At 38.0% G+C, this 263,462-nt stretch overlaps 2 protein-coding genes, 1 long non-coding RNA gene and 1 pseudogene across 6 annotated transcripts in view; 2 read left to right on the forward strand and 2 right to left on the reverse strand.

Annotated features, from left to right (window-relative positions):
- The window catches only part of FST (follistatin), a 6,281-nt gene extending 2,097 nt beyond the window's left edge, over window positions 1-4,184 (forward strand). The window contains exons 2-6 of one of the 3 annotated variants that reach the window (XM_059062865.2): window positions 1-155; window positions 582-800; window positions 1,120-1,344; window positions 2,041-2,271; window positions 3,016-4,184. The exon at window positions 1-155 is cut by the window's left edge and continues 37 nt beyond it. In XM_059062865.2, the coding sequence (XP_058918848.1) occupies window positions 1-155; window positions 582-800; window positions 1,120-1,344; window positions 2,041-2,271; window positions 3,016-3,098 (913 nt within the window). In that variant the 3' untranslated portion in view covers window positions 3,099-4,184. Of the gene's footprint in view, window positions 156-581; window positions 801-1,119; window positions 1,345-2,040; window positions 2,272-2,736 lie in introns of all 3 variants that reach the window. The other 2 variants (XM_059062866.2, XM_059062867.2) reach the window with 2 other exon arrangements.
- A 20,936-nt stretch (window positions 4,185-25,120) lies between these two features.
- On the reverse strand, window positions 25,121-31,932 carry LOC131755665 (serine/threonine-protein kinase PAK 1 pseudogene; annotated as a pseudogene).
- A 33,015-nt stretch (window positions 31,933-64,947) lies between these two features.
- Window positions 64,948-196,214, forward strand: NDUFS4 (NADH:ubiquinone oxidoreductase subunit S4). Of its 2 annotated transcripts, XM_067030966.1 has the most exons (6): window positions 64,948-65,066; window positions 126,038-126,116; window positions 158,953-159,125; window positions 170,489-170,562; window positions 172,013-172,146; window positions 196,000-196,214. In XM_067030966.1, the coding sequence occupies exons 1-5, from the start codon at window positions 64,969-64,971 to the stop codon at window positions 172,111-172,113; spliced, it is 525 nt and encodes a 174-aa protein (XP_066887067.1). In that variant the 5' UTR covers window positions 64,948-64,968; the 3' UTR covers window positions 172,114-172,146; window positions 196,000-196,214. The 2 variants fall into 2 exon arrangements, with proteins under 2 accessions (XP_066887067.1, XP_058918856.1); XM_059062873.2 differs by lacking the exon at window positions 172,013-172,146.
- LOC136793994 (uncharacterized) lies at window positions 186,230-235,345 on the reverse strand. Its single transcript, XR_010840134.1, has 4 exons — window positions 235,263-235,345; window positions 188,857-188,941; window positions 187,231-187,425; window positions 186,230-186,318 (listed from the first exon to the last, which is right to left on the reverse strand). It is a non-coding gene; the product is annotated as an uncharacterized lncRNA (long non-coding RNA).
- Window positions 235,346-263,462: the final 28,117 nt, after the last annotated feature.

Raw genomic sequence — 263,462 nt, forward strand, 5'->3', positions numbered from 1 at the left:
CTGCCAGGTCCTGTACAAGACAGAATTGACCAAGGAGGAGTGCTGCAGCACCGGCCGCCTGAGCACCTCATGGACCGAAGAGGACGTAAATGACAACACGCTCTTCAAGTGGATGATTTTCAATGGGGGCGCCCCCAACTGCATCCCCTGTAAAGGTAGGGCTCTTCCTCCCCAATTTGTGGGCCCTCAGTAGAGGGCGTCTTACCCTCCCGGTGCCCAGCTGGGGTTTGGGACTGGGAGAGCTTTGTTCGTGGGATCCACCTAACTACCCCCAGCCCTTGTAAGCCATTTGGGTTGAATCTTGGGTGTCACATACTACAGGCAAAACAAAGTCGACAGAGGTTCTCGGACTTCTTAGCCAAATGTGGTGGTGAAGCCAGCCAACCCGTGCACTTTGAGAGAGATCTGGGTATGGGATACAGCCCACTGTCCCCCACACCTGCCCCTCCTCAACTCCTGAGTGAGAGCCCTCTGGGCTCGGACTCCTGGCAGCACGATTGCGCGAGGCACCCGCAGCCCTCCTGGCTGACCTGCATGGTGCCTGGCCCCGGTTTTAATCTCTGCATCTTTCCAACTGCTAGAAACGTGCGAGAACGTGGACTGTGGGCCCGGGAAAAAATGCCGAATGAACAAGAAGAACAAACCCCGCTGCGTCTGCGCCCCAGATTGTTCTAACATCACCTGGAAAGGCCCAGTCTGTGGGCTGGATGGAAAAACCTACCGCAATGAATGTGCACTCCTCAAGGCCAGATGTAAAGAGCAGCCGGAACTGGAAGTCCAGTACCAGGGCAAATGTAAAAGTAGGTCCTACCCGGCCCCTCCCCCAGCTTTCTACCTGAGATAGACCCACTGCAAGACCCCCGGGGGATGGTGTAGTCTGCAGTAATAGCCTAATAATAATGATGATGATACTAAATGAAGGAACCCTTTCTAACTTCTAAAGACTCCTTAAAACACTGAAGGACCAACCTAGAGTCATAGTTTTCTTTTGAAAACCACAGGGCTCCCAGAGTACGTTTCTGAAAGCTGGATGCTTCATGATTTCCTTGATACTATCAAATGCTCAGTCCCTAAGGACCAGAAGGTGCCTATTAATGTGTGTTTCCCTCTTTGTTTCAGAGACCTGTCGGGATGTTTTCTGTCCAGGCAGCTCCACATGCGTGGTGGACCAGACTAATAATGCCTACTGTGTGACATGTAACCGCATTTGCCCAGAGCCCACCTCCTCTGAACAGTATCTCTGTGGGAATGATGGAGTAACCTACTCCAGTGCCTGTCACCTGAGAAAGGCTACCTGCCTACTGGGCAGGTCTATTGGATTGGCCTATGAGGGAAAGTGTATCAGTAGGTATTCTGGATTGAGGAAGGAAAAGAAAAAATACAAAAAGAGAAAGAGGCTAGAACTGATGTTAAAACTATGAGGTTAACCAATAAATAAGTCCAAAGCCTCCCCAAACACATAGCTTCACCAAAGGGAGAAATACTCTCCAGTTTGGGTAAACTGTCATGACCACAACATTCCTTAAGAAAACCATTGTCTTCCGGAAGCATTGGCATATATATATTGAAATGCCAGCAAGACACAGGAAACAATTTTCCTCCTTAGAAACCAAAGAACTCACTCAATTTTACACATTTTTTTTAAGTGCTAGACTTGCTGGAAGCAAGAAATAATTACTTAACAGTTCCTAAAATCTGTTATCAGATTCTGATAACTGATAGAATTCTTTCTTTTTTTAAAAGATCCCACTTGTGGGAAATAATCAAATAAATATTTAACTCAAGGATACTGTGAAATTCTGTTCCAAAAAATGCTACAGTATTTTCATGTACTAATATAGTATGTAGGAAACTGGGGGTTGTGTGTGTGTGTGTGTGTGTGTGTGTTGGTTTTATTATAGAGCATTTTTGCACAATATCTCCATTACCCCCATGAGTGAGTAATAAGATATGTTATATGTTTACATTTATTGATAGGAGACTAGAGAAAGGGTGCAAGGGGGAAATGGATTTACTCATCACAGGTGTATTATATCCTAGAAGCAAAGTCCTGTGAGGATATCCAGTGCACTGGTGGAAAAAAGTGTTTATGGGATTTCAAGGTTGGCAGAGGCCGGTGTTCCCTCTGCGATGAGCTGTGCCCTGAGAGTAAGTCTGAGGAGCCTGTCTGTGCCAGTGACAATGCCACCTACGCCAGTGAGTGTGCCATGAAGGAAGCGGCCTGCTCCTCAGGCGTGCTGCTGGAAGTGAAGCACTCCGGATCTTGCAACTGTAAGTGCAATTTCTAACCTTGCTGCAATTTAAGGCTTTCCCAGGCAAGCCCTAGGGAATGGAGACGTAAAAAGCACGAAAACCTCCCCATATAAGCCCGCTTCTGTTTTAAGTTAGGTAGCTGCTAAATTTTACCAGCAGTTCGGCAATCCACAGAAAAATTGCCTGGAATGTTTCTGGGTTTTTAGGATTTGTGTGATGATCATCAAGGGGGTCGCCTCTAAAAATGTATTTCCAGTCATTTGCCCCTAATTTCTTTTGCTTTAGTAGTGTGCTTTGCTGTTTGCTTTATTAACACTTGAATCTAAACTAACTGCTTCAAAGGTTGTTTTTTTTCTTTTTCAAAGACAGCTTTCTATTATCACACATGGGCTGCTGCTTTGCGCAGCTGCCTCTACTAACTCTGAATTAAGGATTCAAAGCAGTTATACCTAGAACACAAGAGCGCTTTTTATCTAATTTCAGGAATCTGCCCGTAAAACCTGAGCCATTGATTCTTCAGAACTTTCTGCAGTTTTTGACTTCATAGATAATGGTGGTTTTTTTTTTTAAGTTTTTTTTAAAACTTATTGCATAACAGCAGATGCCAAAAACAAAACAAAAAAAGCATCTTACTGCAAGTCACATAAAAATGCAACGCTGTAATATGGCTGTTTCAGAGGGCTTTGAAAACGTACACTGAGCTGCTTCTGCGCTGTTGTTGTCCATATTTAAACAGCAGCTCCCCTGTATTCCCCCATCTAGCCATTTCGGAAGACACCGAGGAAGAGGAGGAAGATGAAGACCAGGACTACAGCTTTCCTATATCTTCCATTCTAGAGTGGTAAACCCCTCCACCAATGTTCAGTGTTGACATAGCCTTTGGGCAAAAAAAAAAAAAAAAGAAAAAAAGAAAAGAAAAAGAAAAAATATATTGTCCATACTGTAAATAAGTGTATGCTTATTTATTTGGGGGGAAAACTATACATAAAGGACCTTTGTCCTAAAGCTCTCTCCCAGGCCACCTTGTTACTCATTGGACCCGGAGAGGCAGTCATTGTGAGGTCTACTGGATGAGGCCCATAGTTGAGACTTGTAGACATTTATTTATACTGTGTCATGTTTTATAATTTATACATAAAATGTCTGGTTGACTGTACACCTTGTTTTTGAAGAAATTTATTCGTGAAAGGAAGAGCAGTTGTTATTTATTGTGAGGTCTCTTGCTTGTAAAGTAAAAGCTTTTTTTTTTCCTTGTAAACCATTTAAGTCCATTCCTTACTATTCACTCACTCATCTGTCTCCCTTCATTTCACTTTTGTTAGACTCTTTTCCATTATAACAAACTTGCATGTCAGTTTCTGTCATGTTTATTTATTGGATTCTCTGCTGCCTGTTCTGTACATACATGATCCCTCAGGTTTTGTTTACAAGGAATTTTGACTGACCAAAAGGCATTATAACTCTGACTCAGATAGAAGGTACAGAGGATACATCTTTGAGGAAATTCCTACTTCCGTTCTCTTGTTGTGATGAAGACATTTGTGAGAGGGGCTGATAGCAATGTTGGGTTTCTAATAATGTACTTTTAAGATGTTACAGATCCAAAGAAATTGAGTGATATGGGTGTCAGGAGCCTGAAGGAAGGGGAATGCTACACATTCAACCTTTTGTTAGGTGTTTCCTTTAAGCTAGTCTGCTGTACCTTTTAAATTAGTCCTTTTCACCCAATGTGTCATGAAAAGTTATATCAAAGCTTTATCAGTTCAAGTTTCTTGCTTTTCATAATACTTTTTTCTGATGCAATTTTATATTTTCAAACATGGCAAGTTAAATATAAATTCATTTAAATATATAGTTTTGTACTTTTCTACCATGTAAATGTGCAATGTATATAAAAGTTATAATGTGTATTTGTAAATAAATGATGAGTGAAAAATAAAAAAATTTTAAAAAGCCAATGGTCTCAATTGCTGATGATGTAAAAGAAGTTATATGGGCTTTTGAGTAAAAATGTATATGATACATTTGCTGAGAAATAGAGTTATCACTGAAATTAAGTGGCCAGGGCAATAGGAACTCCAAGGTAAATTACAGATCACCTCAGTGGAGCTCAAAACATAAAGGAATCTGAGGTCCAGCCACCCCTTTGTAGGAGTGATGGCATACCTACCACTCAGCCCTGGAGGACACTGTAGATGTTCTTCCCTGCAATGTACCAAGCCTAAAGTTTCCTCTTTAAAAACACCATCTTCTTAGCTATCCTTGTTCCAAACTCATCATAGCCAGAGGTGCCCTTTATCTTTCCTCATCTAAATACAGTGGATCTTAGATCTTTAAAAAAACAAAGCACATCACAAGGAAAAGTGAAAATAGACTAATATATGACAGCACATCCTAGAAGTCAGAATATCAACTACAGAAATAAAGGCGGTATAGTGTTGGAATTCTAGAGACTTGATGAAGTAAGGGTGGGCAGGGGTGGATTTCCACAATGATGTCCGTGGTTCATGGAGAGTAAAGACATTTTCAAGGTAAGAGGACGTGTATTAATATTTTGCAGTTTACCTTAGACAGCCAAGTCACACTATCAGAGTCTCAGATTGGCATCTGGCGCATCAATTGCTTGTCCCTGTAATACATTGTACTACATAGTGATACGTAACTAGATAATCACAAGTTTCCAACTCACTGTATGCTAATTCATTGCCTAAGTATATTAAAAAATATGAAGTACAAGATGCAAAGAAGTGAGGATTGGGACTGTAGGAGGGCAAGTGCAAACAACAGTCAATAATGCAAACATTGCTAAGCAAATATGTTCTTTCTTTCAAAGACTGTGACCCAAGTTCTTTTCAAAAGTTTATCCCTTTTGTGAAAATCCTCTAATATAAATAATTATTTTAAATGACTATAGGAGACTGTTGGCTCTCAACTGTGGTCACCAAATGAGAAATTTGGTGAAGGCAGAGGGGCCTCTTGCGTGGGCAGAGTTTGTATAATGATTAGGAGCCTGTCGGGTTCATTAGCCCTCTGCCCCCCTTTCCCAGAGAAAGGGGGAAAAGAGGTGCAGAAGACAAACAGGCCACCATTAACCGAGGAAAGACAAGGATGGTAACTTCTGTCGTGCCCAGGAGCTGCTGGCTTGCCACTAGGGTTGGGCTCTTGGGGAAGGAAACAGCAGGCAGACATGGTTTCACATCCCTTCCTGGAACAGATTTATTACCTCATCCTGGGATGCTACTGATGCTTTAAAGCTGCCATTGACATCAGAGTAAAAACGTCAAATTTAACAGGCACCAATGTGTGTCTTGGCAAGGGGGAGTGATAAAATCAACAGCTTGCCTTTTAAACAACATCCGGATTATTTATTTATAATTTTTATTTCATACTTGTCAGCATCAATCATTCCTCTCAAACACCAGACAGTATCTCATTTTCCTTCTTGGGGTTTCCGACTTTTCCAGTAATCCGGCATTAGGCTAATTAGTACCAAAAAATAGAAGTCTCTTTTAAAATTAAAATCAGATTAATACCATTAGGCTACTGTTAGAATTTCAGCTATGACTCAAAAGAATCTAATTCATTTAGGTATATAAAGTAATTAATAGAAACAGTTGCTAGTAACTAGCTTTAATTAGTATGAGTTCATCTTAATCATCATTAGGAATTGCAAAATATCAAGTAATAATGAAAAATCTATCAGGGGTCTAATTTTCATCAGAGGTCCACTTCAATTAAGATTTTTACATGCTGTATGGGTATAGCAAAAATAAAATCTGGCATAATTAGAATCATTCTCAAACAATGCAGCTCAGTGTAATACCTGGCCTTAGACTGGATCCTGTACCCAAGGGGGAAAGCCCTGTATATAACATTATTGTCCAACTGACAAAATTAGAATACTGTCCATAGATTAAAGCATTGTATCAAATCAAATTTACTGAAATTGATTACTGAAATATACACGTAAGAGAATATTCCTATACTTAAGAAAGACACACTGAAGTATTTAGGGGGAAAGACCAAAATGTATGTAATTTACCCTTAAGTGATTTAGAAAGAAAAAATATAGCTTTATATAGTTTTTTTCCCCCATATGTAATCAGAGAGAGCACACAAATGATAAAAGAAGTAAAAGGTTAATTAACAATAAGTGAATTTGAGTAAAAGGTGTATGGGTATCTTTAATACTATATTTATTTTTGCAACTTTTCTGTAAGTTTGGAATAATATCCAAATAAAAAGTTTAAAGATTTAAAAAGTCATTCTCAAGGAAAGGTGCACAGTAGACTGCTTTTCCCAATCTCTAGGAAAGCAACTGAAATAGAGTCATTTAAAAAATCATTTTGACCAAAAGACTGGAAAATAATTCCGGTGACTTTGCAAGGGCTACAGAATCAAAATTGGCAATGAGAATTTCTGACACCTAAACCATACCTGAACTGAGAAACAGCCTTTTCTTTTCCATAACCGTCTTAAAATTTAGAGTAATTAGTAGCTTTGCTAAAACACTTCAAACACCAAAACCCCAGTTCTCCCCACTGCTTGCTATATATTAATTAGACAAGGAATTTAACCTCTCTAGGCCTCAGTTTTCCCATGTATATAACCAGGATAAGAAAAGTGTCTCCCTCATAACAATGTTCTGAAGATTAAAAGAAATAAAATGTGTAAAGTGCTTAGATCTGTGCCTTGCACATAAAAAACAGCCAGTGAATAAGTGTCCTCTAGGACTGTGATAATTGTTATTAATTAAAGAAAAAAGAGGGACTTCCCTGGTGGTCAAGTGGTTAAGACTCTGCTCTTCCACTGCAGGCTGCATGGCCTGGACAAAAAAACAAAAAAAAAGAAAGAAAGAGTGGAATTGTAGCTCATCAACCAGCCTCTACCTTGAAAATGCAATGAATAAGGAGTGGCACCAATCAAGACCAGAAACACAAGTGTAAACAATTTATTTTAAATTTTAAACTATTTTAGCCACGTTAATATTTAACAGAGCTTCAAGAAGTTCTGAGGTGCTATAGCAAAAGTTCACAGTTCAAATAACAAATTGAGATACATTATTTTTCATGGAAATTTAGAAAAAAATTAGTTCTCCAACATTTCCAAAGCCACAAGACATGCATTTTGTCTTTTCATTCACACACCCAACACAATCCCTGGTAGTAAACTAGATTAAATCTGTCTTTAATTTTGATAGGATTTCCTACATGAGGGCTATAGGTTTCTAAAGACAGTAATAAATTATTTCCAAACTAGCAAAAATCCTAATGTAAATTGTACAATTACCAGATACAAAAAGGTGATATATTATTTAATTTATAAACTCATTTATTAAAAAACATTTTTCAAAACCTGCATCCTAAGACAGACACATTTCTCTTCTTCCCATTCCACTTTCCATTCAGATCAACAAACAATCATTCTTCAGCCAAAAGTTGTCATGTAAATAGACTCCAGGCATGTCTGCCCTGAGTATTCAGCCGACCTGCCCGGACATGTCCAAGTCCCAGCTTCTATTTAGCTGGAATCCCCCCATGAGTACTGGATGGTCCCTGGGTTTTGCCACCCTTGGACCTCAGATATCTTGGTCTATACCTTCAAGATTCCTGTGGCTGATTCCTTCAGACACTTAAAACATATTCTCTGGATTATACCAAATGTAGTCCTGGCAGAGCTATAATTTATTTTTCTATTTTAAGAATATGGCCCGGGAACCAGCTGGTACAGTCGGGAGCCAGATATAAGTCTCTTGCCACCAAAAGTCTCTTGTATTAATTCCCTAAGGACTCAGGTCTCTGGCTAAAGAACAAATATAACCTTTTCTCAGGGATTTAGGGCAAGCAAGAAATCAGAAGCAAAGTCATAATCCTGGTGAATCAGAGGAGCTGTACATCTATTCGAGTTCTAAGAGATCTTAATAGATCTCTATCTTTTCTGGCACGAAAAGAAAAAAAATTGATGGGATGATTTCCTGGTCATGATGCATCCCATAAACAGTGGTGGCAGTGAAAGATCAAGGCACTGGCCAATCTCTATAGTTTCTTGAGATTGCTGTGGACTTATGGGCCAATGACAAGGGAAGAATTGGATTACTCCAAAGGCTACCAATACTTGAAACTCCTAGAGTCTTTTGTAGACACAGTGACCTAGGAAAAGTTATCAAAATAGATTGAGGGCACTTTATGTATTAGCTATATGGAATCAGGACCCAGTCAATAAAATTCTCAAATATAAACAGTGCTACTCAGGGTGTAGTGCCTGGACCGGCAGCATCAGAATTACCTGGGAGTGGGCTTCCCTGGTGGCGCAGTGGTTGACAGTCCGCCTGCTGAAGCAGGGGACGCGGGTTCGTGCCCCGGTCCGGGAAAAATCCCACATGCAGTGGAGCGGCTGGGCCCTTGAGCCTTGGCCGCTGAGCCCGCGCGTCCGGAGCCTGTGCTCCGCAACGGGAGAGGCCAAAACAGTGAGAGGTCCGCCTACCACAAAAAACAAAAAAACAAGAATTACGTGGGAGCTTGTTAGGAATACAACTTTTCGAGCACTACCCCAGAACCACTGAACAAAATTCACCTGGGGTCCAAGAATCTATGGTTTAACAAGCTTTCCAGGTGATTCTTGTGCATGTTAAAGTTTGAGAACTACTGCCCTAGAATCAATTCAAGCTCTGAGTGAGCCCTGGCTCCCTGATGTTCCAAAAGCAGCCTGAATACCCATACATGGGTCTCTGGTAGGGCTACAGAGAAACTGTGTTTAACTCGGTTCTGCCAGCCTGACCTAGCCAGAATTCCCACACATAATTGGCCTTATCTGCAGGAGTGTACCTGCTGGTTTTAAAGGTACTTGGCCATAGACATCACAAGGCACATTTTTCCTAAGAATATTCTCAGCCTTCACTATCCTAAGGGAGATCTTCCCAATGAGACTTAAGCTGGACTGGCTAGGAGTTGTGGACTTGCCTTTACCATACCTTCCAGGCATATGTATTGAGTGGTAAGTTTATCAAGGAGACATGAATTTTAAATGAAGAGTAGTGACATTCCAACCCTGGTCCTCCCTTAAACTGACACTTGTTCCACTTCCCTTCCCTAGCACTTGCCTAAAACTTCTTCCAGGAGTTCTACATCATCTTCTTAGAGAGTAGAACTTCCAGCTTCATCCACTGGTCAGGAAGCCAAAACTGCTACTCATCTGATCCACCTCTTCTAAGAACAGAGATATCTAAGCAACTAGATGGAATAGACGTGCAGGCTCGAAACTATAATAAGTGATATCCTCCTAGGAATGCATCCAGAGACAACCACATCACAAGGTCCATAGGCTGAACCAAGAGCGAAAGGGCCTCTCTCACAATTTTTTGACATTCTATTCCTCCTGGCCTCATATCTTTTCCTACCTCAATCACCTCAATGATTCTCTCACTAGAACCTTGGTGCTATGAATTCCTGTCCATTTCCCCACACTCTCTGGCCAAAATACTAACTATGGATCAGTGAAATCCACCTTCTCTACAACTATACCTATGCTGCTGAGCAAAGATGAAATCCTCATAAAGTACCACTGGGTGCCCTTACACAAGTATGGAATCTAATCTCAGTTGGGTTCTTTAAGAGCAATATTTTATACATCTGTCTTTTCCCATTTCACTCTCTGGCACTTCCAAACCACTTCCACTCTCCTCACTTTCAGTGAACTTTATCTCATCTACTCACCTAGATAATTGCTGCCATCAGGAAAGAATTATGTCAGCTTCCTCCACTGCCGTAAGTTGCCCTATTCCATACAATTTGTAAAAACCTTCCCTCCAATCTCAAAGAATCTCATTTTCATTTCTGTGTTTTCCACCACACCCCCTCCCATCTCTTCCAGAAATTCACTCTATGAACAGAACTTTCCCTCCATCATTTAAAATTTTTCCCTCTATGGTGGTTTTATTAACCTGAGCCTATAAATATGTTTCATAAAAACGTTTTTAAATAAGGATAGAAAAATTGAAATAATTAGTAAAGTTTGCCTAATTCAAGACACACACACACACACACACACACACACACACACACACACACACACACACACACACATAAATGCTTCAGCCTTGGCTAGCCCTTTAAAAAAAAAAAAAGCCTTCTTGTGTCTTCCTCTAGACACAACCTGTGGCGTAATCTCCATTCTATCTCCACTAGCTCACCTCTCCCTCATTCCTCAACCTTCTGCAATGTGGTCTTTCCTCCTATTCTTCATCTAAAGATGTTTGGCAAACATTATCAATGACTTCCAAGCTCCCAGTACAATGGACACAATGGATGACTCTGTCCTTACCTAATGAATCACTCTTTGATTTGTACATTGTCAACTGGACTCTGCTCTTCTCAATTCCCCTGTTTTTTTAAATTTCCCCCACCCGTTATCACACCATTCTTATGGGACTTCCTTATGCACCGTGTTCTTCTCACCAGTAAAGTAGGATCAAAAGCTGGCAACCTATGGACTGTATCCAATTTATATTTTATTTGGTCACCCACACCTGTAAAATAATTTTGAATTAGTTAACAATATTTTAAAATTAGGAAATCCCATCCAAAAATCTGGATTTCTCAAAAATCTACTTTCTCTTGAAAAAGCTGAGAACCAGATATCATTGGGCCTGTGATCCCACACAGGCACAATCACCAGGAGCAGAGCAGACATCAGCAACTCTTTCTTTAGATGGGTACATGCCCCCCAGTTCACTGCACCTCCCATGTCGCCTGTTGTCCTTCACCTGGTTTGTTTCACTCATCTACCTGATCTGACTGCCTTTGTTGGCCAAGAGTTCCATCCTCCACTCCCTCGCTTTTCAGTCTGCACAGTCTTCTATGTATTCCATAATATTCCAATATCATCAGATTGTCATGGTTTTCACTGCAATCCAAATGCTGGTGACTGAAGATTGCTATGATCAGCACTGACATTTGATTGAGCTTCAGATAATACCTTTTCTTCTACAATCAGGAAATTGCCCCTTTACCTACTGCCCCTAACAAAGGGATGTCCCTCACTCTGCTTGTTTCCTCACACAGATTCCTTCCAAATCAGAATCTTATAGGAATAAATCTGATTGGTGAAACTAAGTCCCCAAGAAGGGAAGCTGGGAAATGCAGGGTTAAATTTTAAATTGGGAAAGTATAATTCAGCATAGAGAAGTATAAAGTAGAGGGAGTGTCCCAGAGGTCTTGGCAGCCACAATGACAGGTAAATACCACAAGAGATAATCTAAACAAAGATAGTTCTAAAGTTGTTAAAAGTAGAACTGCAAGTGGCTGAAGCCAGAGGGAGAGTATAGAATTCGTCAACATCAGCAAGGTTCAAGAGTATTTTCTCAGAAGCACTCAACAACCAGGAAGCTGTTCCCAATCTACTACCAGTCAAATACTCCACCCAATAAAATGGCTGCTGCCAAACACTCTGCGTTATACCAACACAATTCAGAGAAACATGGGGAGGGCAGAGAAATAGAACAGAAAACAACAACATCAGACAGAGAAGCAATTTCCCAAATAATGAACAGCAGTCAGCATTTAGCAGAATGTTTTGCAAGGAAAAGCTTTCTGTCTTCCAGCCTCTAGTGGAACAGAGCAGAAGCTCATACTTACAAATATGTGAATGAGGAGTCTGAACTCAACCTCAAGCAAAGATTGGTGGAAAACTAAGAGTTCTCTGACATTAGCAAAGATCCTTATATGGGAATGTCCCATCTCCAGCACTGATGACATGGGACAGAGATCTAGGTGACGAAAGAAAAAGGACCAAATCAAGATACGCATTTCCCTTCACCAATATCCAGGAGCAGAGGGAATGAATATAAACTAAATCAACATTTTGAAAGTTGTTTTATTTGATTTACTGATTTTTTGATCTGTTTAAAATTCTCCTGAAGTGCTTTCCATTTTATGGGCCAAAAATTACAACTCAACAAAAACACACAGGTGTCATTTATTTATAGTTGGGAATCAACTATAATTTTTTCAAAAATCGTATATATGACCTCATTATTAAATTAACACAAAGTTCCAATAATTCTTTAGAAAGAACACAGAAACAGATTTATATCTATATATAATAAATCAATATAAAATTCAGAATTTGACAGAGAAATATTGCACCTTTAAAAATTAGCCAAGATGTCCAGAATAGATAAATATAGAGAGACAGAAGGATTAGTGGTTGTCCAGGACTGGGGGAATGGGACATAAATTGGGGGGGCAGGTGGGTGAGTGCTAGTGGGTACAGGACTTTTTTTGAAGGGATGAACATGTGCTAAAATTGATTGTCGTGATGATTGCAAAACTCTGTGAATATATAAACACCACTGAATTGTATACTTTAAATAAATGACTTGTATGATATATGAATTTTATCTCAATGAAGCTGGGTTTTAAAAAAAAATAACTTACAAGATAATTTAAAGGGAAGAATTTCATAGTTTTGCTTACTTTTAAAATTGTTTTAGGGACTTCCCTGGTGGTTCAGTGGTTAAGAATCTGCCCCCCAATGCAGGGGACTCGGGTTCGATCCCTGGTCAGGGAACTAGATCCCACATGCATGCCACAACTAAGGAGCCTGCAAGCCACAGCTAAGACCCGGCACAACCAAAAATAAATTAATAAAATTAAAAAGTAAATAAAATTGTTTTAGTTTTATAAGAATCGATTTTAAAAGATACACATTATTACATCTTAACACATTCTAGTTGTGTACTCATATTTACTCTAGATTTCTATGCCCTTAAATATCAGTTTTGATGGTGGTAAATATAAACCAAGTATTGAAATTATAACTATGGAAAATTTAGTCATTTTAGCTTCAGTAGAAATCTTTTCATGAATTAATAATACTCCATACTTTCATCACAGTTTTATTGCCATAGAGATGGTGAGAAATGGAGTCAGAATTCTATGGAGAAAAAAAGACTTAATTTACCAATGTAAGTTTCTTTTAACATTACTAAGAAAATTCTAGACTTGGTAAATGCTAAAAATCCCAGTCTTATCATATCCTACTTTTCACTGAAAACATTTAAGATAAAATTAAAAGAACAATAGTTAATAAATTCATATAAAAACTTTACCCAAAGAGAGAATAATTTTGGTTCCACCTGGCTACTAACACAGTCAAACAGTCTTAAGGCAAATAATTATGTCATCACATGTTTTTATTGATGTGCTGCCAATTTCTATCAGTACAGAAGTTAATTTTTTCCCTTTTGGGTGTAAAGTGATGCTAGAAAAGAGAATTATTAGTATACAAGAGTTTAATCTGTAGTCATATTTTAGTGTTGCTTACCATACTTCATCTTGGAAATGAAAAGCTTGCAACTTTTTGGCAAATATATTTATGCACACTCATTCTTTCTGATTAGAGCAAATTATTCCTTAAGAAAAATTTTCACTCTGCAAATAAATATGCTTTATTTTCCACTTAGAAATTCAGTGGAAAATTAAACTCTACCATCTAAATGCTAGTTTTCTTAAATTAAATTAAATTAAATTGTTTTTCACGAATTACAGTTTTAAAATTGCAGCTTTCCCTTTCAGAATGTGAGAGAAGGAAAGAGTTAACTATGTCTTTTCTCCTTTATACGATCTTGATCCTTCGTAAAATCCTCCAATCTTAACTCAGATTCTTATTCTTTAGTTAAAGTTGGATGTGTGCTTTGTTTTAAAAAGATTTAAATGTGATCATTCAGTTCCTTTGGGGAGAGGGACTTGAGAATTTATGCAAACATTTTCTTGTTTATCTAGAATATTAATTATATATCTCAAAATATGATATACAACATACTATGGCAATGATGCATATGCTTATATAATGAGAGAATCTTCCCTTAAAACTCTACTTCAATTCACATAGGGTTCCCATAGTCACCCAAAGCTAGTTGGGGTTTGGACAGACAAAGGTTACTAATAGCTTACCTGTCAAGAGAAACACATACACTTTTTGCTCCATCTTGGAATTTGCCCCAAGGATTTTAAGGCAGGCAACACTAAGCATGCTGATTATTCTTTTTGCACTTGCACTCCCACCCATTCTCCATCCTTTTCTCTCCTGCTCTGTGTCCTCCAAGGCTGAGCCCTACAGAATGCCCCCGTGGGGGCTGGTTTACCTCTAGGTCTGGTCAGGTCAATGAGAATAAAGCAGAGGATGGGAGGAAAGAGACGTGGGGTACGGGTTCCCTGCTCGCTCCCTGTTTCAGCACCAACTCTCTGGTAGTTTCTGCTTCCCTCCTTGACCATCCAAGAGAAGCAGGGAGGCCCAGTCTACACATTTCCGGTTCCTTTTGAGTCCAGAAACTCTATTTGTTGCCCTCATTCTTCTCTAAGGAAAGTAAGGTCTTCCTATTTTTACTTGTCTAGGTGCCATTGTTTGCTTATTCCCTTACCCCTGCAACACCACTGTGAGGAATCCTATCCTGTGTGAAGGTTCTGATCAAACTCTCGGGCCAGGGGCTGGGCATGGATTCTCTCTTCCTGCCTCAACCTGACAGACACAGAAGTCTTCTAAGACTTCCTATTTGGACCTGATTTTTGGTTGATCAATCCTGAATTCATATAGGAAAATGGGGGGAAGAAAACACTCAGGAAGAGAAGAGTTTCCCTACCACAGCCTATGACTGCTTCTCAGTTTGATCTGCCTCATTTCATTGAAAAACACTGCTTTTGCTAACACTGCTTCTAAACTTCGGATCCTTACCCAATACACGTGAACATGTGCATTTTTACGGTACATAATTCAGTGAATACAGCAGTTTGACACTCTCAAATTGGAATAGCAACAAAGATAGGTAACTTCCACTGAAAACCAAAAGAGGTTTCCTGAGTCCTCTTCACTTGTTATATCAGCACACTCCAGTTTTAGGGCTAAAGCAATCTATTCCACCACCTTCCGTTCAGAATTGTGTCCAGGACCATGGTACCAATCTGTTTGAAAGCACAAGTTTTTCAATTGTTCTTTTGATAATGAGTCTGCTATAAGCACTGCTTTATTTCCTTGCTCAACTGAGGAGAAAAGCCTAGACTCAGAATCTGCTACATTTTTGGATTAACAAAGGAGCTTATCCTATTTAAATAATGGAAAGAATCATTATAATAAAACCAGTGAGGTCATAGTCAATGTATTAATTACCTCAAGTAGGTTAAATAAATTCAAATTACTAAGACAAATGTATTTATTACTTTAAGTGAATAAATGTAATTTTGTATAACAAATATTCTAACACATACAGTTTCTTAAACATGCCTGGAGATTAACATAACCTGAAGTTTATAGGTTACAATTGTTAACCAAAAATCTTTTATATTTAGAAGCTGCATAGCACAGATTTCCTTATAAATGTTAATGACATTTATAAAGAAATATAATTGTGTTTAAAAGAGACAAAATTGGTACAAATTTAAAGTGGAAGAGCTTTGCTTCTCCCACCCACCCTAGGTTGAAGGTTATTTGTACATCATGTTCTTAAAACCATTTAAGCACTTTTTTTTTAAAAAGGCATGTGTGTTTGATTCGAATAAGAAATGCATACACATGTTAGTAAATTCAAAGGGAACAAAAGGATATCTAGGGAATAGAATGTTTCTCTCCCACCCCTATATCCTGGTCACCAAGTTCCCCTCCTCTGAAGCAATGAATGGTACCAGTTTCCTGTATATTTTTCAGAGATACTCAGTGCATAAGCAAGCATGTACCTGTATTTTTGTTTTGTTTTGTTCTGCATAAAAGGTGCCATATTGAAACTTTTTTGTGCAGTTTGCTTTGTCCACTTTTTATATCTTATAAGATATAGATTGTTCCATATCAGTATAGAGCTGGCTCATTTTCTTTAAAAAGAAGATAAAGTGTTAAAAGACATAGATGTACCACAACTTAGGCTATTTTTTAGGACCTTTCTTGTTTTGGGTATCCTGTGCTAGCTATTCATCAACACTTTATTTTTCCTTTGCCTTTTATTTACTGTTCACCTTCTTGATTTATTTGTTTGTTTTCACTTATATAGCGGAAAAGGTAAGAACAAACGTGATGATGATGACATAAGGATATAGGAGGGTGAAGAAACAATTTGCTTTCATGAGGATTTTTCAGTGGTGTACAGGGAAGTGTGATTTAACAATAAGTTTTCCAGGGAGAAAAAGCTCTGCTTGGTGGCATTTGCTGATCATTGTATCATAGTCAGTTTCAAGCTACCAATGTGATGCCACTGAACCCAGAGTTGGGAAGAGATATGTACCATTCTATAGTATTTTTACTGAACAGATACAAGAGAATTAACCTCATCATTATAGATAATAGTAAAATGATTAGGAAGTAATGGGTTTTAAAATATGTATTACTTTTGTTTTGGTATAATTTAACTAATACACCTATACTTACATAGCTTAATTTTGAATAACAGCTTGTTAACTTCTAACAATTGGCTTACAAAATTCCTGAAAATATTACAATCAGTTCTCATGAGCTGGTATGCACCAGCTCTAGCACGCCTCTAATTGTGTTTATCCTCATTGAACAGGTAACCACATTAGCATATGTCTAAAGATATCTTCTCTTGACTCATAATCATCTCAAATTTAATATGTCCAAAAGCAAAATCCTGATTACCCCCTATCCTCAAACCCCTTTCCTCCAATTGCTCTAGTCAGAAACCTTGGAATCATCCTTGACTCTTTTCTTTCATACACACTACATCTAATCTGTCTGTAAATCCTGTTGGCTCTACTTTGACAATATGTCCAGTATACAACCACTTCTCATCACCTCCTCTGACACCACCTTGGTCCCTCTTGTATGCCAACACTTAAGATGTTGTCTAGCACATAACTAGAACTGAACAAATATTCGTTGAATGAATAAAGGTATGAATGCAAGGCAGAATATTTTGAAAAAAAGTAATCTCATTTTTATGTGGTTTAACTTTCCTTTGTCATTACCCAATCAAAAATCTGCAGTGGGCCCTTATTTTCTAGAAAACTGTTTGCAATTTGTAAGCCATTGACTTTTCACAAATCTACATACGCACCAAACATTATAATATGTCTGGTAACAGGTGAACATCCATTTTTTCCCTATGTCTGTAGATGCTTTGGTGGTAAGTAGAACACAACTTTATTTTAAAATACTATTAAATTTATCGTAGCTTTTTTGTCATTATACAGTTTTTCAGAAAAATCCCAAAAGTATGATTACAAAGGAGTCCTTGTACTGGAAAAAAAAAAAAAAAAAAAAAAAAGAAAAAGCTAACCTAGGGGAAGAAGTCCAAAATCAATTGCATTTAATTTTAAAACTCACTAATTAAAATTGTGCTGGGTGATACTTATAGTTCAAAGAGGTGTGCCTGACTTTGTGAATGATAACATCATGAATAGGACATATGGTCCTACAAGAATTTTAATCTACTTGGGAGATAGACACAATTCAAAATAATTCTACCATGAGTTCTACTGTGAAAAGAATACAAAGTACTATGAGGCTATCTGAAAAAGAGATCAATTCTACCTAGAGGAAAAAAGCTTATCATCAGAAGAGGTGGAGACAGTCTGAGCTGGGCCTTAAAGCCTGGCTAGCTAGAAGGTAGAAATACATTCCAGGCAAAGGGAAAAGGTTGAGTTAAAGAATGGGCATGAAAGTGAAGAGTGTACTCAGAGAAGCCCTGTAGAATGGTTTTTATGGCTAAAGGTATATAGTTGTAAGGAGAAGGCGTGGAATGGTAGGATAAGCTAGAAAGATAAGTTGCAGTCAAATTGCTGTGGGCTAGGCTGATGAATTTGGTCTTTGTTCTGCAAGTGAAAAGCAGCCATTAAAGTTTTTCAACTGCATTCAACAAATATCTATAAGTACCTAATATGTAACTAGCCATGAGCCAGGTACTAGAGATGCAGTGGCCACCAAGAGAGATAAGGTATTGTCTACCCTCAGCCTTTGAGCAAGAGAATGATGTCACCTGATCTATATTTTTGGAAGATAAATCCACAGAAAAGATTGACTAATTTCTTAGTTTTTCAGTCACTTGTAAGAGGAAATTATTTTGGACAGATAAAATATATTCACTATAAACAATTCCCCTCACCTGTAATTCCCTCCAACCCCTTTTATAGGGAAGATAGAGTCAAAAAGAGTTTTTTCTTACAGAGAGGGATGAGAAGCAGGAAGCTTGTTATGAGTTTAATTGTGTCCTCTAAAAATTAATATGTAGAAGTTCTACTATCAATACCTCAGAATGTGACCTTATTTGGAAATAGGGTCACTGCAAATATAATTAGTTAAGATGAGTCCGTTTAGGGTGGACCCTAATTCAATATGACTTGTGTCCTCATAAAAAGGGAAATTTGGATGGAGATACACACAGGGAGAACGTCATGTGAAGGTGAAAGCTGAGATTAGGGTAATGCTTCTCCAAGACAAGGAATGTCACAGATTGCCAGCAAACCACCAGAAGCTAAATCCATGGAACAGATTCCCCATCACAGCCCTGAGAAGGAACCAGTCCTGCCCATACCTTGATCTTGGAGTTCTAGCCTCTAGAACTGTGAGACAATACATTTCTGTTCTTTAAACCACCAAGTTTGTGGTATTTATGTCAGTTCTTGTAAGCTTGTAGAAGGATGAAGGCTCTAATGTTCCACATTAGAAAAGGAATAGAGAAAGATCTCTGTGGGCTTGGTGAAATCAGAGTGGTGAAGGCTGAGTCTGTAAAGCTGGACAGGGTTCTTGAAAGGTAAAGGGGAAGACAACACACTAAAAAGGAACTTTGAGGAGAAGAATAGAAAAGTCTAGTAGGAATGTTCAATAAAACTTGGCTGTGTGGTATGTGATGTCATTCTCTCCTTCAGCTCCCTCGAAAGCATTTGGTAAAATCTACATTATTCACTTTCTTTGGTGATTTAGATTTGAACTTTTAGATGAAGCAAAAACCATGTTCACCTGGTTCAAGGTGAACAGTCAATGACAAGGTTTCCCACTGAGCCCTCTCATAACTACAACAGAGCCTCATTCATTTCAGATATATTGATTAAGCACCAACTCTGAGTCAGACACAGTGTCAGGTATGTAGAATTCAGTAATAAACAAGATAGGCACAATCCCTGCGCTCATGGAGCTTAAAATCCAGGGAGAAAGAGACAATAGGGACTTCCCTGGCAGTCCAGTGGTTAAGACTCTGTGCTTCGAATGCAGGGGGCACAGGTTCAATCCCTGGTTGGGGAACTAAGAACCCACATGCTGTGCTGTGCAGCCAAAACATTAAAAAAAAAAAAGATAGACAAATAATTCATCATGTTTCTATTAAAATGACTATTGGTTTGAGTAGTTTCACTTATACAAGTAGTATGTGTAAAGGCAAAGTATAGGATACTGTAATAATATGTAGCCTAGGGACTTCCATTGTGGTCCATTGGTTAAGAATCCATCTTGCAATGCAGGGGATGACAGTTCGATTCCTGGTCTTGGAACTAAGATCCCACATGCTGTGGGACAAGTAAGCCCACGCACCACAACTACAGAGCCCACACACTCTGGAGCCTGTGCACCACAACTAGAGAGAAGCCTGCGTACCACAATGAAGAGCCTGTGCCCCACAATGAAAGATCCTGCATGCCGCAACTAAGACTCCACGCAGCCAAAAATAAATAAATTAATTAAAATAATAATAATAATATGTAGTCTAATCTAGGCTGGCGAGCTGCTAAAGCTGAGACTTGAAGGTTGAGAGGAACTAGCTGGCAGTGGTAGCCTGAGGAGGGCTGGGCGTGGTAATGAAGATTTTCCCACACAGACGGAAACAGTGATACTCTGAAGGATCACAGAGCTTGGTTTATTTGACAAACAGCAAGCAGGTCATTGAGTTTGAAACTCAGTGGGGAAGGCAGAGAAAGGTAGAAAATGAAGCTGGAGAGGTGAGTGCCAGATCATGCAGAAATTTTGTAGGATTTTAAATTTTATCTGAAGAGCAATCGCAAACCATTAAGGAATTCAAGCAGATCAAGGATACCATCAAATTTCAATTTTAAAAATTCTATTGTTCACAGAATTGGGGAAGAGGAATTGAGGAAGGGGGAAGAGAAAGAGGGGAGAGGAGGGACATGACCACTGTTGGCTTCCACTTTAGGTTATTTGAGGAAACCCCACAGCCTCCTTGTGTTCTGCCTACATGGGGATTGCTGCTTCCCATGCCAGCCATGCTCTAACACGCTGAAGAAACTCCTTGGTTGTTCTCTTTGGAGAAAGTAGAAACAAGGTAAATATATTAAAGAGTGAGATCTTTCTTGTAAAGTCTCCTTATTCTCCTTTGTGTTTTCTTTCCACACCTAGGTCGTGATTTATGCCATTTCATTTTCATTGACTGGAGAGCATTGCTTATTAGACTCAGATCCAGTTGCCTTTGGTAAGGACAAACAGCTGATGTTCATTTATTTTTTATTATAACCTTACTGATGTTCCTTCCATTTGCCTTCTTTATTTTTTTCAAGATTTTATTCTAGGGGCTTCCCTGGTGGCACAGTGGTTAAGAATCTGCCTGCCAATGCAGGGGACACGTGTTTGAGTCCTGGTCCAGGAAGATCCCATATGCTGCGGAGCAACTAAGCCTGTGCGCCACAACTACTGAGCCTGTGCTCTAGAGCCCGCGAGCCACAACTACTGAAGCCCATGTGCCTAGAGCCCATGCTCCACAACAAGAGAAGCCACTGCAGTGAGAAGCCCGCGCACCACGACGAAGAGTAGCCCCCACTTGACGCAACTAAAGAATGCCGGAGTGCAGCAAGGAAGACCCAATGCAGTCAAAAATACACACATAAATAAATAAAATTTTTTAAAAGGAAAAAAAAGATTTGATTCTACATAGAGCATTATTTAAAAACAAAAAAACTTCAAAGCAATAACTTTTGCAAATGTGGCAATTTTTCTTTAAAAAATTCTAAATGTTTACATTTGTTCTCTGTGCTGACTTGCAACATGCTTCAGATTCAAATGAAGGTCATATCCACAGTTTATCTGGACTATAAAGAAGATTATAAAACTAGCAACACTCTTAAGAGATACTTGTTATCTATTTGCTGTCTGGACATAACATGTTCCCTCAACCTCATATTTGATCCTAGTCAATATTTTAGTTGTCCAAGGGTAGCAAAGAATCAAGACTTAAAAAAAAAAAATCTCATGTTTTCTCAATACTTAAAAGTTTATCTAATGTTTCTAGAAATGTGTGAAGGATGAGATATGAAAAGGAGTATGCACTTTCCTCAAGCCTAATTTTGACAGCTTAAAAAAAGAGAATCGTCTCTTATAAAACATTATTTAGACTGAAAAAGAATCCAAACAAACCTTCAAGCCATCAGTCTGCACTTTAAACCCCTAAACTAGCCAAGGACTTGAGATTTTATGCTTCCTTTGTTGTGAAGCTAAATATTATGGGATGTAATGTTATGGGATGTAATGTTATGGTATGTAATGTACCTGACTCAAACCTTCATTTCCATTTACGTGGAATTTGAAAAAGGAAACTAAATTGATGTTTTATTTGCCACACTCTAAGGAACATTGCATGTACCAGCAAACTGCCGGTCACCTAAGATAAGAGTAAGAACTTTATTTCTCCATTCAATTATCAATATATTAGTATCTGCTAAATTCTCAACTCCCAAGTTTAGGAACAATGTCTGTCTTTTTTTTTTTTTTGACCTTGCCACACAGCATGTGGGGATCTTAGTTCCCCGACCAGGGATCTAACCCCTGCCCCCTGCAGTGGAAACGCAGAGTCCTAACCACTGGACCACCAGGTAATTCCCTAGGAACAATGTCTGTCTTGTTCGTCACAGCTCACCTACCATTTAAGACGGTGCTGGCACATAGTAAACCGTCAAGAGATATTTGTGAAATGAATAGCTGCATAACATAACATAATTATTATGTTGATAGTTTTAACATAATCCATTATTATATATTTTTTTGTATATAGTTCTTCACTCTAAAACATCGCCATCTACCTGCCTAATCTACTAGCCCATATTATTCCCCATTGTTGAACCCACATAAAGAAATTATTCAGCTTTTAGGGACTTCTCTAGTGGTCCAGTGAGTAAGACTCCATGTCCCCAATGCAGGCGGCCCGGGTTTGATCCCTGGTCAGGGAACTAGATCCTGCATGCATGCCGCAACTAAGAAGTCTGAATGCCACAACTAAGACCCAGCGCATACAAAATAAAGAAATATATATGTGTGTGTGTGTGTGTGTGTGTGTGTGTGTGTGTGTGTGTGTGTGTGTGTGTGGTACCCGGGCCTCTCACTGCTGTGGCCTCTCCCGTCGCGGAGCACAGGCTCCGGACATGCAGGCTCAGCGGCCATGGCTCACGGACCCAGCCGCGTCGCGACATGCGGGATCCTCCCTGACCAGGGCACGAACCCGAGTGCCCTGCATCGGCAGGCGGACTCCCAACCACTGCGCCACCAGGGAAACCCAAAAATAAATATTTTTAAAAACACATTTAAAAGAAATTACTCAGCTTTGAAATAACTCCTTGAAGCCTCTGAGAAGTTTTAACTCTGTGGATCTACAGATATCACAATTACTAAAGTATCTATTTCTTTGACCAAGCACAGTTCCCTTTGAACTGAATTCCCCATCTAAAGTGTACAAGCCTTTCTAGTCAAAGAATTATTATTTCAGCACACACAAAAAAATAAACAGCATAAAGATAATTTTAAATGACAGAATATCAACATCAAAATTCTCAAGATGAAACAAGAAAAAGCCATGTGCCTGACAAATGTTAAAGGGCTATGATTAAAAACAAATGATAAACTCAAGGTTTTGTGAAGTCATCCAAAATCAGAACTGAGGCTATAAACTTATTTAGATATCTTTATTATCTTACAATGTGCCAGAAGGACTTAAACGACTCCCCAGAGCATTAGACGCATACTTCCTTGAGTACTGCTTTGAGTAGCACTGATGTATTATAGCACTGTTGTCTCTGAAGTATTTCATATTAAAGCTTGTGTGTGTGTGTGTGTGTGTAAAACACATGGAATATTGCTTTGGTAGGCATATTTCTCCTGATGAGTCAATTGTAATACATCATCATATGCCCTACTTACTTTGCCTCCATTTGCGTGGGCATGCCAAACTCTTTTCTTTTCTTGAGCATGGTAAAAGTGAAGACAGGAATTCCCTGGCGGTCCAGTGGTTAGGACTTGATGCTTTCACTGCCTTGGCCCGGGTTCAATCCCTGGTTGGGGAATTAAGATCTTGCAAGCTGTGTGGTGTGACCAAAAGAAAAGTGAAGGCAAAAACTGGGAGTGAGCCTTTATTTCATGTTCTGGTGAATAGTTTCAACCCATTGTCATTGATAAAAGATGTACACATTGTAGTACTGGAAGTGATCCCTTTGACTCATCAGGAGAAATATACCTACCAGAGCTGTACTCATTTGGATATTAAAATACTTGAGGAGGAAGAGCACATTTTAGGAACTAGTGGAAGAAATAAATGACAAATAGCAGAACCATTTACGGATGGTGATCATTTTTTTTTTCTCACTGCAGCTAAGAAGAAATGATCACAGTTTTATGAACAATGGTTAGAAGAATATAGGTCAGGAGCTTTTCTCAACTCAGGATATTCAAAGATAGAATCAAAATTGTCTCTGCAATGCCTAGAATATTAATTCCATATAATTATCTGTTTGCAGTTAGCACTCCCCATTCTGTAAATGCATCTCTAAGCTAAGAGAGTATGACTACATTTAGCTACTTTAATTTTCAAATTGAATCATCACAGACTATTTAGTTGATTCAATTCAAGCAACAAGTATATTTTGAGGATCAATCTCAAGTCCAGAACTTTTTGAATGCATCAGGTATATAAAAGAAAGAAAAGTTTCTTCCCATAGTAGATTAAGAATTCACTGGTGAGATGAGAAATTCACAAAGAAAACAACTAGAAAATAATACAAAAGAGTATAATTAAGAGCTAAGCCACTTAATGTGAACCACACAATAAATTTTATTTAAATTGAACAAGTCCCAGCATGATTCATGGCAAGGAGAGGACATACATTGGTTTGTGAAGTGTGGATAGAATCAAGTATCAGAATGGAGGGTAGAGGTATTTTAGACAGGAACATGGAAAGTAAAGGCAGAGAAGAGAGAGCCAGCCTGGTGGGTACAACACCGTAGTAAAAACAGCTTAGAGAAGAACTTTTCTAAAGCACTGCATTAGTGCTGTTTGAAATCATATTAGTTATGAAACTTCTGTCCCCCAAGGAACCCCATTCCCAAAGATCACGACTTGCTTGTAATGACCAGTGTTATGTAGTCTTGGCTTTAGATTACAAGCATCTGGAGGGTTCCAGCAATACTGCCTTACTTGCTGTAGAACCATGCCTAAATCCAGTGAGATGAATAGTGACTTGCTTTTTCAATATGCTTAATAAGGTCTAGGTTCCCAAACAGTAAAAACAATTCTCCAAACTTTTGTAATATGGGTTGAAATGTACCCAATACTACTTAGATGTACAGCAGATTACACATTTCTTTATTTCAATAATCTCATCTTGTCCTTGAGTCCCCACTGCCACTGATAACTGAAGAAAAACTTAGCCTCTAGATAAAATTAGAAAACCATAATTCAAAAAGGCACATGCACTCCAATGTTCACTGCAGCACTATTTACAACAGCCAGGTTACGGAAGCAACCTAAATGCCCATCGACAGAAGAATGGATAAAGAAGATGTGATACATATACCACATCTTCTTTATTTTTTTTTTTCTCTTTTTTTTCCAAAATGAGCATTTATTTCACAGAAGCCTTGGCACAAAGAGGCTGGGGTGAATGTGGTTTTAGTGATTGTTCTTGGTTGACTCCTTTACTGCAGCAATCAGTGGAGTGAGGTTGGAGAGGGGCTTGGCAATCTTCAGGAACTGGTGCTGCAGCATCTCTTTCGCTGAACCTCTCTTCTCCACATCCATTTCAAGACAGCAGTTCAGAAAGTCTCGGAAGATAGCTGACAGCTTCTCTGGGTTCTGAAGCTCCGGGATCCCATTGGTGGTGGTGAGGTACAAGGCTCTCAGAGGACTTTCACTGAGGTATGGGGGCTCCCCTTCAATCATTTTGATGGCCATGATGCCCAGGGACCAATGTCAACCTTAGGCCTATAGGCCTTCCATGTCACAACCTCTGGTGCCATCCAGTACGGTGTTCCCACCATGGTGCTCCGTTTGCTCTGCTCTGGGGTGATCAGGGCACAGAATCCAAAATCAGTTAGCTTGACAGAGCCATCCATTCCCAACAGGATGTTGTCACTCTTGATGTCTCTATGAATAACGTGGTTCGAAAGCAGAAACTCCAAAGCCTGCAGGCATTCACGGCACACAGCTGCAGTCTGGCCTTCATCCATGCAGCTTTCTGTTACCACATCTGTCAAAGGACAATGGAATATTACTCGGCCATAAAAAGGAACGAAATTGGGTCATTTGTAGAGATGTGGATGGACCTAGAGAGTGTCACACAGAGTGAAGTAAGTCAGAAAGAGAAAAACAAATATCGTATATTAACTCATGTATGTGGAATCTAGAAAAATGGTACAGATGAACTGGTTTGCAGGGCAGAAATAGAGACACAGATGGAGAGAACAAACGTATGGACACCAAGAGGGGAAACAGGGGAGTGGGGAGGGGGGGGTTGGGATGAATTGGGAGATTGGGATTGACGTGTATACACTAATATGTATAAAATAGATAACTAATAAGAGCCTGCTGTACACTTCACTGTACAGTAGAAACTAACAGAACATTGTAAAAAAACTCTACCCCAATTTTAAAAAGAGCCCCCAGAGAGCTCCTTGCTCCTTTCACCATTTGAGGACACAGCAAAGAGATGGCCATTTATGAACCAGGCAGTGGGTTCGCACCAGACACTGGATTTGTCAGGGCCTTAATCTTGGACTTCTCATCCTCTAGAACTGTGAGAAATAAAATTCTCTTGTTTATAAAAAAAATTAACTGTTACCTCCAGTTTAAAGTCTCTTGGGGCTTCCCTGGTGGCGCAGTGGTTGAGAGTCCGCCTGCCGATGCAGGGGACACGGGTTCGTGCCCCGGTCCGGGAGGATCCCACATGCCACGGAGCGGCTGGGCCCGTGAGCCATGGCCGGTGAGCCTGCGCGTCCGGAGCCTGTGCTCCGCGACGGGAGAGGCCACAGCAGTGAGAGGCCCACGTACTGCAAAAAAAAAAAAAAAAAGTCTCTTAATCAATCCATAATTTTAACTTCCTATCAAAGACATTTTTTACTATCAAAGACATTTTTTACAGCCAGAGGGGTCTCCTCTCCCCGCTCTTCCTTGCCAAGATTGTTGCTGAGTAGAGAAGGAAGCTTCTATGTATTAATGATGGGGAGAAGAAGGGCCTTTAGTCTACCTCCTATTCTCTTGATCTGTGCCATCCAATAGTCACTAGCCAGGGGTGGCTACTGAGCCCTGGAAATGTGGATGGGCCACATGGAGCTGTGCAGTAAATGTAAAATACATATGGGCTTTCCAAGGTGTAGTACCCAAAAGTATATATATAAACTATCTCCTTAATATTTTATATTGATTTCAAGTTAAAATGAAAATATTTTGGCTTATATTGGGTTAAATAAATATGTTATCTATTCAAATTAATTTCACCTATTTTTAACTTTTTTAATGTGGCTGCTCGAAAACTGTAAATTGTATGTGTAGCTTGCGTTATAGTTCCATTGGACTGGGCTGTTCTGGGTCTTCTCCTACCTCCAGTGTAGTGAGGCTAATCCGTGTCCTCAGTCGTCAGCCCTGGCATCTGCTGAGGACTGTCTGGTCCTGAATGGTATCTACTAATGATGGTTACTGTGCCCATTGCCGGGACAATTCTCCAGGTGTAAGTTCTTCACCAACTACAGCTTTCTTTTCCCAGCCCAAGCCACTTTGATCTTTCAGTCTGTGATACTGTGATTTATAATAAGAAATACGTATTTGTTCTTTGTCCTGTTTCTGGCACAGAGCTCCTAAAACCCTTGGAATTTCCTCTGACGAGAGCAGATACAGGTGTGTCTTGTTATGTTAATAAGGTGACTTTGGGAAAGCACTGAAGGGTGGGGCTGGTTGCCTGGGAACCAACCTTGTGGGTAGAGGGTTGGAATTCTCAGTCCCACCCCCCTGACCTTCCCCTAGAGGCTGGAAGTTGAATCAATCACCAGTGACTAATGATTGAATCAATCATGCCTGTGTAATGAAGCATCCACTAAAAGCCCCAAAGGGCAGGGTTTAAAAACCTGGGTTGGTGAACAGGTGGAGATTTGGGAAGCATAGTGGGCTCAGAGAGGGCATGGACTCTCCGAGCCATTTCCCCATAACTTTCCCTATGCATTTCTTCCATCTGGTTATTCTTAAATTACATCATTTTATAATAAACCAGTAATCTAGTAAGTAAAATGCTTCTCCGAGTTTCATGTGCTGCTCTAGCAAATTAATTGAACATGAGGGGGGGTCATGGGAACCTCTGATTTATAGTCAGAAGTACAGATGACAATCTGGACTTGAGACGGGCATCTTAAGTTAGGCAGAGAGTTGGTGTGAGGGACAGTCTTGGAGAAATGAACCCTTAACCTGTGGAATCTGACACCGTCTCCAGGTAGATAGTGTCAGAATGGAGCTGAATTGTAGGACACGCAGCTGGGGTCCAAGAATTGTTTGCTTGGTGGTGTGGTAAACTCCCCCAACACATGCCCACATTTGAATTGGGTGTAGAATGTTTACAGTCCTTTCAGCATCTCTGCTTCCTACCATTTAGTAGCATATAGGACTTCCCTGGTGGTCCAGTGGTTAAGACTCCATTCGCAGGTTCCATCCTTGGTTGGGGAACTAAGATACTGTATGCCACATGGTGCAGCCAAAAAAAAAAAAGTAGCATATGAAGGTCATAGGCTTTGAATAATACTGTATCTCAGGCCCATTGCTCTAGAATCCTCCCAGTGCCCTTGTTAATTTATCATTCCTGAGCTATGATAGATAAAGCCATGAGGCTGATTACAAGCCTGGATGTTCTCAAATTCTCCCTCAAGCTATCTGGGTTTACTATCATCTTGCTACATCCTCCTTTGCCCAAGGCCAAGAATGATGGCTCATCAAATTCCTGTTCCAGGATTCAATTATGCTTATCTTCTCTCAGGTTGCAGCCCTCCTAATCTGCCTCCTTTTCTCTTATCATGTAAAACTTTTTCTTTCCTCTTCCTGTCTGAAAGGCCTTTCCTATCCATCATGTTCTGCATGCTCCTTACACTATATGTGAGGGTAAAACTCTATAATCTGAGTTCATGAGATTGGCTCTTGATATTCAGAGGAGAGCGTTTAGAAGACAGACTATACAGCCACTGAGCTCTACTGGAGATCATCACCAACGTCGGGGACATAAATGCATGAGTTCCAGATTTACCTGCACTGTCAAGGATTTGCTGAAATCCTGTAATTCTCTATATAACAATTGCTTCTAACCTTCACATAAACTATTTCATTTCTTCCTTTATAATATGTTTTTAAAAAGCTGTACTTTAAGTAATTACTAAACTTACAAGTATTTACAAAATATATATATTTTGTAAAATTACACACATTCACTTTAAAAATCCAAAAATAAAATAGATTAAAATAACAATTAAAAATTCATACAGCACAGAAAAAGCCAAATAAGAATAAAAGTACCCAAAATACCCAAAAAATGATAACTGTTTCTAACAACTTTATGACTATCTTTCCAGATACTGTGATTCCAGATTACTAAGTAATCAATTTTAAATCAATGGGATTATTCTATACATACTGTCTTTTTCACTGATAGATCTTGTGCATATATTTTCACATGAATTAATATAGAAACATATATTAATTTTAATGGCCACAGAGTATTCCACCATAGGATTGTATCTTAATTTTTCTGTCTAGTCCCATATTAATGGATTGAGAGGGGGCTAAAATAAAGAAAGCCAGAAATGGACATCCTAACAGATACAACATTTTGCATTTGTGCAATTACTCCTTACAATAAATTCTAGAATTGAGCTTGGTGTGTCAAAAGCTGTATACATTTTATATTTTGATACAGTGTGTTAAATTGCCTTGTAGAAAAGTTGTGTTGATTTATATACCCACAGTAAATTAGAGGGTCTGTTTTCCTTCACTTCCTATAACAATGGGTCATTTCAATCTTTCACAACTTTATAGATATGGAAATTATATTTCACAGTTGTGTTTGGTTTTTTTAGTAGATTTTTTTTTTTTTTTTTAATTTTTGACCACACAGCATGAGGGATCCTAGTTCCCCAACCAGGGATAGAGCTTGCGCTACCTGTAGTGGAAGCGCGGAGTCTCAACCACTGGACCGCCAGGGAAGTCCCTTTCACAGTTGTTTTTAGTTCATGTCTTTGATTATTAATAAAGCCAGAAGTATTTTTATATTTATTTACCAATGTGTTTCTTCATATATCATTGGCCTGTTAAAACCTATCACAGATTTTTTTCCTATTGAATTGTTAATTTTTTATAGATTTATTCATTTCTACATTATGGCTATTAATTTTCTGACATGTGTTATGAATTTTTCCTAATTTTTAAATGAATCTTTTAGCTCATTTATGGTATTCTTTGCCCTAAAGATGTTTTAAATTATAATGTAGTTTCCAGTTCCTGTGATAATTTCCAAACAACAAAATATAAATATATACACTTAGATTCCCTTCAAGTTCTTTTACATTTAAATTGTTGATTTATCTTAAAGTTTACAGGTATCTAAAAGTAGGGATTTAACTTATCTTTTCTAAATCACTAGCCAACTGTTCAAAAATATTATTTGATGAATAATTCATCTTTTGTGCCACTAGTTTGAATATACCTTTACCATATAATGAATGCCATATATTAACTTGGTCCTATTTTTAGGACCAAGCTTTTTCACCAGCTTTTTCTATAACCTATTTTTGAGCCAATAATGCACTGTTTTTCTTTTTTGGTAGCTTTATGGTACATTTTTACATGTGGTAAGGCATATTATAATCCTCCAAATTCATTCTTCCCCGCCCTACTCTGTTCCTTCGCTCTCTGGCTTTTGGTTGGGCTTGGCCCACAAAGAAAAGGGAAGGATTAGGGATTGTGAGGTCTAAGTATTTATTCTCCCAGCTCCCCACTTGTGGGTCCCTATGAATGGAGGTGTCTCTCATCCTATCAAAAGTCCCTGTTCCTAAAAGCCAGCCTCTCCACTCAGCTTTCTAAGTTTCTAAGTTACTGAGTTCCAGTAACTTTCCTCTTTTTCCTACTTCGGTCCTGGGAGTGGTAACAGTGTCCTGGGTTACTAATCCTGGGGTGTTGCACTAGATCTTCCAATTTCCCTTATATGCTGCCAAAACTTCATCAATAGCCCCTCTCCTCTCGGTACCCCAACTTGATTGTGTCATCTGTCTCTGGCTGGGAACCCTACTGATACAAGTGGTAATAGTGAATATCTCTATCTAATCCTGGCTTAAACTGGAATGCTTCCAGTGTTTCACCATTAACCATCCTTCACTACAGTTAACATCAAACCATCTCTACTGTCTTTGAACACACTCTATCACCTCTTCCTTCCCTCTCAGCACATGGTCTCACCTGCTACTATATCTGCAAACTTACATGCAGTCCTTTCTTCCTTCCTTCCTCTCACAGTGGGAGAGTGATTTCTCTTTTTGTCTCGGCTGAATTCCTCTGGTTATTAAGCTCAGGATTCCATCCTTTCATTTTTCTCAGGGATCTTGAGCTATCACCCCTTCCACTCACTCAAGTTACCAGATCGAAATATTTCATGACTGTCAATTCTTTTTTCTTCTTTTTTTTTTTTTTTGTCACACCGCATAGCATGCAGGCTCTTAGTTCCCCAACCAGGGATCAAACCCATGCTCCCTGCAGTGGATGCCCAGAGTCCTAATCACTGGACCGCCAGGGAAATCCCCATTCCTGTCTAGTATTAAAGTGAAGTCCCCAGTGACTCGAGTCCCACTCGTTTCTTCCCTCGCTCTTCCTCTTCACAATTGAGTCTCAAACTTTACTGGGCTTTTATTCCTCAACTTCTTCTAATTCCATGGAAACTTCTCCGCAAGATCACTGTCAGAAGTGGATAGAGTGAACAGTACAAGAAGTTTCTTTGGGAATAGCACCTGTGAAATATGAAAGGGGAGGAAGCAGGATTTGAGCATAGAAGGCCTTCAGATGGTGATGCAAATCTGAAAACTTCTTGGTCAATCCAACAAGAAGTCCTGGGGCAAAAATTGCTACTTAAAGGACCCCTGGGCTGGGCAAAAGTGTCCTTACTTACTCAATGTTCTTGTTAAGCTCCATCATTTGCTGTGGGCTGTCCAGGAAGAGCTTGGCCTCAGTCTGAAAGCTGAGGTAGATTTGGGAGGTACTAAAACCTGGAATCTGTCAGCTCAATGACATTGATCATTCTGTCCTTAAAAAACACCCTCTGATTCTTCCCTGTTACTCTCTCAGCTTCTTCTCAATCACATTTGAAAGACTCTTTCTCTGACCATCCACTTACGCTGTTCCTCAGGGTTTGGTCCCAGGTCTTGTTTGTTTTGTACCCTGAATACTCTATCTAGAAAAGACTCACACATGTCAATAGCTTCAAAATGCTGGTGGCTTACAAATGCACGGCTCTAGCCACGATCTCTGTCCTAAGCTCTAGGCCTGTGTAGCCAACAGCACAGGAGACATTTTCACTCACATGTCTCACAGGCACCTTAAGTCTTCCTAACTGAATTCTTTACTTTTCCTGCAAACCTGCTTCTTCCCCTCCAGCATTTTTTATCTCAGTCACCTACCTGGTTGTCCATTATCCTCATCTCCTCCCTCTCTACAATCTTATGCAATCGCTAAATCTTGTCTTTTTAAAACTGTAACCACCTCTCCAATCTGTGCTCTTCATTCTCACTCCATTATCTTATCTCAAGCCAGGGAATTTTTCTCTTCTAAAATATTGCAGCAGCCTCCAAACTGGTTTTTTTACCTTTCTGCTTTCTGTCCTAGCTTCGTCCAACCTTATTATTCATTAAATAAATAAAATTTTAAATAACTATGTGTCTGGTGAGGGAAATGCAGGTTAAAGCAACACTGAAATATAATTTTGACAAGTTGTATTCACTTCCTGCGCTTTTTCTCTAAGAACACCACAACTTGGTGGCTTAAAACAACAGCAATTTATTCTCTTGCAGTTCTAGAGCCCCAAAATCTGAAATCAAGGTATTGGCAGGACCACATTCCCTCTGCAGACTCCAGGGAAAATCTGTTCGTTACCTCTTCCCTCTTCTGGGGACTGCCGGCATGGCATCCCTGGCTTGTGTCCCCACCCTCCCATCTCTGCCTCTGTCTTCACATTGTCTTCTTCTCTGAGTGTCTGCCTCAAAACTTCCTCTGCTTCTCTCTTTTAAAAATACATGTGATTGGGACTTCCCTGGTGGCACAGTGGTTAAGAATCTGCCTGCCAATGCAGGGGACACGGGTTTGATCCCTGGTGCAGGAAGATCCCACATGCTGTGGAGCAACTAAGCCCGTGCACCACAACTACTGAGCCTGTGCTCTAGAGCACGTGAGTCACAACTACTGAAGCCCACGTGCCTAGAGCCTGTGCTCCACAACAAGAGAAGCCACTGCAATGAGAAGCCCTCCCACCACAACAAAGAGGAGCCCCCGCTCACCACAACTAGAGAAATCCCGCACACAGCAAAGAAGACCCAACGCAGCCAAAAAATAAAAAAATAAAACATGTGATTGCATTTAGGGCCCCCTGCATAATCCAGGATAAAACCTCCTCTCAAAATCTTTAACTTAATCACATCTTTTGCCATGTAAGGTAATACTCAGACTGTGAATATTAGGATGTAGATTTATCTTTTGGGGAGTCTACCATTCAGTCTCACTACACCTATCAAATTAGCAAAGCTTTAAATAGGATGAACATTCAGTGCAAGCAAAAGAGACAAAAAACAGTATGCATACAAATCCACAGTTGGTGAGGCTATAAATTGGCATAAATCTGTTCAAAACAATGTAGTAGTATGAATTAAGGCCATTAAAAATATTCATACTCTTGGACTTCCCTGGTGGTCCAGTGACTAAGACTCCAAGCTCCTAATGCAGGGGGCCCGGGTTCCATCCTTGGTCAGGGAAGTAGACCCACGTGCCACAACTAAAGAGTTCACATGCTGCAACTAAAGATCCGTCACACAGCAACAAAGATCCCACCTGCTTCAGCTAAGACCCTGCACAGCCAAATAAATAAATAAATATTTTTTAAAAATTCATACTCTTATCTAGTAATCTCACATCTAGGAATTTGTCTTAGACAAATATATTTAAATATGGACAAACAGAAGATTCAAATTTATATATATATATATATATACATTTATATACATATGGAGAAAAGACTAGAAAAAATGCATCAAATGCCTGTCACAGTTATCTCTGGATAGTAACATTATGGACATTCTTATTTAAATTTGCCTAGGATTTTAAAATATTTTAGGATGAGCATGCATTACTTTAATAATCATTTAAGTCTATTTTCAAGTTTAATCATATGAAATGTGGATTGGAGTTTGATTCACAATGAAAGAATATATGACCAGCCATAGAAGACTTGCGAATTACTTTCCAAAATATTTAAAAGCCTATTTGTCTATACCTCAGGAGCCAAAGCAAGGCAATAAAAAATGGATTCTGGAGGTCAAAATTTGAGATTTGTGATTATACACCCAAATATTCCAGGGTTCATTTATCTCTGGAGAAATTTTAAAATAAGAGATAAGTGAAGCTGGGATGGCCCTATTATGAGGTTAAAGGGGACCCAAGAAGTCACCTTGTTTATTTTATCACCTGAAGGCAAGCAGCTGCTCTAGGGAAATGTAAAGGTCTCTTTTTTTAAAAAACGTATTCTAAAAAAAAAAAAAGTATTCTATGTCCTGGCTATTGTAAATAGTGCTGCAATGAACATTGTGGTACATGTCTCTTTTTGGATTATGGTTTTCTCAGGGTATATGCCCAGTAGTGGGATTGCTGGGTCTTTTAAAAATTTAAAACTAAATTTTTAGTTTTTTAAAGAACCTGCATTCTCCATAGTGGTTGTATCAATTTACTTTCCCACCAACAATGCAGGAGGGTTCCTTTTTCACCACACCCTTTCCAGCATTCATTGTTTGTAGATTTTTTGATAATGGTCATTCTGACGGTGTGAGGTAATAACTCATTATAGCTTTGATTTGCATTTCTCTAATAATTAGTGATGTTGAGTATCTTTTCATGTGCCTCTTGACCATCTGTATGTCTTCCTTGGTGAAATGTCTTCAGTCCATTTTTTAATTGGATTGTTTGTTTTTTGGATATTGAGCTCCATGAGCTATTTGTATATTTTGGAGATTAATCCTTTGTCCATTGTTTCATTTGCAAATATTTTCTCCCATTCTAAGCATTGTCTTTTTGTTGTGTTTATGGTTTCCTTTGCTGTGCAAAAGCTTTTAGTTTCATTAGGTCCCATTTCGTTATTTTTGTTTTTATTTCTGTTATCTAGGAAGTGGGTCAAAAAAGATCTTGCTGTGGTTTATGTCAAAGAGTGTTTTTCCTATGTTTTCCTCTAAGAGTTTTATAGTGTCTGGTGTTACATTTAGGTCTTTAATCCATTTTTAGTTTATTTTTATGTATGGTGTTAGGGAGTGTTCTGATTTCATTCTTTTACATGTAGCTGTCCAGTTCGACAGATGAATAGATAAAGAAGATGTGGCACATATATACAATGGTATATTACTCAGCCATAAATAGAAACAAAATTGAGTAATTTTTAGTGATGTGGATGGACCTAGAGTCTGTCATACAGGTGAAGGAAGTCAGAAAGAGAAAAACAAATACTGTATGCTAACACATACATATGGAATCTAAAAAAAAAAAAAACGTACTGATGAACGTAGTGGCAGGGCAGGAATAAAGGCATAGACATAGAGAATGGACTTGAGGACCAGGGGGCTGGGGGGAGGGGAAGCTAATGTGAGGTGAGAGTAGCATCGACATATGTACACTACAAATGTAAAATAGTTAGCTGGGGGAAGCAGCAGCATAGCACAGGGAGATCAGCTCCGTGTTTTGTGATGACCTAGAGACGTGGGATAGGGAGGGTGGGAGGGAGGCTCAAGCGGGAGGGGATATGGGGATATATGTATGCATATGACAGAAACTAACACAGTATTGTGAAGCAATTGTACTGCAATAAAGATCTATTTTTAAAAATTTTAAAAATAAAACAAGGCTTCATGTGGGGAAAAAAAAAGTATTCTAGAAAGAGAAATCCTGTATCTCCATTGGGCTTCCATGTTCTTAAATATATCAATTATATTTGACAACGTTCTGCAGGTTAAGTAAATGGAGGAGAGATGTGAGTCTAAGAATTTTCTTTTGGGAACAATTAAAGAAACAAAGGAGAGACTGTTCCTTTGACTCTATGCTAAATCTAGCTACATACAACACAAAATTATTTTATGATTTTTTAAAATAACAGTTTCCTGTATGAACTACGATTTAAGATCCAGATATTGATAACAAAATAATTATTAAGCAGAAGGTTATGTATATGTAAAATATCATGAAAAAAATTCCCCCTATAATAAAAAAATTTTTAATGTGCTAATCCAGCTAGAAGTAATGTATTCAACCCACCTTATCAACTGAAGAAATCACTTACTTCAACAAGATAAATGCCTTTTTCATTATGAAATGTTATCACGTACCATTATATATAACCTGAGGGCACCAAATAACCTTAAAATATAATTACGGAGAACTTATTTAGCATACGGTTATTTAGTAATAATTAACTTTGTCTATTCAATGCATTACTCAATAAAATCACCTAGAGGCAAATATCTTGCAGATCTTGTCTCAGGAAGCCTTAGAAGAAATGATGGCTTCCCATTCAGGACACACAAAACATCTTAAGGATTAAGACAATTATAGTAAAAGGACTGTCCTCTTCCATTATGTACAAAGATCCTCAAAGCTTTTAACCTCAAGAGATTATGCAGAAAATGTGCATACAGTTTCCCCAGAGGAAATTTAGTTTGGGTGACTAAGTCCATGAGAAGATGAAGCACATAGAAAAGGACAAGAAAAACCAAGAAATACTTGCCGAAGTTGTGCAACTATACTGAGAATTAAGATCCAGTTAGGTGTATTCATTCTCAGGACAGCGGTTACAGTTCTGAAAGACGTCTTTCAAAGGAAATGACTATGTTATCAGCAGGGAACTTACGTAGGCTTGATTTGCAAATAACCTATTATTTGATGAAATTGGTAGATAATGTGAGTTTTCTTATAACCTGTGAAGGAAATAATTTTAAATGCAGCGACAAAAATAAATAAGGCAAAAATAAATAAATGTCAAGCATACATACGTATTTCAAACAGACATACATATGAGAATATCTAATCTCATAAACATGTACAAGGACTGCCTTTTGCATTCTTCAGTCGAAAAATCATTAAATGACAGAAATATTCATTTTTGGAGTAAACTTGAGAATATTTCAGTCTCAAGAATTGGTGTAGGGATGAGAACTGAGAAAGGCCATAACAATGGTCAAGTAACTAGTCTAGCACTGTAGAGAAATACTAGATAACTATTTAAAATGGTGATATAGATATTTGTTGTCTGCGATGTATTTTTTATTATAAAGAAGCAAGTAATAGAATAGCATGTATGGTATGTCCCTATTTATGTAAAATTGTGTGTTTGTGTGTGTCTGTGTGTGTAGAAAGATGTCTCTGTCATACAGTGAGCATCGAACACATATTTTGTTAAATGACCAGGGTTAATCTCAGGGCGATAAGACCTGAGGTGAATTTTAGTTCCTTCTTTTTCTTTTTCTCTACATATTTTGAGACAAATATAGTTAGAAGTAGAATAATATTCTCACTTTTTTAAAAAAGGAAATAAACAGAAAAGAAAACCCATAATTACTTCCCTACATGTGACTCCGTAAGGCAACTATCCTTGAAATACCATTCATCACTCAATTTGGATTTCAATAGAATTCATGCTGCTGTTCCAGGTCTTCTCTAGTTCAAAAGCTTTGACTTCAGAGCCTGGGGGTTTTCAGAGATTGAAGACTTTGGATGAGGAAAACTCATTGAAGATAATGGTGTATATATGCACTACCATAAAGTTAGGAAAAGAAAAAAAAAGATCGCCCATTTTTGTGTTAATTCAGTGTTTTTCACACTTCTCTACTTGGGCACCCTAACTGTGGAGAAAAGAATCTGGAAGGCCTTCATAATCTTGAAATTTCTTTAAAGTCTTACATTTGATCCAAAAAATCATGAGAATTTTGCATTGTATCCATAATATATTTGTAATTTTAGTGCAAAATTAGGTTTAAATTTATTTATCCTAGAGTAAAAATGATACTCCATGAAAAAGCTGGTCACGTTTTTTCTTGCGGTTTTAGTGCCTGGTGGGCTGAGTGTGCGGAGGAGTAACATCCCAGCAGAGAGGAATTCAGTCTAGAAAGCGCTCAGTTCCTAAAATCAGTATCACTGACAGACCAGCTGCTCTTGCGAAATAAGCCTCCAACTTTGCGCTGGGTGTCTCAGCACTTGACGGGAATCACAGAACGGTGAAGAAAATACGTGATGAAAATGTCATAGGACGCATTGGATCGTACTGTTACTTTAAAAAACGTTGTTCATTTTATCAGTTCTCTTTAACTTTCAAGTCCTAAAAACTAAAATAGTATTTTAAAAAGTAAACTATGGACTGGTAATAAAGTAAGACATATTTACTAAGTACTCATATCAGCACATCAAAAAATCAGATAATGCTGAAATAAAGTTTTTATTTCAAAAGGTTTTGTGTGCGTAATAATCTTATTAGTATTGTGACAATATTATACCTTTACTACATATGTTTTGTAAAATTTAAAATGTTTACAGATGCTTATTAGAAAATGAATAAGCCCCAGATGTTTAGAAGCCACTCATAATGTCAAATTTAATTTAAAAATAAACTTCTTTTCTCCTCTTCCAGGACTACAAAAGAAAATTTATAGTACGTATCTATCCTCTGGATAATAATGTTATCGTTTAAAATGTGGTATTTTTCTCTCTTAAGAAAACTGTTCTGACAATCCTTGAACTTAAGAAAAAGAAAAACTGTTGATAAGCATTTAATAATTCCAAATTTATTTATCACTCTTCTTGTTTACAAAGGAAAAATATAATTACCCAGTGTATCTCAATAAGAGGGAGGCATGGAGTAATAAAGATACCAACTGATGAAATTAAAACCATGTGGAAGCTTGGCAAGAAGATCAGGACAACCAAATTACAATTTAAAAATTAATCTTTTTTGAATTTTTGGTAATTGAGCAATCAAGAAAAATAAATTCTATGTTGTTATAAACCAGTTTCTGTTCAAAACTTTAAAATAATGTCTTTTTGCAAGAGAATGTTGCTGGAGCTGACAAGGTCTGGGACGGTTTTCAATGTTAAATGAAACTTAAAAGGCTTCTTTTTCTTTTGCAATTATTCATTTCTTGGGTTCAGTGAAACGTGTTGGGTCACAAAGAATGATCTTATTTTATTTTCCTTTTACCCCCAAAACATAGTGTTATAAAATAAAAGTTACAGAAAAAAAATCTACTTCTAACAAAAAGGGACATTTTAAAAAGAGCTACAAGAAGTTTTTTACATTAAAAAGAAACTCAATGTAGTAAATTACTGTATCTGAATATCTTATTTTTGCACCACATTTAAATCATTGGAGCCAGGAAAAGTAAATGCCAACGCTTGATTCAAAGAGATATTTATCACATTCTCTAAACTGATGGGAAGAATACACAGACACAATAGGGATTACAACTCTCTTTGATGAAGTCTCCCTGATTTGAACCTGTTTTTTCCTCTTTCATGGAACAAGAGACAATCTCCTTGAAATAAATATTTCCCCCTTTGAAAAATGATTCAAACAGAAGATAGCTGGGCAAAATAAGGTGCCGAACACATAGTTAAGGTGGGAAATAATAAATAAATATAAACAGATAAAACACTAAGATTACATCTCTCTACCTTATTTTCTAAAGAAAAAATGTAATGAGCAGACAACCACTTGTAATTTACAAGCTGAAGTCTTCCTTTGACAGCCCACGGATCAATTAAATCCTCTTCAAATTAGTTTTGATGTGTTAATGTGTGAGTTCCCCACCTCCCCAAGATTCCATGGACCATTACTGGGGTTTTATGCTGGCTTTCCTTTGAATTGTTTCTAGTGTTTTGTTGCATGTTAATACGAGGTCATTTAAAGCTATGTAAATACAGAGAAAAATAACTCTAAAGCAGATTATTCTCTACTTTGCTTTATTTTCTCACACTACCTTATGTCTTCTAGCTAAGAAAAGATAGAAAATATTTGAGCCTTGCTTAGTTTTTCTCTTTGATAGCTGCATGTGTAATCTTTAGCAATACTTAGATTATCAAAATACAGCAGGTGGCCATATCCCAATTTCCACAACCTGTTCAAAAACACCTAGATTCTCAAAATTGTTAACCTTAACCTGTCACAGATACTTAACTCTAATACAGAGTGACTAACAGGTAAAGAAAGAAAATTTTAAATTTATGACTGGGTAATTCCTTTCACATATGATGGGATCCAAAACAATACCTCAGTTTTATCTGACAGGGAATTACTGTCACGTTTGCCTCCCCAATGCTTCCTGTTGGGGGTGAGTGGTCTATTCTTCAGCATGACAAAGTCTGATTTCTGAATGGCTGGTAGTGTCAAAGGGCCATTAGTATGCTAAGCCTTTTAGTGGCATGGGATAGCTCCATCCTGCTTTCCTCAATTGTTGCAATTGGGCCACGTGACTAACTGATGATTTCAAGGCAAGCTTTGGAATCTTGCTGTCTTCCAGAAATTAATATTCCTTCTGGTAATATAATCTATTGACTCCTCTTGCCCAATTCTTTAATGCCTGAATGGAGGTACAGTCCTAGTGAAACTCCAGAGCAATGAGAAAAAAAGAAGACTCAGCAAACAAAATCTCTAGATTCGCTCATGATTAGATTTTAAGAGTTTAAAAAGACAAGTCTAACCTGTTTGGAAAACTGTTGACAGCTTTTATCATCTCCATTTAAAAAATTCTACAAATAATGGTGACAGAATTTGAAAGCAATTTTTCAAAACTGAATTAACTATAAAAATGTTTATAGATTTTATTTTATTTTGTTTAGTCAACTCTCTATTGCCCAGCACTGAAATTTCTTTTGCATTCCTTGAAAATATTTTTTTCATGCTTATTAACTGCCAGCACCCACAGAGAGGATGGTAGAATAAACACAAAATAATCATCTGAAAATTAAACAAAGTGGACCATATGATTTCTGATTCTATACTGACTAGTTACTTATTTTATTATGTCTTATTCTTACTCAACGGTTAGCCTGCAAACCAATAAGGAAGTTTATTGAAATACCACATTTAGCTCCAAAGAAGATTTGAAAGATGGTACGCTGTAGATTTGTCTTTCAATAGTTCCAGAGGAAGAGCTGAGCAGGGGAGACTAGATAACAAAACTGATCAGTTTCTTGGCCTTGCAAGAATGAAATCTATATAGTGCATGTTATTTGGTTAGAGAGGTATTCCAAGAATATCAGCCACATACATATTCAAATGATGCAGAGAGAAAATAAACTACCGAAGTCCAATGCACAATGTGTTTTAGATTATTGACCTACATATTATACACAAATTTGCCTTTATTCTTAAAGGGTGAAAAACAGAAAACTATGAATATCTTGTCACTCTGTGAACTGGTATAGCAGAGACAGCCTGGCTTTTCAAAAAACTTTTTTCCCTGGGGCACAAAGCTAGGCCATACATTCCTGCCTCCCTTGCAGTTAGGTGTAATTATTTGACTGAGTTTCAGCTGTAGGATGTATTTAGCTAATAGGATGTGCTTCACTGCCAGGCCTGGCCCATGAAAGTCTCCCACAAATGATCTTTTATACCCTTTCTCCACCTGTCAGCCTGACTCAGAGCACGGTGACGTTGAAAACTTATGATGAAGAGGGCAGACCCACAAGATAGAACTAGCCTCCATTCTAGAAACACTGCTTACAGGAAAACTCCGCATCAATCAAGAATACTTTTATTGGACTTTACATGAGTTAGAAATCAATATATGAAGAAATATTTATTGTTTTTAATAAAAAAATAGATATATTTTTCAAGCCATTGCACTTTTCATACTGGAAGTGGAGTATGGCTGAAAATGACAACTCCACATTTGTGACATTGGTTTAGTGGTTGAGCATCAAGCAATAAGGAAACTGATATTGAAGGCTGGAAAGATAGAGAATCATAATGCCTAGAAGCAAAACAGATGATAAAATTGTCTTCAGTGATAGTTTAAAGTGTTACCGCTTCCCACATGTCAGGCCAGTACATCGAGAGATGAGTTGTTAGGGCAAGGAATAGCAACTTTATTCAGAAAGCCAGCAAACCAAAAAGATGATGGACTAGTGCCACAAAGAAACATCTTGCCTGAGTTAGAATTCAGGCTTATTTTATACTAAAAGGGAAGGTGTAAAGTCAAACATTTCCTGGTTCTGGTCAGGCTCTGGAGGGGATATGTTAATTTCTTCCTCCCCTAGTCATTCACAGGTGGGTTTGGTCAAGATGTTTTCTGTGAAATAAACAAAGGTATTTTAGCTTAATGTTCATTACCTGGGAGGCAGGGTTCCCAGAGATGGGCCATTATGTATAATTTAAGCTTACAGGCAACATCCATTTAGTGATTAACTTGTAATAGAATACAAAAAGTTCTTCCCTATTACAAGAGGAAGACCATATAACCTCTGAACCTGTAGCACTAGTGGAAGTGACTGGAAAAAAGTAAGGGTAACTGCTTTCATCACAAGAAACTGATGTACTTGGGGAAAAAAAATCACAGTTTCCAAACAGAGATGAAAGGGAATAAAGACAGTCCAGAAAATTAGTTCCTCGAAGGATTGGAAAAGTCAACTGCTTCTAAATGCTATGGAATAGGAAAAAAAGACTGAAAAAAAAGTTTTCAGCAAAAAAGGGCTACACAGCAACTGTATGTTCCAGTTTTCCCTAGTCATGGTTTATGCCTCTTGTTTCTGCCTAAATATTAATAGTATTATTATGACTCATTTTGGCAAAAATCAGATTACAGATGTAGTCTTCCTAACCAAAGGTCAGGTGCCCTGAAGGTAGCTGACTAGATAAGAGGAAAAAAAGGCATTGCATTATGTAGTTATCTACTGCTGTGTAACAATCCCCAAATTAGTAGATTAAAACACAACCATTTACCTACTCATGATTGTGCAATTGTGAAATAGCTCAGAGGGATGGATTTATTATCTCTGCTCTACAAGGAACCAGGTTGGGACACTCAGTAGCTGCATTTAACTGAAACAGTATTTATCGTAAGAGGCAAGGAGGAAAAAAAAAAATGAGGCTTGAGATTTATGACTAGGAAGGACCCTTAGGTGTGGTTACTGACATATGGAACTAAAAATACATCAATCAGAAATCTACTATGATTTTGAAGGAACTGAACTATCAAACACAATTAAAAGCCCAAACTTGCAAGGTGACAGCAAGCAATAAAAACTGGGCAGTCCCCAAGAAGGGCATACTTCAGATTTATCTATGGAGAATAGATATTTGGTGATCAGAAGAGCAGACTGGGGGGTTTCCCTGGTGGCACAGTGGTTGAGAATCCGCCTGCCAGTGCAGGGGACACAGGTTCGATCCCAGGTCCGGGTAGATCCCACATGCTGTGGAGCAACACAGCCTGTGTGCCACAACTACTGAGCCTGCAGTGTTGTAACTAGTGAAGCCGGTGCGCCTAGAGCCCGTGCTCTGCAACAAGAGGAGCCACTGCAGTGAGAAGCCTGCACACCTCAACGAACAGTAGCCCCCGCTCGCCACAACTAGAGAAAGCCCACACGCAGCAACGAAGAACCCAACACAACAAATAAATAAATAAATAAATAAAAAGACAAAACATACAGGGAACTCTGGCAAATTTAAAAAAAAAAAAAGAAGAGCAGATTGGGCTAGAGACATTTATGTGTTAGCCAAAGTCCATTTCCTTTTCCTTCAGAGTACATAGACATGATACTATTCCCAGAATTCCCCTTGCAGTTAAGTGTAACTGTATGCCTGAATTATGGCCAATGGAATGTGGGAAAAGTGATGTATGCCACTTCCAAGTCTGATCCACTAAAAACTTTCCACATTATCTACATGGTATCTTTTCTCATCCACCTATAGAAGGCAAAGTTCCCTACGGATCTTGAGAAGAGTGGAGCCTGGGTCCCTGGTCTGACTGGGAACACCTTATTTTACTGATATGTGAGAAATAAAGTTCTATTTTGATGAGCTTCTGAGAACTTAGGGTTTATTTCTTAAAGCAGTCAGCATTATTTTAACTAACACAACTAAATTAAATGTACCACAGATAAATGCTATTTGACTCACAAATTACTCTACAGTCAGTCTTATTTATGTTCAAGAAAATGAATTGTATTTATTGTAAAATAATATTTTTAAGGGCTTCCCTGGTGGCGCAGTGGTTGAGAATCCGCCTGCCGATGCAGGGGACACGGGTTCGTGCCCCGGTCCGGGAAGATCCCACATGCCGCGGAGCGGCAGGGCCCGTGAGCCATGGCCACTGAGCCTGCGCATCTGGAGCCTGTGCTCCGCAACGGGAGAGGCCACAACAGTGAGAGGCCCGCGTACCACCAAAAAAAAAATTTTTTTTAAGTTTTAAATTTCTTTTATGGGTTCAGGAGGAAAATAAAGCCTATATTTCTTAGGCAAAAGTTGGGATATCTACCTGGCTCACACACTTTCCTTTAGAATTTGTCTCTTCTGAAGGGATGGGCATAGGCAGCCACCTCTAGTCCATGTAACATGGCCACCCAGTCCAGCTGATTGGCAGGGGTGGAGATCTGACCCAAGATGGACCAATCTGATTCTTCTTTCATAGGAATTTGGTACTAGGAAAATACTAAGTAGGAATTGAGCATAACTGAATCATTTTAATGGTGGGATCATAGTGTGAACTCTATAAACTTCTGTTGATTAATAAGTAAAATATATGATGGGATGTCCAAGATTTGTTTTAAAATACTCCAGAAAAAGAAAATTGAGTAGGACGTGTGTTTATGGGTTTTAATGTTTTTAAAATATCAGGGTACTATAATAAATTCCCATGTACACATTAGCCAGTTTCAACAATTATCAACATTTTGCCACTATTGGTTCTATGTACACACTTTCTAAAAGCAGTATATCTCTTGTATGGTAAAAAATTTAGATTCTGAGAGAGATCTTCAAGATGGTGGAGGAGTAAGACATGGAGATCACCTTCCTCTCCACAGATACATCAAAAAATACATCTACATGTGGAACAACTCTTACAGAACACCTACTGAACACTGGCAGAAGACCTCAGACTTCCCAAAAGTCAAGAAACTCCCCACGTACATGGCCATGTGGCTGACAGGGTCTTGGTGCTCCAGCAGGGTGTCAGACCTGAGCCTCTGAGGTGGGAGTGCCAATTTCAGGACACTGGTCCACCAGAGACCTCCTGGCCACACGTACCATTAGACAGTGAATGCTCTCCCAGAGATCTTCATCTCAATACAAAGACCTAGCTCCACTCAAAGACCAGCAAGCTACAGTGCTGGACACCCCATGCCAAACAACTAGCAAGACAGGAACACAACCCTACCCATTAGCAGAGAGGCTGCCTAAAATCATAATAAGTTCACAGATACCCCAAAACACACCAGCGGACATGGTCCTGCCTACCAGAAAGACAAAATCCAGCCTCATCCATCAGAACACAAGCACCAGTCCCCTCTGCCAGGAAGCCTACACACCCCACTGAACTAACCTTACCCACTGGGGGCAGACACCAAAAACAACGGGAACTACAAACCTGCAGCCTTAGAAAAGGAGACACCAAATACAGTAAGTTAAGCACAATGAGAAGACAGAGAAATATAGCAGATGAAGGAGCAAGGTAAAAACCCATAAGAAAAACCAAATGAAGAGGAAATAGGCAGGCCACCTGAAAAAGAATTCAGAATAATGATAGTAAAGATGATCCAAAATCTTGGAAATAGAATGGAGAAAATACAAGAAATGTTTAACAAGGACCTAGAAGAACTAAAGAGCAAACAAACAATGATGAACTAAGGAACTAAAAGAGCAAACAAACAATGATGAACAACACAAAAAATGAAATTAAAAATTCTCTAGAAGGAATCAATAGCAGAATCACTGAGGCAGAAGAACGGATAAGTGACCTGGAAGATAAATAGTGGAAATAACTATCACAGAGCAGAGTAAAGAAAAAAGAACGAAAAGAATTGAGGACAGTCTCAGAGACCTCTGGGACAACATTAAATGCACCAACATTTGAATTATAGGGGTCCCAGAAGAAGAAGAGAAAAGAAAGGGACTGAGAAAATATTTGAAGAGATTATAGTTGAAAACTTCCCTAATATGGGAAAGGAAATAGTCAGTCAAGTCCAGGAAGTGCTGAGAGTCCCATACAGGATAAATCCAAGGAGAAACATGCCAAGACACATATTATTCAAAGTATCAAAAATTAAATACAAAGAAAAAATATTAAAAGCAGCAAGGAAAAGCAACAAATAACATATAAGGGAATCCCCATAAGGTTAACAGCTGATCTTTCAGCAGAAACTCTGCAAGCCTGAAGGGAGTGGCAGGACATATTTAAAGTGATGAAATAGAAAAACCTACAACCAAGATTACTCTACCCAGCAAGGATCTCATTCAGATTTAATGGAGAAATTAAAACCTTTACAGAGAAGCAAAAGCTGAGAGAATTCAACACCACCAAACCAGCTCTAGAACAAATGCTAAAGGAACTTCTTTAGGCAGGAAACACAAGAGAAGGAAAAGACCTACAAAAACAAACCCAAAACAATTAAGAAATTGGAAATAGGAGCATACATATTGATAACTACCTTAAATGTAAATGGGTTAAATGCTCCAACCAAAAGACATAGAGTGGTTTAATGGATACAAAAACAAGACCCATATATATGCTGTCTACAAGAGACCCACTTCAGACCTAGGGATGCATACAGACTGAAAGTGAGGGGATGGAAAAAGATATTCCATGCAAATGGAAATCAAAAGAAAGCTGGAGTAGCAATTCTAATATCAGACAAAACAAACTATAAAATAAAGACTACTACAAGAGACAAAGGACATTACATAATGATCAAGGGTTCAATCCAAGAAGAAGATATAACAATTGTAAATATTTATGCACTCAAAATAGGAGCACCACAATATATAAGGCAAATGTTAACATCCATAAAAGGGGAAATTGACAGTAACACAATAATAGAAGGGGACTCTAACACCTCACTTTCACCAATGGACAGATCATCCAAAATGAAAATATATAAGGAAACACAAGCTTTAAATGATACATTCAACAAGATGGGCTTAATTGATATTTATAGGACATTCCATCCAAAAACAACAGAATACACTTTCTTCTCAAGTGCTCATGGAACATTCTCCAGGATAGATCATAGCTTGGGTCACAAATGAAGCCTTGGTAAATTTAAGAAAATTGAAATCGTATGAAGTATATTTTCCGACCACAACACTATGAGACGAGATGTCAATTACAGGAAAAAAACTGTAAAAAATACAAATACATGGGGGCTAAAGAATACACTATTAAATAACCAAGAGATCACTAAAGAAATCAAAGAGGAAATAAAAAAATACCTAGAAACAAATGACAATGAAAACCTGACAACTCAAAACATGGGATGCAGTGAAAGCAGTTCAAAGAGGGAAGTTTATAGCAATACAATCCTACCTCAAGAAACAAGAAACATCTCAAATAAAGAACCTAACCTTACACCTAAAGCAATTAGAGAAAGAAGAACAAAGAAACCCCAAAGTTAGCAGAAGGAAAGAATCATACAGATCAGATCAGAAATAAATGGAAAAGAAATGAAGGAAAGAATAGCAAAGATCAATAAAACTAAAAGCTGGTTCTTTGAGAAGATAAACAAAATTGATAAACCATTAGCCAGACTCATCAAGGATAAAAGGGGGAAGACTCAAATCAATAGAATTAAAAATGAAAAAGGAGAAGTAACAACTGACAATGCAGAAATACAAAGGATCATGAGAGATAACTGCAAGCAAGTATATTCCAATAAAATGGACAGCCTGAAAGAAATGGACACATTTTTAGAAAAGCACAACCTTCCAAGACTGAACCAGAAAGAAATAGAAAATATAAACAGACCAATCACAAGAACTGAAATTGAAACTGTGATAAAAGTCTTCCAATAAACAAAAGCCCAGGACCAGATGGCTTCACAGGAAAATTCTATCAAACATTTAGAGAAGAGCTAACACCTATCCTTCTCAAACTCTTCCAAAAGATAGCAGAGGGAGGAACACTCCCAAACTCATTCTACGAGACCACCATCACCCTGATACCCAAACCAGACAAAGATGTCACAAAGAAAGAAAACTACAGGCCAATATCACTGATGAACATACATACAAAAGTCGTCAATAAAATACTAGCAAACAGACTCCAACAGTACATTAAAAGGGTCATACACCATGATCAAGTGGGTTTTATCCCAGGAATGCAAGGATTCTTCAATATACACAAGTCAATCAATGTGATAAACCATACTAACAAATTGAAGGAGAAAAACCATATGATCACCTCAATAGATGCAGCAAAAGCTTTTGATAAAATTCAACACCCATTTATGATAAAAACCCTGTAGAAAGTAGGCATAGAGGGAACCTACCTCAACATAATAAAGGCCATATAAGACAAATGCACAGCCAACATCATCCTCAATGGTGAAAAACTGAAACCATTTCCACTAAGATCAGGAACAAGACAAGGTTGCCCACTCTCACCGCTATTATTCAACATAGTTTTGGAAGTTTTAGCCACAGCAATCAGAGAAGAAAAAGAAATTAAGGGAATCCAAATTGGAAAAGAAGAAGTAAAACTGTCACTGTTTGCAGATGACATGATACTATACATAGAGAATCCTAAAGATGCCACCAGAAAACTACTAGAGTGAATCAATGAATTTGGTAAAGTTGCAGGATACAAAATTAATGCACAGAAATCTCTTGCATTCCTATATACTAATGATGAAAAATCTGAAAGAGAAATTAAGGAAACACTCCCATTTCCCACTGTAACAGAAAGGATAAAATATCTAGGAATAAACCTATCTAAGGAGACAAAAGACCTGTATGGAGAAAACTATAAGACACTGATGAAAGAAATTAAAAATGATACAAATAGATGGAGAGATATACTATGTTCTTGGATTGGAAGAATCAATATTGTGAAAATGACTATATTATCCAAAGCAATCTACAGATTCAATTCAATCCCTATCAAACAACCAATGTCATTTTTCACAGAAGTACAATAAAAAATTTCACAATTTGTATGGAAACACAAAAGACCCCGGATAGCCAAAACAATCTTTAGAAAGAAAAACGGAGCTGGAGGAATCAGGTTCCCTGACTTCAGACTATACTACAAAGCTACAGTAATCAAGACAGTATGGTACTGGCACAAAAACAGAAATACAGATCAATGGAACAAGATAGAAAGCCCAGAGATAAACCCATGCACATATGGTCACCTTATCTTTGAGAAAGGAGGCAAGAATATACAATGGAGAAAAGACAGCTTCTTCATAAGTGGTGCTGGGAAAACTGGACAGCTACATGTAAAAGTATGAAATTAGAACACTCCTTAACACCATACACAAAAATAAACTCAAAATGGATTAAAGACCTAAATGTAAGGCCAGACACTATAAAACTCTTAGAGGAAATCATAGGCAGAACACTCTTTGACATAAATCACAACAAGATCCTTTTTGACCCCCCTCCTAGAGAAATGGAAATAAAAACAAAAATAAACAAATGGGACCTAATGAAACTTAAAAGCTTTTGCACAGCGAAGGAAAACATAAGACGAAAAGACAACTCTCAGAATGGGAGAAAATACTTGCAAACGAAGCAACTCAGAAAGGATTGATCTCCAAAATATACAAGCAGTTCATTCAGCTCAATATCAAAAAACCAAACAACCCAATCCAAAAATGGGCAGAAGACCTAATGGACATTTCTCCAAAGAAAATATACAGATTGACAACAAATACATGAAAGGATGCTCAACATCACTAATCATTAGAGAAATGAAAATCAAAACTACAATGAGGTATTACCTTACACCAGTCAGAATGGCCATCATCAAAAAATCTACAAACAAAAAGTCCTGGAGCGGGTGTGGGGAAAAGGGAACACTCTTGCACTGTCGGTGGGAATGTAAATTGGTACAGCCACTATGGAGCACAGTATGGAGGTTCCTTAAAAAACTAAAAATAGAACTACCATACAACTCAGCAATCCCACTACTGGGCACATACCCTGAGAAAACCATAATTCAATAAGAGTCTTGTACCACAATGTTCACTGCAGCACTATTTACAATAGCCAGGACATGGAAGCAACCTAAGTGTCCATCGACAGATGTATGGATAAAGAAGATGTGGCACATATATAATGTGGAACATTACTCAGCCATAATAAGAAATGAAACTGAGTTATTTGTAATGAGGTGGATGGACCTAGAGTCTGTCATACAGAGTGAAGTAAGTCAGAAAGAGAAAAACAAATACCGTATGCTAACACTTATATATGGAATCTAAAAAAAAAAAAACATTGTTCTGAAGAACCTAGCGACAGGACAGGAATAAAGACAGATGTAGAGAATGGACTTGAGGACACAGGGAAGGGGAAGGGTAAACTGGGACGAAGTGAGAGAGTGGCATGGACATATATACACTACCAAATGTAAAATAGATAGCTAGTGGGAAGCAGCCACATAGCACAGGGAGGTCAGCTTGGTCCTGTGTATCCACCTAGAGGGGTGGGATAGGGAGAGTGTGAGGGAGACGCAAGAGGGAGGAGATATGGGGATATATGTATACGTATAGCTGATTCACTTTGTTATATAGCAGTAACTAACACACCATTGTAAAGCAATTATACTCCAATAAAGATGTTAAAAAAAAGAATTTAGATTCTGGGATGTGACGGACTAGGCTTCATATGTTGTTTTCGTCACTTTCTAGTAGTATCTAGGTTGTGCAAATTACTTTGTCCTCTGTAAAGTGCAATATTCTCACATGCAACGCAAAGAAAATGTAGTACTACATAGGGCTGATTAAGATTAAATGAAGCATGTAAAGCACTTAGCACATTATCCAGTACATAGTAGGTTTGTAAGATTTACTTTTTAATTTTTAATAGTGCCATAGCAGAAATTTGTACAAGGTACCGTGGTGGTGGCATAAAGAAAGAGTGATATCTACCCTTTGCATGGTGGGGGGAGGGGTGACTTCAAATGAAAAAAGAAACTAAGTTGGATCTTGAAGGTTGTACTAGACATTTCTAAAAGGATAAGATAGTATAAAGGGTATCCAAGAGAGAAAATTCACAGTAGTTTTGGATACATACAAAGATACAATGAATGCTTATAATTTTTTTGTTGCCCAGGCTGTAAATCTCCTTTGTATGTTTGGGAAATTACTACCTTCTGAATATTGATGAAAGGTGGAGACTGCCTTTCACCAAGAAATCTGAAAATAACACATACCCTTTCCCAGCCCTCCGTGCAGCTAGGATATACGCATGTGACTCAGATTCAGGCATTCAGACACATTTGCCCTGGATTTTGGAGAGGAAGTCATTGATACCAAGAGCCCAGGGCAGTGGAGAATCCATTATGGAGACAGGTGGCAGTACTAATGGCAGTGATACCCAATTTTCATGAACAGCAGTGGCCATGGTTCCAGCAGTGGGATCTAGTCTCCAGTGATATACGAAACAGCTGTGCATCTGTATCTATCATGGCCATGGTAGGGTCCTCAGTGGGCTGGTTTCTGCGGCATGTTTTGCTTTGGTCCTGCTTTCTGCCTAGCTTCCTGTGCTACTGCCCCTTTTTAATTGAGCTCAGTTTTCCAGGACTCCTGTGATTCTATCTGCTACCCAATATGTTTTCAACAATTTCCTCTTCTAAAGTCATAATAGGTTTCTGTTGCTTCCAACTAGGAATCCTGATAGACAAGACCATAGAGCAGGGTAAGGGGGAGTGTGTGGTAGATGTGGGGCTTGGGATCTTGAAATTTTAGAAGCGTGGTATGCTGAACTTTTTCCAGCTTCTCTTAGATTTCTTCCTTGACTTCTCTGCTCTGCCATTTCATAAGGAGCAACCTCTCCCAAGTTCTCTTGACTTCGAGCTTCCAGATGGGTTCAGTTAATGGGAGGTACTGGCAGACTGGAAGGCAAGTGGGATATTTATCTACCTCCCCTCTCCAGCTTGGGGGGTGATGTCTGGCACTTTTTCCATCATTCTGTTCCAGTTCTTGTTGGATTATCTCTCCCTCCCTGGTCCCAGCTCCTACTCAGCCTCCCTTGCTGTGGTTTCAAAGCCCATGGATCACCCAAGCTTTGGAGCTCTGGTCACACCACTTACTCCCTGTGGTCCTTAGCCCTAGGGGTGACAGCAGCTCCTGCTGATTCTGATATCTGAGTTGTCTCATAATCTCCCTTGTTTGGCTCCTCAGCAATTCCATCACCTGTGTAAACAATTCCCTGAATTAAATTTCCTCTGTTTGAAACAGTGGTTTCTGTTTTCCTGGCAGGACATTGACTGATATGTATGTCAAGGAAAGCCTCCTTGAAAGGTGACATTTGATCAAAGACTTATGAGAGGAGGGAGTTAGCCATGTTGATATGTTGGGGGGAGTGTATTCCAGGCAGAAGGAACAATCAACGCAAAGTTCCTATGGTGAGAAAATGCCTGGTATGTTGAAGAAAAGAGCAGAGTGAAAGAGAGAATACTAGTAGGTGAGGTAGGAGCCCGATACTCTGATGGAGGGTTTCGATCAAGGGCATATCATGAATTGCCTTATACTTTAAAAGGACCATTGTGGCAACTGTGTTGAGAATATACTATAGGGCACAGGGACAAAAGGAAGTCATGCTCAAAGACTCTAGCAGCATTCTAGGCAAGAGATGATGGTAGCTTGGACCTGTGAGCTAGCAACAGAGGTAGTGAGAAGTAATTATATTATAGTTATACTTTGAAGGCAGAGCCAAAGGGATTTATTAGGGTGAGAGAGAAAGAGAGGAGTGAAGGAGGACTGTAATGATGTTGTAATGTCTAGCTAGGGATATACAAAGTGACCAGAAGTCTTCTGGCATGGCAGTGAGAAATTATCTGCCTGTGTTTCTCTAATAGATACACAAATTTATTTTCCTTAGGTTCTTCTGGACCTCTTCCAATGTCAATGGACATTGAACAGTTGTTCACTGTTGTTGAATCTCATGTAGAGGGACTTTGTGACCACTCTGTAGTATGGAATCATCTTTCAGAAATATTCCCAGATGTTTCAGAACTAGTGTTCCAGAGAGAGAGAAGGAAGTTAAGGATAACTCCATAGTTTTTAGCTTGAACAACTAAAAGGATAAGGTTGCCATTAGTTAGGATGCAGAAGGCTATCAGATTTGGGGGGGAGATCAAGAATTCAGTTTTGGACATTTTTAGCTGGTGATATCTATTAAACACCTAACTAAGAAAATCAAGTAAATAAGTGGAAATACAAATCTTTAATTCATGATAAAAGACTAAGCTGGAGATAAAGGTTTGGGAGCTATTGGTAAATAGATGACATTTAAAAGCTATGGGACTGAATGAGGTTGTCAAGGGAGAAGAAAAGAAGACCGAGGATTGAATCCTAGAACACCCCAACATTAACAAGTTTGGGACAGAAGGAGGAATCAGGAACTGGAGTCTGAGAAAGAGCATGTAAATGAAGTGGGAGGAAAACCAGGACAGTATGGTGTCCTGGAAAGCAAGTGAAGCAAGTGTATTGAGAAATGAGAAATCAATTGTGTCAAAATGACATGAAGTCTGAGCATTGATAATTGGCCTTAGCAACATGGAGGATATTGGTGATTTTGAAAGAACAGTTTTAGTGGAATCAAAGCATTGAGAGAATAGGAGAACTGCAGACAGTGTATAGAGACAACTATTTAGAAAATTGTTTCAGAGATGTGGCAATAGTTGGTGGGATAAATTGAGTCGAGATAAGTGTTGTTTTTGAAAATGGGAGAAATGACGACATGCTTGTGAACTGAGAAGGATGTTCCAGGATATAGTGAAATACTTATGGTGTAGAAGAGAAGAGACAGAATTACCGGGGCAATGTCCTCAGGTAGGTGATTCAGGATGGATCTAGTGCACAAGTCGAGGATCACCTTTAGATAGGGGCAGGGATAGTTCATCTATGAAAACCAAGGGAAGGCAGAGTATGTAGGTGCAGCTGCTGATAAGTGATATGTTGATGGGTATCTGGAGAATGGCTCTTCTGATTAATGAAATTTCTCAGTGAAGCAGGAAAGTCACCAGCAAGAAGTGAGGATAGGAGAAGAGGTAACAGAGGTTTGAGGAGAAAGAAGAAGGTGTAAAAGAGTAAATGGGTTAAGAATACATGAATATAGAACATAGGAAAGTTTAATATGATTGGCAAGTAACATTAAGAGCCAACCTGAGGTTTGTGATAAAGTGAGACATATCAGTATAGGTTGGTGCTTTTCCCCAGGTGTGTTCAGTTGTGTGCAGGGGCAGGATAGAAAGACAGGTGAATTTAACTTAGGTGGCAGTTTTGCTGAGTATAAGAAATAGAGGGGTAAGGGAGTTATTAGTGTAAGCAAGAAAATGTTCATAATAATTGGCCATGGAACTTAATCTGGATAAGGGGGGAGAGCCACCATCAAGAGAGTGGTGATAGGATCAATGGATCGGCAGTTCTTACGGAATCAAAGAATGGTTGGAGTATCCAGGCTCCTTCCACCTCATTATTTGCTCATCATAGGGCTCTTGTTTTCATTGTCTGAGTCTTCACATTTGCATCTACATAGCAGGATGATAGAAGAAATAAAGAAAAAGGGGGAGGGCGGGGCAAAGAGGTGCAACAATTATCTATGTTTAAAGGAGGTTTCCCAGAAATTGTCACATGATACTTTTTTGTTGCGTTTCTTTGGTCAGAACTTGTTACATGGTTATTCCTAGCAATAAAATAAAATCTTTATTCCAGAGACCAATAAATAATGTCTTCAATTACTAATGAAAAAGAGAAGGAAATAGGTTAGGCAATTACTATATTTCTTTACTTCTATAATGTGCATTTCCCCACATTTTACCTCTCTGAAATCAGGATATATAATATAGTTGGTATTGTGTCATGGTTTAATTGTTGCATTTTTTTGTACTTAATAGTACAGAAAATAACGATGCATTTTACAGTTGATGACATCCTATATTGGAAGAAAGATAGGAGTATTTTGCCAAGACAGGTAATACTGGATGGGACAGATAGATTTGCTCTGGGTGAAAGAAAGGGAAGAAATATAATTTGTTTGGTTTTCTACTTGTTAAGTTTGAGAATGACCCATAAAAGCTGAAAATTTAGGATGATTGTGATGGGGCATGTGATCAAATTTATGTGGGAGGGGCTTCCCTGGTGGCACAGTGGTTTGGGAGTCCGCCTGCCGATGCAGGGGACATGGGTTCGTGCCCCAGTCCGGGAAGATCCTACATGCCGTGGAGCGGCTGGGCCTGTGAGCCATGTCCACTGAGCCTGCGTGTCCGGAGCCTGTGCTCTGCAACAGGAGAGGCCACAACAGTGAGAGGCCCACGTACCGCAAAAAAAAAAAAGTGGGAAAATTCCTACAGTTTTTTTCAATTTTGATTGTTTGTACCCTTTGATTTCCAAAAATAATTTCGAGTGGTATTTCTTCACTATAGGTAGAAATTATTTCATTTGTTGCCAAAGCCTCAGCAACCCTGCCAGATGTCATAATAATTTTATAAGATGATAAGGTATTAATTCAAGATTTTCAATTAAATTAGCAGTGAGAAATAAAATTTGATTTAAAATATTAGTTTGTAGCCAATAAATGATGGTGGAATTTTTTCATGTCTGTAGTGATTGCATGTGAAACTTCTAATAGAAATGTCTGGTTTTAATTTATTTTCTTCTGGATGCTTTATTGAAGACCCATGTGTAAAGGGAAAAAATTAAAACCAGACAACTTCAGATCCACTGTAAATTTCACATGGCCTCAGAAAGACTAAACTAAATGTTTCTTTTGGCCACCATGCTTGAAATGCAAGCAAAAAGTAAAATCAATTCATATTTTAATACTCCTATTTGAAATAATAAAATAGTATTTGGACCTAGATATTTATTAAGCCTAGTGGTAGAACCTATGGTTTGGGTGAAATTGTTAAAAAAATAAATGCACACAGCAAATTATTTGTGTTCCAAGTTCAGGCCTATATCCTGTATTTGAAATGTGAGAAATAAGGAAATGAAAGGGGTTATTAAAATTCTTTTTTTAAATGCAAGCCTAATAAATGGTAGATTTATGGTTTCAGGTCTTTTGCCAGCAACACTGGGCCCCTACCCCTAACATCCCACGAAGGTCTTCAGGAAATGGCACTTGATCAAAGATGAAATATTAGAAACCAATAAGATCTGTAGACCTGAGTGAAAAATCCCTTAAAAGCAATTTGTACAAGCTTTTTATGAGCAAAAATAGCAAAAAGAAAAGGCTCTCTCCTCTGATTTTTAATATATATTTTAAAAATTTATTATTTATTTATTAGATTTTTGATATTTTAAAAGTTCCAATTATCTTCATTCATTTATTCACTCTTGCATTCATGTATTCTACACTTTCTTTCGGTCCTACTGTGTGTCAGAAACTAGGCTAGGTACTGGCAAAATGATTAGCAAAAACAGATGTGATCCTTGTCCTCAGAGAACTTACTTTACATTCTAGAGAAAGAGATGATTACATTGCATTAAAATCACAGCATGCAATCCAATCCAAAAATGGGCAGAAGACCTAAACAGACATTTCTCCAAAGAAGATATACAGATTGCCAATAAACACATGAAAGGATGCTCAATATCACTAATCGTTAGAGAAATGCAAATCAAAACTACAATGAGGTATCACTTCACACCGGTCAGAATAGCCATCATCAAAAAGTCTACAAATAATACATGCTGGAGAGGGTGTGGAGAAAAGTGAACCCTCTTGCACTGTTGGTGGGAATGTAAATTGATACAACCACTATGGAGCACAGTATGGAGGTTCCTTAAAAAACTAAAAATAGAAGTACCATATGACCCAGCAATCTCACTGCTGGGCACATACCCTAAGAAAACCATAGTTTGAAAAGAGTCAGGTACCACAATGTTCATTGCAGCTCTACTTACAATAGTCAGGACATGGAAGCAACCTAAGTGTCCATCGACAGATGAATGGATAAAGAAGACGTGGCACATATATACAATGGAATATTACTCAGCCATAAAAAGAAATGAAATTAAGTTATTTGTCGTGAGGTGGATGGACCTAGAGACTGTCATACAGAGTGAAGTAAGTCAGAAAGAGAAAAACAAATACCATATGCTAACACAGATATATGGGAAAAAAAAAGGTTCTGAAGAACCTAGCGACAGGACAGGAATAAAGATGCAGACATAGAGAATGGACTTGAGGACACAGGGAGGGGGAAGGGTAAACTGGGACGAAGTGAGAGAGTGACAGGGACATATATACACTACCAAATGTAAAATAGATAGCTAGTGGGAAGCAACCGCACAGCACAGGGAAATCAGCTCAGTGCTTTGTGACCACCTAGAGGGGTGGGATAGGGAGGGTGGGAGGGAGGGAGACGCAAGAGGGAGGAGAAATGGGGATATATGTATATGTATAGCTGAGTCATTTTGTTATACAGCAGAAACCAACACACCATTGTAAAGCAATTATACTCCAATAAAGATGTTTTAAAAAATACATTAGATAGAAAAGGAAAAAAATCACAGCATGGGAGGTGCTCTGAAGGAGAAAGATATGGTGCTAGATGGGTCTATAAAAAGAGGAATTGACATGGTCAGGGAAGTCAGAGAAGTAATTCTTGTGTAAGAACATCAGTAACAATATTTTTGGTTGTAGGATATCTAACAGATGTAGGTTTAAACAATTAAGCCACTTTATTTCATATAACAAGATGACTAGAGGTGTTTTGATCAGGGTTGATTCAGAAGCTCAACAATGCCATTAAAGCCCTAGGCTTTTTCCCTTTCTCTGCTCTCCCATCCTTTCTTGATGACTAGGCTCTTATCTGTCTCCTTTTGCTGAGATTTCACAGCTCTAGGCATTATGTCCTCATTCAACTGCATCCAAATGCAGGATAAGAGACCTTTTCCATTGCATGTCTCTTTTTTTCAGAAGCCTTTTTTTCCCAGAAGGAATTTCAGATCCCTTGGTCTTGGACATGTCCATGTGCTAGCTTCAAGTTGATGGGAAAGCAAGTATACAACATTTTTTAGTCTCTATAATAGGAATCAGTAGGCTCTATCATCAAGGAAGGGGGAGGTGGGAAATGCTTATAAGATACCTACATTTTCTACCACAGGGAGTGACTCTCAGGCCGTGATCTGAAGGGCAAGGAGGATGACTAGAGAAGAGGCAAGGAAGAGCACTCTAGAAGATGACCATTTGTGAAAGGCCCTGGGGCATTACAGAAAGCCAGTCAGTGGGCTAGAGAGGAAGGAAGGTGGGAGACAGACCATGTGGAGCCTGTCAGATCACGTGAAGGGATTTTGTCTTTATCCTGAGGACAATGGTAAGCCACTGGAGGGATTTATACAGGTGACATGACATGTGTTCACTTCCAGAGTGGATATAAATTGGAGGCCAGAATGAATGTGGTAACCCAGTAGGGGCCATTACAGATCTCCAGGTACAAGGGAGAGTAAAATTATATAGTTCACTAATTATTGTAAGCTAAGTAAAAATATCCTCATTTGATTAATTGCAGAAATAGAATAACTGTTCCCAGAAACAGTACTGTGAAGGTAAGAAAAAGTTTGCAACCATAAGTGGAAAGAGATTGACCTTATTTACTGGAGGATTTTCTCCCATATTTTATAATTCATATTTATCATAATAAGTTCATAAAGTGCTGAAATTTACCAAAACACTAAGGGAGGAAAAAAAAAGTGGGGAAGATGTATAGAAAGCGTTGGGGTGGGGTGAAAAGTTTAGACAGGGTGGTCAGGAAGGACCTCACTGAGAAGGTGACATGTGAGCAAAAACGTGAAGAAGGAGAGAGAGACAGAAAGAGAGAGATAAGATTATTCCAGATACAGGCAACAGCATTCTAGCCACAGAGGACAGCAAGCACAAAGGCCTTGAGATAGAAGTGGGCCTGGTGTATTCTGAGAATATCAAGGAGGCCAGTGGGTCTAAAATGCAGTGAGTGGGCTTCCCTGGTGGTGCAGTGGTTGAGAGTCCACCTGCCGATGCAGGGGACACGGGTTTGAGCCCTTAGTTGCCGCGGAGCAGCTAAGCCCATGCACAACAACTACTGAGCCTGTGCTCTAGAGTCCTTGAGCCACAACTACTGAGCCTGCGCGCCCTAGCGCCCGTGCTCTGCAACAAGAGAAGCCACTGTGATGAGAAGCCTGTGCACTGCAAGGAAGGGTAGCTCCCGCTTGCCGCAACTAGAGAAAGCCCGCACGCAACGAAGACCCAACACAGCCAAAAATAAATAAATAAATAAATAAATTTTAAAAAAGACTGAGCTGAAAGGTAAAAGAAAGAGAGGAATTAAGAATGCCTCCAATGTTACCACGTGATCCAGCAATTCCACTTCTGGGCTATATCTGAAGCAAATGAAATCACTATATTGGAGAGATATCTGCACCCTCATATCTATTGCAGAATTATTTATAATAGCCATGACATGGAAGCAACCTAAGTGTTCACCAATGAATGAAAGGATAAAGAAAATGTGGTACACACACACACACACACACACACACACACACACACACACAGGAATATTATTCAGCCATAAAAAGATGGAAATTTTTAAATTTATTGCCATTTGTGACAACATGGATGAAACTTGAGGGCATTATGCTATGTGAAATAAGTCAGACAGAGTAAGATAAATATTGTATGAAATCACTTATATGTGGAATCTAAAAAAACCAAGGGACTGGGCTTCCCTGGTGGTGCGGTGATTGGGAGTCCGCCTGCCGATGCGGGGGACGCGGGTTCGTGCCCTGGTCCGGGAGGATCCCGCGTGCCGCGGAGCGGCTGGGCCCGTGAGCCATGGCCGCTGGGCCTGTGCGTCCGGAGCCTGTGCTCCGCGACGGGAGAGGCCACAGCGGTGGGAGGCCCGCATACCGCAAAAAAAAAAAAAAAAAAAAAAAAAAAAAAAAAAAAAAAAAAAAAAAAAAAACCAAGGGACTTCCCTGGTGGTTCAGTGGTTAAGACTCCACGTTCCCAAAGCAGGGGGCAGGGGTCGGATCCCTGGTCGGGAACTAAGATCCCACACAGCACAGAAAAAAAAACAAAAACAAAAACAAAAACAAAAACAAAAAAAACAAACTCAGAAACAGAGTAGATAGGTGGTTTCCAGGGGCAAGGTGGGGCTGGTGAGAATGGGGGTGAGGGTGGGAATGGATGAAGGTATTCAAAGTGTACAAAGTAAACTTCCAGTTATAAAATGATTAAGTTCTGGGGATGTAATGTACAGCCTTGTGACCATAATGAATGATATTGTATTATATACTTGAAAGTTGCTAAGAGAGATGATCTTAAAAGTTCTCATCACACACACATACACAAAGGTAACCGTGTGAAGTGATACATGTATTCACTATTGTGGTAACTGTTTTGCAATATATGTGTATATTGAATTGTCACAACGTATACCTTGAACTTATACAACGTTGTCCACCAGTCATATCTCAATAAAGCCGGAGGATAAAAGAGACTCCAAAGATATTATGAATATCCAAGTCTGGAATATTAATAGCATGGGATCAATTTTTAGGAGCATCTGTTAAAGTATTCCACAATTAGTATTCTCCCCAGAATATTATTTGGGAAATGAAGTAAAAGACATTGAGTTAAAAGCTATGCCAAACTATTGAGGAGTCAGATAGTGAGTACTCGCTGGTAGTAAAACAAGTGTTTTAGGTTTAGCAATGATGAGTAGCTCAGGAGAATTCTGGTCACCATGCATGAGATGCCAGCAAAAGTTACCGTCAATTCATATTTTAATACTCCTATTGCAATAATAAGATGGTATTTGGACCTAGACATTCTATTAAGCTTAGTGGTAATCTATAGTTTAGGTGAAATTGTTTTAAAGAAATGCACACAGCCAGTTATTTCTGTTCCATTCTCAGACTTATATCCTGTATGTGAGGTCAGAAACAACTCATGTATGGGCGGATGAGGGAATCCAGCAGCAGGTCAGTAAAACCAGAGATTCTATAGGAGTGTATTATTGGCAATGCTGGGTTTGGATCATGGGCTGAGTAAAAAGGCAAAAAACGCAGACAGTGGGGTTTTGCTGAGGACTGCAAGCTCATAGAAGGGAGGGACTGGAGTAGGTGGTAAGTGGAGAGGTAGGCTTTCGATCAATAGGACTAGAAGCAGGGCTACAGTAAGTTGTCCTTACGAACATTAGGATGGATCGTAAGTTTCTCCTTAAAAAAGAAAACATATGTATAAAAATTTAATCTAAAATCAAAGCCACCTTGGCCTTAAAATCCCCCCAAACAGAGAACCCAGAAATAGCCACACATAAGCACGGCCAAATGACTTTTTGACAAAGGTACAAAAGCAATTCAATGAGAGAAGAACAGTTTTTTCAACATATATTGCTGAAAAAATTCGATATCCACAGGTAAAAAACTGAACTTTGACCTACAATTCACACCTTATTAACTAAAAACTTAACTCAAAAACGAACTCAGAGAGGATCATAGACTTAAATGTAAAAGGTGAAGCTAAAAAAACCTTTAGAAGAAAATATAGGAGAAAATCTTCAGGACCTAGGGTTGGTGAACAGTTCCTAGACAAGACACCTAAAGCACAAACCATACAAAAGAACAAGAAACAACATGTTGGCATGGGTACGAAGAAAAGGGAATCTTTGTGCACTGCTGGTGGGAGTGTAAATTAGAAAGCCATGGAAAACAGTATGGAGGTTCCTCAAGAAACTAAAAATAGAAATACCATATGATCCAGCAATTCAACCTCTGGGTATTTATCCAAAGAAAACGAAAGTGCTAATTTGAAAAGATACATGCCCCCCATGTTCACTGCAGCAAGATTTACAATAAGCAAGACATGAAAGCAACCTATGTGGCCACCCAGAGATGAATGGATAAAGAAGATGTGGTCTATATATATACAATGGAATATTACTCAGCCATAAACAATAATGAAATCTTGCCATTTGCAATAACATGGATGGACCTGGAGGGTATTATGCTAAGTGAAATAAGTCAGACAGAGAAAAACAAATACTATGTGATTTCACTTACATGTGTAATCTAAAATACAAAACAAATGCACAAACAAAACAAAACAAAAACAGACTCATAGATACAGAGAACAAACTGGTGCCTGCCAAAAGGGAGTGGGGAGGGCGAACAGACAAAATAGGTGAAGGGGATTAAGAGGCACAAACTTCCAGCTATAAAATAACTAAGTCGGGATATGATGTACACATAGGGAATTTGGTCAATAATATTCTAACAACTTTGTACAGTGACAGATGTTAAGAGGTCTTCTTGCTGTAATCGTTTCATAACGTACAAAAGTATCAAATTACTGTGTTACACACTTGAAACTAACATAATATTATATGTTAATTATAATGCAACAAAAATAAATAAGTAAAACATGGAAGCAAAAGGAAGCATAATCCATAAGTTTAAAAATGACTAAACTGGACTTCATCAACATTAAAAACATTTACTTAGCAACGCACCCTGTAAAGAGGATGAAAAGACAAGCTACAGATAGGAAAAAATATTTGTGAACCACATATCTGATGAAAGACTCATATCTGGAATATATAAAGACAAAATGTAACAGTAGAAAACAAATAATGCAACTAGAAAATGGGCAAAATGAGACATTTAACTGAATAGAATATTCATAAAGGCAAATAAGCACATGAAAAGATATTCAACATCATTAGCCATTAGAGGAATACAAATTAAGACCATGATGACATATCACTACACACCTATTATTTATGTTAGATGAACTGAAATTAAAAATAGTGACAGGGCTTCCCTGGTGGCGCAGTGGTTGAGAATCCGCCTGCCTATGCAGGGGTCACGGGTTCGTGCCCTGGTCCGGGAAGATCCCACATGCCGCGGAGCAACTAAGCCCGTGAGCCATGGCCGCTAGGCCTGCGCGTCCGGAGCCTGTGCTCCGCAACGGGAGAGGCCACAGCAGTGAGAGGCCCGCATACCGCAAAAAAAAAAAAAAAAAAAAAAAAAAAAAAAAAAAATAGTGACAATATCTGGGGCTTCCCTGGTGGCACAGTGGTTGAGAGTTTGCCTACCAATGCAGGGGACACGGGTTTGTGCCCCCGTCCGGGAAGATCCCACATGCCAAGGAGTGGCTAGTCCCATACCACCAAAAAAAAAAAAAAAAAAAAAAGGACAATACCAAATGCCGGCAGGGATATGGAGAAACTGGATCTCATACATTGTTGGTGGGGATGAAAAATGGTACAGCTTTTCTGGAAAATAGTTTAGCAGTTTTCTTAAAAAACTAAATATACATTGCACTTTTGAGCATTTATCTCAGAGAAAAGAAAATTTATGTCCACACAAAAACCTGTACATGATTGCTCATAGCAGTTATATTTGTAATAGCCCCAAATGGGAAACAACCAAAATATTCTGCATCAGATGAATGGTTAATCAAATTGTGGTAGTTCATATATATATACTACTAGTTTTGTTTTTTGGCAGCATCTGGACTAATACACCATGGAATACTACTCAGCAATAAAAAGGATTGAACTATTGTTAAATGCAATAACATGGATGGATCTCAATGGCATTATGTTGAGTGAAAGAAGCCAATTTCAAAAAGTCATATACTGCAAGATTCCATTATATAACATTCTTGAAATACAAAATTATAAAAATGGAAACAGTAGTGGTGGCCAGGGGTTGGGAGATGGGTACTACTGTGAAAGAATAGCACCAGAGGAAATTTTTGTGGTTATGGAATAGTTCTGTATCTCGATTGTGTTTGTGGTTTCATGAATTGACACATGTGATAGAATGACATAGGACCATATAAACACTTTATATCAATGTCGGTTTCCTAGCTTAGATACTGTACAGCAATTACATAAGATGTAATCAATGGGGGAAACTGGGTGAAGGGTACACAAGATCTCTCTGTACGGTTTTTGAAACTTCCTGTGAAATCTATTTCAAAATTTAAAGTTTAAAAGAAAATTCCCTCTGAGACATCTCTTCTTTCATCTTTCTGTGTATTTCCTCTTTTCCTGCACATAGCTTTCTCTCTCTTTGGTGCTAGGTGCTATGGTGCTCAATCTCTTTTCCCCTTTTCCCTATGTATTGAGTTTTCTTTTAATTGGCCTTAATGCAAAACCAAGGCATTCCCCATCCTCCTGTTAATCCTATTCTTTTAATAAAGGTTATGTTTTAACTTGCCTAATTTTAAAAGCAGCAACGTTCTAACTCTTAAAAAAAATCTTTTAAATAACAAACCCCACAAAGTAGTCTGCCTTTCATTTTATAATCCACAGTTAATCATTGTTCTTAAGGTCAGTAGCCCACAATACAAACATGTTTCCAACAATCGCCTCAGAAGATAATTTTTGTTTTATATGTCTGGTATCTATGGATTATGATCACACATTCAGGATTTACTGGGAAAAGTGATATAAAATATTATGTTCCGTTAGTTTTTCATATAAATACACATGTCAAAAAAATAATCCTTTGCCAGGCCATGTGTCTAGATTTTTCATTTGGAAAATATGGTCATTATAACTATCAACTACAGAACACCAAACTGAATACAGCCCTTTCCTGAGGTCTTGCAAATTTAATCTGGCAACACTTTGGAAAAGTACTACTTGAGGTTCTCAAGAACCCAACGAGCCCTCTGGCTCTTCCAGTAGGTTCAGCCTTAAATATTGAGTCCTTTGAAAAAATTATGAGTTGCAGGTGTTTAAACTTTCAAGTGTTTTCTTTTGGTCTCTTCATTAACTGCTAAGTAACCAGTCCTTAACAACAAAAAAGGATTTTACTTTATGAGGATGATCTTTACACTTAATGCACTTCTGCATTTTTCTTCCGTCCACTTTCCTTCTTATCTCTTTCAACCAAACGTTTCACCTCTTTTCTAAACTCCATTATTTAACAAAACACCAAACAAGGATAAAATTAACCCAAAAAAACCCACTCCGTTGCATTGCGGTTCCATTGGCTTGAAAACGAAGGAAGTTTGTCCCTTGCGGTGATCCGTCCTAGTGTTTGCCTGCAGCAAGATGGCGGCGGTCTCAATGTCAGTGGCGCTGAGGCAAGCGTTGCGGGGGAGAAGGGCAGCGGGTGTAGCTGCCGTTTCCGTTTCCAAGGTTCCGACCAGGTAACAGCATTGTGAGGCTTCTTCAAGCTTCTCGGGTCTCTCCACTTTTGCGGAGCTCTCTGCTGCTGGGTCCCGGAGAAGGCCTCGGGAAAACGTCCTCTGCTGACCCTTTCCTCGGGAGAGGGCGGGCGGATTTGGGACTAGCTGCGACCTGGGGAAGCTTGGCCAGGCCAGCGGGGGCGTGAATGCGGGGAGGGGGGAGGAGTACCTCTGGGTTCTTGGAAACTTGGACGGCTGCTGTGAGGGGTCTGTGGAGTGGGGCTGTCTCCGGAGCTAAGAGCCGAGCCCCCAGAGAGAGGGGGCGGAGTCTCACTCATTTTTTCCCCCACTTTCCGCACCCCTCCATTTTTTACCTGTTTGCCCATCACTTCAGTCTTTACTGGAGGGTTAAATCACTTCCTCTCCTTCCACGGCCTTAGGTGATATTGCCTGGGTTTCTGCGCTGAAAGATTGTTTTATTTATCAGGCTGCTTGGGAGGAAAACTTGGTTGGAATTCAACGTTAGTAAATATATCACTGCTAGTAGTACTGGAAAGTAATTTTTGATAGACTGGTGGTAGTGCCGGGAGTTTTCCCATCCAGAAATTTATTAAAGCCTCACAGTAATACAGTAATTCAGAGATTGTTATCGTTCATTGTTCTGCCTTGAAGCATTTTTGTGATGATTTCTTTTTCGACTGCGTTACTTAACTCTCCCTTTCCCTATTTTTCTCAATTTTCCTGACTTTATTATAGTACTAACACAACAGCATGCGCGCGCCCGCGCGCGCACACACGCATTCTAGCATTTTTGTCTGCGAAGAATTATTTTGTTTCATTGCTATTTTCACAGCTTGTTAGTATATATACTAACCAGGGCTTATGTTCAGTATCTTCTACATGAGTGCTTAGAACAGCAATGGAAAGACTGGATGGACAGATGTGAAGGGGTGGGAGGAATGGGAGTAGTTAAAAATTGAAAAGAGGGTCTAGTGAAACGCTAATTAGTTTAATGTTATATTAAACATAAAGGGAATACAGAGTTAGAACGAGTTAATTAGAAAGGATTTTTGGAGGTAAGTTTTATTAAGGTTTTAAATAGTGGATGATGGATGGGAAAGATGATGTCAGTGGCTTATGAAGTCTCGAAGGCAATCATAGAGCGATGTATACATAATATAGTGTCATTGAAAAATAAGAATGCTAAGATTGGGGAAAGGTAAGTTTGTACAACAGTTAACTGTGCTACACATGAGTATTTCTCTAAGGTAAGATACTCCACTGGTTGACTTAGGTCTAGAATAGAGGTGACCAAGGTTAATTCTTTTTCTCCTAGATACTATGGGCATTAATTTTGCATTCCCAAAAAGTTCACGGTATTCCTAGAACTGAGAACAAATTTGAAGGGTCCATGGCTAATCAAAACATGGATGTATGTCTAAGTCACAGCCATTTTGTTAGTAATTTATAATTGTCGAAGTTAAGATACTAGATTTTGGAAACTTTGCTGATTAGTACTACTTATCCACATTTAAAGAGTTTCTGCTTGCAAATGTGTTTAAAGAGATTTGAAAATAAAATTTTAAATCATGTAAGATAACCTTTGTTTCAGACTTTTAAAAACTTAAAAGCCAAGGAAAACAAATTTTAAGCTCAAGCGAAATGATACACTTATTTGCTTTCTTTACCACCTTTTTTTACCCGCAGAGCTTATGTTGTTCACTTCACCTTGAGAGAAACTTATGGCACTTCTCTCCTAGATATTATTTGCTTTTCATCCTTAAGCACTCTCTTCACATTATGTTTTGAGAGTAATGAGGATCTGAAAAGGTAGAGTGTGGGAAGAGAACCAATTAATGGGGACATCTGCATCTAAAATTCATTTTATTGTATTGCTTAGAAAATATTTGCAAATGATGTGCCATTTCAGATCACTTGAGTGAAATGAGGGGAGATAGAATCAGTAAGGCCCTTCCTTGATAAGGAAGGGAGTAGTGAACAAATATACATATTGAAGAGAAGGAACTATCAGCAGAAGGAAAGAAGCCGTTAACAGCTACATTAACTTATATGAATTTAACTTTAGTATATCTGTAAAACACCAAAGAGCAAACCAAAAAACCCAACAATGTGTTCACACAAGAAAGAGGAAAAATTGTTTAAACAGTGTAGTTGATTCAGCTGATCTAGTTGCTGAGATCCTGCTTTGGAGTGAGTCTGTTTCCACGTGTTTCTTACTTCCCTGGGCTGAAGGAGAGCGGGGGACAACCCTGGATATATGGCCTACATTTATTCTTACTTTCCCTGACTTTACTAAGGGATTGTCCAGGGTAAGTTTAACTATTTAGGATATTAATCTAAAATCAGATAAAATGGCACTCTATTTCAAAATAGCAATACTAGGGACTCAGGACATTTGATACAGTGTTTTTGTTTTTGTTTTCTTTAACCTATTCATGTATACTTATCTCACCTAGCCCTGTTCTATCACTTCTCAATTGGACTGAGTCTTGTGTTTACCTCAAATATAGCTCTTTAGGGTCTTCAGAGGGTGTTAATTAATACTGGTGGGGACTGAGTGTATGGGACCTTTTTGTGAGGCCTATTTTGTGCTCCAGTCGCTGGCTGTATTTTGTTGCTATGTTTCCTTTTTCAGTGTTAGATAAGCCAGTATGAATATGAGTCTGCAGGAACCTTCAATGAGTAAGAGGCACTAATTTTTTTTTTTTTTTTTTTTTTTTTTTTTGTGGTACGCGGGCCTCTCACTGTCGTGGCCTCTCCCGTTGCGGAGCGCAGGCTCCGGACGCGCAGGCTCAGCGGCCATGGCTCACGGGCCCAGCCGCTCTGTGGCATGTGGGATCTTCCCGGACCGGGGCACGAACCCGTGTCCCCTGCATCGGCAGGCGGATTCTCAACCACTGCGCCACCAGGGAAGCCCGAGGCACTAATTTTGATAAGAGTTCTGTGTGTATTACACCTTGCTAAGAAACTGTCTGAGCCCTAATTTGAAAAACATTTAGGACATTTAAAATCAGTAGGTTGGCTTCTGCTTCAGATAAGCTGGATAAACAAATTCCTCTGAAGGGCAGCTACTTTTTGCTGTCTGGAACATATCAAAGCCAAGTTTTGTGAGCTTTCAATGTTTCTAATGTGTTTTCTAATAGGTTTCATTGTTTTGCTTATTTTCCTCATTAAAAAATACCCATAATTAGTTGGTCTGTTTTCATCAGTAGCAGACATCTTTGTTGATTTAAATATTTTAACACTAGTAAATATTAGAATAATGTCTTGGCACATAGTAAACCTTACCTAAATAAATGCTGATTTTATTATTGGTTTGAATAGCCTGAATATTTTTCTTTTCTTTAGTCTCGATGGTGGATATCATGGTAGATGGTATTATTATTTATAATATTAATTTCCATTCCCTGTGATAGGATTATACATCACCACCCCATTGGCCAAGTGACTTGTTTTGACCAATGAATTTTTTTTTCCAAGGGGACCATCTCCTCTCCCTGCCTTAAAAAAAAAAAAAAAAATTATTTATTTAATTTTGGCTGCATCGGGTCTTAGTTGTGGCACGGGGGATCTTTGACTGTGGCGCATGGGCTTGCTCCTCTCTAGTTGTGGTGCATGGGCTTCTCTCTAGTTGTGGCGCATGGGCTCCAGAGGGCATGGGCTCTGTAGTTGTAGCACGTGGGCTCTCTAGTTGTGGCACATGGGCTCAGTAGTTGCCACACGTGGGATTAGTTGCCCCGCGGCATGTGGGATCTTAGTTCCGGACCAGGGATCGAACCCGTGTAATCTGTATTGGAAGGCAGATTCTTAACTACTGGAGCACCAGGAAAGTCCTTGACCAATGAATTGTTAACCAGGAATGTTATACCACGTCAAGCAGAAGCTCCAAGAGCTGTCCCACGTTTTGCCATGTCATTTTTTCCTCTGCTGTCCCTGGTGGGGTCTTTTCTTTCAGCCTAGATCCTGGAATAAAGATAACATGGAGGAAAGCAGAAGCTGATTCTTATAGGTTATATAAAATGTAAAGTGACTAAGAAACAAACTTTGTTATAAGCCACAAAGTTGTTTGGATTGTTGGCTGCCTCAGCATAACAACCTATACTGACTCTTCTACACACAAGTGAGTGTGCACACACACACTTGAAAATGAGCAGTTTTTTTTTTTTTCTTTAATAAATTTATTTATTTATTTATTTTTGGCTGTGTGGGGTTTTCATTGCTGTGCGCGGGCTTTTCTCTGGCTGTGGCGAGTGGAGGCTACTCTTTGTTGTGGTGCACGAACTTCTCATTGTGGTGCATGAGCTTCTCATTGTGGTGCCTTCTCTTGTTGTGGAGCACAGGCTCTAGGTGCACGGGCTTTAGTAGTTGTGGCGTGTGGGCTCAGTAATTGTGGCTCATGGGCTCTAGAGCTCACGCTCAGTAGTTGTGACACATGGGGTTAGTTGCTCTGTGGCATGTGGGATCTTCCTGGACCAGGGATTGAACCTGTGTCCCTTGCATTGGCAGGCAGATTCTTAACCACTGCGTCACCAGGGAAGTCCCTAAATAGATTTTTTTTTTGTACTCAAGCACTTCTTTGACAGGTGTCCTGATTACTCTTTTGTTTTCAAATTTAAAATAGAGGTGGAAATGAATTTAATTTGAGAAAGGGTACTCAGAACATGAGAGCTCTTTAGGAATAATAGTAACTAAATGTGATTATTAGACTTGCTGTGTGCAAGCTACTTTACATGAAGTTTTTACAAGTTGATAATACATGGGACTTAATGAAGAAAAATGGGGCAACTTGATTCCTATATAATACATTTTAGAGAGGTCTCTGGGTGTAGGGTGAATGCAGAATAAGACCATTTCAAATGGAAAAGTTTCTAAAATACATCCTTTGGTGAACATTGAGAGTCACTTTTATGATGTTTATTCTGAGTACAAATTAATAATGGCAGCTAACATTTATTTCTCACTGTGTATTAGCCACTGTGCCAAGGACGTTACCTTTGTTATCCCATTTCTCACAGTAATCCTACAACTCACATGTTTTTATTCTCATTTTTCAGACAAAGGAACAGATTTTAAGTTTACATTACTAGGAAATGGTCTGACTTAGCAATTTAAAGGAATATGTTGACTTTTGCAGAGAGAAATATTATGTCTGGTAATAGTAAATTATAACCGCAGTGTCTTCTCTGTTTTCTTTTCCTTTTAGCAAGATATATATATATACATATATATATATTTATTTTTTATTTTATGTTGGAGTATAGTTGTTTAACAATGTTCTGTTAGTTTCAGGTGTATAGCAAAGTGATTCAGTTATACATATACATATATGTATTCTTTTTCAAATTCTTTTCCCATCTAGGTTATTACAGAATATTGGGCAGAGTTCCCTGTGCTATACAGTAGGTCCTTGTTGGTTATCTGTTTTAAATATAGCAGTGTGTACATGTCAGTCCCAAACTCCCAGTCTGTCCCTCCCCTCAAGGTGTATTCTTTATTTAAAAGACTATCTTATGCTCTTTACTTTCATTCCATTGTTCCTTTTATACAGCTAGAGTGTGGTTATTTTTGTGGTAAGGATTTTTTCCCCTAGATTTTGTAATTATTTTTGATGAGAGACTTTGTATAGGTAACTTGATTATTATACTTTCTTACCCTCATAAACGAAATACATGTAAGGTATGTATTAAACAAGGTATACTGAACATATTTTTCCTTTTCTTTAGTGATCATTAGGAAACAGAGTTACCGTATTCTGCTGCCTTTAAAAACTATCACGTGTCTGCTGTGCTTCCTGAGTTCTTGTGTCTACTTTTTAATAGTGTTTTTGTATCCTTCCTTGACTGGTCTGCTCCCCTTTAGCAGTTCCACTGCCACTGTTTGTTTATCATGGATTTGAATACTAAGCAAGTAAAACCTGGTAGAATTTTGTGTAAAATGAAGTAGGCTTAATAAAGCTTTGATAATGGCTGAAATTTACTTTGTTGTGATTAAAGCCTTGAACTTTTTAAAGGTTGACAGATAATACATATAATACATGAGCTCTTATTACAACTTTTTTTTTTTCAGTTTGCAGTATCCAGAGACCCTGATGGAACCTTTGCAGTGATCACATTCTTCATAACAACTTTCATCTAAATATTTGGATATTTTAGCAAATTATTCTAAGACTTTTGTCCTTTAAGTAATGGCATGAGAACAATTCAGAATTTCTGTTTCAAATTCTCTTTCTGTTTGTTATTGAGTATTTTAGTAGGTGTGTACAACCTTAGGTTCTTTAGAACTAGTTAGTTGCTCAAATGTGACCTTTCCTTCTTGTCTTTACTCACTAGACTTTAATTTTTCCTCTGTGGGATCATGCTCCAGTTCAGTTGTTTTTAAACCCTTGCTGTGCATCAAAATCACTTGCTGTGTGCATAAATAATTCAGATGCCTTGGTCCCAGTATATATTGGTTCAGTAAATTTAGGTTGAGACCTAGCTCTATAGCGATTCTGAAGGGAAGCTAGGGCTGAAAACTACTGTTTTTGTTTTTTTTTGTTTAATAGTTTCCGTGCTATGTCTTGAAGGACTTCAAAATGCATTTTGCCTTAGGCAGAGGAGATTTCCAGAAACAAATGCTTCTATTTTTGCATGTTTTCCTAATCTAAGATTTGTTTTTCACCCATGTATTGTATAGAGAAACTTTCCTTTGAGGCAAAGCAGGCATTCTGATAATTTTGGAGAAAGCAGGCCATGTTACTCACTCTCCAGAGACTCTTGTTCTTCCTTTTGGAAGGGCTCAGGTTTAATATAGCGCAGCTGTTGAACTCTGCCCTTCAGAGTTTTAAGAAGAAAGTGTTTTATCCTTTAAAATGGAAATGCCTTTTTTAGGGAGGTGGTCTTTGGCTGGATATAGTTCTCTAAGAAAGCTTTTCTAGAGTTCTTGTTTCAGTGATTTCTTAGAATTGTTTCAGATGTTGAGAGCACTGTCTCTGAGAGTAAAGATCTGGCTGCTTTTCTAATGTGTTTTGCTGTATCCTTAACAAAGCTAGATGAAGAGTTTATTTCTTTGTGTTTTCTAGGACTTAAAAATATGTTCTTTTCTTTATTCAGCCACTCCATACATAAGTAAATGGTCCTTGAATAGGGTTTACTAGACGAAAGATCCTGTTCTAGATGACTGTTCAGCAAGCCATATGCTTCTCCTAAAAATGTCAGTCTGTCTTGATGAGCTTTAAAGTGAATACAGATGTTTTGGCTCTTTTGAGGACTACCACCCTTTGTGTGGAAAGAGTACTTCTTTTTCAAGAAATTTCTTCAATATACTTATAGAAGTTTGCATGAAATTTATATTTATAACTTTTGTCTTTTAAATCTAATGAAATTAGATTTAATTAGACATTAGTAATTTGAATTTAATTTTAATATCTTTAGTACAAATGAGATTTGGAGAAATAAAATGGGTCTTAATAAGGCTTTTGTTAAGATTTTGAATTTATTTGGTCTTTTTAAAAATTTGGAAATTAGAGTGCTATTTAATATTTTTATGCAATGAAAGGTGATATTTTGGCAGGAAGGGATACCTTTTTAGATGTTCGGTGTCTTCTGCTTTGGTAGGTTAACTGTAGAAGTTATAGTTCATAGATTCATATAATGTTTGAGGTGGAAGAAAACTCTTGGATCATCCTGTCTGACCCTTTGTTTAATGCAACAATCTCCAGAACTTCCTGTTTCTTGATTATCTAGCAGTTGAGGAATATATGGTGAATCATTGGTAGCCCTAGAAAACCCTCTGTATTTTTAGGCTCACTGGTAAATGAAGTTTCTCTTTAAAATTATATGGAAAAATTCTAACTCTCGTGCACATGTCAGCTCTTCAGATAATTGAAGACATTTGTCATCGGTCATTCTCCTTCTGAGTCTGTGCTCCAGGCTTAGCATGTCTAGTTTGTTTACCCCTAATTAATGACCAGATTTATTACCTCTTGGTACTCCTTAGGATGAATATCATTGTTTCAATATCTTTCTTTGAACTATATACTGTATTTTAAACTAAATGAGATGATCAGAAGTGGTAGTCTAGTGAATTTAAACCAAATTAAAGAAAAGCATTGACTCTCAATTGGATTTAACATTTTTTAATTTTTAAAATTATAAAGAAAAATCCACTGTTTTCCTTTTGGTTAACAATTCTTAGAATTTTAACAAATGTATAGATTTGTATAACCACCTCAATAATCAGGGTACAGAATACCCCAAAAGACTCCACCCCAAAAGAGTCCCTCCCTACCCCTGTAATCTCTGGCAACAAATAATCTTTTCTTCATCTCCATAGTTTTGTAATTTTGAGACTAATATAAATGGAACCATATGGTATACAACCCTGTGGAGATTGGTTTCTTTCACTTAGCATAATGCCTTTGAGATTCTTCTAAGTTGTGTGTATCAATAATTCATTCTCTTTATTGCTAAATCATATTTCATTGTTTGGATATACCACAGTTTATCCATTTACCCCTTGAAGAACATTTCAGTTTTTTCCAGTTTTTGACAGTGGTAAGTAAATAGAGCCACTTTAAACATCAGTGTACAGGATTTTGTTTTGTTTTGTTTTGTTTTTTGCGGTACACGGGCCTCTCACTGTTGTGGCCTCTCCGGTTGCGGAGCACAGGCTCCGGACGCGCAGGCTCAGTGCCCATGGCTCACGGGCCCAGCCGCTCCGCGGCACGTGGGATCCTCCCGGAGCAGGTCACGAACCCGTGTCCCCTGCATCGGCAGGCGGATTCTCAACCACTGCGCCACCAGGGAAGCCCTGTGTACAGGATTTTATGTAAACATGATTTCATTTCTCTAGAGTAGACACCCAGGAGGGAGGTTTCTGGGCCGTAGGTAATATACTTCAACTTTATAAGGTACTGCAAAACTATTTTTCAGAGTAGTCATACCATTTTGTTTTTCCAGCAGCAATGTATGGAAATTTAGTTGCTCTGCATCCTTATTAACATTGTTATTGTCAGTATTTTTAAATTTAGCCATTTTAATTGGTGTGTAATGATAATTCATTGTGGTTTTTATAACAACTTTATTGAGATATAATTATCATATAATTCATTCATTTGAAATGTATGATTTCATGGTTTTTAGTATAATCACAGAGTTGTGCAACCATTCATAGTCAATTTTCGAACATTTCCATCACTCCAAGAAAAAATCCTGTGCTCATTAGCTGTCACTTCCTGTTTCTCCCTTCCTCTAGCCCTAGGCAACCACCAATCTGCTTTCTGTCTTTTAGGTTTGCCTACTCTGGACACTTCATACAAAGAGAATCATATGTGATCTTTTGTGACTGGCTTCTCTTAATGTTTTCAAGGTTTAACCAAGTTGTAGCATGTATCAATACTTGATTCCTTTTTATTGATGAATAATGTTCTATTGAATGGACATATCACACTTTATACACAAGTTGATGGACAGTGGGTCTGTTTTCACCTTTTGGCTAGTATGAATAACGTTCTGTGAACATGTGTGTACAATTTTTTGTGTGACACAGGTTTTCATTCTTTTGGTATATACGGAGAAGTTGAATTACTGGACAATATGATAACTCTGTGTTTAGCCCTCTGAGTAACTGCCAGACTCTTTCCAAAGTGTCTGTACCACTTTACATTCCCACCAGCAGTGAATGAGGGTTCCAATGGCTTCAACATTTTGCCAACACTTATTATTACCATCTTTATTAGAACCATCCTAGTGAGTATGAAGTGTGGTATCTGGTGGTTTTGATTTGCATTTCCATCATGGATAACTCATGTGGTTTTAATATGTATTTCCCTAATGGTTAATAATATTGAGGTGAAGTGTCTATTATGTCTTTTGCCAATTTTTAAGTTGGGTTGTTTATTTTCTTATTGTTGAGCTTTGAGAGTTCTTAAAATATTCTGGATATAAGACCTTTGTTAGATATGTAGTTTGCAAATATTTTCTCGCCATCTGTAGCTTTTCTTTTCATTCTTTTTACATCAAGGCAATTTATTTCTTTTCATTCTTTTAACAGTATCTTTCAGAGAGTAAAAGTTTTTAATATTGATAAAGTTCACCAGTTTTTTTCTCTTATGAATTGTACTTTTGTTGTCATATCAGAGAACTCTTTGCCTAACCCCAGGACATGAAGATTTTTTCCTCTATTTTCTTCTTGAAGTTTTGAAATCTTTTTATTCAGATCTATGATCCATATTGAGTGAATTTTTATATAAAGTGTGAGATTTAAGTTGAGCTTAATTTTTTTTGCATATGGACGTATATTCCAACACCATTTATTGTAAAGACTATTCTTTTACCACTGAATTGCTTTTGCACCTTTGTCAGTAATCAGTTGACTATATTTGTCTGGGTCTGTTCCACTGATCTAAATCCGTTTGCCAATACCACATAGTCTTGATTACTATAGCTTTATAGTTAATGTATTGTAATTGAGGAGTTGTGATTCTTCCAATTTCATTCTTGTTTTTCAAAAGTTTTTTAGCTATTCTAGTTCCTTTGCCTTTTTGTCTAAATTTTAGAATCATTTTTATCCATATCTCTGAAAAATCCACCTGAGGTTTTGATTGGCGTTGTTTTCAATCTATAGATTAATTTGAGGAGAGTTGTCATCTTTACTATGCTGAACCTCCCAGTCCATATATATGGACGTCTCTTCATTTATTTATTGATTTCTTTCATCAGTGTTTTGTAGTTTTGAATCTGCAGATCCTGTATGTTCTGTTAGATTTATGCCTACATATCTCAATTTGGGGGAGCTATGGTAAATAGCCTTGTTTTTAAAATTTCAGTTTGTAATTGTACATTGCCATATATAGAATTAGGACTGATTTTTGTGTGTTTGACTTTGCAGGCAACCTTGCTATATTCATTTGTTAATTCTTTATGTATTTTGTAGATTCTTGGGGATTTTTTAAGTAGGTAATCATGTAGTATGTGAATAGGGACAGTTTATTTATTCTGTCCAATCTCTATACCTTTGTTTCTTTTTGGTTTCCAGAAGTGTTAAACAAGGGTGGTGACAGTAGACATTCTTGCCATTTACTGATCTTAAGGGAAAGCTTTCAGTTTTTCACCATTAAATATAATGTTAGCTGAAGATTTTTTTTTTTTTTTTTTTTTTTTTTGCGGTACGCGGGCCTCTCACTGCTGTGGCCTCTGCCGTTGCGGAGCACAGGCTCCGGACGCGCAGGCTCAGCGGCCATGGCCCACAGGCCCAGCCGCTCCGCGGCATGTGGGATCCTCCCGGACCGGGGCACGAACCCGTGTCCCCTGCATTGGCAGGCGGACTCCCAACCACTGCGCCACCAGGGAAGCCCTAGCTGAAGATTTTTTTGGTAGAAATGCCTTTTATCAGATTGAGGAAGTTTCTACTCCTAGATTGCTAATAGGTTTTAATCATGAATGGATGTTATATTTTATCTAATACCTTTTCTGTATCAATTGATATATTATTATGGTTTTTCTTCTTTAGCCTGTCAATATGTTGAATTATGTTGATTTTTCAAATACTGTAGCAGCCTTGCGTTCTCAGGATAAATCCCGCTTGGTTGTGTTATTTAATTCTTTTTATATACTTCTGTGTTTGATTTGCTAATACTTTGTTGAGGATTTTTACATCTATATTTATGAAGGATATTGGTTGTAGTTTACGTTTTTTGCTCTGTTTTTGTTTTGATATCAGGGTGTAATACTGGACTCATAAAATGGGCTAGGAAGGACTTCTTCATCTTCTATTTTCTTTTGAATTGCTTTAGTTCCATCCTACAAATTTTGATATGTTGTATTTTATTATCTTTTGGTTCAAAATATCTTATTTCCCTCCAGACTTCCTTTTTGATGCATGGATTTTTTTTTTTTTTTTTTTTGCGGTATGTGGGCCTCTCACTGTTGTGGCCTCTCCCGTTGCAGAGCACAGGCTCCGGACGCACAGGCTCAGCGGCCATGGCTCACGGGCCTAGCCGCTCTGTGGCATGTGGGATCTTCCCGGACCGGAGCACGAACCCGTGTCCCCTGCATAGGCAGGCGGACTCTCAACCACTGTGCCACCAGGGAAGCCCCAGCTTGTTTTTTTTGATGTGGCAGATATCATAGCTGATGGAACACAATAGTGTTCAGCTATTTAACACTGAAAAACTGAAGTGTTTTTCAGGCTTATATCTCAGCTTTATCATGAGGGAGGGACTGAAAATCCCTTTCTTTGGTACCAAGTTTTAAAAATCGTGGGGGAGGCCTTCCCTGGTGGCACAGTGGTTAAGAGCGCACCTGCCAGTGCAGGGGACATGGGTTCGAGCCCTGGTCCAGGAGGATCCCACATACTGTGGAGCAACTAAGCCCGTATGCCACAACTACTAAGCCTGCGCTCTAGAGCCTGTGAGCCACAACTACTGACCCCGCATGCCACAACCACTGATGCCTACACGCCTAGAGCCCTGTGCTCAGCAACAAGAGAAGCCACCACAATGAGAAGCCCGCGCACCACAACAAAGAGTAGCCCCCCTGCTCGCTGCAACTAGAGAAAGTCTGCGCACAGCAACAAAGACCCAATGCAGCCAAAAATAAATAAATAAAATAATTTATTAAAAATATCTTGGGAGAATACTCAATTGAGTCAGATGAAACAGACTAAGGGTTTACTATGATATAGTCATTGTTTGTAGTTGTACTTATGCTGTTGTATCATGTATATAGGTTATAGAAACTCTGGAAGTCGGTTGTAATGAAAGCTGGGCCCCTTGAACAAAAATTAAGAACCAGGAATATTTTATTTATTCATTTTTAAATTTTTTGGCTGCGTTGGGTCTTTATTGCTGTGTGCGGGCTTTCTGTGGTTGCTGCGAGAGGGGGCTACTCTTCGTTGCTGTGCGAGGGCTTCCCATTGCAGTGGCTTCTCTTGTTGCAGAGCACAAGGTCTGGGCGGGCTTCGGTAATTGTGGCACGTGGGCTCTAGAGCACAGGCTCAGTAGTTGTGGCACATGGGCTTAGTTGCTCTGCGGCATGTGGGATCTTCCCAGACCAGGGATCGAACCCGTGTCCCCTGCATTGGCAGGCAGATTCTTAACCACTTCGCTACCAGGGAAGTCCCAAGAACCAGAAATATTTTATATTGCAATATCTTTAGGGAACAAATAATGTTTGTATATATTGTATAGACTGATCTCTTACCTTTTTCTTAAAGAACTCTGGGATTTGGCTTGCTAAGTTTGCTCACTCATTCAATAAATACTTGTAGTTCTTTTCTAATCTCCAAGACTGCAATTCTACACTTTAATAGGATGTATGCCCTTGGAACATCTGCTTTGAGGATGAATGTGTTAGGGTAAAAGTGTTCAATCCAAGGATAGGTGATCATTTCTTAGGATCTTGTGCATGGGCTTTGTCTTAGATTGGTATTTCCCGAAGAAGAGTATGAGACCAAGACATGGGTATAGGTGGTTTATTTGAGAGTTGACATAGGAACTAGAAGTGAGGAGCTCTGGAGTGAGACTGGGAAGGAAGGAAAAAGGGTGATAGAGATTGCTGCAGTGAGCAAGCAGTAAGAGGCTCAGTTCCGCTGGAATCTCCTAAGCACACAGAATGCCTTTCAGTATTATCCATTTGAAAGCTGGAAGGCTTGAACATTTATCTACTGGTTCTCATTTCCCTTTGGTTGAAGGTGTTAGCTCTTCTGACTCTGAGCTATACTAGTGCTCCTGAAGACCCTCAGGCATAATGGGTTCACTTCAGGTGGGATACTGGATGATGACCCAAGTCTGAGCTTCTATAGCTGTGGCTGAAAAGAAAAATGGGCCAAAGGAATGTAATGTGAGCACCAAAGGTATTGGTTATAGGCTTCCTTATAATTCAAGAGTCTCTGCAACCATTTTTGGGGGGAGGGGAGTTGCTAATAAGAATTCTTTTTGTTTAGTTTTTTGAAGTTTTATTTTTTAACATTTTAATTAATTTATTTATTTTTGGCTATACTGGGTCTTTGTTGCAGTGCATGGGCTTCTCTGGTTGCGGCTTGTGGGCTCAGTAGTTGCGGCGTGCAGGCTTAGTTGCAGTATGTGGGATTTTAGTTCCCCGACCAGGGATCGAACCTGGGCCCCCTGCATTGGGAGTGCGGAGTCTTAACCACTGGACCACCAGGGAATTCCCAAGAATTCTAATATCTATAATTTATTGAACACTTAGGCACAGTGGTAATTGCTTTTTGAATGTTATTTCATTTCATGAAAGTGAATGATCTCATTTTAGATGGTCTGTTGATAATTATATTATAGTTTAATCTATTCCTAAGGTTGTAAATAACTCATTGATTAGAATTTGCTTTATTCACCAGTATTCTGAAGGACATGACAAAGGATCAGGACACTGAGGTCTTACAACTCATTTAACTGTAAATAGTAATAGAAGTTCTCTAGGGAAGAGAACAATTCCATGTTTAAAGAATTCATGATGGCATTATACTCCCATATTGTGTACCAGTTGACCAGTGACTGTAACGTCCCAGCAGACAAAGCTTTTCTTTGAATTTGAGAATGTAACAGGTACTAGTGGCCAGTAACCTAGTTGATCTCATTCTCTGGGTGAGCATATATTTTCCTCTCACTGACACTGTCTAAATGATTTAATGGTAGTTATGAGAACTTTTTCTACTGCTATCTTTTAAGCTCTTGCTCCTGTCCCACTGTCTTCTCTGATTACCTTGGTGGTAGCCTTGTTGTCCATCTTATTAATGTGTTTCAGCATACCATGTTAGTGCATAGTTAGTAGTGGTATGGATACAGTATGCATCTGGGGTTATTTCACAGATTTCAGTTTTTTTTTCCTTTAGTTGAGACTTAAAACATTGGTATTCTGCTGCTTCTGAAGTTAATGGTTTAAGTACATCTTAGTTACTGCTTGTAAATGGCCCCTCTTTAGGGCTCAAGTTTTTATTTTGGTCCCCAATTTAATCTTTTGGTTTTGAGTTCAAACTGTTGATGTGGCCAACTCCCTTAAAATCTCTTTACTTAGTGTCCTTGACTCTAGCTTTGGGAAGAACTGCTTTCCAGAGATGTTCTGTTAACTCCCGATATTAGCCATGCTGCCAGGCTAATTCTTAGTTTCTTAGCTAATTAGCTTCTGGCTAATTCTTCCATTCTTAGCTTTTTCATACTTGAAATACTCTATTGGAGCCATCACATCAGTTAATACAGTAGTTAGGAGCACATGTTTTAGAGTCAACTTTACCGACATTTGAGTGCCACCTCTGACATTTCTTGCTCTGTGTCTACTTTGTGCCTGTCTTCTGTTCTGTAAATTGGACATGATAATGTTTCATAAAGTATATAAAGTGCTTGGGGCAGTGTGCAGCATATGCTAAGGCCTAATAAATTGTAACAACAAAATTATCATCGTCATTAACATCATCATCATTATTCTTTCTTGTGACTTCTTTCTTTTAGTTTTTATTCCTTTCTTCCCCACCTCTTTTCCCCCCTCCTTTCATAAATCTTACCTATATTTTAGTTCCTCTTTCTGGATTATTAGAGCATCTTAGATTTTGTCTGTTTATTTACAGTATTTTATTCACTAGTATATAAAAGATTTATCTGCACCTGGCTTTTTCCAGATCATGACCTCCCATGCACTCCTCAGCTCAGTGTAATCTATTTTTGTATCCACCATTGCACTGAAATAGCTTTCATCAAGGTCAACAGTGAACCTGTTGCTAAATGAATAGACTCTTCTCAGTCCTTATCTTACATGACCGTTGCAATCCAAAAGGATGACTTTCTCATTCTTGAAAGATTCTTCCTTTCACTTCTATTTTGGCTTTCCTCCTCAGTTCTCTTTGAATGCCCATCATCTTTTGCCCATTCCTTGAACTGCTAGTGTTTCTCAGAGTTTGGTTTATAGTTCTTTACTTTTTAAAAAGTGTTTTACATTATGTAATATTTTATATACACATGAATGTATGTAACATATATGTATGTTAGGAAGCATAATGGCAAAATGAATTGATGTGGACTCACCATTCAACTTAAGAATTACCAATACCTTTATTCTTTGCATACTCTCTGTGATAGGCTGAATGATACCCATTTGGCCTAAAGCTCCATGTCTTTTTTTTTAAAAAATATTTATTTATTTTTTTACTGTATGCAGGCCTCTCACTGTTGTGGCCTCTCCTGTTGCAGAGCACAGGCTCTGGATGCGCAGGCTCAGCGACCATGGCTCACGGGCCCAGCCGCCCCGCGGCACATGGGATCCTCCCAGACTGGAGCACGAACCCGCGTCCCCTGCATCGGCAGGTGGACTCTCAACCACTGTGCCACCAGGGAAGCCCTTTAATATTTATTTATTTAGGTTGCACTGGGTCTTAGCTGCAGCTCGCTGGGTCCTTAGTTGCAGCACTTGGCCTTCTTAGTTGCAGCTTGCTGGCTCCTTAGTTGTGGCATATGAACTCTTAGTTGCGGCATGTATGTGGGATCTAGTTCCCTGACAAGGGATTGAACCCAGGCCCCCTGCATTGGGAGCGTGGAGTCTTAACCATTGCGCCACCAGGGAAGTCCCCAAAATGTCCACGTCTTAATCCCCAGAACATGTGAATATTACTATTACTTTGGATGCAAAAGTGACTTTCTAGGTATGATTAAATTGAGGCTCTTGAGATGGCAAGTTATCCTCTTGGGCCTGATGTAATCAAAATGGTTCACATAAGAAAGACACAGGAGGAGTCAGAGGAGAAGGAAATATCACCATGGAGGCAGAGACCACAGTGATTTGACCACATGGTAAGGCAGCCTTTAAGAGCTGGAAAAGACAAGGGACAGATTCTCCCCTGGCACCTTCAGGAGGAACCAGCCTTGCTGACACATTGATATTAAACCCTGTGAGACTCATTTTGGACTTCTGACCTCCAAAACTGTAAGAGAGATAAATTTGTGTTGTTTTAATCCACCAACTCTGTGGTAATTTGCTACAGCAGCAATAGGAAACTAGTACACTCTTCCCGGTATCTCATTATCTACTGTGACTTCAGTTACCATCTATTTATACGAAAACTTAAATGTATATAGTTCATTTGCATCATATACACTCTTCACAGAAGAAAGTAAACCCATATACATAGCAAATAAGAGTAGAAAATGTTTTAAAAGCATTTAAAAATACAAGTTGGATCTTTCATGTTTTACTTAGTGATCAATTTAGTACTCAACCAAAGAAACAGCAGTTTCTCCCAGGGCTAGAGGACTGGCTTGTTAAGAGATGGTATGTGGGTCTCCACTGTGGGGTGAGAGGGCTTCCTAATGAATTTCCAAAGATAATTTTTACTGTTTGCAGTTTTTGCCTTAACACACTGACTTTAGGACCTCCTTTCCATCTGAGAATATAACTGCATCTTTTTGATTTCTAGACCCTTAGAACTAACCACTTGGATTTTCCACAGGCATCTTAATCACAGCATATCTGAAACAATTTGATAATGATCATCTCTTCCACCACTTCATTCATTCTCCCTGGTGTCACCAACACCCAGCCACTTACCTGAGCCAGAAACCTATGTATCATTCTTGTCTCCTCCGTCTCTTAGGCCTCCTATCAATGTCATTCAATCCTAGTATTCATTTTCCTAACTCTCATTCAATTCCATCCTTACTGCAACTGCAGTTATTATTGTCCAGCCTCCTAACTGGTCTGCTTGCCATTGGTATTAATTTGTTCTCCATGTTGCCTGGAGGATAAAGTCCAAACTTCTCAACATGCCACAGAGGCCTTCATATTCCCTGTTCACATCTTCTGTTCATTTTTTAGCATTCATCCTCTCCTCAGTTCCCTTCTGGCCCAGTCTCCAGCCATATGCAAATTATATTTTGGTGTTTCTGAACTACTTGCTATCCCTGACTCCTGGCATTTGTATGCTCTCGTACTCTCTCCTCTGTGATTATGGTTCTGTCTGCCTAGACTGTTTCTTCTGCTTTCCCCTCTGTCCTTCCCTTCCCTTACCCCACCTCAACACCCTTGCCTATTTAAGGTCTATTTATCCTTCAGGTGGCACTTTAACCATCACTTTCTCTAAGGAGCATTACTTGAATTCACAAGCTTAGGTTAAATACCAATTCTGTGTGGTCTTAGTGTGCCTTGTTCTTATGTCTTACCTCTTTCTAGTAATAGTTATGCTTCATTATGATTGCCTATTTCCTTGTCTGTGTTTCCCAATAGTCTTAAGTCCTTTGAGAGAAGGAACTATTTTCTTCACCTTTTTCCTTTCATAGTGTAACACAGAACTTAGATACTCACTAAACATATGTGGGCTCATTTGATTATGCAATAGTATAGAAAATTTAAAATATTTCATAGCAGCATCTCCTTAAGCAGGATAGCATTTTAGATTTTTGTTTTCCTTATGAAATACCTATTTGGGTTTTTTTGTTTGTTTGTTTGTTTTTTTTGCGGTATGCAGGCCTCTCATTGTTGTGGCCTCTCCCGTTGCGGAGCACAGGCTCCAGACGCGCAGGCCTAGCGGCCACGGCTCACTGGCTTAGTTGCTCCGCGGCATGTGGGATCTTCCCGGACCAGGGCACGAACCCGTGTCTCCTGCATCGGCAGGCGGATTCTCAACCACTGCGCCACCAGGGAAGCCCCCTATTTGGGTTTTAAATCATCATGGGCAATGATGTTATAGATTACTGGAAAATGATGACTTTTTTTCATTTTATGATGTGTCCTTCTTCCTTATATTGAACAATAGTATTGCATATTGCAGACTTTATCTTTTTTTAATCCTTTTAAAAAATTGAAGTATAGTTATTTACAGTGTTTCAGATGTACAGCAGAGTGATTCAGTTATACATATATATCGATTCTTTTTCATTATATGTTATTACAAGGTAATGAATATAGTTCCCCGTGCTATACAGTAGGTCCTTGTTGTTTATCTGTTTTATATATAGTAGTATGTATCTGTTGATCCCAAATTCCTAATTTATCCCTCCCTCCCTTTCTCCTTTGGTAACCATAAGTTTGTTTTCTATGTCTGTGAGTTTATTTCTGTTTTGTAAATAAGCTCATTTGTATCATTTTCTTAGATTCCACATATAAGTGATGTCATATGGTATTTGTCTTTCTCTGTCTGAGTTAGTCAGTATGATAATCTCTGGGTCCATCCATGTTGCTACAATTGACATTATTTCATTCTTTTTTATGGCTGAGTAATATTCCATTGTGTGTATATATGTGTGTGTGTGTGTGTGTGTGCACGTGCATGCCACATCTTCTTCACCCATTCATCAGTGGACTTTTAGGTTGATTCCTTGTCTTGGCTATGGTAAATAATGCTGTTATGAACATTGGGCTGCATGTATCTTTTTTTTTTTTTTTTTTTTTTTGTGGTACGCGGGCTCTCACTGTTGTGGCCTCTCCCATTGCGGAGCACAGGCTCCAGATGCGCAGGCTCAGCGGCCATGGCTCACGGGCCTAGCCACTTCGCGGCGTGTGGGATCTTCCCGGACCGGGGCACGAACCCATGTCCCCTGCATCAGCAGGCGGACTCTCAACCACTGCGCCACCAGGGAAGCCCACATGTATCTTTTTGAATTAGCGTTTTCTTCAGATATAAGCCAGGAGTGGGCTTGCTGGATCATATGGTAACTCTATTTTCAGTTTTGTAAGCAACCTCCATATTGTTTTCCATAATGGCTGCACCAATTTACATTCCCACCAACAGTGTAGGAGCGTTCCCTTTTCTCCACACCCTCTCCAGCATTTATTATTTGTAGACTTTTTAATGATGGCCATTCTCACTGGTGTGAGATGATACCTCATTGTAGTTTTGATTTGCATTTCTCTCATAATTAGTGATGTTGAGCATCATTTCTTGTGCCTTTTGGCAATCTGTATGTCTTCTTTGGAGAAATGTCTATTTAGGTCTTCTGCCCATTTTTTGATTGGGTTTGTTTTTTTGATATTGAGCTGCATGAGCTGTTTATATATTTTGGAAGTTAATCCCTTTTCATTGCATTGTTTGCAAATATTTTCTCCCATTCTGTAGGCTGTCTTTTTTTTTTTTTTTCTTCCCTCTTGCATCACCCTCTCTCCCACCCTCCCTATCCCACCCCTCTAGGTGGTCACAATGTAGGCTGTCTTTTTGTTTTGATTATGATTTTCTTTGCTGTGCAAAAGCATTTAAGTTCAATTAGGTTTCATTTGTTTATTTTTGCTTTTGTTTCCATTACTGTAGGAGACAGATCCAAAAAAAATATTGCTGTGGTTTATGTCAAAGAGAGTTCTGCCTATGTTTTCCACTACGAGTTTTATAGTATCTAGTCTTACATGTAGGTTTTTAATCCATTTTGAGTTTTATTTTTGTATTTGGTGTTAGAGAATGTTCTAATTTCATTCTTTTGCAAAGCTGTCCAGTTTTCCCAGCACCACTTATTGAAAGACTGTCTTTTCTCCTTTGTATATTCTTGCCTCCTTTGTCATGGATTAATTGACCATAAGTGTGTGGGTTTATTTCTGGGCTTTCTGCCTTGTTCCATTGATCTATGTGTCTGTTTTTGTGCTAGTACCATACTGTTCTGATTACTGTAGCTTTGTAATATAGTCTGAAGTCAGGAAGCATGATCCCTTCAGCTCCAGTCTTCTTTCTGAAGATTATTTTGGCAATTCAGGGTCTTTTGTGTTTCCATACAAATTAAAAAATTTTTTTGTTTCAGTTCTGTGAAAAATGCCATTGGTAAACTGATAGGTTTGCATTGAATCTGTAGACTGCCCTGGGTAGAATGGTCATTTAAATAATATTGAGTCTTCCAATCCAAGAACACAGGTATATCTTCCCATCTGTTTGTGTCATCTTCAATTTCTTTCAGCAGTATCTTACAGTTTTTGGAGTACAAGGCTTTTGCCTCCTTAGGTAGGTTTATTCCTAGGTATTTTATTTTTTCTGATGCGGTGGTAGATGGGATTGTTTCCTTAATTTCTCTTTCTGATATTTTGTTGGTTACTGTTTACAAATGCAAAAAACTCATGTATTTTAATTTTTTGTTCTGCAATTTTACTGAATTCACTGATGAGTTCTAGTAGTTTTCTGGTGGCGTCTTTAGGATTTTCTATGTATAGAGTATCATGTCATCTGCAGACAGTGGCAGTTTTACTTTTTTCTTTCCAATTTGGATTCCTTTTGTTTGTGTTTCTTCTCTGATTGCTGTAGCTAGGACTTCCAAAACTATGTTGAATAAAAGTGGCAAGAGTGGACATCGTTGTCTTGTTCCTGATCTTAGAGGAAATGCTTTCAGCTTTTCACTGTTGAGTATGATGTTAGCTGTGGGTTTATCATATATGGCCTTTATTATACTGAGGTAGGTTCCCTCTATGTCTGGAGAGTTTTTATCATAAATGGATGTTGAATTTTATCAAAAGCTTTTTCTGCAACTATTGAGATGACCATATGGTTTTATTCTTCAGTTTGCTGATGTGGTGTATCACACTTATTGATTTGTGGATATTGAAAAATACTTGCATCTCTGGGATGAATCCCATTTCATCAGGCTGTATGATCCTTTTAATGTATTGTTGGATTCAGCTTGCTAGTATTTTGTTGAGGATTTTTGCATCTATGTTCTTCAGTGATATTGACCTGCAATTTTCTATTTTTGTGATATCCTTGTTTCAAACTTTATCTTATGGAAATATTTACTAAAACGTATAAGTGGAATTCTGTCAGAAAGACAGCTTTTTGGTGAATTGGGTCTTCACTATCACTCCAAAGTTTTCCATGAAAGACAGAATGGAAAAGATGGAAATGTACTGCAAATTTAAATAATTGCCAGTAGTAATTTTTTTCTGTATAAATAGCTCTGTAGCTATTATACTATAGATTTTGCAGTGGCACAGTACACAATATACAGAATAAATCCTGACGAGACTGAGAATAACTTTCTTCTGTTATAGTCCACATTAAGCAAACCACATGATTTTACTTAGTTAAATTTGTTCAGTTCTATTTATTTTAGAAATAAAAGCAAGTATGGAATCTATTACTGTTTAAAGCAGCGGTCCCCAACCTTTTTGGCACCAGGGACTGGTTTTATGGAAGACAGTTTTTCCATGGATGGGGAAGGAGGGATGGTTCAGGTGGTAACACGAGCGATAGTTCAGGTGCTAATGCGAGTTGTGGGGAGTGGCAGATGAAGCTTCACTTGCTTGCCTGCTGCTCTCTTCCTGCTGTGTGGCCTGGTTCCTAACAGGCTGCAGACCGGTATTGGTCTGTGGCCCAGGGGTTGGGGACCTCCAGTTTAAAGGATTTTAGAATACTGTAGATATGATTAAATGTTACCATTTCATTTAATTTACTGGAAAGGAGTTGGGAGGAGGTAAAATAAGAAGCACTGGTGGAAAAATAAGCATTTTGGGGAAAATAAAGTATAGATGATTTTTCAGCCACTATTTAAATTACTGGCTTTGTGGGATTATACCTAATTTAGAAATAAACTATGAACCTACTTGCCAAGACTGTACCACACACAATAGGCACTAATTGTGTGAATGAATCAAAGTAATATGCTAAACCTTTTGTAATTCCCTTCTCAAGCCTATAACATTGGATGCTCAGTGAAAACAAAAGTATCTGGACAGCATGGGAAACATTGTTAAGGAAGTTTTTCCTAACAACACTGCCATATCCCACTACGTCTCCCACTCCCCAATGGACAGTGTTTCCTTTATTCGTAGAAAAGCACCTTGATATACCTTTATCATAGTAATTACCACTAGCATTCAAAGCAGTGACATTGAAATTACTGTTTATATGTTTGCCTTCCTACCAGTAAAATCTTTAAAACCAGTTACTGGGTCTAGCATTGTGCATAAGATCTAGCAGACATTTCAGTAGATGTTTGATGAATTGAGAATAGGATTTAGAATCTTGGTATACATTCTTTTTTTTTTTTTTTTTTTTGCAGTACACGGGCCTCTCACTGTTGTGGCCTCTCCCGTTGTTAAGCCCAGGCTCCGGATGTGCAGGCTCAGTGGCCATGGCTCACGGGCCTAGCCACTCCGTGGCATGTGGGTTCTTCCTGGACCGGGGCACGAACCCGTGTCTCCTGCGTCGGCAGGCGGACTCTCAACCACTGCGCCACCAGGGAAGCCCAACATTCTTAAGTATACGGTCAGTAGAGTTCAGTTGGGCGTTTTGAGCACAGATACACTGTTTTGTAGTTGACAAGTACTATCTCTCGTGTGATGTTTCATACTTCTCTTCAGAGTATTTTATTGTCTGGATATATGTCAGCATAACCAAAAATATTTTAAAGTTAAAACCTCTTTGGGAATTCCTGCGCTGTCCCATGGTTAGGACTCAGTGCTTTCACTGCTGGGGGTCCAGATTTGATCCCTGGTGGACGAACTAAGATCCTGCAAGCCTTGGGCCAGGTCTGGCATTGTGACTGTTGTTAACACTATATTGCATATTTGAAAGTTGCTAAGAGAGTAAAACTTAAAAGTACTTATTGTAAGGAAAAGGATTTGTAACTATGGTGGTGGTGTTAACTTGACTTATTTCTGCTGATCATTTCACAGTATATGCAAATATCAAATCATTATGTTGTACATCTGGAACTAATACACTGTTCACTTCAATTAAAAAAATCTTTAGGTGAATATTTTTAAAAGATAGAATGTTATTATGAAAAGTCTATGGAAATTTCGTTCATGTCTCTTTTTTTTTAATCTTTTTTTTTTTTTTTTTCTTTTTTTTTTGTTGTTGTACGCGGGCCTCTCACTGTTGTGGCCTCTCCCTTTGCGGAACACAGGCTCCGGACGCGCAGGCTCAGCGGCCATGGCTCATGGGCCCAGCCGCTCCGGGGCACGAACCTGTGTCCCCTGCATAGGCAGGCAGACTCTCAACCACTGAGCCACCATGGAAGCCCCTTTTTTTTTTTTTTTTTAAAAAAAACCAGATCTTTATTGGAGTATAATTGTTTCACAATACTGTGTTAGTTTCTGTTGTATACTAAAGTGAATCAGCCATATGCATATATATGTCCCCATATCTCCTCCCTCTTGAGCCTCCCTCCCATCCTCCCTATCCCACCCCTCTAGGTCATCGCAAAGCACTGAGCTGATCTCCCTGTGCTATGCTGCTGCTTCCCACTAGCTAACTATTTTACATTCGGTAGTGTATATATGTCGATGCTACTCTCACTTCACCCCAGCTTTCCTTTCCCACCCTGTGTCATCAAGTCTGTTCTGTATGTCTACGTCTTTATTCCTGCCCTGCAACTAGGTTCATCAGTACCTTTTTTTTTTTTTTTTTTTTAGATTCCATATATATGCGTTAGAATACAGTATTTGTTTTTCTCTTTCTGACTTACTTCACTCTGTGTGACAGACTCTAGGTCCATCCACCTCACTACAAATAACTCAGTTTCGTTTCTTTTTATGGCTGAGTAATATTCCATTGTATATATGTGCCACATCTTCTTTATCCATTCATCTGTTGATGGACATTTAGGTTGGTTCCATGTCCTGGCTATTGTAAATAGTGCTGCAGTGAACATTGTGGTATATAACTTTTGGAATTATGGTTTTCTCAGGGTATATGCCCAGTAGTGGGATTGCTGGGTAATATGGTAGTTCTATTTTTAGCTTTTGAAGGAACCTCCACAGTGTTTCCTATACTGGCTATATCAATTTACATTCCCACTAACAGTGAGGGAGGGTTCCCTTTTCACCACACCCTTTCCAGCATTTATTGTTTCTAGATTTTCTGATGATGGCCATTCTGACCAGTGTGAGGTGATACCTCATTGTAGTTTTGATTTGCATTTCTCTAATGATTAGTGATGTTGAGCATCTTTTCATGTGTTTGTTGGCAGTCTGTTTATCTTCTTTGGAGAAATATCTGTTTATGTCTTCTATCCATTTTTGGATTGGGTTGTTTGTTTTTTTGATATTGAGCTGCATGAGCTGCTTGTATATTTTGGTGATTAATCCTTTGTCAGTTGCTTCATTTGCAAATATTTTCTCCCATTCTGAGGATTGTCTTTTCGTCTTACATATGGTTTCCTTTGCTGTGCAAAAGCTTTTAAGTTTCATTAGGTCCCATTTGTTTATTTTTGTTTTTATTTCCATTTCTCTAGGAGGTGGGTCAAAAAGGATCTTGCTGTGATTTATGTCAAAGCGTGTTCTGCCTATGATTTCCTCTAAGTTTTATAGTGTCTGGCCTTGCATTTAATCCATTGTGAGTTTATTTTTGTGTATGGTGTTAGGGAGTGTTCTAATTTCATACTTTTACATGTAGCTGTCCAGTTTTCCCAGCACCACTTATTGAAAAGGTTGTCTTTTCTCCACTGTATATTCGTGTTTCCTTTCTCAAAGATAAGGTGACCATATGTGTGTGGGTTTATCTCTGGGCTTTCTGTCCGGTTCTAGTGATCTATATTTCTGTTTTCATGCCAGTACCATACTTTCATGATTACTGTAGCTTTGTGGTATAGTTTGAAGTCGGGGATCCTGATTCCTCCAACTCTGTTTTTCTTTCTCAAGATTGCTTTGAGTATTTGGGGCCTTTTGTGTTCCATATGAATTGTAAAATTTTTGTTCTAATTCTGTGAGGAATGCCATTGGTAGTTTGATAGGGATTGCATTGAATCTGTAGATTGCTTTAGGTAATATAGTCATTTTCACAATATTGATTCCTCCAATCCAATAACATGGCATATTTCTCCATCTGTTTATGTTATCTTTGATTTCTTTCATCAGTGTTTTATAGTTTTCTGAGTACAATTCTTTCACCTCCTTATGCAGGTTTATTCCAAGGTATTTTATTCTTTTTGTTGTGATGGTAAATGGGATTGTTTCCTTAATTCCTCTTTCTCATTTTTGGTTGTTGGTGTGTAAGAATGCCAGAGATTTCTGTGCATTAATTTCGTATCCTGCAACCTTACCAAATTCATTGGTTAGTTCTAGTAGTTTTCTGGTGGCATCGTTAGGATTTTCTATGTATAGTACTATGTCATTTGCAAACAGTGACAGTTTTACATCTTCTTTTCCAATTTGTATTCCTTTTATTTTGTTTTCTCCTCTGATTGTCATGGTTAGAACTTCCAAAGCTATGTTGAATAACAGTGGTGAGAGTGGACATCCTTGTCTTGTTCCTGATCTTAGTGGAAATGCTTTCAGTTTTTCTCCATTGAGTATGATGTTTGCTGTGTGTTTGTCATATATGGCCTTTATTATGTTGAGATAGTTTCTCTCTATGCCCATTTTCTGGAGAGTTTTTATCATAAGTGGGTGTTGAATTTTGTCAGAAGCTTTTTTTTTTTTTTTTTTTTTTTTTTGGTGGTACGCGGGCCTCTCACTGCTGTGGCCTCTCCCGTTGTGGAGCACAGGCTCTGGACGCACAGGCCCAGCGGCCATGGCTCACGGGCCCAGCCGCTGCGCGGCATGTGGGATCTTCCCGGACTGGGGCACGAACCCGTGTCCCCTGCATCTGCAGGTGGATTCTCAACCACTGCGCCACCAGGGAAGCCCTTGTCAGAAGCTTTTTATGCATCTGTTGAGATGATCATATGGTTTTTATTACTTAATTTGTTAATGTGTGTCACAATGATTGATTTGGGTATATTGAAAAATCCTTGCATGCCTGGGATAAATTCCACTTGATCATGGTGTGTGATTCTTTTGATGTGTTGGATTCTGTTTGAGTATTTTGTTGAGGATTTTTGCATCTATGTTCATTAGTGATATTGGTATATAATTTTCTTTTTTGTGATATGTTTTAATGTCAGTGTGATGGTGGCTTCATAGAATGAATTTAAGAGTGTTTCCCCGTCTGCACTTTTTTGGAAGAGTTTGAGAAGGATCGATGTTAGCTCTTCTCTAAATGTTTCATAGAATTTACCTGTGAAGCCATCTGGTCCTGGACTTCTGTTTGTTGGAAGATTTAAAATTATGGTTTCAATTTCATTACTGGAGTTTGTAGGCTGTTGGGTAGAGCTGGGTCTTGGTGCTGATATGAGGACCTCTGTAAGACCTCACTCTGATGAATATTCCCTGGGGTCTGAGATTCTCTGTTAGTCCAGTGGTTCTGACATGGAACTCCCACTGCAGGAGACTTGGGCCAACCCCTGGCTCGTGAACTAAGATCCCGCAAGCTGCGTGGGGTGGGAAAAAAAAAAAAGAGAGAACAATAACAAAGTAAAAAATAAAACTAGACTAGGCAACTAACAGATATGTTAGAAAGAATATGAAAATAAAAATATCCGTGAATCAACAACTGGAAGGTACAACAGTACCACAGTAGTAAAAAAGAGGAGGAGGGAGAAGAGAAAAAAAAAGGAAAAAAAACCGGGGGGAGGCCTTGGCTGTGAAGGGCAGGGCCTAAGCAAGGGTGAGGTTTGGGCAGTCGGTGAGGTCTATGCTTAGGACCCACAGGGCTGGAAAAGGCCCTGGGGGCTGTGGGGGGTGGGGCTTAGGCTCAAAGAACGGAAGGGGCCTAGGCACGCCCCCCACCCCTGGTCTCAGAAGGTGGGGGACCTCACCCTGGAGCCCAGCAGGTTTCCTGTGCTTGAGTGGTCAGGGCAGATGCCCTCCTCTCCTCTCCTGCATCCCGGAGGGCCCCTCCCCCCTGCCTCTCCTGAACTCCCCTCAGCCTCCTTCCTGTGCCCCCAGGACCAGTGCGGCTAGTGGGAGAGGGGACCTCCTTCCTATGCCCCCAGGACCAATGTGGCCAGTGAGGGGGGGCACCTTGGAGGGCAGGGGACCAGCCTGGGAGTCAGCAGGCTCCCTGGCCCAAGTGGGCAGGGCAAACACCCTCCACTCCTCTGCCACTCCTCCCAGATGGCTCCTCCCACCTGCTTCTCCTGATTTGCCCGGCCTCCTTCCTATGCTCCTAAGGACCCACAGAGCCTGGAAGGGGCTTTGGAGGTCAGGGTACCGTCCTGGGAGCTCTGCAGGCTCCCCGTGCTCGAGTGGGTGGGGCAAATGCCCTCTGCTCCTCTCCTCCTCCTGGATGGCTCCTCTTGCCTGCCTCTCCTGATATCCCTGCACTCCCTCCTGTGCCCCCAGGACCAATGTGGCTGGGGTGAGGGGGGCCTTGGAGGGCAGGGGACCGGCCTGGGAACTCAGCAGCCTCCCCAGGCCTCATGGGTGGGGCAGATGCTTGCACTCCTCTCCTGCTTCTCCCAGAGGGCCCCTCCCAGCTACCTATCCTGATCTCCCTGGCCTCAGGGGCCCCAATCCTGTCTGGCTTCCACTTCTCCTACCTGCCCTGTCCCCCCATGTTCTACCAGTTCACTTGGGGGTTCCTTCCATCTCCTTGGGCATCTGGGTCCCCCACCAGCAGCCAGCAGGTGCCCTAGTTGTGGGGAGATGCTAACTTGGTGTCTTCCCCCAACACCATCTTGACTCCACCCCCATATCTCATTTTCTTTTTGACTGTGTCAGTTTTGTGATTGAAATGAAATTGCATATACAGACCTGAAAATACTTCCTGTGTAAAAGTCATAGACTTAAGCATTTAGTTAAGTAATTTATATAGGGAAATCATTGAGAGTTCTAAGTACTCTGCTCAGGTCTAGTAGTCTATTATTTCATTGGATTTGGATAAATTAAGAAAAAATTTTTTCTTTTTTTGTTGAAATATAATTGACTTGTTATATTAGTTTCAGCTGTACAACATAGTGCTTCAGTATCTTTATACATTATGAAATGATTAGTACAGTAAGTCTAGTTGTTATCTGTCACCATACAAAGTTGTTACAGTATTACTGACTGTACCCCCTAAACTGTACATTACATCCATATGACTTACTTATATTATGACTGGTCATTTGTACCTCTTAAATATTTCTTAGCTATTTGTCTCATCCTCCTCGTCCCCTCCCCCCTAGGAACTACTGGTTTGTTCTCTGCATCTATGAATCTGTTTCTGTTTTGTTATATTTGTTCATTTGTTTTATTTTTTTAGATTCCACATATAAGTGAAATCATACAGTATTTGTCCTTCTCTGCCTGACTTATTTCACTAAGTATACTATCCTCTAGATTAACCTGTATTGTCTCAAATGGCAAGATTTCATTCTTGTTTATGGTTGAGTAATAGTCCATTGTTTATATACACTATATCTTCTTTATTCATCTATGGATGGATACTTAATTTGCTTCCTTATCTTGGCTATTGTAAATAGTGCTATGGTGAACATAGGGGTGCAAATATCTTTTTGAATTATTTTTTTGTTTTCTTCAGAAAAATACCCAGATGCAGAATTGCTGGACCATATGATAGTTCTGTTTTTAAATTTGGGGGGGGGGGGGAATTCCATACTGTTTTCCATGGTGACTGTACCAATTTACATTCCCACTGATAGTGCACAAGTGTTCCCTTTTCTCATCATGCTCCCTAACGCTTGTTATTTGTTATCTTTTTGACTGCTATTCTGAAATTTGTGAGGTGATGATATCTTGTTGTGGTTTGATTTGCATTTCCCTGATGATTAATGACACTGAGCATCTTTTCATGTGTCTTTTGGCCATCTGTGTATCTCTGGAAAAATGTCTATTCAGGCCCTCTGTCCATCTGTTAATTGGGTTGTTTGTTTGATGTTGAGTTGTATGAGTTCTTTGTACATATTTGGACATTAACCTCTTATCAGATATTCTGTAAGCAAATATCTTCTCCCATTCAGTAGGTTACCTTCTCATTTTGTTGACAGCATCCTTTGCTGTGCAAAAGCTTTTTAGTTTGATGTAATCCCATTTGTTTATTTTTGTTTTGCTTTTGTTTCCCTTGCCTATGGAGACATATCCAAAAAAAAATATTGCTAACAGCAGTGTTAATCAGTGTACTGCCTATGTTTTCTTCTAGGATTTTTATGCTGTCTGGTCTTACATTTAACTCTTTAATCCATTTTGAGTTTATTTTTATATACAGTGTGAGAATGTAGTCTAGTTTGGTTCTTTTGCATGTGGCTGTCCAGTTTTCCCAAAATCATTTATTTAAGAGGCTGTCTTTCCTCCATTGTATATTCTTGCCTCCTTTTTTGTAGAATAATTTACCAAAGTGTTGGTTTCTTTCTAGGCTCTCTAGTCTGTTCCATTGATCTGTTTTTATGCCAGTACCATACTGTTTGATTACTGTAACTTTGTAATATAGTTTGAAATCAGGGAACATGATGCCTCCAACTTTGTTCGTTCTCAAGATTGTTTTGGCCAGTTGGGGTCTTTTGTGTTTCCCTATGAATTTTAGAATTATTTGTTCTAGTTCTGTGAAAAATGCCATTGGTATTTTGATAGAGATCTCATTGAATCTGTATTAGATTGCCATGAGTAGTATGGTCATTTTAACAATATTCATTCTTCCAGTCCATGAACACAGTATATCTTTTCATTTATTTGTGTCATCTTCAGTTTCTTTCATCACCGTCTTATAGTTTTTCAAGTATTGGTCTTTTACCTAGTTGGTTAGATTTATTCCTAGGTATTTTATTCTTTTTGCCATAAATGTGAATGGAATTTTTAAAAATATCTCTTTCTGATAGTTTGTTTTTAGTGTATAGAAACACAAGAGATTAACATATAATAATTTTTTGTCCCACAGCTTTACTAATTCATTTATTAGTTCTAATAGCTTTTTGGTGGCATCTTTAGGATTTTCAATTTATAGTATCATGTCATCCTCAAGCAGTGGCAGTTTTACATTTCCTTTCCAATTTGGATTCCTTTTATTTCTTTTTCTTGCCTGATTGATATGGCTAGGACTTACAGTACTATGTTGAATAAAAGTGGTGAGAGTTGGCATCCTTTTCTTGTTCCTGATCTTAGAGGAAATGCTTTCAACTTTCACCGTTGAGTATGAGGTGGGCTGTAGGTTTGTCATATATGGCTTTTTTTTTTTTTTTTTTTTTTTGTGGTATGCAGGCCTCTCACTGTTGTGGCCTCTCCCTTTGCAGAGCAGACGCACAGGCTCAGCGGCCATGGCTCATGGGCCCAGCCGCGCTGCTCTGCGGCATGTGGGATCTTCCCGGACCGGGGCACAAACCCGTGTCCCCTGCATCGGCAGGTGGGCTCTCAACCACTGTGCCACCAGGGAAGCCCCATATATGGCTTTTATTATGTTGAGGTATTTTCCCTCTACACCCACTTTGTTGAGAGTTTTTATCGTAAATGAATATTGATTTTGTCAAATGCTCTTTTCTGCAATTTTTCTTCTTCAGTTTGTTAATATGGTGTATAACGCTGATTGATTGGCAGATACTGAGCTATTCTTGCATTCCTGGGATAAAGCCCACTTGGTCATGGTGTATGATACTTTTAATGTATCGTTGACTTCTGTTTGCTAGTATTTTGCTGAGGATTTTTTCTTTTATTTCATCAGTGATTTGGGCTTGTAGTTTGCTTTTTTGTGATGTCTTTGTTGGTTTTGATATTGGGGTGATGCTTGCCTCATAGAATGAGTTTGGGTGTATTCTTCCCTTTTCAATTACTGAAATAGTTTGAGAAGGACGGGTGTTAACTTTGCTTTAAATATCTAATAGGATTCTTGCTGCTTTTTAAGATTCTCTGTTTTTAGTTTTTGCCATTTAATTATAATGTGTCTTGGTGTGGATCTTTTTGGGTTCATCTTGTTTGGGACTTTTTGTACTTCCTGGACCTGCATGTCTGTTTCCTTCCCCAGTTTAGAGAAGTTTTTAGCTTTTATTATTTAAAATAAATTCTCAGCCCCTTTCTCTCTTCTTGTTCTGGGACCTCTATACTGTGAGTATTAGTATGCTTGATATTGAGGTCCCTTAAACTATCTCGTTTTTTAAAAATTCTTTTTTCTGTTCAGCTTGGGTTAATTCTACTTCTCTTCCAGGTCCATGCTCTGTTCTTCTGTATCATCTGTTGATTCCTTCTAGTTTATTTTTAATTTCAGTTATTGTATTCTTTGGCTCTGTTTGGTTTTCCTTTATATTTTCTATGTCTTTGTTAAACTTCTCACTTCATTCATTCTTCTCAGAATTTTGTTGAGCATCTTTATGATCATTACCTTGAACTCTTTATCAGACAGATTGCTGATCTCTACCTCACTTAGTTGTTCTTCTGGGGTTTTGTTCTTGTTCCTTCGTTTGGAACATATTCCTCTTTCTCCTCATTTTGCCTAAATTTCTGTGTCTGTTTCTATGTGTTACATAGGTTGATTACATTTCCTGAGCTTGGAGAATTAAGTGTATAGGTTACATCCTATGGGGCCCAGCAGCATACTCCACTCTGGTCACCAGACCTATAAGCTCTAGGGCTGCCCTCTGTGTGGACTGCATGGGCCCTTCTGTTGTGGGACCAACTACTGGGGGTGCACTGGTAAGCAGGGCTAGCTCCCAACCTGGTTGGCTGTGAGACCCTGCCTTTTGTAGTGGCTGCTGGCCTGCTTGTAGGCCGGGTCTGGTCCTGGTACAGCTGGCTGTACCACTAACTGGGGGCTTCCAGGGTTGGTGCCAGCCTGCTGCTGGACAGGGCCAGGACCTAGGTGGCTGACTGTGAGGCCCAAGGTGACCTCAAGCTGGTGCTGGCCCAGTGGTGGGCCAGTAAGCCCCCAGCACTAATCAGCTAGTGGGAGGACTCCAAAATGTTACTTGACAACACCAGTGTCCTCATGGTAGGATGAGCTCCCCAAAATGGCTGCTGCCAGCCTCTGTGTCCCCAGGGGGAGTCTCAGTTGCCTACTGCCTCTCTGGGAGGCTTTCCAAAATCAATAAGTAGGTCTGACCCAGGCTCCATTCAAATTACTGCCTCTGCAGTGGGACTTGGCATGTGTGAGATTTTATATGCGCCACTTAAGAGTGGAATCTGTTTCCTAGAGCCCTCTGGCTCTGTTTTACTCAAGCCCTCTTGGCCTTCACAGCCAGCTGTTCTCCTCTTCCTGGTTCAGGACCTCTGGGCTGGGGAGCCCCATATGGGGCTTGGACCTCTTGCTCCTTGGGGAGAACCTCTGCGATTGTGATTGTCCTCCCATTTGTGGGTTGCCTATCTGCTAGTATAGGTCTTGACTATACCACATCTCTGCCCCTCTTAACCATCTCATCCTGTTTCCTTCTTTATGTCTTTAGCTGTGAAAAGTCTTTTCTGCTAGTCTTCAGGTTGCTCTCATAGATGTTGTGCTTGTGGGAGAAGGTAAGTTCCGGGTCATCCTACTACGCCATCTTGACCACACCAAGATTTATACCAGGTCTCCTGCATAAATCTTATAGTGAATGCTGCTTTTCTTTCTTTTTTTAAAAAAAAATTAATTAATTAATTAATTAACTTATTTTTAGCTGCATTGAGTCTTCATTGCTGCATGAGGGCTTTCTCTAGTTGTGGCGAGCAGGGGCTACTCGTCGTTGCGGTGCGCGGGCTTCTCATTGCTGTGGCTTCTCTTGTTGCAAAGCAGGGCTCTAGGCACACACGCTTTAGTAGTTGCAGCATGCAGGCTCAGTAGTTGTAGCTCACGGGCTCTAGAGCACAGGCTCTGTAGTTGTGGCACACGGCCTTAGTTGCTCTGCGGCATGTGGGATCTTTCCGGACCAGAGCTCGAACCTGTGTCCCCTGCATTGGCAAGCACTGCACCACCAGGGAAGTCCCTGAGTTTTTCTTAAATGGTATGAAGACCTGTAAAACTGTTAATTGAGTAACAAGCAGGTTATTTATCTTCATTAAGCTAACCACTATGAAGTTTAGTGTCTGTGTGTGTATCTTCATTTCTATGTGGCCTTTTGTGCTTTTGTGCATATATATTTTGTTTTGTTAATGTTTATGAGGTGATAAAGTCTAGATTGTATTTCATATTAGTTTAAAAAATTATATTTGAATTTATTTAAACAAGTCAATACATCTGTTAAATTTATAGACATGCATTATTTTAAAAATGTACTGTATTTTAAACTAGTATGGCATTGCTAACTAGTACGAGATATTTTCAGTTTTTCTTTTATTAACAGCTCACCTCTTGTTACAGTAATTTATTACTAAATTTTTCCTTGGTTGTGCCTGATTTCAAAAAATGATTGTTCTGAAACAGTCATGGGTAGCAAACATATACCGTAGCAGTTTAGGATAGTGAATTGTTTAGTTAATTTTAAATCAGAACTTTTTTTGGTAGTTGAATCTATATCTTCGAATTAGCTGTGCTAAGCATTTATCATTTGTATCTCATTTAATCTTCTCAGTATTTTTATGAGGTTATACCTTGGTTGAGTAAAGGTAGACGATAACAAATTCTTAGGATAGGAATGGTCTGCTGTCCAGTCAGGTTAGGTAGTAGGGTTCACTATGAAGAGGTAGCTCACAGGCCTTATGATGAGAACCTTGGTTCACTAAAGATAAACAATAGCAGTAGTCTGATGGCAAGACTGGTCAAGTCAGGCAACAGTGGGAGATCCTAGGTGCAAATGGAGCTTTAGACCTTGAGTGTTCTAAAAGTCTAGGCTACTGAGCTTGCTAAATTTTAAACCTTGTTCAGTCGTTCACACGCAGTTTTTGTAGATGGTCATAAATTTCAAGTACCACCATTTCATCAAGGAAAAAAAAATTCAGTCTTGATTTATGCCAATCAAAAAAATTCCTTTGTTATAAATTTTGATAATCATTTTTGAAATTCATGTCTGTAAGCAGCCACTTCTGGAGTGTATAACTAACCATCCCTAGGGTGTAGATTAAAATTAAGTTGTATACATTAGATGGTATTAATACTGAAGTTTTCTTTTTTTTGGCTGTGCCACACGGCTTACAGGATTTTAGTTCCCCAACCAGGAATTGAACCTGGGCCCTTGGCAATGAGAGTACAGGGTCCTAACCACCGGACCACCAGGGAATTGCGAAGATTTTGTTTTCTTACTTTACCAGCTAGACTTAACTAAAACATTTATTGATCCTTGACCAAGTGCCAAGCACTTACTAAGGCTTTATATATGTTGTCTCATTTAATCCTCACAGTAATCGTATGCATTGAGTAAAAATATGGTCAACACTACTTTCCAATGTAATATTTTGAATTGATAATACAGTCATAGAGTTCTGTGTTTATAAAATAAATAACATGTAAGCATCTTCCTCTCATCTCCGTTCCCCATTTACCACTGCTCTCCCCACCCCCACCCCCAAGAAATCATTGTTATCAGTTTCTTATGCTTGGAATTTGTCTGCATATTCGAGCAAATACATTCTTATTTCTTTTCGATTTTTCCATAGATGAAGCATGCTAATTATAATATAATATTTTCCATTTTTTCAATTTTACAACTTTTTATAAAAATCTTCACACATGCAAGAGAGAGTATAATGAATCCATAAACCCACCACTTAAATTTAACATTGTAAATATTTTGCTGTTTTTTGCTTATTTTGCATTTATGTATTATATGTATATAGATTAGCAAAATACATATATGATTATATATGCATATATATGTATATGAGCAAAATGCACACACACATATAGTCTTTATTATCTAATCTATTTGAAAGTAAATTATAAATAACATGGTACTCCATCGTTAAATACTTCCATTTTAAAAAGTAAACTACTGGGCTTCCTTGGTGGTGCAGTGGTTGAGAGTCCAACTGCCGATGCAGGGGACACGGGTTCGTGCCCCAGTCTGGGAAGATCCCACATGCCGTGGAGTGGCCAGGCCCGTGAACCATGGCTGCTGAGCCTGTGCGTTGGAGCCTGTGCTCTGCAACAGGAGAGGCCATAGCAGTGAGAGGCCCACGTACCACACACACACACACACACAAAAAGTAAACTACTACCAGTCAATGAAGGATTTTAAGCAAAGGAGTGGCATGATAGGATGTAATTCACTGATGATGTGGAAGATACCTTTAAGGAAGATAAGACTAGAGTCAGGGAGGCCAGTTAAGTGTTGGATGTGTTAGTCCAGGTGAGAGTGAATAAGGACAGAAATAGAGTAATGGATTTTGTAGTATTTTGTGGTTAATTAGACAGAAAAAGAAGTTAGCTGTTTACATTTCTTAGAGAAATCTGGGAAATATGTGTTTGTTAATCCTTTGTAGGGTTCCCTTTCCTCTCTTGCCACTAAATGAACTGGTTTTGTTATTGGAGGGAAAGGAAAGAGCATTTATTTCTTTCTACACCAGGCCCTCCATGTCAATTATTTAACATGTTATTTAATTCTGACAGTCATCCTGTGAGGTATTATTATCCTTATTTTTGCAGATGAGGAAATTGAAGTGCAGAGTTGTGAAGTAATATATTCAGGATTGTTTTGCTCTTAAGTGGCAGATATGGAATTTTAACATGGCTCTGACCAACTCTGAAGTCACTGTGTAACCATTTTCCACTTAAAAAAATGAAACGAATATGAATGTTAGTGATTTTTTTCTTCTCAATGTATTTGTAATTATTCTTTTTTTTTTTTTTTTTTTTTTTTTTGCGTTACGTGGGCCTCTCACTGTCGTGGCCTTTCCCGTTGCGGAGCACAGGCTCCGGACGCGCAGGCTCAGCGGCCATGGCTCACGGGCCCAGCAGCTGCTCCGCGGCATGTGGGATCTTCCCGGACCGGGGCACGAACCCGTGTCCCCTGCATTGGCAGGCGGACTCTCAACCACTGCGCCACCAGGGAAGCCCTGTAATTATTCTTAATCATGTAATCATCAGCCTTTAAGAAATAGTGTGCCTAAGTGTACCAGATTTCCTGAAGGACATACACTCCATCTTTGAATTGAAGAGTAAGCAATACCTACCAACTAGCTTTCTCTTTGGTGTAACATTGCTAGATAATGAATGCTATGCTGTTCAACTATCATGTGTTATAATTTCTACATACGATTCAAACCAATCCCCAATCGTTTTATAGTAGTTAAAAGTTTTAAAGTAAAGATTCCTAAATTGAAGCAAATATGCAACAAGTTCGAATAGTTCAAAGTGAAGATAAATGAAGATAAAGTACATAGCCTTTTTAAAAAAAAGTTAGATGAGCTGTCTATGATGAAGCAGTAGCATTAAAGGTGGTGTGAAGCAAATCATATAACAACTTTTTGACCCCTTCTGAGCTTTGGAGGCACAAGAAAATAAATCATGTTGACCTTAAAGACCAAAAATGTAGTTTTTTAAAGTGACATCTTGATTCACTTGAAAATAGTAGCTCTCCATCTATAACACTTCTAACCTCAAACAAGCAATGTAAAACAGATACCATATAACTTATGTTCTCATATGGCATTCCTTAGAAAATTACTTGAATAGAGAATTTTTTTATCAAGCTGCCAGGATACTAAACCCCAAAATTTCTGTGGCTTAAAATGACAAAGATTCATTTCTTGTTCATGCTGCATGTCCCTGTGGGACAGCTGGGACCTCTACTCCTCTGTTTGTCCTCACGTGGGTACCCAGACTAACCATTATCCTGACAGAGAAAAAGAGATAGGTAATAACACACTGATTTTTAAAGCTTCTGCTGGATACTGTAACTTTCACTCCATTGGCTAAAGTAAGTCACATGCCCACACCAACTTCAGAGATGGCAGTGAAGTGTACACTCACCATAAGTTTGGAAGGAGAACTGGAATATTGGTGCACTGCTGTGATAACTAACAAACTGGCGTTATGAGGAACATAGAGAATTATGCATGGTTGATTCGTAGAATCTTTTTTTTTTCCCCAAAAGGATGCTAAGTACCTTTGAAGTAATACTATTGTGATTAAATTAAGGATCTAGATGCTAAAAGGTGAACTAGTTAAATAACTGAGAATGTTCAGTAGTTACTTATTTTACTGGAGGAGTCAAGTATTTCATCTGGACTTGCTTTTCCTTGTATTTGTCCATTAAATTTTTATAAATATATTTTAAAATATTTACTGTTATTTGCTTATTTGTAACATAAATCTATTAATGAAATTAATATTAATTAAAATTAATTCAAAATTATCAACTATTTTTATGCAAAACAGTGGTGACAATGCAATGGTCTGAAAAATCACAAAGGTGGTAATTGGTATTAAGTATGGTAGCAAAGTATTACTTAATTTTTATTCCATAGACACACACTAGAAGTTTATAAAAAGTGTATAATTTAAAAAAATATGCTACATGAGGCAATACAAATGAATAATCATATTGAAGTTTAACAGCTTTAATTTAGTCTTCTAAAAATTTGTAGAGACATGAGTGATTAATATAGAGAGTACTTCTGTTTTTGTTTGTTTGTTTGTTTGTTTTTGCGGTACGCGGGCCTCTCACTGCTGTGGCCTCTCCCGTTGCAGAGCACAGGCTCTGGACGCGCAGGCCCAGCCGCTCCACGGCATGTGGGATCTTCCCGGACCGGGGCACGAACCCGTATCCCCTGCATCGGCAGGAGGACTCTCAACCACTGCGCCACCAGGGAAGCCCTAGAGAGTACTTCTGTATACATACATGGAGAGGCTTTCTCTAGGCAAAGCTATAAATCTTTGGCTTTGACAAACTTTTTTTTTTTTTTCTCTGTAGGTTTTTTTTTTTTTTTTTTTTTCTGTAGCTTGACAAACTTTTGTTTGTATGTTTCTCTTTATTGGTAGTGTAAACCAGGGTTCAGCAGTTTCTTCACAAGGCATAGTCTTTTTTTTTTTAATTGTAAAATATACATAACACAAAATTTACTATTTGAACCATTTTAAAGTGTAGTTCAGTGACATTAAGTACATTCATATTATTGTGAAACCGTCACCACCATGTAGCTCTGGAACTTTTTGTCATCTTCCAAAACTGAAACTGTACTGATTAAACAATAACTCGCCATTATCCTCTGCCACTAGGCCCTGGCACCCACCATTCTACTCTCTGTCTATGAATTTGACTACTTTAGGTACTTCATGTGAGTAGAAGTCATGCACTGTTTGTCCTTCTCTGACTGGCTTATTTCACTTAGCATTTCTTCAAGTTTCATCGCTGTTGTAGCATATGTCAGAGTTTTCTTGCTTTTCAAGGCTGAATAAAATTTCATTGTATGTATATACCACATTGTTTTTAATCCATTTATCCACCAGTGGACACTTGATTTTTTTCACTTTTTGGCTACCATCAGTAATGCTGCTCTTAACATTTGGTGAACAAATACCTAGTTGAGTCCCTGCTGTCAATTATTTTGGATAAATAGCCAAAGTAGAATTGCCTGATGATATGGTAATTCTATTTTTAATTTTTTGAGGGATTGTCATACTGTTTTCCATAACACCTACACCATTTTACATTCTAACTGGTGGTTTCAATTTCTCCATATCCTTGCCAACACTTACTCCTTTCTTCCTCTCTCCCTCCCTTGCCCCTTTTGCCATCCTAATGAGTAAGATGTAGTATCTCTTGGTTTTGATTTACATTTCCTTCATAATTAGAGATGTTGAAGATCTTTTCATGTGCTTATTAGTCATTTGTATACCTCCTTTGGAGAGATGTCTATTAAGTCCTTTGTTCATTTTTGAATTGAGTTGGTTGTTTTGTTGTTGAGTGTAACTAGTTCTGAATATATTCTGCATATATATATATATCTCATCACATAAGTGATTTGCACATATTTTCTCCAGCCCGTTTCTTTTCCTTACTAAATTACATTCCATTGTATGGTTCTACCACATTTCACCACTTTACCTAGTGAAGATGACATCTTGATGGTTTCCAGTTTTTGGCAATTATGAACAAAGCTGTGACAAACATTCTTGTGCAGATTTTGTGTGGACGTATGATTTCAGTTCAATTGGGTAAACCCTAGTAACACAGTTGCTGGATTGTATGTTGAGACTGTTTAGCTTGGTACAAGGCTGCCAAAGTGTCTTCTAAAATGGCTCTACATACCATTTTGCATTCCTACCAGTGTGAATGAGATGTCTTCTTGCTCCACATGCTTATCAGTATTCGGTGTCAGTTGTTTTGATTTTAGTTATTCTAATTACTATGTAGTAGCATCTCATTTTTGTCTTAATTTTCAATTCCCTGATGACATATGATTTTGAGGCACTTTCATATGCTTCTTTGCCAACTATATATTTTCTTTGGTGAGGTGTCTGTTCAGGTCTTTTGCTCCCTTTTGATTGGGTTTTCTTATTGTTGGAATTTTAAGAGTTCTTTGTATATTGGAAATAAATCAGATATGTGTTTTGCAAATGTTTTCTCCCACTCTGTGCTTATCTTTTCATTCCTTAAAGTGTCTTTCACGGCTTCCCTGGTGGCGCAGTGGTTAAGAATGCACCTGCCAATGCAGGGAATATGGGTTCGAGCCCTGGTCCAGGAAGATCCCACATGCCGTGGAGCAACTAAGCTGGTGCGCCGTAACTACTGAGCCTGCGCTCTAGAGCTGGTGAGCCACAACTACTGAGCCCACATGCTGCAACTACGGAAGCCCGCGTGCCTAGAGCCCGTGCTCTGCAACAAGAGAAGCCACTGCAGTGAGAAGCCTGCGCACGCAACGAAGAGTGGCCCCCACTTACTGCAACTAGAGAAAGCCCGCATGTAGCAATGAGGACTCAATGCAGCCAAAAATAAATAAATAAAATAAGTAAATTTATTTTTTTTAAAAAGTGTCTTTCACAAAGCAGGAGCTTTTAATTTTAATGAAATAAATAAATAAAATAAGTAAATTTATTTTTTTTAAAAAGTGTCTTTCACAAAGCAGGAGCTTTTAATTTTAATGAAGTATAAGTCATCTATTTTTTCTTTCATGGATTGTGCTTTTGGTATTGTATATAAAAACTCAGCACCAAACCAAGGTCACCTAGAATTTTCTCTTATGTTCTACAAGTTTGATCATTTTGTTATTTACATTTAGATCTATGATCTCTTTTTGAGTTAAATTTTGTAAAAGGTTTAAGGTCAGTGTGTAGATTCATTTTTTTTTGCATGTGGCAGTGTTCCAGTTCCTCTTACTAAAAAGACTGTCTTTTTTCCATCGGATTGCCTTTGCTTCTTTCCCAAAGATCAGTTGACTGTATTTGAGTAGTCTATTTCTGTGCTGTCAGTTGTGTTTCATTGATCTATTTGTTCCTTTGCCAGTACTACATTGTTTTGATTACTGATATGTGTAGTGAATCTGAGGTCAGTGTCAGTCCTCTGACTTTGTTATTCTTTTACATGTTATTCTTTTACAGTATCATGCTATTTTGGGTCTTTTGTCCTTCTATATGAATTTAGAATTAGCTTTGTGATATCCTCAAAATAACATTTTGGACTCTTGATTTGAATGTGCTGATCTGTAGATCAACTTGGGGAGGACTGACATCTTAACAATATTGAGTCTTCCTATCCATAAACATGGAATAGCCCTTCATTTATTAGATGTTTTGTGATTTCTTTCCTCAGAGTTTTTTAGTATTCTTCATATACATGTTTTGTTAGACTTACCCCTAAATATTATTTATTTTTCAGTGCTAATGTAAATGATACTGTGTTTTTTGCTGGTTATATAGGAAAGCAGTTGACTTTTGTATGTTAACATTGTATCCTGCAAATTGCTATTACAATTACTTTTTAGTTCCAGGTGTTTTTTTTGTCCATTCTTTTGGATTTTTCTATATAGACAATGATGTCATCTGCAAACTAGGACAGTTTAATGCATTTCTTCCTAATAGGCATACTTTTCATTTTCTTATTCTGTTGCTTTAGCTAGAACTTCTATACAATGTTGAATAGGAGTAGCAAGAGGGCATATCCTTGCCTTTTTTCCAGTCTTAGGGAAAGTGTCTAGTTACTCACCATTAAGTATGTTAGTTGTAGATTTTATTTATTATGTTTTTTATGCAATTGTGGAAGTTACCTTTTATTCCTAGATTGCTGAGTTTTTAGCATGAATGGGTCTTGGATTATTTTCAGATGGCTTTTATGTGACAATTAATTTGCTCATGGGATTTTTCTTTTATAGCTTGTTGATGTACTGCATTACATTAATTGACTTTCAAATACTGAATTGGCCTTGCATATGTGGGATAAATTCCATTTGGTCAGAGTGTATAAATCTTTTTATACATTGTTGGATTTGATATGCTAATATTTTGTTGAGGATTTTTACATCTATGTTGATAAGAGATATTGGTCTGTAGTTTTCCTTTTTTTAAATGTCTTTATCTGGTTTGAGCATTAAGGTAATGCTAGTCCCATTGAATAAGTTAGGACATGCTCCCTTGCTTTTGTTTTCTGTAAGAGGTTGTAGAGAATTAGTATCATTTCTTTTTTTTTCTTTTCTTTTCTTTTTTTTTTTTTGTGGTACACAGGCCTCTCACTGTTGTGGCCTCTCCTGTTGCGGAGCACAGGCTCCAGACGCACAGGCTCAGCGACCATGGCTCGTGGGCCTAGTTGCTCTGCGGCATGTGGGATCTTCCTGGACCGGGGCATGAACCCGTGTCCCCTGCATCGGCAGGCGGACTCGCAACCATGGCGCCACGAGGGAAGCCCTCATTTCTTCTTGATTTGATTCAGTTTCTTTACTAGCTGTAGGCTTATTCAGATTATTTCTCCTCATGTGAGTTTTGGTAGTTTGTGTTTGTCAAATAATTAGTCCATTTCATCTAAGTTATCATATTTGTGGGCATAGAGTTGTTCATAATATTTCTTTATTATCTTTTTAATGTCCATGGAATCAGTAGTGATGATAACTCTTTTGTTTTTGAGATTGGTAATTTGTGTCTTCTCTTTTATTTTTTTGGCCATGCAGCTTGCAGAATCTTAGTTCCTTGACCAGGGATTGAACCCATGCCCTCGGCATTGATAGCATGGAGTCCTAAACACTGCAGCACCAGGGAATTTCCTTCTCTCTTTTTTCTTGTTTAGCCTGGCTAAAGATTTATCAATTCTACTGATTTCTTTTTTTCAAACAACAGTTTTTATTTTATTTATTTATTAACATCTTTATTGGAGTATAATTGCTTTACAATGGTGTGTTAGTTTCTGCTTTACAACAAGGTGAATCAGTTATACATATACATATGTTCCCATATCTCTTCCCTCTTGTGTCTCCCTCCCTCCCACCCTCCCTATCCCACCCTCCCTATCCCACCCCTCTAGGTGGTCACAAACACCTAGCTGATCTCCCTGTGCCATGCGGCTGCTTCCCACTAGCTATCCACCCTACGTTTGGTAGTGTATATATGTCCATGCCGCTCTCTCACTTCGTCACAGCTTTACCATTCCCCCTCCCCATATCCTCAAGTCCATGCTCTAGTAGGTCTGTGTTTTATTCCCGTCCTACACCTAGGCTCTTCGTGACATTTTTTTTCTTAGATTCCACATATATGTGTTAGCATACGGTATTTGTTTTTCTCCTTCTGACTTACTTCACTCTGTATGACAGACTCTAGGTCCATCCACTTCACTACAAATAACTCAGTTTCATTTCTTTTTATGGCTGAGTAATATTCCATTGTATATATGTGCCACATCTTCTTTATCCATTCATCTGTTGATGGACACTTAGGTTGCTTCCATGTCCTGACTATTGTAAATAGACCTCCAATGAACATTTTGGTACATGACTCTTTTTGAATTATGGTTTTCTCAGGGTATATGCCCAGTAGTGAGATTGCTGGGTCGTATGGTAGTTCTATTTGTAGGTTTTTTTTTTTTTTTTTGGTACGCGGGCCTCTCACTGTTGTGGCCTCTCCCGTTGCGGAGCACAGGCTCTGGACGCGCAGGCCCAGCGGCCATGGCTCACGGGCCCAAACGCTCCGCGGCATGTGGGATCTTCCCGAACTGGGGCACGAACCCGTGTCCCCTGCATCGGCAGGAGGACTCTCAACCACTGTGCCACCAGGGAAGCCCTATTTGTAGTTTTTTTAAGGAACCTCCATACTGTTCTCCGTAGTGGCTGTCTCAATTTACATTCCCACCAACAGTGCAAGAGTGTTCCCTTTTCTCCGCATCCTCTCCAGCATTTATTGTTTCTAGATTTTTTTTGATGATGGCCATTCTGACTGGTGTGAGATGATATCTCATTGTAGTTTTGATTTGCATTTCTCTGATGATTAATGATGTTGAGCATTCCTTCATGTGTTTGTTGGCAATCTGTATATCTTCTTTGGAGAAATGTCTATTTAGGTCTTCTGCCCATTTTTGGATTGGGTTGTTTGTTTTTTTGTTATTGAGCTGCATGAGTTGCTTGTAAATTTTGGAGATTAATCTTTTGTCAGTTGCTTCATTTGTAAATATTTTCTCCCATTCTGCGGGTGGTCTTTTGGTCTTGTTTATGGTTTCCTTTGCTGTGCAAAAGCTTTTAAGTTTCATTAGGTCCCATTTGTTTATTTTTGTTTTTATTTCCATTTCTCGAGGAGGTGAGTCAAAAAGAATCTTGCTCTGACTTATGTCTTAGAGTGTTCCGCCTATGTTTTCCTCTAAGGGTTTGACAGTGTCTGGCCTTTAGGCCTTTAGGTCTTTAATCCATTTTGAATTTATTTTTGTGTTTGGTGTTAGTGGGTGTTCTAATTTCATACTTTTACATGTAGCTGTCCAGTTTTCCCTGCACCACTTATTGAAGAGGCTGTCTTTTCTCCACTGTATATTCTTGCCTCCTTTATCAAAGACAAGGTGACCATATGTGTGTCAGTTTATCTCTGGGCTTTCTATCCTGTTCCAGTGATCTATATTTCTGTTTTTGTGCCAGTACCATACTGTCTTGATTACTGAAACTTTGTAGTATAGTCTGAAGTTAGGGAGACTGATTCCTCCAGCTTCATTTTTCATTCTCAAGATTGCTTTGGCTATTCGGGGTCTTTTGTGTTTCCATACAAATTATGAAATTTTTTGTTCTAGCTCTGTAAAAATTGCCAGTGGTAGTTTGATAGGGATTGAATTGAATCTGTAGATTGCTTTGGGTAGTAGAGTCATTTTCACAATGTTGATTCTTCCAATCCAAGAACATGGTATATTTCTCCACCTATTTGTATCTTCTTTAATTTCTTCAGTGTCTTATAGTTTTCTGCATACAGGTCTTTTGTCTCCTTAGGTAGGTTTATTCCTAGATATTTTATTCTTTTTGTTGCAGTGGTAAATGGGAGTGTTTCCTTAATTTCTCTTTCAGATTTTACACCATTAGTATATAGAATTCAAGAGATTTCTGTGCATTAATTTTGTATCCTGCTCCTTTACCAAATACATTGATTAGCTCTAGTAGTTTTTTGGTAGCATGTTTAGGATTCTCTATGTATAGTATCATGTCATCTGCAAACAGTGACAGCTTTACTTCTTTTCTGATTTGGATTCCTTTTATTTCTTTTTCTTCTCTGATTGCTGTGGCTAGAACTTCCAAAACTATGTTGAATAAGAGTGGTGAGAGTGGGCAACCTTGTCTTGTTCCTGATCTTAGTGGAAATGGTTTCAGTTTTTCACTATTGAGGATGATGTTGGCTGTGGGTTTGTTATATATGGCCTTTATTATGTTGAGGAAAGTTCCCTCTATGCCTACTTTCTGCAGGGTTTTTATCACAAATGAGTGTTGAATTTTGTCAAAAGCTTTCTCTGCATCTATTGAGATGACCATATGGCTTTTCTCCTTCAGTTTGTTGATATGGTGTATCATGTTGATTGATTTGCGTATATTGAAGAATCCTTGCATTCCTGGAATAAACCCCACTTGATCATGGTGTATGATCCTTTTAATGTGCTGTTGGATTCTGTTTGCTAGTATTTTGTTGAGGATTTTTGCATCTATGTTCATCAGTGATATTGGCCTGTAGTTTTCTTTCTTTGTGATGTCTTTGTCTGGTTTTGGTATCAGGGTGATGGTGGCCTCACAGAATGAGTTTGGGAGTGTTCCTCCCTCTGCTATCTCTTGGAAGAGTTTGAGAAGGATAGGTGTTAGCTCTTCTCTAAATGTTTGATAGAATTTTCCTGTGAAGCCATCTGGTCCTGGGCTTTTGTTTGTTGGAAGATTTTTAATCGCAGTTTCAATTTCAGTGCTTGTGATTGTTCTGTTCATATTTTCTATTTCTTCCTGGTTCAGTCTCGACAGGTTGTGTTCATTTCTAAGAATTTGTCCATTTCTTCCAGGTTGTCCATTTTATTTGCATAGAGTTGCTTCTAGTAATCTCTAATAATCTTTTGTATTTCTGCAGTGTCTGTTGTTACTTCTCCTTTTTCATTTCTAATTCTATTGATTTGAGTCTTCTCCCTTTTTTTCTTGATGAGTTTGGCTAATGGTTTATCAATTTTGTTTATCTTCTCAAAGAACCAGCTTTTAATTTTATTCATCTTTGCTATTGTTTCCTTCATTTCTTTTTCATTTATTTCTGATCTGATCTCTCTGATTTCTTTCCTTCTGCTAAATTTGGAGTTTTTTTGTTCTTCTTTCTCTAATTGCTTCAGATGCAAGGTTAGGTTGTTTATTCGAGATGTTTCCTGTTTCTTAAGGTAGGATTGTATTGCTATAAACTTCCCTCTTAGAACTGCTTTTGCTGCATCCCATAGGTTTTGGGTTATTGTGTTTTCATTGTCATTTATTTCTAGGTATTTTTTGATTTCCTCTTTGATTTCTTGAGAGATCTCTTGGTTATTAAATAGTGTATTGTTTAGCTTCCATGTGTTTGTATTTTTTACAGATTTTTTCCTGTAATTGATACCTAGTCTCATAGCGTTGTGGTTGGGAAAGATACTTGGTACGATTTCAATTTTCTTAAATTTACCAAGGCTTGAATTGTGACCCAAGATATGATCTATCCTGGAGAATGTTCCATGAGCACTTGAGAAGAATGTGTATTCTGTTGTTTTTGGATGGAATGTCCTATAAATATCAATTAAGTCCATCTTGTTTAATGTATCATTTAAAACATGTGTTTCATTATTTATTTTCATTTTGGATGATCTGTCCATTGGTGAAAGTGGGGTGTTAAAGTCCCCCACTATGATTGTGTTACTGTCGATTTCCCCTTTTATGGCTGTTAGTATTTGCCTTATGTTTTGAGGTGCTCCTATGTTGGGTGCATAAATATTTACAATTGTTACATCTTCTTCATGGATCAATCCCTTGATCATTATGTAGTGTCCTTCTTTGTCTCTTGTAATAGTTTTTATTTTAAAGTCTATTTTGTCTGATATGAGAATTGCTACGCCAGCTTTCTTCTGATTTCCATTTGCATGGAATATCTTTTTCCATCCCCTCACTTTCAGTCTGTATGTGTCCCTAGCTCTGAAGTGGGTCTCTTGTAGACAGCATATATATGGGTCTTGTTTTTGTATCCATTCAGGCAGTGTGTGTCTTTTGGCGGGAGCATTTAATCCGTTTACATTTAAGGTAATTATCGATATGTATGTTTCTTTTACCATTTACTTAACTGTTTAGAGTTTGTTCTTGTAGGTCTTTTCCTTCTCTTGTGTTTCTTGCCTAGAGAAGTTCCTTTAGCATTTGTTGTAAAGCTGGTTTGGTGGTGCTGAACTCTCTCAACTTTTGCTTGTCTGTAAAGGTTTTAATTTCACCATCAAATCTGAATGAGATCCTTGCTGGGTAGAGTAATCTTGGTTGTAGGTTTTTCTCCTTCATCACTTTAAATATGTCCTGCCACTCCCTTCTGGCTTGCAGAGTTTCTGCTGAAAGATCAGCTGTTTACCTTATGGGGATTCCCTTGTGTGTTATATGTTGTTTTTCCCTTGCTTCTTTTAATATGTTTTCTTTGTATTTAATTTTTGATAGTTTCCTTAATATGTGTCTTGGCGTGTTTTTCCTTGGATTTATCCTGTATGGGACTCTCTGCTTCCTGGACTTGATCAACTGTTTCCTTTCCCATATTAGGGAAGTTTTCAACTATAATCTCTTCAAATATTTTCTCAGTCCCTTTCTTTTTCTCTTCTTCTGGGACCCCTGTAATTCGAATGTTGGTGCGTTTAGTTTTGTCCCAGAGTTCTCTGAGACTGTCCTGAGTTCTTTTATTCTTTTTTCTTTATTCTGCTCTGCAGTAATTATTTCCACTATTTATCTTCCAGGTCACTTATCCGTTCTTCTGCCTCAGTTATTCTGCTATTGATCCCATCTAGAGTATTTTAAATTTCATTTATTGTGTTGTTCATCGTTGCTTGTTTCCTCTTTAGTTCTTCTAGGTCCTTATTAAATGTTTCTTGTATTTTCTTTATTCTATTTCCAAGATGTTGGATGATCTTTACTATCATTATTCTGAATTCTTTTTCAGGTAGACTGCCTCTTCCCTCTTCATTTGTTAGGTCTGGTGGGATTTTACCTTGCTCCTTCATCTACTGTGTGTTTTTCTGTCTTCTCATTTCGCTTATCTTACTGTGTTTGGGGTCTCCTTTTCGCAGGCTGCAGGTTCGTAGTTCTTGTTTTTGGTGTCTGTCCCCAATGGCTAAGGTTGGTTCAGTGGGTTGAGTAGGTTTCCTGGTTGAGGGGACTAGTGCCTGTGTTCTGGTGGATGAGGCTGGATCTTGTCTTTCTGGTGGGCAGGTCCACGTCTGGTGTGTGTTTTGGGGTGTCTGTAGCCTTATTATGATTTTAGGCAGCCTCTCTGCTAACGGATTGGGCTGTGTTCCTGTCTTGCTAGTTGTTTGGCATAGGGTGTCCAGCACTATAGTTTGCTGGTCGTTGAGTGAAGCTGGGTCTTGGTGTTGAGATGGAGATCTCTGGGAGATTTTCGCCATTTGATTTTACGTGGAGCTGGGACGTCTCTTGTGGACCAGTGTCCTGAAGTTGGTTCTCTCACCTCAGAGGCACAGCCCTGACACCTGGCTGGAGCACCAAGATCCTTTAATCCGCACGGCTCAGAATAAAAGGGAGAAAAAATAGAGAGAAAGGAGGGGAGGCAGGGAGGGAGGAAGGAAGGAAGGGGATAAAATAAAGTAGGATAAAATAAAATAAAGTTATTCAAATAGAAAATAATGATGAAGAAGAAAAATTTTTTTTAAAAAAAGGCACGATCAGAACCCTAGGAAAGATGGTGAAAGCAAAGCTGTACAGACAAAATCTCACACAGAAGTATACACATACACACTCACAAAAAGAGAAAAAGGGGAAAAAATATATGTATCTTGCTCCCAAAGTCCATCTCCTCTATTTGGGATGATTTGTTGTCTATTCAGTTATTCCACAGATGCAGGGTACATCAAGTTGATTGTGGAGCTTTAATCTGCTGATTCTGAGGCTGCTGGGAGAGATTTCCCTTTCTCTTCTTTGTTCACACAGCTCCTGGGGTTCAGCTTTGGATTTGGCCCTGCCTCTTCATGTAGGTCACCTGAGGGCTTCTGCTCTTCTTTCAGACAGGATGGGGTTAAAGGAGCAGCTGATTCTGGGGCTCTGGCTCACTCAGGCCGGGGGGTAGGGAGGGGTACGGTAGTTACAATTGGAATGCAGGGCACAGGCTCCTGGGAGGGGAGGTGTGGAGATTGACCTGTGCTCGCACACAGGCTTCTTGGTGGTGGCAGCAGCAGCCTTAGCATCTCATGCCCATCTCTGGTTTCTGCACTGATAGCCGCGGCTCGCTCCTGTTTCTGGAGCTCCTTTAAGCGGCGCGCTTACTCCCCTCTCCTTGCACACCAGGAAACAACGAGGCAAGAAAAAGTCTCGTCTTTTCGGCAGCTCCGCACCAGTCTCTGGAGCTCCATTAAGCCGTGCGATTAACCTCGTGCACCAGGAAACAAAGAGGGAAGAAAACGTCTCTTTCCTCTTTGGCATCTCCAGTCTTCTCCCGGACTCCCTCCGAGCTAGCCATGATGCACTAACCCCTTCAGGCTGTGTTCATGCAGCCAACCCCAGTCCTCTCCCAGCATCTGACCGAAGCCTGAGCCTCAGCTTCCAGCCCCCGCCCGTCCTGGCGGGTGAGCAGACAAGCCTCTCTGGTTGGTGAGTGCTGGTCGGCACCGATCCTCTGTGCAGGAGTCTCTCTGCTTTGCCCTCTGTACCCCTGTTGCTGTGCTCTGCTCTGTGGCTCTGAAGCTTCCCCCTCTGCCACCCTCAGTCTCCGGCTTCTAGTGTGTGGAAACCTTTCCTCCTTCACAGCTCCCTCCCACTGGTGTAGGTCCCATCCCTATTCTTTTGTCTCTATTTTTTCATTTTTCTTTTGCCTTACCCAGGTACGTGGGGAGTTTCTTGACTTTTGGGAGGTCTGAGATCTTCTGCCAGCATTCAGCAGGTGTTCTATAGGAGCAGTTCCATGTGTAGATGTATTTCTGATGTATCTGTGGGGAGGAAGGTGATCTCTGCGTCTTACTCTTCCGCCATCTTCTCTCCTCCCCACCCAAACAAGTTTTTAGTTTTGTTGATTTTTTCTTTTCCAATTGCCCATTTCCAATTTCATTTCTTTCTGCTTAATTTTTATTATTTTTTTCTTTTGCTTGCCTTAGGTTTATGTTGCTCTCTTTTGTATAGTTTCCTATGGTGGAAACTTAGATTATTGAATTTCACTTTCCCTTTTTTCTAATATATGCATTCAGTGCTATAAATTTCTAAACACTGCATTTACTGTATCCCACAAAATTTGAAATGTTGTATTTCCATTTAGTTAAAAATATTTTAAAATTTGTCTTGAGAATTCCTCTTTGACCCATAAGTTATTTAGAAGTGTGGTGTTTAATCTCCAAATATAATTTATCCTTGAACAACACAGGGGTTAGTGGTGCCACCCCACCCAAATTTGAAAATTCATGTGTAACTTTGACTCCCTCTAAACTTAGTAGCCTGCAAATAGCCTATTGCCTGGAAACCTTACCAATAATATAAACAGTTTATTAAGGGGTATTTTGTATATTGTATATATATTAGACTGTATTCTTACAAATACAGTAAGCTAAAGAAACAAAAATGTTATTAAGGAAATCATAAGGGAGAGAAAATACATTTATAGTACATGTATGTATTTATTGAAAAAATCTGCATGTAAGTGGACCTGGGCAATTCAAACCCATGTTGTTCAAGGGTCACCTGTAATTAGGGATTTACTAATTTTCTGTTACTGATTTCTAATTTAATTCCATTGTTGACTGAGAGCATACATAGTGTGATTTCTGTTTTTTTAAACTTTGTTAAGGTATGTATTATGGCCCAGAACATGGTTTATCTTGGTGAATGTTCCGTGTGAACCTAATATTCTGCTGTTGTTGGATGAAGTGTTCCATAAATGTCAGTTAAATCCAGTTGATTGATGGGGCTGTTCAGTTCAACTATATCCTTACTGATATTCTGCTTAGTGGCTCTGTCAATTACTATTAAAAGAGCATTGAAGTCTCCAACTATACTAATGGATTTCTTTGTTTCTCCTTGCAGTTCTTTCACTTTTTGCCTCACATATTTTGACATGCTCTTGTATGGTATATACACCTTTAGGATTGTTAATGTTTTCTTGGAGAATTGACCCCTTTATGATGATGTTATACTCTTCTTTATTTCTGATAATTTTCCTTGTTTTGAAATTTGCTTTGAGATTAATGTAGCTACTGCAGTAAGATTTGATTGCTGTTAGCATGGTATCAATATATCTTCTTCCATCTCTTTATGTTTAATCTGTCTGTGTCTTTATATTTAAAGTGGGTTTCTTTCAGGAAGCATATAGTTCAGTCCTGGGGTTTTTTCATCATTGTGACATATTTTCTCTTCCAGTTTGTGTGTATAGACCATTCTCATTAAAGGTGATTAGCAACATAGTTGGTATTAATGTCTACTATATTCATATCCTGTGCTTTACTCCTCTTTTTTGGGGTGATTTTTGTCTGGATTCCTAAGAATCTTTTATATATTCTAGATATTAGTCTTATATTTACTCTGTGTATTGTACTTACTATCTCTGATATTTCCTTTATTTTAATTTAGTGTGTAGTGCCTTCTGTTGTTCAGAAGTTATTTTTCTTTCACAATTTGTGGATATTGTGTCTTGATTAAAAAACTCTGTTTTATCCCAGTAATTACACACACAACACGATGTGTATGTGTGTATTAATCCATCTGGAATTCCTTGATCTATGCTGTAACTATTTTATAAGAGTATTGAAACATTTTTCTTCCATGAAAGGATAGCCAGTTGTCTCAGTATCATTTACTGAATATTCTAGCTTTTCACCACTGATAAGTGAAATTGCGCTTATTTAGTAAATTTACAGATCTACGTAATTTTTTTTTGTACTCTGATCTGAACTATTTATTTGATCTATGTGTCTGTGCCTGTGCTAATACCATGATATTTTAATTACTGTAGCATATTAATTGGCAAGGCAAATCCTGCCATATACAGGAATACCTTGTTTTATTGTGCTTCACTTTATTTTGCTTTGCAGGTACTGCATTTTTTACAAATTGAAGGTTTGTGGGAACCCTCTGTTGAGTCTGTCAGCACCATTTTTCCAACAGCATTTGCTCATTTTGTGTCTGTGTGTCACTTCTGGTAATTCTCACGGTATTTCAAACTCTTTCATTATTACATTTTTTATGGTGATTAGTGATCTTTCATTTACTATTGCAAAAAGATTATGATTTGCTGAAGGCTCAGATGATGGTTGCATTTTTTAGCAATAAAGTTATTTTAAAATAAAGGTATGTACTTTTTAAAAAAAAGATACAATGCTATTGCACACTTACTAGATCACAGTGTAGTATAAATATAACTATTATATGCTCTGGGAAACCAAAACATTTGTGACTTGCTTTATTGCTATATTTGCTTTATTGCAGTAGTCTGGAACTGAACCTGTAATATCTCCGAGGTATGCCTGTACTTGTTTTTCAAAATTTTCTTGGTTATTTTTGTGAATTTTTTCTTCCTGACGAGGATCATCTAATTTTATAAAAATTCTGCTGAGATGTTTATTATTATATTTAATTTGTAGATTAATAACTGACATCTTATGGTAAATTAGCTTCCAATTATTTACAAGACATGACAAAGTACAGCAACTCAATTCCTTCCTTTAAGGCGTTCCAAACCAGTCAAGTTATTCTTCAATGGCCAGTGTAGCTCAATGATTTGACCTTCCTAAATATGAACTTTTCATATGTGTGTTTTGTGTTTGTGTTTTGTAATATAATTATCATCACCATGACATCTGTATCTCTTATTCTCTTTGTTTTAAGCTCATGTCTATTTATTTTGATATTCTGATGGTATACACTTGGGTATATTTCTTTCTCCTTTGCATTTTCCATCATGCCCTCCAGTTTCTTTGTTACCACCCTGTGAAACCTTGCCCACATTCTCCTCCTTATTACTCTTCAGTTCCATTCCAAAGTCTGGTATGTGAGCATAATTACTCTTATCCTCTTGCACAAATCTCCTTAGTCTGTTGGATGACTCTCAAAGGATTACTTCAAGGTTTTGGCTTGAGCTATGTCCAGAGGCACAACAGCTATTAGATCCTGCTACGAGTTCTACCTGGCTCAGAAGAAAGGGAAAATATCTATGAACAGGATATTATAATTTTTACTGACTTGACCAGTTGAACATTTTAAGATAATATTAAGTACTTAGGTAAAGATTAGAAATTACTGCAATAAATTTGATTTAGAATTAAATAACTAATTTGTGAATAGATTATAAACTGTCATCACTTATTTCCACTGCATTAACCAAATTTATAGGATCTTTGCCTTTCCTTTTACTCTACATATTTTCCCAGAATATTAAGATGGTCTCCTGACCTCCCATCTTTTTTTAAAAAAAATGAAATTTATTTATTTATTTAGGCTGCATTGGGTCTTCTTTGCTGCATGCGGGCTTTCTCTAGTTGCGGCAAGCAGGGACTACTCTTTGTTGTGGTGCGAGGGCTTCTCATTACAATAGTTTCTCTCGTGGAGCATGGGCTCTAGGTGCGTGGGCTTCAGTAGCTGTGGCACGTGGGCTCAGTAGTTGTGGCACATGGCCTTAGCTGCTCCGCAGCATGTGGGATCTTCCCGGACCAGGGCTCGAACTTGTGTTCTCCGCATTGGCAGATGGATTCTTAACCACTGCGCCACCAGGGAAGCCCTTGACCTCCCATCTTTATTTTTTCGGTTAACAATTAGTTCTTTCTTGCTTCTATCTAGTGAGTACAGTATGATGAAGACAGTTTAAATTTTCTCTATAGATTCAAGATTTTGAAGAGCTTTAAGATCATCAGCTTGAAGGTGACTGACCCAAATATCAACATATTTTAAGCCTGAGATAGTTATTGTGGCACAAAGTAGATGGATATATTATTATCTTATTATTTCTGCTAGAACTTTTAGTAATATTTCCTTATGTTTTAGTATGGAACTGAACACTTTGATTTAATGTGAATTTGGGTTAAATCAGTTTGCAGTAAATTGACAACAAGCATAATTGGTTTTAGTCAAAAGGCTGAGGATTCATTGATTCATTAATAATTTTTATAGGATTAGGAATTTTATTTTGTCTATAAGTCCAGCAGATCATTTCTGGTCCCTAGAAGTTACTGGTTTAATTTTAATGTTTATAAAACCATATTCAGTTATTTGTAGGGATATTTTTGTTATCTATAGTTGAACACAAACTACCCCAATATTCAGTTGCTTGAAACAGCAACAGTCATTTGTTTTACTCAAAAATCTGAAATTCGGTCAGGGCTTGACAGGGAAGCTTATCTCTGCTGCAGGCAGTGTCTGCTGGGATGGCTCAACGTGGGCTAGAGGATTCATGTCTAATAGCTCACCCACTTGGCTAGCAAAGTGGTATTGGCTATTGATTCTTCTTCACATGGGTCTTTGTGGGGCAGGCTGGACTTCCTCACAACATGGTGGCTGGGTTCCAAGAGAGAATATCCCAAGAAACAATGTTCTAAGAGACAAGAAGTGGAAACTGTTAAGTTTTTTAAGGTCTGAGCCTGGAAACACATATAGCCTTACTTCCGTATTATATTGATCAGGGTGTCACAGGACTAGATTCTAGGAATAGGGAACATAGACCTCCAGCCCCTCATGGGAAGGACGAGTGTCAAAGGAATTTGGAGCCATGTTTTCAAACTGCTACAATAATGTGGGAGTTTTACTATTCTTAGTTGATAAAGTTAATTTGCTTCAAGAGGAGAATAGTGTTAGTACTTGGAGTCAGCAATATGATTCTTATTCAGATACTATTTTCTAGTGCAAATGATTTCTTTTTATCTTTTCACCATTAAGACTTTTTGAAGAGTATATTTTGAAGTATTAAAAACAGTATTTGCAAGACGTCTATGTAGAAAACCACAAAACCTTGATGAAAAAAAATCATAGAAGATCCTAATAAATATACATGGATAGGAAGATTCAATATTGTTAAAATGTCATTTCCTCCCAACTTGATATATAGATTCAGCACAGTTCCAGTCAAAACCCCAGCAAGCTACTTTGTGGATGTCAAGAAACTGATTCTATACTGGAAGGCAAAAGACCCAAAGTATTCAGTATAATAGTGAAGAAGAATAACAAAGAGGACTGACACTAACTGACTTCAAGATTTAGTATGCAGCTGCAATAATCAAGACAGTGATCAGCAAATAAATCAATGGATAGAACTGATAGTCCAGAAATAGACTAGTCAAATATAGGTAACTGATCTTGGAGGAAGGAGCAAAGGCAATCCAGTGGAGAACAGATAATCTTTTTAAAGAGTGGAACTGGAACATAACCACATGCCAAAAAAACAAAAAGAATCTACACATTGACCTTACGCCTTTCACAAAAATTAACTCAAAATGGATCATGGATCTAAATGTAAGAAGCAAAACTATCAAACTTCTATAACATAACATAAGAGAAAATCTTGGTATTTTCATTTGTTGCTGAGTTTTTAGATACAACATCAAAAACACCATCCATGAAAGAAAAATACAGATGAGTTGGACTTCATTAAAATTAAAAGCTTCTGCTCTTTTTTTTTTTTTTTGCGGTACGCAGGCCTCTCGCTGTTGTGGCCTCTCCCATTGTGGAGCACAGGCTCTGGGCACACAGGCTCAGCGGCCATGGCTCACGGGCCCAGCCGCTCCGCGGCACGTGGGATCCTCCCGGACCGGGGCATGAACCTGCGTCCCGAACCCGCGTCCCCTGCATCAGCAGGTGGACTCCCAACCACTGCGCCACCAGGGAAGCCCAAAAGCTTCTCATGAAAGACACTTTAAGAGAAAGAAAAGCACAGAATTGGAGACAATATTTGCAAAACACATCTGATAAATAATTTTTATTGACAATATACAAAGAATTCAAAATTCAACAATAAGGAAACAAAATTCAATTTAAAAATAGGCAAAAGATCTGAACAGATACCTCACCAAAGAAGATATGTAAATGGAAAATAAGCATGTGAAAAGGTGCCTCAACATCATATGTCATTAGGGAATTGAAAATGAAAACAACAATGAGATGCCACTACACACCTATTAAAATAGGTAAAATCCAAGAAACTGACAACACCAAACACTTGTGAGAATGAAGAGAACAGGAAGGCTCATTTATTGCTGGTGGGAATGCAAAATGGAACACCCACTTTGGGAGACAGTGTGGCAGTTTTTTACAAAGCTAAGCATAGTCTTAACATATAAGCCATGAGTTGTGTTCCTAGGTATTTACCCAAAGAGTTGCAAACTTATGTCCTCACAAAAACTGCACGTGAATATCTTTAGCAGAAACAACCCAAATGTTCATCATTAAATGAATGCATAAACAAATGTGTATATGCTTTTGAAAGTTGTAACTCCTTAAATTTTTAAAGAAAATCAGATTATGAGTTGAGTAGTTATTACATAGCATTTTCATAGGGGATTATTAAAACAAACTAGAACTATAATCAGTTCCACTTATTAGAATCACATAGACTCTTCAGTAGGAAAAAAAGAGAGGAACAAGCCCTCGTTTTACACATTTACAAAAATGAAATTGAGATGCAGAGATGTTAAGTGATTTGCTCATAGACACAACAGTAAGCAGTAAAATTCAGAGTTAGAAATAAGATCTCTTAATATCCATTTCCAGGATACCTCATTGTCTTACAGGAAACTTATGCAAAAAAACTAAATAGAATAAATTGTATACTCTAATAATTGATTAGTGACAGTCACAGCCCTCATAGTTTATCCTTTGGTCTCAGAATTAAGATTGACACTTAAGAAACTTGGAAATATGAACAGACCAGTTAAAAACAAATGGGTGGATAGCAAGGCAAGTTCATGAAGCAAACAAAATTTCTAAGTTTCTCAAAAATGGGTACTAGGGACTTCCCTGATGGTCCCGTGGTAAAGGATCCACCTGCCAATGCAGGGGATGTGGGTTTGATCCCTGGTCTGGGAATTAAGATCCCACATGCCACAGGGCAACTAAGCTCGCGCGCCACAACTACTGAGCTCATGCGCCTCAATGAGAAAGCCCACGTGCTGCAAACTACAGAGCCCATGCGCCCTGGAGCCTGCACACTGCAACTAGAGAAGAGAAAACCTGCACACCACAACTAGAGAGAAGCCTGTGTGCCATAATGAAGAGCCCATGCGTGGAGACAAAAGATCCTGCATGCCTCAATGAAGATCCCGTGTGCTACAACTAAGACCCAACGCAGCCAAAAAAACCACAAAAGGGTACTAAATAGCAAAATAAAATTACCATTTATTTACTAATCATTACATATTAGTAATTTCTGTGTGTATACTTAACTTCCTAGTATTATGATACATGGCCCAATAAAATATGATTATTAATATTTGACTGTTTTTGCTCTTGGCTGTTGCTAATAATGCTGCTATGAATATTACAGATATCTGTTTGAGTCCCTCCTTTCAGTTATTTTGGGTATATACCCATAAGTGGAATTGCTGGATCACATGTTAATTCTGTTCAGTTTTTTTAGGACTTGCCATACTGTTTTCCACAGCAACTGCATTTTACATTCCCACCAGCAATGCAGAAGGGTTCCAATTTCTCCATATTCCACCAATGCTTATTTTTTCATAACCATCCTAACGGGTATGAAGTGATATCTCATTGTGGGTTTGACTTGCATTTCCCTAGTGATTAGTAATGTTGAACATCTTTTCATGTGCTTATTGGTTATTTGTAGATCTTTAGATAAATGTGGCTTCAAATTCTTTTTCCATTTGTAATTGGGTTGTTTTTTTCTTGTTTGACTCCCTCCTTTGAAACTCATTATTCCTATGTACTAATTTGTAGGAGCTCTTTTACCACTTTTTTTTTTTTTTGGCCCTGTTGCGCAGCTTGTGGGATGAAACTTGGGACCCCAGCCGTGAAAGCACTGAATCCTAACCACTGGGCCGCCAGGGAATTCCCTACCTATTTTGGATATTGATCCTTTACTATTTTGTGTTGTAAAGATTTCTTGTTTGTTACCTGTCTTATTCTTAATCTATTGTATTTTGGTTTAGAAGTTTTTATGTAGTAGCTTCTGTCATTTTTTACTTTATGCTTTCTAGGTTTTATATTTTGTTTAGTAACATTTTTATACTCTAATATGACTAAAAATATTTTCTTTACTTCTTCCACTTCACTGTTGTGGTGTTCTTTACAGGCTAATAAACAAAAAGATATTTGCTATATAGTTCACATTTAATCTAAAATTAACTGTAGATTATATTTTGTAGGTATAATTAATTAAATGCTGTGTTCTTAATTGACTGTAGATCTCTGTTGCTACCTTAGCTATCTAGAATTGGAGGAAAATTTTTCTCCACATCTGAGGTTTGTTTTTTAAGAATTGCTGTCTCTGTGTTTCAGGAGTAGCTACTTATCACATGACTTAATATATATAACCCATATGCACGTATATATACATATACATATATACATTGTGTTTTTTTTTTTTTACTTAGGCAAATTTTTCTGAAATAAGTTATATGTGAATATATTGTTTCAAATAATAAATAAGAATTTCTACTTATAATTTCTTTGCATTCTAGACTATCTTTTTCTTACAAAAGATTTTTATTTTTATTTTTAACTCTGGTAATATTATTTTACTTAACATCTTTTGTGTTTTATTGTGTTGCCTTTTACATACAGGCTGATAAAAATATAAGCATATTTTTTCATCTGTGTATTTGTTTATAATAGTTATGTGTTTATAGAAAATGACATACAGCTTCATTCTTGTGATTAGTTGGAGATCAATCTAAAATTATTAAAATATATCTATCATTAAAGTATATATACTTTAAAATTTTTAAAAATGTACTTTGGGTTACAACTAATGTACAATAAGATTTTAACATACAATTTAAAAGAAAATTGTTTAAATCAATCAAACCTACTGTATAATTTTAAATTACACAGTTCGTGGATCACAGAGTTTTAATCTAATTTCCACTATTTTGATCTAACACTTCTGTTCATTAGAGGAATTAGGTAGTTCCATTTTCTTGAAATATAGCTATATTTTCTTTTCCTTTTAAAATATTTATTTATTTATTTATTTATTTATTTTATTTGGCCGTGTCGGGTCTTAGTTGTGGCACGAGGGATCTTTCATTGCAGTGCGTTGGCTCTGTGTGCGGTGTGGGGGCTCTAGAGCACACGGGCTCAGTAGTTGTGATGCGTGGGCTCTCTAGTTGTGGTGTGTGAACTCAGTAGTTGTGGCCCACTGGCTCTAGAGCATGTGGGCTTAGTAGTTGTGGTGTGTGGTCTTAGTTGCCCTGTGGTATGTGGGATCTTAGTTCCCCGACCAGGGATTGAAGCTGCGTCTCCTGCATTGGAAGGCAGGTTCTTACCCACTGGACCATGAGGGAAGTCCCTACATTTTCTAATACTTCTAATACTTCTAATATTTCAAATTTTCCTGAATTCCCTTATCATTGCCTCACTTTTTTCTTGCAGTATATGGATTTAGTTATAAATATGCAGAATGTTCTTATTGTCATATTATTGTTCTTAGTGATTTCCAGAGTAAATAGATTTTAAAAGGTACTTAATTATACTTCTTTAGTATTATAACAACTAGAACATATATTTTAACTGTTTGTGTAAGTAATTTAAAATAATATCCATGTAGATGTATTTTGTGTGGATATATTTCTGAGCAAGGTATTTATAGTGATAATGAATTGTATTAGGGGAAATAATTGATATTTTAAAAAAATATATGTTCACGAAACAAAGCCTTTTGTATTATGAGTTATCTTTATGTTATTAGTAGGTAGATTTTCTATAAAGCTGTGTACAGTGTAGCTACTGAAAGTTGAACATTTGGCATGAAGTTTTGCATGAATTATTGGTGATTATATTGCATTAAATAAAAGAATTGAATACTCTATATTCAGTTGGTTTGGAAACTCAAGTCAATTGTGTATACTAACTTTATAAAGAGAAATCTACATAAGATGGTTTAATATTTTGGAAAATTCTTAAATGCTAAATTGTCACAATCATCGGTGGCTATTGTACTCATTAGTATAAACTGCAGTGTGTACATGAAATTTAAAAAATCTGTTAGCTTTTCATAGTTTCCTTGGGGTGAGAGTGGGACCATGCTAATACAAAGGAGTTAGATTAAGTAAAATCTGTGCTAATTTTATTTCTGACTTGATATTTCTATTCCAGCTATTCAGACTTTATTCAATTCTGTGAAGAGGCCACAGGATTAAACCAGTAACATTGGTTTAAATGATCATGCAAATCATTCCTATTTAAACTTTTGTTTTGAAATTAGAGTGAAGGAACTTTTTGTTAACATTATGTAATTAAATTCTACAACTCTTACTTTAGTCCATTAAGAATATGATGGAGATTTTTCTTTTTCTTTCTGATGCCATCATTTAGGAATCAGCATTCCTGAAGTGTTGATATAGCTTTGCATTTTTCTTCCTTGTAATGACAAACTAGCCAATGTGCATTCATAGAGAGCAGAACAGTTCTTGTCACTGGTGGCCCTTCTATGACAGAGAGCCTATAGACTGCCGTAAAGTACAGCCTGTTGTGAACTGTCAAGTGAGAGTCTGCCAAAAACTCAGCAGACAGAACTAATTGGGGAGAAAAAGGATTTTTGTGCCCTCTTCTATTTCTTTCTATTCTTTTTGTTTTATAAGACAGATACTGTTAAAGTAGCTGGTTTCTGTAAGATTTGTCTGCCTCTCTCATTGCATGGATCACTTTTTAACTTAAAGTCTTTCACTGCAGGTCGCTGAGCACTTCCACATGGAGGTTGGCACAGGACCAAACTCGAGACACGCAACTCATAATGGTTGATGAAAAATTGGTAAGAATTCTCTACTATACACTGCTAGGATTGTGCCTTCAGGGTTATTTTTGTACAACAGATTTTTCAGATGGTGTTTTGGGTTCTTCTAGGAAAAGTGTATATAAATTTTAAGAAGAAATAATCATTACAAAAATATAATTTGTGTTAAGCATTTTACACAAATATTAAATCATATGCAAACATTAAAATTACAAAAGGCTTCCATTTTTGTGGCATTTGTAAGTAGAAATCAATTTTTTTTTTTTTTTTGTGCGGTACGTGGGCCTCTCACTGCTGTGGCCTCTCCCGTTGCGGAGCACAGGCTTCGGACGCACAGGCTCAGCGGCCATGGCTCACAGGCCCAGCCGCTCCGCAGCACGTGGGATCCTCCCGGACCGGGGCACGAACCCGCGTCCCCTGCATCGGCAGGCGGACTCTCAACCACTGCACCACCAGGGAAGCCCAGAAATCAATATTTTTATTTTTGTAATGAATATATTATTTTTAATTTTCTCAGTTACACTCCTATTTAAGTTCTAAGAACTTACCAGTACTATCTAAAATTAAGTATATTGGGTTTTTCTGGAACCAATTATTGTAATTGTTACTGTGTATATATATGTGTGTGTACTCACACACATCCTATTTCTGCATTATGCATGAGCGATTACAACTACCAATAAATGAATAAGGTTCTTCTGTTAATCAGCAGCAGATAGAATTTTGGTAATCGTCACTTACAGAATTTTTCAGTGTGTGGTGTTACTTTAGATGCAACTTGTTATTTATGCAATGGCATAAATTTTGTAAAGTTTCTAAGACTTCTAGTAAAAATGTGTAATCATATAAACATGCTTTTCATTTTATATCTGGTTTACAGTTATCAGATATATGGGTATGTTTCTTAACTACTCCCTTTCTAGTTGTACATTCTTTTGTCACTTAATTTTGAACCTGTAAACATAATTTAAATAATGGGTCACACTTAAGTTTCTGTTTGCACCATTAAGGGTATAAACAGTTAAATAAATAGATAAGTACAGACAATTTGGAAGGCTGGTTATGCCTAAGACTGGTTGGTTTTGTCTTTAAATTATCTCTTAGATCTGCCTCCTGACCTTGCCATCATCCTAGTCAAGGCTACCATCATTTTTCACCTAGATTGCTGCAGTGTTTCTTTTTAAAAAAAAATTAATTTTATTTATTTATTTTTGGCTGCACTGGGTCTTAATTCCTGCATGTGGGCTTTCTCTAGTTGCGGCGAGTGGGGGCTACTCTTCATTGCGGTGCATGGGCTTCTCATTGCAGTGGCTTCTTGTTGCGGAGCACAGGCTCTAGGCACGCGGGCTTTGGTAGTTGTGGCATGCAGTCTCAGTAGTTGTGGGATGTGGGCTCAGTAGTTGTGGCTTGCGGGCTCTAGAGTGCAGGCTCAGTAGTTGTGGCGCACAGGCTTAGTTGCTCCGTGGCATGTGGGATCTTCCCGGACCAGGGCTTGAACCTGTGTCCCTTGCATTGGTGGGCGGATTCTTAACCACTGCGCCACCAGGGAAGCCCTGTGCAGTGTTTCTTAATTGATCTCCATAGATACTTTAATCTTCCTCTAGTTCATTTTCCACAGATAAACAGAATATTCTTTTAAAAATGCTGGCTGTGTCATCCTTTTGTGTAAAAACCTTTGGTGTTTTTTACTGACCTGAAAGTAAACATTAAAATCCTATCATGGCCTTTGAGGTCTTGTGTGATTTAACTCCTGCCTTTCTAAGTTTATCTTGTGCCTCTGTCTTTTACACTCTGTGCTTTAGCCACACCAATCCTGGAACTTGCTGTTCTTCTTTTCTGCTTCAGGGCATTCAGATTTCAGTTAATTATGCCCAGCTGCTTTTTACCAATTCCCTAGCTCTTCCTCCAGGTACCATCTACCTGTTCATCAAGTGTTAATCAAATGTCACTTGCTGGGAATTCCCTGATGGTCCAGTGGTTAGGACTCCATGCTTCCACTGCAGAGGGCCCAGGTTCTGTCCCTGGTTGGGGAGCTAAGATCTTTCATGCCACGTGGCTCAGCCAAAAAACCCCCCAAAAAAACCAAACAAAAAAACCAAATGTCACTTGCTTAGTCAAGTATAAGAGAAATGAGACCGGTGTGTGTTTGAGAGGAGGAGGATTTACACATGCCACATATTCATTCATTAATGAGGGTACTATTATTTTACCTTTTCCAATGACCATCTCTTTTAAGCCCCAAGAGATTACTTTCTTGTTCCAGTATTATGAGGCTTACTCACTATAATAAAGCTTCAGATTTTAGAGAGTTTGTTAGTAGCACTTCTAAGTTCTTTTCTTACTATTCAGTTTGCAAAATGAATAAGTCAGACAGCAATCTATTGCTCTAAAAATGTGCTATGGAGCATACCAGAGAGGTATGAATTTTGTGTTTTTAATGATATCCCCTAAAATCAGTTGTATAGTTTTAATGAACTTTGTTGCCCTTTTTAGATTTTTCCCTAGCTTTGTTATGTCTTTCTTGAAGTATAGTAGTCAAAATGTCAGTGTGATATTCCAGTTGAAATCAGTCGAAGTCTTATGTATAATTACTCATAGTCCTTGAAGTGATACTTAATATGGATAACTGAAACCCATAGGTAATTTTCAAACCTAAGTTTTTGCCATTCATTTAGTTTTATATTAAAATGAAAGTATTAAATAATCAGATAGGTAACATAATGCCAGTAGGGGTTTCATGTCTTCTTTTTCCTACACACTGTTGGATGGAGAGTTTAATAAGTAGCATAATGACAAGATCAGGGGATGAAGGGTACTTCCAGAAATATTGAGCAATTGGAGTTGATTATGCTTGCATTTTGAACAAAAAATGATTCTAAAAATGTATATATCAACATTAATGATAAAAATATTTCAAAATGTGAAATTCTCATGAGTGTTTTAAAAGGAGATGTGGAAACAGCATTTTAATGTCACTATTATATAAGGTAAACCCATTTGTTTACTTAGTATACCATTTTTATTAATTTCTCAACACTGCTGTTATAGACTACTGTTATATTTGTATCTGAAATTGGATAGAAGCTTGAATCTTAATTGGAAGGTAAGGGATCTAGCTATTATGATTTCTATTGAACACTGTTATATAATATATTTTTAAAATTAATACAAGTATGCCTATTAAAGCCCAGTGATTAAGCATATGGACTAAACTTAGTTGGAGACCAATTTCAGTGGTTATTCTAGTTTTAGAAAATGGGTCTTAGGAATTTAAAACCAAAGGATAACTTTAGATGTTACCTAGTTATATTACTGCATCCGGTTGTTTTTCATCTAAAAAATTGTTTAACCTTTTATTCAAGAGGAATCTTTTTTTTTTTTTCCAAGAGAAATCTTATGTGGGAATTCAGTTAGTAATAAACTAGATAAAAGCTGAACTGTTGGAGGGTGAGGGTTGAGAACATGAGGGAAGAAGACCTGTAAGTCTTCCCTAAGACATCCCCCTCTGGGGACTTCATAGACTGAGAGTTGGAAGGATAATTTAATGTTCTGCCCTTTTTTTTATTGGACTGAACAACTGGTTCTTAAACTTCTATTTTAAAAATTTCCAGCTGATTCTCATTTCTTCTGAGGCTGCTCTTTATGTTACTGATCAGTCATAATTATTAAAAGCGTGTTTCTTATGGAGAAAAAAAATAGTCTTTAAAACAAATGAAGATGGAATAATTGTATATCCAAATGCAAAAAACCAAAAAACAACAAAAAACTTCATACCTTGCACGATACTTAAGAATTAACTCAAAGCCCTAGATGTAAACTCATAATCCAAAATATAAAACTGAAAATTGTAAAACTTCTAGAAGAAAATGTAGGAGAAAATCTTTGTAACTTTGGTTTGGATAAATATTTTTTAGCTATAAGACCAAAGCATAATTTATTTTTAAAAAAATTATGAAGTTGGACTTCCTCATAAATAAAATTTTCTTTCAAATTGCTTTGAAAGACATTGTTAAAAGAATGAAAAGACAAGCCATAGATTGGGAGAAAATATTTGCAAAACATGTATCTAATAAAGGAATTGTATACGAAAATAAACACCACTTATAACTAAACAATAAGGTATTAACTCAAATAAAAATGAGCAGACACTTTACCCAGAAGATACTCAGATGGGAAATAAATGCATGAAAAGATGCTTAACATCATTAGTGATTATGAAATTGCATATTAAAACTACAATGAGGGCTTCCCTGGTGGCGCAGTGGTTGAGAATCCGCCTGCCGATGCAGGAGACCACGGGTTCGTGCCCTGGTCCGGGAAGATCCCACATGCCGCGGAGCAACCAAGCCCGTGAGCCGTGGCCGCTAGGCCTGCGCGTCCGGAGCCTGTGCTGTGCAACGGGAGAGGCCACAGCAGTGAGAGGCCCGCATACCGCAAAAAAAAAAAAAAAAAAAAAAAAAAAAACTACAATGAGCTCCCACTACACACTTATTTGAATGGCTTAAAAAAACTGACCATACCAAATGCTAGCAAGGATGCAGAGCTACTAGAACTCTCATAGGAATGCAAAATGGTACAACGATTTTGGAAAATAGTGTGGCAGTTTTTTATAAACATATGCTTACCATATAATCCAGTAGTCTCACTTCTGAATATTTACCAAAGTGAAATGAAATCTATGTTTACACAAAATCCTGCATGGAAATAACTTCAGTAACTGGAAACACTGTCAGTGGATTTCTGCACACTGATTAGGAACAAACATGCTTCTTATTAGCATGTTTATTAGCATGCTTTATGTGAATAAGAAGCCAGACTCCAAGGCTACGTACATACTGTGTGATTTCATTCATTTGACATTTTAGAACAGGCAAAAAAACCCTTAGGGACAAAAAACTGATGAGTGGTTTTCAGGATTGGATGTTGGAAGAGGAATTAACTATAAAGGGCATTAGAAAATTTTAGGGGGTGATGGAACTGTTCTCTATCTTGATTGTGGTGGTGATTTTTTTGTCAAAACTGATATTTTTTGTGATGCATTTGGTAGAAAAAACAGAGCTGTACACTATAAAGGATGGATTTTACTGTTCATCAATTGTTTTTAAAGGGAAAAGGTTGTTTCTTAATTTGGTGCTAAGCTGTTTCTTTATAAATAATGTCCATTGGTTCAAGATCTGCCCTTGGGCTTCTCTGGTGGCACAGTGGTTAAGAATCTGCCTGCCAATGCGGGGGACACGGATTCGATCCCTGGCCTGGGAAGATCCCACATGCCGCCAAGCAACTAAGTCCGTGCTCCACAACTACTGGGCCTGCGCTCTAGAGCCCGCAAGCCACAACTACCGAGTTGCATGCCACAACTACTGAGCCCACGTGCCTAGAGCCCATGCTCTGCAACAAGAGAAGCCACTGCAGTGAGAAGCCTGTGCACCACAACGAAGAGTAGCCCCCGCTTACCACAACCAGAGAAAAGCCCGCACACAGCAACAAAGACCCAATGCAGCCAAACATAAAATAAATAAAATAAAATAAATAAATTTATTTTTAAAAAAGGATCTGCCCTAAAAATACATGGGGCATGCCATTTTCTACATGATAGCTTTCTGTATATTTGAAAACAGCTCTTTGGTTCTAAATCAGTGGTTCTCAAAGAGTGGTGGGGGGCTGAGGGAGCAAGACCCTTGTAGAAGGTCCACAGAGTCAACCTTTTCATAATTATTCAAAGACTTTATTTGCCCTTTTCACTGTGTTGACTTTGACATGTATGTTACAAAAGCAACTGTGGCAAAACTGTTAGCACCATAGTGTAAATCAAGGCAGTGGCCCTAACTGTGTGACCTGTCATTGTATCCTTCACTTCCCTGCATTTGAGGTTTCTTAAAAAAGAAGCTAGTTTCACTTAATGTGTTTGATGAAGCAGTGAAAATTATTAATTTTTAAAAATCTCAATTCTGCATGTACATCTTTTTTATGTTCCATGTAGCAAAACAGAAATATGCATAAAACTCTTCGACATGCTGAATGAAGTACAGTTGTATCAAGGAAAAACACTTGTATGGTTGAGTTGCTGTTGCGAACTGAACCTAGTCCTTTTCTTCATGGAACACCTTTTAGGTGAAAAAACAATAACAGACAACAGACACATTATGGTTGTTCAGTATTCAGTACGTGGCAGACATCTTTTCAGAAATAAACCTGTCACTTACAGGAAGTGTTGCTCATGATAAACTTCAAGCTTTCAAGTGAAAATTAGAATTTTTGTAGAACTTGATTCTGCCACTGATCTGAATGAGCTTGACAACTTCCCAGTACTTAAAGACTGTTCTAATGGGATTGGTAGTGATATTAATGAACGTGACTTTTAAAATACTGTGTAATGAAATATGTTAACATTTGGAAGATCTGCATACTTCTGTGAACCAGTATTTTCCATAACTAACATGATGGTTATAAAATCATGAATGGGTAAAACTTTCATCTTCTTTTTTTTAAAAAAATAAATATAATTATTTATTTTGGCTGCGTACGATCTTCGTTGCCATGCACGGGCTTTCTCTAGTTATGGCAAGCGGGGGCTACTCTTTGTTAGTGTGTGGGCATCTCATCGCGGTGGCTTCTTATTGCGGAGCACGGGCTCTAGGTGCGCAGGCTTCAGTAGTTGTGGCACACGGGCTTCAGTAGTTGTGGCTCGCAGGCTCTAGAACGCAAGCTCAGTAGTTGTGGCACATGGGCTTAGTCTCGCTGTGGCATGTGGGATCTTCCCGGGCCAGGATCGAACCCATGTACCCTGCATTGGCAGACGGATTCTTAACCACTGTGCCATCAGGGAAGTCCTGGTAAAATTTTCAATTAAAATGCAAGAACCAACCATGGATTTAATGAGAGAATGAAAATATTAAGGTTATTAAAATATTGCTCCCTTCTCTAATTATATGTCTGTGCAAGGATGAGTTCTCTTCATATATAGTAAGCAAGACAACTTAGCCAACAATTTGAATGTAAGAACAGAAGTTAGAATTCAGCTGTCTTCTATTAAGCTAGACATTAGAGATTTCAAAAGTGCTACTCAAAGTTTTAGTTTTTGAAATATAGTTTTATAGTTATTTATATTAGTATATAATCAGTTTATTATTATTTTAAACTAAGTTTATGTTTAAATTTCTCTCCATTTTAATTTCTTATATGATAAATATCTATAGGCATATCTCATATAAGCAAAATCTCATTGGGGTCCCAATAATATTTAAGAGTGTAAAGGAGTCTTAAGACCAAAATGTTTGAGAATCATTCTCCTAAGTCTTCTCTTTTCTGGCTTAACCATCCCCAGGGCTTTGGTTCATTTTACATGAGTTTCAGTTAATTCATCATCTTGATTACCTTCCAGTTTGACTGAATCCCTTTTTAAATGTTGTTGCCAGGATTTCTCATGATACTCCAGATCTATGGTGCAGGATATGGTGGGGATTATTACCTCTGTTCTTTTTAATCTTAGCAGTCTAGTAAGGCAACTTAAAATTTAGGTCATCATACTTCTTCCTTACGTGGATTTCATGGAGAGCTAGGACCTCAGACCCTTTTTTATTTGTCCTGTCATGTTTCATTTCTTTCATCTTAAGTATATACTGCTTATTATTATTATTTAAAAAAATATTTATTTATTTTTGGCTGCGTCAGGTCTTAGTTGTGGCACACAGGATCTTTCGTTGTGGCGCATGGGCTCAGTAGTTGCGGCATGCGGGCTTAGTTGCCCTACGGCGTGTGGATCTTAGTTCCCCAACCAGGGATCAAATCCATGTCCCCTGTGTTGAAAGGTGGATTCTCAACCACTGGACCACCAGGGAACTCCCTATAATGCTTATTATTTTAAACTGTTATTAGATTAGCTCTAGGGGCATGTCACCAAGTAAACTTTTTCTTTCTTTTTTTACTGTTATATCTGACAGGCAGAATTTAATATATATAACATAACAAATTAAAGGAATTTTTATAGTGTTCTGTGGATGTTGATACCATACAAAGAAAAAAACGTTTTATTCTGTGCATCAGTTGTATATTGACAACTTGTATCCTATCCTTTTTTTTAGGAATAGAATGTAGGGGGGTAAAGTCTGCTTAGCATTTTCTAGTGTAAAGAATTCTATTCTGTCATTTTGGAGCTATACATAATGTTCACATTGTTAGAAAACAAATCTTCAGAGAATAAAATTGTAATAATTCCTGGATTACTGCTAATAATGAATTTTATATCAGAGCACATGGTAAATTTTTAATCAGTCATTCTTAATATCTTCTCTCTTGTTTGTTGTGTATAAATTGCTAACCTTTTCATTTATTCTTGCAACTAATAAAATGTTAAATATCAAAAGAGGTGATGACAGTGTCTTAAAATAATCTTATTGATTTATGTAGAAGCACAGTGTTTAAAAAAAAACTTTCGTGTGATGCAATTTTGTGGGTTGCACCATTATTTTCAAATATGTGATACTTCCTACAGACAACAAGGAAAGCTAACGAATGGTTGTTTGCTAGGCCCTTGTTTTTTGTAGCAGGAGCTGCTGTGCCATGGAGGTGGGGTGAAGAATGTCTTTGCCTTTGTGCTTATTAAGAGAGTAACTTTTTTTTCTTTATGCCACCCCACCCCAGTCTCCTTTCAGTACATTTGATGAATACGCAAGTCCAATGAACACATTGTCTTTTTATATTCACTTGTATTATACAAAAGAGAGAAGTTAAATTTTCAGTACTCTTTGAAGAGTTTGAGTAAAGGCTCCCCCACAAAGCAACTAAAGCATAACTTAGACCTGCATAGGTACATTTTTGATTTGCTTTTTAATCATTTGTATTAAGTATTTTAAAAATACTAATTCCTGTTTTTCACAATTTCCTTATATTAGCTATCAACTGCTATAGTTAATCTTTTAACACACAAAAATAAAAAACTACCCTGATAAAATAAGAATTGATTTCAGTTTATTAATAAAAATAATGTGAAATAAGCCTTAATAATTTGACATTAGTATATTACTTCCATAAAATTATGTTACATGCCATCTTTCCTTCATTCTTCATTTATTTATTCAGTAAATACTTACTGAGCACTTAAGTGTGCCAGGCACTATCCTTCAGTGTTTATATTGATACGTTCAGTGGTTTGTTTTCATTTAGGTACTTGGTAGTTTTATCTAAAAACTATTAAGCACCACCTGTTTTAAATCTTATAAAGGTGTTACACTTAGTTATACATTCAATCTCAACATACATGCATGTGAGAAAGGAAACTTTTTTTTTTAGCTATCTGTAAATCTCAAATCTGTGGCGTGGGGTGTGAAGGATGGCTATGATTTCTAAACTTTTTTTTTTTTTGAAAAACTACATGATAGTACACACTACTAATATAAAATCCTAATATTTTAGATATTTTAAGTAGTCTGTATTATCTTTATTTAAAAATTAAGTGTACATGTAAAATAAATAGTCAGTGTTTTGAATGCTGCCAATTTTTTGTTTCACCATTTGACAGTTACTTCCAAATCGCAATAACACAGCAGTTAAAGGTTTGTTACTTGTTGATACTTGCAATAAGTAATTGCTACTTGATTAAGCACATGTTATTAACACATTCAGCCAACAAATATTGCTGTTTTAGAATGTCTGCAAGCAGCACGTTATTTAATATAAATTTATTGTCACTTACAGGTTTTAAATTTTTTCATTGCTTGTATTACTGTAAGAAATTTTAAAAATGATTTTTGCAAGTCTTTCAAAATAAAACCATATTTGCAGCACCAGTATTTGTTTTATGTTATTTTTGCCTCCTACAATACTAAAAGTTTATAGATGAAAACTTTTTATAAGTCTGGAAACTTGAATTAAAAATCGGTCATTAAGAGGTGACCTGCACAAAAAGATAAACGTAAGTTAAAGGCTTATATTTGCTTTGACTGCTTGCTTTTTTTTTTTTTTTTTTTAAGGCGTCAGTTTTCTTTTGGTGAGATTACTTTCTTTTGGTGTATGGCAGCGCTATCTCTGCTAGATTATTAGAAGGAGTAGTGTCTGCGATTGGGGTTATACAGCCTTCTAGCATCTCAAGTGTCTGTTTTGTCTGGACTTTCCTCACGCAGCATTCTTGTGCAAAAATTTCAAGGCTTTAGTCTGGAGTACCGGGTCAAAGGATATGTCTCTTTGAAGGGTAGACAGGAGTTTTTTATGTTTTATTCACTAAGTAGTATTTCATTTTACATCAAAGAATAGCAGCTTTTGAGAACCTTCCATGGTGGCAGTTTAGCATGAAAGTTTTTTTTCTTTAAGACTTGCACTAAATATGGAATAATGTTTTTTCATGTTTTTTACTTTGCAGATGCTTATTTATATTCTTGTATTTAGATGAGACTATTAAAAAGAGAAAAATGTTGACTAAATATAAGTGTTAGTTTGCAATATAGTTTTAGGTTTTAAAAACAGCAATAGTTGTTTACAATGTACTGCTCTCTTGGTTTTACGTTACCCACAAACTACTAAAGAAAATTGGTGAATAGCTTTTAAGATTGTAGCAATACTATTGCTTAAAATTCTAAGGAAGAAGTAATGACTAATGATTTTGGTAGTGTAAATTTTATAGTGAAATGGCCATCCTTATTGGCCTTTTTTCAAGTACTGGTGTGTGTGTGTGTGTGTGTGTGTGTGTGTGTGTGTGTGTGTGTGTGTAGGGAGGGAGGGCATTGATTTTGGAAAATATAAAAAATTCAAGTAATGAAAAATGTTAAGACTTAGTATAGCTAGAAATAAATGTGTTTCCTTCTGCACTTTTGATATAGGTTAATCAGTAAATGTATTATGTACCAGTAGCATTAATCCCCATAGTAAGTGATTGCTTACATGTTTAGAAGATTATTAAATTGTATATAATATTCCTGTTACATGATATAATATACCTCAGCATTTGAACTTATATTAAAATAGCTTGTTTTATATTTATGGGTAAAACATGCTCTTAAATTACTGAATTCTATTAAATTAATAGAATTAATCGATCATTTAAATAGAAATATTTCTACTCTTATTAATGACATGTCATTAGTTTTAAAACAACTTTGGTTAACTCTTACATTTAACACTGATTAAACAAGTCAGATCAATTATTATATACAGTTATTTTAAATAAAATTATATTGATAAGTACAGAACTTTGTGTTCTAAAATATACTCCCAATTAAAATAAGTTATTTTCACATACTGTCAAGCTATATAAAACTTGTACTAACTAAATACAGAGGAAATGAATGTTATAATAGTTTTAATATGCAGACAGGGACCATTTAAACTTAAATAGAGAATGATCTTTCTTTATTAAAATTGTTTAAGGAACAAAAGATCTTTCCTCTGAAGTATTCAACCATCTCTATTATCTGTGATTCTTCAGCAATTAAAGCAGATTTATTTTCCTCTTTGTTCCTACTTGGAATACTTGAACAATGCTGGAGAATTGAACTGACTGGAATGTTTTATCTTTCAAAAGCTTTAAGGTTCTATGTACCAATTAGTAAAATACAGTAAAGGTTTAAACTGTTAATAGCCACAACATCTTTAATGCATAGATCTGTAGTATGCTAGCGCTGTATAACAGTTCTCTATTGTATGTCTCTTTTAAGGAGAGTAACTGTGTCAGTTCTTTTCTTGCTTTGCTACCTGCTGTGTATGGAAATTGTGTATAGTACTTGACACTTGCTTTCAAGAATTTAAAATTCTTGCATGTTATTATGTGGGAGCTTTGGCTCTCAATAAAGTAGAATTGATAATATTTTACTTGTTTGGATTTTACATTAAGCTTTTTTTAGCCATAATTTAGAGATTATACAATTTATATGTGAAAATATATTACCTTTTAAAAAAATGAATTCAAAGTCATAAGCTGTATATTATCCTCTTGAAAATTGGTTGTCTAATTTTATTTATTTAACTGAATATAAACTAATCATCAAGGTTTATATCAGAGTATGTAGATATATGATGCTTTATTTTATACTGTATTTGAGTGTAGGTGGGATTTTGTTGTTGTTTGTTTCTTTGGTAGTAGAAAGAGAATATTTTGTTTTTAGAGTTATAGCTTTTTTCATTGGCCAGCTTGCCAGATAATTTCAAAAATTAATTCCAAATACCCACATTAAACTTGTTAAAAGCCTCATGTCCATCATCTTATAGTAAGTTCTTAATGAAGGCAGGAGTGAGAGGAAATGAAGAAAATAGGAGTAACATCTTGTAGTGACAATTATTTTTTCTCTTTATATCATGTATCTCCGGGAATAGAATTTGAGCAAAGGAAAGGAAAATGCAGACCTTGGAATTTGAGACTAGCAAACATCGAATCTGTTTCTGTGTTCAGGCTTTCTAATCTTATATGACTTAATCTGTGCTCTGATTTTACTCTTTAGGATGCCACTTGAAAACTTGCAAATATCATTCATGTTTTACAAGATGAGGAGGCTTAAAATGTAGGGTAGTGATGTGGAAGCTTTACTGCTTGCAGTGTACTATGTGTCCACAAAACTCTCTCTTTATTAGGCATACTTTTCAAGATATGTGTGAATAGGCATTTTGTTTAGTTCCTGTTTCATGTTTAATATTTTATTTGTTTCAACTTTGAGTTTATTGCATGTTAGTTAATGAGGGTCTTTTTAAAATTTTAATGCTTCCAATAAAATAGGTATAAAAAATGATCTTGGCTTTCTCTAAGCAACATATAGGGCACAAATATACCAAAATGTTGGGCTGAGAATGCTAATTTAAATTCAAGAATTGAGGATCTGATTGCATCTATTACAATGACTACTGAATATGTATTGTTATAATTAAAATCTATCAATTAAAAAGATTTTTAAGCCTAATTCAGTAGTTAGAAATTTGACATCCAAAAAATTAAAATAAGGTTCCTGTTTCAGTAAGCTTTATAATGTATAAAACATTCATACCATGGCTGGTGTGGCATGTGCCTAGAGTGTTTGGAGACTAAAATTCCTCTAGGGCTGGGAGTTTTCAACTATGACAATCTGTAGCTGTTTGTGAAGATCCTTCAAGGGATTTTTTTTTTTTTTTTTACTCATCCTTTATAATATAAAATCATATTGTACTTCTTCATTTGTTCATTCAATTATTTGAGCACCTGCTATGTACCATATTCTAGGCCCTGGGGATATAGCAGTAAATAAGGAAAAGCATCATTGCCCTTAGAGCTTATATCAATATTTTCATGTGTAAGCCTATGCCAACTTTATTTCTAAATGATTAAAATACTTGCACAGATTGATGAATGTTATAGAAAAAATAAGCAAGGTGATAGGATAGAGAATACCTGGGAGTTTGGGTAGAATAAGGGTTATTTATAGGGCAATCAAGGAAAGACACTTTGAGAAGATACGAAATATGAACTAAGATTTGAATGATGAGAAGGAGCCAGCTATGTGAGAAGCCAGCGTAAGAGCATACCAGATAGAGGAAAAGGGTAATGCCTTAAAGTGTTAACTAGCTGGTGGTAGTAGTCAAAGAAGAGAAGGAAAGCTATGTGACATAGTGAGAAAGGGGGAGAGGGATAGGAAGTGAGGTCAGAGAGGTAGGAAGGAGCTGGATTAGGTAAGATTTTAGGTCCGTGGTAACAAGTGTGAATATTATCCTAATTTTAATGGGAAGCCATTATAGGGTTTTAAGTAGGAAAGTGATTTGATCCGATTTACTGCTCAAAAAAGCTTGAGAATTACTTAGGTATTACAGTTAAAGGTCACTTCAAAGAAGCTTAAAGGAAGTGATTTGTTTGTTGCTATTTTTATTTACTCATATGCCTTTTTTGGACATTCATGAAATTTTTATAGTTTTCACAAAGTTTTCTACAAGCAATTGAATTTTTAACAACTACTTTTTGAAAAGGACAACAGTTTTTGTCTGTGCATTTTAGATTTTACATATGGTATAACAATTCACTGATTTGTCTATTAAAGAATCTTCTGAATTTGAAATTGCTTTTTTATAAAGGTCATATTGTGACCTAGAGTAATAAATTCATCTTCTTTCTCTAATTTTCCACTCTCCATGGCCCTCCTACACTGACTCCCCTCCACCCTCACCCCCAAAAGGGGCGGGGAAATAGTGGAGATTTGTCATCAGGGTGAAGAAAGATAAGAAATTGTCTGAGCTGCTGTCCACCAGCTTAGGTGCTGACAAAGCCCCAGATATGTCTGTATTACCCACTGTTTGTATGGCTTGTTCCCTCTGTCTCTGTGACTCTGTTCCTGTTTTGCTGACTATGTAGCTGATAGTCATCTGTCTCTCTTTCTCCTTCTGGCTGCTTGTGTTTCCTCCTACCCCTGTACTGTCCCCCCCCTTTCAATGGCTATTTCTTTCTCCTCTGCACTTTCCACCTCTGTCTCTGTCTGGCTTTGACTCTCTGGCCAATTCTTTGGCTATCATTATTCTTTTCTTTTTTTCACTCTTATGTGTCTCTTCTGTTCCCCTTGTTCTTCCTCTCTTGCTCTTCTTTCTCCACACTTATGTGCCTTTTGCCCTTTTTCTTCTTTGTTTCTTTTTTCCTCTCCTTCTTCCAAAATGATGGAAGAGCTACATCAGATATAGAGAGGAGAGACAGAGATGACTCTACCCTCTAATTGCATTTTTCTTTCATTGTCTTATTTCCCCCTTTGGGAATATACAGGACTTTTGAAGACATTTACTAACTGTAAGAAGAAATACCATGACTTGTACATTATATTACTTGAAATTTTCAATCTAATGAGAAACTTGGGATACTAGAAAGACCATGGACTTATTTATAGATATAGCATTAGATCTTTAAATCCCTTTTAGCTGTGTGACCTTGAGCATGTTATTAAACCTCTGTGAGTGTCCTCAGAAAGTGAAAACACTTTTAGAGTTATTTTTTTGTTGTTTTAATTAATTAATTTATTTATTTTTGGCTGCCTTGGGTCTTCGTTGCTGTTCATGGGCTTTCTCTAGTTGTGGTGAGAGGGGGTTTCTCTTCGTTGCAGTGCACAGGCTTCTCATTGCAGTGACTTCTCCTGTTGTGGAGCATGGACTTTAGGCACGCGGGCTTTAGTAGTTGTGGCTCACAGGCTCTAGAGCGCAGGCTCAGTAGTTGTGGCGCATGGGCTTAGCTGCTGCATGGCATGTGGTGTCTTCCCGGAGCAGGCCTTGAACCCATGTCCCCTGCATTGACAAGCAGATTCTTAACCACTGCACCACCAGGGAAGTCGTTAGAGTTGTTTTGAAAGTTAATTGAGAATATATTCTACATTAAACAATAGGAGAACACAACATCTTGTTTATTTCATCATTCAGTAAAAGTCCCCCCCCCCTTTTTCCTATTTGGAGTTATTAGTCTGAAAAGAAAAGCAAACTGAAATTATAACCCTTATCCTTAATTGAATCTGAATTAATTGAGAAGACTACTGTTCTAAGTCAATTTGCTATTCAGGTATTGAGTTCTTGGGGATCTTGGAGCAAAATATTGGTCTCAGTTACAGTGGTCTTATATTAGTGAAGTGTGTTCATTTGTGTATGTCAATGTATGTCGAGTTGGTAGTTAATGATTTTTGTCATGTAACTTGCCTTTTTTTTACAGCCTATGGCATTTTACTAAATCATCTGTGATATTCCTATTTTTCTTTACATAGTTTCTGCCAATCAGTTGTGTAGATGTATTGCTGCATGATTATCATTCCCATGAGAAATTTCTTTAGTCATTTATAACCTATTTTTAATGGTGCGAATTTTAAACTGTATTACTCCAAAGAAGTTTTTGAAGGCATTATTCATGCTATTAAACTTCATATTTGGTCATTAAACTGTATGTAATTAAAATTTTTTTTACTGATTTTAATAAACATGTACATTGTAGAAACATTAACTTGGAAATATTACCATAAAAAAATTAAAATCACCTTTAATGTCATAGTCTTGGTGAATTTACTTCTTTTTTATATGAATATTTAAACACAGCAACAGCCAACATACTTATATAAAACACATTATGCTTTATAGTTTGATGTTCTGTTTTTTTCACTTTATTTGCATTATGTTGTGAATATCTTTGTCTTTAAAATTATTCAAAAGAATGATTGTAAATGCATATATAATCTCCCATTATATGGCTATACCTAATAACTTCTGTTGTTATACTGCAGGTTGTTTACAATTTTTTGCAATTATATATGTTAGAATGAATATCTCTATTCCTAAGTCTAATCTTTGATAACATCTTTATTTTAGGATTGATTCTTTGAAGTGCGATTACTAAATCAAAGGGCTTATTTAGTATTAGTATTTTAAATATTTTTGATACCTAAAGATAATTAATAACCTTCTTGAGACGTTTTTACTAATTAACTATATATAATTTTAGAGATATGGCTCTTCATGGGCTGTATTTTTTTCTAGTATACATTATCCAGTTCTATAGATGCCTTTCAAACTCTGACACATGGGGTTTAACAAGTTCTGTACAAAAGATAAATACTATACATCTAAGAATTAGAAAACAATAAAAACGCATAGTACTTAAATGATGTACCATTGAATTAGAAAGTACTTCAAAACTTAATACATCCTGAGGATCAGCATTATGAACTTAGCTATCACCATACTATCAATTTGTGGGTGTGCAGGTTGATAAATTTATATCATAAATAAATGTAAAATATTAGGTCACTGCATAGCAATTAGTACTACTGCTATTACTATTTTTAATAATGCATTATAACAGTGTTTGTTATATAAAGAATGTATCTGAGAAATGTTCTCTACATCTTATGTGTTAGTCTGTATTCTTTCTTATTACAAAGCCTTCCAGAACAATGCAAAGGTGATCATCCACTAATATATTTACAGTATTACCTTCATCAGTTATTTGTTGAACTATATTATTTTTGATTTCTAATTTATTTTATTGTAGTCAATAACACACTCTTTACGATTTCAATTTTGAAATTTTTTTAGACTTTTTACGGCTCAGAATATGGTCTTTTTTGATTAATGTTTCATGTACATTTGGAAAGAATGCATATTTTTTTAGATTTACAGTTTGGTGATCTATAAATTTCAGTTAAGTTTTAGGTTGGTTAATAGCATTGTTCAAGTTTTCTTTATCCTTACTGATATTTTTGTCTTTGTCTTCTGTCAGTTACTGAGAGAGAAGTGTTAACATCTCAAAATATAATTTGTTTCTTCTGTTAGTTGGATCACTTTTTTGCTTCAGTGATTTTGAAGCTCTCCTATTAGGTATATAAACATTGAAGATTGTTATGTGTTCTTGATGAAATGATGTTTTTATCCTTATGTAGCATCCCTCTTTATCCTGGTGCTAATCCTTGTTCTGAAGTCTACTCTGATGACATTAATATAGCTGCTTCCATTTTCTTATTCTTAGTTTTGCATGGTGCATCTTATTCCACCTTTTTACTTTTAACCTATTTGTGAGCTTATATTTAAAGTTTGTTTTTTTAAATTCATATTTTCTTTTTTCAATTAAAAAAAAACCATATATATATATATCCCCATATCTCCTCCCTCTTGCGTCTCCCTCCTATCCTCCCTATCCCACCCCTCTAGGTGGACACAAAGCACGGAGCTGATCTCCCTGTGCCATGTGGCTGCTTCCCACTAGCTATCTATTTTACATTTGGTAGCGTGTATATGTCAGTGCCACTCTCTCACTTCGTCCCAGCTTACCCTTCCCACGCCCCATGTCCTCAAGTCTGTTCTCTACATCTGTGTCTTTATTCCTGTCCTGCCCGTAGGTTCTTCAGAACCTTTTTTTTTTTCAGATTTCATATATATGTGTTAGCATACAGTATTTGTTTTTCTTTCTGACTTACTTCACTCTGTATGACAGACAGATGCTAGGTCCATCCACCTCACTACATGTAACTCAATTTCATTTCTTTTTATGGCTGAGTAATATTCCATTGTATATATGTGCCACATCTTTATCGATTCATCTGTTGATGGACTCTTAGGTTGCTTCCATGTCCTGGCTATTGTAAATAGAGCTGCAATGAACATTGTGGTACATGCCTCTTTTTGAATTATAGTTTTCTGAGGGTATATGCCCAGTAGTGGGATTGCTGGGTCATATGGTAGTTCTATTTTTAGTTTCTTAAGGAACCTCCATACTGTGCTCCATAGTGGCTGTATCAATTTAAATTCCCACCAACAGTGCAAGAGGGTTCCCTTTTTTCCACACCCTCTCCAGCATTTCTTGTTTGTAGATTTTTTTGATGATAGCCATTTTGACTGGTGTGAAGTGATACCTCATTGTAGTTTTGAATTGCATTTCTCTAATGATTAGTGATGTTGAGCATTCTTTCATGTGTTTGTTGGCCATCGGTATATCTTCTTTGGAGAAATGTCTATTTAGGTCTTCTGCCCATTTTTGGATTGGGTTGTTTGTTTTTTGATATTGAGCTGCATGAGTTGCTTGTTAATTTTGGGGATTACTCTTTTGTCAGTTGTTTCATTTGCAAACATTTTCTCCCATTCTGAGGGTTGTCTTTTGGTCTTGTTTATATTTTCCTTTGCTGTGCAAAAGCTTTTGTTTTATTAGGTCCCATTTGTTTATTTTTGTTTTTATTTCCATTTCTTGAGGAGGTGGGTCAAAAAGGATCTTGCTGTGATTTACGTCAGAGAGTGTTCTGCCTATGTTTTCCTCTAAGAGTTTGATAGTGTCTGGTGTTACATTTAGGTCTTTAATCCAAGGTAAAGGTAAAGTTTGTACCTTGCACATATTTATGAGTTGAAAAAATGTGCCATTTTGCATTTTCATCTACTCATTTAAAGTATTTTATACTTAAAAAAATATCTGAGCTCTTTGCACTACCTGGTGTCAGTGGTGCCTTTATTTCAGGTTTGATGATACATAGGTGTGATTGTAAAATCATGAAATGGGTAAAGGAGGGGGAAGCCCCCAAACCGCTATGGGGACATTTTATAATCTCTATGCTGCACCCAGTTACTCTTCTGTGGTGTTTTGTTCATTGGTTTTGAATAATTTCAGCTTCTGTATATTATGTGTATATATTTTTGTAAAATCTATTTTGGGAAAAAACATATATACAATGTGTCTTTCTTTTTTAAAAAAATTAATTAATTTATGTTTTGGCTGCATTGGGTCTTTGTTGCTGTGTGCAGGCTATCTCTAGTTGCGGTGAGCGGGGGCTACTCTTTGTTGTGGTGTGTGGGCTTCTCATTGTGGTGGCTTCTCTTTGTTGCGGAGCACAGGCTCTAGGCACGCGGGCTCAGTAGTTGTGGCTCGTGGGCTCTAGAGTGCAGGCTCAGTAGTTGTGGCACACGGGCTTAGTTGTTCTGCGGCATGTGGGATCTTCCCAGACCAGGCCTCAACCCTGTGTCCCCTGCATTGGCAGGCAGATTCATAACCACTGAACCACCAGGGCAGTCCCTACAATGTGTCTTTCTTTCCAGATTTTTACCTTTATGAAAAAGAAAACACTTTAAATGTTCATCAGGACCTAATGGACTAGGTCAGAAATAGCATCATGTTGCTTTGCGGCTCTTTGTTCTTTGTGTTTTTATTTTATTTGTTTATCAGATATAAATAAATGGGAGAATGTTCTCCAGATTGTTTTTTTTCCTTCTCCAGCAGATATCCCCAGCAGTCAGTTAATTAGATAATAAGCCATTATAAAACACCTAAATTGGGCTTCCCTGGTGGCGCAGTGGTTGAGAGTCCACCTGCCGATGCAGGGGACACGGCTTCGTGCCCCGGTCCGGGAAGATCCCACATGCTGCGGGGCGGCTGGGCCCGTGAGCCATGGCCGCTGAGCCTGCGCGTCTGGAGCCTGTGCTCCGCGACGGGAGAGGCCACAACAGCGAGAGGCCCGCCTACCGCAAAAAAAAAAAAAAAAAAACACACCTAAATTAACCAATCTACAATCTTTACAAGTTTTTTTTTACTGTGTTTTTAGATGATTGTACAATGAGAAATTCAACATTAATAATTTTGGATTTTCTTATCACAAAAAATAAAATGAAGGACCTCAACCACAAGAAGTTTATCAACCAGTTTGAATCTAAAAAGTAATAAATAAATGTATCTTCCATGAGACATATATAAAAAGAACTTCTATAATTGTATAAATTCCTTTGATGTATTTTCCTCTCAAGATTATCAGCTGTTTGACAAGTGAAAACTAAATCTGTAATCAGTTGAAATTTGGGTTTATAAACATGTTACAATAGGGACTGTTTCACAAACACAGTATGTAAAGCAGTATTAAAATCTGAGGAAACAAGTGTTCTGTATCTACTTTAATAAATGGTTATTCTTTTTTGCCAGTGTAAAAAAAAAAAAAAAAGCTCTTGCTTTTATTTCATCTAGTTTGACAATCTTTGCCTTTTAATTCCCATTTGATTTCTTTTCTCCTTTCCTCCTGCCTACCTTTCTCATCTTTGTTTTGGATTGAGTACATTTTTGGAAACCCATTTTATATTCTCTGTTGATGTTTTAGCTGTATCTTTTTTTTTTTTAGTGGTTGCTTTAGGGAATACAACATGCATTCTTAACTTTGTACAGCCTCCCATGAACTAATAATATATCACTTTACGTGTAACATAAGAATCTTGAATCAGTGCTTTCATCTGTCTCTCTAGTCCTTTGTGTTAATGTTGACATAGATTTCACTTCCACATATTTTATAAACCTCATAGTAAATTATTAATATTGCTTTAGATAATCAGTTATCTTTTAAAGAAATTAAAGAAACAAGAAGAAAAATATTTTATATTTACTTAAAAATTTACCATTTCTGGTATTCTTCATTCCTCTTTATAGATACAGATTTCCATCTGGTGTCTCTTTCCTTCAGCCTGAAGAACTTCATTTAACATTGTTTGTAGTGCAGATCTATTGGGACAGAAACTCTTAGCTTTTGTTTATCTGGAAATGCCTTTATTTTGCCTCTGCTTTTGAAATACTTTGTCTTAGCTCAGGCTACCAGAACAAAATACCATAGACTGAATGGATTAAACAGCAGAAATTAATTTTCTTATAATTCTGGAGGCTAGATGTCCAAGATCCAGGTGCCTGCATGGTTGGTTTCTGGTTAGGACTCTCTCCCTGGCTTGTAGATGGCTGCCTTCTCACCGAATCTTCATATGGCAAGGAAGAGAGAGAAAGAGGATTCACCCTGGTGTCTCTTCTTATAAAAGCACTAATCCCATCACAAGGACCCCACATCATGACCCATCTAACCCTAATTACCTCCCGAAGGCCTTGTCTCCAAATACCATGATATTTGGGGTTAAGGGTTCGGTGTATGAATTGAAGGGCAGGGGGATGCTGAATGTTATAGACATTCAGTCCATAACAACCTTTTCATTGGATATAGAATTCTAGATTGACGGTTTTTATTTTAGCACTTTAAAGATGTCATTCCATTATCTTAAAAAATTGTAGTAAATATACCTAACACAAAATTCACCATTTTAACCACTTCTAAGTGTATAATTCAGTGGCATTAAGCACATTCACAGTATCGTGCAACCATCACAATTATCCATTTCCAGAACGTTTTCATGACCCCAAACAGAAACTCCGAACCCATTAAACAATAACTCCCCATTACCTCCTCCTCCTAGTCCCTGGTAACCTTTATTATACCTTCTGTCTCTATGAATTTGCCAAATAATGTATGATATAAGCAGAATCATACAATATTTGTCCTTTTGTGACTGGCTTATTTCATTTAGCATAATGTTTTCAAGGTTCATCCATGTTGTAGCATGTGTCAGAATTTCATTCCTTATTTTAAGGTTATGTTGTATATATGTGCCATATTTTGTTTATTCATTCATCCATTGATGGACATTTGGGTTGTTTCCATCTTTGCGTGTTGTGAATAATGCTGCTATATACATGGATGTACAAATATCTGTTGTAGTCCCTGCTTTCAGTTCTTTTGGGTATGTACATGGAAGTGGAATTGTTTGGATTATGTGGTAATTTTATGTTTAATATTTTGAAGAACTACCATACTGTTTTCCACAGTGGCTGTACCATTTTCATATTCCCACCAGCAATACACAAGGGTTCCAATTTCTCTACATCCCCACCAGCACTTACTTTCCATATTTTAGATAATAGCCATCCTAATGGATATGAAATGGTATCTCACTGTGGTTTTGATTTGCATTTTCTTAGTGACTATTGATATTGAGCATTTTTTCATGCATTCATTGGCCATTTGCATATCTTCTATGGAGAAATGTCTATTCAAGTACTTTGCACATTTTCTTGTTGAGTTGTAGGAGTTCTTTACATAGTCTGGATATTAATCCTTTATCAGATATATGTCCTTTGGTACACAAAACTTAGGAGTTTTATAGTTTTAAGCTTTTACATTTAGGTCTTTGGTCCATTTTGAGGTAACTTTTGTATATGGTATAAAGTAAAGGATCCAATTTTATTCTTTGGCATTTGGGTATTTATTTTTTCCAGCACCATTTGTTGGTGCTTTCCCCATTGAAATGGTCTTGACACCCTCCACACCTTTTTTTTTTTATAACTGATAAATCCAGTTACTATCTGTTGCCATACAATTATAGTAGTATTATTGACTATATTCCGTATGGTGTACATTACATCCCCCTGACTTATTTATTTTATATCTGGAAGTTTGTACCTCTTAATCCCCTTCACCTATTTTGTCCACCTTCCAACCACTCCTCCCTCTGGTAACCACCAGTTTATTTCCTGTATCTATGAGTCTGTTTCTGTTTTGTTTTTTAGATTCTGCATATAAATGAAATCATATAATATTTGTCTCTGTCTGACTTATTTCACTTAGCATAATACCCTCTAGGTCCATCCATGTTGTTGCAAGTGGCAAGATTTCATTCTTTTTTAGGACCGAGTAATATCCCATTATATTTATACATACATTTTCTTTATCCATTCATCTATCAATAGATGCTTAGGTTGATTTTATATCTTGGCTATTGTAAATAATGCTGCAATGAACATGAGGGTGCATATATCTTTTAAATTGGAATTATTTTCTTTATTTCATTTTCATATTGTTCATTGTTAGTATATAGAAACACAACTGATATTTGTTGTGTGTTGATTTTTTTTTTATCCTGCCACTTTGCTGACTCATTCATTAATTCTAGCAGGTTTTGTGATTGTGTGTAGAATCCTACAAATCTGTGAACAAAGATAATTTTACTTCTTTCTTTCCAATTTGGATGCCTTAAATTTATTTTTCTTGCCTAATTGTTCCTCTTCAGAACTCTGCCTCACAAATGTTAGTAGCCCTGAACTCTAATCCCTACCTTCTCTGATCAGTGAGACTCGGTGTTCTGCTTGGGCTCCATCATGGTCTGGAATGTGCCTCCAGGCATAAAGCTGGGACATTTGTAGGAATACAACATGAATTTTCCATCTTTCAGGGATGACAGTATGATGCTGCCTATTATCCAGTTGTCTAATATCTGAAAAAAGTTGCTTAACTTTCCCAGTTTTATAGTTTTACATGGCAACAGTGGTAGTCTGGTATGTGTTGCTCCATCATGGTTCCCAATGAAAATCCATATACTACATTGTGACAATCTTTTACAATAATGGCTTTGATGAATCTTTAATTTTTTAAACCAGCCTTTTAACAGTTTGCTCTGTTATTGGTGCTCTCAGTTCTTTCTATAAAACATCCTTACCGGGGCTTCCCTGGTGGCGCAGTGGTTGAGAGTCCGCCTGCCGATGCAGGGGACACGGGTTCGTGCCCCTGTCTGGGAGGATCCCACATGCCGCGGAGCGGCTGGGCCTGTGAGCCATGGCCGCTGAGCCTGCGCGTCCGGAGCCTGTGCTCTGCAATGGGAGAGACCACAGCAGTGAGAGGCCCGCGTACCGCAAAAAAAACAAAACAAAACAAAACATCCTTACCAACACACTACATACTATGGCTTAATTTAGGTTTCATTTTAGTATACTACCAGACTTCAGCTCTCAGTAATGAGTCATGTTTACCAGGACTCAGCTGTGCTTGTTTCCACACCTTTCTATGCCAGTTTTACTTGCCATTGTAATTACATAATTTAATTGGATACTACAGTCTGAATGTTGCTATATGGGGGACAAAGAGTTCTTTATATGACAGTTCTTTTGAATACTTTGAAAAGACAATAAAGGTGAATTTCTAACACGATCTTTGTCAAATTAGGTGGAGGTGAAACAATTATATTAAAGGTTGTGATGTAAAAGCATATCTAGACAGATTTTGGACTCATGTTTCACAAGTGTCTTTGTATTCTCACTTCGCATTTAAAAAACCAAAACTATAAATTGTAGATATGCAGTTTCTTGGTAGTTTATGGAAGAAACAACACTTGGAATTCTTACCACCGGACTTACACTCAAAGGAAAGGTACTGGTGCTATATCAGAAGATTATTGAAAGAATGTACATGTATGCTTTTTAAGTTATAATACAGTGTTTAAAGTGTGGCTGTGTATGCGTGCATGTGTGTATTTACTTAATGATCCTCTGTTTTCACTAATATTTTCAGTTAACTGAACAACTATCAGTTCCTAAGTCAGAAAGGAGACTTCTATTGTATAGCTTAACTTCTATTCTTATGCTAAATTAATGAGGGATTGTCTTACACATTTTGTGTCTCCTTGAAATCTAGTTTGACTTTCACAGCATTGCCTCTTGAGTATTGCTTTATTAAGCTAGAAACATTCAGCTTTAGATTCATTATTTTCAGCTTCCTTTCCAGATTTAACTAATTTCATTTATTGCTTAAACCATCACTTGATTTCCAGATGTTTATTTACCTTCTTTTCCTTTGCCCTGATGTTTATTCAACAGTTATTTCGTATTTAGTTCTCTGCTGTTGTTGCTTTTGTTCTCATAATTCTTAATTTATGTTGTGTGTATGTCAACATACACACAACATATGAGGAAGACTATTTGATTAAGAAATAACAGATTGGATCTTTTAAAAATGTAATATGCTATATAAGTTCCAAGTGTTTTGTTCCCAAAATTTTTTCCCCTTTATTTCAGCTTCTGAAAAAGCTATTATGTGACCTGATATAGCTACATGAGTTAGTGATTTAAAAATCAAAAATATTCTGGAACATTGGATTAAAAAGCAAAAGGGGAGAGGGGTTTATATATTAAGTTTATCCTTATTAATATGTTATATCTTTCTCTGAAAAAGTTTTTTCTCTAAAAAAATTTTTAGCTTAATAACTTTCAGAATGCTTCAGTGAAGCATACTCGTTTTCAATGAGGCAGTATTGACTGTTCATTTATTTATTAAGCTTTTTTTGTTTTAAGTAACCTTCAGTTGTTCCAAAGTTAGTAGAAAATGAAGATTGTTTCAAGTGTTTCCTTATAAAAATGAAGGAAGTCTTCCAATGGAAGACTTTTCCTGATTTGGGGGAAAACGTTTATTTCTGTATAATCCTTTTTAAATTATAGAATTCCAGGGGTGTTCCCTGGTTGTCTAGTGGTTAGGATTCCAGGCTTTCACTGCCGTGGGCTGGGTTCAATCCCTAGTTGGGGACTGAGATCCTGCAAGCCACGTGGCAAAGCCAAAAAAAAAAAAAAAAAAAAAAAATTATAGCATTCTTTTTTTTTTTTCCGGTATGCGGGCTTCTCACTGTTGTGGTCTCTCCCGTTGCGGGGCGCAGGCTCCGGACGCGCAGGTTCAGCGGCCATGGCTCACAGGCCAGCCGCTCCGTGGCATGTGGGATCTTCCCGGACCGGGGCACGAACCCGTGTCCCCTGCATCAGCAGCGGACTCTCAACCACTGCGCCACCAGGGAAGCCCGAGGATAATGTTTTTACAAGTCAAAAATCAAACTCATCTCCTTTATAGTTTTGTATGGAAGAATACACAATAAATAAATTCAATCCAATTAACATATACCTGTGCCTTTAGAGTATAAATGGAAATTGGCCCACATGTGGTTGGCTGTATAAAAATTTACCACCCTTTTGGAAAGCAATTTGATAACATCACGAACCATGGAAATTATTATAACCTTTGATCCAGTTAGTATTACCCTCAGTGACTAACCTTAAAGAATTAGGCTACTGAGATTTTCATTGCAGTAATCTGTACTTTAAAAGAATAACAAAACAATTTGATTTTTCAATTATAAGGAATTGGCTAAGAAATTGTGGCATATCAACTTCATAGATTATCAATGAGGCTATTAAAACAAGAAATATGAAAACTGGGTAACTACATGGAGAAAATAAGTGATGTGATACTTAACAATAATGCAAAATAATTTTATTATTATAACTGTATACAGTGGATATGTATATAGATAATTATTGGTAGGTAATATGCATAGGAAAAGCAGTTGCTAGGGTTTTAAACATGGATATATTTTAAAAATTTTTCTTAAATTTTTATAATGTTTTAACTGTATATGTTTTAACTGTATCTTCTTAAAATCATAAGTATCCTGAAAGAATCATCTTCTGTCTCCCTCTTTAGTCAGAAAAAGTATTTTCTGATACTTTTGCGCCTTTAAAACCAAATGCAGTCTTTCTTTTATTTGACCCCCATGGCATTTATCACATTTTACTTCATATCCTGACTTAATCCTTCCAAACATTGCTATGAAGTAGGTTTTGTAGTGCCTTTTTTGGGGGGGGGGCAAGCTGCAGGGCTTGTGGGGGTCTTAGTTTCTCCACCAGGGATTGATAGTTTCTCCACCAGGGATTGAACCCGCGCCCTCGGCAGTGAAAGTGTGGAGTCCTAAACACTGGACTGCCAGGGAATTCCTTGTAGCGCTTTTTTTTTTTTTTTTTTTTTTTTTTTGCGGTACGCGGGCCTCTCACTGTTGTGGTCTCTCCCGTTGCGGAGCGCAGGCTCAGCGGCCACGGCTCACGGGCCCAGCCGCCCCGCGGCATGTGGGATCTTCCCGGACCGGGGCACGAACCCGTGTCCCCTGCATCGGCAGGCGGACTCTCAACCACTGCGCCCCCAGGGAAGCCCTGTAGTGCATTTTTTAAAAGGAGGAAACTGACAGTTTAAACAACTTGTCAATACCGCATAGGTTGCAAACGGTGGAACTTGGGTTCTTCAAGATTTATCTGAATTTTAACTAATACTGTATTTTACAGTAATGATTATATAGTTATCCCCCCCTCCTTATGGGTACACAGATTATAAACTTTCAAAATCCAGGGCTAAAATCTTATTTTTATATTCTCTTCAGTCCCTGGCATAGATAACTTGGCACTTGGCATAGTAGGATCTGTCAATTTGAATTGAAACGAACAAAGGTAAATTATACCTTGTTCCTTTTGTTGTCTTTTATTTACTAACTCATATTCTTCAAAGAAGATGGGAGTTTTTTTCATCTTAACAACAGCCTTCCCGTTACTTGTTCACTCTGTCCTTTTTGAAAAGTCAAATAGTACTTTTCATGAGAATGGAGATCATGTCTATACTATTGAGCACTGTGTCCATTGTCTAATACAGAGTAGACATTAAATATACATGGGACATCTCTTTATTGCCCAAGCACTTTACATACATTATTTAGTCCTCATTTTACTTTGTTTAATTGATCCTTATAGATGATGATTTAAGAGAAGTCTATTAATGTACCCTACATAAGTTGCGATTCTAACCCAGTTTTACTCAGCCCTTTGTTTTTAGCCATTGCTCTACCCTGTCCTGCTCCTAGAAGGATCTAGGAGTAATGAAAATAGTTTGAGATTGAGACACATGTCACTAATTCGTAGTTTTTTTGCTCTTTATATGATTAGCTGCATCATTTGCTTGATCCGTTGTTAATATCTTAAAAACATTCCATTTAAAACTTAACTTTTGGTTTCATGGTAACTTTGCCCAATATGCAAGATATAATGGATATCATATTTCAACACTTGTTTCATTACCTGGTTAGACTCCTACATCAATATGTTGCTTTAACAAACAAACAAAAATTGGTTCTGCTGCCACACTTCTAATGTATTTTTACAGTTTTGATTGTATCTTGAATCGCTGTGGCCACTAACTTTTTAGAAATGTTTAAAGTTCTTCCATGGTAAGTAAATACATATGGTTATGCTATCTGCCAACTCTTTGTTAATTTTCAAACTGTAAAATTTATTTTGTAAAATGTCCTTCATTACTTATGAGAGACCACTTAATGAGTTTCTTGTGTTAAGTTTCTGTAGGGCACTTGAAAGGAAGTTTTTATTACAGATCCAGGATTGTTTTCCTTTTAACATCTTTCATGGTTGAAGTAGAATATAAACACAATCATCAAATTTAGATCAGTTTTAGCCCTAAAATAAATTTAAACACATAATTGGTAACTAATAGCCTGCAATAGAACAAGTTTCTATGAGCAATATTTGTACTTAATGTTCCAATATGTACTCTATTAAAACTTTTCAACATTGATCCATAATAACATGCAATTTAGTCAACTTATTACCAAAAGCCTGGTAAAAATTTTGGCTGTTCTGGGTGTACTGAGAGATCTATCAAAAATTCATCCAAAGTGGTGAAAACCTTTTTCATTAATTTCTCTTTATGACAAATGTAAAGTATTAAGGTTAAGTGGGTGGGGCAACCGGAAGTAATTACTAAGGCCAGTGGCATTTTTGTGGTTTAATAAAGGCAGAAGCTAATTATTCAGTTTTTATTTAAGTGAAATGGTGCCAAAAAGGAGGTTCCTGCAGAGCAGCTGCACTCCTTCAGTGTTACCCTAATTTACCAAAGACACAACTGTCACAAACAAAACTTTTAAACTTGATATATAGCCACAAAAGTAAGGAGGCTTTTGTTTGGAATGCATGCAGAAGAACTCCTTTATACAAATCAACTGGCAGATGACGGACAATGATGAAAATTTGATTCTTTGAAGTCATAATAGTCATTGAAATGTGTGAAATTCTGGTATTGAAAAGAGAGCGGCCAGCAAGACTCTAAATCCTGGGTGGTTGCAAGAAGCTTGCTGGGAGGTTTTTCTGCATTTTGACACCAACTTCCCATTGCTTGTTCCCTGCTTCCTTTGTTTAAAAAAAAAAAAGTTGAATTCACACAAGATAAATGGGGACAGTTGATAACCGAGTCATACAGTTTTTGTATGGAAAACTAATATTTTATAATGGAAATTGGTGTTTGAAAAAATAAAGTTCATTTACATATACTGGCATATACTTTCTTAATGATTTTTAAAATTCCTCTTCCATTTAACTAAACTAGACTTGTGAAATGGAAGGTCAGCTATCAGCTCTTCTAGAATTTAAATTGTGGAAGAGATGGTACTGAAAGAGTAGAACTTTGGAACTATGATATGCTTCTTTTCAGTAGCAAATTTTTAAATTTGAATGCCCTTTAATCTATGAATCATGATGAGCTAACTAGTTACTGTTTCTTAAAATAGCATATTGTACATAAGATTGTGTTTCCAAAACTTTATTAAGATAGTGACATTCTTTAATAATATAAATATAGGTTTCAGGCTTGGCCCAACTTTAAAATTAAGTTTTAAAATTCAGTAAGTCTGTATATATTATCTATAGGGTTACTTGTTTTACTAGAATTTATAGGTAATTATTAACTGGTGAATCTTGAGGTTCTTCAGGTGCCAACTTGAAGGCTTCTCGTATCTTATGTGATTTAACTTTTTTGTAGTCATAGAAAATTTATGAATTATTATTTATAAGTTGCCTGTATTACCAATCAAATGAGAAATCTGTAAAAGGCAACATTGGCATCTTCAGAGCATTTCTATCTTTTATAAATGGGTTTAAAAAATAATCACAGATGATCCATATTGCAATAGAGAAGTAGAAATCTAGAGAGACTATCATTAGTTCAATATAGTTTAAGTAGTTTGCAGATTATTTATTTATTTATTTTCAAAAGTTGAGTCACAGGTAGGTGAGTGACAACTTTGAGGAAAGCAAAGCATTGAAGACACAAGTAAAAAGTTCAACATAGTGCCTCATAGTTCTTTTCAAGTATTACATTGTTTTAATGGAATCTTGGAATGGGAGCTTTAGCCCATTGAAATGTCGCTTAAAGGACATGTTCTTCTGTCACTAGCTGAAGCTGTGTGGATGAAATGATAACAATAGAGTGTTGTGATGCATTTAAAAAGTGTGAGAAATCAGTTTGTCTAGACTGAGAGTGTGCCTAGAGGGACTAGGAATTTTAGAGCTTCTGTGCCCTTTAGGTGTCAAGTATGTGAGAGATGCCAAGCCTTTTTATTCTGTCTTTGGCAGCAGTTCAACTCGGCTGCAGTACCTTACATGTCTTCTGCAGGCAAAGACAGGGATTCTATGTCAGAACAACTTGGGTTTCAAAATTTGGAAACTCATTTGTTCGAATGCCAGCTTCGTTGGGGGAAGATATCAGTAAATAATTGCTGTAATTTGAGGGGGCATGGAAGCACTGGCAGCTAGGAGCTTAGCAATATTTTGTAGCCACTGATTTGAAAGAGGTTTTCCATCATTAAAAAATCCTATCCCTTTCCGCTTTGATAGTACAAATCAAGAGATACTCTTTCCATTTTATTAAAGCTTTATTGGTTTTCAAATTACTCTGGCATATGCACACAATATAGACATTTACTAAGAAAAAGTAAGTCTGTTTCCTATGATCTCATCTTTCTGAGGTAACTGGTATTAAGAGATTAATATATTTCCTTTTCTGTAAGTCTTAATTAAAAGAATAGCTAACTTACAGCTCCAGTTTTTATGATCTCAGCTCAGAATGGAGGGGTTGCTATGGAGTTTGACAAGGATGCCTCACCCCATAATTTTGTAATACACTTATATTGTTTGTTTATACTTTGCTTCGACTATAACTGAAGAAATAGGACATATTAATTTGAAGATATATAGTATTAAATAATAAGTTAATATGAAAGATTACAAATACTGTAGTGAATTCAAAGGCGGAAATAAACATTAAGGACTTCCCAGGAGCTGAGTCTCTTTCAAGCTCTTGAGTAGAAGAATATGCTTTTGAAACTCATTAAATATAATAATACCTGAAATTACTTTTCTTTGAGGTTTAACTTGACAATTAGAAGTTACTAATTAAAACGTATATTCACGTCTTTAAAAATTATGTACCAATTGTACTTGTTTTGTTTTTACTTTATTTTATAAGCAAAGAAACTTTTAAAAAATGGAGGCATACACTAGAAGTATATTTTTGTGTAAATATTTGTATGGATCATTTCAATAGTTTCTCCAAACAGACAAGCTGTGACAAAGTAATCACACCTAATTATTGGTACAGGTGGAAAGGTATAGTTGCCAGCTAAAATAACTTTAAAGAATTGAGTCTTTAATCTGTGGGCAGAAAGACTAGTCGAGTCAGAAATACATTTAGTTTTTTCCCAGTACATATTGCAACTAAGTACTTACACTAATTCTTTGGTCCAAAGCATTGATTAGAGTGGAACCACAAATAAACGTTAGCCTTCATTAGAGGACATATTACAGTGAAATTAAAATTGACAAAATGGGCTATATTTTCTAAAGTTTGGTATACTCATTTCCAGGTTAAACCTGTTGTTTTTAACCAATTAAAATTTACCTTAGTAAGTGAACCATGATTTTAAAATGCTTCATTTATAAGAATAATATAGTTGACCCTACTATGTTCTTACGTTGATGAAGTATTTTACCATTACTAAATGGAGACTTAAATCCTGAATTACTTTGTTATTTTACATCCTGATTGCTATTATAAATTGATAAATATATCTAATCTAGGGCATCAAAATTGTATGCATTCATCAGTTGAGTATTTGTTACTAGATAGAAATATAGAAAAAGAGTCAAGAAAGTTACCATTGTTTTCATCTCGTGTTTCTGCCAAAATTGTGCAAATTTTTTGGCTCTGCTTTGCAGAATAGATTTGACATCTATCTGATATCATTTTCTCTTCAATAGGTTTCACCAAAGGGAGATAAATTAAAATGCTAGTTAAAGTTGTTAATTGATTTTAATTGTTTACAAACAGGGTCAGGCCTTCCTCTGAAGGGAATGCCTTGTTGTAAGCAGTTTGACATAGAAACCATTGGTAACAGATTTTTTTTCTATTTAAAATTTAGTCACTTTCTATATTTCATTATTTATTTATTTATTTATTTATTTTAAATTATTAATTAATTTATTATTTTTATTTATGGCTGTGTTGGGTCTTCGTTTCTGTGCGAGGGCTTTCTCCAGTTGTGGCAAGCAGGGGCCACTCTTCATCACGGTGCACAGGCCTCTCCACTATCGCAGCCTCTTGTTGTGGAGCACAGGCTCCAGACGCGCAGGCTGAGTAATTGTGGCTCACGGGCCTAGTTGTTCCATGGCATGTGGGATCTTCCCAGACCAGGACTCGAACCCGTGCCCCCTGCATTGGCAGGCAGATTCTCAACCACTGCGCCACCGGGGAAGCCCTATATTTCATTATTTTTAATATTCCTTTACATTCTTTCTCTGCTAACTAATTAGCAGGTAATTAGTTACTTGCTTATGAAATAACAGTCTATTGTATACAGGCTTTTCTACCAGCAAAATCTTCAGAAATTACCAGTGCTTTTTGTACAGAAGGGACCTAATTTTTTTTTATGAACCCTTCCCCACTGTACCCTAACACTCCCCCAATATATCTCTTCCAGATATCAAACTAGCAGTTTACATGGTAAAATAACAAAGTAGTGAATTAAGTCAGAAAGCTTAAAAAAATTTATAAATAAGTATGAACAGAATTGCAAGATACAAAAAGCAACAAAAACGTACTAGAGTGTATGTGGGCTGTTAGAAACACGTTTGCTTGTTTTTCTGTAGGATATTACTGCTTTAACTGGTGTTCCAGAAGAGCATATCAAAACTAGAAAAGTCAGGATCTTTGTTCCTGCTCGCAATAACATGCAATCTGGAGTAAACAACACGAAGAAATGGAAGATGGAGTTTGATACCAGAGAGAGATGGGAAAATCCTTTGATGGGTTGGGCATCAACGTGAGTACTTTGGTTTATTTGAATATTATTTTCAGCTCTGTTTTTCTTTGTAGATTTTCCTTTTAAGTACACTGATTTTCAGACTCTTCAGTGTACAGAATGCTTTTTAAAAAAAATTTATTTATTTTTGGCTGTGTTGGGTCCTTGTTACCGCACACAGGTTTTCTCTAGTTGTGGCAAGCGGGGGCTACTCTTCATTGCGGTGCTCATGCTTCTTATTGGGGTGGCTTCTTTTCCTGTGAAGCACGGGCTCTAGGTGCATGGGCTTCAGTAGTTGCAGCACGTGGGCTCAGTAGTTCCAGCGCACAGGCTTAGTTGCTCCGCGGCATGTGGGATCTTCCCGGACTAGGGCTGGAACCCATGTCCCCTGCATTGGCAGGCAGATTCTTAACCACTGTGCCACCAGGGAAGTCCCCAGAATGCTTTATGACAATACCTTTTGAGATAATTTGTGTAGATATCACTACGTTCGATGATATAGATGTATATATTACATATATATAACATATATATAATGTTCATATAAGTGTGGCCCAGCAAAATAAACCATAAAAACAGTATTTTTCAGAGTACTATTTATTGAATAAAAATGGCTGACATTGTGAGCACTCTTAGCATGGTCCCCAAGCTATATATATTAGTTTAAGATACACTGTATGAATAGTGTTAATAATTTAGTGACACTTTTACTTGTTTATAAAATAAAACTTACTTATAAAGTGTTTTTTTGTTATTTATAAGAAGAGATTAGATAAGTTTAGAAATTGGCTATTTTGAGGGAAACTTGTAAGTTCCTGAGATCTTGTGATTAATAAATTTACAGGCATTGGAATAAAGTAGTCATAAATTCTGTGGTACTAATGAAATCAGTGACCTGAATCTCTATGGTGGATAAGGCCCAAATGTTAAAGAGCAGGACTGCCTCTAGTTGAATGAAAGAAGCTGCTACTAGAGAAAATAGCTAGATATTCAAGAATATTATCTTTCTTACTGAGATTACTGGAACATTATATGTGTTCAGTCTCCAGTTGAAGGTAGTTACCAGTTTAAATTATGTCTCATTTTAGAAAAGTATGACACTTAACATCTTTTCCTGATGATGTACCTGGGAGAAATATTTTGTTTAAAATATCTGCCATGTTGCAATTTAAATAGAATTATATTTTATTTGGCAGAATGATACATAGGCACGGTTTTTCAGGTGTTTTGGTATCTTTAGATTTTATGTTTCATGTAATATATGGAGTGTTGCTGTAAATCACATACTCATAGAGACTAAAGAAATTTATAAGGAATAACTTTGTTTATACCCAATGGTTGAAATGTTAAGATTACTCATTTTTTAAGTCACATGATCTTTTAATGTGTTCATCTATACACAAGGTTCATCCATTGCACTATCTATTGATGGCATCGGGTAGTTTTCATTTGGGGTTATTATGCATAATACTAAAATGAAAATTCTTGTACATATCTTTTGGTGAATGTATGACTTCATACTAATAATATGTTAATTAACCCCTGAAACATTAATTATCAGTTAATAAACCAATTTATATTACAAAATATCAACAATCTATTAATTCTCCATCCCTTATGCTTATATAGTTACTGACAGAGTTAAATTACTGATAGAAAACCTTGAACTTGTGGAAGATACATTTTATGCTTTATTAGGGTAGGTCTGTTGCAGTTTTACCCCTCTTCTTAATCCTGGAACATAATCTGGTAAAATAAAAAGGCATGGCCTTTCTGAGGTTTTTTTTTTTTTTTTTTTTTTTGTGGTATGCGGGCCTCACTGTTGTGGCCTCTCCCGTTGCGGAGCACAGGCTCCGGACGCGCAGGCTCAGCGGCCATGGCTCACGGGCCCAGCCGCTCCGCGGCATGTGGGATCTTCCCAGACCGGGGCACGAACCCGTGTCCCCTGCATCGGCAGGCGGACTCTCAACCACTGCGCCACCAGGGAAGCCCATTTTCTGAGGTTTTGATGGAAAGCACAGGGTGTTTACTAACTCCTAACTCTGTGGAAGTCCAAACTCAGTCTCCACTGTAGCAAGTGGACAGCTGCTGAAGTCTCTGTTGGGTTCTCTCAGCCTTCTCAGCTATTGTTTTAAAGCTTTGTCCATTCACGTGCAATTCAAAAGTTCTCTGTTCTGGGGATTCCTCCTTTTTACTGTTTTTGCTCCTAAATTTCCAGCTTCTCTGGGAATACTAAATTCCATCTCCAGACTTCTTGTGCTTACAAGACTATGGCTTTCTGCTTGAGTGCTTGATGCTCCTACCTGTCTGAACTAGAGAGCACCTTTGGGGAAAAATTGTATAAACTTGGATAAAATCCACTGTGGTTCCATTTTTTCAAAGGTTTTGAGTTGGACAGTGAATTTGGGAGTTGAACTTAGGAAGATTGATCTGACATATAGAGATCTTACGGGAGTCCCAGAATAGTAACCATTTTGTACAACTTGTGAATCTTCACTTCAGTGAGTGCTATTTCCCATGTATTCTCTTCTGTGTATATCTCATGTCTTTACACTATCCAAATTACTTCCTGAACCTTCTTTTCTATATTTTTTATTCCATGTATCTAAACAATGTTTCACAGAATGCTATACTTGGCTTAGAGATTCAAAATAAATATTTGTAGCAGAACAGCCTTTTAATAAACATGCTAATAAAAGTGATATTTCTGAAATTATGTGGTTATTTCGTAAAGAGTCTATGTAGATTTGTAAACATTACCACTATCCTAGTTTGAAGAACTCAATTAGATGTCAGACCTTAGAGCATTATTTTTTTTAAGTGGCTGAAAGCTGAAAACAGTATTGTCAGTATGATGTATTCTAAAGACTATTCTCCATAATGATGAAGGTTCATTAAGAAGAGTAGGTGTTGTTGCCATCTATTTGGGGCAGGGAGGCAGTAGTAACTGTTGTACTCAGCAATTTTCTTGATACTAAATTTTTAAAATCGAGGTATAGTTGATGTACAATATTTTATTAGTTTCAGGTGTACAGCATAATGATTCAAAATTTTACAGCTTATACTCCATTTAAAGTTATTATAGGGCTTCCCTGGTGGCGCAGTGGTTGAGTGTCTGCCTGCTGATGCAGGGGATACGGGTTCGTGCCCCGGTCCGGGAGGATCCCACATGCCGCGGAGCGGCTGGGCCCGTGAGCCATGGCCGCTGAGCCTGTGCGTCCGGAGCCTGCGCTCCGCAACGGGAGGGGCCACAACAGTGAGAGGCCCACGTACCACCAAAAAAATAAATAAATAAATAATAAAGTTATTATAAAATATTGGCTATGGGCTTCCCTGGTGGCGCAGTGGTTGAGAGTCTGCCTGCCGATGCAGGGGACACGGGTTTGTGCCCCGGTCCAGGAAGATCCCACATGCCGCAGAGCGGCTAGGCCCGTGAGCCATGGCCGCTGAGCCTGCGTGTCTGGAGCCTGTGCTCCGCAACGGGAGAGGCCACAACAGTGAGAGGCCCGCGTACAACCAAAAAAAAAAAAAAAAAAAAAAGGCTATATTTCCTGTGCTCTACAATATATCCTTTAAAAAATTTTTAAATTTATGTGTGTATTTATTTATTTATTTATGGCTGCACTAGTTCTTCATACCTGCGTGGGTGCTTTCTTTAGTTGTGGTGAGTGGGGGCTATTCTTCTTGCAGTGTGCAGTCTTCTCATTGCTGTGGCTTTTCTTGCTGCAGAGCATGGACTCTAGGTACGTGGGCTTCAGTAGTTGCAGCCTGCAGGCTCAGTAGTTGCAGCGCGTGGGCTCTAGAGCTCGTGGGCTTCAGTAGTTGTGGCGCATGGGCTCTAGAGCAAAGGCTCAGTAGTTGTGGCGCACAGGCTTAGTTGCTCTGTGGCCTGTGGGATCTTCCTGGACCAGGGATCCAACCCGTGTCCCCTGCATTGGCAGGTGGATTCTTAACCACTGGACCACCAGGGAAGTCGCTACAATATATCCTTGCAGCTTATGTATTTAGTACATAGTAGCTTGTACCTCTTACTCCTCTACCTCTATCTTACCCCCTCTTCCCTCTCTGCACTGGGAACCACTAGTTTGTTGTCTATGAGTCTGTTTCTGTGTTGTTATATTTATTCATTTGTTTTATTTTTTTAGATTCCACATATAAGGGATAACATATATATGTATTTGTCTTTCTCTGTCTGATTTATTTCACTAAGCAAAATACCCTCTGGGTCTATCCATGTGGTTGTAAATGGCAAAATTTCATTCTTTTTGTGGCTGAGTAGTATTCCATTGTATATGAATACCACATCATCTTTATCCATTCATCTGTTGATGGACATTGAGGTTGCTTCCATATCTTGGCAACTGTAAATAATGCTGCTGTGGACTTCGGGGTGCATTGTATCTTTTCAAATTAGTGTTTTCATTTTTTTCTGGATATATGCCCAGGAGTGGAATTGCTGGGTCATATGGTAGTTCTGTTTTTAGGTTTTTTTTTTTTTTTTTTTTTTTTTTTTTTTGTGGTATGCGGGCCTCTCACTGTTGTGGCCTCTCCCGTTGCGGGGCACAGGCTCCGGATGCGCAGGCTCAGCGGCCATGGCTCACGGGCCCAGCCGCTCCGCGGCATGTGGGATCTTCCCGGACCGGGGCACGAACCCGTATCCCCTGCATCGTCAGGCGGATTCTCAACCACTGCGCCACCAGGGAAGCCCCCTGTTTTTAGTTTTTTTGAGGGACCTCCATACTGTTTTCAGTAGTGACTGCACCAATTTACAATCCCACCATCAGTGTACAAGGGTTCCCTCTTCTCCACATCCCTGCTAACGTTTGTTACTGTGGCCTTTTGATGACAGCCATTCTGACAGGTATGAGATGATTTCGCACTGTGGTATTGATTTACATTTCTATAATAATTAGGGATATTTAACATCTTTTCATGTGGCTATTGGCCATCTGTATGTATGTCTTTGGAAAAATATCTATTCAGGTCTTCTGTATATTTTTGATAGGTTGTTTTTTTGATAATTGAGTTGTATGAGCTATTTATATATTTTAGATATATCAGTCATATCATTTGCAAATATTTTCTATTCAGTAGGTTATCTTTTCATTTTGTCAGTGTTTTTTTTTGCTGTGCAAAAGCTTTAAATATGATTAGGTACCATTGGTTTTACTTTTGTTTTCATTTCCTTTGCCCTAGGAGACAGATCTAAAAGAATATTGATATGAATTATGTCAAAGAGTGTTCTGCCTATGTTTTCTTCTAGGAGTTTTATGGTTCCTCATCTTACATTCAGGTCTTTAATCTATTTTGAGTTTATTTTTGTATATGGTGTGAGGAAGTATTCTAATCCCATTCTTTTACATGTAGCTGTCCAGTTTTCCTGGCACCATTTGTTGAAAAGACTGTTTTTTTTCTCCATTATATACTCTTACCTCATTTGTCATAGATTGATTGGCCATTAGTGCATTGGGTTTATTTCAGGGTTCTGTAGTCTGTTCCATTGATCTGTGTCTGTTTTTATGTCAGTACCATACTGTTTTGACTACTGTAGCTTTGTAGAAAAATCTGAAGTCAGACAGCATGATACCTCCAGCTCTGTTCTTTCTCACGTTTGCTTTGGCTACTTAGGATCTTTTGTGTTTCCATACAGATTTTATAATTATCTGTTCTAGTTTTCTGAAAATGCCATTGCTATTTTAATAGCGATTACATTGAGTCTGTACATTGCTTTGAGTAGTATGATCATTTTAACAATATTAATTCTTCCAGTCCATAAACACGGTATATCTTTCCATCTGTTTGTGTCGTCTTCAGTTTCTTTCATTGGAGTCTTACAGTTTTTCACGTCCAGGTTTTTTACCTCTTTTGTTAGATTTATTCCTAGGTATTTTATTCTTTTTGATGCAATGGTAAATGGGATTTTTTTCTTAATTTCCCTTTCTGATAATTCGTATATAGAAATGCAACAGATTTCTGTATATTAATTTTGTATCCTGCAACTTTACCAAATTCACTGATGAGCTCTTGTAGTTTTTTGGTGGTGTCTTTAGGATTTTTTGTATATGGTATCATGTCATCTGCAAAACAGTGAAAGTTTTACTTCTTCTTTTTTCAATTTCAATTCCTTTTATTCCTTCTTGTCTGATGGCTATAGCTAGGAGTTTCAGTACTATGTTGAATACAGGTGGTGAGTGGGGGCATCCTTGACTTGTTGCTGATCTTAGAGGGAATACTTTCAGCTTTGCACCATTGACTGTAATGTTAGCTCTGGGCTTATCATATGTGGCCTTTACTATGTCAAGGTGTGTTCCCTCTGAACCCACTTTCTGGAGAGTTTTTAACATAAATGGATGTTGGATTTTATCAGAAGCTTTTTCTGCATCTACTGAGATGATCATATGGTTCTTATTCTTCAGTTTGTTAATGTGGTGTATCACATTGATTTGCAGATATTAAATTATCCTTGTATCACTGGGAAAAATCCCATTTGAACATAGTAGATGAACCTTCTAATGTGTTGTTGAATTTGGTTTGCCAGTATTTTGTTGAAGATTTTGACATGTGTGTTCATCAGTGATATTGGCCTGTAGTTTCCTTTTTTGTGTGATATCTTTGTCTAGTTTTGGTATCAGGAAGATGCTGACCTTGTAGAATGAGTTCAGAAGTGCTCTTCCCTCTGCAATTTTTTGAAATAGTTTGACAAGGGTAAGTGTTAACTTCTCTAAATGTTTGGTAGAATTAAACTATGAAGCCTTCTGGTCCTGGGCTTCCTTTTGTTGAGAGTTTTTAAATTACTGATTCAATTTCATCACTGGTAGTTGGTCTGTTTATATTTTCTATATCTTTCTGGTTAAGTCTTAGGAGAGTGTACATTTCTAGGAATTTGTCCGTTTCTTCTAGAATGTCCATTTTATTGGCATATAGTTGTTCATAGTAATCTCTTATGATTCCTTGTGTTTCTCTGGTGCAGCCTGTAACTTCTCCTTTTTCATTTCTAATTTTGTTGATTTGGGCCCTCTTTGTTTCTTGCTGAGTCTGGCTAAAGGTTTATCAGTTCTGTTTATCTTTTCAAAGAATCAGCTCTTAGTTTCGTTGATCTTCTGTACTGTTTTTTTAGTTTCTGTCATTTATTTCTGCTATCATCTTTATGATTTCTTTCCTTCTACTAATGTTGGGTTTTATTTGTTCTTTTTCTAGTTTCTTTAGGTATAAGGTGAGGTTGTTGAGATTTTTCTTGTTTCCTGAGTTTGGCTTGTATCACCTTAAACTTATCTCCTGGAGTGGCTTTTGCTGCATCCTATAGATTTTGGATCATTGTTGTTTAGTAGCATATTGTTTAACCTCCATGTGTTTGTGTTTTTTTTGCAGCTTTTTTCTTGTAGTTAATTTCTAGTCTCACAGTGTTTTGGTTGGAAAAGATGATTGATATGATTTCAGTTTTCTGAAGTTTACTGAGACTTGTTTTGTGGCCTAGCATGTGATCTATTCTGAAGAATGTTCCATGTGCACTTGAGAAGAATTTGTATTCTGTTGCTTGTGTTTGGAATGTTGTTGTGTATATATATATATATATATATATATATATATTTTTTTTTAATATACAAATGTATAACTTTTAAAACCATTTGTTTTGTCATTTAAGGCCAGTGTTTCCTGTCTGGATGATCTGTTCCTTGATAGAAGGAGTGTTAAAGTCCCCTCCTATTATTGTGTTACTGTCAATTTCTTCTTTTATGTCTGTTAATTTTGCTTATGTATTTAGGTGCTCCTGTGTTGGGTGCATATATATTTACAATTGCTATATTTCCTTCTTGGATTGATGCCTTGATCATTATGTAATGTCCTCTGTTTCTTGTTGCAGTCTTTGTTTTAAAGTCTGTTTTGTTGTTGCTGTTCTTTTAATATAAGTATTGCTACCCCAGCTTTCTTTTCATTTCCATTTTCAAAGAATACCTTTTTCCATCACCTTACTTTCAGTGTGTCTTTAGGTCCAAAGTGAGTCTCCTGTAGGCAGCATTTATATGAGGCTTGTTTTTATATCCATTCAGCTACTCTGTGTCTTTTGATTGGAGCATTTACATTTAAAGTAATTATTGATAGGTATATACTTATTGCCATTTTGTTAGTTGTTTTGGGTTGTTTTATAGTTTTTGTTCCTTTTTATTTTGTTCTCTTCCCTTGGGATTTGTTGACTATCTTTAGTGTTATATTTGGATTACTTTCTCTTTTTTGTGTATTATTATAGATTTTTGGTTTGTGGTTACCATGAGGTTTATATATAGCAATTTATATGTGTGTGTGATTATTTTAAGTTGCTTTCTTAATTTCAAACTCATTTTAAGAACTCTGCATTTTTACTCCCCTCCCCCTAAGAATACAGTTTTTGACATCATATTTTACATCTTTGTTATGTGTATCTTTTAACTGCTTATGAGGACATATATGATTTTACTACTTTTGTCTTTTAATCTTCCTAGTAGCTTTCTACATGGTTGATTTACTACCTTTAACATTTCCTGTAAAGCTGATTTGGTGGTGCTAATCTCTTAGCTTTTGCTTGTCTGTAAAACTTTTGATTTCTCCACCAAATCTGAATGAAAGCCTTGCTGGGTAGAGTATTTTTGTTTGTAGGTTTTTTTTACTTGTATTACTTAAAATATAGTATACCATTCCCTTCTGGCCTGCAGAGTTACCACTGAAAAGTCAGCTGGTAGCCTTATGGCTACTTACTTACCAGCCTTGTAAGGAACTTGTTGCTTTTCCCTCTTAATTTTTAATATTCTCTATCTTTAATTTTTGCCATTTTAATTACAATGTGTCTTGCTCTGGTCCTCTTTGGGGTGATTTTATTTGGGACTTGCTGTGCTTCCTGGACCTGAATGTCTGTTTCTTTTTCCCAGGTTAGAGATTTCAACTATTATGTTTTCAAATATTTTCTCTACCCCTTTTTTTCTCCTTTCTTCTTCTGGGACCCCTATAATGCAAATGTTAGTATGCTTGATGTTGTCCCGGTGGTCTCTTAATCTGTCCTCATTTCTTTTATTCTTTTTTAGCTTCAGTGACTTCCACTACTCTGACTTCCAGCTCATTGAGTCATTCCTCTGCATCATCTGTTGATTCCTTCTAGTATACTTTTTATTTCAATTACTGTATTCTTCAACTCTGTTTGGTTCTTCTTTATATCTTCTTTTTGTTAAACTTCTCACTGTGTCATCCATTTTTAATCCTGATTTTTTGATCTTTACAATCATTACTTTTAACACTTTATCAGGTATCTCCACTTCACTTAGTTCTTCTGGTGTTTTATCTTATTCCCTCGTTTGGAACTGATTCTCTTGCCTCATTTTGCCTGATTTGCTCTTTTTATTTCTATGTATCTGGCAGGTTAGTTTTGTTTCCCAACATTCAAGAAGTGGCCTTTTGTAGATGTCCTGTGTGTCCTAGCAGCACACTTCCCTCTTGTCACCAAAGCTATATGCGCTAGGGGTGCCGCTTGTGTGGGCTGCATGGGTCCTTCTGTTGTGGCAAGTTGACTACTGTGGGCAGTCGGATAGATGTGGCTGGCCCCTGGTCCAGTTGTTTGCTAGGCCTTACCTCGCGTGGAGGAGGCTGGCTGCGGAAGCCCAGGGTGTCACAGGGCTAGTGCTGGCTCACTAGTTGGCAGAGCTGGGTTCCTGGATCTAGTGTCAGCCTACTGGTCGGTGGGATCATTTCCTGACATGGCTGGCTGTGGGTTCTGTGGTGTCCCAACACTAGTGCTGACCTCATGGTGAGTGGGGCTGGACTCCAGGTCAGCTGGTTTAGTAGTCCAAGATGTCTCAGTTCTGGTGTCAACCTCCTGGTGTGTTGGCTGGATCCTGGATAAAGCAGGCTGTGGGGCTGCAGTGGTCCTGGGATTGGGACCACCTGCTGGTGGGCAGGGTCTGGGTTCCAGGGCTAATGTCCTCCCACTGTTGCATGAAGCTAAGTCCTGTGGTCTCTTGCTGCAGGGCCCAGGGGTCCTAGAGCTGGTGTCAAACGAATGGTGTGTGGGGCCAAGCCCAAGGGGTTCTGGGGCTAGTCCTGGCTCACTGGTAGGCTGAGCTGGGTCCTGGGATCTCTGGCTACAGAATCCTGGGGTTTCCTGCTAAACTGCTGTTGTCTACTGCTGTGTGGTACCAGGACAGCTGAGGGAGGTGAGGGATCCACGATCCAGTGTCTCAGAGCTGGTGTTGTCCTGATGGTCCACAGAGCCAGGGCCTATGGGGTCCCAGGGCTGGTACTGCCTGTTGGTGGGTAGGCTGGGTCCTTTATAGCAGTCTGAGGGTCTGCTGTGATCCTGGGGTCTCTGGCTGCAGGGCCCTCTGGTGGAGAGCCTGCATCCAGGGGCGACTGTGGGCTCAGAAGTCCTTAAGGCAGTCTGCCTGCTGGTGGGTAGAGCTGTGTTCCCACCCTGTTAATTGCATGGCCTGAGGCACCTCACGATTGGTGCCTACAGCCTTGTGGGTTCTAGTGGTAATAAGCTATTGGGAGGGTTCCAAAATGGCACTTGCCACTGTCCTGATGGTAGAATGAGCTCCCCCAAATGGCTGTTGCCAGTTTTCTACATCCCCAGGCTACAGTTGCCTCCTGCCTCTTCTGGAGACTCTCAAAGATAAGCAGGTGAGTCTGACCCAGGCTGCCTTCAAATTACTCTTCTGCCCTGGGTCCCAAAGTATGTGAGATTTTGTGTGAACCTTTAAAAAGTTAGTCTCTATTTCCCACAGCTCTCTGGGTCTCCTTAAAGTAAGGCCCATAGGCTAAAGCCAAACGTTCTGGGGGCTCGTCTTCCCTGTGCAGTATCCCCAGGCTTGGGAACTCGATGTGGGGCTTAGACCCATTGCTCCTTGGGCAGAACCTCTACAATTGTAATTATCCTTCTCTTTGTGGGTAGCCCACCATGGGTAGGGGTCTCCCTCTCCCACCTGTCTCATTGTGGTTCCTTCTTTATATCTTTAGTTATAGAAGATCTTTTCCACTAGATTCCAGTTTTTCTCAATAGTTGCTGTGTAAATAGTTGTAATTTTGGTGTGTCTGTGAGAGAGGTGAGCTCAGGGTCTTCCTAGTCCACAATTTTGGCCACGTTCCTTCTCATTTTGATGAATTTGTAAGGTTTAAAGAAAAATCTAAGAGGATTCTCATTTTCCTCTAGTTTTTTTAAAGTTTAATAAATGATTTTATTTGAGATTAAAGATTGCTGAATATTTCTGCAATTTTAAATTTTTTAATTTGACAGATGTTAGAAAAATCAAATTTAACACAGAAAAACATATTCAAACATTTAACAGTTTTAAAGAAATGATTAAAAATAAGTAATTTTCAGCAGAGGTTAATGTTAAGTCCTGGAAAAAAATTGTTTCTTACAGGGCTGATCCGTTGTCCAACATGGTTCTAACTTTCAGTACTATAGACGACGCAATTGCCTTTGCAGAAAAAAATGGTAAGTTTGGTTTGTTTTGCCTTGACAAATAAAATCAATATATAATTTTATGTTCTTAACCTTAATCAGATTATATATCCCTAACTGGCATTAAGTTGAATGAAATCTCTCAATGTATCTAATCCAGTGGTTTTTAGATTTTGTTTTTTTTTTTACAACATGAGAACATACCCCTCCAAAACAAAATCTAAAAGTAAATGCACATGTAACATATAAGTCAAACTGCTCTAAATTTGAAGTCGAGACAGGGAATAAAACTACTTATCTACTTCCTATCTTGCTTATGAATTCCTCTGCAAAATCATTAACATTATCATTAACATAATCATTAACACTTTATATACCTTATGATTTAGGTTTTTTTTTTTTTTTTTCTCTTCTTGGTATGCGGGCCTCTCACTAGTAGAGCACAGGCTCTGGATGCGCAGGCTCAGCAGCCATGGCTCACGGGCCCAGCCTCTCCGTGGCATGTGGGATCTTCCCGGACCGGGGCATGAACCCGTGTCCCCTGCATCTGCAGGCAGACTCTCAACCACTGCACCACCAGGGAAGCCCAACATTAGGTTTTTAAACTCCAATTAAACATCTCATAAGGCAACCTATTCCAGTTTTGACATCTGGTTATTATTTTCTTACTTTGAGCCAAAATCTCATGTCTGTTACATTACCTAATAGCTTTTCAATTATTTGAAAATAGTTATCATTATCATATTTCCTCTAAAATTTCATGTAAGCCTAAATGTCTACATTTGCCACTTTTATTGATATGTTGGGCCTAGTACCAAGCATCATCTCATGTCTACAATTATATTAATACAGCCTCAGAGTATATTATACCTCAAAACTACTGTAGCCACCTAAAACTATTGGCCTATGTTGGTCTTGCTTTCAACAAAAATACAGAATGTCTTTTTTTCTCATTTTTTGCTGTTAAGCCATGAAACACAGTAGTGAAAGGAGGCTTTGGAGGCAGACCATTCTGAATTCTAATCCTTATTATGCCACTTGAAACTACATGATTTTGGATTAATTTCATCATGGACTTAATGTTTCTTTGTTGTTGAAATAATGGTACTTATCTTAAGGTGTATTTAGTCCAGTACTTGATACATAATAGACGTTTGGTAAGTATTAGTCCTGTTCCTTACCTCCCTCTCCATCTGTTATTTCTGCTGTTTCTCTCAGATTTTAATGCAGTACTGTGCATTTGTATCTAATGCATTCTGTTGTTCTAGTTGGTCAAATTGAATTTGAATCTAATTTAGCTATCTATTTGAATGACAATACTGTCCATTTAAGTATGTTATTACTATAAGGCAATATATAAGTGTAAAAGATTATTAGCATAATCTAACATTTGATATAAACGTGAAAGCACTGTAAAGATTGTTATTATCTGAAATATTTTCTTTTCATCCTAAGTTCATATTTTATATACCTTATGATTTAGAGTCTAAAGCCAAACTGCCTGGGTTTGAATCCATGTCAGATCACTGTTTGACTCTGTACAGGAGAAAATGGAAGTACAATGGAAATTGTTGTGAGGATTGAATGGGTTAATTAAAGTGCTTAGAACATAGTTAAGTAAGTATGTAATAGTATATCAGTTTATTTTATTAGTAGTAGACTTGAAATTTTTAAAAAAGACTTCTTAAGTATAATTCCTTATTAATACTTTCTTGGTAATTTCCAAATTTCTGAATTACATATTTGTTCTCAAAGTGCTTATAGTTTTTAAAATATTATTATGATTTAACATTTACATTGCTCTTTGAAAAGTTAAACTAATATAGCTTATCAGCAACAGTTCTATTAATGTTTTTCATCTTTGCAGCCTACCGTATTTCATGTCTGACACTTCAAAAATGTCTGTACTGTGACAGGAAATCTAATTAAACTCTTATTGCTGACTAGTCTCTGAGTGGGCACAAGGACTGCCTGACTATAGTTGCCATGTGATTTGGAGGTGTGAACTAACCACTGCTGCTGTTAAAGTCAAGTGCCTTTCCATTCTGATTTCTACCCCCAACACCAGAATGAAAATTGAGGAACATTATCAAAGTCAAGAGACAGTAAAACTTGAAAAAGTTTAGAGGCTATTACCTTATAAAACTAAGCTACCAGTGGATCAGGCAAGTTCCCTGGTGGTTGAGTGGTTAGGATTCAGCACTTTCACTGCTGTTGCTCAGGTTCAGTCTCTGGTTGGGGAACTGAGATCCCGCAAGCCACGTGGCATGGCCAAGATAAAATAAGAAAAACAAAAACAGAAAAACAGTGGATCAGGAATTCTAACATACAGTGTAGCAAGAGTTAGGTATATACTGGAAACAAAGCAACATGACACAAAACCTGTATAATGGACACTTGCTATGTGGTGAAATTATTGACTTTCTAAAATATTTTCCTCTACTCAAGAATTTGAAGCCACTTTCATCTCCTGGGGAAGTCCTCAATGATTATTCCTCATTCGTCATTTATTTAACATTTAGCATTATATGTCTTTAAATAGATAAGTCCTGTTTCTACAGCTATTGTGGCAGCAAGTCTAAACCAACAACCATTGAAATGGTACAGAATCATGGGGTGGAGGATCTTTTTCAAATTGCCCAGCATGCCCTCTATTCTGATTTTGCTCTCTTGGGTAGGTGCATAGTGGTGGGGGGGCATACAAACGAATGCCCGTTTCCCCTCCACACCAAACATCATTTTGTTGTAAGCTAGTGCTATTGAAGGTTATGTGAACCAGTGTTCTGGTAGGTTAAGGCAATAAAAAGAAATGGTTCAGAAGCACTAACATGAAAGACTATTGGGTTAAGAGGCTGGAAACTAGGATTCTCATTCTGTAATTGTCTGCCCCACAGGAGAGCTTGAGCAAGTCATGTTTCACTATAGCCATTGATAAACATGTTTCTTCATCTTTAAAATAAGTTGGATTGAGTAATGATCAAAAACTATAGACTTAAGGATGTCAAGCCCATGAACCAGCTCATATATATCTTTATTTCTTTACTGTCTAACCTAGTGCCTTATTCATCATATGCTCTAGAAGGAAACATTTGTTTTTGTTGATATAGATAATTCTGTGTTGATAGTAAAATCTGGCAATCCAGTTATGAGCATTAGTTTGCCTTTCAATAGTGTCTAGAAATAGGAGGTTAAGGTAAAACTAGCACAAAAAAGGATAATTTGTACACTAAGGGAACTGTTCTGAAAATAAACAATCTACCTTTCATCTCCTCCTTAGTTTTCTAATTTCCCTTACTTTTAAATGGTTTTCTAAAAAAGTCATGACCGTCATTTCCCTTGACACAAAAGATTGTACTGTAGAGAATCAGTACAATGAAGAACAAGATTTACAGATTCAGTTGCTTTCTAGAAAACATTTTTAATGCCTATATATCAGACTCAGTTAATGGGTATCACCATAACATAAAGCTAACATTCATAAACACAAAGTCATGAGCTAGTCACTATGCTAAGTGCTTTTCATTCTAATTTAAATTCTCACTACAACTCTATGAAGCAAGAACAGTTATTCCCATTTTACAGTTCAAGGAAGCTGAGGTTTTAGAGATATTATAACATTAACAAGGTCACATACTTATAAGGGGGTGAGTAAGTTTTATTTGAACACAGGTATGTTCATTCATGTAGTGTCTATGACCTCTTTTCAGCTATAATAGTAGAATTAAATAGTTGTAATAGAGACCTTATGGCCCCCAAAGTCTAAAAATATTTTCTACTTGGCTACTTACAGAAAATATTTCCTGACTCCTCGTCTAAACAATTATATGTATTCCCTCAATACTGAGACCCTTTCTTCCCTGCCATTTTTATAAATCCAAAATACTCTTTATTCAGACACTTCAAAAGGCCTGTGCTTAATAGATACACTTCTCAACTTATAAGTTAGTGCTTATATTGTGAAGAACTTGAATTATCACTCAAGTACTAACCTAACTTTATCTTACTATGCCTCAGCTCTTCTTCCTGCCCTTATCCCCAAGCCTGCTTTAGTTTCTTCCTTCTATAACCTCTTCCTCATTCTGTTCCCTTTCTCTTCTTTTCTCCTGCCTGTGAGCTCCAACCTAGTCTTCAAAATACATTTTAAATGTTATCTCCTTCCTGATCCCTTTTGTTATTTCCCTTTCCCACCTCCATCTCCCACCTCCAAATAGATGTGCTCTCTCTTCCTTTTAACTTCCACAATGATTTGTTCCTTTCTTACAGCTCTTATAGTATGGTATTGTATTTTACTTCTTTTGTATTGCATTCAGTCATACATATGTTGAGTACCCTGTCATATGCCAGCAGTGGTGGCTAGGTTCTGGGGATCATTAGTTAATAAGGCATAGTCCTCTTACTCAAACTGTAATACTTTACCCTGCTTACTGAATTATAAGCACCTACCAGGGAAAACACCCAGTCTCATTCATCTTCATCTTTTAATGTGCTCAATAAAAACTGGTAAATTCAACAGTATATTTAGTGATGTTATAAATTATTCTCCAGATCATGTTTTAAATTTTTTCTTAAATCACTTTAAATTAATTTGGCTACTTGTTCTGTCTTTTAGAGGAACTGTTAATTCCCTCTAAGTAGAAACCTGAAGAAACAAAATTATAGTAGAATGATTAGCAATTTCTTATATTTTAGTGTGTTTGTAAAATGCAACCAATTAATGTTTTTCTGTGAAGTTAATTTGAAGTTTATCTTTAATTTAAGAGTTAGTACCCTAAAGTATATTCCAGTGTACTTAAGATGATTATTTCATAACTTTAGAGTTACTTCCAAGCTGTATGCTATTTGTTCTAAACTTTTTAAAGGATACTGAGACCTAGAGAAGTTAATAAGACAAGACCAGTATCCATCACATAGCTCCAGCTGATAGGGCCCAAGTTTCTAGGTTCCAAGTCCAGTGTTTCTTCTATGATACTATGCTGCTGGTAGATCTTAAAAAATCAGTCATCTAGATGTGCACTGTCCAGTATGGTAGGCACACATGGCTGTGTAGCACTTGAAATGTGTTTAGTTGGAATTGAGGTGTGCTGTTAAGTATAAAATATACATTGGATTTCAGTGACTTAGTATAAAAAAGCATTAAATATCTAACTTTTATATTGATTACATATTAAAATTATAATATTTCACATATGTATTGGGCTAGGAAAAAAATGATTAAAGGCTTACCTGTTTCTTTTTAGTCATTTTTTAAAATGTTGCTCCTAGATAATTTAAAATCATATGTATGGTTCACATTATGTTTCTATTGGACAGCACTAATATAGAATACTTCAAGCTATACAAGACATTCATTATACATATTCTAAATATCTAAATATTCTAAATATTTCATTAATATATACTCTATGGTGAATATTAAAAAAAACAGGAAAACTTACCCAATTTTTAAAAGTTCACATTTTATTACTTAAGAAATGCAGGGAATTCCCTGGTGGTCCAGTGGTTAGGACTCAGCACTTTCACTGCCGAGGGCCTGGGTTCAGTCCCTGGTTGGGGAACTAAGGTCCCACAAGTTGCACTGCTTGACCAAAAAATAAAATAAAATTTTTAAGAAAAGAAATGCGGTTCTGTTCTTCAGACACTCTTACCCAATATCAATCAAGGATAAGTGTAAACTCTTACATTACATATAATAGTGAAATAATATAGCTAAAAAAGACCTATATTACATCATAAAACCCATGTTAATCACCTATTTTCAATTTCTTAATCAAATAAGGCATTGTGTAAGTCCATCTTTTTACCTAAGAATGCCCTCATCTCTAAGACTAAAAGTTTTCTTCTTCTTGCTATTGATAATTCCGGCAACTACCTCTCTGCTCCTCTTTTTTGCCTAGGTCTCCCTTCTCACCATACCTCACTTCCTGTGAAAGGCTAGTTCTATGAACTGGGGAGTGGGATAGAAGGAAAAACTGAATGCTTTCCCATGGCTTCTTTTTCCCTCTGCTTCCCACCTCTTACTTCTCCCTCCCACAACATACACAAAGTAAATTACAAATACCCCTATGTCTTTGGGTTTTAACTCCAGAGCCTCCTTTTGAATGCTGCATATATTCCAGAGGAACTCTTAAAACTCTCTTCTTTTTACAAACAAAGGTTATCTGAGGTTTCCTCTGAAATGTAGATGAACCTTATTTTAGTTCTTTGTGTACAGAAAAGACCCACCTTTCTCACCCATGTGGCTTTTGTCTTTTCTTGTTTCATGTTGGAGTCAAAGGGTGTGGGAGGAGAAGGAAGCTGCATCCTTGTAAGAGGAGGTAGAAGCTGTGGAAAATTTCCATAGCAATCTACTATCATTTACATGCTAATGGAACCAGAATGCCCCCGCCCCCGTCCCCCATTTGATCTGATTTGAAACTTTGTGACACAGTTTCCTCTGGTATGTCATTTTACCCCATGTGTTTTTCTCATTGCTGTTAGCTGTAAAAACTCTTTGAAATTCTCATAATAGAGGAGAGTTTCCTTCAGGAATTCAACGACAGAGAATAAGCATTGAAACTGCTGTAGTGGTCTCTTGGGGAGGAAAACCCACCTCTGAAGTAATAGAAGGTGGAAGCAACTAAGGAAGCAGACAGGTTAGGCCCTGGATTCAGGAAAATAAACAGATAATTGGAGTTGCAGCCCAGAACATAGAATTACCCCAGAAGTGGACACCATCAGCAAGGCCTGGATTTCTGCCTAATTTAAACCTTGTAATGAGGGTCTCAACCCCACATCCATATATCTATTATTAAAAAAACAACTTTCAAAAAAATAAAACGAACAAGACAACTTTCAAAACAAAAGAATTATGACTCTCATATAGATATAAAATGCTTGTTAAAGGATTTATTTTACTCTGTAGGGGAGCAGAATTTGCCACCCCAAAATATGTTTCTTTGGCATATTAATTACTTTAAGCTGATTATTTTCTAAGAAACTGCAAACTTGGAGGAAAATAGGAGTTACCCTTTTGTAATAAGCTTTACATTTATAAGGGAAATATCGATTTGTAAGGGTATTTCCCTGGATGTACCTGAAAGAGGGGGATGACCTTATCTCCGGAAACTCTTATCAGTGGAGAAGGCAATGATTTAAATCTGCATAACAATCTCACCCTTGTTTACTGTTTTTTTCCTGGTGATGTCACAGAATTGACTTTCCCTATCCTCATTGTTCTTTTGTCTTTAGCTGAGGATGGTATTTAAGGTGAGGGCTTTGGCAGTTTTTAATTACTTCTGCTGGGTCTCTCCCATGTATATATGTTATGAAACTTTTGTTTGATTTTCTCCTGTTCATCTATCTCATGTCAATTTAATTCTTAGTCCTTAAATACTGTCTTCAGTTAAAGACGAGATATTGTGGGTGGGGAGTGAGTTATGGGAGGTTATCAGGCAAAGTATCATAAACAAGGGTATGGTTGTTATGCAGATTTAGGTTCAAGCCTTCTCCATTGATAAGTTTCTAGAGTTTTAGTTATCCTTTCTCCTCCTGCTACAGAGAAGGAGACACCTTACAAATGGAAATTTCCCTTATAAATGTAAATGTCCCTCAGAAAAGGGCAACTTCTCTGTTTTCAGAGATTTCCTGTGTTTACTATTTCTTAAAAATAACCAGCTCAAGATAATCCTTATTGCCAAAGAGGCATATTTTGGAATGGGATATTCTATTCCTCTTTACCACATAAGCTTTCTTACATTTGCTTTGCTGAAAATTTCATAAGGAATCTCAAATTGGATTTTTCAAACCCTTTTAAGACTAGGAAGCCAAGCCAATAACTTGCCACTAGATTTCTCATGTACTACCTATTAAATTGGGCAAATTCCTCCCTTCTCAAGGTCCCCAAAATATCCTAAGGTTCCTTAATACCTTAGGGAACTTTGTAAGCCCTAGTGCCATGGAAGGACTTTGGAAGCATTGGCTCCATAAAGTCAACTTTAGTTCCTTACAAATGTCTGGTCATACCTGAGTAAATGAGCATCATTCTCAAATATGTCATTCCAGGTAAGGCCTTGGTTGCATAACCATTGTTTCTGTTAAATTGTAATGAGTTATAGATACCTCAAGAGGAGAGGGAAAGAACTTCCTGATATGTCCAGAAAATAGAAGGTTAAAACAATATCAAAAATATTCTCCCCCAAATCATAGAATTATCTCTCATCAATTTTTTCAGTCCTGTATAACTAATTCTTGTTTCACTGGATCATAAATGTATCTGCTTCTTAACCAGAGTTCTGGAAATTTTGACTGACTCCACTGATCGGTCTTATAATTGTTTAAGTGATGCCATCAGAAGCCTATACATATTCTTCACAGGGCTTTGAGATAGTCTTTCATTGTTGAAGATAAAGCTCTCTGCCTGTAGCTGTTTGCAAGAACTCTCAGGGAAGCAGTAGAGTAAAATTTAACAATCTTTTCATAAATGATTAAAGACTTAAAATGGATGTAGTTAATATTACAGATAAATTTCAAAAGTGAAATATATGATAGGAGTTAATAACAAGAATAATGCAATTTAAAGGCATTCCAAAAAATGTTACGGACAGAATATCTGTACACAATTAGGTAAGCCTATTTTCAAAGAAGACAGTGACTGTTCATCTAATTTATGAAAATAGATGAACATACTCTACAGAGAAAAAAATCTTAAGACAAAGTAATCCTGAGACATAATATAGCATGACTATACCAAATATATAGTAAGAATATGTCAAAAAATTATCAAGTAAAAAAATCCAATAAGTCTAGGATAGGTCCTAAACATCTGTATATTAATAAAACTCCATAGGTATGCGGTATGGATTCCTAGTTGACATATATTGGCCTAGAAGATAAAAGATCTAAACTAAAGAAGTAAAGATGCAACCAAGTTAATGTTTTTAAAATTAACTGAAATTGTGACTGATAACCTATACCGTTTTCTGATATCAGGCAAAGCAGCACCAGAGATCAGATAAATAAAACCTATCGTAGACAGTGAGGGTATTGACAAATCTCTGTACTTAGCATATAGCATACAATTTGTGAAATACTTATATTAATAACATTTTAACCATACACATTTAACCTCAGGATGGTTAAGCATCTCTTCTGACTTCACAGCTCTTCCAATGTAGCTCATCAGTAGTAACATATCAAATAAATCTAATTGTTTCTAGCACTTCTCTTTTTACAAAGTTGAAAGCACACATCTTTGAGATTCCCCAGAGGGCCTGTGGAAAATCACAAAGATAGTTTTAGGTGCAAAGATACGCTGCATATTTTATTTTATTTTACATTTAGGATTTGATTTGTGGGAGGCAAAAATAAAACATTTGCAATAGATTTGAACATTTAGGAAATAGAATCATAGGTGCCTGAGAAACAGTATTTGACTGCTCATGTCAAAGTGACAATTAAACTTATAAACATAGAAGTTAGCATAACTGTGAAGAACCTGAGCTCTCACATAAGTCATCAAGTACTTAAAGTCAACATAAAGCATATAGTTATTCTGTTAAGCCACAGAATCTTTGCAATCTAGGCAGATTAAACAAAAAGAATAACTGTTCATTTTGTAGGTGAAAGCAATAAGCAGTAAACTAATGAAACAAGCCCATCAGAATGGAGCAGACTTTGCAAGGATTTTAACACATACCATAGCTTTTCAGACTTATTTTCCAGACATACTGTAATCTAAGGCAAATAAAATTTACTTTTTCCAAATCTTACATAACTTTCTGTACCCATTCAGGTTTAGTCCTTCATGATTCTCTTTCTCATTCTGGAACAGCCATTTTACTTTAGGACCTAACTATTCTCTTTTCCCTTTGGTAAACAAAAACACATCTCATAACCTTGCATACAAAGTTATACGCTTTGCCACCATCACTCCCATTGGAGTTTCATTTGTGTATATTAATTTTGTCTTTTGATGAAAGTTACTTTGATTTCATAGAGCAAACAGACATAAGTTGAAAACTCTTAAACACCAGCATTTTAGTACACATGCAAAGGTCATTAATACACATAACACAACTTTCTACAACTGTGTGCATTCTTTTTTTTTTTTAACATCTTTATTGGAGTATAATTGCTTTACAGTGTTGTGTTAGTTTCTGCTGTATAACAAAGTGAATCAGCTATATGTATACATATATCCCCATATCCCCTCCCTCTTGCATATCTCTCCCACCCTTCCTATCCCACCCCTCTAGGGGGTCACAAAGCACCAAGCTGATCTCCCTGTGCTATGCGGCTGCTTCCCACTAGCTATCTATTTTACGTTTGGTAGTGTATATATGTCCATGCTACTCTTTCACTTTGTCCCAGCTTACCCTTCCCCCTCCCCATGTCCTCAAGTCCATTCTCTATGTCTGTGTCTTTATTCCTGTCCTCCCCCTAGGTTCATCAGAACCATTTTCATTTAAGACTCCATATATATGTGTTAGCACACAGTATTTGTTTTCCTCTTTCTGACGTACTTCACTCTGTATGACAGACTCTAGATACATCCACCTCACTACAAATAACTCAATTTCATTTCCTTTTATGTCTGAGTAATATTCCATTTATATATGTGCCACAAACTTCTTTATCCATGCATCTGTAGATGGACATGACACTTAGGTTGCTTCCGTATCCTGGCTATTGTAAATAGTGCTGTAGTGAACATTGTGGTACATGACTCTTTTGGAATTATGGTATTCTCAGGGTATACGCCCGGTAGTGGGATTGCTGGGTCATATGGTAGTTCTATTTTTAGTTTCTTAAGGAACTTCCATACTGTTCTCCATAGCGGCTGTATCAGTTTAAATGCACACCAACAGTGCAAGAGGGTTCCCTCTTCTCCACACCCTCTCCAGCATTTATTGTTTGTAAATTTTTTGATGGCCATTCTGACTGGTGTGGGGTGATACCTCATTGTAGTTTTGATTTGCATTTCTCTAATGATTAGTGATGTTGAGGATCTTTTCATGTGCTTGTTGCAAGCTGTATATCTTTGGGAAAATGTCTATTTAGGTCTTCTGCCCATTTTTGGATTGGGTTGTTACTTTTGTTGATATTGAGCTACATGACCTTCTTGTATATTTTGGAGATCAATCCTTTGTCAGTTGCTTCATTTGAAATATTTTCTCCCATTCTGAGGGTTGTCTTTTCATCTTGTTTATGGTTTCCTTTGCTGTGCAAAAGCTTTTAAGTTTCATTAGGTCCCAGTTGTTTATTTTTGTTTTTATTTCCATTTCTCTAGGAGGTGGGTGAAAAGGATCTTGCTGTGATTTATGTCATGGAGTGTTCTGCCAGTGTTTTCTTCGAAGAGTTTTAGAGTGTCTGGCCTTACATTTAGGTCTTTAATCCATTTTGAGTTTATTTTTGTGTATGGTGTTAGAAGTGGTCTAATTTAATTCTTTTACATGTAGCTGTCCAGTTTTCCCTGCACCACTTATTGAAGCGGTAGTCTTTTCTCCATTGTATATTCTTGCATCCTTTATCAAAGATAAGGTGACCATATGTGTGTGGGCTTGTCTCTGGGCTTTCTATCCTGTTCCATTGATCTAAATTTCTGTTTTTGTGCCAGTACCATACTGTCTTGACTACTGTAGCTTTATAGTATAATCTGAATTCTGGAAGCCTGATTCCTCCAGCTCAGTTTTTCTTTCTTAAGATTGTTTTGGCTATTCGGGGTCTTTTGTGTTTCCATTCAAATTGTGAAATTTTTTGTTCTATTTCTGTAAAAAATGCCAGTGGTAGTTTGATAGGGATTGCATTGAATCTGTAGATTGCTTTGGGTAGTATAGTCATGTTAACAATATTGATTCTTCCAATCCAAGAACATGGTATATCTCTCCATCTGTTGGTATCATCTTTAATTTCTTTAATCAGTATCGTAGTTTTCTGCATACAGGTCTTTTGTCTCCTTAGGTAGGTTTATTCCTAGGTATTTTATTCTTTTTGTTGTAACGGTAAATGGGAGTGTTTCCTTAATTTCTCTTTCAAATATTTCATCATTAGTGTATAGGAATGCAAGAGATTTCTGTGGATTAATTTTGTATCCAGCTACTTTACCGAATTCACTGATGAGCTCTAGTAGTTTTCTGGTAGCATCTTTAGGGTTCTCTATGTATAGTATCATATCATATCATCTGCAAACAGTGACAGTTTTACTTCTTTTCTGACTTGGATTCTTTTTGTTTCTTTTTCTTCTCTGATTGCTGTGGCTAAAACTTCCAAAACTATGTTGAATAATAGCAGTGAGTGTGGGCAACCTTGTCTTGTTCCTGATCTTAGTGGAAATGGTTTCAGTTTTTCACCATTGAGAATGATGTTGTCTGTAGGTTTATCATATATGGCCTTTATTGTGTCAAGGTAGGTTCCCTGTATGCCTACTTTCTGAAGAGTTTTTTAATCATAAATGGGTGTTGAATTTTGTCAAAAGCTTTTTCTCTTATCTATTGAGATGATCATATGGTTTTTATACTCAATTTATTAATATGGTGTATCACCTTGATTGATTTGCATATATTGAAGAATCCTTGCATTCCTGGGATACACCCCACTTGATCATGGTGTCTGATCCTTTTAATGGGCTGTTGGATTCTGTTTGCTAGTATTTTGTTGAGCATTTTTGCATCTATGTTCATCAGTGATATTGGCCTGTAGTTTTCTCTTTGTGACATCTTTGTCTGGTTTTGGTATCAGAGTGATAGTGGCCTCGTAGAATGAGTTTGGGAGTGTTCCTCCCTCTGCTATCTTTTGGAAGAGTTTGAGAAGGATAGATATTAGCTCTTCTCTAAATGTTTGATAGAATTCACCTGTGAAGCCATCTGGTCCTGGGCTTTTGTTTGTTGGAAGATTTTTAATCACAGTTTCAATTTCAGTGCTTGTGATTGGTCTGCTTATATTTTCTATTTCTTCCCGGTTTAGTCTTGGAAGGTTGTGTTTTTCTAAGAATGTGTCCATTTCTTCCAGATTGTCCATTTTCTTAGCGTATAGTTGCTTATAGTAATCTCTAATGATCCTTTGTATTTCTGCAGTGTCAGTTGTTACATCTCCTTTTTCATTTCTAATTCTGTTGATTTGAGTCTTCTCCCTTTTTACCTTGATGACTCTGGCTAATGGTTTATCAATTTTGTTTATCTTCTCAAAGGACCAGCTTTTAGTTTTATTGATCTTTGCTATTGTTTCCTTCATCTCTTTTTCATTTATTTCTGATCTGATCTTTATGATTTCTTTCTTTCTGCTAACTTTGGGGTTTTTTTTTTGTTCTTTCTCTAAATGCTTTAGGTGTAAGGTTAGGTGGTTTATTTGAGATGTTTCTTGTTTCTTAAGGTAGGATTGTATTGCTATAAACTTCCCTCTTAGAACTGCCTTTGCTGCATCCCATAGGTTTTGGGTTATTGTGTTTTCATTGTCATTTGTTTCTAGGTATATTTTCATTTCCTCTTTGATGTCTTCAGTGATCTCTTGGTTATTTAGTAGTGTGTTGTTTAGCCTCCATGTGTTTGTATTTTTTACCATTTTTTTCTTGTATTTGATATCAAGTCTCATAGTGTTGTAGTCGGAAAAGATACTTGATTTCAAGTTTCTTAAATTTACCAAGGCTTGATTTGGGACCCAAGCTATGAACTATCCTGGAGAACGTTCCATGAGCACTTGAAAGTGTATTCTGTTGTTTTTGGATGGAATGTCCTATAAATATCAGTTAAGTCTATCTTGTTTAATGTGTCATTTAAAGCTTATTTTTCCTTATTTATTTTCATTTTGGATTATCTGTCTGTTGGTGAAAGCGGGGTGTTACAGTCCCCTACTATTGTGTTACTGTCTATTTCCCCTTTTATGGCTGTTAGCATTTGCCTTATGTTTTGAGGTGCTCCTATGTTGGGTGCATAAATATTTACATTTGTTATATCTTCTTTTGGGATTGATCCCTTGATCATTATGTAGTGTCCTTCTTTGTCTCTTGTAATGGTTTTTATTTTAAAGTCTATATTTTGTCTGATATGAGAATTGCTATGCCAGCTTTCTTTTGATTTCCATTTGCATGGAATATCTTTTTCCATCTGCTCATTTTCAGTCTGTATGTGTTCCTAGGTCCTAAGTGGGTCTCTTGTAGACAGCATATATATGGGTCTTGTTTTTGTATCCATTCAGCCAGTCTGTGTCCTTTGGTTGGAGCATTTAATCCATTTACATTTAAGGTAATTATCCATGTGTATGTTCCTATTACCATTTTCTTAATGTTTTGGGTTTTTTATTGTAGGTCTTTTTTTTCTCTTGTCTTTCCTGCCTAGAGAAGTTCCTTTAACATTTGTTGTAAAGCTGGTTTGGTGGTGCTGAATTCTCTTAACTTTTGCTTATCTGTAAAGGTTTTTATTTCTCCACTGAATTTGAATGAGACCTTTGCTGGGTAGAGTAATCTTGGTTGTAGGTTTTTCTCTTTCATCACTTTAAATATGTCCTGTGACTCCCTTCTGGCTTGCAGAGTTTCTGCTGAAAAATCAGTTGTTAACCTTATGGGGATTCCCTTGTATGTCATTTGTTGTTTTTCCCTTGCTCCTTTTAATATTTTTTCTTTGTATTTAATTTTTGATAGTTTGATTAATATGTGTCTTGGTGTGTTTCTCCTTGGTTTTATACTGTATGGGACTCTCTGTGCTTCCTGGAGTTGACTGGCTATTTCCTTTCCCATATTAGGGAAGTTTTCAACTATAATCTCTTCAAGTATATTCTCAGTCCCTTTCTTTGTCTCTTCTTCTTCTGAGAACCCTACAATTCAAATGTTGGTGCATTTACTGCTGTCCCAGAGGTCTCTGAGATTGTGTTCAATTTTTTTCATTCTTTTTTCTTTATTCTGCTCCCTGGCAGTTATTTCCACCATTTTATCTATCAGCTCACTTATCCATTCTTCTGACTCAGTTATTCTGTTATTGATTCCTTCTAGAGTATTCTTAATTTCAGTAATTGTGTTTTTCATCACTGTTTGCTCTTTAGTTCTTTTAGATCCTTGTTAAATGTTTCTTGTATTTTCTCCATTCTGTTTCTGAGATTTTGGATCATGTTTACTGTCATTACTCTGAATTCTTTTTCAAGTAGGTTGCCTATTTCGTCTTCGTTTATTTCATCTTGGAGGTTTTTACCTTGCTCATTCGTCTGTAACATATTTTTTTGTCATTTTATTTTTTTTGTTTGTTTTGATTGGTGGTGCTGTATTCTTCTCTTACTGGTTGTTTGGCCTGAGACGTCCATCACTCGCATTTGCAGGTAGTTAGATAGAGCTGGTTCTTAGTGCTGTGATGAGGACCTCCAGGAGGCCTCACTCTGACTGATATTCCCTTGGGTCTGAGGTTCTCTGTTAGTCCAGTGGTTTTGACTTGGAGCTCCCACCAAAGGAGCTCAAGCCCGACCTCTGGCCTGGCAACCAGGATCCCTCAAGCTTCATGGCAAAATTTTAAAAAAGGAGGGAAGGAGGGAGGGAAGGAAACAAGGAGCAGTACAATATCAAAGAATAAAAAAGAAAATAAAATTAGAAAGATAAAAAATATATTAGGAAAAATTAAACTATAATTGAAACAACTGCAACAAGGTAAAATAAAACCTCAGCAGAAAAAAAGAAAACAACAAAAAGGGGGTGTGTGTGTGGGGAACAAGCCAAAAGGAGAGATCATTAACAAAGTATAAAGAATAAAATAAAATTAGAAAAATAAAAGATTAGGAAAAATAAAGATATAAAAGAATGAACAACAATGAATCAACAAGGTATAACAGACCTCCAATCTAAAAGTGAAAAAAAGAAAAGAAATAATCCTTGGCTATGAGGGCGGAGCTTAGGCAGGGGGTGGAACTTAGGGGCAGGGTTTAGGGTGGGGCAGGGCCTAGACTCAGTACCCACATAGCTGGGAAAGGCCCTGGGGGCGTGCCCTAGGTGGGGCAATGTTTAAGCATGGGGCAGGGCCTCTGCTTAGGACCTTCAGGGAAGGGGAGAGGCAGCAAGTGGAAAGGGAAGGGCCTCTGGAGTGTGGAGTTCTGGAGTTAGGAGGTGAGGCCCTGGGTGAGGGTGTGTGGGTGGGGTTTAGGCCCAGCACGTTGGCTGGGTTCTCCAAGTGTAGAGGTAGGGCCCTGGCTGGGGGTGTAGGGGTGGGCTTTGCTCTGCGCAACAGGGGGGAGGCTCTGAGGGCAGAGGATTAGGCCCAGGAGCCCCACGGGCTTCCTGGTGCCTAAGTAGCCAGGGAAAGTCCTGGCTGTGTTCCCTTCCATTACTTTGCGCCCCTCCCCTACCGTCTCCCCCAGGAGATCTCTCCCCTGTCGCCACTGGACCTCTAACTGTGGGTGGGTCCCACTGGTTGTAGGAGCTCCTTCTCTCCCCCAGCCAACCCTCAGGGGTGCCGGTCCCAGAGGTCCGGCCTTTACTTTTGCACCCCCTTACCTCCCTCCCATTCCCTCAGGACCCAGGCAGCTGGAGGTGGCCTAGGTGGGCAGAGAATTCAGCCCAGGATCTCAACAGGTTCCTGGGGATCCAGGTGGGCAGGGGAAACCTGGCCACTCTCCCTTTTGATCCTCTGCCCTCCTAATGGTTCTCCAGTTTCCCCCTTGGGGCGTGGGATCCCTTCCCCTCCCCCAGCCACCCCTCAGGGGTGCCAGTCCCATCCCCCCTCCACTTCTCCTCCCCTTTCACTCCCCACATTCTACCTGGTCGCTGGGGGTTCCTCCTGTCCCCTTAGGTGACCATGGTCCCCCACCGGTGCCTGGTAGGTGCCCTAGTGGTGAGGAGATGCAACTTTTGCGTCCTCCTAGTAAGCCATCTTCCGTGTGCATTCCTTATAGTCCAAGTTATCCAAGTGGCAAAAATGAACGTGTCCATTAACAATCAAAGATACAGCCTCCCTGTAGCATATAAAAGAAGCAAAAGTACATAAATTTAAATTTTTGCTTAATAATCAATTGTTCAGTATTTTATTGTAGAAATTATCTAGGTATCTCGTAAATATTCGTTAATATCACTTAAGGTTTTAGGTTACCTAAAGATCCTGGAAATTAACTTTAAAGGTGACATTTTGCAAAATGTAATTAGTGTTGAAATAAAGTTGTTAGAATAACTAATCATTGTAGATAAACACAAATTTACATTTTGTAGGATTGTAAAACATTGAACAGAAGTAATGGTAGCTTATTAGATCAGAAAAGTTGTGTAAGTTTAGAAAACATATTCAGGTAGAATAAAAATCTATGCTTATGTTATATTTAACACTGATATATTAGAGAAAACAGCTGTTTTTATTAAACAAAAATTAAATTTGCCATTTGCCAAAATTTACCTATATTACCTGAATTTGAATTCTTAAATGTTTGTTAGGTCCTATAAGAATACTTTTTAAACCTAGCACATTCAAGGTATTAGAAATTCAGTTTTCTCATTTTAGGAATATTCCACTTATATAAGCACATATTTTCTCTATACCCAGTCAGAACAGAGCCGCTTAAAGATATTTTATAATCTAATTCATTAATTCCATCTGGAGGTAGAAAAACATTAGCCACACACATAATGAGAAGTAAAGGCATTTCTGAATTAATAGGTTATGTAGACAGACACATAGTCACACAAAGAACTTATAATTTCAATTCTGAAATTTCAGCTATGGGTTATACTAGTAAACATAGAATTTTAATATTAACTGGTCCACACTAAAGAGCTGTTCTCTACTCAGTGATTACAACTTCTTCATTTATTTGACCTCAAATAGAAAGAACTAACAAACCAGATTTTCTGTTTTTTCTCATCTGAGAATGGATTTCTAAAGCCATTAATCCATTTTGTTTTTTTAAATTAATTTTTAAAAATTTATTTTAAAAAAAAATTTATTTTTGGCTGCATTGGGTCTTCGTTGCTGTGTGCGGGCTTTCTCTAGTTGCGGTGAGCTGGGGCTACTCTTCGTTGTGGTGTGTGGGTTTCTCATTGTGGTGGCTTCTCTTGTTGCAGAGCATGGGCTCTAGGCACGCAGCCTTCACTAGTTGCAGCACAAGGGCTCAGTAGTTGCAGTGCACAGGCTTAGTTGCTCCACGGCATGTGGGATCTTCCCAGACCAGGGATCAAACCCGTGTCCCCTGTATTGGCAGGCAGATTCGTAACCACTGAGCCACCAGGAAAGTCCCCATTAATCCATTTTAAAGGAATCATTAAATGATCGGACCTTAAAATCATTTCCCCAAATTAGTACAGAACAACATCAAAATTTGAAAAACGAGAATCAGCGAAGTTCTCTTACTTTCAGAAGCCAAGAAAAGATATGCCTGAGCTTAAAATAAGGTACACACCTTCTGGTGAAGAAGTTTACTTGGTTTTGGCTGGTGAACCTATTGGGCATCTCAGTAGGACCTCCAAAATTGTTAAAAGAATATCCTAAAAAAGATGAGATTATGATTTAATATAGATATAAGTGAACATGTGTTGAAGAATTTATTTTACTCACGAAATAAGGGAGCCAGGCAGGCATTATAACCAGTTCAAAGGAAAAGTCAGTACAGCACAAATTTATATAGAGTGAAAGAATGAGATGAATTGCAAATAGAGATAAAACTGGTTTTTCCAAGGCCTAGGGAGTCACCAGGCAGGGCAGAATTTATGTATCCATCAAGTTCATTTGATTCTCATTATTCATGGTAGTTATGTTTTATAAAGTCACCACAAACACTAAATTAGTGAATACTGAAATATTGCTCCTAGGGAAAATGATTCCTGTGAGACTCTGATCACAAAATTTTGTCAGCCAGTCAATACACCATCTTGTTTTTATGTGTGTTTCTGTTTAGAAGTACCTTTTTAAGCGTATTTTGTTGATTCATGAACACTGAACTCATGGCCAACAGCATTAAACCTTATGCCTGAATGATGCTTATCTAACACAAGTTGGCACATCACAGCCTTCTTACACTTAGAAACACTAAACAGCACTAAACCACTACCCTTGGGGGGTCATTTTAAACAGTGAAATTACCAACAAGAAGCACAAAAATGCAAAAACCGTGGCTGTGAATAGACTACAAAAAGGATACTTGTTTACAGTGTGAGAGCTGAAACAAGAAGGCAGAGCATTACCTTGTTTGATCTCAGCTGGAGCATGTGTGTTGGCTGTCTCAAAATTTTCATTGCTCTGTGCATGTCATGAATGACCATGGAAGCATCACAAGTATTCATTTTGGGTTTACAAATGAATTTTAGTGAGTAGGTGAATTTGAAAATACAGAATCTGTGAATAAGGAAGATTATTTGTACATACAATGTTTGGAATTGCAAAGTAACTCAAAGAAGATAAACAGAGCTATGATCTGTTGTTCTATAAACACTGCATAGTCTCTACTGAAGCACCAAATTTTTTTTCTACCTAATTCTTCCCAATCCCCAGTCCCAGTACTGACTGTCTTGTGGCTAGGGAAATGTTCAGTTTAGCTGCTAAGGAGAAAGACACAAACAGACATGAATTCCTCAGATTTCCTGTTGGAAGTCTGAAATAATTTTTCTCATAGAGATAGTGTTATACATGGTGGCTTAGTGAAGTTCTAGTATATTTGGGTTTATATAGGATTCTGGAGATCCCTACACACAGACCACACCCAGATCAATTATGTCAAAATCTGAGTGATTTTTGAACATCTACCTTTGTTGTATAGTTTCATTCTCTAGAAAAATGTGTTGTACATTTCTAATGACTGATTTTCAAATGTACTTTTGGAACACAGACCAGTTTGTTTTGTGGCAAATTCTGAATAATGTGGCTCCAAAATAATAATACTGTATAGCAACTATATTATTTGAACAGATAAAATTTAAGGGGGCATTAACTGTCATATCAAAGGTGGTTTTTTTTGGTCTTGCAGCTGTGGCAGGTGTAGGGTGTTGCTAACCCATCTTATATAATTTTCATGGAAAGAATTGCTTTGCCAGTGTATCCAAAATACATTTCTCCTCTATAATATTTTCTAAAAGAAAATCTAAGATATTTTAAAATTATTCTGAACCTCTTTCTCTCCCCCAAAATAGTAGATACGTGAGAATTTCAAATAGAGGTACTTTTTTTTTTTTGGCCACATCACGCGGCATGCAGGATCTTATTTATTTCCCCGACCAGGGATCAAACCAGCGCTCTCTGCAGTGGAAGTGCAGAGGCTTAACCACTGGACCACCAGGGAAGTCCCGAGGAACTTTTAAAATGAGTGCCTGTAAAGCTAATTTTCTTCCTTCTCCCCTTCCTTCCTTAAATTTTAAGTTTATGCTTTGCTTTTACCTAGGTAAAAGCTAGGCGCATAGTATGGGTCCATGGCCTGGTGGGGAATCTTGAAACTTTCTAAGTATCAACATACCTCTCAAAGTCTTTGCTATTCTTATCCCATGCCTCTGTTAGCAGTGACTGCCAGGTATGTCAGTTTGTGCCAAATTATGTGATAGTTCTTACTTGTACACCAGTGGACAGTAGGAAAAATCATTAAACCGTTCACTTCCAAATATTATTAGAGTTTGCAATTAGGTTATTGGAGGAGAAAGACCTTTAACAGGACTTGAACCAAGGTTACTAGAGGTAACATATTTCACAAGAAGTAGAAACACTGATGAATGTTTCTCTGTATTTCTGCATTACTGAACCATAAATAAAATGGTTCTGTAAATTTAAATGAATGGGATTTTCTTTTGTCTCATACATGGAATTCATAAATTATTGGGGTCTCATTTTGTTCAGAGGCTTTTCTGTTTTTGTTTTTTGGTAGTATTTGAAAAGGTTACACCAAACGTTCATATCATAGGAAGTAGAATATCCCAGCCACAATCTGGAGGTCAACAAAATAAATGGGCATATTTTTGAAAAAGAAATTGAGCATGGGATATCACAGATCACATTTTAAGTTTATTAGAGCATTTGCCAGAGGTATTTCTCTGATACTAGGGCTTAAAGTTCAAAATATCTTTGTGAAAGCATTCCAGTGTGTGAAACAGCAAAGGGAGTCAGCTTCTCATCATTTGGGTGCTGTTGGTTGGATTTGTGGTTAATCCATGCCATATGGCTGCTCTCCTCAGTGGGAACTGACGGCAGCCCTAGGAGCTTTACCCCATCCCTGGGCAGCTGCCTTAGACTCAGTTGCTTTAATCTTCTTCTGTTGCACAGCTGGGAGGAGCAAGGGCTGGTTTTCAGAACAACCAGAACAACACATGAAACCATTGTCATAGACTACACCTTGATCTTATACAAGCATTCTTCAGAGAGTGCAAGCGTTTTCACTTTCATAATCTCATTCAAAAACTTAAGTTTGAATTATTTCTTTAAAAAAAAATTTTCAGGTTGAAAAAGAAATTCCTGTGGAAATTTAAACATTTCACAAATAAGATTCCATTCTTAAAGGCCTATGTTTTATTTCCCACAGATTATATTATCTTCTGTTCTTCTAAGAACAAGTTTCAAATAGGAAGTAGAAAAGATGAGTACAATTCATGTAACATACTCATTAAGTACAAATGTTCGATGTCCTTTCAAGTGCTTTTACTCTTGTAGTTATCTTGTCTTTTTAATTAAAGCTACAGCTTGCCCCAGTAGCCTTTATATTGCTACAATATTACAAAAAATAATTTGGGAAAGATTGTAGTATGAAGTTTTTAGTGGGACCAGTAAATTTGTTCATCCAGGCACTGTAAGGTAAACACGTTTTAGAGGGATGCTTGGAAATGTGGTCAGATTCTTAACAGGGTTCCAGAAAAGGGCAAATTTTCATTGTAACTAACGTCAGTCCTACATAGTAGAAAACAGCTGAAAAATCCAAAGGGAGATTTACATAGACTCTGACTTGAGTTTCAGTCTCTATTGTGAATTGTCATTAGACTTCCTCATACCCTTCTTTGCTTTTACTTAATCAGAGAAATACAGTTGCTTGTGTCGCTTTGGGAACAGTTTTCCACAGAAAAATCACTGGTGGCTGTGATTAACGTAGAAAGTAATAGCATAGAGACAGATGCCGTTAGCAAACGCAGGTTTCTTCCATGGGTGTTTCTGTTTGTTTCACAGGGTGCTTTGCCCATCCACATTCCAATCCCTATAATGATACTTCTATTTATTGTTGTTATCACTATCAACAGCAACTATAATCTGGCTCACAATTCCCAAGAGTCAGCTCACTCCTTAGTTACCAGAAGAAAACCCAAACCAGTTGTTCTTTTATGTGTACAAAACCCCAGTCTTCTCACATTGCAGTGACCCTGACAGGGTTTTCAGACTCCATGGACAGAACAGATAATAGACCTATGTCTGCATTCTGATGCAGTAAAAAAAAAAAATTCTTTTTCTCCCTCGTGGTTGAAGGATTAACTGTGTAAATGAGAGTGATTATCAAGTATGTGTATGTGTGTTTAATACCAATTCTTAAATATTTCTAAGTGCTTTCTCAGTTCTTCTTAAGCTCCTCTTAGTGTCTTTATTGGGCTGGAGAGTGTGTGTGTAGGGAGGCAGAGGGGGAGGGAACGTAAGTCCTCTCAGCCATCATTTGGCAAGAAAAGATCACAGAGTCTTGGGTAACTTTCCAGTAATCATTACAATAACCAGACATAGAATCCACACTAGAAACAATTTCCTTTCTTCACAACTATGGGGGGACACATGGAGGACATAGCCTTACTTCCCAGGGATTCTTAAAACAGTCTTTTCAACTCATTTACAAAAATAAACAGAAAAAAAAGTTAGGAAATCACAGATTGAAAGGAGATGGGTGAAACAGGTAAAAATTGCAGTTACAGGGAAATGCCATTTTATTATGAGGTGGTTAGGTGCATAGACTTAACCTGAATTAAAATCCAGGCTTTGCCACTTATTAGCCATGTGGCTTTAGGCTGCTTGTTTATGTTCTCTATTTTTCCTCATAATTAGATATAAAATCAGGGTATTTATAATGCCTACCTCATAAGCCAGGCAACCTGTGAACTCAATTTTAAAACTCAGTGCAGGACCTAGAACACAGAATACCAGGCACATTCTTGAATGGAGGTCATTGTACTTGTTTTCTTTTTGCCTTCAAGCTCTCTTTCCAGACATCCACATGACTAACTCTCTGATGTCCTTTATGTCTTTGCTCAAATGTGATCTTCTCAGGGACGGAAGGTGCCCCTATCTGCCCTCTCTAAAATGTTTTCTCTTTAGTACTCATTAGTATATGATATATATTTTTAATTGTATGTTTTACTATATTAGCACGTAATATACTATGCATTTACTTACTAACTTCTCCTCCCCTACTGACTTGAAGAAGTTTGGGGATTTTTTGTTTACTGCTTTACCTCTGGTGTCTGAACAGTTCCTGACACAGAGAAGGCAATTGATAATATTTGTTAAATGTATAACAAATGCTCAGTAAATATTATTGTTATACCTGCTTTACTGAATTGAGTATTTTATAATTATCAGCACCACTTGCTGATTAATGTAGGAAATGCTTGAGAAGTTTATAATGTTAAAATTATGCTTAGTTCACAGTATTAATTTTCTTACCAAAACCCCTTTCTATAGTTAATAACTAGGCCAAATTATGCCTAACTAGATTCAAAGCATCATAAGTTCAAAATTAATGGGTTCCAATATGACAAATTTCATTCACATTAATACTTCATATAGAAGATAAGTTGCTAGGAAGTTGCAAATCAAACTTGAGGGAGAATAATAGCTTAACGTTTATCAAGTGCTTACTTTAAACCACAAGAAACAATAGAGTATAGTTAAGGCACAGGCTCCAGAATCAGACTGTGTTCAAATCCTGCTTCTTCCCTTTCCTAGCTGAGTGACCTTGTGCTAGTTACCTAACCATTCTGCGCCTCAGTTTCCTCAGTTATATAAAAGAACTAATATTAATTCATATAAAGTTTTTAGAAAAATACCTTTCTCATAGAACTTAATAAATGCCAGGACTTTACATGAATTAGCTTGTTTAATCCTCATGACAACTTATAAAATAGGTACTATTCTTATGCTCTTTAGTAAATTTTTTGAAATTCAAATAACCACTTGTTAATATACCAGTATTTGGGGTTCTGTGAAAGTAAGATGTATTTTAAACCATTTGTTTCATTTGCATTCCTCCTCCATTTCCTTATAGCAAATGGGCTTTCTTTGAAGATAGTGTTCTAGCAGTGGAGTTATTAATTATTTCCCCTTTTTGGGCACTGAAATAGGCATACTAGCAGTATACTTTGATGATTTGAGTTTCATAGGCTTCACTTTTATGGCAAAATTGAATTCTAAAAGGCTTGTTGAAACGTAAGCTTTGTGGTAGCAAATACTATACTCACCTAGAGGCACTAGAATTCATAACAACTCACAAGATCAAGAAGCTTACTTATTAGACTACAGTATTCAGTTTGGACATTTTATATATGACTGCATGATTCAGCCATGAATCCAATGTTTCAAGATGAGTTATTTGAAGAAAGTTCTAGAAGAGAAGAATGACAAATTACAGAGATGGAAAATGGATCTAATGAAGAAAAGTGAGTTATATAGATAGGTTTCTTGGACTAAGGAATAAAAGTATGACTTAATTAGATTTTCAAGGAGGAGTGTGTTTACTTGGTTTTTCTCCATGTCTTAGAAGAACTGAAGAACTCTACTTAAAGCAGAAGGTATAGACATATATAAATCCAGTTTTCAAAATTGTAAAACACTGAGAAGGGCTTTGGAGAGAAGGTATAAACTCTCAGAAGGGAATAGACAGTTTAGACCAGTGGTACTCAAATTTCTATGCATAAAAAATATCTTGGGATCAATTAAGTACAGATTCCCAGGTCCCCACAAGAGATTCTGATCCAGTGGATCTCTGGTCAGGCCTAAGAATTTGCACTGTTATCATATACTTCAATGGGATTCTAACGTAGACAGCCCTTGAAACAAATGTTGAAAAACTTTTTGAGTTTAATCAGCCTGTCAAACTCCAGGGAGCTCAACCAAGTAATCTCTTATGTTCTCCTCTAACTCTGATTTATATAGATAGTTCTGTACATGTTTCTCTGTATCATTTCAAATGAGCTCCAAACTGTTATAAAGGCACCAGCTCTTAGAAAGCAGTGAGATGGGTTATATTGTTCGGTGTTGCTCATTACAGCTAAAGAAATCACATATTAAACTACAAAGAGGAATGGAAATTTTTACATAATACATAACTAATGGATATTTGAACAAGTAATATTCAGCAAGGAGAAATTAAATCATAGCTTATACCTTTAAGATATGGTAAATCATGTTCAGGCAATACTTTAGACCCTCTCGTCACACAGGATTACAAGGGAACGCATTACTAAGTGTTTGTATTTCAAATGTGTTGACACATACTCATGATAAATGAACATTAAATTTATGAAAGTTAGCCTCTGCTCGCTGTGTTCTTCAGGTATCCTCTTTAATTCTGTTCTGTGTGTTTATTTTTGTTTTCGTTTTCTAGGATGGAGCTATGATGTTGAAGAGGCAAGGGTTCCGAAACCAAAGTCCAAGTCTTACGGGGCAAATTTCTCTTGGAACAAAAGAACAAGAGTATCCACAAAATAGGTTGGCATGGATTATATCTCTGCTTGACTGTGAATAAAGTCAGCTGTTCAGCATTTATAGTCCGTGTATATTACACCTCAATCTCCTAATAAATTTGACCTTTAAACTACAGATACATTTTGTGGTGTCATTTTAAATGTTTTTTGATGTCTCAAATTAAACTTGTTATAATTTCCTTTATAGAGAGACATTTTCAGGTGATCATACCTCTAGGAAATTTTGGCACTTAAAAATCTATTAAAAGAAATACTTGAAATCTGCAATATTGAAGTTTTATACTTGCTTTTTATGACCATTCTCAAGTTAATAGTGTTTATAAACTATCAGCCATCATTATCAAAATGCTATCTTAGAAATTTTCCTTTTATCATAGGTAAAGAAATTCATGATTACATGGCAATCTGATAAACCTAAACCCAAATCTCCTTATTATTGAAATTCTCTTTAATTAGAAATATTCTCTAAGTTTCTTTGAGCCTTAATGAATTGTGTTCCATACTAAACGCTGCCCACAAATCAACACTTCATGATTGTGAGGTTCAGGTACAGATTTTATATTCTTGTGAATTAAAAGACTCAGAAAATAAAACCAGTTCTTTGTTAGAGATGATTAGTATTCACGGTTATTTTTAGAAAATATAGATATATGCTTTTGTTATGTGCTAATCATTTAGGTCATACAGTATGAGTTACCAAGCACACACTCTTGTCGGGTACCTCAATAAACACTGTATACTAATCTTCATAATAATTCACTATTTTCCCCATTTTGCAAAGACAAATCAAGGCTCAAGGCTTAAAGTGACTAAATAACATGCTCAAAATCACACAAGTGAAAGCTACCACTTGAACCCAAGTCTGTCTGTCTTCAAAGCCCATACTGTTAATTACTTTAGTTACAGAGAAATAGGATAGATTAATGGCAGATGGTTTCTTTGGATTGCCAATACATTCTTCGATGTTTCAAAAATTATATACTAAATATACAGTCTCTCACAATCACATTTCATAAAAACACTAATAGCACATTGACCTAGCCCAACAAAGAAAACACATCAGAGTAAAAATTTGTTTTGGAGAGCATATTAGTAGTCTCTTTTCAAAATGTTAACTGCACATTCCATTTAATTTCAAAAATCCTCTTCTAGGCAAATAGCCTATGGATGTACACAGAAGTGAATGTACAAGGATATTACAGAATTGTTTCTAATAGCTAATAAGTTGAAACAATCTAAATGTCTATTAAAAGGGGAATGAAGTTAAATGGAGTGTTATACAGCTATTATAAAGAACAAGAAATAATCTGTATGAGCTGTTTGAAATGATATTCAAGATATAGTGCTAAGTGAAAAAACAGTAGTAGGTAATATCTGGGGTGAGGTGGGGCAGCAGGTGCTAACATATATGCATCTAGAATATTTGGGGAAAAATGTATGAGAAACTACTAACATGATTTTACTGGTTACCACTGGTTGTGGGAGAAGGGAGTCTTGGGTCTTTCACATTTATTTAACTTTCAGTATGCTTTTTGAATATATTACTGTAAAGATATATTATTTGTATAAGTAAATATACATAATTATAAATATCTTTTTATACTACAATTCATATCTTGCCATCTTAAGCTTTACTTGAAAAATTATACATTTTAATTATTGCTATTTTAGAATTTTAAGTAAATGGTAAACTCTACAAAATGATAAAATATAGCTGTTAAGAAGTTCCACAGATACTTCAGTGAGTATGAATTTAAATTTCAGTTAAAACAAAATAAAACCTACTTACATCCCATACAGTAAGGCAATACAAGCAAGTTTTCTTCAAAAAATGATTTAGCATTCCACCTTACTTTGGTTTTTAACATAAAATAACACTTTTTATTTCTGTTGTTACTCTGGTAGAACTAACTTCATAGGCCACCTCATGCATCTGTTGAAAATTCAGTATTCTTCTCTTTTGTAATATCTGGTCCTTATTTACATAATAAGTCAATGCCCAACTGTTTCTGGGTTGTTTCCATCTCTCATCATTCTATAGGAGCTGCTGATACAGTGACTTTTATGTTCATATTTCATATAATTTATAACTTAATTTATTTCTATAAAGACCCCCCCCTTTTTTTTAATAGTGTTTTGCCTTTGGGGGTAAGTATGACAGATCCAAAAAGAAAGAAAATAACCTAGACAGCTCTCATTTTTATAGTATCTGTCTTATGCTAAAGGATCCTGTGATGTAAATTTTCTAAGTCAAAAACCAAGTACTTCGCCAATAGTCCTGAAATAGTCAATAACAAGCATGTTTTAATGACTTTTAACATCATTTATCTTACTCTTCTTCTTTTTTTTTTTTAATCTTTAAATTTTTTTTGCAGTACACGGGCCTCTCACTCTTGTGGCCTCTCCCATTGCGGAGCACAGGCTCCGGACGCGCAGGCTCAGCGGCCATGGCTCACGGGCCTAGCCACTCCGCGGCATGTGGGATCTTCCCGGACTGGGGCACAGACCCGTGTCCCCTGCATCAGCAGGCGGACTCAACCACTGTGCCACCAGGGAAGCCCTATCTTACTCTTTTACGCTATTTTAATTTAGAATTTTTAGTACCATCATTTTGATTGTGGGTATAAAGTTATTACCTTTATTGACTGAATCTGTACCCCAAGTTATCCAGTTATTGGTTGTAAACCATAGTGACAAGACTGACAAGGTCACCCTGCTCTTGTGTTACAGACCTACAGAGGAAGCTTATATTCTGCCAGCAATTGCTAATTATTTAGTATGAGTAAAGATTGAGTTAGACTACTTGGACTTGAATTCTGGTTCAGCCATTTACTAGCTTGGTGATCTTTACGAAGTTAATTAAATTTCTCTCTCAGTTTCCTCATCTCCAAAATGGGGGTAGCTACCTAATGGGGTAGGTGAAAATTAATATAATCAGAGTGACTTTATTAAGCCCTTACTCTGTCCTGCACAGGGCACTGTGTTACACATCGTGTGGGCTAGCAGGATACCCTGGAGCACTCCAGCCATATGAAGTTGGTTGTGTAGAACTAACTTTCAGGGCAGTTTGGTGCTTAAAATGTATACTGCTTTGTATTTTTAATGATGTCTTTAAATTATTTCTTTTAAATATTTGTGCTTTGGTTATAAAAGTGTTGCAAAAATATTTGATATAGGGCTTCCTTGGTGGTGCAGTGGTTGAGAGTCCGCCTGCCAATGCAGGGGACACAGGTTCGTGCCCCAGTCTGGGAAGATCCCACATGCCGCAGAGCGGCTGGGCCCGGGAGCCATGGCCGCTGAGCCTGCGCGTCCAGAGCCTGTGCTCCACAACGGGAGAGACTACAACAGTGAGAGGCCCGCGTATCGAAAAAAAAAAAAAAAAAAAATTTGATATAGAAATCATAAAGAATATAATCACAAATTTCACCACTCCAAAATAACCATTGTTATACAGTTGGTGTGTATGTTTCTGGTATTTGTTATCCTCATACACATATGTTGCTTTTCTAAAACAAAATTGCAATAACATTATACGTTTTTTAGAAAAACAAAATTGCATTGGTATCAAACCCTTTTTTTCACTGACTATATCGTGTTTTCCCAAGACATTTTTTATATTGTGGCATGAAATGCACAGTTTAAACCTCTGTTTTTCAACGTTTTGATTTTCCCAGTTTTTTGCTTTTATATTTAAAAACATATAACTCTTACCTCCCTAGCCAGACTGCAAATGACTAAAACTGTAAGTACTGAAATTTCTTTCTCAATGTCTTCCACAAAGCCTCACTCGTGGGAAAGCACAATAAACAATGGTTAGTTTGACTGTTTCAGTGATCCTGAATACAAACGAAACCTGGTCTGTCTCATTCTGTTTTAGTTTTCAGTTGATATGTCTTTGAAACTGTTAGTGGATATTTACTGGGACTCTATTCAATAGCTGTTCAAAAGTTGATGTTATTTACACTCATCTAAGAATTATACTGACCACTCAAGAGTTAATTTTAAATGGATTTTTTAAATTTTAGAACTCAGACTTTTAAAAAATTTTATAAAACAATCTTGTTTTATCTTAAATATTGTTAAAATAATTTCCCATATATTCTCGAAAACTGAGGAAAAGTTAATTAAAGTGGGGTTTTTGGAAGATAAATATTAAACCTACATGGGTGATGAAGATTAAATCACGAAATTCGAAAAAAATAGATTTTCAAATTGTGATTTAATTGATTACCCATAGATGTAGACATGATTACGCCTGTGCTTTGGATCCTGGTTAGGGATAGATCTAGGTTGAGGAAACTGAATGCTGGAATATATGGCAACTCTGGGAACCTAATGAGAAGCTCCAGTGTCTCTCCAGTTGTCAATTTAACAAGAATAAGTCCAGGAGATGTCATTATTTATTGTAGGAAGCTCATGATGATGATTTTGTGACCAAAGCCTGCCAACAATGGTATGTGATCATAATAATATACTGTAATAGACTTTCTCCTAATCTAAAGATCACTGATTATATTTTTAATTTTTTTCTTTTTCTGTGGGATTTTCCATAAATTTTTATTATAAGAAAAAAAGGTTAAAAGTGAACACTCATATACCCTTCACTTAAATTTACTAGTTAATATTTTGTCACATGTATTCTCCCTCCCTTCCTCCCCACAATCTTCATTTAAAAGTAAGGTGTAGGCATCATATCATCTCTAAATACTTAGGGAAATATCTCTTTAGAAAAAAGACATTATTCTATATTACCACAATATTGTCACATTTTAAAAAATTTGACTGTTCATAGTTTAACAACTGTCCATATTCAGGCTTTGCCAGGTTGCCCCAATATTGTCCTTCACACTGATTTCAGTCCAGTCTCCAATCAATAATTATATATTAAATTTAGTCTCCTTGATCTTGAACAGTTCACCTGCTTCTTTGTTTCTTCCATGACATTGGGTGTTTTCAAAGAATTCAGGGTAGTCCTCAAAAAATGTTCCATAATTTAGCTTTCTCTCATTGTTTCCTCATGATGAGATTAAAGTTAAACATTCCTGGTAATAATCCAAAGAATGCTAAAACAATGGTGAAATTTTGTTGGGAGGCATATTTATGCAATCTCAAAGTGTCAACCCATACATTATGTACTAATTAAGAGAGACAAAAGTACTTTATGATGGAGAAATCTGGCACATTACCACCTCAACCAAGTGATCAAACTTAATATCACCAATAACTAGTAATTTTTTGTTTTTCTCAAAGAGTCCTGGAGGCACATACTGTCCAATTATTGGTGGTATTAGTGTAATCACTTGGTTAAGGTGGTACATGCCAGAGTCTCCGTCACAAAGTACTTTTATCTCTTAATTAGTACATAATCTTATGGGTTGATACTTTGAGGTTGCATAAATCCTGTTTCCCAAGAAAACGTTACCAAACTTTGTAAGCATTTTTGGACTGTCCTTACCTGAATCAGGTATTACACCAGAGACTGCAAATGGTAATTTTCTAGTTCTGTCAGTTCTCCATTTACTAGCTGGCCCCACTGGTTTGCTGTTGTTATTAATTACTGTTGTTGATTTATGGATTCTTTTTTTTATTTAGTATTCATTATTCTCATTTAATGTCCCAGATTTTCACCTTTGGGAGCTCCCTCAAGCTGACTCCTCTGTCCCTTTTGGCATATCTTTACCCCCTTTTTAACATTTCCTTGATTTCTGAGACAATATATTTTAGGTTTACATTGTACATTCCCCCCTCAGACCTGGAATCAGTAATTTCTCCAAGGAGCCCTGTTTCCTTTTAGTGGAAAGCAATATTTAGAAATCAAGGTTAGGGTATCACCCCTATGTTCATAGCAGCACTATTTACAATAGACAAGACATGAAACAACCTAAATGTCCATCAACAGATGAATGGATAAAGAAGATGTGGTATATAAATACAATGGAATATTACTCAGCCATAAAAAAAAGAATGAAATAATGCCATTTGTAGCAACATGGATGGACCTAGAGATTATCATACTAAGCAAATTAAGTCAGAAAGAAAAATACCATATATCACTTATATGTGGAACCTAAAATATGACACAAATGAACATATCTATAAAACAGAGACTCACAGAACTAGAGAACAGACTTTTGGTTGCCAAGGGGGGCGGGAGGGAAGGATTGGGAGTTTGGGATTAGTAGATGCAAACTAGTATATATAGAATGGATAAACAACAAGGTCCTACTGAATAGCACAGGGAACTATATTCAGTATCCTGTAACTGAGTCACTAGGCTGTACAGCAAAAATTAACACAAATTTATAAATTATACTTCAATTAAAAAAAACAGGGTACTATATAGACCCATGTAAGTGGGCAGAGTTTACACACATACTCATATTTTATATCTTGATAACCTTCAATTCCAGTCCAGTAGCTCAGAGTTCTTTCTCTACATCTTCCTCCTCTACTCACCCTCACCCCCATTTAATATTTTATCACCCTTCTCTCGCAATGAGAATCCTGGTTCCTAACATCAGTGTATTACTCTTTTACTCTATCCTACAATACACACAAAATGGTTTTGAAATCACTAATACCACCAGTAACTACAAGGTAAAGTTCAAGATTTCTTCACAATTCTTGTCTTCAGAAAAAAGAAGAGATAGAGTCGGCACTGTTTCCCAAGTTCCTTGAATTAACTCTTTATATTATCTATTTTCATATTCAGTTAGGTTCATTTGTTCCTTTGTATTTATGTATAGCATTTTTTCTTTCTTATTGATTTATTTTTTAAACATGTAAAATTTTGACCTGGTTCAAAAATCAAAATTGTACTAAAAAGTTGAAGGAGTTCTTACCCACCCTCTGTGGTACCAATTTTATTACTTTCTGATTTATCTTACCGTTTCATTTCGGAAATTAAGCAAATGTACATATTCATATTTCTCCTTTCTTACACAAAAGGAAGCATACTATATGTACTCTTTTGTACCCTGCTGTGTTTTTTTCTTAGTATACCTTAGGATGTACTCCATATCAGTTCTATACTTAAATTTGGTAGATCTTAGTGAATGTAAATTATACCTCAATAAAAATTGATTTAAACATAAAGACAAACCTCAGTGTGATGTCAGAGCAGCACTTAAAACTTATATGGTCCATGAGCATTTGATATGGCTTATAATGGTTAAACAGGAAAACAACTATATATAAAGTTTTTGATGATTGAGAAGATCAATGTGTTAAAATTCATATACAGAATAATCTAAAAGTCAGATTTTCCATTCCTGCAGCATTTGCACAATGACTAGGATGGTCCATGTGGAACAAGGCAAAGTGAAGAAATATTACTCAAAATTGACATCTGCAAAAACCAAAAAATTAGATACTTCTCTAGTTTTCCATTATTGTGTAAAACAAAACAAAATTCTTAACATGCCTTATTTGATGAAACATTCATTTCTGGTGTTATTTGGTTTTCTGTTTATAAATCTATGTGTGGGAAAGATGAATTCAGTTTTAGTTATAGTGAATGCAGGATGCCAATGAGCTATCAAAGATAGTTATCAAAGATTCACAGCCCACCCATTGGAAATGTGGGTCTGGAGCTTAGCAGATGGGCCAAAAGCATTGGCTGGACTGTAACGATAGCTCTGGCAATTAATAGAGTAGTGAGTATAAAATTATGAAGAACAAAGAGAAGGGTCAAGGACAGTTCCTTAGGGAAGGTATTTTCAGTAAACAAAAAGGAAGAGGTGATAAATAAGGAATTGAGGAGGCCAATAAAGGATTTTTTTCATGAAAAGAATTGTCTCTAAGCTCAACAGCTGCATACCTCCTTAGACGTTGCTATGTGCTTAGCACCAAAATTACTAGAATATCAGAAATGGAAATTGAATAAAATTGGATGCAACTTCATTAAGAAAGTGTGGTTCTAGTAGTAAATAAAAGGTTGTTTAGTCTTTGTATTAGTTTCTTACCGTTTCTGTGCAAATTATCACAAATTTGGTGGCTTAAAACAACACACATTAATTCTACAATTTTTGAGATCAGAAGATCAAAATCAGTTTCCCTGGGCCATAATTAAGGTGTTGTCAGGGCACTCCTTTCAGAGGATCTAGGAGAGAATCCATTTCCTTGCCTTTTCCAGATTCCAGAGCTACATTCCTTGGCTTGCTTGACTTGCAGCCCCTTCTTCATTTTCAAAACCAGTCACATTTTTTTTTTCTTTTTGGTCTCTCCGTGCAGCATGTGAGATCTTTGCTCCCCAACCAGGAATCAAACCCACACCCCCAGCGTTGGAAGTGCGTCATCTTAACCACTGGACCACCAGGGAAGTCCTGCCAGTAACATCTTGCATTACGTATTACCTTCTTCCCCTCAGGTCAAATTTCCCTCTGCCTTTCTCTTATAAGGACACTAGTGATTACATTTAGGACTCACCCAGATAATCCAAAACATGGAATAAAGTCATGAAAAATATCCCAGAGCCACCTCACTCTTTAAACTGTCAATCTATCAAGTTTGTTTAGCAGTACATAGTTATTGGTATTTACAAGAAAGATTAGTTTAGAAGAGCCTTCAGAGATAATAGTAGATATAAAGTTGTGGAAGAGGGAGTCACTTATACAAGTTGACAAAAATCAGTCTTTTAATCACAATGAGGTTTCATAACTGTCTCTCCTTTTGAATGGTTCCCTAGAACAATCACATTCCCATTATGACCTATGATGAAGTTAGGCCTGCTTGAGGCTAGAAAAGTTTAAAATAAGTAAATAAATAATTAAACTTATTGGATTTAATATCACCTTTGGAAGAGAAACAAAAGCACAGTATTCTTTAGTACGACAACCCTTAGATCAAGTGTCAGATGTGCCACTGGTACTTGACCTAATACCTTAGTGTCCTTATCAAGTGTGATTGAATAAATAAGCACTTAGTATATACTTGATAAATGTTGGGCACTCTCCATGAAAATCCACATCATTCATTAAATATTATTTGTGGCCAGGCATATGGCTAAATTAATGTGTGCCTGCTAGGATCTCTAAGTAATTTTTTTAAACTTTAATCATAATGTGAGAAAGATAAAGCAGGATGCCTACAGATATAAATAAAACTTAGATGAAATAATGAACAGACGGACTTCCCTGGTGGCACAGTGGTTAAGAACCTGCCTGCCATTGCAGGACAAATGGGTTCAATCCCTGGTCCAGGAAGATCCCACAGGCCGCAGAGCAACTAAGCCCATGTACTACAACTACTGAGCCTGCGCTCTGGAGCCCATGAGCCACAACTAGTGAGTCTGCATGCCACAATTACTGGAGCCTGCATGCCTAGAGCCTGTGCTCTGCAACAAGAGAAGCCACCGCAATGAGAAGCCCTCACACCGCAACGAAGAGCAGCCCCCACTCGCCACAGCTAGAGAAAGCCCGTGCACAGCAACAAAGACACAATGCAGCCAAAAATAAATAAATTAATAAATTTAAAAAAATAATGAACAGTTTCTTTTAAAGTTGTACTTATAATGGAGAATAAACAGGACTTAGCAGACTTGTGAATACTTGAACTAATTAATGGTTTTATGGGTAAGAAATGGAAACAATGTGAGTACAGAGTGATAAAGCATAGTTAATTTTGTTGTTAATATCTAACTCAATTTACTCTTTAATGAATATCCATATCTAGAGAAAGTCACCAACAATAGATTACCATGTAATATCTGCTGACATTTTTCATTATGAATACACACACCTGGATCTTTATCAGCAACCCTGCCCTTGAACCACTGCTGTAAAACTCCTCACCAAATCCTCTCGGGTTGGGACACACAGTTTTTGAGGCACAAGCCCATGGTGTCCCCCTTTGCCTTGCAAAGCAATAAAGCTCTTCTTTTCTACTTCACCCAAAATTCTGTCTCTGAGATTCAATTTGGTATCAGTGTACAGAGGCCAAGTTTTTGGGATCAATATAGATTTACAATACTTAAAATGGAGGAAATATTTTGGACATGTAATAATCATATGATTTTTACAAAGGGATTTCCATGTGAGTCTAAAGTAATATATACCACAATTAAAGCATGCTTTAGTCTTTTAAAGATGGCAATTCACCTAAGAGGACACAGTGCAGTGCACTTGGGAAATATAAATTTGCAAGACAGGGGATGATTGATCTTTACATAAGAAAGAAGAAAATTGCTAACAATGACAAGGAGATGAAGGATCATAGAGAACCATAAGATGAATAGGAATTAAGTATGTAACAGTGTGGAAAGACCCTGGGGAGTACCTAATGCAATTTAACTGTGTATTAAACAAAGGATAAATTGAGGTAAGTGAAGAATTGCTTCAGTTAAATTTCCAGAGGATCAAATACACATTGCATTTTGCTATAGGTTATACCACTCAAAGAAATACATGGAGAGAATTCCAAAGAAGAAAACAACAATATCCAAATGCCAAAATGTAAATCATATAAAAAAATAAGTCTTAGCACATGTCAACTACTGGGAGCCATTCAAAATAAAATAGGCTACTTGGACAACCATAAAGGTTTGACAGACAACAAAGAGCTAAGGCAAGTTTAAACAATGAGATTCATCTCTTACACAAGGCCACTTCCTTCAAGACTAGGAGAGGTGGCTATTTTATTTAATGCAAAGAAACCAACATAGAAAATGAAGAAACAGAGGATATGTTGCAAGCAAAAGAACAAAATTAAACCTTTGAAAAAGTCCTTAATGAAACAGATAAGTGATTTACCAGATAAAGAGTTCAAAATAATGGCCATAAAGAGCAAACTTCGGAGAAGAACATATGAACACAGTGAGAACTTCTACAAAGAAATAATATTAACAAGTGCCAATAGAAGTCACCAATATGAAAACACAATAACTGAACTGAAAATTTCAGTAGAGGGGTTCAACAGCAGACTACATGAAACAAAACAAAGGATCAATGACCTCCAAGCCAGAGTAGAGGAATTCACCCAATCAGTGCAGCAAAAAGAGAAAAATAATTTTTAAAAGTGAAGACAGCTTAAGGGACTTGTAGGACAACATCAAGCAAAATCGTATTCACATTATACGGGTCCTAGAAGGAGAAAATTGAGAGAAAAAGGCAGAAAGCTTATTTGAAAAAATAATGGCTAAAAATTTCCTTAACATGGGGAAGAAAACAGACATCCAGATCCAGGAAGCCTGGAGAGTTACAAATAAGATGAACCCAGAGAGACTCACACCAAGACACATTAAAATTAAAATGTCAAAAGTTAAAGACAGATAAAGCAGCAAGAGAATAACAATGCATTATATACAAGGGAACCCCCATAAGATTAGAAGCAGGTTTTTCAGCAGAAACTTTGCAAATGAGAAGGGAGTGGCATGATATAGTGCTGAGAGGAAAACAAAAATGCCCAACCAAGAATACTCTACTCAGCAAAGTTGTCATTCAGAATTGAAAGAGGGTTAAAAAGTTTTCCAGACAAGAAAAAGCTAAAGGAGTTTATCACTACTAAATCGGCCTTAAAAGAAATGATAAAAGGACTTCTTTAAGCTGAAATAAAGGGTGCTAATTAGTAATAGGAAAAGATATACAAGTTTAAATCCCACTGGTAAAGGTAAATGTATAGTAGAGGTGGATTAATCACTTATGAAGCTAGTTAAAAGACAAAAGTAGTAAAAATAACTATAACTACAATAATTAGTTAAGGACTACAAAAGATAAAAAGATGTAAAATGTTACATCAAAAATATATAAAATGAGGGAGGAAGAGTAAAAATGTACAGATTTAGAATGTGGTCAAACTTAAGTTGTTATCAACTTAAAATAGACTGTTATAAGTTATATATAGATCCTATGGTAACCACAAAGCAAAAACCCATAGGAGATGCACAAAAAGAGAAAGGAATCTAAGCATGCCACTTAAGAAAGTGATTAAACCATAAAGGAAGAGGCAACAGAAAAGAACAAAATAAATACAAAACAGCGAGAAAATAAATAAAATGGCAATTAAGTTCATACCTGTCAACAATTACTTTCAATGTGAATGGACTAAACTCTCCAATCAAAAGACAGTGGCTGGAGCTTCCCTGGTGGCGCAGTGGTTGAGAGTCTGCATGCCGATGCAGGGGACACGAGTTCGTGTCCCGGTCCGGGAAGATCCCACGTGCCGCGGAGTGGCTGGGCCTGTGAGCCATAGCCGCTGAGCCTGCACTTCTGGAGCCTGTGCTCCACAATGGGAGAGGCCACAACAGTGAGAGGCCCACGTACCCCCCCCCCCAAAAAAAAGACAGTGGCTGAATGTAACAAAAACAAACAAGAGTTAACCTAGCTTTAAATAAATGGGCTTGTATTTGAAAAAAAAAAAAAAAAAAGAAAAAGAACAAGACCCATATATATGTTTCCTATTGGAGACTCACTTCAGAGGTAAGGACACACACGGACTGAATATGAAGGGATAGAAAAAGATACTCCATGCAAACGGAAACCAAAAGAAAGCTGAAATTGCTATACATATATTAGACAAAATAGACTTTAAAATGAACACTGTAATAAGAGACAAAGAAGGACATTTCATAATGATAAAGGGGTCAATTCAACAACAGGATATAACATTTGTAAATATTTGCACACCCAACATAGGAGCACCTAAATATATAAGGCAAATATTAACAGATGTAAAGGAAAAAAATAGCAACATAATAATAGTAGGGGACTTTAATACCCCACTGACATCAATGGATAGATCATCCAGACAGAAAATCCATGAAAAAACACATTGGCCTTAAACAACACATTAGACCAGATGGATTTAACATTTCATGAAAAGGCAACAATATATATTCATCTCAAGTGCACATGGAATGCTCTTTGGGATAGGTCATATGTTAGGCCATAAAACAAGTTTTAATAAATTTAAGAAGATATCAGATACCTTTTTTGAACACAATGCTATGAAAATAGAAATTAATTACAGGAAGAAAACTAGAAAATTCACAAATATGTGGAGATTAAACAACATTCTACTAAAAACAAATGGGTCGGGCTTCCCTGGTGGCGCAGTGGTTGAGAATCCGCCTGCCGATGCAGGGGACATGGGTTCGTGCCCCGGTCCGGGAAGATCCCACATGCCACCGAGCGGCTGGGTCCGTGAGCCATGGCCGCTGAGCCTGCACGTCCGGAGCCTGTGCTCCGCAACGGGAGAGGCCACAACAGTGAGAGGCCCGCGTATCACACACACACACAAAATAAATAAATAAATAAAATAAAAACAAATGGGTCAAAATGAAATCAAGTGAGAAATTAAAAAATACCTTAAGACAAGTGAAAATGGAAATATAATTTACCAAAACTTATGGGATGCAGCAAAAGCAGCTCTAAGAAGGAAGTTCATAGTGATAAATGTCTACATCAAGAAACAAGAAGGAATCTCAAAAAAGCCAACCTAACTTTATACCTCAAGGAACTAGAAGAAGAAAAAAAAATGAATCCCATAGTTAGTAGAATGAAAAGAAGTAACAAAGATCAGAGTGGAAATGAATGAAATAGAGACCAAAAGCACAATAGAAAAGAACAACAAAACTAACAGCTGGTGTTTGAAAAGATAAAAAGAAAATTGACAAACCTTTAGCTAGACTCACCAACAAAAAGAGGGGACTCAAATAATAAAATTAGAAATAAAAGGAGATGTTACAACTGATGCCACCAAAATGCAAAGGATCATAAGAGACTACTATGCACAATTTTTTAAAGTTAAAATTTTTTATTGGAGTATAGTTGATTTACAATGTTGTGTTAGTTTCTGTTGTGCAGCAAGGTGAATCAGTTATACATATACATATATCCACTCTTTTTTAGATTTTTTTCCCATATAGGTCATTACAGAGTATTGAGTAGAGTTTCCTGTGCTGTACAGTAGGTTCTTATTAGTTATCTATTTTACATATAGTAGTGTGTACATGTCAGTCCCAATCTCCCAATTTATCCCTCCCCCCATTCCTCTTTGGTAACCATGTTTGTTTTCTACAATTTATAAAACATTCCTGAAACACAGAAAAATACACTTAAACAAATGAGAAGATATCCTTTGTTCTATGATAGGACATCTCAACATCATGAAGGTGTCCGTTTTACTTAATTTATGCATTTAATGTAATCCCAGTATAAATTCCAATAAATTTGTATGTGGATCTAGGTAATTTCATCCTAATGTTTGTATGTAAATACAAACACAAAAGAATAGCTAGGGGAACACTGAAAATAAAAATTCTGAGTGGGGTCTACCCCTTTTAGATATTTAAACATATGAGAAAGTCTGTATTAAAACAATTTGGTACTGAACATGAATCAACATGACAATGGGATAGAATAAAAAGTCCAGAAATAGATCAACTACATATAGAAGTTTAAGTATGTGATAAAGGTGATATCTCACATCAGTTGGGACAAAGATGATGTATTTAATAAATGGTATTGGGACAACTGAAGAAAACTATCCATTCCTCAAGACATACATAAGAATAAACTCCAAATGGATCAGAGATCTGGAAGGGAGGGAAGGAAGGAGGGAGAGAGGGAATAGTTCTAGAAGAAAACATGGGAGAATTCTCTTTTTTCTCTCTTCAGTAGAAAAAAGTTTTTTAGCTATGATTCAATTCTTATTAATTATAACTCAAAATCCAGAAGCAATACAAGAAATGTTTGATAAATTTGACTATATAAAAAATACAAATCTTTGGGATGATAAGAAACCATAAGCAGTGTTTAAGACAAATAAATTGGGAGAAGATATTTGCAAACATATCACAGGTAACAGCTACTCCCAACTATACTAAGGACTTTAAGAATTGAAGGGGAAAAGGACTAAAAATCCTATAGAAAAATGTGCAAAAATCATGAACAGAATTCACAGAGATAAAAATGGCCCTGAAACATATGTAAAAATGTAATTTCAAGCATAATAAGGGGAAATGCTAATTAAAAGCACCCTGTGATTGTCTGTTTCACCCATCTGATAGGCAAAAGTCAAAGCTTGCTAATTTACTTTGTTGAGGCTGTGGAGAAACAGGCGCTCTCACACTGCTGAAGGGAACGTTAAATGGTACAACCCCTATGGGGAGGAATTCAGCAATATCTAACAAACTATATAAGTATTCATGGACCCAGTAATCACATTTCTGAAAATTTACCTTGAAGATATGCTGCAACAAATATAAAAATACATATGCCCAAGGTTATGAATCCCAGCCTTATTTGTAATTTTAAAATATTAGAAACTACATAAATATCTAGGTATAGGAAATGGAATGAATGACATATGGAACATTCACACAATTGGGTATAATACAGCTGTTAAGAAGAGTGAGGAAGATCTGTATGAACTGATATGGAGTGATTTCTAGGAGATATTGTTTACTGAAACAATAAGTACAAAATAATATCTTTTATAATTAAGGCTGTGATTAATAACCTATATATGTATGTGTATATATATATTTCCATATACATGTATACACATATACACACATCCTTTTGTATAAAAAGGAGAGAAAACTGGAAAACAATGAAGTACTTTACCTACAAGGGGTAAATGAATACCGTAACTACACTAAAAGGGAAAAAAAGAAAGAACTTATCTAAGTTACTTTGAACATAGTATTTGACGATATACCCACATTCTTGGATGGGGTGGAATGGTGGGAACAAACTGCAAACAAATCTTTTTTTGATATGGTTGTTTTACATAGTGGTATGGGCAATGAAATTTTGAAACAAATGTGGATGTTTTAGAATAGTGAGCAAATGAATAAATATACTTAGGTTTTCATTGAAGAAGAAAGGACATACAAATATAGAATGAGGAAAGGCAAGATATAACTTTGTGGGATGAATAGGAGATATCGATGCAAACATGATTTCTAAAATATGTATGTGCATGTATATGTATGTATACCTTTATGTGTGTATATTTACACTTAGCATCAAGATTTTGGTCTGTAATAACATTTCTTAATGAAATATACTAGGGCTTCTCAGAAAAATGACTGAGTCCAGCACTGGGACAGGGTAAGTACAAGATGAACCTAGAACATCTTGCTATCCCAGAAAGTGAGAAAACATTACAACCAAATGATGCCCAAAATACAGAATCCAGCTTGAAGGGCCCCCCCCCCCCAACTGATCAAAACTGGACAAACTGAGCAGAAAAATTACTAAGTACAGTAATAAAGTATAAACCATTAGGAAAAAGAATAGTAACTCATGAATCCATACTGATAATAAATATAGATAAATAATGGAGGAGAAGGAAGGGCTCTTGCTTATAGTAGAATGCCAAGTGCTGAGTGGTAAATTTGGAGAGAACACTGCTGGAGTTGGAAGATCAGCAGTTTGTAACCATCCTAGTCAAGATTTGATTAGGCAGTGGGACTTCTGAAATGTCTACATGAAAAGCTTGATAGAGTCTCTCCTCAGAGAAACAGTGATAAAACTGGATAAATACATAAATTAATATTTTCTAAATGTCTCTGGAATTTGACCAAAGGGCATATAATCAATTGAGAAGAATTTGCTTAAGAAAATCTATGCATCTCTATAAGAAATGTGGGAGTCTATGTCATTTCATCCAGGGGATGCTCCCATTCTCTTCATCTCTATGTTTTAGAAATTCTACACTATGAAGGTAGGGTAGCCCATGAGAACTGATAGCTCCCATCCTCCCTCACCAGCTCCCAATTTGGGACATAGATTCCACTTCAGGAAAGGATGGGGTAGCTTGGGAGGACCAGTGGCTCTTATCCGCACCCCCAGGGCTCTGGCCTTGTGCTGTGGAGGTTCTACTCAGAGTGGGCATAGCATGTCATGAGGACTGGTAGCTGCTTGGCCCTGCCTGAAGAGGCTTACTTTACTTGGAGATAAACATGGAAAAAGCCATATCCAGGAACATTGTCAAAAACAGTAGATATCAGTGCCAAAAAATCAAGGAAAGTTAGTGTCTCTGTACTACTAATAATGGTAAACAAAATGGCATTACAGTAAGTCCCCTACACACGAACCTCCAAGTTGCAAACGTTCAAAGATGCGAACATGACTTTGCATGTCTAATCACATACGTTAGTTCACGTGTCTGGCATACATTGTCACGTGCATGCATCCTCTACATAGTGGTTGTGCTTTTGTGTTCTTTACTGTTCAGTACTGTATAGAGTACAGTAGTACAGTATCTCTATTTCAAGCCCAGGATGTCTGGAAGCAAGTATAAAAGTAGTGGTGATGTAGCTGGTACTGCTAAGAAGTGCCAAACGATAATGATGGAAACAAAAGTGAAAATAACAGAGAAAGTGACAAGAGGAAGAAGAAGTAACTGACAAACAGAAGAGATTCACAGCGCAGTAAACGGCAAGGGAATTTTCTTCATTTGAGGAGGCACTGTTAGTTTTCCAGGCACAGGACCCAAACATAGAACGGTACACGAAGGACTACAGCAGCCATTCAGAATGCAATCCAGTGCTACCGTGTCATCTATGACGAGAAAAAAAGAGCTACTACCCAGACATCATTGGATCATTTTTTCAAGAGGGTAGATAGAATTAAATCCAGCAAGGAACCAGAACCTGTGCCATCAACGTCAGGCGTGAGTGGAATTGCAGCTTGCCCTCCGTCTCCTATTGCTCACGATCCCTCAGCTCTGCTATCTCCCCCCTCCTCTCCCTCCTCCCGTCATTAACTCTTGTTGCCTGTTCATTCAATGCCAGCCCGTGTGCCAGCTGTTGTACTGTACTAATGTACTTTTCACGGTACTGTACTGTAAGATTAACAATGTTTTATTTTTTGTGTCTGTTTTTTATGTATTATTTGTGTGAAAAGTGTTATAAACCTATTACAGTACAGTACTATATAGCCGATTGTGTTAGTTGGGTACCTAGGCTAACTTTGTTGGACTTAACGAACAAATTGGACTAATGAACATGCTATCGGAACAGAACTTGTTCATATGTAGGGGACTTACTGTATCAGAACTTTAAGCAGGAGATCCAGGGAAAGAAATAGCCAAAAAAAAGGAGCAAGACTGCATCTAAGTAACAAGAGAAGTTGCTCATTCCTGACTGAACATGGGGCAGACTTGTAACTTTGACTCCTGATCTTTGAAAGCATTCCCAACACTATACACAGATCCACCAACAAAAAGTGGAGGCATTAAAGGCTCAGGCGGCTTAAAACAACCTCTGATCAATCATTGAACACTGAGCTATGCTGACTCAGGGGTGATGCCTAGGAAGCCTAAAAATAAAGAAGGAAAACAAACGAGTAGTGACATACATCAGAGACTGCACACTACAGAGGAAACAGACTTCACAAAGTTTGTTCAATCAAATCACTAAAGAAAGAAACGAAAAATGGCAACAAGCCTGGAGTGCAGACACAGAATAAGAACTGAGAGTTGCTATATTATCTGAAATATCCAGTTAAACTACAAAAATTATGAGACATGAAAAGAAACAGGGAAGTGTGCTCCCCACACAGGGGAAAAAATCAGTCAATAAACATTACTTTTGGGTGCACCTCAAAGCAACTACCACAAATATGCTCCAAAAATAAAAGGAGGGCTTCCCTGGTGGCACAGTGGTTGAGAATCCGCCTGCCGATGCAGGGGACACGGGTTCGTGCCCCGGTCTGGGAAGATCCCACATGGCGCGGAGCAGCTGGGCCCGTAAGCCATGGCTGCTGAGCCTGCGCGTCCGGAGCCTGTGCTCCGCAAAGGGAGAGCCACAACAGTGAGAGGCCCGCGTACCACAAAAAAATAAATAAATAAAATAAAATAAAATAAAAGGAATCCATATTTAATCCATTAAATGAAAGTATGATAACAATGACTCACCAAATAGAGAATATTAATAGAGGTAGATTTTTTAAAAATCAAGCAGAAATATTAGAATTAAAAAGTACAATAACTAAAATGAAAAACTCACTAGAGGGGCTCAAAACTAGATTTTAGCTGGCAGAAGAGATCAGGGAACTTGAAGATAGATTAATAGAGATTATCCAATTTGAAGAGGAGAAATTAAAAAGAATGAAAAAAAATCAGAGATCTGTGAGACACCATTAAGCATATCAATATATATACATAATGGAAGTACCAGAAGAAGAGAAAGGAGCAATATTGGTTTACTATTGGTGCCACAACAAATTACCACAAACTTAGTGGCTTAAAACAACACAGACTTTTATTCATTCATTCATTCACTCACTCATTCACTGACTCACTATTTTATAATTCTGTAGATTAGAGTCTAACATGGGTCTCAATGGGCTAATCAAAGTGTTGGCAGGCCTGCATTCCTTTCTGGAGATTCTAGGGGAAAATCTGTTTCCTTTCCTTTCCCAGACTCTACGGATGCCCACATTTCTCAACTGATGGCCCCCATCCTCTTGAAAGCCAGCAATATTGCATCTCTCTGATCATCTTTCATAGTCACATCTCATTCCAACATTGACCTCAGGCAGGAAAGGTTCTTTTTGGCACTTGTTATTAGGTTGGGCTCATCTGAATAATCTAAAATAATCTCCTCATCTCAAGGTCTTTAATTTTGATCAGGTCAGCAAAGTCTCCTTTTCCATGTGAGGTAATATATTCATAGGTTCCATAGATTATGACATGAATGTCTGTGGGGTGGTAGTGGTTGGGGGGTGCATTATTTTACCTACCACAATAGCAGAGAAAAATATTCAAACTAATAATGGCTGATCATTTCTCAAATTTGATTAAAAAACCAATCTAAACAACAAGAAGCTCAACAAAATCCAAGTAGGATAGAAAAGGAAAAAAACAAAACAAAATCAAACTTAGACACATCATAGGCCATTGTTGAAAGACAAAAAGAGAAACCATGAGAGCAAGAGACAATACATCAGATACAAAGAGACCATAATAAGATTAACAGCTGATTTCCTATTAAAAAAAAAAACAACTTATGGAGGCCATAATACAGTGGAATGACATATTTAATGTGCTGACAGAAAAAAAAATCCTACATACAGCAAAACCATCTTTCAAATATGAAAACAAAGATATTCCCAGATGCTATCAGATGTGCTTTAAAAGAAATATTAGAGGAAGTAATGTCACAATGATGGGAGCATAGGTTATTCTTGACTTTGCTCCGCTTCACAGGGAAAACAACTAACAAATATTCATGGACAAGACACCACTGAGAAATCCTAGAACAAAGGGGTGAGGCTGAAGCACCCCCTGCATCACAGAGAAAAAGATGGACAGCATTAGAAATGTAATAGGAGGGTTACATGCTGACCACACTGCTCCTTTCCCAGGCTGGTGCAGAACCATGCTGAGAGGTCTCCCCTCAACCTATGGTTCCTCCAATGGGAAAAGAGAGTGTAGGGTTGACATCCAGCTCCCCTAGCACTGTGGATCACTTCTTGGGAGCCCTCACTCCAGTACTGTCTCAGGAAGATTACAGGGGAATCTGTGGGTCTTGACCACTGGGAATCTGATGGTGATGGAGAAGTGGGGAGGGGCTTGTAACAAGCAGCACTTGGATCTTGGCAGATCAAGTTTCTACCTATAGCACCCAGGTAGTGGTCCCAGCTAGTAGCTTTGTTCATCTGTAGAACCAAGTCAGTGACACAGTCTGACCAGGGAACTCAGCAGGGTTCTGGTCTGCCTGATTTGGGTCCCCCAAATAAAGAGATTTGCTAGCCCTGGAGCTTGGTCTGCTCCCACCCAGCCAGTGGAGCTAAGTCATAACCCCGCTAACTGCTGAGTGTAGCTCCTGGCTCCATCTGACTAGAAAGGCTGGCAAGAACACCTGGAAGCTACATAGCCCAGTAACACTCAAGCAGAGAGTCTGGCAGGCAGAGCTGATTACCCACAGAGCAAAGCCAGTGCTGGGCTTAGAGGGTTCCCTTAATCCACCCAGGGAGGGAAGCTAATTCATAGGCCTACACACTGCTGAGTGAAGCTCCTAGACCTGGCCAACTAGAAAGCCTGTCCAGAATAGCCCAGCAATGCTCAAGCAGGGAGTTCAGCAGGCAGAACTGATAGTCTGTAGAGCCAAACCAGTGCCCTCGTTTGGCCAGATTACTTGGGGCACTGGTCAGCTTGAGTCAAGACCACAAACAAAAAACCTTTCTGACTTGGAACTGTTTCCCCTGCTGTGCCTGGCTAGGAAACTAATGTGTAGCCCCATCCATTGCTGAATATAGTTTTCAGCTTGCTCAAGCAGGAAACCTAACCAGGGTACTTGGGAAGCTATGTAGCCCGTCTAATAGCCCTGCTTACAGTGACACTTTAACAAGAGAACATAGCCCATGGATTTCCCTGTCTGCACAGCAAAACTGGTGGCCCTCTTTGGCCAGAGAAGTCAGTGCACAGTTTTGCCTAATTTGGGTCCCTGAACAATGGGCTGGATAGGCCCTGGGGCCTGTCCTGCTACCCCATAAAGACAGAGAAGCTAATTCATAGTACATTACTGCTGAATGTAGTACCCAGTCCTGACCATCTAGCAAGCCTGACCAAAGAACCCAGGCAACTGCAGAGACCATCCTACAGCCTTGCTTAGCCAAGGAAATAAACCAGCAGTCCTAGCCAACTGTTCTCAGCCAGTGGCACCTCCTTCCTAACCTCAGAGCTTGGGCAGTGATCTCACCCCAAAATAGACCCTGATAGCAAGCCCCCTCCTGCCAAGGACTTTACGAGCAGACACATCCAGAAACCCAAACTGAACTGACTGGTGAAGAACTGTCTCTGCCAAAGGAAACCTATAAAGTCTGGAAGAGGAGATGCCCTCACTGAAATGTGAAATACAATGTAAGAAATCAAGGATCACGAAATACTATGGTAAACATCACATCACCAAAGAAATCAAATAAAGCTCCAATAACTGACCCTAAAGAAATGGAAATCTATGAACTGTCAGACAAACAACTGAGAATAATCCTCTTGAAGAAGTTTAGTGAACTACAACAACACACAGACAACAAAATAAAATTAGGAAAACAATGCATGAACAAAATGAGTTCAAAAAGACATAGAAACCATTAAAGCAAAAACAAACAAATCTTAGAGCTGGAAAATATGATGACTGAACCAGAGAATTCAATAAAGTGCTTCAAAATCAGACTCAGCCATGCAGAAGAATTAATGATCTAGAGAAAGGACACTGAAAATTATCCAGTCAGAGGACCACACAGAAAAAAGAAGGAAAAGAGTGAAGAAAGCCTGTAGGACTTACAGGACACAATCAAAAGAAATAATATCCACATTATGGGAATTCCAGGAGAAGAGAAACAGAACAGGACGGAAAGTATACTTAAAGCAAAAATGGATGAAAATATCTCAAACCTGGGAAGGGAAATGGACACCAAGATCCATGAGGACCACAGAATTCCAAATAAGTTCAACCCAAATAGGACTACACTGAGATACATTATAATTAAATTATCAAAAGTAAAAAGACAAAGAAAGAATTTTTGAAAGCAGCAAAAGAGAGAAAATTAGTATAATAGGACGCCCATAAGACTATGGTTAGCTTTCTCAAGAGAAATGTTTGGGGCCATGAGAGAACAGGATGACATATCCAAAATATTGGGGGGAAAAAATGTCAACCAAGAATTCTGTTCTCAGCAAAGATGTCCTTTGGAAATAAAGGAGAGAAAGACTTTCCAAAAAAAACTAAAACTGAGGGAGTTCATCACCACTAGACCTGCCTTACAAGAAATGCTAAAGGGTGTTGTGTGGAAGTAAAAGGACACTAATTAACATCATAAAAACATTAAAAGGTAGCATAAAACTCACTGGTAATGGTAAATATATAGTCAAAGTTAGATTCTATAATATAGTAATGGTGGTGCATAATTCACTTGCAACTAAAGTTCAGAAGTTAAAAAGAAACATAACCATAAATACAAAAATCTGATATTAGTTACACAATATAAAAAATATGTAAACTCTAACATCAATAACCTAAAATGTGAGAGGGAGAAGTTAGTATAGTTTAGGAATATTACTGAAGTCAAAGATTGTTATCAGTTTAAAATAGGATGCTATAATTTTAAAATATTTTATGTAAACCTCATGATAATAATACAGGAAAAATCTGTAGTAATTACAGAAAAGAACATGATAAAGAATTCAAGCATAGTGACAGCAAAATATATCAAAACACAAAAAAGAGATAGAAAGATAAGAAACAAGGATTAATCTATAAAATGGCCAGAAAACAATTATGAAATGGCAAAAGTAAGTCCCTACCTATCAATAATTACATTAAATATAAATGGATTAAATTCTCCAATCAAAGGACATAAAATGGCTGAATGGATTAAACAGAAAGATCTTATGATATGCTGCCTACAAGAGACTTACTTTAGCTTTAAAGATACCGTATTTTGAGACTGAGAGTGAAGGGATGGAAAAATATTTCAAGAAATAGTGACCTAAAAAAAGCAAGAGTAGCTACACTTAGACAAAATAGACTTTAAAAATGGCAAAAAAGGGACAAAGAAGGTCACTATATAATGATAAAGGGGTCATCTATCAAAAATATATGACAGTTTTAAATATTTATGTGTCCAACTTGGAGCATTTAAATATACATTTGGTCCTTGAACTACATAGGGGTTAGACCCACTATGCAGTTGAAAATCCATGTACAATTTATAGATGGCCCTCCATATAAGTAGTTCCTCTGTATCCATTATTCCTCCATATCGACAGTTCCACATCCATGTATTCAACCAACTGCAGATACTGTAGTACTGTAGTGTTTACTATTGAAAAAAATCTGCGTGTAAATAGACCCTCGCAGTTCAAACCCATGTTATTCAAGGGTCAGCTGTATAAAGCAAGAACTAACATAGCTAAAAGGAGAAATAAACAGCAATACAATAATAGTTGGGGACTTTAATAACCCACTCTCAACAATGAATAGATCATCCAAAGAGATATGCAATCAATTAGGAAAAAGCAAATATGAACACTATAGATTACATGGACCTAAAGGATATATACAGAATATTCCATCTAACAACAGCAGAATACACATTCTTCTCAACTACACAAGGAACATTTTCTAGGATAGACCATATGTCAAGCCACAAAACAAATCTTAGTAAATTCAGGAAGATTGAAACCATACCAAGTATGTTCTCAGACCATAATGGTATGAAACAAGAAATCAATAATAAAAGGAAAATGGAAACATTTAAGAATACATGGAAATTAAACAAGACTCTCCTGGACAAACAACAAATTTTTTAAAAAAATTAAAGGGGAATAAAAAAGTATCTTGAGACTAATGGAAATGGAAACACAACATACCAAAACTTTGGGGATGCAGCAAAAGCAGTTCTAAGAGGGAAGTCCATAGCAATTAATGCCTCCATTAAGGAATAAGAAAGATCTCAAATAAACAACCTAACTCTGGCTTGGAAACGAGAAGAATAAGAACAAACTGAACCCAACGTTAGTAGAAGAAAGGAAAAAATAAATTTTAGGGCAGAAATAAATGAAATGGAGAACAGGAAAACAATAGAAAATACTAACAAGACTAAGAATTGGTTCTTTGAAAAGATAAAATTGACAAACTTTTAGGTAGGCTAACCAAGGGAAAAAGAGAGAGGACCCAAATCAACAAAATTATAAATGAAGAAGGAGGCATTACAACTGATACCAGAGTTATACAAAAGAGGCAACTATTAACAACTATATGCCAACACACTAGACAACCTGGAAGAAATGGAAAAATTCTTAGAAACATACAAGCTACCAAAACTAAATCAGGAAGAAATAGAAAATCTGGACAGGCCGATTATTAGTAAGGAGGTTGAATCAGTAATCAAAAATCTCCCAAGGAAAATAAGCCCAGGATCAGAACATTCCATTGGTGAATTTTACAAAAGATTTAGAGAAGAATTAATGCCAATCCTTCTCAAACTCTTCCAAAAAAATCAAAGAGGAGGGAACACTCCCAAACTCATTTTATGAGGCCAGCATTACCCTGATACCAAAAGCCAGGTAAGGATACTACCAGAGAAGAAAACTACAGGCCAATATCCCTGATGAATATAGGTGAAAAAATTCTCCATAAAATTCTAACAATCCAAATTCAGCAGCAGATTAAAAGGGTCATTCACCATGATCAAATGGAATTTATCCCTGGGATGCAAGGATGGTTCAACTACACAAATCAATCAATGTGATACATCACATTAATACAATGAAAGAAAAAAAGTATCTGGTCACCCCAATAGACACAGAAAAAGCATTTGACAAAATTCAACATTCGTTCATGATAAAACAAAAACCTCTTACCAAATTAGGAATGGAAGGAATATAACTCAACATAAATAAGGGCCACATGTGACATGCCCACAGCTAACATCATACTCAATGGTGAAAGGTTGAAGGCATTTTCCTCTAAGATCAGGAACAAGAAAAGGGTGCCCTCTCTCATCACATTTAACATAGTACTGGAAGTCTTAGCTAGAGCAATCAGCAAGAAAAAGAAATAAAAGATATCAGAATTGAAAAGGAAATAGTAATATTGTCTCTATTTCCAGAGGACATGATTATATATATATAAAACCCTAAAGACAACACCAGGAAACTGTTAGGTCTAACAAATGAATTCAGTAAAGTTACAGGATACAAAATTAACATGCAAAAATTGTAGCATTTCTATATGCTAACAACAAATTATCTGAAAAAGAAGTAAAATTAACTCTTTTACAATAGCATCAAAAAAATAAAATTCTTAGAAATAGATTTAACCAAGAAGGTGAAAGATCTGTACACTGAAAACTACAAGATGTTGATGAAATAAAGTAGATGAAAATAAATGGAAAGGTATCCTGTGTTCATGGACTGGAAGAATTAATATTATTAGAATGTTAATACTACCAAAAGTCATCTATAGATTCAATACAATCCCTATCAAGATTCCAATGGCATTTTTTACAGAAGTAGAAAAACAATCCTAAAATGTATATGGACTCACAGAAGACCCTCAATAGTCAAAGCAATCCTGAGAAAGAAAACAAAGAGGGAGGCATCACAGTCCCTGGTTTCATTCTAGCTGTATTATAAAGCTAGAGTAATCAAAACACTATGATACTGGCATAAAAACAGACAAACCAATGGAACAGAATTTAGAGACCAGAAGTAAACCCAGGCCTATATGGTCAACCAATATTTGACAAGGGATCCAAGAATATTCAGTGGAGAAAAGACAGTGTATTCAATAAATGGTGCTGGGAATATTGGAGAGTCACATATAAAAGAATAAAACTATACACTTGTCTTACACCACTCACAAAACCATAAACCATAAAACTCCTAGAAGAAAACATAGGGGAAAATTTCCTTGACATAGGTCTTGGCAACAAATTTTTGGATATGATACCTAAAGCACAAGTGACAGAATCTAAAATAAACAAGTGGGACTATATCATATCACACTGAAAACCTTCTGTGCAGCAGAAGAAATGATCAGAAAAATGAAAAGACTACCTAAGGAATGGGAAAAAAATATATTTGTAAACTATATGTCTGAAGGGTTAACATCCAAAATATATAAAGAACTCATACAACTCAATAGCAACCAAACAACCCCCCCCAATAATCCAATTAAAAATGGGCAAAGGCCCTGAATAGACATTTTCCCAAAGATATATGAATGGACAATGAGTACATAAAAAGATGCCCAACATCACTGGACATGAGGGAAATGCAAATCAAAACCACAATGAGGTAACAACTCATGCTTGTTGGAATACTTAGCATCAAAAATGCATGAGATAAATTCTGGCAAGGATGTGGAGAAAAGCAAACCCTTGTGCACTGTTGGTGGGATTGTAATTGGTGCAGCCACTATGGAGAATAGTATGGAGGCTCCTTAAAACACTAAAAATAGAGTTTCCGTATGATCCTCCAATCCCACTCCTGGGCATATATCCAGAGAAAACTCTAATTGGAAAAGATACATGCACCCCAATGTTCATAGCAGCACTATTTATAATAGCCAAGACATGGAAGCAACCTAAGTGTCCATAGATGGATGAATGGATAAAGAACTTGTGGAATATATACACAATGGAATATTATTCAGCCATAAAAAGGGGGGAAATCCTGCCATTTGTGCCAAGGATTAACCTTGAGGGCATTATGCTAAGTGAAATGAGTCAGACAGAGAAAGACATATACTTTATGATCTCACTTAAATGTGGAATATTAAAAACAGAAAGACAGACAGACAAACCAAAGTCATAGAAAGAAAGATCAGATTTTCTGGTTACCAGAGGCACAGTATAGAGGGAATTGCTGATGGTGGTCAAAAGGTACAAACTTCCAGTTATAAGATAAATAAGTACTATGGATGTAATATATAACATTATGACTATAGTTAACACTCCTATGTGATACACATGTAAGTTGTTAAGAGAGTTAATCTTGAGTCCTCATCACAAGGAAAAAATACTTTTTTCCTCCTTTTTGGTATCTATATGAGATGATGACTGTTAACTAAACTTATTGTGGTAATCATTTCACAATATGTGTAAGTCAAATAATTATGCTATACGCCTTACAGTTATATAGTGCCATATGTCAATTAAATCTCCATAAAACTGGAGAGACACCAGAAAACAAAACTAAACTCAATTCTGAAGTTAATAAACATTTTTTGCCTCAAAAATAAGAAACAAATATTAAAGATAGTTCCCCAGGCTGAAAGGAAGTGACGCCAGATAGTAGTTCAAATCTACACAAAGTAACAAAGAACACCAGTAAAGGTAATTTTGAAAGTAATTACAAAAAGCAGTATAATTTTTTTCTCCTTTTTTTTTTTTTTTTTTTTTTTTTTTTGCGCTGCGTGGGCCTCTCACTGTTGTGGCATCTTCCATTGCACAGCACAGGCTCCAGATGCGCAGGCTCAGCAGCCATGGCTCATGGGACTAGCCGCTCCACGGCATGTGGGATCTTCCCAGACTGGGGCACGAACCCGTGTCCCTTGCATCGGCAGGAGGACTCTCAACCACTGCGCCACCAGGGAAGCCCCTCTCTCTTTTTATCTTAACTGATTTTTAATATGAAGACAAAAATTGTAAAATTGTATTTTGGGCATTGTATAAAGATGTAATATATATGACAAAATAGAACAAAGGAGGGGTCAGAGAATGAAGTTACACTGGAGCAAGGAAATGACACTGGTCAGTAACTTGAATCTATGGAAAGAAGTGAGGAGTACCAGAATGATAAATAAGTAAAGTATTTTGTAAGTAAAATATATGTCAGACCCATAGAGCAACCATTAACAAAATGAGTCAGATTATGTATGTTTTTTTTTTTTTTTTTTTGGTATGTGGGCCTCTCACTGTTGTGGCCTCTCCCATTGCAGAGCACAGGCTCCGGATGCACAGGCTCAGCAGCCATGGCTCACGGGCCTAGCCACTTGGCAGCATATGGGATCTTCCTGGACCAGGGCACGAACCCGTGTCCCCTGCATCGGCAGGTGGACTCTCAACCACTGTGCCACCAGGGAAGCCCCAGATTATGTTTTTTAAATGAATAAATGAATTAAAATGGTACACTAGAAAATAACCACATAATATAAAAGAAAGCAATAAAGGAGGGATAGAGGAACAAAAAGACATGAGAACTACAGAAAACAAATAGCAAAATGGCATACATAAATCCAACTATGTCAATAATAGCATTAAATGTGAATGAGTTAGTAAAACAACTATATCCCAATTTAAAAAAATGTGAATGAGTTAAACACTCCAAAGAAAAGGCAGAGATTATCAGACTGAATAAAAAAACAGGTTCCAACTATATGATGTTATAAAAGACACACTTCAGCTTTAAAAATACATGCAGTTTGAAACCAAAGAAATGAAAAAAGAAATACCAAGTAAACACTAGGTATAAGTGAACTGGATTGGTTATCGAACTCTCAGAAAAAATAGACTTTAAGGTGAAAACTGTTACTAGAGAAAAAGAAAAACATTTTATAAAGGATCAATTAATTGGGAAGATATAACAACAAATATATATTATTTGACAACAAAGATCTAAAATACATGAAGCAAAAGCTGACAGAATTGAAGGGAAAAATAGATAATTCAACAATATTTGGAGACTTCAATACTTTAATCTTGACAACGGGTAGAACAACGAAACAGAATTAGCAAGGATATAAAAGACTTGAACACCATTATTAACAAACCAGACCTAACTAACATCTGTATAACAATTTACCAACAACAATAGAATGCAAATTCTAGTCAAGTGCACATGGAATATCTTCCAAAATAGACCATATGTTAGGCCATAAAACAAGACTCAATTTAAAAGGATTGAAACCATACCAAGAATGTTCTTTGACCACAGTGGAATTAATTACAAATCAACAACACAAGAAAATTTGGGAAATCCACAAATATGTGGAAATTAAACAACACACATTTAAATAACCCATGGATCAAAAACAGAAATAACAAGGGAAATTAGAAAACATTTGGAGCTGAATAAAAATAAAAACACAGTGTGCCAAATGTATGGGATGCAGTTAACACAGAGTTCAAAGGGAAATTTATAGCTATAAATGCCTACATTACAAAAGTAGAACTATCTCAAATCAATAACCTAACTTTCTATCTTAAGGAACTAGAAAAATGTGAAAAATGTTGTAAAGGGTATTATTATCAATTTGATAGAACTGGAATACAGATAGATTAGGTAAAAATATTTTAATTAAGGTTAAATTTACTAATGTTGACATATGTACTATGGTAGTGAAAGAGAATATCCGTATTTGTGGGGAATACAGATTGAACTACTTAGGAATGAAGGTTCAGAAACAATCAAGGAATCTCTTTCTTCCTCCCTTGCCATCCCTTACACATACACAACCATATGCCTGTGTGTGTGTGTGTGTGTGTGTGTGTGTGTGTGTGTGTGTGTACAGGGAAGGAGGAAAGTGATAAACCAAATGGGATAAAATGTTAATCAGTTGAATTTACATAATGAATATATGGATACCCTCTGTATTAATGTTATTCTTGCAGCTTTTGTGTAAGTTTAAAATTATTTTAAAAATTTTAAAAAGCAATAGAAAAGATCAATGAAACTAAAAGCTAGTTCTTTGAAAAGATAAATAAAACTGATAAACCTTTAGCCAGAATCATTAAGAAAAAAAGGGAGAGGGCTGAAATCAATAAAATCAGAAATTTAAAATGAAGTTATAACCAACACCACAGAAATGCAAAGGATCATAAGAGACTACCGCAAGCAACTATATGCCTATAAAATGGACAACCGAGAAGAAATGGACAAATGTTTAGAAAGGTACAATCTCCCAAGACTGAACCAGGAAGAAACAGAAAATATGAACAGAGCAATTACCAGTACTGAAATTGAAGCAGTAATTAAAAACTCCCAAAAAACAAAAGTCCAGGACCAGATGGCTTCACAGGTGAATACTACCAAACATTTGGAGAAGAGCTAACACTTGTCCTTCTGAAACTATTCCAAAAATTGCAGAGGAAAGAACACTTCCAAACTCATTCTATGAAGTCACAATCATCCTGATACCAAAACCAGACAAAGATATCACAAAAAAAGAAAATTACAGGCCAATATCACTGATGAACATAGATGCAAAAATCCTCAACAAAATAGTAGCAAACAGAATTCAACAATACATTAAAAGGATTATACATCATGAACAAGTGAGATTTATCCCAGGGATGCAAGTATTTTTCAGTATCCATAAATCAACCAACGTGATATACCACATTAACAAATTGAAGAATAAAAACCATATGATCATCTCAATAGATGCAGAAAATATCTTTTGATAAAATTTAACATCCATTTATGATTAAAAACTCTCCAGAAAGCAGGCATAGAGGGAACCTACCTCAACATAATAAAGGCCATATGTGACCAACCCACAGGTAACATCATACTCAATAGTGAAAGGCTAAAAGCATTTCCTCTAATTTCAGGGACAAGACAAGGATGTCCACAATTGTCACTTTTATTCAACACAGTTTTGGAAGTCCGAGCCACAGCAATCAAAAAAACAAATAAAGGAATCCAAATTGGGAAGGAAAAAGTAAAACTGTCAGTTTGCAGATGATATGGTACTGTACATAGAAAATCCTAAAGACACTACCAGAAAACTACTAGAGCTCATCAATGAATTTGGTAAAGTTGAAGGATACAAGATTAATACACAGAAATCTGTTGCATTTCTATACACTAACAATGAAATATAAGAAAGAGAAACAAAGAAAACAATCCCCTTTATCATCACATCAAAAAGAATAAAATACATAGGAATAAACCCACCTAAGGAGGCAAAAGACCTGTACTCTGAAAAGTATGAGACACTGATGAAAGAAACTGAAGATGACACAAACAGGTGGAAAGACAAATATATGATGTGGAAAGACAAATATATGATATCTCTTACATGTGGAATGTAAAAAAATTACAAATGAACTTATTTACAAAACAGAAATAGACTCACATAGAAAACAAACTTATGGTTACCAAGAGGGAAAGGGAGTGGAGGGATAAAATTGGGAATTTGAGATTAACAGATACATTCTACTATATATAAAATAGATAACCAACAAGGACCTACTGTATAGCACAGGGCCTCGCAGCCAAAAAAAAAAAAACAGAACATAAAACAGAAGCAATATTGCAACAAATTCAATAAAGGCTTTAAAAATGGTCCATATCAAAAAAAAAACAACATAAAAAGGAATATAAAAAGTAGCATATTTTTAACTAAATTAACTCTATAAAATTGTTAGAAATAATGGTAAAACTGAACTTTTGACCTTCTGCAAATAGAATATAATCTTATAAAATAAAACACTTAACAGGCAAAAAAAAAAAAAAAGATATGTATCCCCATGTTCATTGCAACATTATTCACAATAGCCAAGATATGGAAACACCCTAAGTATCCATCAATGGATGAATAGATAAAGAAATTGCCACACACACGCACACACACACACACACAGAGCAATACTACTCAGCCATCAAAAAGAAAGAAATTTTGCCATTAACAACACGGTTGGATTTCAAGGGTGTTATGCTAAGTAAACTAAGTCAGAGAAAAACAAAAACTGTATGATCTCTCTTATATATGGAAGCTGAAAACAAAAACAAACAAAACCCAAAGATACAGAAAAGAAATTGGTGGTTGCAAGAGGTTGGGGGAAAGGGGTAGGAGAAATGGGTGAACTGTTTTTCTTTTTTTAGTTTAAATAAATTGAATAAAAATTTTAAAGAAAAACCATAACTAAACTGACATTCTTTGAAGCATAATTAGACTAATTCCTTTGCCAATTATTCTATCTTTTCTTGAAAAAAATGGAAGTTGCAGTACAAATTGATTTCATAATTTTCTTTTGCTTATCACTGTGAATCTGAGTCAGTTTTTAGAGAATTTAGTCTAACAGATGATTTCTTTTCTATGTTATTTTTTGTAATTTTAAGAATACATGCTAAAAAATATACATGCTTACTTTAAAAATGGAAAAGAAAATATAAAATTTTTATTTTATTTACAGATGGTACAAAAAGTGTTTTCCTGTGTTTAAAAAATTGCTAATTGTGACAATGTTTGAATATGCTTCACTATATGGGGAATCTATTTTAACACTTTGTCAAACAGCAATTTCCCTCCATTGTTTTTGTACCATCAGTGCAAATAACAACACAGTGAAAAAGGCAAATAATATTTTTATTATGAAAAGAGTTTGACTTAATAGATTTCCTGAAAGGGTCTCAAGGAAACCACTTGTTTCCAGAACCACAAATTATAATGGTACTTGTTCTGTATCTACATAGGAAGCAGAATAAAATGTAATGAGCATAAAATTTATGTTATGTGTATTAGGAATTATTAAAAAGTCCAGGTGAGTTTTCAAATAGACTGTCCACTTCTGGATTTGCCTCATTGCTTCCAAATGGTGATGTTTATTTCCTTCCTTGGTTTTCCATATTTCTTATAAACTGAGATTTGACCTTAGGTTGGGTAATATTCAGGTTCAACATTTTTAGCAAGAATAAATACATCATGGTGGTACCACCATAAAGACTTTCACAAAAGAAGGGAAACATCTACTATAAGTATGATTACACAGATTTTCTTCTTCAGGATCTATATAGCCCAATCCTAGAGGTGGAAAGACATAAAAGAGTACCATAGCTCCATGGTCACCTGTTAGAACTGGAAAACACCTTCACGATAGAAATCTAAGGTAATTGGCTTACCCGAAGTCATGCAATTGTTTAGAGGAATTTCATGAGCAGATTTGCCCAGCTGTGGCCATTAAAAAAAAAAGCAAAGAATGATTTTCAAAATCAGAGTTACTGTTTTTTTTTTTAAATCACTACCCCACCCAAGTATCCTAAAAAATGGTAATTTGATGATTTTTCCACTTCACTAGGAAATATCTTTCAGTGACGGATAAACTGAAGAACTTCAAAGTTTTAAAATTTATTTATAGAGCATTTTAGTATCACTGCATGAAAGATTCTTCACCTATGTTGTGACTGTGGTTTTTTGTGAGTGGGGCGTTCACAAGGTTCTGATTTAATGATCTCGGTTAAAATAAATATAAACCAAAACCAACAAAGTGACAAATAGAAAGCAGGATCAAAGACTATTATGGCATTTCCTGGTAGTGTCAGTATAATTAAGATTCTATTAGTTTTCTCAGAGGTTAATACTTTCACAGTGAAAATATGCTCAAGGCTGAAACTTGGCATGCAAATATTTAGCCCAGAGCAGTTCTTTTTAAGGAAAATCTAATTAAGTTAGTCAGTGAAGGAAAGTTAAGAATGGCTGCTCTGAAACCACAGAAAGAATTTTTTCCATTTTAGAAGTCTTGTCATGTCTGGCAGTGGTGAGAAGGTAAGTGAGTTCTCTGGAATTTACTGCTAAAAAGAAAAGAAAACTGTCATTTCAGTCTCCCCTTCCTATACCAATCCTCATTCCATAATAGAATGTAACCATTCACGAATAATACTTTTCATGATAAATTTGAAAGACTCCAGCAAATGTTAACTGGGACCTAGGTGGCAGAAGCATTAGATCATGCTGTAAACATCTGACACTGGTGGTTACAAATAATTTGAGAATTACATTTTTGTCTCGTTATCAAATTGAAAAGAAACACCGTCTCAATGAGACTGAAAAATTGTCGAATGTTTCTGTGCCACTCATAGTTTAGCTTAGCTTGTAGCTTCTACTTAGAGTTGTGGCTTGAAGCTGAGTTATGCTGCTTTTGCAGAGTTTCAATTCTAGAACCAGTGATTTGCTTCCGTGGCCCCAGAGAATCATAGCCCAGTTTAGGATCAGGAGGAGGACAAACCTCTGGCCAGCAATCTTTCAATATCATAAGCAGAATTTCCTGGACTGTGGGGAAGGTGAGTGAGTGAGTTCATGGAAACTGTTTCTGTTTCATTCTAGAATTGTTGAATCTGGATTCACTCGCAACAGACATATACTTTAAGTACAAAGGAAGTCCCCCCAGGCCCCTGCTTTGCTTAACTCTTCTTAGTAACCCAAATAGGCTAAAATTAGTGGCAAAATAAGCTTACTTTTCAGGAAAATAATAAGAATCCCTTTTCTGAAAAATTCAATTTGCTTTTATTTACGCAATTTTATCAGCAGGTAGAATGACTTTCCCAGTTTTACAGAGGGAGAGATTCAAGCACAGAGCCAATAGCTCTACAATAGCTCCAGGGGCAGCCATTCTCATCATAGGCTCTTTGTGACCAGGGCCCCCTGCTGTTGTGCAGTACACAGCCTGTGCAGCCGTACGCCGTGTCCCTGCACATCAGCAGACATACTCCCCTTCAGGAATGTCAACCAGGCAGACCCAGTCCTGAACAGGGCATCAGCCAGGGAGGGCCAGGGAAAATAAGTTCAGCTCTGATGAACTTATGCAGAATGTTGCAATCGGGATATATAGAAACAGTAATTTTATAGAAAATATACAGAAATATGTATGGAAATGTATAGACATTTTAATTTCAGCATACGTATGTTTGTGTTTTACAGTCAAATATTGTTTTTACTTTTATTTGCAGTGCTTAAGCCTCTGAAAGATCATAATCTAGCCCTGGTGACACCCTTTCGTCTTCTCTTTTGTCAGCCTTCCCTTCTCTTTTACCACTTACCTACCTACCTACCTACTTTCTCCCCAAACTAACCTTATTCCAACCCCTCTCACCATTAAAACAAAAAACAAACATCTGCTCAGTTACTTTCCGGTCTATCTTGGCAGTCCAAAATACCCCAGCCTGGGCTGGCTTCTGACAGTCCAGTCTGTTTCCTAAGCTAATAACTCACAGTGGAATTTCAAGCACTGGGGTAAATGGAGCTGCATGTTTAGGGGTTTAGGCAATTTAAGCAGATTTTTAAAACACGTCGCAAATCATACCACACATCTGTCTCCTTATTCATGAATGTTGATGGAAAATCTAGTTTCTACTTATTATATAGAACTAGTTATCGGGCTTCCCTGGTGGCGCAGTGGTTGAGAGTCCGCCTGCCGATGCAGGGGACGCAGGTTCGTGCCCCGGTCCGGGAAGATCCCACGTGCCGCGGAGCAGCTGGGCCCGTGAGCCATGGCCACTGAGCCTGCGCGTCTGGAGCCTGTGCTCCGCAACGGGAGAGGCCACAACAGTGAGAGGCCTGTGTACCGCAAAAAAAAAAAGACAAAAAAAAAAAAAAGAACTAGTTATCTGTGTTTATTTAGAACATGTGTTCAAACTCACCCCCCACCCTAGGCGGTGTGTCAGAAAGCAAAATAAAAGACCTTTCTCCGAGAAAAGGGTGGCCACCTCCAAGCTAGATTTAGTGATATTGCATTGTGAACAAATTACAGAGGTAAGAGGCAGACCGTGTCATCGGACTGGTCAGTCCCCTGGAGAGTAGAAACACTCCAAAGGGTCAGAAATGTCCTTTTTTTTCCAATTGGCTCAGGCCTTGGAGACCGTTAGGTGTAACCCATCCGCCCTTGGAGTCAAGGATTATATCAGTTAGTCTCGTGAATTCTTGATCCAGGAGCATCCTGTAGGTGTCTCAGAAGCAATAAAGAGAACTATGACAGAGTTACTGAGAGCCAGCCCTCAAGAAGAAGCCTAGGGACAACCAGGGGATCAGGAGGGAGAGTGCAAATGAGGAGTTAGGAGCGCCGTTGGGACAGGCTGTAGCTCCCGCCACAGGGCACTAACCAGCACAGAGAGCTGATTGGGAAAAGGCAACCCCAAGCTGAAGACAATTTCTGATTAAGATGGAATCTTCCTGTTCGTTACAAAAAGGAAAGCATTTCCTCCTTCATGTAAATGTGGTGTTCCCACACGGAAGTACATCTACCCCACAGGTAATTTACTAAGAACAAGTTATCGGCAAGTACTCAATTCTAGCTACACAGAACCAGCACCAAGTCCCATTCTGGTCTTAGAACAAAGAAATTCGAGTTTTCATTTTCCTGGCTATACTTAGTGAAAAGCAAATCACATTCTCTGGGGCAGGGGTGTGGAGTGGGAATGGTTCAACATTCTGAAGGATAGGCAAGTGTTGACCTATGGTGAAAAAAGTTCCTTAGTGGTAAACGAACTGGACAGAATCTAAATGCCTCCGATTTGGGGAGGGGAAATATAAATGTCTATACATATGTTAGGTCTGATGTCCATGACCAAGGACAAGTTAGAAATCGGGTTCTTTCTCAAAAAGTTACTATTCAAATATATGCACTTAAGAGCAGCTTTCCTCACTGGTACACTGGACCAGTCCCTACATGAAGAAAAGAACACCCATCTGTTTTTATAAAATTTTAGGACTTTCCTGGTGGTGCAGTGGTTAAGAATCCCCCTGCCAATGCAGGGGACATGGGTTTGAGCCCTGGTCTGGGAAGATCCCACATGCCGCGGAGCAACTAAGCCCATGCGCCACAACTACTGAGCCTGAGCTCTAGAGCCTGCGAGCCACAACTGCTGAAGCCCGTGTGCCTAGAGCCCGTGCTCCACAACGAGAAGCCACCACAGTGAGAAGCCCGTACACCACAACGAAGAGTAGCCCCAGCTCACCGCAACTAGAGAAAGCCCACGTGCAGCAACGAACACCCAACACAGCCAAAAATAAATAAAAATAAAATTAAAAAAAAATTTTAAATTTGTTAAACGATTCTCAGTGACTTATTATTTTAATTTCTACAAATGTTGAAAATTGTTTAAATTTATCATTTTAACCCTTTTAGAATAATACTTGCTCAGTGAAGAAGGCTTTCCATGTGATTTTTTAAATAGAGGAATAACTGAAGTGCTTTTAAGCATATCTGGCTACAGTGTTGATACATTCTGTCACAAAAGCAAATCTGCGATATGTATAGTTCAGGCAGATTGGTGGAGCAGTTCCTTTTCAGTGTTTACTTGCTTGAATTGTATTTTGCTTATTTAGGTAAACTGTTATACATTAATTGATACTATACTTTGGGATAAAAAGGAAAGGGGCTTATATTAGTCAGCTAAGGGGCCTATAATAAAATACCACAGACTGGGTGGCATGGCAGAAATTTATTTTCTATCAGTTCTAGAGGCTGGAAGTCCAAGATCAAGGTGACTGTGGGGTTGGTTTCTGGTGAGATCTCTCTCCTTGGCTTGCAGATGGCTGCTTTCTCACCATGTCCTCACATGGCCTTTTCCCTGTGCATGGATGGGCTCATGGTGTCTTTTTCTCTTCTTTGAAGGACATCAGTCCTGTTGGATCACAGCCCCATCCTTATGACCTCATCTTATCCATAATTACCTCCTTAAAGGCCGTATCTCCAAATGCAGTTACACTGAGAGAGCTTCAACATATGAATTTGGGGGGTGGGAACACAATTTAGTTCACAACAGAGCAACAATAAGAAGAGTATTTAGGTTTGAGATGCTTATTAAATGCTTAGAGCCCTGCCTGCTATGTTTTTATGAAACTAAATCTTGACCTTATTTCCAATGTCTTAGAAATAGACTTAAACCAAAGAAAAAAGAATTACATCTATTTTCCAGGGAAAAGAAAAGTTTCCTTAGTATGGGAGAGGAAAATACCCATGATGTTGAAAAGAATAAGTCGTGTTTATTCTCTCAAAGCCATAGTAATATTTTTGTGTTATTTCACGTGCCACATGTTCTCATCACCACAGGCTGCTACACACAGAAAGTTTTCTTGTTTTCTATTGTCCATGCACACTGCTAATTTAGACTGAATCTCACAAAATGGACAGCTACACATGCTTCATTTAGTTTCCCAAAACATCCCATATGAATGTCCCAAATTAGGAAGCTATTGAATAAAAAGAGAGCTTAGTATCTAGTTGATAGGTGGCCTTACTATTAATACATAAAAAATAATTTCCAAATTATTTCCACATAAACCTATTGTTTCCCAAGATTTCCTAAGCTGCCTCCTCTGTTGTGCCTAAACACTTACTGGAAAGTAGTGTTTAGAAAAAGGCATACGCTCTCTGAAGTTTCTTCTACTCTCATCTTCGTCTTCAACCCCACCCATAAAGAGTATCCAACTTTGCTTAGAACTTTAAGGGCAGATGTGGCTTAAATAAGAACTTCAACTTCAACCCACTTCATTTATCTCCTCAATGGGCTTGCAGTGTTGCTCAGCCCTAGATATCATGCTCTCATGAGTGCAGAATTTTCCCAGCTTTTCCCTGTCATCCTAGCACCTCATAAGTTTACAATCCAAGAAGCAAAGAAGAAAAGAAAATTAAAAAGGCAATCACACTAAGGACAAGTGGGAAAAATTTTAAGTGAGCCAGTAGATGGATGATAAACTACAATATAGAGTGTCCGAGTTGGAAAGAACGTTAAAGATCATCTCTAATTTTCTCATTTTTATCAAAGACAAAAAAGCAAACACAAAAGCACACTAATGGAATCTGCTCTGTGGAGATCATGGAGTGGAGCAATGACCATAGAGGATCATAGGAGCATAGAGTAGAGCAAGAGTGAGTTGGCTGAGAGAAGGGAGGAAAGCTATGGCCAGTCTCACAAGGCATAGACATGGCACCAGGCAACAAACCCCCATGGTTAAGATCATAAGCTCTGGCATCACACAAACCTGGATTTGAATACCAGCCGCCGTCACTCAGTAGCTGTGCGACCCTGGAAAAGTTGTCTGTCCTCCCATTGACTCACTGTCTTCATCTGAAAAACAGGATAGTAACAGTATTAATTAAGAGAATTTTTAATCCTCTGGTAGAATTTTTTTACATGGACTATGTATAGTGCTTAGACTAGGGCCTGGTCCATAATGCTCACTAAATATTAGTGACTCATTATGTCCCCTTTGAACAACCTAGAAATACTTCATAGAGATTTAGGAATTTCAGGAATAGTTTGAATAATAGGTATGAGGAAGAGGTAAGACTCATACAAACTCAATTATGGAATTTTCAGTTTCCACAACATATGGATTGAGGTAATATAAACTCCTCTTCAACTATAAACATATAATCAAGCCAAAAAAAAAAAAAACAACCAGAAGACAAAAATATTACCTACATAGTTGAGTGAAGAGGAGCAAAGTAAATTCTGAGCCAGAAATGAAAGAGGAACTTAGCTAGAGTTGTTGGCCATGGCTAGGATGAGGGGGTGTTAATGCCCGTGTGGGAACACCTGGGACCATGAACTTGCAAATGATAGAGGTCTAGAACTGAAACCCTTCAACCCTGGAAAGGCTGACTTCTCTGGCAAAGAATGATCAGAAGAGGTCTATCCACTAACCTAGAGGAGTAGCAAGAAATTTGCCTAAGGATCTAGGGGAGAGCTTCCATGAGAAGTTATTGTTAAAAGGAGTCCTGGAAACTGAAACTCCTGTTATAGCAATATTGCTACAACCTAGGCATGGTGAATTTCTATACACACACACACACCACAGATCACTGATATGGATGCGCTCATAATGAAAAGCCAGGAGATAAGGTAATAATATCTTTAAAATGCTGATGAAATATATTAATCTAAAAATTCTGACTGAAGTGAAATGAATACACTTTCATTCAAGACTGAAGTGAAATGAATACACTTTCAGGCAAAGTTTGAGAACTGTTTTCCAAAAGAACCACTAATGCATGTCTTTCTCTAAGAAGGAAATTGAACCAAGGAGGAAGGAGCAGGTAGTAATGATGAACAAATTTATAAACCTAAGTATGTGTGAACAAGCATTGGTTGTTAAACACAAACAAACTACAACAATTCCTTTCTCTCCTGCAGGAAGAAGTGTGTGGAGAAAAAAAAACAGGAGTGGATTTTGCTGGTCCTAGGGCCATAACTTATATTAGTTCCAATAAGAACATCACGTCTATCACTGGACAGGCAATGCAGCCAAACTATAATAAAAGAAACTGCAAAAACATAATTTCAGGTGAACATAAACAGCCAAAGTAACCCAGAGGTCAACATTGTCCAGGAGCAAGGAAGTTGGAGATGGACAACTAAAATACTTCAGGGTATCTGGCTTAGAAAAAAATTCTACCAGCACATATTTATACAACTCTGTTAAGTGAAGACAATATTTCTGGAGCTCTTCACTGGAAAGAAAATGCTCATATACATCTGCTGTTTCATAGCATCATTTATTTCACTTAAGAACATCAAGAGAGTTCCATTTATATGTTTTCATCCCTTTAGAGTGGGGAAAAAGTATTCAAGTAGACTTGAAGCTCAGAGGGCAAATCCTTATGAGTTGGTATATTCCTGTCGCTTGGTGAAGATTACTCCACCCGTACTCCACACAACCCCACATCTTCTCTTTTACTTGACAGGCTGCCTCTTTGGAAGTGCTCAAGAACTTCATGTGACTTTTTAGGAACACAAAACCAACCCCGATCCTTACTGATGACCAAGGAAGTATATAGGGGGGGCCTTCTTTTTCCACCAGTCAAACTCCCTCTTGTGAGGCAGAGATCTCCCACAAAGAAGCACGGACAGTGCCAGCCACAGCTATGCCTCTTGATACCCTCTATTTGGACAAATTGCTTCCATTTCCTTATCTGTAAAATGGGGACAGCTAACATATCTATCTCAGGGTTATTGTGTGGGTTAAATAAGAAAATTATCTCAATTATCACAAGGAGAAAGGTCCAGGCACAGTGCCTGGCACATAAAGTGTTTAATATTTATTTAATGAGTAGATGAATGGATGAACGAATTCATCTACCCTCCTCTAGAAAAGCCATAAGTCCTTGTCATGCTCTCCCTAAAGCCTGGGCCACTCTTCCAAATATGGGAGGGCTGAATATGTAGCTAGAGGATTCATTCAAGTTATTGGGTAGCCAAGCACCTACCCCTAGTCTAAAACCAAACACCCAAATGTAGCTCAGCCTGCAGGCTGTGCCATAATTTGAGCCAGTTCCCAATTCAACAAAACCTTGCCTCCTCTGCTCCCTACTGTGCCAGAGAACTTCCCTGACTTTTAACCCCAACTGGAATATAATACCTTTGGAGAAATGTCTAATTAATTTGCCTCCCTGGGAGTCATCTGGCACTATTAGACTGTTTAGGTGTCAATGTGTGCACCCAGGCAGCTCTGGATTGAAGGGGAGTTGGAAAGATTCTCTCAGTGGAGAGTTGCATGACTTCTGCTTTAATGTGTTAAACCCCAGTCACCAATTTTAATCCCTTAAGTGGAGGGAAGAAGAGAATATGTTCTTTTATAGAGTTTTGCCTTTCTCCACTAGGGTGAAGGATTTGAACACATTTCTTTCTTCATCTAGAGAAGTGGTCTGCTTTTCTCTATTAACCCAGGCTTGGCCCACTCAACCAATGTGGGCCTCCTAAGGGTAATCCCTCACCTCCAACCTCCCAAATGTGACAGTCAGGAACTTGCCCCCCAGCCATGCCCACTCCCCCAACTTTCTCAAGCCCTCCCTGGCTTGGACTCTGAGTAGTCCTGTCACTTTCTTGTTCTCTGACCAGACCATGTGTCCCCGCCTCCACACAGTCTTCTGCTTCACCCCCTCTCTTTCCCTTCAAACAGGCCAGGCTGGACCTCAGAGCTGGGATGTGCACATCAAGAGCCCAATGTCGTAAATCAGAATTTGATTCAAACTGTTGTATATGGGAGGTGAGGAGTGCTGGTGTGACCTCACCTGAAGCCTCACTTTGCAAGTGACAGGAACTATGGCTGACTTAAGCAGAAAAGGAACTGTTTTCAAAGGATACGAGGGAGCTGACAAACTCGTCAAGAACGCTGGGCTCAGAGCAGGCAGGAGCATAAAGTCGGTCCACCAAGACCCTCCTGCCACCCCCATGGAACACAGAAAGTGGATGTTGGCGCTACTGCTACCACCGTCACCAAATGGTGCCTCCCCTGCTTCTGCTTCTTTGTGACTCTGGTTTTCTGTTCAAAAGGTGGGATGATGCATCTGAGGAACCTACCCTAGGTCATATTACCCAAACTCTAGCTGCAAAGAGGGCTAGCAAATGGGGCTTTCCAACCTTTAGGAAGTGAATTTCGCAAACACAGAAAGGTGGTTCATGTCCTACAATAGCCAAAAAATGACAAACGTCAATTACATGCATCTCACCATTCCCTGTTCTGTTCCTCATTCCTGTCTTCTGCAAACAAGCACTACCAAAATGCCTTCTCTGCCTCTCACTTGCAGAAAGCCCTGGGATTACAGGCTCTGAGCTCCTACTGCAGCCCAGGATCTGTGACGTAGCTTCCAGTTTCCCCTCTAAAATTTTCCTTGTGCCAGTTTTGTAAAGAAAGGAATGTCATCACTCTCAGTTCATCCTGACAGACAGGCTAGGAAAGCTTAAGTTGCCATCTTTCTTCTCTGCTATCCACATTCCTTACTCTGACGCTTAACACATGCCTCAAACTGTCTGCTTCGTCAGTATCAGCTTCTTTGCTTTCTTAGTTCTATAATCACCGTTTTTGGAATATCTAGGGTCTGGGTCCAGGTTGCCAGGAGCCACAGGCGTGTAGGGCTAGTAAGAACATTCTGGGCTTCCCTGGTGGCGCAGTGGTTGAGAGTCCACCTGCCGATGCAGGGGACACGGGTTCGTGCCCCGGTCCGGGAAGATCCCACATGCCGTGGAGCGGCTGGGCCCGTGAGCCATGGCCGCTGAGCCTGCGCGTCCGGAGCCTGTGCTCCGCGACGGGAGAGGCCACAGCAGTGAGAGGTCCGCATACCACAAAAAACAAAAACAAACAAAAAGAACATTCTGAGTCTGCAAACAACAGACTCTTGAAGAAAACATGTGCCTTTAGAGGACACTGTCACACAAGGTTCCCTGATGGCAAAGCACTTACAGAGACTGAGAATTAAAAGGTCATCCATGGAGGGAGACGCTCCTATCACCCTTCCTTGATCGTCACTAGTGAAGGGCTCTGTGTTGATACCATTCCGCTGCCAACATTCGGTTCCCAAGCTTGCTCTCTTGTATCAGTCTACCCAGGTCCTGGAATGCAGCCAGCCTACCGACACTGAAAGGATGGATGCTTACTGCAAAGAGATTGCTTGTCTGGCTGTGTACGGCGGGGATGACAGCAGGACACCAGAACAGCGGTTGGAGGGGAGAGGAAGCAGGGCAAGCAGGGCAGCTGCAAGCAGGGTGGTCAGAAGAACTGCCTCAGAGATGCCCTGAGATGCAACAAATCACAAAGCCCTACATCTTTCAACAGTTGAGCAGGCAGAGCAGCCTGTTGGGAAGCAAGCAGGAATAAGGGATTCCTTTCTGAACAGAAGTCTGGGTCAGGAAGTGAGTCAGAAAGGCAGAATTGCCAAAGGAGGTAAGGCCCATCATCGGCTGGCAGCAGTTCCGGACTAAACCAAAGGCCCTCCTGTGTGTGGGCCTCCTGTGGAAGGTTGTCTAGGTCATCTAATGCACACAGGACAGGGTCATGTTGTCTTAGATTTTCTTCTGGGGTGGGGGGAATTAAAGCAAAAGAAGCGGTTTCAACATGTTTCCATTCTCATCCAAATACTTCCCGTACATTCATTCCGCTTACATGAGAGACAGCAAGATGTCTATTGGTAAGGTCACTTCAAGCACTGGAACGAATATGTCAGTACCTGGGAATGACTTCAGAGCCCAAGGCCAAAATGATATCAAGCTACTTCACATAATTTTTAAATTCACCTACTTCCTGAAAGGAATTGAGATTGCTTAGGATAAACGCTTAGCTTCAGTAAACCCCAAAACTATAAACACAGGAAAAAAACTAACAGCAAGTTTAAAGGGGAAAAAAATCACACCAAGAAGCTCTGGCCAAAAAAAAAAAAAAAAAAGAAAAGAAAACAGTAATGAAGCCCAGATCTTGGTCTTGGATGTTAATGGGCTCAAATCTAAGGGAAAATCCAGTGGGTTACAGAATTCTCGCTAGCTAGAAGGAACATAGCAATCGGCTTACGAGACTAGACAAACTTTTTCTTGCCCCAGAACTAAACCTGAAATTTATCACCAGTCTGTGTATGACAGATGCAGTAGCGATATGATCACAGAAGTTCTGAATACATACACACACTAACGTATAAAGGGAGAGAGGGTGATGGCTTTCTTGTATTGCCTCCCTTCCACGCCAGCACCCTATCTGAAGTTTTTTTTTTTAACATCTTTATTGGAGTATAATTACTTTACAATGGTGTGTTAGTTTCTGCTGTATAACAAAGTGAATCAGCTATAAATATACATCTATCCCCATATCTCCTCCTTCTTGCATCTCCCTCCCACTCCCCCATCCCACCCCTCTAGGTGGTCACAAAGCACCAAGCTGATCTCCCTGTGCCACACGGCTGCTTCCCACTAGCTATCCACCCTACGCTTGGTAGTGTATATATGTCCATGCCACTCTCTCACTTCGTCACAGCTTACCCTTCCCCCTCCCCATGTCCTCAAGTCCATGCTCTAGTAGGTCTGTGTTTTATGACCATCCTACCCCTAGTCTCTTCATGACATTTTTTTTTCTTAGAGTCCATATATATGTGTTAGCATACGGTATTTGTTTTTCTCCTTCTGACCTACTTCACTCTGTATGACAGACTCCAGGTCCATCCACCTCACTACAAATAACTCAGTTTCATTTCTTTTTATGGCTGAGTAATATTCCATTGTATATATGTTCCACATCTTCTTTATCCATTCATCTGTTGATGGACACTTAGGTTGCTTCCATGTCCTGGCTATTGTAAATAGAGCTGCAATGAACATTTTGGTACAGGACTCTTTTTGAATTATGGTTCCCTCAGGGTATATGCCCAGTAGTGAGATTGCTGGGTCAGATGGTAGTTCTATTTTTAGTTTTTTAAGGAACCTCCATACTCTTCTCCATAGTGGTTGTATCAATTTACTTTCCCACCAACAGGGCAAGAGGGTTCCCTCTTCTCTACACCCTCTCCAGCATTTGTTGTTTGTAGATTTTTTGATGGTGGCCATTCTGACCAGTGTGAGGTAATACCTCATTGTAGTTTTGATTTGCATTTCTCTAATGATAGTGATACTGAGCATCCTTTCATGTGTTTGTTGGCAATCTGTATATCTTCTTTGGAGAAATGTCTGTTTAGGTCTTCTGCCCATTTTGGACTGGGTTGTTTTTTTGATATTGAGCTGCATGTGATGCGTGTATATTTTAGAGATTAATCCTTTGTCAGTTGCTTCATTTGCAAATATTTTCTCCCAATCCGAGGGTTGTCCTTTTGTCTTGTTTATGGTTTCCTTTGCTGTGCAAAACCTTTTAAGTTTCATTAAGTCCCAGTTGTTTATTTTTTATTTTATTTCCATTTCTCTAGGAGGTGGGTCAAAAAGGATCTTGTTGTGATTTATGTCATGGAGTGTTCTGCCTGTTTTCCTCTAAGAGTTTGATAGTGTCTGGCCTTACATTTAGGTCTTTAATCCATTTTGGGTTTATTTTTATGTATGGTGTTAGGAAGTGTTCTAATTCAATTCTTTTACATGAAGCTGTCCAGTTTTCCCAGCACCACTTATTGAAGAGGCTGTCTTTTCTCCATTGTATATTCTTGCCTCCTTTCTCAAAGATAAGGTGACCATATGTGTGTGTGTTTATCTCTGGGCTTTCGATACTGTTCCATTGAACTCTGTTTCTGTTCTTGTGCCAGTACCATACTGTCTTGATTACTGCAGCTTTGTAGTATAGTCTGAAGTCAGGGAGCCTGATTCCTCCAGCTCCATTTTTCTTTCTCAAGATTGCTTTAGCTCTTTGGGGTCTTTTGTGTTTCCATACAAATTGTGAAATTTTTTGTTCTAGCTCTGTGAAAAATGCCATTGGTAGTTTGATAGAGATTACATTGAATCTGTAGATTGCTTTGGGAAGTATAGTCATTTTCTCAATGTTGATTCTTCCAATCTAAGATCATGGTATATCTGTTTGTATCATCTTTAATTTCTTTCATCAGTGTCTACAGTCTTCTGCAAACAGGTCTTTTGTCTCCTTAGGTAGGTTTATTCCTAGGTATTTTAGTCTTTTTGTTGCAGTGGTAAATGGGAATGTTTCCTTAATTTCTCTTTCAGATTTTTCATCATTAGTGTTTAGGAATGCAAGAGATTTCTGTGCATTAATTTTGTACCCAGCTACTTAACCAAATTCATTGATTATCTCTAGTGGTTTTCCGGTAGCATCTTTAGGATTCTCTATGTATAGTATCATGTCATCTGCAAAGAGTGACAGTTTTATTTCTTTTTTTCAGATGTGGATTCCTTTTGTTTCTTTCTCTTCTCTGATTGCTGTGGCTAAAACTTCCAAAACTACGTTGAATACTAGTGGTGAGAGTGGACAACCTTGTCTTGTTCCTGATCTTAGTGGAAGTGGTTTCAGTTTTTCACCATTGAGAACAATGTTGGCTGTGGGTTTGTCATATATGGCCTTTATTACATTGAGGTAAGTTCCCTCTGTGTCTACTTTCTGGAGGGTTTTTATCACAAATGGGTGTTGAATTTTGTTGAAAGCTTTTTCTGCATCTATTGAGATGATCATATGGTTTTTATCTTTCAGTTTGTTAATATGGTTTATCACATAGTCTCTTTCTTTTTCTCTTCTTCTGGGACCCCTATAACTCGAATGTTGGTGTGCTCTATGTTGCCCCAGAGGTCTCTGAGACTATCCTCAATTCTTTTCATTCTTTTTTCTTTATTCTGCTCTGTGGTAGTTATTTCCACTATTTTATCTTCCAGGTCACTTATCCATTCTGTTGCCTTTGTTATTCTGCCATTGATTCCTTCTAGAGAATTTTAAATTTCATTTATTGTGTTGTTCATCATTGTTTGTTTGCTCTTTAGTTCTTCTAGGCCCTTGTTAAACGTTTCTTGTATTTTCTCCATTCTATTTCCAAGATTTTGGATCATCTTTACTATCATTACTCTGAATTCTTTTTCAGGTAGACTGTCTATTTCCTCTTCATTTGTTTGGTCTGGTGAGTTTTTACCTTGCTCGTTCATCTGTTATATTTCTCTGTCTTCTCATTTTGCTTAACTTACTGTGTTTGGGGTCTCCTTTCTGCTGGCTGCAGGTTTGTAGTTACCATTGTTTTTGTTGTCTTCCCCCAGTGGGTAAGGTTGGTTCAGTGGGTTGTGTAGGCTTCCTGATTGAGGGGACTGGTGCCTGTGTTCTGGTGGATGAGGCTGGACCTTGTCTTTCTGGTGGTCAGGTACATCTAGTGGTGTGTTTTGGGGTGTCTGTGAACTTATTGTTTTAGGCAGACTCTCCGCTAATGGGTGGGGTTGTGTCCCTGTCTTGCTAGTTGTTTGGCATGGTGTGTCCAGCACTGTAGCTTGCTGGTTGTTGAGCAGAGCTTGGTCTTGGTGTTGAGATGGAGATCTCTGGGAGAGCTTTCACTGTTTGATATTACATGGGGCCAGGAGCTCTCTGGCAGACCAATATCCTGAACTCGGCTCTCCCACCTAAGAGGCTTGGGCCTGACACCCGGCTGGAGCACCAAGACCCTGCTAGTGTTGGAGGGTCTCCTGCAGAGGTGCGGGGTGGCTGTGGCTCACTGCGGGGACCTGATCACCCAAATGACAGTTTTCAGTGGTGGAGTGATGTCCTTCACAGACACATCACACTGGCATCCTTTGTCATAATACACATCATCGGTGCCAAGAGCTATGTCAGCTACTCGTATTGGAGGGTCTCCTCCAGAGGCTGGGGGCAGCTGTGGCTCACGTGTGTGCTGACTCTTCCGAGGTTCCCCCTTGAGGTCCTAATTCAGCCAGAAATGATGGCTCCTATGCTCCTGAACAGGTTTTGCTTCCCCTCTCAGGAAAAGAAGTGAACTTCAGGTACAGATTAGGGATGAAAAGATCCACCTTTGATATGAAGGCTCAGTGGTGCCAGAGGCTCCTCAACAAGGGCTGGGAGTGATGGGGAAGATGGGAGTTAGCTCCAAGGGGCCACTTCATTCCAGGTCCTTGTTTTTGTTTTTCTCCCTTTTTGCTCAGTCTGTTGTTGTTAGAAAATGTCCACTGGAGGTATTTCCTGGCTGGTAGAGTCTGTTACTCCTTATCACTTCAATGTTTTAGTGGAAGAACCACTGCAGTGGGGCCCCAAGGGGCTCACAGGGAACAGGAGATGACGTCACTGCTTGGTCTCTGGCACCTGAATGCCAACCTGGAGTGCTCCAGGGAACTGCCAAGGGCCTGAAGTTTTTTAAAGCCTGATTCTGTAAAGGTGATTCTCTGGGAGAAATATAATCCAAGAATATAGTCTTCTGGTGATCTAGGTGCTTAATACAGGGATGGTGCTTACAGACTCATAGTCAGCCTGTGTTTCAGATTGGGCCTCTCAAGCTGTTCACCACTCACAACCCCTTTTATTAACTTTTCCAGATCCCAAGTGAGTCAGTTATTTTGAAAGATTTCTGAAAATTAAATAAATATACTTTAATTGAGTAATGGCCTAGGCGGCCTTATCACGAATGTTTCATTTCCAACACACTTTTTGGAATGTTGAAAATAGCCTTCATTGCCTTAAAGCATCTCTCAAAAATATCCATTCCTCATCCTGATTTTTGGCAGAAGCCCTTTTGGCAGACATGTAAATTTGAGGTACCTAACAAACACCTGAACAAACTTGGGTTCTTAATTGAAGAGCCACTATTGCAGACACAGGTGTGTAGGCTACAAAGGTGATGTTTTATGTGAGCCATGAAGAATCTAAGTTCTATAATTGCCCTCACAGAGGACCCCAGACCTAGCCCCCAGCCTCCAGGGTGCTCAGAGCCTTTTTTCTGGAAGCCCGGCCTAATCTGTTCCTGTTCCAACAAGTCATCAGTTGAAACTCTTGACTTGTATATGATAAATCATGGAAGTCAAAGCCTGGCCTGGAAGATGCTGAGGGCAGGGATGGTTTCCAAATGCCCCTAACACATTTTATTTTAAATGGCACTATTTGTCTGATGAGCCCACCAGGAAAGATGAGTGCAAAATAACTCCACTCATAGTAGAGATTCATTGAGTATTATCCAACTGGATGTTATTGCATGTTTCAATGTAATTAAAACTTAGGTGCTCTTCCCGACAATGACAGCCCTGTGACTACAATTAGGAGAAGGTGGAAAGGGTAGCTAGGTAGCAACATGCACTTGAAATAACACAAAGAATGAAGACAGCAAATAAAGGATCAAGGTGACTCTGGATCTGGCAAAATGGGTCTCTACTCATACAAGATAGACTATAGGAAGGGTGTAAGGTGTAATGAGAAAGAAATAAAAATTAGAAAACTATCCCATTTACAATTGCTTCAAAAAGAATGAAATACCTGAGAATTAATTTAACCAAGGAGGTGAAAGACCTATACACTGAAAATGATGAGACACTGATGAAAGAACTTGAAGACACAAACAAATGGAAAGATATTCCATGCTTATGGAATGGAATAATTAATACTGTTAAAGTATCCACATTGTCCAAAGCAATCTACAGATTCAATGCAATCTCTTTCAACATTCCTATGGCATTTTTCACAGAACTAGAATGAACAATGCTTAAACTTGTATGGAATCACAAAAAACCCTGAAGAGCCAAAGCAATCTTGAGAAAGAAAAACTGGAATCATCATGCGTCCTGATTTCAAACTATATTACAAAGTTATAGTAACCAAAACAGAATGGTATTGGCATAAAAACAAATAGATCAATGACACAGAATAGAGGTCCTAGAAATAAACCCACACATATATAGACAATTAATTTACAACAAAGAAGCCAAGAATACACAATGGGGAAAGAATAGGTGTTAGGAAAATTGGACAGGCACATGCAAAAAAATGAAACTGGGCTACAGTATTACACCATGCACAAACATTAACCCAAAATGGATTAAAAACTCGAATGTAAGACCTGAAACCACAAAAACCCTAGAAGAAAATATAGGCGTTAAGCTCCTTGACATCAGTCTTGGTGATGACTTTTTGGATCTGACACCAAAAACAAAGTCAAGAAAAGTGAAAATAAACAGGTAGAGCTACATCCAACTAAAAATGCTTTTGCACAGAAAAAGAAACCATCAACAAAATGAAAAGGCAGCCTATCAAATGGAAGAAAATATTTGCAATCATATATCTGATAAGGGATTAATATCCAAAAAATATAAAGAACATATACAACTCAATAGCAAAAAAAAAAAAAAATCAATCTGATTAAAAAATGGCCAGAGGGGACTTCCCTGGTGGTGCAGTGGTTAAGAAACTGCCTGCCAATGCAGGGGACACAAGTTTGATCCCTGGTCTGGGAAGATCCCACATGCCATGAAGCAACTAAGCCCATGTGCCACAACTACCAAGCCTGTGCTCTAGAGCCCATGAGCCACAACTGTGGAGCCCTCGTGCCACAACTACTGAAGCCTGTGTGCCTAGAGCCCATGCTCTGCAACGAGAAGCGACCGCAATGAGAAGCATGTGCACTGCAACAAAGAGTAGCCCCTGCTCGCCTCAGCTAGAGAAAGCCTGTGTGCAGCAATGAAGACTCAGTACAGCCAAATAAATAAATAAATAAAATTTATGAAAAAAAATATGGCCAGAGGGTCTGAATAGACATCTTCGCAAAGAAGACAAACAGATGGCCAACAGGAACACAAAAGATGCTCAACATCACTAATCATCAGGGAAATGCAAATCAAAACCACAGTGAGATGCCACCTCACACCTAGTAGAATGGCTATTATTGAAAGCACAGGAAGATGTGGAGAAAAGGGAACTCTCACGCACCATTGGTGGGAATGCAAATTGGTACAGCCACTGTGGAAAACAGTATGTAGGTACCTCAAAAAATTAAAAACAAAACCACTATATGATCCAGCAATTCCACTCTGGGTATTTATCCAAAGAAAACAAAAACACTAACTCAAAAAGATATATGCACCCCTATATTCATTGCAGCATTATTTACAATAGCCAAGATATATGGAAACAATCTAAGTGTCCATCAACAGATGAATGGATAAAGAAGATGTGGTATATACACAAAATGGAATATTATTTAGCCATAAAAAAGGAGATCTTGCCATTTGTGACAACATGGATGGACTCTGAGGGCACTACACTAAGGGAAATAAGTCAGAGAGAGAAAGACAAATACTGTATCATCTCACTTATACATGGAATCTAAGAAAAAGAAGAACTGATAGATGCAGAGAACAGATTGGTGCTTGCCAGAGGCAGGAAGTGGGGGTGGGCAAAACAGGTGAAGGGGGTCAAAAAGTACAAACTTCCATTATAAAATAAATAAGTCCTGGGGATGTAATGGACAGCATGGAGGCTGTAGTTGTTGTATACTATATTGCATATTTGAAAGTTGCTAAGAGTTTATCTTAAAAGTTCTCATTACAAGAAGAAAAAAATGGTAACTATGTATGGTGATGGACATTAGCTAGACTTATTGTGGAGATCATATTGCAATATGTACAAATATCGAATCATGTTGTACACCTGAAACAAACATGTTATATGTCAATGATACTCAGTTGAAAAAAGGAAAGAAAGAAAAATAAAACAAGATAGGATGGAGAGTAGGGAATTAAGTTTCAAAAAAGTCCAGGTTCTTTACAATCACAGAGTTTTAAACAAGTGATGCCAGGCTGCCTCATTTTCCACTTTATTTCCAAGCCTAAATTGCTTACAACTTTCTCTTCCATGATATAAAGTTAAATTATAAATCTGTGATTCACTGAGAAATCTACAACACTGATTTACTGATTTTAAATCCCCATGAGTCCAGACAATGTACAAATTTTCTATACTGAGTGATCAAGGAACAGTAATAAGAATTTCTTATCTTTTATAAAGTATAACTGCACTTATGTTCAGTTATGGTTTTGCTCCAGAAGACTCTATGGAAAAGAAGGGAGGAGGTGCTAGAGTTCAAAGGTGAGAATTATTTCCATCTGTCAAAGAAAATCTACCTTTTGATGAAATGAAGACACAGTGTGCTTTTAAAAAAAAATTTACTTATTTATTCATTTATTTTTGGTTACATTGGGTCTTTGTTGCTGCGCGCAGGCTTCCTCTAGTTGTGGCGAGCGGGGGCTACTCTTTGTTGCGCTGCGCGGGCTTCTCATTACAGTGGCTTCTCTTGTTGCGGAGCATGGGCTCGAGGTGCAGAGGCTTAGTTGCTCCACGGCATGTGGGATCTTCCTGGACCAGGGCTCGAACCCGTGTCCCCTGCATTGGCAGGTGGATTCCTAATCAATGCACCACGAGGGAAGTCCCCACAGTGTGTTTTTACCTAGACCTGGTTAGTCCTAATAGCAGATTTAAAATAATAATAATAATAATAAAAAAAAAACCAGAAGCTAAACTGTCCATGACAGTAAGATTCCAAGGCAAAGCATCGTACTCTTCCAGTTTCCATCCTAAGGGCCTGACAATGTTCACGGGGCCTGTGGTGGATGGTGTGTGGGAGACCCACACACCAACAGCTACTCTAAGGGCTTCAAGTCTGAGTGACACCTCAGCCTTTCCAGGTGGGTCTGTGACGAAGGCAGGGGATTGTAGAAGGAAATAGCTGGGCTCTCTCTTTCCTCTGTACAGTTAGGACACAATTGTCCTCACTGCGCAATGTGCGAGGGGGCCCTGGGCTGGGAATTCTGCACAAGGCAGACTTCAGGCCCTGTAGCTGCCCCAAGGACGAGCAACCAAGGAGTCCTCTCCAATTCCTCTCTCCATAGTGCTCACCCAATTCATTCTGCAGGAGTGCAAATATATGTTGACAGTTTTGTTTCTTTTTTAAGTATACATAATTTTTAATTTGTCAGCCATTCCTCAGTGAAGCAGGAAAATTTTTTAAATGTTTTAAAAAATTGGTAGGGCTTCCCTGGTGGCGCAGTGGTTGAGAGTCCGCCTGCCGATGCAGGGGACACGGGTTCGTGCCCTGGTCCGGGAAGATCCCACATGCCGCGGAGCGGCTAGGCCCGTGAGCCGTGGCCGCTGAGCCTGTGCTCCGTGATGGGAGAGGCCACAACAGTGAGAGACCCGCGTACCGCAAAAAAAAAAAAAAAAAAAAAAAAAAAAATTGGTAATAGAATATGCCATTTTCAGTCTGGGCTTAAAATTCTGCGCAAAGAACTCTGTGGTCAGTGCCTCTTTTATTTTAGAATATATTTTGCATTTATATAATAAAACATAGCAGACAATAAAGATAAGTGAGCACTGCTACAAGCAACAACAGAAATAAAACTCATGAGCAATATTCGTGCTGACAGTTTTAAAGGAAGCAGAAAGCACTGGAGGCTGCTCCAAAGCACCTATCATGCTGGCCATCTGTGGCCGGAAGCCACCACCTTCCCAGACTCTCATGCAATTCATCACCAGTTCCCTATTCGGGACCTCCTCATCCTCAGAGTTCAGCAGGTGCTAAGGAGGGGTGGCGAGAAGCATGAGTTGCTGGCCCAGCTACCCAGGCCGGACCCTGGACGGACAGGGTGATTACAATCTTGAGTGCTGGCCCTTCCTTGAGAGACTCTGATCACACAAAGCCTCTGTTTGTTAAATTCCTAGACAAAACACCTGCCCTCAGGGGCTTAAGTTCCCTTTGTGGGAGTCCTTATCTTTTTCTTAACTGTAATATTAGAGGTTGGATCATGCTGGTGCTAGGAATTTGCATTCGATACAAATACCTAAGTGCTTTGTATACCAGATGCATTAGTTAGAACACACACATAACAAATTTACAAATTACTGAGTGCCAGCCCCATGCATGGTCCTATGCTGGGCACGCCTTACTGGTGGGTGTTTCTTTGTCAAATTATATAATCACAGTCAATTAGGATAAATGTATTTGCATGCTACTGACAAAGGTAGTGTTCAATACGCATGCTATTTCTGCGTAGATATAATTACACCCATGGTTTGTTTCCTTGGAGGAGGTTAATATCCCTTTGAGATGAGATATTAATATACACAACAATGGCACATCTGTTCTCTCCAGTTGCGGTGAGACTGATAACAACACAAGTCTACCTTAGCATAGTTTTATGCTCATTAACATTTTAATCTAATTAAGGAGTGCTATTAACTCTGGGTGACAGCCTGGTTGGCCAGGACTGATGTGGAGGGTGACTTCTTTGATGTAACTAAAGTTATTTAAACGCGTCCAGGGGCTGCGTGGGAAGTTGCCCTAAAGCAAGTCATCCAGAGGTCTCGTTTCTAATCCCCGCACACGGGAACAAGGCTGAGCCCTTGCTGCCAGCAGCCATCTGGGGCAGGGTGGGAGCTGGGGGAAGCGTATACCTACTAACGGGAACAAGATAACCCGTCCGGAGCGTGAGCTACACTGCTCAAGAAAGGGGTTTTTGCGACGGAGACCGCGTGTGTGTTAAAAACAACTGGGTTGGCCAGGACGGCCGCGGAAAAACCCAAGCGAACTTTTTGGCCAACCCAATATATGAGCTGTGAAAGATCTCAGAGGAGGCCAGAGTTTCGTCTCTGAGACAGATGAGTCTATACCTGCTGGCGAAGATCCCCCCCAGCGGAAGGAGCTGGGCCCACAGCTTTCTCAGACACCTATTGTTGCCTGGGGCACACTGGGGCCGGCAGTGAGATAAACACCACAGAAAAGGCTCTGTGATAACCTATGTGAGAAAGGAATCTGAAAAAGAATGAATATACATCTATGTATAACCGAATCACTTTGCTCTGCACCTGAAGCTAACAACATTGTAAATCAACTATACTTCAATTAAAAAAAGAAGAAAAAAAAAAAAAAGACCCTGGCCCCCTCCCAAGGCAAGGGTGGGTCTCCGGAAGCCAGAGGCAAGGCCCACCCCACCGTGTTCAGGGATCCCTCCCCGGGTCTGGGCCTCCTGCCTCGTGGCCTCTGCACTGCACCCGGCCCTCCCCAGCGGCCAGCTCTGGGAACCCCGAATTAGCTGGTGCTTCCGTGTGGGAGCCGGGTCCCTTTGCTCCTTGCTAGTGACCTCTTGCCCAGGTCATCACCTGCTTCCAAAGGGATGTGAAGTGTGGCGTGGGAAGGGAGCGCTACAGATCCAGACCTCGCTTCCCCTTATTTCCACGGTCTTTCTTCTTCTTTCCTCTCATCTTTCCCTGAGTTCGGTCCTTCTTCCTCCTCTCTTCACCTTCCACGACCTTCGTGCCCAGTAGGCCAAGCCTCCAGATGGGACACCCGTTTCCTCAGTCCTCCCGCAGTTGCCCCGAGCCCCATCTCCTCTGGGACAGCACAGACCGTGTGTCACAGCCACACAGCTGCGCACACGGAAGAAGGACCCCACCATCGCTTCCAGATCCCCGCAGTGCTGGAGGCGATGGGGCTGGGGAGGATCCCTTCCCGACCCGGAAGAGAAAGCCCTAAAGTCCCGAGAGCCCAGTTCAGCACTGAAGGGGTTACTCTTCTGGGTGCCGGGGGTCGGGGTGTAGAAAGTTGCCGGACACTCTTCCCAGCTTGTCTGATGGAGATGCGACCTGGCACCACTGAAAAGCTTCCAGATTAATGGAGAAAAGGAGAAATCTGACAGCTTTTCCGCTGGCTTCAGTCCTCCCGGGTGGGCCGACTGGTCTTGAATGTCACTAGCTGCTTAATCTTGTGTATCTGAAACGGACTGGCATGTTTGAGGAGCCCTGCTTGCTCTGTGTAGACATCAATTGGAGAGGCAGATTAAAAGGAAACTGCATTGAATTTCTCCTTTAAGCCTTTCACTGGGAACTTTCTGGCTGCAAAATAATCAGTGGCTGGTCCCACCACACCCAGGGCGGCTATGACTTCCCTGACCAGACTGCCCTGTTCTGTTCTGCTCAGTGCAGACATGCACCACCTTCACGCTCTTCATGATTTTTTTCCTACATGGTCTTGCTTACTAATCGTAAGCCATGGGTGCCTGCTTGATCTGATGGCTAAGCTAATGGATCTCCAGAGACATAGTTCTATCAGCAGACATGTGCACAGGGAAAAGCAAGAGGGCTAATAATCCCTAAATGCACCAAATAACCTGCTTACATGTCCCAAACAAATAGGGCTTAACTGTTGTTCTAGATCTAAAGTCTCTAGCCAGGAAAAGAGATTTAAGATCAAATGATACTTTCTACTTCCTGTTTTGTCAAACCGAACACACGAGGAAAAAAAAGCCATTCAGGTTAAGTGCAAGCATCAAAGGAGAATGAATAAGTAAAATGACTGAGGAGGTTACCATAGGTTGGCTTCTTATATTTAAAAGATAGGAATGTTTTTGTGGTTACTGTGTGAAATAACTGTGTCTGGTCTGGTTGGGTCTGGTGCAAGAAGCCTCTGATGAGACTTACACACATTAAACTCTAAACATAATGGTTTATGAGGAGCTTGTCGTAAACCTAAACAATAGCTCCAATCAGAACTGGGCTTCTGTTGGTGTATTTCAGATATTTGCCCTTACCCTTTCATCACGTTCTGAGTTTTCTAAACCCATGAGCGTGGCTGAGTGTATCGTCAAGAGTAAGTGATGAATAGCCCAGGGTTGACTGAAGCCAACAGACTATATATTAATTGTCCTCAGCCTGGCATCTGGGAACAAATGAAACTCCCATGTCTGACATTTGCCACATCACAAGCACACACAGGTCTATGCAGAGTGTCTTCCCTGCAACGTGCATTTGGCTAGGGTGAAAGGTCTCTTTAAAGCAGAACATTTTCCAATAAACATACACAAAACTCATCATAAACCAGACTAATTCTTCTGTCCGCCTGAGGAAGATGGAAGACATAAACTGAGCCCAACACCACGGCAATGTGTCATAGTCCTCCATTATGCCTTTGAAATATCACCAGATATCTGGCTATTTTTAAGTTACCAGCTTCTCCTCTCTGGCCAAGGGTGTCTGCTTAAAAAAACGTTACAGGAAGTTACAGATGAGACCTAAAATGGAAAATGAAGTGGAAAATGTCTTCAGTATACCAAAGCAACCTCATTTCAACAATCATTTCAAAGATGAGGTCGCGTTTTATTTGCGAGTTTCTTTCTCTTTTAAAGACACAGCCTCACATACTGTCAAAGCGTAAGGCGAAAGCTGACTGAAATGATCCCGGGATTGAAGGCCAGTCTGTGTGCCAAGGGAGGAGATGGGAAACCAGTGTTTCCTTTTCCTTTCCAAGAATGGCTGTGCTCTCAGGGGACTGGGATGTAGTTGGCCAGAGAGGACAGAAGGGTATTGGGTACAAGTTTCAAGAATATCAGGAAGTAAAAAGGAAGGAAGGAAACTCATGTATAAACACAAGGAACTGAAATGAGAGAGACGACTAGACAGAAAAGGTCATTTTTCTGGAGATTGGCGGTGGACATTTTTCAATCCTCTTGCTTGAGATCTCTGAAACAATGCCTTCTTTCCTCTGGGGGGAGGGTGGAAGCAGGTGTGCAGCTATGGACAAGAACAAGGTGAGCCTACAGAACAGGAAACCCAAGTTCTAAGGCACCTTTTGAAGGCAAGGTGAAGGTCCCCACACTCATGAAGAGTCAAGACATCCAAATGGAAAACACACTGAAGTCACTCCGTGGCAGTACTTGCTGGCAGACTTTGAGAGGTTTCTCCACAGCAGTGTTTTTGCCACATCGTTTTACTGTCAATTGGCCCTACAGGTAGCAAATACAAAAGTCGTCTAAATCATGAGATCCCCCAGAACCTTCTCAAGAGAATGAATCAGGAATCTTGAGACAAGTCTGAGAAATAAATATGATGGGACATATAAACTGAGAAGAGATGGCTTCAAAATGTGTGGTTGGTGGCCTATAAGGCCCTTAGTTCCCCAACATGACGTCATCTGGTAGGCTGAAAAAAGGCTCATGAAAAAGGCTCCCCTGCCTGTAAATACCTTACCAGCTGGCCTACTTGGGTGCTTTGAAGTTAAGGTTCTGTGTTATCCAGAGTCCTCATGCAAACACAAATAACCCTCAAAAGGGTGCCACATATATGTACTGATTCAACAAATAATTCTTAGCATCCACTGAGTGCCAGATACGGTATTGGGGAGACAGCAATGATCATAACAAACATGGTTCCTGCCCTCATGGATCTTGAAACTTAGTGAGGGTGTCAGAGTTGGACTAGGAATTAAAGCCTGAAGAACATTCGACAAGGGGTGCTACCAGGTGCAGTGGGAGTTTGGGCCAGGGGGTCAGAGAAGGTCTCCCTGGATACAGCTGAGTGATGATGCTGGTGATGTTCCAGGAAGAAGGAACAGAAGACCTGGAGGGAGGGAAGAGCATATCATGCATGAGGAACTGAAAGAAGACAAAATTCCTAGGACACAGAAAGCAAGGGAAGAGTGGTGAGGCGCAGAGGAGTGGAAGGGTAGCAAGGCCTTGAGGGTACTGTGAAAAAGTTGGTCTCTATTGGAAGAGAATGGGAAGCCACTGAAGGACTTTAGGAGGAGAGGGACATGATCATATTTGTACTTCAGGAAGACCCACTGTGACTGCTTTGTGAAGAAAACATTGGACTGAGTGAGAGAGGATTCCAAGAAACGGGTAGGAAGCTGTTGCAAAAGTCCAAATGGGACACAATGGAAGACTGGACCAAAGTGGTCGTGGTGAGATTGGAGAGAAACCAGCATATCCTAACACCTGTAGACAAATTTACAGTGGAGATATTTAGGGCCTTGAGACAGGGCAGAGGCAGAAAGAGGGTTCTGTGAGGACCACATTGTATCCTTAGAAGATGGGGCTTGGGAAATCCATCTGAGACAGGTCTGACCAGTAGGAGCAGTGGAAGGGGAGGAGGGTAATTAAGAAGAAATGAACTGTACGTAACTTTGGCTAACTTCGTAATTTTGCCTGGAATTAGTTCTAGGTATTTGCTTCAGAAAATCCGTATGTAAAAGTTCTTCTAGTTATGTAATGAGAAATTTAGTTACAGCAGAAAAGAATTCTGCAAAGCCTTCCTTTAAAAGGAGATCTTGTATATAGTTCAAATATAAAATGACTTGTGAATTTTAATTTACATGTACCCATTCAGAAACCTACTGATTACATAGCTCCATAGAGTAGCTGTACATATGTATAAAAGTTTAATCTCTGTATATGACACCATATATATGTGGAATATATGGAATATATACATTCCATTCCTTCTCTTAACTCCAGCAGCTAGTAGGCTTCTTTCTACTACATCTCTACTTCTGGGTGTACCAACTGAGCTGTAGCCTTACTAAGAGTCCATTTTTAGACTAGTTCTATGTCTTGTCCTTGTTATTGTAATAATATTATGCAAGTGAAATATCAGAGCAAGATGAGAGTTGTTTCAATGAAAATAAGGTTGGAAGCTTGGAAGTCTTTAACAAAAGTAGGTCTGTAAAGAAAAAATTGCTTGGGAATTCCCTGGTGGTCCAGTGGTTAGGACTTGGCACTTTCACTGCCAGGGTTTGATCCCTGACTGGGGAGCTAGGATCCTGCAAGCTGAGTGGTGGAGAGAGGGGAAAAAAAAAAAAAAAAATAGAAATATATTCTGTACTCGGATTCCAGAGCAACTACCTTCAAGTTTTGGTCTGTTTCAATAAAACAAAAATTGTAGGTGATACATTATGGGTGCAGCTAATGCAAGAAAAATGGTTTGGAACCCTGATCAGAAGACACATATTCAACTGAATACCTGTTTTGAGTTGTATCCTATGAAAACACGGTTTTAAATGTCAGAAATAGTTGAATAGCAGCAATTTCATATCCTTATCTTATGTCAACTAAAGATAATCAATATAATGTCAAAGAGATATCTTGAACCCATTTAAAAAAGTTATATGATTAGCCCTCATCCTCACTATTGGATTACAAGTCTTCCTGCGTGGTATCAAAAGCCCTGATTGGAGGAAGCTACACTCCAAATGTAGATTAATGGGTTACAAGGACAGTGTGGGGAACCAAGAAGATCATCACAGTCCCGACTTGTCCAGAAAAGAGATTATTTCTCAGCCATGCTTGATAAGATTTCACCAGTAACTAGCACGGAAGAATTGGAAACTCTTACCAGAACCCTCTGTATATCATTTATAGCCTATTATATAAACATACTGTACATGTTTAAGCTTACTATATAGTAAACTGCACATAGGTCTTATTTCATACACTGTTTAGTCATTCTCATTTAATCCTTTTGTATCTTCACAAAGTCCTGAAAGAAAGAATCTCTGCAGCTGTTGTTAGTGATGGCGGTGTGTACCCAGTGAGCTTACTTGATTATTGCAGTTATACTATACTTGGAGTAGGTTCCCAGGAAAGCTGTCTCCTTATGGAATACTGATTTAATAGGGCCTATTTTGGTCAGAGTAGCATGTACACAGGAAGGACAGGCAATTGCAAAGAAGTGCCATTTACCGCACAGTGTGTAATTCCATTTATATGAACATCCAGAATACACAAATACATAAAATCAGAAAGCAGATTAGTGGCTGCCAGGGACTAGGGAATGAGGAGAAAGGGAGTGACTGTTGAAGTGTATGGAGTTTATTTTTGGAGTAATTAAAATGTTCTGGAATTAGTGGTGATGGCTCAAAACCTTGTAAATGTATTAAATTATCCATGGAATTATATGCTTTAAATATGTGAATTATATTGCATGTTTATTATATCTTTAAAAGCCAATCAGGGCTCCCCTGGTGTCACAGTGGTTGAGAGTCCGCCTGCCAATGCAGGGGACACGGGTTCGTGCCCCAGTCCGGGAAGATCCCACGTGCCGCAGAGCGGCTGGGCCCGTGAGCCATGGCCGCTGAGCCTGCATGTCCGGAGTCTGTGCTCCGCAACGGGAGAGTCCACAACAGCGAGAGGCCCGTGTACCGCGCAAAAAAAAAAAAAAAAAAAAAAAAAAAAGCCAATCAATGTAATCTACCATACCAACCATCTAAAGAAGAAGAATCATATTATCCTATCAATTGATGCAGAAAAAGCAAATCACAAAATCCAGTACCCATTCATGATAAAAACTCTCAGAAAGCAAAGAATAGAGAGGAACTTCCTCATCTTGATAAAATCTACAAAAAACCTTTTAGCTAACATTATAATTAATGGTAAAAGACTGAATACTTTTCCCCTAAAATCAAGAACAAGGCAAAGATGTCCACTCTTACCACTCTTATTTGACATAGCACTAGGAGTTTTAACCAGAGGAGTAAATCAAGAAGAGAGAAAAGATTGGAAAAGAAATATTTACTTATATGGAATTATCAAATATAAATAAAAAGTAGAATGCAATCTCAGTAGAAAGTTTTAAGTTTCAAAATAAAAGGAGAAAAATCAGCAGAACTGATCCCCAAATTATATGGAACTGATTCTAAAACACTCAGTATAAAAGAGTAGTTATCACAAAAAAGTACAGGCAAGAAAAGCAACATAGAGGCACCCAAAAGTTAAGAAAGGTAGAAAAAATTTTACATCTCAATTCTGCAATTATACCTTCAATGATCACATACTCCATGTGGAGCACTTGTCTATCTACTGACCCCTTTTTCCACATTTTGAGTGTGTGTGTGTGTTCACACACGTGTGCGTGAACCCTGGGACACAAAGGGAGCCTGCCAGATGCCAAGACTAATGAGACTCTCATATAATCAATTGTCTACACATTTTATACAACAGTAATCCCTTCCTGACGGCTTCAACTAGTTGTTGAAGTCTGGAGGAGACAACCTTTGTAAGAAATGTGGATGAAATTAGATGTCATGGGTAATTTTACTTATTGAATATTTTCTTGGTTGTGAGTTTAGAAAAGAGAACAAGAAAACACAAATGAATGTTTCCGGAAGGCCCTACAGTGCTAGGCAGTGACTGATGGCAAGAGGCCATTGGCAGGTTTGCATTTGCAAATGCCCAACACCCCCACCCCCACCCCCCGCCGAGTGGAGCTTGGGTCTAGCTGAGGGTTGGCCCCCACTAGGGAGCTGGCGTGGGTGTAAATCAGATGCATACCATTGCTCATTCTTCAGGCTGTTTTGTCAGAAGTTTGAATTTAATTTGTGGGTATCTTTTTCTTTTCCCAAAGCAGAATTTAGACCATAGAAGGAACTGACAGCTCCAGGATGCACTGCTGAGTTGTGACCTCCTCTGGGGCCTGTTCCCCTGCTTTAAGTATTTTCATGGATAATTCTCATTATGTTCAAGACATTACCCACGTGTGTTTCCCTTGCCTCAGGAAGGGTTCAGACCCAGTTACTTATTATCACTAATGAAAACAGGTTCTTTGTAGATTTCCCATGGTCAAAAAACTATAATAGAAAACTATTATGAAGAAGTGGCTAAAAGCCCAGGCTTTGAATTTCAATCTGGCTTTGAATCCTTACCTTCCTTTTCTTTTTATCACCAGATCACACAAGATAATTATGTCTGTTGGTTACATCTGTCTTCCTCGGTTAGAATATAAGCTCCAGGAGGGCAGGCATCTGTCTGTTTTGTTTAATGATGTATCTCAAGCACCCAGAACAGTGCCAGGCCTTTCAAAGGCACTCAATAAATGTATGTGGAGTGAGTATATCTAGAATCTAGTATTTGCCATGGTTTCTGTTTTCACCCCTAGGGTTTCACCTGGGGTGTGTTGGATCAGGTGGTTGACCGGGAGCATATGCTGGTGTTAACCAGCATCTAAATTTTCTCTCTTCTTTCCATCCTCTCCCTACTTCTTCACCTGCCCTGAGAGGGGTTTTATCCTCTCCTGTGTAAACCAAACACCTGTACTTCAGTCAGCATGCATTCTTCCCTACTGCAAGTTTGATGAATGCTACATGATCAGTTCTCTACCTTTGCTCTCGATATAAAAAGCTAGATTTTGGAATGCTAGCAGAAATAGTCCCAACAAAGGCTGCCTTTTGAGAATCAAACAGCAAAAGCACTTGGCTTGTACACTACTATCTCCTCTGTAGACTTAAGAACTCTATTTTGAAACGCAGCACTGAGCAGTGACTCCTTTGTCTTGAACTATCTCTGCCCTCTCCCTGAACAGGACAGATAAAAAGCTAATCACTGCTGCCCAGAAAGCAGTGACCTCTCAGGGCTGGCATCGCTCCCTACCATATCCACTTCCGTAACTGACCAGCCGGCCTCTGAGGGACCATTCTTTATTTTGCCTTGTAGAGCCTACATGTAATTACCTGGGGACTCTTTTTGCCTCTTTGGATGCCTTTGCATACATGTCTTTGCTTGCTGTGTGATATGCTGACTCCATTCTTCATGTCTAGGTGGACCATCTCCACCTGGAGGCTCAAACACCAACCCCATCACCAGAAGTGCTGCCACCCTCACGTTCAGATCCTGACACCTAACCCTTTTTCCTACCTGGTCTTCTGTTAGCTGTTATTCATCAACCAAGATTCACCTGGGAAGGCTAGTTTACTCTTATCCCATTTGCAACTCATAAATGACCCTGAAAAGCATAGTATATGGAGGAAGGCACGTAGAGGTAGTTAGAACTGCAAATAGAGGGTCTGAAACCACCAAATTTCTTTATAGTAGTGATGAAAATTTTAAACACACTGAGGCCAATTTGAAGGAAGTTTGTCAGAGAGCAAAAGAAAAGAAGTAATTTTCCCCAAAGAGAGCTTCCTCTTGCAAGTAAAGTTGCTGCTGACAGTACAGGGCACAGAGCACCACGGCGAACCTGGGGTGGGGAGGTTGCTTTCTCCGCCAGCTCCCTGAGTGCCCCTTCCCACCTACTTGTCCTTCTCCCCCTTCCCACCCCACTGTGTGGAGAACTGGGAGGACAGGTCTGTGGGAACCCAGACCACAGGCGCCACTGGACGAGGAGGGAGTCCCCAATAGATTGTGGCTTTAGAAGCCTGAGAGAAATAATTCTATTCCCAAGGCTTCAATCCACCTCAAAAGATTCCTCATCCCCCCACAAGGGAGTTAAAATTTGGCAGTGTTCACCTCACAGAGTTTAGGGAAAGGGACAGCTTGCTGGAGGACTCGGTTGTCTGGTCCCCAGGGGAAAATAGATGCTCAGACATGGGACTGTTTGCCATTTAAAGAATTCAATCGAGGGCTTCCTTGGTGGCGCAGTGGTTGAGAGTCCGCCTGCTGATGCAAGGGACACGGGTTCGTGCCCCGGTCCGGGAAGATCCCACATGCTGCGGAGCGGCTGGGCCCGTGAGCCATGGCCGCTGAGCCTGCGCGTCCGGAGCCTGCGCTCCGCAACGGGAGAGGCCACAACAGTGAGAGGCCCGCGTACCGCAAAAAAAAAAAAAAAAAAAAAGGAAAAAGAATTAATCGACTCACCGCACTTTGCGTCCTTGCACCCTTGGCGACCTTCTGATCAGAGTTGGCTTTCTCGTGTTTATTTTTTTGGTTGTAATTAACAAAAGACTTGACTGAAACTGGCTTCCATAATAAGGGTATTATTTTCTCAAAGGAGCGGTCTGAGGAGTGGCAGGTGTAGGGTCGGTTAATCTAGTGGCTCCACACCGTCAGCAAGGATACCAGATTCTTTTCGTAATTCTGTTCTGCCGTCCTCGGGGTGTTGGCTCTGGTCCTCTAGCCCATCATCTCCTATGGTTAAAGGATGGTGGCAACAGCCCTATCCAGACCATCCTCACACAACAAAACGTGAAGACCACAGAGAGACCGACCTGGCTCTGTGAAAAAGAAAACTTTCTCAAGCCCCTCCCCACGCTTCTCAAAAACCTTTCCTTTGTATCTTATTGGCTATCGTTGTTACCATGCCCTTTTCTAAACCAATAGGCAAAGGGAATGGATTCACCATGATCGACTTAAACTAATCAAGACTGAGGGTGGGCCCAGCTTTCGTAAAGCACAGGGTCACAGGTGAACATATTAGACGTCCATTTACAAGAAGAACCTGGAGCATGGCTGTTGCATACCCAATACAATGAGAAGTTTCTGCCACACCAGGAACATTTCCTGCAGGGAAAGATGCATTGATAAAGAATTCAATGGTCTGGTCCCTCTGGCAGTTATCTGTCTTGTTTTTAAAAAAAATGATAGTCTTGCTTACTTAAATATTTTTATTCCTCTTCAGAAACAACAACAACAAAAAGTTGCTAGAAGGAAGAGGTGACCTATTAAACTTGAGAGTGTTGGTGACTTAACGAATCTGCTTCTGAATCGTGTGGCTGGAGAGATGACTGACAATCCCGAGGGCTGTGTGAGTGCACGAGAGAAACGGAAGAGCACCAGAGAGCTTAGTCAGTTAAAGGTTCAGCAAATCCCTATTAAGGGCTCTTGATGGGACGGGCGCTGCGCCAAGCAGGATACCAAGGGGATCGTCTCTGCCCCCTGGGAATCCACCATCAGCCTCCTGACTTTGCCTGGAGACACTTGTGAGCGGTAGACTGACTCAGCCAGTTGTCAGGGAATCCAACCAAGGCTGTCCAGATGGTCTCGGCTTCTGGCTGCCGAGACACTGAGCATGGCCAGTCTGCCACCAGCGGAGCCAGAGACAGAAAGTAGTCTCATACCTGTCCCTTTAGCTGACCAGGCCCTGGGGGGTGCATGTACCTTGTTTCAATCCCTGGGTTGGTGGTTCTTGTCAGCAGACAAGGCCAGCAGTGCCTGACCTGTTCTACAACTATGGGGTGGGTCCAAATCTCTGCTCTCCAACAAAGCCCTGGTAGCATTTCTTTGGGATAATCTCCATATAAGAAAGCCCTAAAAGAGGGCAAGAAATAAGCTGGGTAAGAGATTGAAGGGGAGTGGGCAGAGATCCAGGAAGGAGTGAGCGCTGTTTTATGTGAGAAAGCACAGGATTGGAAGTGGGGCATGCAATGAAAAGGCTTGCACTGATCTCCCTTGTAAGGCAATGGTAACATATAAAGAATGAATTCCAAGACCTCAAACCCTTTGAGAAGAAATGTGCTGACGTCATGAGTCCTTATTTAATAGACATTTTGGGCCTTGTGGGTACATTAGATTCAGCAGACAGGGTAGAATTTTGTTATTGGCACTATGGTTAAAAGTAATTTGAATAAATCAAATACTAAAGGGAAAAATAAAGCAAATTTCCAGAAAAAAATAACCACATCTATTATTAATGCCTGGTGGGTGAATTATTTCAGTAATTTACTGCTCCCTGTATAGATGTGGATATTTACCCATGCAATGATAAGTAATAGCATTGTCCAAAGAAATTTACCTCTGCAGATGTAAACAATGGGAATTTACCAAGGCTTCCAGTCAGTCACAAATCACCATTTCTCCATATTCTTTCTTGATAAAGAAAATGAACCAGACAAAGATTCTATCACACAAACCAATAATTATACCAGTTCTTGTGGGAACTGCTATTGTCCTCTTTAACAAGCTAAAGAGTTTATGCAGTTGGGATGAAGTTATTATGTACCATATGAATATGTTTTAATATGTCTATGAAATGAGACCTCCAACCAAGAGAAGGTTCAAAGACTAAAGAGAACCACTTCTCCTCCAAGAAAATTTCAGAGTTAAATTTAAAAATCATAGAGGGTGAAGATTTGGAATGAAACACCTAACAACAATTTCCATTTAAAATGGTGGCGACAAGACAATAAATTCCTTGATATATTCCACCTTTCCTGGGTCTACGATCTGAAACAAATGCCGATCATAGTAGACTCCCACCCCACAGGTCATGTGTGGTCTAATGATGCCAATGATGGTATTAGAGCCTCTGAATTTCCCGAGCTTCTGAAAAGATCAAAGCCTGTCAGGATCCCTAAATCCAGGATGGTTTTATCTGAACGTGACGCAAGAGGTGACTATGTTGTAATGATAGGATTAAAAAATAGGCTGTTGGAGATGGGAGGCAATGGTATTAAGATGCAGGGATGGAAGACATGTGATGTGAAAAATGGTGTGAGCTCTGTGAGGGCAGGGATGTGTTTGGTCTAGCTCACGATTGTATTTTCAGCATCTAGAGCTG

Source organism: Kogia breviceps, chromosome 4 (genome assembly GCF_026419965.1).
Source record: "Kogia breviceps isolate mKogBre1 chromosome 4, mKogBre1 haplotype 1, whole genome shotgun sequence".
Lineage (NCBI taxonomy): Eukaryota > Metazoa > Chordata > Mammalia > Artiodactyla > Physeteridae > Kogia > Kogia breviceps.

Bases quoted from the DNA above. Each gene is read 5' to 3' on its own strand.
- NDUFS4 (XM_059062873.2), top strand. From the start codon at position 64,969: ATGGCGGCGGTCTCAATGTCAGTGGCGCTGAGGCAAGCGTTGCGGGGG. The intron at 126,117-158,952 runs GTAAGAATTCTC...GTTTTTCTGTAG, and splicing joins TAATGGTTGATGAAAAATTG to GATATTACTGCTTTAACTGG. The intron at 159,126-170,488 runs GTGAGTACTTTG...TGTTTCTTACAG, and splicing joins TTGATGGGTTGGGCATCAAC to GGCTGATCCGTTGTCCAACA.